Source organism: Neofelis nebulosa, chromosome 16 (genome assembly GCF_028018385.1).
Source record: "Neofelis nebulosa isolate mNeoNeb1 chromosome 16, mNeoNeb1.pri, whole genome shotgun sequence".
Taxonomy (NCBI): Eukaryota; Metazoa; Chordata; class Mammalia; order Carnivora; family Felidae; genus Neofelis; species Neofelis nebulosa.
In genome coordinates, this window is record NC_080797.1 from 1,975,866 (window position 1) to 2,244,290 (window position 268,425).

General features: G+C 54.9%; 18 protein-coding genes and 4 long non-coding RNA genes across 53 annotated transcripts; 9 read left to right on the forward strand and 13 right to left on the reverse strand.

Annotated features, from left to right (window-relative positions):
* Window positions 1-1,088: 1,088 nt before the first annotated feature.
* LOC131497010 (uncharacterized) lies at window positions 1,089-4,783 on the reverse strand. The gene is made up of 4 exons (XR_009254714.1): window positions 3,530-4,783; window positions 1,795-2,138; window positions 1,427-1,664; window positions 1,089-1,203 (listed from the first exon to the last, which is right to left on the reverse strand). It is a non-coding gene; the product is annotated as an uncharacterized LOC131497010 (long non-coding RNA).
* Window positions 4,784-5,963: 1,180 nt separating this feature from the next.
* LOC131498044 (uncharacterized) lies at window positions 5,964-15,449 on the forward strand. The gene is given in 15 exon segments (XM_058704895.1): window positions 5,964-6,214; window positions 6,534-6,803; window positions 7,032-7,133; window positions 7,135-7,449; window positions 7,526-7,788; window positions 7,790-8,066; window positions 8,068-8,317; window positions 9,070-9,158; window positions 9,426-9,562; window positions 9,565-9,767; window positions 11,256-11,502; window positions 11,553-11,784; window positions 12,176-12,275; window positions 12,381-12,626; window positions 15,393-15,449. Coding segments are annotated over 15 exon segments (3,039 nt in total).
* Window positions 15,450-22,972: 7,523 nt separating this feature from the next.
* On the reverse strand, window positions 22,973-86,416 carry LOC131497009 (uncharacterized). Of its 2 annotated transcripts, XR_009254713.1 has the most exons (4): window positions 86,045-86,416; window positions 84,035-84,115; window positions 67,748-67,902; window positions 64,431-66,775 (listed from the first exon to the last, which is right to left on the reverse strand). It is a non-coding gene; the product is annotated as an uncharacterized LOC131497009 (long non-coding RNA). The 2 variants fall into 2 exon arrangements; XR_009254712.1 differs by lacking the exons at window positions 64,431-66,775; window positions 67,748-67,902 and adding an exon at window positions 22,973-27,708 and having other exon boundaries at window positions 86,045-86,401.
* Window positions 73,322-84,589, forward strand: ALOX12 (arachidonate 12-lipoxygenase, 12S type). The gene is made up of 14 exons (XM_058702882.1): window positions 73,322-73,557; window positions 74,063-74,267; window positions 75,314-75,395; window positions 75,477-75,599; window positions 75,698-75,801; window positions 76,049-76,209; window positions 76,998-77,178; window positions 77,655-77,827; window positions 80,279-80,365; window positions 80,580-80,749; window positions 81,532-81,653; window positions 83,711-83,811; window positions 83,932-84,102; window positions 84,207-84,589. Exons 1-14 carry the CDS (start codon window positions 73,423-73,425, stop codon window positions 84,384-84,386), a joined length of 1,995 nt encoding a protein of 664 aa, XP_058558865.1. The 5' UTR covers window positions 73,322-73,422; the 3' UTR covers window positions 84,387-84,589.
* A 47-nt stretch (window positions 86,417-86,463) lies between the features above and the next one.
* Window positions 86,464-88,162, forward strand: RNASEK (ribonuclease K). Its single transcript, XM_058702880.1, has 3 exons — window positions 86,464-86,677; window positions 87,341-87,417; window positions 87,823-88,162. Exons 1-3 carry the CDS (start codon window positions 86,600-86,602, stop codon window positions 87,962-87,964), a joined length of 297 nt encoding a protein of 98 aa, XP_058558863.1. The 5' UTR covers window positions 86,464-86,599; the 3' UTR covers window positions 87,965-88,162.
* Window positions 88,163-88,386: 224 nt separating this feature from the next.
* Window positions 88,387-91,034, forward strand: C16H17orf49 (chromosome 16 C17orf49 homolog). 3 transcript variants are annotated; one of them, XM_058702877.1, is made up of 6 exons: window positions 88,387-88,535; window positions 88,747-88,841; window positions 89,284-89,385; window positions 90,015-90,205; window positions 90,412-90,516; window positions 90,770-91,034. In XM_058702877.1, the coding sequence occupies exons 1-6, from the start codon at window positions 88,515-88,517 to the stop codon at window positions 90,832-90,834; spliced, it is 579 nt and encodes a 192-aa protein (XP_058558860.1). In that variant the 5' UTR covers window positions 88,387-88,514; the 3' UTR covers window positions 90,835-91,034. The 3 variants fall into 3 exon arrangements, with proteins under 3 accessions (XP_058558860.1, XP_058558862.1, XP_058558861.1); XM_058702878.1 differs by having other exon boundaries at window positions 88,388-88,535; window positions 90,774-91,034; XM_058702879.1 differs by lacking the exon at window positions 89,284-89,385.
* A 5,515-nt stretch (window positions 91,035-96,549) lies between these two features.
* Window positions 96,550-102,329, forward strand: BCL6B (BCL6B transcription repressor). Of its 2 annotated transcripts, none has more exons than XM_058703685.1 (9): window positions 96,550-96,658; window positions 97,210-97,400; window positions 97,610-97,831; window positions 97,934-98,266; window positions 98,517-98,641; window positions 99,206-99,370; window positions 99,459-99,589; window positions 99,703-99,840; window positions 100,239-102,329. In XM_058703685.1, the coding sequence occupies exons 2-9, from the start codon at window positions 97,222-97,224 to the stop codon at window positions 100,353-100,355; spliced, it is 1,410 nt and encodes a 469-aa protein (XP_058559668.1). In that variant the 5' UTR covers window positions 96,550-96,658; window positions 97,210-97,221; the 3' UTR covers window positions 100,356-102,329. The 2 variants fall into 2 exon arrangements, with proteins under 2 accessions (XP_058559668.1, XP_058559667.1); XM_058703684.1 differs by having other exon boundaries at window positions 96,649-96,716.
* Window positions 102,330-104,843: 2,514 nt separating this feature from the next.
* SLC16A13 (solute carrier family 16 member 13) lies at window positions 104,844-108,365 on the forward strand. Its single transcript, XM_058702933.1, has 4 exons — window positions 104,844-105,451; window positions 105,601-105,744; window positions 106,340-107,077; window positions 107,754-108,365. The coding sequence occupies exons 1-4, from the start codon at window positions 105,253-105,255 to the stop codon at window positions 107,951-107,953; spliced, it is 1,281 nt and encodes a 426-aa protein (XP_058558916.1). The 5' UTR covers window positions 104,844-105,252; the 3' UTR covers window positions 107,954-108,365.
* Window positions 108,366-108,907: 542 nt separating this feature from the next.
* Window positions 108,908-111,315, reverse strand: SLC16A11 (solute carrier family 16 member 11). 6 transcript variants are annotated; one of them, XM_058702931.1, is made up of 5 exons: window positions 111,157-111,315; window positions 110,690-110,897; window positions 110,241-110,384; window positions 109,308-110,075; window positions 108,908-109,197 (listed from the first exon to the last, which is right to left on the reverse strand). In XM_058702931.1, the coding sequence occupies exons 2-5, from the start codon at window positions 110,889-110,891 to the stop codon at window positions 108,962-108,964; spliced, it is 1,350 nt and encodes a 449-aa protein (XP_058558914.1). In that variant the 5' UTR covers window positions 110,892-110,897; window positions 111,157-111,315; the 3' UTR covers window positions 108,908-108,961. The 6 variants fall into 6 exon arrangements, with proteins under 6 accessions (XP_058558914.1, XP_058558913.1, XP_058558910.1 ...); XM_058702930.1 differs by having other exon boundaries at window positions 109,308-110,384; XM_058702927.1 differs by having other exon boundaries at window positions 109,308-110,384; window positions 110,690-110,996; window positions 111,157-111,285.
* Window positions 111,316-131,186: 19,871 nt separating this feature from the next.
* On the reverse strand, window positions 131,187-135,050 carry LOC131497319 (C-type lectin domain family 10 member A-like). Of its 4 annotated transcripts, none has more exons than XM_058703521.1 (11): window positions 134,905-135,050; window positions 134,616-134,718; window positions 133,868-133,962; window positions 133,184-133,300; window positions 132,821-132,916; window positions 132,654-132,725; window positions 132,506-132,577; window positions 132,265-132,351; window positions 132,016-132,167; window positions 131,653-131,759; window positions 131,187-131,525 (listed from the first exon to the last, which is right to left on the reverse strand). In XM_058703521.1, exons 3-11 carry the CDS (start codon window positions 133,932-133,934, stop codon window positions 131,372-131,374), a joined length of 924 nt encoding a protein of 307 aa, XP_058559504.1. In that variant the 5' UTR covers window positions 133,935-133,962; window positions 134,616-134,718; window positions 134,905-135,050; the 3' UTR covers window positions 131,187-131,371. The 4 variants fall into 4 exon arrangements, with proteins under 4 accessions (XP_058559504.1, XP_058559506.1, XP_058559505.1 ...); XM_058703523.1 differs by lacking the exon at window positions 134,905-135,050 and adding an exon at window positions 134,228-134,316 and having other exon boundaries at window positions 134,616-134,867; XM_058703522.1 differs by lacking the exon at window positions 134,905-135,050 and adding an exon at window positions 134,228-134,322 and having other exon boundaries at window positions 134,616-134,867.
* Window positions 135,051-136,746: 1,696 nt separating this feature from the next.
* Window positions 136,747-141,321, reverse strand: LOC131497322 (uncharacterized). Its single transcript, XR_009254893.1, has 3 exons — window positions 140,409-141,321; window positions 140,199-140,315; window positions 136,747-137,168 (listed from the first exon to the last, which is right to left on the reverse strand). It is a non-coding gene; the product is annotated as an uncharacterized LOC131497322 (long non-coding RNA).
* A 4,956-nt stretch (window positions 141,322-146,277) lies between these two features.
* LOC131497321 (asialoglycoprotein receptor 2-like) lies at window positions 146,278-157,217 on the reverse strand. 2 transcript variants are annotated; one of them, XM_058703525.1, is made up of 9 exons: window positions 157,038-157,217; window positions 156,553-156,832; window positions 152,950-153,048; window positions 152,748-152,843; window positions 152,268-152,339; window positions 152,013-152,099; window positions 151,782-151,927; window positions 147,628-147,734; window positions 146,278-147,385 (listed from the first exon to the last, which is right to left on the reverse strand). In XM_058703525.1, exons 2-9 carry the CDS (start codon window positions 156,674-156,676, stop codon window positions 147,229-147,231), a joined length of 888 nt encoding a protein of 295 aa, XP_058559508.1. In that variant the 5' UTR covers window positions 156,677-156,832; window positions 157,038-157,217; the 3' UTR covers window positions 146,278-147,228. The 2 variants fall into 2 exon arrangements, with proteins under 2 accessions (XP_058559508.1, XP_058559507.1); XM_058703524.1 differs by having other exon boundaries at window positions 156,553-156,751; window positions 157,038-157,216.
* Window positions 157,218-188,983: 31,766 nt separating this feature from the next.
* On the reverse strand, window positions 188,984-192,361 carry LOC131498359 (asialoglycoprotein receptor 1-like). Of its 4 annotated transcripts, none has more exons than XM_058705561.1 (9): window positions 192,145-192,361; window positions 191,834-191,923; window positions 190,615-190,731; window positions 190,400-190,495; window positions 190,239-190,310; window positions 189,964-190,050; window positions 189,717-189,868; window positions 189,492-189,598; window positions 188,984-189,405 (listed from the first exon to the last, which is right to left on the reverse strand). In XM_058705561.1, the coding sequence occupies exons 2-9, from the start codon at window positions 191,898-191,900 to the stop codon at window positions 189,249-189,251; spliced, it is 855 nt and encodes a 284-aa protein (XP_058561544.1). In that variant the 5' UTR covers window positions 191,901-191,923; window positions 192,145-192,361; the 3' UTR covers window positions 188,984-189,248. The 4 variants fall into 4 exon arrangements, with proteins under 4 accessions (XP_058561544.1, XP_058561543.1, XP_058561542.1 ...); XM_058705560.1 differs by having other exon boundaries at window positions 191,834-191,995; window positions 192,141-192,360; XM_058705559.1 differs by having other exon boundaries at window positions 192,141-192,359.
* Window positions 192,362-192,756: 395 nt separating this feature from the next.
* On the forward strand, window positions 192,757-201,154 carry LOC131498361 (uncharacterized). The gene is made up of 3 exons (XR_009255403.1): window positions 192,757-193,000; window positions 199,110-199,221; window positions 199,803-201,154. It is a non-coding gene; the product is annotated as an uncharacterized LOC131498361 (long non-coding RNA).
* An 85-nt stretch (window positions 201,155-201,239) lies between these two features.
* Window positions 201,240-224,900, reverse strand: DLG4 (discs large MAGUK scaffold protein 4). Of its 12 annotated transcripts, none has more exons than XM_058705549.1 (22): window positions 224,788-224,900; window positions 224,514-224,612; window positions 224,202-224,242; window positions 215,366-215,431; window positions 211,834-211,887; window positions 211,637-211,687; window positions 211,299-211,423; window positions 211,031-211,200; window positions 210,791-210,927; window positions 210,496-210,640; window positions 207,845-208,140; window positions 207,646-207,748; window positions 207,383-207,497; window positions 206,049-206,225; window positions 205,731-205,767; window positions 205,609-205,636; window positions 205,432-205,479; window positions 204,811-204,912; window positions 204,359-204,531; window positions 203,363-203,472; window positions 202,772-202,863; window positions 201,240-202,589 (listed from the first exon to the last, which is right to left on the reverse strand). In XM_058705549.1, the coding sequence occupies exons 1-22, from the start codon at window positions 224,804-224,806 to the stop codon at window positions 202,483-202,485; spliced, it is 2,295 nt and encodes a 764-aa protein (XP_058561532.1). In that variant the 5' UTR covers window positions 224,807-224,900; the 3' UTR covers window positions 201,240-202,482. The 12 variants fall into 12 exon arrangements, with proteins under 12 accessions (XP_058561532.1, XP_058561528.1, XP_058561531.1 ...); XM_058705545.1 differs by having other exon boundaries at window positions 211,637-211,693; window positions 215,267-215,431; window positions 224,788-224,897; XM_058705548.1 differs by having other exon boundaries at window positions 211,637-211,693; window positions 224,788-224,895.
* A 911-nt stretch (window positions 224,901-225,811) lies between these two features.
* On the forward strand, window positions 225,812-231,372 carry ACADVL (acyl-CoA dehydrogenase very long chain). 2 transcript variants are annotated; one of them, XM_058705557.1, is made up of 20 exons: window positions 225,813-225,979; window positions 226,064-226,139; window positions 226,404-226,469; window positions 226,555-226,627; window positions 226,717-226,781; window positions 227,112-227,246; window positions 227,657-227,801; window positions 228,064-228,193; window positions 228,295-228,420; window positions 228,789-228,987; window positions 229,201-229,305; window positions 229,739-229,825; window positions 229,910-229,972; window positions 230,074-230,175; window positions 230,259-230,356; window positions 230,431-230,503; window positions 230,589-230,661; window positions 230,754-230,826; window positions 230,917-230,992; window positions 231,068-231,372. In XM_058705557.1, exons 1-20 carry the CDS (start codon window positions 225,918-225,920, stop codon window positions 231,206-231,208), a joined length of 1,968 nt encoding a protein of 655 aa, XP_058561540.1. In that variant the 5' UTR covers window positions 225,813-225,917; the 3' UTR covers window positions 231,209-231,372. The 2 variants fall into 2 exon arrangements, 1 of the variants encoding a protein (XP_058561540.1); XR_009255402.1 differs by lacking the exon at window positions 230,754-230,826 and having other exon boundaries at window positions 225,812-225,979; window positions 231,068-231,207.
* A 70-nt stretch (window positions 231,373-231,442) lies between these two features.
* Window positions 231,443-239,387, reverse strand: DVL2 (dishevelled segment polarity protein 2). Its single transcript, XM_058705563.1, is given in 17 exon segments — window positions 231,443-232,440; window positions 232,571-232,786; window positions 233,187-233,366; window positions 233,514-233,645; window positions 233,735-233,863; window positions 234,034-234,057; window positions 234,060-234,100; window positions 234,584-234,660; window positions 234,740-234,879; window positions 234,969-235,038; window positions 235,183-235,273; window positions 235,391-235,720; window positions 235,765-235,788; window positions 235,844-235,989; window positions 236,261-236,292; window positions 236,295-236,329; window positions 238,902-239,387. Coding segments are annotated over 17 exon segments (2,310 nt in total). The 5' UTR covers window positions 239,096-239,387; the 3' UTR covers window positions 231,443-231,991.
* A 436-nt stretch (window positions 239,388-239,823) lies between these two features.
* PHF23 (PHD finger protein 23) lies at window positions 239,824-244,331 on the reverse strand. The gene is given in 7 exon segments (XM_058705680.1): window positions 239,824-240,449; window positions 240,451-240,635; window positions 240,739-240,940; window positions 240,942-241,577; window positions 242,146-242,238; window positions 242,422-242,453; window positions 244,071-244,331. Coding segments are annotated over 7 exon segments (1,212 nt in total). The 5' UTR covers window positions 244,105-244,331; the 3' UTR covers window positions 239,824-240,419.
* An 897-nt stretch (window positions 244,332-245,228) lies between these two features.
* Window positions 245,229-247,308, reverse strand: GABARAP (GABA type A receptor-associated protein). Its single transcript, XM_058705687.1, has 4 exons — window positions 247,094-247,308; window positions 246,466-246,544; window positions 246,185-246,303; window positions 245,229-245,714 (listed from the first exon to the last, which is right to left on the reverse strand). The coding sequence occupies exons 1-4, from the start codon at window positions 247,181-247,183 to the stop codon at window positions 245,649-245,651; spliced, it is 354 nt and encodes a 117-aa protein (XP_058561670.1). The 5' UTR covers window positions 247,184-247,308; the 3' UTR covers window positions 245,229-245,648.
* A 1,278-nt stretch (window positions 247,309-248,586) lies between these two features.
* CTDNEP1 (CTD nuclear envelope phosphatase 1) lies at window positions 248,587-254,886 on the reverse strand. Of its 2 annotated transcripts, none has more exons than XM_058705685.1 (8): window positions 254,263-254,886; window positions 251,659-251,725; window positions 251,443-251,561; window positions 251,137-251,208; window positions 250,356-250,472; window positions 250,039-250,150; window positions 249,301-249,385; window positions 248,587-249,039 (listed from the first exon to the last, which is right to left on the reverse strand). In XM_058705685.1, the coding sequence occupies exons 1-8, from the start codon at window positions 254,362-254,364 to the stop codon at window positions 248,979-248,981; spliced, it is 735 nt and encodes a 244-aa protein (XP_058561668.1). In that variant the 5' UTR covers window positions 254,365-254,886; the 3' UTR covers window positions 248,587-248,978. The 2 variants fall into 2 exon arrangements, with proteins under 2 accessions (XP_058561668.1, XP_058561667.1); XM_058705684.1 differs by having other exon boundaries at window positions 250,039-250,168.
* Window positions 254,887-254,893: 7 nt separating this feature from the next.
* On the forward strand, window positions 254,894-261,257 carry ELP5 (elongator acetyltransferase complex subunit 5). Of its 3 annotated transcripts, none has more exons than XM_058705681.1 (8): window positions 254,895-255,402; window positions 255,823-255,883; window positions 255,971-256,051; window positions 257,630-257,850; window positions 259,207-259,388; window positions 259,907-260,002; window positions 260,140-260,240; window positions 260,881-261,257. In XM_058705681.1, exons 1-8 carry the CDS (start codon window positions 255,168-255,170, stop codon window positions 260,993-260,995), a joined length of 1,092 nt encoding a protein of 363 aa, XP_058561664.1. In that variant the 5' UTR covers window positions 254,895-255,167; the 3' UTR covers window positions 260,996-261,257. The 3 variants fall into 3 exon arrangements, with proteins under 3 accessions (XP_058561665.1, XP_058561664.1, XP_058561666.1); XM_058705683.1 differs by lacking the exon at window positions 254,895-255,402 and adding an exon at window positions 255,495-255,665 and having other exon boundaries at window positions 260,881-261,255; XM_058705682.1 differs by lacking the exon at window positions 255,971-256,051 and having other exon boundaries at window positions 254,894-255,402.
* A 255-nt stretch (window positions 261,258-261,512) lies between these two features.
* On the reverse strand, window positions 261,513-263,798 carry CLDN7 (claudin 7). The gene is made up of 4 exons (XM_058705686.1): window positions 263,096-263,798; window positions 262,185-262,349; window positions 261,988-262,072; window positions 261,513-261,892 (listed from the first exon to the last, which is right to left on the reverse strand). The coding sequence occupies exons 1-4, from the start codon at window positions 263,316-263,318 to the stop codon at window positions 261,730-261,732; spliced, it is 636 nt and encodes a 211-aa protein (XP_058561669.1). The 5' UTR covers window positions 263,319-263,798; the 3' UTR covers window positions 261,513-261,729.
* Window positions 263,799-268,425: the final 4,627 nt, after the last annotated feature.

The following is a 268,425-nucleotide window of genomic DNA, read 5'->3' on the forward strand; positions in this document are numbered from 1 at the left end:
CTGCCCCTTCACAAAGCCACGACACGACAGCCATTGCAATTGATGACTTCAGACGGGTTCCCATGTGCCCGGTATTGGTCTCCTTTGGCTTCAGTCCCAAGCCCTGCTTCCTCTTTAGATCGTGGGGTTTCCTTGTGTGTAATAATGACCTTTACCATTTGCCGAATGCTTCTTTTTTTAAAAAAATATTTATTTTGAGAGAGAGAGAGAGAGAGAGAGAGAGAGCGAGCGAGCACACGCAGGGGAGGGGCAGAGAGATAGGGAGAGAGAATCCCAACCAGACTCCATACTCAGTGCAGAGCCCGACGTGGGGCTCGATCTCACAACGGTGAGATCGCGACCAGGGCTGAAACCAAGAGTTGGACGCTTAGCCAGCTGAGCCCCCCAGGTGCCCCTTCGTTGAACGCATCTTAAACATTACATATTGTGTTAAGAGCAGTTTCCACAGCAACGCTTTCAGTGTCCAAGCAGCTTTATGATGTCGGTGTGATTGTTTTTATTTCGTAGCTGAGGACGCAGAGACTCTGAGAAGCTCGGTAACGTGTCATGGGTCGCACGGTCACAAGTTAGAGGCGGGGCCGGAATTGGACTCCAGCATGTCTGGCTCAAAAGCTTGTGCCCTTAACCACCACTCCGGCTTCCCCCCTCATCTTGCACCCTGAGGTTCTTCCCTTTTTTTTTTTTTTTTTTTTTAATTTTTTTTTCAACGTTTTTTATTTTATTTTTGGGACAGAGAGAGACAGAGCTTGAACAGGGGAGGGGCAGAGAGAGAGGGAGACACAGAATCGGGAACAGGCTCCAGGCTCCGAGCCACCAGCCCAGAGCCCGACGCGGGGCTCGAACTCACAGACCGCGAGATCGTGACCTGGCTGAAGTCGGACGCTTAACCGACTGCGCCACCCAGGCGCCCCTCTGAGGTTCTTCCCTTGAGATGGTCTCAAATCTTTAGATGTCACTCAAAGCAGATGGCCTCGTCAGGACATGACTTATAACCCTGTTTAACGTGGAGGACTTTCCCATTGCCCAAAGATGTTGCGGCGGTGAGGACGGAGATTCCCAAAGTCCCCCTGACAAGTTGAATGTTAAGTTTTTGATTCATGTTTTCTAACTGGAGGTAACGGGTAGCTGTAGGTTTTCCCCCAAAGGGGATATTTGCTGAAGGCGTAGTACCGTGGTGGTCTCTTGGCAGGCATACCCGTGCTCCTGTGCCGTAGAGAAAAAAATTCTGTATTCTTTCCACAGATGGACATATGTATCTATAGATCTGTATCTGTAGAGTAGATCTCTATCCATCCGTATATCTTTAACTATATACGTGTTTAACGATCTTCCCCACGATTCCTCTCCCTGAGAAAGAAATTCACAGAGAAATCCACACAGAAATTTAGTGTACTATTTGGCACACGGGCCATCATCAGAGACTTACTGGCCAAGTGGAGTTGAAGTGTCTTAGCATCGAGCCCGGCACCTCCACGCGTCTCTGCTGACCTCTTGGCTTTATCGCCTTGACCTTGGGCCATCGATGGGAAGTACAAAACAGCACGGGGGTCCAGTCCTGAAACGTCACCGTCATAGGCTCACGTGCTGGATTCCCGTCCAGTGGTGGAAATCGCGTGGCGTGGAAATGACGTGGCAGGGAAATACCCTGATGCCTTTGGTCATCACTAGGGACACCAACGGAGACAGGGTTGGTGGGGCGGTAATGTCTGGGGAGACGGCGCCCTAAGCTCTCTTCTTCCACCCAGATATCCTCCTTGGTTGCCGGGCTCTCTGCTTTCACAGTCGGGTACGAACCTTGCTGTCAGAAACCAGGTGCTGAGGTGATGTGGATGCCACCGTTCGTTCAGACTCACAGTCAATTTCTCGCTTTGGCGCCAGTGGTCCCACATCACTGACTGTCGTCGAGAAGCGCACCATCGTGGGTCACGTAAGTACGGTGCTTTTCCATTGGGGGAGGGGAGCTCGGACTAGACTGCTCTTCTCAAAGGCGGCTGTTACGTCTCCCAGAGCCGCGGCCTTCGTGGTCAGGTGGTACGAGTCCCGCAAGACAACCAGTGAGTGCTTAACCGAGCGCTTTGTTGCCGGACCCTCGCTAGCCCCCCACTCCACCTCGATTTTCCCACCGCACGTAGAGCTTACTAAAGACGTCAGTTCAAAAATGGTTCCATTATGGGGTGGGTGGCTGGCTCAGTCAGTTGAGTGTCGGACTCTTGATTTCAGCTCAGGTCGTGATCAGGTTGTGAGATCGAGCCCCACGTTGGGCTCCACACTGAGCGTTGAGCCTGCTTAAGAATCTCTCAATCTCTCTCTCTCTCTCCCTCTCCCCCCTCCCCCTCTGCCCCCCCCCCCACTTGTGCTCTCTCTCTCAAATGAAATTAAAAAAAAATTTCAAATGGCTCTATTATCAACCACCCCATTCTGGTCAATATAAAAAGACGACTGATAGAACAAGTCACTAGTATTCCGTGGAGTTTGGCGTTTTGGAGGGAACTATTTCCTTTCTTCTCACCAACATGAGAGAGAGGCAGGGTGGTGTTGTCTCTAAGGCCAGGGTGAGAGTCGGGTGCGAGAGAAGCTCTTGTAAAGGTGTCTGCTATAAAGGGAATGTTCTGGATAAATTCCTCTTGTGCCTTTAGACCCACTTTGTAGTGGTTTTGTTTGTTCGATTTGTTTTTTGTTTTTGTTTTTGAGAGAGGGAGCATGCACAAAAAAAAAAGGAAAGGGGCAGAGAGGGAGAGAGAGAATCCCAAGCAGGCTCCATGCTGTCAGCGCAGGGCCCCACTTGGGGCTCAATCTCACGACCCTGGGATCGTAATCTGAGCCGAAATCAAGAGTCTTAGACTCAACCGACTGAGCCCCCGGGCGCCCCTCATTTTGTGTTCCGTCTTCCCTGGGAGGATGGTCTTGTGGGTTATATCAACGGGCTCGCATGCCCCCTGGTCTCTAGGGGGTTTGTCCGAGGCAGCGCCCCAGTGGGAGGTCACGGGGATGGATGAGAGTGAGGTCGGTATGTTTATTCCCCTGGGTCCCTCCCCTAAAAGTTCCTTTTAGGCTGTGTGACCTGAAAAAAGGATACCGCTCCTTTCAAGGAAGCCTTCCCTAGAAAGCTTTCTCTTTCTGGGCTTTAGTCCCCTTTTCCTCGGGCTTATGGGTGGTGACAGCTTACAGGGCCGATGGGCTCAGGATCCTGTACTGTTCCTCTGTGGTTGTGTCACACCCTACCCTTCCTTCGCCAGCTGTCCCTTTGTTAACAAGCCGTCCTCCACTTACCCGAATTTATTTTTTTTTTTATTTTTTTTTAAATTTTTTTTTTTCAACATTTTTTAATTTATTTTTGGGACAGAGAGAGACAGAGCATGAACGGGGGAGGGGCAGAGAGAGAGGGAGACACAGAATCGGAAACAGGCTCCAGGCTCCGAGCCATCAGCCCAGAGCCCGACGCGGGGCTCGAACTCACGGACCGTGAGATCGTGACCTGGCTGAAGTCGGACGCTTAACCGACTGCGCCACCCAGGCGCCCCCCACTTACCCGAATTTAAATGTGTCCTCTGTCTTCTGTTGGGTGCTTGGCTGATGTGAGGGAGACCAGCAGAATGAGAATCTCCTGGTGCCATCACTGGCGTGGAGGAGAGCGAAATAAAAGTTCGCATAAGATTCTGACTGCCCAGGGGCCCAGGGCGTTGCCATTTTAAGTTGTCCTTCTCCATTTTGGGGAAGAACAGGGAGCGATTTGTCTTCTGAATTTGGAGGCATATTTAAAAAAAAATTTTTTAATGTTTATTTTTGAGAGAGAGAGAGAGAGAGAGAGCGCACGAGCAGGGGAGGGGCAGAGAGAGAGAGAGAGGGAGACAACAGAATCTGAAGCAGCTCCAGGCTCTGAGCTGTCGGCACAGAACCCGACGCGGGGCTCGAACCCACGGACCGCGAGATCGTGACCTGAGCCGAAGTCGGACGCTCAACCGACTGAGCCACCCAGGCGCCCCTGGAGGCATATTTTAAGAGAGAAACCCGTGTTTGCTATTGGTCTGGAGGCCTTGGGATTGGAGGAATCTTGCTGGAGCCTTTCAGATCTAGTAAAGAGTTCCCCGAAGGCCTGAAAGAATCTTAATATATTTGAACCTGGGGGAAGATGGGGCCGTTGCCAACTCATCCGTCCTGAAAGGGTATGGCGGAGGGCATCAGAGTCCCGTGGCCCCACAAGAAGGGCAGAAGCCCAGGGACTCCGGGTTTCTCCTCCAGGCCAAACGATGGCATGTCTAGCTGAAAACGGCGTCGGGATATTGCACTGAGGGAACCTGGCTGCTGTCCCAGGAGTTCTTTCGACAGCACCAGCCGGCAGCTGAGCACTGCGCCAGGAGCCAAGCGCTGGGCCTGCAGACCATCCTACCCGCACGAGCAACAGGTAGCAGGTGGCACAGGAGCCTCTGACGAGCGACTTCACCGGAATTTCCTCATTCCGTCCCGGGCCCCGTCGGAGGATGGATGAGAACCCACAGTCCAAAGGCAGGAAGAGTGACGCCGCAGGCGAGTTTTGAGTGATTATACATGGCGTGTAAATTGTGCTCGGGTGGGGGGCGGGGGGGGGCAACAGAGATGTGCCCCGTAGGGATCTGGAAGCCGAGTTGGCGGAGGGAACACGTTGCCAGAGAGCAAGAAGCTTCTTCCCGAAATGGAGGTTGAGGCTCTGGAGGGGAACCGTAGGTTGCGGAGCGGAGGTGGGGTTTGTCAGGGGTTGGAGTCGATGCGATGCGGAGGAGAGGAGAGTGCTTCCGGTTTGGGGGGGGGGAGGGGAGAAGAAAAGAGGGCTTACTGGCGACTGCGCGAGCTGCAGAAGAGAGGCAGGCCCCCGGGGGACGTGCTGTGCGGTGGCGGCGAGTGTCGGGATGGCTCGCGGTCCCCGATTCTTGAGTGTCGGGAGGGGTGGCTGCAGCGGACGAGGTAGCCTCAGAAAACGAGTGGATTTTGCAAGGAAGCTTCCAAATCGTCTACACCGAACCGGCTCATCAGGTGACCGACGCTGAGCGTCGGGGGCAGGACCGACGGGGCCACACTGTGCCAGAAGCCTCGTTCCCGCACGCCTGGCTCGGTGGCACCCGCCGGGGAGCCTTCTGTTTGTCAAGAATCGTGTGAGCGTTTCTGTCACCTGCTTGTTACCGTCACTTGCGATTCACAGACTCGTGAAATGAGTAAACAAAACGTATTGCTTTTATGAAAACCCAGCTCGACTGACTTACGCCTCTGTGAACAAGGATCATTTAAAAATCACCGTCAAGCGGTGCCTGGGTGGCTCAGTCGGTGAAGCGTCTCTTTTATCCCGGCTCAGGTCGTGGGAGGGGGGGTCAAGGGAGGGCGACTTGCCTGCTTGAGTCTCTCTCTCTCCCTCTCTCTCTGCCCTTCTGCCCCGCGTGTGCTCTCTCTCTCTCCCTCTCAAAAAAATTAAATAAAAATAAAAATCACTGTGAATTTAGTGATTAGAAGGAGGCAAGACAGCTGTAGGTGTGAGGAACCCTGTAAAGATCTGGAGGGTCACCGAATTTCGTCTTTTCCCTACAAAAACCTTTCGTTTCGAGCTCCCTTTTAAACAGATGTCGACTCATCTGGCTGTGGTTTACACAAGAAAGACCCGGGGAAGGTCTTCTTCAGGACCCACGCTCCGAAAACTCCCGCCCGATATACGTAAACACTCGTGGATGGCTGTTCTTTTACGGTTTCGCTTTAGATCAACGTGTTTCAGGTTTGTGTCAATACTCTTTGATTCTCTCTTGATCCCCTTCCGATGCTGGCTGACCGACGAATTCAACATGCAGAAACAGAGGCAGTGTTTAAGCAGAAGCCCGTGGACTCGAGGCCTCTGGGTCACGGCAGAGCGGAAGGTCCGGGAAAGGGGGAGGGAAGCCTGTGGTGAGCCGGGGCGCTGGAGGGGTCGGACGGAAGTGAGCCTCCCAAGAAGGGAGCTAGGAGGGATGTGGACCTGCGACAGCGGCTTCTCTAAGGAGGCCCCCGAGACCCAGACGTGGGGAGGCGGAGGGGCAGCCGACACTGCTGGGATGGGAGCGGGCCGATGGCACCTGCAGTACGGTGCTGGCCCCGAAGAGCCCGTGCGGGGAAAGCCCCACGGAGGCTTCAGGAGGGGACTTGAAGGGGAGTTCCCGACTCCTCCTCTTGCCCGGGAGCCTGGACAACCAAGCCACGGCCTCCGCCTGCCCAGCACCGTGTACTCGTCCTGCACTGTCACTCGGGATCCTTGTCAAGATGGTTTACTCACGTTCCCCCCGAAAACAGCCCCACACGTCGAACCTCCCTCGCCCCACTGTCTGTTGTCATCTTACTTATTCGCTATATCTGGGTGGCCCGTGCTCAGCGCCTTCAGCTCCCGGCAGGGTGTGGAACTGGCCTCGGAACGTTTGCAGGTGGACCAGGGTGCACCTTCTCTGGGGACGGTAGGGGGGCACCTGTGTCGGCGGAGAGGAGCCGGTGGGTGGGAGGTGGAGACCCTGGGAACCGGACCACCCCCCTCCCCCGCCACCTCGCAGGGACACAGGTCTGGGTGTGGCTTTCTGGGGGTGGGGAGCGGCTGGACCTCGGATCTATTTAATCGCGGGTCTCCCTCCCCCCAGGTGCCCTCCAGGTCCGGGCGCGACGGGCAAGTACGCTATCCACGTGGTCACCAGGGACTCGCTCCTGGTGCGTTCCAGAAACCTGGTGCAGCTGTGGCTCGTGGGAGAACACGGGGAGGCCGACCTGGGCAAGAAGCTGTGGCCCGTGCGCAGTGAGGTCGGTGCGCAGCCCGCGGGGCACTGGGGGTACGGGGGAGGAGGCCGGGCAGTGGGGGGGGTCCCGGGGAGGGGGCCGGGCTGTGTGTGTGTGGGGGGACACGGCGGGGGGGGGGGGGGGGGCCAGGCGGGTGTCCGGAGCCCGGTGCCCTGCAGCCCTACGCGGTCTGTCCGGGTCGGCTCGGAGGGAAGGTGGGCCGTCTCCCCGGCGGCAAGACCCGCAAGCCGGGGTCGAGCCCGCTCCCGGTCCTGCCGCAGACGGGAGTTCGAGGTCAGCGTCCCCTTGCACCTGGGGCGCCTCCTGCTGGCGAAGCTGCGCAAAATCCTGCTGGATGACGCCTGGTTCTGCGAACGGATCTCCGCGCGGCCCAGGGACCCAGGGCGAGCCCCGCTTCCCCTGCTGCCGCCGGGTGCGGGTGCGGGGCGACCAGGTCGTCTGCCTGCCCGAGGGCACCGGTGAGGGTGTGGGGGGCGGCGCGCGGGGCTGGAGGGGGTGGGGGTGGGGTCGCCGTGATGCCGGAGAGGGGACGGGCGGAAGTGGGGGGCCGGCGCGGACCGGGTCCAGGGAGGCCTGTGCTCGTGCCCGTCCCCCAGCCCGGACCCTGAGCGACGACCACCAGGACTTCCTTAAGGCGCAGCGGGAGCAGGAACTCCAGGAGAGAAAGAAGGTGTACCGGTGAGCCCCCACCCCCTACCCGAGCCCGAGGAACCCCCAGCCCCCACTGATCCCCGATTCCGTGTCCTTCCTCCAGGTGGGGCTCCCGGAAAGACGGTTCAATCCTGCCGGTGGCCGGGAGGACGCAGTGTGACCTCCCCAGGAAGGAGAGATTCCTGGAGGGTAAGGATTTCGACTTCAGGGTCTCCCCGGGGAAAGCACCAGCGCCCGGGGGAGGGTGGGCACCTGCTCCCCGGGACGCCAAGCAGGGGCCCTTCCTGGTCTCCTGGCACCGCCATTCTTTCCGCAGGCTGGAGGGCTTGGCCTCAAGGGTTCCCTGGACCTCACACGTCCAGTTAAAATAGCGGAAGCCTTCAGAAGAGTATCCCTGAGCGCAGGGACTCCCCTGGCTGGTCAGTTTCCGGAAAGTCCCCAGACCTGTGTGCACCTTTCCAACCCAGGGCTCTGAAAGAAGACGGGGAGACCGGAGGGAGGGGGTACGCTAGCGGATCAGGAGCTCGGGGCTCCCCGCAGGCTTCCGGAGGGGTGTCTTTAGAGCGGGTTCGAAGTTCAGGGAAGGAGGACGCCTTCTTTGGGTACCAGCTCCTCAAGGGCACAAACCCCACGCTCCTGAGGCGGCACCAGCCTCCCAGCGCGGCTGCTGGTGCCTCCGGGGTGGGAAGAGCCGAACCCCCAGCTGGAGGCCGAGTCCCGGTGCCCTCCCTGTGCTCACCCACAGCCCCGAGCCGCCGCCCCTCCCTCAGTTCGCCCACCAGCCTCTTTAATCTATACCCTCCTCCATCTGCACTCAGGGTTTCTCCGAGGCCGCGGGGGTGTCCTGTTCGTTGCAGGGTCCGGGCACTCACTGCAGCCCCGGCTCGACGACCCCAAATGACTCCAGACACTGCCGAACATCCTCTGGGGCGGGAGTGGGGACGAAAGTCCCCCTGGTCAAGAAGCGGGGAGCTAACGTCCGCCCCTGGCATCCCTTTCTTTTCTTTCCCGTCTTCTTCCTTCATTAGATGCGTCTCAGGCTTCAGGAAAAGCCGGAGGGAAAGGGAGACCGAACAAAGCCCTGGAGAGAGCTGGAGCTATGGAGCTTTTTGGAGGGGAGGAAAAAGGAACTATTTTTTAAGAATTCTTTTAATGTTTATTTTTGAGACAGAGACAGAGTGTGGGTGGGGGGTAAGCAGAGAGAGACGGAGACACAGAATCTGAACCAGACTCCAGGCTCTGAGCTGTCAGCACAGAGCCCGACGTGGGGCTTGAACCCACGAACCTTGAGATCATGACCTGAGCCGAAGTCAGACGCTTAAGTGACTGAGCCCCCGGGCGCCCCATAAAGGAACTATTTTGTGCTAAGTTTGGCTAAAACCTGGGGGGGGGGGGGGCGGTGATAGGGAGGACTTTGGTTGTGGGGGCAGACGGTGTGGCGGAAAACCAGGACGTTCACTTCAGGGGGCTCCAACTCTGATGGGGGGGGGGGACACTGGGCGTGGAAACCTTGCGTCCAGGGGGCTTTGGCTGTGGGGAAAGGGAGGGGTGTCAGAGGGGAGAGGAAGGAAGCACATTGCCAATGAAATAAAGGCGGTCCGGAACTGACCCCAAGCCCTTGATCTATCCCTGCTCCCCACCCCGTAGGCTGGATCTCTGTCTGAAGCCGACTTCTCCCTGCCGGATGGGGTCAAGCCGAACGACGTCTTAAGACAACAGGGTGTGGGGGCGCCTGGGTGGCGCAGTCGGTTAAGCGGCCGACTTCAGCCAGGTCACGATCTCGCGGTCCGTGAGTTCGAGCCCCGCGTCGGGCTCTGTGCTGACAGCTCGGAGCCTGGAGCCTGTTTCCGATTCTGTGTCTCCCTCTCTCTCTGCCCCTCCCCTGTTCATGCTCTGTCTCTCTCTGTCCCAAAAATAAATTAAAAACGTTGAAAAAAAATTTAAAAAAAAAAAAAAAAAAAAAAAGACAACAGGGTGTGGCGGCCCCTCTGGTCATGCTGACGCTCCAGCCCGACCGAGACTCTTGCCCACCGTCGCCCAGCGAGTCTTTCACAGACACGGATCTCCTTTAGGGGCTCCGACGCACAGGCCCCGAGCCCCCCACTCTCTCTCCTGCTCTGGCTTCAGCCACCGCGCCACGGATGCCCCCGCCCCCACTGTTCCTGCCCTCCGGTCCCCGCGTGGCCTGGCTGCTGGCCAAGACCTGGGTCCGCGGCTCCCATTTCCAGCTGTCCCAGCTACAGTCACACCTGCTGCGGGGACCCTTGATGGCCAAGGTGACCTCTGTGGCCACAGTGAGGACCCTGCCCGGCCCGCACCCTACCTGCAAGCTATTTCGGCATCTTTCCTGAGTACGGCACTCAGGAAGCATCTCTGTGGAGTCTGAGCTCGTGGTAGGTGAGGTCAGTAGCGATCTTAGCTTATGTGCACGCGCATAGCGTGTTACAGAACCACCACACCCGGGGCTGGGGAAAGCGTTTTACAAAGGCGTTGGGGAAATTTGGAGTGAGGAGGTTGCCAGGGGAGGATGAGGGCTGGGGCGTTCCAGTGAGAGATGTCTGCGGGGGGCGGTGGGATACGTCACCCACGGCGGACATTAGGGGCGACCGAGGAGTAGGGTGTGGGTGACCGCAGTGTCAGGTGGGAGGAAAGGGAGGTGAGAACAGATGACAGGAAGCTGTGCTGCTCGGTGCACGGAAGAATCAAGCTTCGGCCCTTATAAATCGAGAGGAAGGAGTGAGGTAAGGAAAGGAGCAAAGAAGGGACGCCCACTGGGGTGGGAGGGAGAGCGAAGGCACGATGTCACGGCAGCCAAGAGGAGAGAGCGTTTCAAGAGGGAGGCGTGATCACCTGTGTTAGATGCTGCTGCTGCGAAGCCAACGAAATGACGGAGGAGCCACCTTCGGGCGGTCAGCAAGGAGGCCACGGCCGATGCGCCATGTCCCAGGGGAAGGGCAGGCGGTACAGGCTGACTCTTGGAAGACCACTCGCTGTGGGAGGGAAGTGAGAATCAAGGAAGCTGCTGGAAAGTCGGGGGTGGGGGGAGGGGGGTGAGGTCAGGGCTTTCTCTCAGGGTGTCCAGGATTAAGTGTGTGTGTGAGAGAGAGAGAGAGAGGCAGAAGGGAGAGGAGGTAGACAGAGGATGGGGAAAGGGAAGGAGGGAGGGAGAGACAGAGAGGGAGGAGAGGGGAGGGGGGAGGGGAGGGATTGGGGAAAGAGAGGGAGATGGGGGAGGGGGAAAGGAGGGAGGGGGAGGAGAGAAGAGGGAAGGGAAGGAGGGGGAAAGCGGGGGAAGGGGACGGGGTGGGGGAGAAAGGGAGGGGGAAGGACTGGGGAAGGAAAGGGAGATAGAGAGAGGGAAGGAGAGGAGGAGGGAGGAGAAGGGCAGGGGAGGGTGAAGAAGAGAGAGGGAGAGGGACAGACTGCAGGAGTGACATCCCAGGGAAGGCCGTAGAGAAGGAGAGATTGGCTTCTGGCGGGAGCAGAGATAATTTCCTGGGGCAGAGACAGAGGCAAGAGGTATAGTTCTGTGCGTGGGAAACGTGAACTTTCGTGGCGTGAGACGAGGGTTCCCGGAATTCTTAAAAATTACATGAGACCGTGCACACGGGTGAACTTCTAAAACCCCTGACCTCGGGAGGCCTCGGGAAGACGGCCCCGCACCTCGCTTTTCCCCGATCTTAGCCTGACTGGACCCAATCCCAGGGGAGTCTGTGATTTTCAGGGAGGCCCGTCCTGTCCCTTCTTCTCTATCCCCGGCCCTTGAATTTCCTCTCCCCGCGGAGGGTCCTGGGGTCCCGGCTAACGGCCCCGCTTCTTTCTTCCCCAATCAGCTCCTGATCCCCTGGCGCCACACCACGGACATCAACATCCTGGCCCGGGAGAGTCTTGTCTCCACATGGGGGATTTCTGGTCTGGGATGGAGAGCCACGGGCAAAGAGGGAAGTCCCAAGGGTCGCTGGCTGACCCTGTCCTCCACGAAGGCCTCTCCCTGGTCGGCCCCGCACCTGAGTCGGTCTTCTCCTTCGAGGGGCCTGAGCAGGCCTACCGACCCGGAATCTGACCCTGACCTCCCTGCCCTCTGAGGTGGCTCACCCTGGTGTGTCCGGGGGGGGTCCTCGGGCGGTGAGCACCGGGAGTGGGGCCACGTGGACATTCTCCTGAGGCCCACAGCTTGCCTGACCCACCGCTCTGCTCCCTCGGCCCTCCTGACGGCCTGGCCTGGCTGACGGCGGACTCTTCTCTCTGTGGCCGGACACCCTCGGGCTGTGGGGACTCGTCAGCCGGAGAGGGGGACCCAAAGGTGCGGGCCTGGTGCGGAGAGATCACGGAGACCGGGCTACAGGGAGCCCCAGACCGGGGGTGAGCACAGACCCTCCCTGCCCACCCCCGCGTGTCAGGAAGCCGCGCCCTCTCACAACGTCATAGCCCACCCTTCCCCCCCGCCGGCTTCCCTGAGGATCCCGGGGAGCCCCTCCGGAGCTTCCAGAAATCCCAGGGATCCCTCCCGACGCTCCCACCCCTTCTGCCTCGCCCTCCCGTACAGCCTTCCCTGCCCTCACGCACTCGGGGCTGCTTCTGGAACCAGACACGTTCCTCTCGGGGGCATAAACATCTGAGTACACGCCATGCGGGAGCCGTGGACTCCAGGGGCCATGGGCACAGACGGCTCTTCTCTGTGTCTCCAGGTACCTTTCGCCGAGGTCTCTCGTGTCCCGCGCTCGAAGCCTCACTTGTCTTTCGTGTCACCCAGGTTCCCCGTCTCCTTAGACTCCCGGGCTCAGCTCTGCCACTTTGTCACCGTGTGTATCTTCACACGCACCGGTCAGCATGCTTCTGCCCACCTGGGCCAGGTAACCCGCTGTGGTCAGACCCCAGGGGCTCCTGGGCCGTAGAAGATGGGGAAGCGAATGCGTGGCTCGCCAGCCTGGGTTCCTGAGTGGCTCCCGTGCTCGCAGCCGGACGGGTATTGCTGGGTCCCTGATGGCCCGCGCACCACGCGGAGGCCCCCGCCCGTCTCCAAGGACGGGACAGAGAAGGACACAGTGGTCTCCTTGCTCCACGCCCACTGGGCCCGTAAGCAGAGCACCTTCATAGAGTTCCGAGGCGGATGCCAGCCCGTCACAGTTGGAGGCAGATGCCTGGGTCCCGGGGAGGACCGGCTTGGAGGGGTGGTGCCCTTGTGGCATCGTGAGGAGCCCAAGGTGGGACTTGAACTCATGACCCTGAGATCAAGACCTGAGCTGAGATCAAGAGTCCCATGCTTTTTTTTTTTTTTTTTTTAATGTCTACTTTGAGAGAGAGACAGAGCGTGAGCAGGGGAGGGGCAGAGAGAGAGGGAGACACAGAATCCGAAGCAGGCCCCAGGCTCCGAGCTGTCAGCCCAGAGCCCGACGCGGGGCTCAAACCCACAGACCATGAGATCGTGACCTGAGCTGAAGTTGGTCGCCCAACCGACCAAGCCTCCCGGGCACCCCACTTTACACCATGTATAAAAATTAACTCAGAACGGGTCGATACCAAAATGTAAGAGCTAAAACTATCCAACTTTTACAAGAAAATACAGGGGGTAAATGCATGTCACTTGACTTGGCAATGATTTCTTGGATGTGAGACCAAAAGCACAGGATACAAAAGAAAACAATGGGCAAATCAGACTACATCAAGATTTAAAACGTCTGCATCAAACGGCACCATGAAGAGGGTGGAAAGGCGGTCCACAGAACGGGACAGAATATTCACAAACTGTACCTCTAATAAGGGGTTAATATCTGGATTATACGAAGAGCTCCTAAAACTCCCCAACAACCAAAGCAAACAACCTGACTTTAAAATGAATGAAGGGCCTCGGCAGACATTCATTTCTTCCAGAAAGACGTACAGATGGCAACAACACTCGACATCACAGATCATTAGGGAGAAGCGAATCAAAATCGGGTGAGATACCATCTCACACCCACTGAGATGGCTACTGTTAATACGAGAAAATAAAAAGCGCTGGCAAGGGTGTGGAGACCCTGAAAGCCTTGTGCTCTGCTGGTGGGAATGTCAAACGGTGTAGCCGCTATGGAAGACAGCACGGCGGTTCCTCAAAAAAATTCAAAGCAGGATGAACTCCCACCGGATCCGGTGATCCCTCTTCCGGGCATATGACCCCAAAGACTTGAAAGGGACTCACACGGTCACGTGCACACTCATGTTCAGAGCAGACTCCTTTCCAACAGCCAAAGGTGAGAGCAATCCGAGTGTCCGCTGGGAGATGAACAGATACGCCAAATGAGATCTGTACACACAACGGAGTACCAGTCAGCCTTAAAAAGGAAGGGAATGCCGACAAATGACACAACGTAGATGAGCCTTGAGGACAAGGTATGCTAAGTGAAGTGAGCCCGTCACAAAGAACAAATGCTGTATGTTTCCGTTTATAGGAGGTACCAAGAGTGGTCAAAATCATGGAGGCAGAAAGAGTGGTGGTCGCCAGGGTCCGGGGGGTGGGGGGAGAGTTTCGTTTAACGGGTGCAAAGTTTCGTTGTAGAAGATGAAAAACGTGCACAGATGGGGGCGCCAGAATGAAAATACTTAATACCACCGAATCATACACTAAAACAGGGTTCAGTTGTAACTTTTATGTCACAGACATTTTACCACAATTAGAAACAAAACAAAACATTCATTACTTTGTAAAAGAAACTTAAACAGTAATAAATTAGACACAAGAATACAACACATTAAAATGATGAAGTGGGGAAAACAATAAAAAAGAAAACTATTGGGGCGCCCGGGTGGCTCAGTCGGCTAAGCGTCTGACTTCTGCTCAGGTCATGATCTCACGGTCTGTGAGTTCGAGCCCCGTGTCGGGCCCCGTGCTGATAGCTCAGAGCCTGGAGCCTGGTTTGGATTCTGTGTCTCCTCTCTGCCTCTCTGCCTCTCCCCCCGCTGGTGCTCTATCTCTTTCAAAAATAAATAAATTTTCGGGGCGCCTGGGTGGCTCAATTGGTTGAGCGTCCCGACTTTGGCTCGGGTCATGATCTCGCAGTTGACGAGTTCAAGCCCCGCGTCGGACTCTGTGCTGACAGCTCAGAGCCTGGAGCCTGCTTCCGATTCTGTGTCTCCCTCTCTCTCTCTGCCCCTCCCCTGCTCATGCTCTATCTCTCTCTCTCTCTCTCTCTCAAAAATAAACATTAAAAAAACTTTAAAAAAGGAAATTACTTATTAGCTATTATATAGCCATTTAAACCTATTATATCCACAATAGCTCAGAAATAAAATTCTATGAAGCATGATTCAGTATAATTACAACAGATCACGAGTACATTTTCCTTTATAGAACACTCAGAATTTAGAACTGTGAATCGGGCTTATATTGACTAACTTTAAAGGATGATGTTTTGGGGGTATTTACTTGAAAAACATAAGTAGTGGGGAAACCCATTGAAACCCAAGACCTTGTGGCACATGCCGGCCTCCGGCCAGCTTATTTTATGACTGCAAGCTGGGTGGTGCAGGGATATGCGTTGGATATTCTCATATTACTCTTCTAGGAATTGGTTAATCATGGGCTAGGAACTCAAAACAGGCCAGATTTTGGAGGGGCTTGGAGAAGCAGATGGAGGTGTGCAGACAAGTACCTCCTCTGCTCCCTGAACCCCGGGGGCTCCAAACGGACAATGGAGAATGGCCTGAGGTCAACGACCTTCAACAGGGGCCTCTCCGGGCAGCCCAGGCAAAACAGAAAAGGTCAAAGCATCACAGGGTTTGACAGCCACGATCGATGGCTCAGAAAAATCCCTTGGGATTTAAGGATCAACAGGTCATAGAGAAGCTGTAGGGGACGTTTCCTGGAGTCCTGAGGACAGAAACCAACACCCACAAGGACAAACAGAGGATGATGCTGTTTTACTGCCACCGGAAAACGGGGCACAGACACTTCTTCTCGGAGAGCATTGGTGGGGCTTGAATCCTGTCACCAGAGATGCAATCTCTACCCACTGCCAACCGCTGGCAAAGAGATTATGGCAAAGAACTGACCCGTCAACGGTCACTCAAGGTCTCTGCCCTTGCTTTGTGCTGTTCAAACACAAATGGTCAGAAGAACAGTATCCCGCATAAAATAAAATAGGAAGAATGCTTAGTTTCCGGTAACAACTGAAGTGAATGGAGAACGAGGGAGCATCGTGAGAGGGGACAGAGGAGAGAGAGAGAGAGAGAGGCTGAAGCAACATGGCTCCTGTGTGTGTGTGTGTGTGTGTGTGTGTGTGTGAGGATGGCGGTTAATGGGAATAAAGGCAACAGAGTGAAATTCCTGGTGTCAGGAGGTCACAAAACGTTTAACAATATGAATGTCCTGCAGCAGGTGTGACCATCTTGGTTGTGTTGAGGGATGACAATCTCCCCTCCATCACGCCAACTGATGGGGGATCTCTGTTGTGTGACTGAGTGACACTATTCTGGGAGGGGTGACTTCGAAGTTTGGGTCATTGGGACAGAGTGGGGACCAGAACCAGCAGACAAATAATGAATAAGGTTGAGAACTCAGTGGGTGGAAGATCCTAGAACGAGGTCTGATGAAAAGAATGCAGCTAGAGCTCGGAGCTACAGGCAGAGACTCGCACCGGGCAGCATGTGCCCCTGCTCAGCCTCAACCGGGCTCCGTTCTCATCTGTCCTTTCACCGTCCTTGTCCAGGAAGGAGGGACATGTGAGAAAGCGCGATGCTGCCCTTCTGGCTCGGCTCTGGGGCATGATGGCCGGGTCCCCGAGAGCAGAGCGCATCTAGCATCAGGGGCCAGGAAGAGGGGCGGGGTGAACGGAGGAACCGTGACAAGTGAATCTCAATAACCCTGCACGACATCTTCTATTTTCCTCCTTCCCTGCCTCCTGCCTCCTGTCTCCTGTCAGAGAGGACTAGTCTCCCTGTCCTCCCAGAATGTTCTCCCAGTGTTCCCACATCTTCTCACCCCCACTGTGCCGTCCCTTTATCTTGTCTGGCATCCATCCTTCCTTCCTTCCTTCCTTCCTTTCTTCCCTTCCTATTCTTTTTTCTTTTCTTTCTTTTCTTTTTCTTTCTCTTCTTTCTTTTCTTTCTTTCTTTTCTTTCCTTCTTTTTCTTTCTTTTCTTTTTTCTTTCTTTCCTTCCTCTTTCTTTCTTTCTTTCTTTCCTTCTTTCTGTCTAGTTGCAGGGACTTTTCTGTGTATGTTTGGTCTCTTATCACAGATTCTATGTTCTCAAATTCAATACAAAATATTTATAGTGAAAAGCAACAGTCCCGCCAAACTCCAACCTCAATATCTAAATATTCATCACCCATATCTTGAAAGTGGTTAAGCCTCTTTGGGTCTGTATGTCTCCTCTTCCTTTACTTCTTTAGTTTTTGCAATTTATTTGTTGATGAAAGCAGGTCGTCTCCCAGTATGGACGCTGGTTATCAGACTTCCTATCGATTAGCAGTTACATCTAAAGATTATATGAGAATTTCTAACAATTTTCGTTAATTTGAAAATGACATCAGAGGTGGTGCAAAATATTTCCATTGGGAAACATTCATGCGGATGGCATGTAACCTTCAGCAATCTCACTTCTTGTGAATTTAGCTTCATAGATAATCCTTACCCTAACCATAACCCTAGACCTCACCCTAACTCCAACCTCTAACCTTAGCTGAAGTCTTGGGTTTTATTCATCGGAGAGGTCTCTGAACTGCAATATACCAGACACATTCCCTCACCCTAACCACACTAATCCTAACCCTAACCACAAATCGCTGACCTCTAACCATAATCCTAACCCTAACCCTAACCCCAAGAGAAGTCAGGGGTTTTATTATCTGGAGAGGACTTTAAACTGCAAAATACTAGGTACATACCCTGACACTTATCCTGAACCTAACTCCAACACTAAGCCTGACCCTAAATCCTAACCCCTAATACCTAAGTTTAACCCTAAGCCTATCCCTAACACTAAAACCAACCCTGATCCTATGAGGAGGTCTCTACACTGCAAAACACCAGGCACATACACTAACCTTAACCGTAACCCTAACCATAGATCTGAAGAAGGTGACTTCCTGAACGCATGATAAGAGCAGATGAGAAGCAGCCTAATTATCCAGGAGAAGACCCCAAACGTTTAAGAATTGGTAGTGTTTCTGAAACTGGGTTTGAAGATAGACATAAAAAGATTGTTTCCTCTTATGGTTCCTTACCATGAGGAAACAATTTTTTTAAATAATAAAAAAAGGACAGAAGACATGAACAGACATTTCTCCAAAGACACACAGGTGGTCAACAGACACATGAAAAGACGCTCAACATCACTCATCATCAGGAAAATACAAATCAAAACCATAATGATATCTCACCCTTGTCAGAATGGCTAAAATCAAAAATACAAGGGTGCCTGGGTGGCTCAGTTGGTTAAGCATCTGACTTCAGCCCAGGTCACGATCTCACAGTTCGTGAGTTTGAGCCCCACATCGGGCTCTGTGCTGACAGCTCAGAGCCTGGAGCCCGTTTCGGCTTGTGTGTCTCCTCTCTCTGCCCCTCCCTCACTCATGCTCTGTCTCTCTTTCAAAAATACATAAACATTAAAAAGTTAAAAAAAAAAAACACAAGAAACAAGCATTGGCGAGGATGTGCTCAGTTGGTGGGAATGCAAACAAGTGCAGCAGCTGTGGAAAGCAGGTATGGAGGTTCCTCAAACAATTAAAAATAGAACTACCCTATGACCCAGCAATTCCACCTCCAGGTATTTACCCAAAAAATACAAAAACACTAATTCACAAAGACAGATACACTCCTATGTTTATTGCAGCATTGTTTGCAATAGCCAAATTAGGGAAGCAGCCCAAGCATCTGTCAATAAATGAATAAAGAAGACATGGTATGCACACACACACACACACACACACACACACACACGAATATTATTTAGCCATAAAAAGAATGAAATCTTGCCATTTGCAACAACATGGATGGATCTAGAGAGTATAATTCTAAGTGAAATAAGCCAGTCAGAGAAAGGCAAGCACCATAAGATTTCACTCATATGTGAAATCGAAGAAACAAAACAAAGGGAAAAAAAGACAAAACAAAACAAAACAAAAAACCCACTCTTTAAAAAAAAAAAACGTTATTTGTTTTTGAAAGCACAAGCAGGCAAGAGGCAAAGAGAAGGGGACAGAGAATCCGAAGCAGGCTCCGTGCTGACAGCAGAGAGCCCGATGTGGGGCTTCGAGTCACGAACCACGAGATCATGACCTGAGCTGAAGTCGGACGCTCAACCGACCGAGCCCCCAGGTGCCCCACCAGACTCTTAACTACAGAGAACAAACCTAAGGCTAACAGAGGGGAGGTGGGTGGGGGAGGCTGAAATAGGTGAAGGGGATTAAAAGTACTCATCTCGTGATGAGCACTGGGTGATGTATGCACCTGTTGGATCCCCGTATTGTACGCTTGAAGCTAATACAACACTGCATGCTAACTATACTGGCTTTAAAACTAAACGAACGAATGATTGAAAAAAGAAAGAGAGAAAAAGGATCTATTGGCATAGTCATGAAAGCCCCAAATCCCCTCCTTGACTCGGCTGGGTAGGTGGCTGCCGTGTCTATTCCCACACCGGCAGAAGTCTGGGGTTTGATTCCCTGGAGGGGTCTCTGAACTGCCAAATACCAGGCACATAACTTGACTCTAACTCTGACATTAATGATGACCCCTAATCCTTAGCCCTAATCTCAAACGAAACCCTATCAGTAACCCTAATCCTCTGGAGAGTTCTCTGAACTGCAAAACACCAGGAATGTTCCCGGAACCTAACCCAAACCCTAATCCTAGATCAGAGAATGGAGTTTCCTCAACACATGATAAGAAAAACTGAGAAGCAGCCTACTTATCCTGGATAAGAGCCCCAAACATTTACAAATTGGTAGTATTTCTGAATACTGGTAGTAATTGAATGTGAAGGTAGAGAGAAAACCAGAAGGACCGATTGAATATATATTTAAAGAGTATTTAGAGCCCTGAAAACACCCCAGAAATCATCCTGAAGACTGACAGAACAAACTCTACAACTAAAAGGAGAGAAGAGGCCACACTGAAGAAGTCAGAAGGTTGGAGATGTATTTGGGGGGAGAAAGGGATTGTGAGTGCTGTGTGGGGGTGGAAGCCGTGGTTGCAGAGAAGGGGGAGAGAGAGAGGAGCACACAGGGGAAGCCACAAGGAGAATGTTTTCCCAAAGCCATCAGCTTGGAAGGTGAGAGGGGTTGAATTTTGTGAGTTCTTATAACCAGCAGGGCTTGGAGCCTGGAGTTTTAAAGGTTGGAGGGTTTGGCTGGGATAGAGCTACCGAAAAAAAGAATTACAGGCCAATGTCCCAGATGAACATGGGTGCAAAAATTCTCAATAAAATAAATACTAACAGACTGAATCCAACAATGCATTAAAAAAAAATCATTCACCACGATCAAGTGGGATTTATCCCCGGGTTGCCAGGGTGATTCAAAATTCACAAATCAATTGATGTAATGTGATACACCACATTGATAAAATAAAGGATAAGAACCATAAGATGATCTCAACAGATGCAGAAAAAGCATTTGGCAAAGTACAGCATCCATTCATGATAAAAACCCTCAACAAAGTAGTTTTAGAGTGAACATACCTGAACATAATAAAGGCCATTTGTGGAAAACCCACAGCTAATATAAAAACTGAGAGCGTTCTCCCTAAGATCAGGAACAAGACAAGGATGTCCACTCTCACCACTGCTATTTAACACAGTACTAGAAGTCCTAGCCACAGCAATCAGACAAGAAAAAGAAATAAAAGACATCCAAATCAGCAAGGAAGAAAGACAAGTTTCACTATTTTCAGATGACATGATACTATATATAAGAAAGCTTAATATTTTTAAGAAGAAAAAACTGCCTAAACCAGTCTACAGGTTCAATGCAACCCCTATCAAAATCCCAATGACATTTTCTTCAAGAAATGGAAAAACCCATCCTAAAATTCATATGGGAATTTCAAGGGATCCAGAATAGGAAAAGAGTCTTGAAAAACAACAAATTCGAATACTTCCTTAAAAACTTACTATAAACCTACAGTAATCGAAGCACTGTGTTATTGGCATGAAGACAGACACATAGACAAATGTAATGCAATAGAGAGCCCCGAAAGAAATGTTCACATAGAGTCAACTGATTTTCAATAAGGGTGCCAAGGCCATTAAGTGGGGGGAGAGGAAAGTCTTTTCAACAAATGGTGCTGTCCAGGAAAACTGGATATCCACATGCAGAAGAATGAAGTTGGAACCTTACATTACACATATACAAAAATTAAGTGGCTCAGAGACTTAAATTTAATATCTAAAACTATAAAAATCCTTAGAATAAAACCTAAAGGAAAATCTTCATGACCTTAGATTCGGCTTCTTTTTTTAAATATGACATTAGGGGCGCCTGGGTGGCTCAATCTTGATTTTGGCTTACAACCGTGAGATCAGGCCCCATGTTGGGATCTGTGCTGAGTGTGTAGCCTGCTTGGGATTCTCTCTCTGTCTCTCTCTCTCTCTTTCTCTCCCCCCCTCTCTGCCCCTCCCCTGTTCTCTCACTCTCTTTCTCAAAATAAATAAGTAAACATTAAAAATATGATATTAAATGTGTAGGGAACAAAAGAAAAATTAGGTAAAATAAATTACATCAAAATAAAAAACTCTGGGGCATCAAAGGCCACTATCAAGAGTGAAAAGACACCCCGTGTAATCGGAGTAAATATTTGAAAATCATACATATGGTAAGAAATTAATATTCAGAATATACAAAGAATTCATACAACCCCCAAACAGCAATACAACTCAACTAAAAAACTGGCAAAGGACCGGAACAGATATTTCCCCAAAGAAGATCCCCAAAAAAGATTCCACTGCCTGCATGTAAACTGCTTTTTATTTATCCATTCATCCACTAAAGGACATTTGGTTGTTTCCAAGTTTCAGCAAATATGAATAAAGCTGCTGTAAACATCCACGTGCAGGTTTTCGTGCTGACATAAATTTATAATTCATTTGAGTTAAACACACACACACACACACACACACACACACACACACACACACGAATTGTAATTGCTACATCATATGGTAAGGATATGTTTAATTTTGTAACAATCTGCCAAACTACATTCCAAAGTGGCCACACCGTTTTGCATTCCTACCAGCAATAAATGGGAGTTACTGTTGCTTCGCAGCCCTGCCAGCATTTGGTGGTGTCGGTATTTTGGATTTTGGCCATTCTAACAGGTTTGCGGTGGTATATTGTTTTAGTTTGCAATTTCCTAATGACATGATATTTTGAACACCTTTTCATATACTATCTGCCACCCGCATATCTTCTTTGGTGAGGTACGTGTTCAAATCTTTTGCCAGGTTTTTAATTAGGCTGTTGGTCTTATTGTTGAGTTTTAAGGGTTTTTGTATATTTTGGATAACAGTCGTTTATTAGATATGGCTTTGCAAATATTTTCTCTGAGTCTGTGGCTTGTCTTCTAATTCTGTTGACAGTGTCTTTTGCATAACAGAAGGTTTTTATTGTAATGAAGTCTGAACTATCGATTATTTCTTTCATGGATCGTGCCTTTGGTGCTGCATCTAAAAAGTCACCGCCAGGGGCGCCTGGGTGGCTCAGTCGGTTAAGCGGCCGACTTCGGCTCAGGTGATGATCTCGCGGTCTGTGAGTTCGAGCCCCGTGTCGGGCTCTGTGCTGACAGCTCGGAGCCTGGAGCCTGTTTCAGATTCTGTGTCTCCCTCTCTCTCTGACCCTCCCCCGTTCATGCTCTGTCTCTCCCTGTCTCAAAAATAAATAAACGTTAAAAAAAAAACTTTAAAAAAAATAAATAAAAATAAAAAGTCACCGCCAAACCCAAGTCATCTAGATTTTCTTATGTTATCTTCTAGGAGTTTTATGTATAATTTACCATAATTAAAAAATATATATATATAGGGGCGCCTAGGTGGCGCAGTCGGTTAAGCGTCCGACTTCAGCCAGGTCACGATCTCGCGGTCCGTGAGTTCGAGCCCCGCGTCAGGCTCTGGGCTGATGGCTCGGAGCCTGGAGCCTGTTTCCGATTCTGTGTCTCCCTCTCTCTCTGCCCCTCCCCCGTTCATGCTCTGTCTCTCTCTGTCCCAAAAATAAATTAAAAACGTTGAAAAAAAAATTAAAAAAAAAATATATATATAGGGCTTTTCAATTCTCTATTTCTTCTTGTGTCAATTTTGGGAAGTTCTGTCTTTCAAAGAAGTTGTATATTTCATATAATTTATTAAATTTACTGCCATGAAGATGGTGATGACATCTCACTATTTTTAATGGTAGTATTATCTATCCCTCCACCAATACCACACTGTTTTGATTACTGTAGCTATAGAGTAAGGCTTGATATGGAATGATTCCTCCTAGTGTATTCTTCCATGTCAAGATTAGTTTGGATATACTTGGGCCTGTGCTTTTCCCTATAAATTTTACAATAAGCTGGTCTACATTTACAAAATGCCTTACTAGGATTTTGATAAAAATTTTATTAAGCCTACTGGGGGAAACTGAAACGTTTTTACGATATTGAGTCTTCCAATCCATGAACATCATCCATATATGTCTCTATAATTTGCATCTTCTTTGACTTCTTTGATTGGAATTTTGTAATTTTGAGCATCCATAATCTGTACATATTTTGCTGATTGTATCCTTAAACATTTTATTTTGAGTGATTATAAATGGTATTGTTTTTAATTTTGGTTTCCACATATTTATTGTTATATCAATATTGGTTAATTTTTGTGTGTTGATATTGTGTCATGGCTATGGTGAACACACTTATTAATTTCAGGAGTTTTTCTTTTTTTTTTTTTTGTAGATCACTTAGGATTTTCTACAGAAATAATCATGTCATCTGTGAGATAGTTTATTTCTTCATTTCCATTATGTACGTCTTTTATTTATTTTTCTTGCCTTACTGCAATGGTTAGAACTTTCAGTTCTATGTTGGACAAGAGCTAGTATAGTCGATACATTGGACCTAATCTAAAGGGAAGAGCATTCAGTCTTTATCCACTAACTATGATGTCAACTGGGCTTTTTTGTAGATGCTCTTTATCAAGATGTGGTAATTCTCTTCTGCCTTCATTTTGAATCAAGTTTTTTTTTAAACATGTATTTATTTTTGAGAGACAGAGCACGAATGGGGTAGGGGCAGAGAGAGGCGGGTACACAGAATCCAAAGCAGGCTCTAGGCTCCAAGCTGTCAGCACAGAGCCCGATGCAGGGCTTGAACCCACGGACTGTGAGATCATGACCTGAGCTGAAGTCGGCCACCCAACTGACTGAGCCACCCAGGTGCCCCTTGAATCAAGTATTTTTATTTCATTTTCCTTTTAGCCTCTCTCTCTCTTTCTCTTCCTCTCTCTCACTGTCCTTCTCTCTCTGTGTTGCAATTTTTGATAGTTACATTATGGATTACAACATTCATCTCTGATTTACTGTAGTCTAAGACAAATTAGTACTTAGACCCTTCACTTAATAATACTAATATCTTAGAACACTTTAATTGCTCCCTCCTCTTGCATTATTTTCAAGCATTGTAATTCTAAATATATTTTAAATCCTATAATTATCAATATCATTTCTTGATATTGTCTGTATCCATTTATATTTGCCCACATAGCTAGTGTTTACATTTTCCTTCCTGTATTTCTGTGTTTTCTTCTAAGATCATTTTCCTTTTATAATTTTGTTTCTTTCATGAGACATTTGGTTCCTGCTAAGGACTTCCCTTTATAAATTCTCTTACTTTTGCCTTTATTCTTCCTTCATTTTGTGGAGTATTCTCACCGAGTACAGAATTCTAGGTAAGAAATTATTCTGTTGTAGACCTTGTCTTTTGCTTTCCATCGTTTCTAGCGAGAAGTTTGCTCTCAGTCTCGTGCCTCTGAAATCGATGTGTCTTTCTCTGGCATTTTTTAACATTTCCTCTTTTCTTTGGTTCTGAGTGGTTTATTATGTATGCAGACAGATATGATTTTCTTTTCATTTTACCTGTACTACATGTCTCTTGAACCCTTTATTTTATTAAAAAAATTTTTTTTACATTTATTTATTTTTGAGAGACAGACAGAGCACACAAGTTGGGGGAGGGGCAGAGAGAGAAGGAGACACAGAATCCAAAGCAGGCTCCAGGCTCTGAGCCATCAGCACAGAGCCCGATGCAGGGCTCGAACTCACAAACCGTGAGATCAGGACCTGAGCCGAAGTCGGATGCTTAACCAACTGAGCCATCCAGGCGCCCCTCTCTTGAACCCTTTATAGTGCTTTTACATATGGTGGATTATCTCCCTCACCCTTTCCTACATAGTTCTAATATGTTCCCTAGCTCCCTAGTTCTTCATAGTTCCAAGTTCTATTCCATGTCAACAAACTTTCAAATTAGCCACTATTGGGTCCAGGACCCCCTGGACACTATTCCTCCTCTGTACACCCACAGTTCTGGCCTTTGCACCCCTTTTGCTGTCTGAGCTCTGGTCTCTCAGCCTCCGAGTTTTCTGATATTACCCAGTGTCCCCGTCTCCTTAGAGTATCTCAGCTCAGCCATTTTTCCTCCACGTGGATCTTCATATGTGTTGGTTCAGTGTGCTTCTGCCCACCTGGGCCAGAAGATGTGTGTGTGTGCGGGGGGAAGGGGAGTTTCTCAGAACACAGAATAGGAGGATAGAATGCATGGGTCAGCAGGCTGGATCCCTGAGTGGTTCTCTGATTGCAGCTAGGCTTCTGGAAACTGCACCGTGCGAAAGCCCCTACCCACCTCCAATCATATGACCAAAACAGGATATTGTAGACTCTGCTCTGTCTCCACCAGGCCTGTATGGTTTAAAAGTTTAAGAAAAGCATAACAGGGGCGCCTGGGTGGCTCAGTCGGTTGAGCGTCCGACTTCAGCCCAGGTCACGATCTTGCAGTCCGCGAGTTCGAGCCCCGCGTCGGGCTCTGGGCTGATGGCTCAGAGCCTGGAGCTTGCTTCCGATTCTGTGTCTCCCTCTCTCTCTGCCCCTCCCCTGTTCATGCTGTGTCTCTCTCTGTCTCAAAAATAAATAAACGTTAAAAAAAAAATTTAAGAAAAGCATAACATATAACCAAATATAATAAGATCAAGGGGCAATTGAAAAGAAAAATGAAAGCTTTAATAAGGACATGAGCAAAACAGTGTATAAAAAAGATAAATCTTAAAGTGTAGAGATCAAAGGACCTATCTGGAAATTACTGCTGTCATCTCAATGTGAGGAAATGAAAGCCTGGCCTGGGGAAAGGGCTGTGGGATGGCAAAGAACAGGAAAGATAAAGTCTGAATCCCTAAAATATCTTAAACATTTCATTTATCAATGCCCCACAGCTCTCCACAAATGTCTGCAGCTTTTAAATAAGGTTGACATAGTACAGTTAATAAGGCAGAAACAGGCACGTATGACCGATTGAAACCAACATGTTCCGCCAACCTTTTAGCTCCCAGTCACTGTCTCACCAAGCAGGAGGTGGAGTTTGAGCTCAGAACTCGCCCTCTTGGATGGGTAATAAGAGACAGGCCCTGAGAATGTGTGCACTGGTCACTGAGAAGTTCTTCTGGAGAGGCTTTGTGAGGCAAAGACTGGAGAACTTGAAGGCTGGTGACGTTTCAGGAGAGGAGGAGGGAATGTGGGAGATTGAAAGGTGAGTCTGTGGTTGTGAGTGTGGGCATGCTGAAGGTGGGGTAACAGTGGGACGCGGACAGGAAGAAATTAAGCAGACGTTTGGAAAAGGGGTCACTGAGGTCCAAAAAGGGCTCTGGAGGCTGAGAGTGGGTGGGCCCGGCACTCCTAGGGCACACCTGCAGTGAGAGACTCCAGACAGAGGAGAGGGGCTTGGGAAGGAGAGGATAAGCTTACGGGACAAGGGACACAGGGGGGTTTCCCTGTGCCTCCCCTTTCCTTCAACACTCTCTCTCTACTCTCCCCTTCCCCGCAAGCACCCTAACCTCCCTGACAGCACACTTTGAGGTTACTCGATCTGCCCAGGGGAACTGGCCGTTGCCTTGCATACCTGTTAAAGGTGACCCCACGTGGACCACACCCCCCCTAACTTCCCATCAACAATCTCTCTCCCCCTTGACACCAGGCTCAAAACACCTGCAGGAATCCTGGGCGGATTTCTTTGCGCTGACTCTTAGTTCTTCCCTCTTACTCCATGGGTGCCCTTCACCACTCCAGGGTGGGCGTTCCCCGGGTACCCCTTCCACTGTAGCTGGGAGACACAGTGGCCACGGAACAGGAGGAGGGAGGACCGAGGGTTCTCTTTTGGCTAAAGCTCTAGGCTGGAGGCCACACCACTGGGTCTCCCCAGATCCCCCGACGACGGCCGGCAGCAGCCCCTGTTGTTCCGTCGCTGGCCCCCAGGTGGCTCTCCGTTTAAACCATGGGCAACAAACCCACAATTGAAATGTGTGGTCCCCCTGCCTCACCTGCAGATCAGGTGGGCCTCCTTTTCCACTCTTTGGGTTTGCTGGCATAAAAGCAATAATCCCAATTCCTTAAGTCAAGTACTGTCAGGTACGGATGAGGTTCAAACAGTGGGTGCTGTAAATTAGGGACTCTGAGGACGCTCCCTCTTTTCTGTCCTTGCCGCACAATTCTTACAATTTATTTTTTTAAACCTATGCTGTATGAGTAGTGCTTCTTTTGTTCCTCAATACGGTTTAGTTTTGCTCTCTCGTTTTCGTCTAAAATAAATAAGCAAAGCTTTGAGATTTGCTGGTCTCACTGGTTTTATTTTAAAATGTTTTCTATGTATTCTTGTTTCTGTGTTTCCGACGGGATTAATTTTTGGTATTTGCTCCCTCCTGCTCTCTCTATGTTGAAATTGTGTACTTCTTTTTCGACTCTAAAAAAAAAAATTTTGAAGGGTGCCTGGGTGGCTCAGTGGGTTGAGCATTGGACTCTTGATCTCAGCTCAGATCTTGATCTCAGGGTCGTGAGTTCAAAGCCCGCAGCCAGGCTCTATGCGTGGAGCCTACTTAAAAAAGTGTTTTGAATCCTTAAACCATAGCTGAAGTGGCAGTCAGCTTCAAGTAAGAATGGCTCCAGTAGACAAGTGGCTTATTTTTCTCATAGAAGGTGTAGGTGTTCGGCTGTCCAAGGCTGATGTCCTTTGTGGCTTTTGTCTTCATGATCACAAATGGTTTCTGAATCTCCAGGCATCTTGTCCACATCCCAGGCAGCTAGAAAGAGTATGGGAGAAAGAGGTTTGTTCTCATTTCCTTTGGGGGGCATTGATTTTGTCAAGCAACTCTCTTCTGATAACTCGTGTCTCTTATCGGCAAAATCTTACTGCTGTGTAACGTGCAGAAAAGCACACAGATCATAAGTGCGCAGGTCAGTGACTTATCACAGGGTGAACACACCCACGGGACTAGTCTTTTTTCAAGAAATAGAAACTTCCAGCATCCCAAAAGTCCCCTCTTGGCATCTTCTCCAATCGCGTCTCCAAAGGTAACTGTTAGTTTTGCTTTTAATACTATATATAGTCTTGTATTATTAGAAGCACACAGTATGTGTTCTTTTGGTCTGGCTGTTTTTTTGTTTTGTTTTGGTTTTTTTGCTTTTGTTTTGGCTCAACATTGGTGAGATTCACCTATGTTGCATTTAGCAATAATATATTTATTTTCATTACTGCGTAAGTTTTGCCTGGGTGTTATACATTTTACCAGTATTTTAAAATAACAAACTCTTGCTTTTTAAATATTCCCTGTTTTGAGTTTGTTTCTATTTTATTAATTTCTTCTCATTACTATTTGCTCATTTCTACTTTCATTGAGTTTACTTGCTATTATTTTTCTAACTTCACGAGGTGATGCTCAAAAGACTGCTATGAGCCTGGGCTTTTTTTTTCTATTTTCATTTAATGTTCTAAGTCTTCCTTTAAACGTGGTTCTAATTGCAGGTTTTGATACATATTTTCATTTACATTTAGTTAAAATGCTTTTCTAATTTTCACTTCATTTCTTTATAGACCCATGGTTTTTTGATGATTTTTTTTTTTTTTTTTTGGTATAATGCTTCATTTCCATGTATTGGGGATTTTCTAACTATATTATTTGATTTCAAACAAGACAATTGTGGTCAGAAAAGTTACTCAGCGTCGTTTAAAATCCTTGAAGTTTACTGCGGTTTACTTTATGCCCTTATTTGATCAATTATGGGAAATGTTCTATGTGCACTTGGACATAATGTGTTTTAGGTCAAATTGGTTAATTACATCATTCAGATTTTCTATAACCTCATGGATTTTCTGTCATGCAAATCAGTTACTGAGATCGGTGTGATGTAATTTCTTTGTAAAACAGAGGACGTGTCTCTTTTTCATTATACTTATGCCAATTTTTGCATTACCTATTCTCAGACTATGTTGTTAGTTTGTACAAAGCAAATTGAGAATGACTATATCTTCTTTTTAAAACACTTTTAAGTATTTATTTACTTTGGAGAGAGAGCGAGAGACAGAGTGGGAACGGGGGGAGGGACAGAGAGAGAGAGAGGGAGACACAGAATACAAGGCAGACTCCAGGCTCTGAGCCATCAGCACAGAGCCTGATGCGGGGCTCAAACCCACAAACTGAGATTGTGACCTGAGCCCAAGTTGTATTAAAGCTAATAGCTTAACCGACTGAGCCACCCAGGTGCCCCTAGAATTACTACATCTTCCTGGTGGATCTTCAGATTAGGTCAGCCTTTTTACTGCTATTAATATTGTATTTTTCTGTATTTTTACTTTTGACATTTCCGTATCTATAACCAGTCCCCTGCTGAAGATATCTGGGTTTCCTCTGAGTCCTCTGTGATTACACGGAGTGCTACAATTGACAGTTTTATGCTTACGTCATTCCTCATTTTTGTCCAGTACTTTGGGGATACCTACAAGTGGGATTTGGTTTCAAAAGACAAATTCAAGGATGATTTTGCTACATATTGCCACATTCCCATTTTGCCTACACACCAACATGCATGAGGGCCAACAGAGTGTTGCCAAGCTTTTGGATCTTTGCAAATCTGAGAGGAGAGAAATGATACCTTGGTGTAATTCTGATTCGCATTTCCCTTATTATGAGCAAGACTGAAAACCTTTTCCTATATCTAAAGGCCATTTAAATTTCTTTTTCTATAAACTCTCTGTGTATATCTTTCACTCATTTTTTTTTTCCTACGGGGTTACTGGTATTTTTCTTCTCAAATCTAAAAGCTCCGTATATATTAAAGATAATAGCCTGTTGTGGCAAAAGTTGTTAATTATTTCCCAGTTTACCACTTGTCTTTTTACTTCATTTGTGGGGTTTTGCTGTGTAACAGCTTCGTTTGCTTATTTTGTTTTGTATTTACAAAGTCAAGTTCATCTTCTTTTTTTTACAGCTGCTGAGTTTTATTCGTGGTTACAAAAGTGTTCCCACTGCCAGGTTGTGAAAGAATTCACCCACACTTTCTATTACCACTTATGGGGGCGGGGGGTGTTGGTTACTGGGTTGTTCTTTTTTTTTTCACATGTAGTTACTTGACTCATTTCGAAATTTCCCTACTTTATGGTTTGAAGAATGGTTCCAATTTTGCCTTTTTTCCATATGGTTATCCAAATGTCTCAAACATCACTTATTTAAAAGTCCTTTTCCACAACAAGGGTAGATGAGATATAGATATAGGTATATATATATATATATATATATATATATATATATATATATATATATATAAAATCTGTAGATATATATAAAATCTGTAGATATATATATAATCTGTATATATACATAATCTGTCTTATGCTTTTATATCTATCTCTATATTTGTACAATGTCTCATTGATTTATTTACTCGTGCGCCAACACAATCTTGACGATGGAGACTTTACAACGTATTTAGTATTTGGGCTATGACTATGGTCCACTGCACTCCTTTCTCAGAGATTTTCTGGGTATTTTTGCTACTTAGTTCTTCCAAAAACAAGGTTATGACCAGTCTTTTAGGTGTAGAACAAAATTAGCTGTACATATATTACGACTGCATTACCTTTTAAAATTAACTTAAGGAGAATTAACATGGCGTGGAATCTTTGTGTTCATAAGCGTGACCTGTCTTTCCACTTGGTCAAGCCTGACTTTTGTCTTTGGAAAGTCTTTTGTAATTTTCTCACGTTGGTTTTGTAAATTTCTCGTTCAGTTTATCCCTAGTAATTTTTCTTTCTTTATTGGTATTGTAAGTGTGGTCTCTCATTGTTTTGTTTTGTTTTTTCCTACTAGGTGTTGTTTTCTATATGAAGGCTTCTGATTTCTGTGTTTAATATCATATTTGGCTACTTTGCTAAATTTCCGTTTCATATTTTGTTTTCCGTTTAGTTTTTTCCCCCAGATACGTATGATATAATCTGCAAATAAAGATAAATTTACTTCTTCCTATCTTTAAATTTCTGTCACCCCTCTCCACCTGCCATGCTGGCTAATATCTCCAACACACTGTTAAATTATAATGACGATAATGAACCACTTTGCCTTCTCCATAACTAGTGGGAATGCCTCTATTTTTCCCCCGGTAAGAAAGATGTTGGCTTTGTATATATATTTTTTCCATGTTAAAGAAGTATCAACTCCTATGTGACTGATTTTTATTTTTATTTTTTATTTTATGTATGTATTTATGCATTATGTATGCATGTATGTGTGTGTGTGTGTGCGTGCGTGCGTGTGTGTGCGTGTGAGCAAAAAGGTGTTTTTATTAAAGCTCAGGGACAGGACCTGTAAGCAGAAAGAGCTGCCCCAGGACTGTGAGGAGTAGCCGATTATATAGTTGTTAGTTAGTCCAGGTCAGGGATAGCGTAAGTCTGAAGAATTGTGCATATTTAAAAAGCAAGGTCGGGGCGCCTGGGTGGCGCAGTCGGTTAAGCGTCCGACTTCAGCCAGGTCACGATCTCGCGGTCCGTGAGTTCGAGCCCCGCGTCAGGCTCTGGGCTGATGGCTCGGAGCCTGGAGCCTGTTTCCGATTCTGTGTCTCCCTCTCTCTCTGCCCCTCCCCCGTTCATGCTCTGTCTCTCTCTGTCCCCAAAATAAATAAAAAAAAAATGTTAAATAAAAAAATAAAAAAATAAAAAAATAAAAAAAAAAATTTAAAAAAAAAAAAAAGCAAGGTCTCCAGGACCTTGGGAGGCTAGCTATGGTTAAGATAAGGTTGCTTTTTTGATTTTTAAGTCTGCTTTAACCTACCGGATTCTCAAAGAGGCATGCCTAAATTCTCCCACAGACATTAAGGATTTACCCATTGATCCTTCCAGTTTTGTTAGTTTTTGCCTTGTATATTTTGACTGTTGAGCCTATACAAGTTTATAATTGTTATATTATTTTGGTGATGGTTCTTCCGGGCATTACACGGTGTCTTTTTTTTTAATCCTTATTAGTGCTATCTTGCCTTCTACTTTGCATGATATTAAAATTGTTATAACAGGGGCACCTGGATGGCTCAGTCGGTTGAGCATCCGGCTTCGGCTCAGGTCGTGATTTTGTGGTTCACGAGTTGGAGCTCCGTATCGGGCTCTGTGCTGACAGCTCAGAGCCTGGAGCCTGCTTCCGATTCTGTGTCTCCCTCTCTCTCTCTGCCCCTCCCCTGCTCGCGCTGTCTCTCAAAAAATAAAAAAATAAAAATAAAATGTTAAAATCGTTACACCACACGCTTTTTGGTTAGTTTTTACAGGACATACCTTTCGCCATCCTTTTTTTTTTTTTTTCCAGCACTGTAGTGTAGTGTCGTTCCAGAAGTCTCTTCTAAATAGCATATACATAGATTTTATTTTTATAATCCAATAGGACATCTCTAACTTTTTGCAGGTAATTTTGTATGTATTGGAAAAATTGATACATTTAGACTCATTTCTCCATCTTCTAGTGAGTAACGCTTTGGCACCTTTTATTTGCTTCTTATTGTTTTCTGCTTAATTTGCCATGTTTTTAGAGTACCCTCCCTGCCCTTTTTTCCTGAATTAGAAACCATCAGTTGCATTTCTCTTTGTTCGTGTATTTACATTGACTTTTTAAAAAGTTTTATTTATTTATTTTGAGAGAGATCATGTGCGTGCATGCGGAAACATGTGTGCCAGCAGGGGAAGAGCAGAGAGAGAGAGAGAGAGAGAGAGAGAGAGAGAGACAGAGAGAGAATCCCAAGCAGGCTCCGTGCTATGACAGCAGAGCCCTACACAGGGCTCTATCTCATGGCCCTGAGATCACGACCTGAGCTGAAAGCAAGAGTTGGACACTTAACCACCTGAGCCACCCGGGCGCCCCTACACTGACATTTTTCATCAAAAATCGAACTGTAAATTTTCCTATAAAACTAAAAGCATTCAAAATAGATATAAATTCTCTCAGCAAATCAGAAAACAACTTTTTACTAAGTCGGAAGTTTTAAGTCCCAAGTCTGTTAAAATATGGAAAAAATGGTTATTATGATTGTTTCCTTCCAATCAACAGTTAATCAAATCCTTTAAGTGAATAAATTAATTACACTGGACAACATATGTATATCTTTTGGTGCTCCTGGCATTTCATGCACTCTCTCTCTCAAAAAAGCCTCCTTTCTTACTGAAATGTCTTTCCCTTTCTCCATCTTATATATGTCCCTTAAAACTCACCAGAGGACTGTCTCCTTCCCCCGGGTCCTAACTGCCCTCGCTTCCAACCTCGTGTAATATGCTGTTTCACTGGCTGTCTCTGCATGGTTCGCCCCCTCGGACAACAAGCTCCCAGGGGAGGGGTTCGGGAGATGCTCACCGCTGTGTTCCCGTTACCAAACATCCATTCGTGCATTCAGAAAGTCATTCAACGGACAGTAATTAACTGTGCACCGGGGACAGTGCAAAGCAGGGGGCCGCGGGGGGCCCTTCTCCAGTTCCCGGAGGCGCTTCACGAAGCGGGGATGGTCGAGGACCAAGCGTATCACGTTTCCCGACCTTTCCTCTCTCCTAAGCGTCCCGCATTCAGGAGCTGATGCCGTCATATACCCAGGTGTCCCAGCTGAGAACCGGGGGGTCGTACTGGAGCAGTCCGCCCCCCTCTCTCTCCTTCTCCTCTGCCTCCCCCTCGTCGTGCTCTCCTCTCTCCCCCCAGGACCACCAGCTGAGTCAGAAAGTCGTGCTGGTTCCACTTCCTTAGCATCTGTCACACTCCCCCGCCCGTATCTCTGCTGCCCTTCTTTCTCGAGCTCGCCAGCACTCCGGGGTCTCCTCGGGGGCCTCCCGTTTTCTTTGCAACCACACCCCTCGTCCCCTCCCGGCCCAGGCTCACGAATTCCCGTGAAGTTTCACCAGCTCACGGCAACCCTTGCTGCCTCTTTGCCCGCGACGGCCGCCCTCTCCCTGGCTCTCCTCCGTCCCCGCCAACCTACCAGGAGCCTGCTCCGATATCCGGACTCAGGAGCCTTTCTGTTCCCCCTGCTCTATGCCCCTCGGTGCCGTAAGCAGAGCTGTTTCTTCATACACACACCGCCGCGTGTACTTTTTGGTTTTTGTGTCCCCCACTAGACTAGTCCCCTCTACGGGGCAACACGTCTGTATCCTCAGAGCCTGGAGGCTGCTTCAGAGTCTGCGTCTCCCTCTCTATCTGCCCCTGCCCTGCCCATACTCTGCCTCTCTCAAAAATACACATTAAAGAAAATTTCTTTTAAGAACAGTATGCTTAGTTTGGTCTCTCTCACATGCATGCATTTCGCTTGTTTGTGCATAAAGAAATTCTAAAAGAATATACAAGAAACGAATATCATGGTCTCCAGGAAGGGGTGTGGGGGGCGGGGGGGGATTAAAACAACAGTGACGGGAAGAAGAGTTTTCATTCCACACCCTGCTACTCATTCTAAACATTGAAGGGGAACTAGTACCTTTCTAAATCCTTGGAGATGGCATGCATCGGTACCATAATATGGGAGCAGTGTGTCTGTCAGTACCTAGAAACATAACAAATATACACGACCTTCCCCCCCACTAATTCTTCTCCTGGAAAGTTACTTCCCAGAAAAAATTTACTTTATTTGCAAAATGATTTTTTTTTTTTTTAACCACGAAAAAGAATTCCTCCTAAATGTAAAATTCGTAATGGTTGGACCAATCGTTATCCTCTACTGAATGGAACAGACAAATGAGAACAACAGGTATGGAAACGCGCTTCCCGATAACATCCCCCCATCCAAGACTCTGGGGCTGGGGCACAGGAAATGCAAGATGGGCCCGGAGCATCTCACAGTGGGAGAAGAAAAGAAGTGCTTAAAAACTAAAAGTAAGTACAAGGCTGGGGTGTGTCCCGGGGAACACGGGAGCCAACCTTGAAGAGGCCACCAATGGCCAGAGCCACGACAATTTCGGCAACAAAGTAAACGATGAAGGGTTAGATTGTAACCCGAAGTGTAAGATAAGAATACTTCCGGATATAAATAAGTGATTCCGTAAAGACATAGCTGGGGAGAAGAAACAAACGTTGCTTACAGGACGCCAAATAATTTATGAAGAGACGACCCTCTCCACGAAAAGGAGCATATTTCCTTCACCTCTTTTTGAGTATGGGCTGCACCTAGTGACTGATGTCCGCGGAACAGAGTCAGGAAAGGGGAAACAGTAACCTTCCAGTGGAGAAACCTGGCTAGGGCTGCCTTACCCGAGTGACCAAGGGCACATCACCAGTAATATCACACGGACATCACGTATCCTCTGATATGATGGGATGAGAAGGGTATGTCACCTCTGTGGTGGTCTTTCCAAAAACATACAACCCCATTCTAATCACGAGGACATATCAGACAAACCCACTTTAAGAGACATCCTACAAATACTTCAAACCAGGGCTCCCTCAAACCCTCAAGGTCACGACAAATAAGGAACCGCTAAGAAGCTGTCACAGGGACTAAGGAGTCATAACAAGAACATTCTATGTGGTTGTCCCGGGCTGGATCGTGAATTTACAAAGGATATATAAATGGGAAAAACTGGTAAGAATCCGCACAAATTCTGGAGCTTGGCTAATCGTAAGGTACCAATGGCCATTTCTCAGTTCTGACACGCGGACACAGCGATGTAAGAAGATACAATGTTGGGAACACATCGGGTGGGGGACGTGCGCAAACTCTCTCGACTGCCTCTGCAAATTCTCTGCAATTAAAATAGATTCCGCACTGCAAAGTTTATCAAGAAAACTCTTGGCGACGCGGAAAAAGCTTACGATGCAATATTAAACGGAAAGGGATGATGGAGACGTATCTGCCCCGGGGGAAAACGGAAGAGAAATGGAAAGACAAGAGAAACTGCAAGTTGGCTCCCTCCTGCCCGTCCCACCTGCTCTCGGCCCCACACTTCCAACTTTGCTGACACAGCCACCCAAACACTCCTAGGAGTGTCTGCCCTTTCCCGTCCTGCCGGCCACCCCCCCCACGCACACCCCCCTCCGCCATGATTGAAGCTTTGTCACCACCCCTGTTGGTATGGCTCCTTCCCTTTGTGCTGAATTCTCTCTGCCTCTGGGTATTCTTCACCCAAGCCACGTTGACTTTGCTCTAGGACAGGTCACGCCCTCCTTCCTAAGCGCTGGACAACACGGCTTGGCCCCTGCCTGCTTGCCAGCAGAAACGAAGGCTTTAACTTGATTTGGTTTTCCTTGCAAACTTCTATGGCTGCTGTGTTCAAAGGCTTGCAGGCTTGCGAAGCAGCACAGCAGGTGCGAATACAATGGCCCAGAGCCGCGTAGGTCCGCTTAGCTCCGGGTGGATCCCTTTCCCACCCTCCCACTTCCCAAGGCCTGTGCACCCGCATAAGTGAGTCCCAGGCTGGTCGCCTTGAGCCCCGGGAATCCCAAAATGAGACCATGAGGAGGCAGCAGTGAGACCAAGGCCCATCAGATCATCAGCTCATTGGGGGGGGGGGGGGGGGGGGCGGGGGGTAGATTCCTGGATCTCCGTGCACCTGCGTGTGGAGAGGAACACCGTGCCTTAGGCCAGGATCCCTCTTTACCCTTCTTTCAAAGTCCCTGACGGCAGATCAGGTCTCCCCGAACGTGCCAGCTCACTGGTTCCCTCCCCAGCAAGCGCTGTCCTGAAAAGTCTCTGTCTCACTTCTCCTCGTGAAACTTTCTCCAGCTCTAGAGACGCAGGATGTAGGAGAGACAGGATAGAAGGTGGAGGGGACATTCCTGAGCCCGGACATCAAGGCCATACCGGCAGTGTGGATAAACAAAGTGGCACAACCAGACAAGGGGATGTTGTTCGGTGCTAAACCTGCATGAGCTGTGAAGGCACGAAAAGACATGAAGAACCTCACCCGCGTGTCACTAAGAGAAAGAAGCCAGTCTGCAGGCTACACACCGAAGGACGCCACCCATACGACATTCTGGGGAAGGCGACGCTCTGGAGAAATGAAAACATCAGTGGGTGGCCGGGGCTGGGGGGCGCAGGGATGAACAAGTAGCACACAGACGACTCCCGGGGCAGTGAAAATACTCTGTATGCTACCATGATGGTGGACACAGGTCATTTGCTCACACCCATAGAACGTGCTATACCAAGAGTGAGCCGGAATGTAATTCTCGGGCTTTGGCACTAGCTGGGGACGCTCGTAGGACGGGCCCAGCACTCAGGTCCTGGACTCTGCCTCTCCTTCTGGACCAGTTTGCTCAAATTTTCCTGATGCGTCAGGAGGATGTCATGAGAGCGGGGCAACTTCCATGAAACCTCTTTCAAAAAGTAGATGTGGCCCTAGTGAGACATTCACTCGGGATCAAAGTTGGGAGACGGTAAAGGCAATAGAACAATGAATGAACCAAGAGATCTCGGCCAGGAACCACACCAGCACCTTCCGAACCTTCCAGCCTACGGACTGCGCAGCCCGGATCACGTTGTCCCCGTCTGTCCGCGGAGAAGGAAACCCCCAGGGGCCAGAATCTTCTTCGACACACATTCTTTGCTCGGTGTGGGTGGGAAAGACAATCAGGTGTAACTCTGCCGGGATACTTTCCTCTACATTCATAAACGTGTAACAACGTTAGATGCGCGCTACCGACAGGTCATCATAAGTGATTCGTGGTGAAATGTCAACTTGTTTCACTTGCTGACCCGTATGCTTCCCTTCAGGCAACATTATTACCGATCTTATCCTTCCTACACACAGCACCTTGGGCGTCCAGTGAATACACTCTGGAGAGAGCAGTGATTAGACCACGGCTAAACACAGGCCTCGGCGGGTAGCAGCAGGTTGAAGTCAAAAGCCTGTTGCAATGACCCGTGGACGGTCATTGCAACAGTCAAGCATCTAGGAAAGTGTCTTTTGATTCTTCCAGACTCTTTGCACCAGACTGCACTGGATTAGATGAAAGGCAGAAGCAGGCTTGTCTTGGCTTCTTACTTGCCAAGCGAATTTTCTCTGCCAGGCTCTCCTGTGAGAACTGCTTGTTGACTGGTCCAGCCCGGCCCTACCTGACGAACCCTGTAATTTTATTTACTTATTTTTTGCTCTTCTCATTTCCAATAGTTCATTTTATTTCCAATGGCTCCTGTCTTCGTTCATGCAGTTTTATTTTTTTATTAAAAAAATTTTTTTAATGTTTATTTTTGAGAGAGAGAGAATGTGAGCGGGGGAGGAGCAGAGAGAGAGAGGGAGACACAGAATCGGAAGCAGGCTCCAGGCTCCGAGCTGTCAGCACAGAGCCCGACGCGGGGCTCGAACCCACGGACCGCGAGATCGTGACCTGAGCCGAAGTCGGCCGCTCAGCCGACTGAGCCACCCAGGCACCCCTATCATTTTTTATTTAAAAGACTTGGGGAGTCAGGCAGAGAAAGACAAATACTGCTTGCTATCACTTACATGTGAAATTAAAAAAAATATTTTTTTTTAAAGTCAAATTCACAGAAACAGAGAAGAATGGTGGATGCCAGCGGCTGGGGGTTGGGACAAGAGGGGACAGGTCGGCAAAGGGTACATGCTTCTGGTTATAACACGAGTAAGGGCTGAAGACCTGACAGAGAACGTGGTGACTAGAGCTGACGATATTGAATTGTGTCACGGAAATCTGCTAAGAGAGTAGAACTTAAGTGTTTGTACTAAGAGCGAATAAATAAATAAAGGTAAGTATGTGAGGTGATGGATGTGTTCATCAACCCAATTGCAGAAAATCTTTCACAGTGTGTGTATATAAAATCATCACGGGTGCTTTAAATATATCACAATTATGCGGCTCCGGGGGGCTCGCCTAGTTAAGGGTCCGACTCTGGGTTTTGCCTCAGGTCACGATCTCATGGTTTCATGAGCTCAAGCCCCACATCAGGCTCTGTGCTGGCGGCATGGAGCCTGCTTGGGATCCTCTCTCCCTCTCTCTCTCTGCCCCTCCCCCACTCGCACTGTCTCTCTCTCCCTCTCTCTCTCAAATAAAATTTTAAGAAATTTAAATATATCATAATTTTATTTGTTAATTATACCTCGGTAAAACTGGAGAAAAAGATTCAGGGACCAAGTGATTTCTTGGGGGTTAGCGGCTTCCGTATTTTCTGACGGATCTTGTTACGCACAACGTGTTGACCGTTCTCGTTCACTTGTTTCCCAAATGTGGCATGCTGGCAATTGTTTTCTCCATGCCCAAACAATCCATTTCCATCGTAGAAAATGTAGGTTATTTGGGGTAAACACAAAAAGAAGAAGAAATACTATAAAATTCATCCAAAATTCTACCACCCAGAGATGTTACCTTTGCCTACACAGGAAGGGGGCTACTGTGCTCACTCCTCCTTCTAAAGGAATCTCCCCTCTTGGGGCCCCTACTGCTAATGCTGCCGTAGCTGATTCCATGCAACCCCATTCCACACGTCACTCAGATCAGACCAAGGATGAGCACCCTATCGGCATTAGTCAGGGTTTAGTCAGGAAAACAGACACCACCCTGGGCCCTTCGCTCCAAATAAAGAAAATTGGTTATGCAGGAAGTGGAAAAGCTGAGCGGCCAACCACAGGATGGTGAGGTTAGAAGCAGCCGGAAGACACTGCCTCCCCAGGGCTGAAGGGGCAGCATGAGAGGGGGGGTTTTATCGGAGCACAGAAGTTGGGGCCAGCCAGGAGACAGAACCAAGGAGGAGGATGTCCGGGGAGCCTGAAACGCGCGGGAGGGTCTGTTTGGAGGGAGCAGGAGACTCACAGGAGTAGACACAAAGACCTCACAGGAACACAGAAATAGGAGAAAGATTCCAGTCTTTCCCTTTCTCCTACTCTCCAGTCATCCGCCATTGCCTCCTCTTGGCCAAACTCACCCACAGGTCTCAGGACTAAGGAACCTGGGATAGGACGGGGGAGGGGAGTGGGGAAAGGGACAGTGGGAGTGAGCACAGATAGACGATGATCCAGCAACTGTCAAAAGTAGCCAGTCAACTGGCTGGCCACACATCACCTGTTCCTACCACAGAGAGTTAAGCTGGATCCAGCCATGAGGAAATAATTATGCAAATCCAGAGTCGAAAGACGCTGTGCAAACAACTGGCCTAGGCTTTCCAAAAAAGTCAACGTCATAAAAGATGAAAGACAGCCAGGAAACTTGTCTAAATAAAAGTACATCGAGGAGACACGTGTGGAGACATAATTTCTATGTGTCATCATAGTTTCAATAAGGGATTAAAAAATCATACATAAAAGACATTACTGGGGCAACCACGGAAATATGAATGTGGGTAGCACGTTAGGTTACAATTGTATGTAACTGTTAAATCTCATGAGTGTGATCATTTGACTGTGGTTATGTAAGAGAATGCCTTGTTCTTAGGAGATATATGCTAAAATATTCCAGGGTAAAATGTCATGATGTCTCCAACCAACTCCATACACATACTCATAGAAAGAGAAAGTATGACCAAGCAAATGTGGCAAATGTTAAGACTGGTGAATCCAGGTGCAGGGCGTATAGCCATTCAGTGTATTATTCTTGCCACTATTCTGAAGACTTAATGTTTTTCAAACTAAAACTTGAGGACAAAAATAGGTTGGCCTCTGACGTTTGACCACTCACATGGAACAAAAAGATGAACCGAGCCAAGCAGTTCTTAGGCATTTGAGCCCCAAAACACAAAAAGTATTTGCTAGTTAGCAGGAAAGTTGGAGGTGACAGGAAATCATGAGTGAAGTTAAGGCAACAGCAAATGAAAATTATACGCGATCCAAAATTCTGGGGTAGGGGAAAAGATACGGCAAATTGTTTGCAAAAACAGCTGCCAAGTACTCTTCCCATCTATGGGAGAACATGCCGCTTCTCCCATCAAGAGGTGAAATCTGTTTCTCCTCCTCACCAAATGGACTTGCTTAGAACAAAATGCAGTGGCGGTGACATGGTGCCAGTTCTAGACCTAGTGCTTAAGGGGCCTGACAGCTCCTGATCTGCCTCTCTTGGAGCCCCGAGCCACCACGTAAAGGAGCCTGGCTGCAAAGATTGACCTGGCCAACCCCTAGCTCTTCTGGGCACCTTAGCTGGGGAACCAGACACGTGAGTGAAGCTATCCACCTCCTCCAGCCCCAGTCACGCTGGCCCATCAACACTTCGTGGGGCAGAGATGAGCCATTCCTGCCAATCCCTTCCCCAATGACAGCATCATGAGCCAATAAATAAATGGTGATTGTCGTTTTAAACCAATGAATTTTGGGGAGGTTTACTATATGGCCAATAGGAAACGCAGCAGATAGAGACCCAGGGATGCCTCTAGGGAGAGTCAAAACCTGCCCGAGTTTTATCGTTCCAGTCCATTCCACATGTTGGCTCAAAACAACCCCTTTCCTTCCTTGAGTTGAATTGAACAAGTCTGTTCCTTGCAACAAAGAGGCCAGATGCAAATGTTTTTCCCCGTCCTTTCATTTTCCAACGATTCTGGATAAACATCTCTTATTTCTGCTTTCCACGTTCCTCTCCCCTTTTATTGAGTAACCGCACCTGATTTTTAAATGGTTTGTTGTGACATGCACCATGCAAATAGGAGAGGAAGTAAAATCACTTGTGCCATTTAAATATAATAATAGGGTAGACAGTCCTCGGGCCAGTTGGAGATACAAAGAATGGCCAGTCCTTCCAGAGCTCTGTTTACTCCTCCTCAAATAGTAGTCTCTTCTCTACCCCCAGCAGTAACCACTGTGATGGCTTTCGTGTTGACCATTCCCATTTGCCCTCTTTCGCTTTCCACCTACACACGCATCCCTAAATATTGCTAAGTTTTGAAAATCGGAGCAGCGAGCTGCAATGTGGGACTATAAGGAGAGGCTAAGACCACCATTGCTGGAGGAAGGCTGGGGGGAGAAGCTAAACTGAACAGTCTCCAGGCCGTTGCCTGACCTCAGCTTCCCTGAGCATTTACAAAAGCCTTTGATGGGAAAATCACCGAGTAAGGGATGAGTAACCTTGGGCATCAGGCTCAGCACAGCTGAGACGTGTGGCAGCACCATGGCATGGACCAGGTTTTAGGTATTTGGCCAGAGGGAGAGGCCGTTCTGTCTTTTCTGGTCGCCACGACTTCCCCTCCAGCATTTCTAGATGACATATGCAGCGTGTCAGGCAGCGGGGCATGCGGGAATGAGTAGGAATGTCACCAACATGTGGTCAAAATAAGGTGAGCACGGAGACGACCTCGGGCTGGACTCTCTGGGCATTTCACCCTTGGTTTAAGGTTAGCGTGAAGGTAACAGGGTAATAATGGCGGCAGCCCCGGCTAGGTCTTTGCAGTCACGGTGCTTCAATCGGAACCGTTTCCTTCTGCATCTAGTGCATGGCTGTCCCCTGGACTCTCCCATCACCCTCACCCTGAGGATCCCCTCTACCTCTCCCCTGGGTCAGATTCCTATGTGAGCAGTCCCATGCCTTCCTCTTTCTTGGCTTCTCTTAAAGCCAAATCTGATTGCTCATCCTTTATATGTGATTTTTATGTTTCTCTCCCTTCTCTCTCTCCCTCTCTCTCTCTCTGATTTTAAGATCTCTTTGTCCAGTGTCTCAAAATTTCATGATGATGTGTCTTGGTGGGTCTCTTTTCGTCCTTTTTTATGGGCATTTGAAAGACCCTTTCAATCTGGAACCTCAAGTCCTTCAGTTCCGGTAAATGCTTCTTCATTGTTTTACTGATGGCTGCCTCCCCTAAATGTTCTCTGTTCTCTCTTTCTAGAACTCGATTATTCAGATATTGAACCTCCCAGGCTTATCTTTTCTCTCCTATTTTCCATCCCTTTGTCTTCTTCAGGAGTTTCCTCAAACTGATCTTCCAACCCTTACAGTACCTTTTTCGGTCTGTGCTCCTGCTTTAACCTTTAAGGGCTCTTTTTTAATTCTCTTGAAGGTATGATTACATCATCCCTCTTCTTATAACAAGAGTGCAACATATTCTTTTGCCTTTATGAGTGTATTAGTGATGGTTTTATAGAGTTTTCATAGGCCTGTATTCTGTGGGGTTCTTTTGTTTTGTTTTCGTTTGTTTTTGTTTGGGGCTCTGTCTCCAATGTCAGAAGGAGCATCTGATGCTTCTTGGGGGGAACCGCCTAATCCCACAGTCTCAATCCACATGAGTGGGTTCACCACTTGCGAATTCTTTCGTTTTGTATAATACAGTTACCCTGCCTGAACCTTAGTTTCTTCATCTGTAAAATGAGAATAGAATCCATTTCAGTAGGGTTGTCAAGAGGAGTGACTGAAATCAAATCAAGGACACGGGCTGTGAGTCTTTTTCAGATGTGGGGGGACAAAACTGCCCAGGGTGACACATCTACCATAGAACTCGAACTCCGACTCCTCAGGCGACATGTAATTAGTACTCGATAAATTTTAGCTGCTATCATTATTACGTAGTTCAGGTGCGCCCCACACCATCTCTCAGCTGAAGAGAAGGCTACGTGGCCCAGGCCTGGCCAAAGAGACCCAGCACTGGGATTTGGGCTGGAATGATTTGGAAGGAAAGACTCTCCTTTCTCTCCCCCCTAGGTTGTTCGGTTAGTCAAACATGATCCCAGAGCTGCTGGCAGGCCCTCTGTGACGGTTAATTTTACATGTCAACTTGACTGGGCCACAAGATGTGTTGGTTAAACATAATTTCTGGGTGTGTCTGCGAGGGTGTTTCCAGAAGAGATCAGCATTTGAATGGGCGGATTGAGCAAAGCAGCCGCTCCTCCCCAGTGCGGATGGACCCCGCCCAATCTGCCCAGGGCCTGAGTAGAACAAAACAAGTGGAGAAAGGGTGAATTCACTCTGCCCGACTACTTAGGCTGGCACGTTCACCTCCTGACCTCAGCACTCCTGGGTCTCAGCCCTTCAGACCCAGCCCGGAACCTACACCCTCGGCTCTCTGGCTCTGAGGCCTTTCAACTACGCCCCTGGGCTCGCTCTCCCGAGTCTCCCTGCCTCTATTTCCCTGGAGGACTCTAACACACCTTGTTTGACCACACTTGTGGAAAGCGGATCTGAAAGTAAAACCAACAGAAAATAAAGCTGAACTAGGAGACGGACGCACATGCCTGGCGATGCCCCATGAGCACATGGGTCCGGCTTGCCTGAAGGTATTGTCATGCTCCCTGACTTTCTAGGATTATGAATCAATACATTCCCCTTCTTTCTCTTAAGCCACTTTGAGTTGAGATTTTGCAACAGAAAGAATCCCTTGTAATACAAAAAAAAAAAAAAAAAAAAAAAAAAAATGGGAACATACTGTTTTAAACCTATGATTTCATTTAACATATCATTATCATATTTTCCTATTATTCTTCAGCATAATTATATGTCTGAGGTTCTAATTTCTCCTATCAAGCCCGTATTAGTGGGCAGATAAACCGTTATCAATGTTTCAATACTATAAACAAGAATGAAATGAGTATCTTCATAGCCAGATTTCTTAATGTCTTGTGTGAGATAGTAAGACTTTTGCCACACACAGTGAAAGTGAAAGGTGATGCCAATCGAGTCCCATGTCAGAAACGTAGGAGAGTGCCTATTTCCTCTACCACTGCTTGCAATGGCTAGTATCTTTCTTAAAATCTTTGCCAACTTCATCACATACACACAAAAGTGTGTCTCATTTTATTTTGTATTTCTTTTTTTTTTTTTTAAATTTTCTTTTTCAACGTTTTTTATTTATTTTTGAGACAGAGAGAGACAGAGCATGAACGGGGGAGGGGCAGAGAGAGAGGGAGACACAGAATCGGAAACAGGCTCCGGGCTCCGAGCCATCAGCCCAGAGCCTGACGCGGGGCTCGAACTCACGGACCGCGAGATCGTGACCCGGCTGAAGTCGGACGCTTAACCGACTGCGCCACCCAGGCGCCCCTTACTTTGTATTTCTTTACTGAGTCATCTACCATGCATAGATTTTTTCAGTGCTGGATTCTGTTAACACTTTATTTAGGAATCCCGCATCTGTATTCAGAAGAACCAGCTTCTGGTAATCCTGTTTTCTCAGATTTACCAGGCGTTACTCTAACCTCGTAAAATAAACTAAGAAACGTAGAGGTTTGAAGATGGACCGTTCTGAGTCTGAGTTCCGTGACTAGATGGCCAATTTAATCTTCCTAAACCAAAAGAGAGCTACCCATTGGGAAGGGAGCCAATTAAGCTCCACAGAATCTGGAAAGGCTCAGCCCGTGGAGAGCCAAGAGATCACAAAAGCTGTGGTGAGACACGAGGCTGACATGAGGGGGGTGCTTGTAAGTGTGGTGCTAAGGGATCAGACCACCAAGTGCCTTCCTATCCCACATACACAGGCTAGCATCCTTTCCCACTTCAAGATGAGAGGCTTACTTTTTGAAGAAGTGAGATACTCTGGGCTTGGGGTGACCAGGTAGGGTAGAGGGAGTGGGGTGACTTGTGGGTCTCGAAGGGGTTCAGGACAAGTTCCCCCCAAAGGTGCCCCTTTGGCATGTGGACTATTTTGAGCTGAAGCCGATGGAGACCCTGTGGGCTCAAGAGAAGCTTTAGCACCTCCCTTAACTACCTAGAAGAATCTCAACTGGGGGTCTTTCCCAGAATAAGAGTTATCGCCAGAGATAAATTTTATCTGAATGGCCCATCCAATGGCAGAGAAGATATCTTGATTATCTTGGCATATGTACCCCATTTTACACATCTTTGAACCTCTTGTACGTGTGGGGTTCCCATACGTAGGACATTAAATTTGATTTTCTCCTGTTCATCTGTCTTATGTCAATGTAATTCTTAGACCAGCTGGAAGAACCTTCGAAGGGTATGGGAAAAATTTTCCCCTCCAACAGCCTGACAACCGGGAGATCGAGTGACACTTAACGCTGAATGATGGGGACCCCAGGCCTTCCCCAATCTGCTCCTATTTGCAAGTAGTTCACGCTTCCAAAGCAGGAGATAGGGCACTTCTCATCTGCAGAATTAAACTATTCCAGAGAAAAGGCCTCCTTGTTCTAATTAACACTTGGAGGTACACCCAAAGACAGAGCCCTTTTGCCTTCCGGTTTCCCTGTGAGAGGCCCACACGGCTGGAAACCTCGCCTACGTATTCAGAGTTTCCAGTCGGCTTCGTAAGGCCAAGGAACACAAAACATTCGAAAGAACCACTAAAATGAAAGAGAACAAAACAACAAAAACAAACGGAAGAATTTTTATTCTTTAATCATAATAACATTTTTATTACATATCGCATACATTATTAAATAACATACATTTACTAAAATTTTTATAGTAACTTGTTCTTTTAACTTCACTATAATTTAAGTTACTACAGTACAACACATCAAAAAAGAAGAGTGCACTGAAATAATTGGGGGAGGCGGGGGACGCAGAATAAGCCCTTTCAGATACGCTTCTCGACAGAGGTGAATACTTGGGTCCCTCTTCTGACGTTCCTCGATGAGAAGGGAGCTTAATTCCTGTAAGGTTCCGGGTCTTAGGGGCGACGGGATGCCGTATCTCGCTGGTGATTATGGGAAGAATAAAATGAGAATGCTCGACGCGACCTCTCCGTTCATTTTCTTCTTGGGAGCCAGTCTGCCTGCGGAGACCACGGGTGCTCGGCCACTGCCCTCCGAGCCTCCAGCCGTGACGGACAGGGGCGGGGAGGCTCGGTCCGGGGCCGTGTTCTGATTACTTCGGGTTCACTGCACACCAAGTTAACTCAAAACGTAAAGCCTTTGAACGTACATTTTATTTTGCTCACAGACTCTGTGGGTCTGGAATTCAGGTGGGGACACGTCAGAAAAGGCCCGTCTCCACTCCGTGACCTCTGGGACCTCAGGTGGGAAGGCTCCGCAGCTGGAAGACCCAACCGTTAGAGGCTGGACTCACACGACGGTGCCTTCGCTCCCACGTCTGGCATTCGGCGACAGCCGTCTGCCGGGACCTTTGCTGGAGTTATTGACCGTTGGCACCTCCGCACGGCCTCTCCCTACGGCCTGGGCTCAGACCTCTTACCCTGCAGCTCAGGGCTCCAGAAACGAGTGTTCGGCAAAGGGGGAAGCCGCGGCATCTTTTCCGACCTGGCCCTGGAACTCGCACATCGTTTCCATCCCGCTCTACTGCTCACACGCGGCGTTACAAACCCACCCGGCTTCAGGTGAGGGGGAGACGCGAGCCCAGCCTTTCAATGGACAGAGCGTCAAAGGATTTGCGGACGCGTTCTGAAACCACCCGAGGGCACAATCTTCAAGCCCCTAAGATCTGATGCAACGGACGAGACATCAAGAAACAGAGCAGTGAAACTGCAGTCAGACTTACCCCAGCTTAACTCCAGGCAACCGTGGGCTGCCGTGGAGGGGAACTCAGCCGTCTCCCAAGGGAAGAACAAAGGGGGGGGGGGGGGGACAGACTGTCCCAGCACCCCTCCCCCATCCTTCTGACACTGTCTTCTCGGCCCCCAAGAGGTAGTCCCACAACCAACCCGAACCCCAGCTTCTTTTAGGACTTTGCCCAAACCAAGGAAACCTCTCTTCCTGAGTTGTACCTGCTTGGGGACAAAAAGGGACAGTCGCCAGTCAAGGCTCCTTTCTCTAACATTCTTCCCTATATCACCGAGCCAAATCAGAGCTGAGAGATATTCAAACGAGACAGCCACTATCCGCGTGAGTTTTGACCTTCCCCAACCAAGATAACTCTCTTGTTTCTCAACCTTCAGGTATTCTGTACGTTCCCCTTTCTTGAAGATTGTTCTTTGGCTCAGGAGGAATGAGAGACAGCGGTGATGGCTACCGGACTCCACTCCAAGTGTGAACTGTAACTGTTCTCTCACTGGAGACACCGTGGGGCAGGTTCAAGGGCAACTCCCTCTTATTCTTAAAAAGCAGCGATAAAGTAGAAGCTTAGCCACATGGGATTTATAGTCAAAGAGAGTTCCAGTAGGAATCCTCCCAACAGAGAAGGTCCTCCGCAGTGGCGTTTCTTTTCTGCAACGAGGGCAGGACGCGGTGGTTTCTGGTTTTCTATGTACAGTCAGTCATCTCTCCATTTTAATCTCCAGGAGGGAAGAAAGAATTTTATGACTAATGTCAAGCAGTCTTCGGAGCTCATGAGGAAGGAAACCGTGTTCTCGGAAAGTCATGAGGTGGGACTGTTCTGAGTCCCGGTAACAGAAGCCCACGGAAGGCACCTTACATTTTAAGGGAAAGCTCACTGCCAGGGCCCTGGCGTTTCTCACGGAGCCCAAGGGCAGGCTCGGAAGAGGCTGGGCCTGGGACACAGGAAGTCCCCTTCACGTCCTCAGCCTGAGCCGGCGTCTCAGCCTTCCTTCCCAATTCCTGGAAATGACTGGCCAAACGTCAGCCAGGTGCTTGTCTCTGGACCAGTCAACTGCAGCCGGGACGGGGCGTGAACGTGGCTCCTCTCCTGGCCCACCTGTGTGGATGAAGAGGCAGGGAGATGTCCAGAAACCCGGCGAGGAGGTCAAGGCAACAGATGATTCCTTTGGGTGACTCCGCCCCCAAGCCCCACAAAAATCAAACTTAGAGAAGGAAAAGTAAAAAAAGTGGGGGAATGGGCAGACTTCTTGATTTGGACACTCCCCCCGGGGTGGATGACGCCGGGTCACGCTCTGGGCGCGACAAGCATCCTATCTCTCTGTCTGGCAACCGGGCGCAGCCAGCGCCCCCAGGATTCTGTCTGGGGTCGTCTTCTCTTGGCACAGCCGTCCTTGCCGAGGCCCGTCTTTCCCCACGCCTTCCAACACCATCTGTGTGGGCAGCGGGCACCCATCTAGCAGGATGAAGGCCTGGGAGCCGCCACCTGGGAATCCCTTCTTGAGAACGGATCCAGCCCCAAGCATCCTGGATGGTACAGATCGAAAGGCTTTGGAAATGAGGGGCGCCTGGGTCGCTCAGCCGGTTACACATCTGACCTCGGCTCGGGTCATGATCTCACGGCTCGCGGGTTCGAGCCCCGCGTCGGGCTCTGTGCGGACAACTCGGAGCCTGGAGCCCGCTTCGGATTCTGTGCCTCCCTGTCTCTCTCTGCCCCTCCCTCACTCGCACTCTGTCTTCTCTCTCAAAAATAACGAACATTAAAGAAACTTAGAGTGGTAAATGGACCGCATGCAGGTTGCGGTGGGCGAAGGAGGTCCAACTGGGCGCCTGCAGCCGGCCCCTAGGCAGCTCCAACTGGGTGAGGACTGTGGGGGTGCAGAGAAGACGAAGGACTCAGGAGACCTTTAACAGATAAGATTAGCAGGGCTTCGAGAAGGCACGAGGCAAGAGTAACTTGCGGATTCTGGCTTGCACAACCGAATGTCCGATGGGCGGGATCCACCCATCGGAGTAGGACGCTGGAATATCATGAGCCCGGGTTGGACGTGGTGAGGGTGAGGTGCTTAATACTGGAGTTGATAGACAGCAGGCAGTTGCGTGCGGGCGTCCTCGGGGGAGAGGCTGGGCTGCAGGTGTATGTGTGACCTACCCCCCCCCCCCCCCCCCGCCAGCCTGTGCACTGCTCTTCCCCGACCGGAACTTGTGTCACAGCCTCTTGACCGTGCGAAACTCCTGCCAAACTCCAATGGCCTCCTCCAATCCGCTGGCCCGGCCACCGTAGGGAATGTTCCGAAATGGCACTCCCCAGGTTGAAACCTTTCATTGATTTCATGATGGAATTTCCCAGCAAGGCACACATACTGTGTTCCCCTGGCTACAGCGGACTGTGGACACAACAGAGGGTCAGATAATAAATAGCCTGTCGCTGGCATAAATGGGCAGGACTCAGTAGCACACAATCCTAAAATCTCTATTTTTTAAAAAAATTTTTGGATCTTTATTTATTTTTGAGAGAGAGAGAGAAAGAGCAGGGGAGGGGCAGAGAGAGAGGAAGACACAGAATCCGAAGCAGGCTCAGGCTCCGAGCTTTCAGCACAGAGCCCGACGTGGGGCTCGAACCCACGAACTGTGAGATCATGACTTGAGCTGAAGTCAATGCTTAACCGACTGAGCCACCCAGGAGCCCCTTAAAATCTCTATTTTTAATTCTCCACTGTCCTCAAATCTGTGCGAGATCTCCCTTCTGTATGTCTGAATTATATTACAATCTGCAGCTTTCTTATAAATTTTTACTGAAATTGAAGATGCATACAGAAAAGTGCATATATGTGTATACGCTCAGTGAATTTGCACAAACTGAAGAGATCTGCAGAATTAGCCTCTAAGATCTCATAGCTTCCTGTGTCACTTTGGCTGTTAGAACAATGACAATTTTAGATATTAAAAGGTCCAGTCTAAGGGCGCCTGGGTGACTTGGTCGGTTTATCATCTGACTTCAGCTCAGGTCACGATCTCGTGGTTCGTGAGTTTGAGCCCCACATCAGGCTCTGTGCTGACGGCTCAGAGCCTGGAGCCTGCTTCGGAGTCTGACCTGAGCCGAAGTCGGACGTTCAACCGACTGAGCCACCCAGGTGACACGGGGCCACCACCTCCTTAACGAAATGACTGCACAGTCTCTTCCTGGTTGATCCTTCCCTTCTGTTAAATGTATATCAGAATAGAATAAAATCGATACTTGCAAAAGAAACGACAGAACTAAAAAATCACCACTTTGTAATCCCTAATGAAGTTATAGCTCGAGCTGGTGGCCACGAACAGCTCGGAAAGTCACCAGGTGAGGGGCCGACGGGGCGCGCTCCGACGGAGGGATCCAGCTGAGACATGAACCCAGTGATGAATTTCAGCACCGCCAGAAGTGATTCAACCAAATACTACGTTCCTTCTGATGTGATGCGATAGGAAACCCACAGCCCTGTCTGTAAGTATTCTTATCAAAAGAGAAGAAAACAAAACTGGACCCAAATCTAATCAAACCTCTAGATCTCCTACCAGCTTACAGAAAGCAGGGGAAAGACAGAAACGTGCTAAGCCACATTGCGAAAACGCTGTCGGTCAAACCCAGCAGGTGACATAGTCTACAGAGCAAGTGACTCAATTTTCCAACAAATACAATGGCACAGAAGGTGTGACTTAAGAGGGACAGTGCTGCAGAGTTTTTGGTGGGGTGGGGGTGGGGTGAATAAATTGCTCTGTGTCCCGATTGAGGTACGAGTTACACGAATCTACACGAAGGTTAACATAGAATCGTAGGGGCGCCTGGGTGGCTTACTCGGTTGAGCGTCTGACTCTTGATTTTGGCTCAGGTCATGATCCCAGGGTCATGGGTTCGAGCCTGCTTGGGATCCTCTCTCTCCCTTACTCTCTGCCCTTCCCCTGCTCGCACTCTAAATAAATAAATAAATAGTTTAAAAAATGATCTAAAAAAATAGAATTGCACACCAAAAAGTGAGTTTTACCATACGATAATTTAAAAATACAAAAATTTCCAGGGACATGAGAGGTTACAAGGGTCTATGGAGACCAGCTAGAGGTGAGTAGGAGAGACAGGTCAACCAAATACTATGGCGGCCCTTGCCTGGACCTGGATTCAAAGAAACCAACCTTTAAAAAGACATTTTTGAAACACTGGGAGAAATGCGGGTGCGCACTGACTGTGAGAGAGTACGACGCGATCTCATAGCACGACGTGAGAAATGATGGTGTGATAATAACATGGCAGCTGTTTTCTAAAATCCTCATCAGTAAGAGAGACACAGGAAATATTTACAGGGGAAATGATATGGTGTCTGGGATGTGCCTCAAAATACTCAGAAAAAAATACCTGTGATATAGTCGATGGACAGTGGATGACAGAGTTAAGAGAGGGGTTTTGTCTCTCTGTTCGCTCTGTGCCCTCGAGATCTGGGAATCCACAGAGCAGACACTCAGTCAACATTAGGGGAACGGAGAAACGGCCCAGCAGACACGGTCACTCTTGCCACTGCCTGTCCCCCACGGTGCCACCACACATACCTTTCCTGACACTTCTACTCTTAGCTCCTCTGATATATACGCTCTCCCACTGCTTGTGGGTCAACCCAAGTCTAAAGTCACGTTCAGATAGAAGAAAAAAGAAAACCCTCACCGTCTTCGTCGGTATCATCCCCTCCCAAAGTTCAATGAGCAGGTTCAACACGGGTCGTGCCTTTTCTTGTATGGCTTTCACTACACGGAGGAGTTCATGGTAATGTGGCCCCTGCCTTCCCTTCCAACGGCACCCCCGTGGCACCCTCCGACCATCTTCCCCCATGAATTCTACACTCCGGCCCCACAGACCATTTTCTGTGTAGCACAAGCACATCAGGTCATCAGTTCTCTGCCTTTGTACTTGGACTTCCCTCTGCCAAGGATGCTCCTTTCTCCTTACACAGCCGGCGAGCTATGTTCATTCTTCAAGAGTCAACCCAAATATAAACTCCCCTCTGGAGACTTCCCTGACCCCTCTGTCTCTGTGCCTCTAGACCTCAGTCAGAATTCTTCTGCATTTTATTTTCGTGGTCACCACACAGCTGCTCCTGGTAGACGACGGGCCGTAACAATAATAGGAGCATCAGGCATTTCTCCACCACCTACGACCACTATTCACTCATTTCACATATACTGACTTTTAATCCCCACCCCCAATCATAGTGGAGGCGCTGTTATTTTTACAATTTTACAAGGGAAGAAAGTAAAGCACAAAGGAGATGATATACGTTTCCTAAAGTCCCACGTCTAGTAACGCTGGGGCAAATGCTGGTGGTCTGGCCCAACAGTCCACGCTCTTTATTTTTAACTGTCCTGAGACTGCTCTTTTTTTTTTTTTTTTTTTTTATGTTTATTTTTGAGAGAGAGAGAGTGAGCATGAGCGGGGGAAGGGGCAGAGAGAGAGGGAGACACAGAATCCGAAGCGGGCTCCAGGCCCTGAGCTGGCAGCACAGAGCCCGACCCGGGGCTCGAACCCATGGACCGCGAGATCATGACCTGAGCCGAAGCTGGTCAGACACTTAACTGACTGAGCCACCCAGGCACCCCTGAAACTATAATACTTTTATACAAAAACACAAGACATTTTTTTAAACTTTGGTTTGGGTGAAGTTTTCATAGGACAAAAGAGTATCAGCTACCAAAGGAAAAAAAAAAATTGCTAAACCAGACTTCATCAAAATTAGAAACTTGCCGTCTTCAAAAGACCCTGTTAAGACCATGAAAAGCCAAGCCACAGGCTGGGAGCAAATATTTGTAAGGCATATATCTAATAAAAGAATTGCATCCAGAACATAAAGAACTTTTACAACTCCATAATAAGGAGACAAACAACTCAATAAAACAAAATGGGCCGAAGATTTTAACAGACATATTCCCAAAGAAGATCTGCGAACGGCAAATGAGCACATGAGAAGATTTTCATCACCGTCAGTCACCAGGGGAATGCAAATTAAAACCAGAATGCCTAAAATTTAAAAGACTGTCAATACCAACTGGAGGCTGGCGGGTGGGAAAGTAAAATGGCACAACTGCTTTGGAAAACAGTTGGACGGTTTCTTGTAAAGTTAAACATACAATTACCGTATGACTCAGCAATTCTGCCCTGAGGTGTTTATCCCGAGAAATGAAAACATATGTCCACACAAAGACCTGGCGATGTATGTTAACAGAAGCAGTAAATCACGTTCAAAGCAGCATTATCCATAAAACCAAGAACTAGAAACAATCTGAGTTGCATCAACAGGTTATTAGATAAACAGATCGTGGGTATTTCTATACAATGGAACATTACTCAGCAAAAAAATCAAGCGATGAACTGAAAATGAATAGATTATACTTCTCCCTGTACTTCCCACTAAGTACAGCTAAACACTGAGAACGTTACACAGAAGACAAACATAAGAAGACTGTAAAAGGTACAGGTAAGAAGACAGACTGGCTAGGGACCTTGGGACCTCAGAAATGACAGGGTGGTGAGTTCCGGGGGGTTTTGCCTCACGTATCTGGGTCGGATGCCGGAGGGGATGCCAACCTGGGAACACCAACAGGTACAAACAAACAAACAAACATCCCAAGAAATTTCTCTGGTCAAAGGAAGAAGAAGGAGAAGGGGGGGAGGGGGAGGGGAAGGGGAAGGGGAAGGAGAAGAAGGAGAAGGAGAAGGAGAAGGAGAAGGAGAAGGAGGAGAAGGAGAAAGAGAAGGAGAAGAAAAAGTCTTGCTAGTTTGAAAGACCTTTAGACACAATTGCTCTCTGCCCGCCAAACACCATGGAAAGAACCAGAACCCCATCCACACCTGCATCAGCAAATGCTGAATGGACAGCCTGGACCGCTGCTCTTCTCTGCTATAACAAGGCACCTCTAATGTCCCCCTGCTGGTGTGCCATCAGAGAAAAATGGGCAGAGAGCTGGGACTTTTATCGCCACTTGGTGTTGATGAGGCCACCCTTCCAAGATGTCAGGGGAGACCACGTGGGGATCCTAGACCTCCATCTGCACCTGGTGATCATAGGGTGCCACTCCCCACCCCACTCCCCAAGTCAGAAGGGGCCAACTGGATTGGCAGCGTGGATTAAAACCCATGCCACAACAGCATTACGTTGAGTGAAAAACAGCCAATCTCAAAAGGTCATATATTGTATGATTCCATTTAAATGTTTTAATGTTTATCTATTTATTTTTGAGAGAGAGAGAGAATGCAAGCGTGGGAGGGACGGAGAGAGACGGAGACACAGAATCCGAAGCAGGCTCCAGGCTCTGAGCTGTCCGCACAGAGGCCGACGCGGGGCTCGAACTCACGAACTATGAGATCATGACCTGAGTCTGGAACCCACGAACTGTGAGACTGTGACCTGAGCCGAAGTCGGACGCTTAACCGACTGAGCCACCCAGGTGCCCCTGTATGATTCCATTTACAGAACATTCTAGAAATGACACAGTTATAGAGATGGTGAACAGATTAGCAGTTGCCAGGGGTTAGGGATGGTGAGGGGGGAGGGAGAGGGTGAAAGCAGGGAGAGCTTTGGGGCCACGGAAGAGTCCTGTAGCTTACCTGCATTGGTGGCCGCAGAAATCTACATGTGTGACAGGGTGGCACAGAACTACAAACACCCATCGTGCCAGGGTCGATTTTGAAACTGTCCTACAGTTAACCTTAGTGTGTAATGTGTACATGGGACCTCTTTGTCCTACCTTTGCAGTTTCTTGTGAATCCATGAATATTTCAAAATAAAAAGTCTTTTTAAAGGAATGAACTGATACCCAGAATACAGTGGACAAATCACTCAGACGTTACGCTGGGTGGATACAAGAGTATATGATATCTGATTCCACTTATGCATAACCCTGGATAACACGAATCTAATCTATGGTGACAGGAAGCAAATCAGTTGTTGCCTAGGGTTAGGGAGGGTGACTGGCATGAGGCACAAAGAAACATTTTGGGGTAATGAAAATATTCCATATATTTACATGGCCGTAGATATAAAGGTGTATAAATCTGTCAAAACTCATGCGCACGTACCATAAATGCATTTTATCGTACACAGACTATACCTCACCAAAGCTGATTTAAAATTACTTTACAATAGGGGCGCCTGGGTGGCGCAGTCGGTTAAGCGGCCGACTTCAGCCAGGTCACGATCTCGCGGTCCGTGAGTTCGAGCCCCGCGTCGGGCTCTGTGCTGACAGCTCGGAGCCTGGAGCCTGTTTCCGATTCTGTGTCTCCCTCTCTCTCTGCCCCTCCCCCGTTCATGCTCTGTCTCTCTCTGTCCCAAAAATAAATAAAAAACGTTGAAAAAAAAAATTTAAAAAAAAAAAATTACTTTACAATAGGGGCACCTGAGTGGCTCAGTGGTTCAGCATCCGACTTCGGCTCGGTCATGATCTCACGGTTCGTGGGTTCGAGCCCCGCGTCGGGCTCTGCGCTGACAGTTCGGAGCCCGGAGCCTGCTTCCGATTCTATGTCTCTCTCTCTCTCTCTCTCTCTCTGCCTCTCCTCTGCTTGCGTCCTCTCTCTCTCTGTGTCTCTCAAAAATAAATAAACATTAAAAAAAATTTTTTTAGGGGCGCCTGGGTGACTCCGTCGGCTAAGCACCCAACTTTGGCTCAGGTCATGCTCTCACGGTTCGTTGGCTCAAGCCCCGAGTCAGGCTCTGTGCTGACAGCTCAGAGCCTGGAGCCTGCTTCGGATTCTGTGTCTCTCTCTCTCTCTCTCTACCCCTCCCCAACACACACTCTGTCTCTGTCTCTGTCTGTCTCTCTCTCAAAAATAAACATTAAAAAATAAAATAAAATAAAATAAAATAAAATAAAATAAAATAACTTCACAATAAAACAGAAAAATCAGCAAGTCACCTAATTTCATGAAAAAGAAAAAAGATATTTAATTGTACCTTTTTGTTATAGAATATGGCATACCCGGCCATCCATAAAATGGCTGAGAAAGTCCAATCCAACTGTAATACCCCCGCGTGTACACAGAAGCCTTGCTAACATACTTTGTCTGCAGGTACCCCCCAAAGTAATGCTCATGAACGGTATACCCTCCTGCTATCCTCAAAGCCTGACACGTAGAAGCTTAAGGGTCTACAGGTGTCGATCGACAACTTCACAGACCACGTACAAGTGCATCCCACCGGCAACCAGAAGGTGACCACGTTGCAAATATGAGGGCAAAACGATTCTTCAAGATGAAGGTTTCTTGATATAATCCACTCAGATTAGAAGAGACTGAGATCCTGCTATTGCTCGAAATACTCTACTCGGCCAGTATACAAACGTACAGGGTCACCACCGAATACCTCCGGAGGAAACTCCCGACCTAAGGATCTTCAAACAAGTTTCAAACTACTGCTGACAGGGTCTCTGCGCGGTCTTTGTAATTTTTCTGTAAACCGGAAACTATTTTCAAATGAAAAGTCTATGAGAATAAAAACAAAAACTCTTCCTTTGTAGATTAATCACTGAATTTTTTTTTTTTTTTTTTTTAACGTCGGGGACACACTGTGACCTGAGCAGGAGTTGTGACGTTTCTGGAACACACATCAGTGAAACCTTAAGGAAGGTCAGTGGCTCCACCTGCCATTTTTTGATGCTAGGCATACACCCCATTGCTCACAGATGAATGCTTTAGAGTGGATTTGTGGGAGGGGGGTTTGGAAAATTGTACCCAAAACAACACCCCCCCCCAAAAAAAAAAAATATTGGTTAATTACTGCCAGTGCTCACAAAAACGCTTCCGGATGCCAGACACAATGGAAAAGCTATCAAATGTTACTATAAAGTTAACATAAACTAGTTGGTCAGTAGACAGGTGCTGTCTGGTGATGTTATTGTCTGTGAACAAATACGAACAGAACTGGAGAGGTCAGATCAAGGTGACCTACTTTAAAGTACGTCTTCTAGGAGAGCTGATGGACAGAACTGTCTTTCCACTCCTCTGAAGCTTGAGGGCAGGCACCAGGACAAAAGTCAACTCCCCAGAAAACAATGCTTCAGAAAAAAAAGACGATCCCTATTTCAGACTACATATTGGGGGGGGGGGGGCGGGGGGAGGAAACATTAAGTAGTGAGTCAACGTGAAAATGTAAGGTCGATCGCTGGGCAAACAGTTTTCCCAGACCCAAACGCAAGTGCCCCTGAAATTACCTGACTCACCTAGAGAGGTTCTAGAAATGTGAAAAAAAAAGCCAGGGGATGCCAAGTTCCTGCCCCTGAGAGCAGCACCCAGCAATTATGAGAAGAGAGCCATCTGGAAAAGGACCCCAGGAAGGCAGGAAGAAATTCACTCCACATCCACACTCAGACAGGTCCTGGGCTGTCCGGGGAGAACGCTGGGTCACCGTTTCAAGGTGCTATTTCTTGGGCCTGGACCACAGGGGGGCCCCCGCGCCCCAGCCTAGAGACCGTGCCACTCAGTGCCTGCCACTTGCGTTATCCAGGATCCTTTGTTCACATGTAACAGAAAGTCAATTCAAAGCGGCTTTTAAACAAGAAAAGACACTTATTGGTTCCTATGATTTAAACAGCCAGAAGTGGTCTGACCTCAGATGTGGCGGGATCAAAGCGTTCAAACGATCTCATCAGGATTCAGTCTCTCTTGTCTGTGACCCAGCTTTGCTTTCCTCTATGTCGGCCTTATTCTCTGACAGGCAGGCTTTCTCCAAGTGGAGGGCGCTGAAGTCAACACGCCCATGGCCTACACGCTTGGCGGCCACCGTGGAAACACAAAGACTCTATTCTTTCTAGTTCCATCGAAGCCTCAGAAGGAAGCCTCATTGGTGCCGATTAGCCCATCCCGGGCCACGCGTCCACCTCTCGGCCAATCGCTGTCCCGGGAGACAGGACACCATCATTGACTGGTGTTCAATAGATCGGTTACCAGTAGATACGGAGCATAATCATTAAACACCCTGGGACCCACCAGCAATCCATATCCCAGTCAAAGCAACCACAGTCAGAAAACAAAACAAAAGAAAAAACAAAAAACGAAAGACACAACACAGGCATCTCTTCCAGACTGAGCAGGTTTTCAGATTCGTTCTCGAGAAAAGAGTAACAAGTACTGACACATTAAACTTAATAAGCTTCCTCGAGGAGTCTGGGATCACAATGAGTTCATACGTGTAAGAAGCACTTAGATGAATGTCTGGCCCAAAGGAAGTAGTACAGAACTGTTAACTAACATCACGGAAGCACCCTAGAGAAGGAAAAACAACACATCCTAACAGGCCAGGGTGGGGTAAAGAATCGTTTAATCTAAATATTTAAAGGAATGTAACCCAATTTTGTAACCAACTGGTGAAGCAGGATATATTGGTTAAACTACTTTTGCTTCTTTGATTCATAGTTTGAGAATCGCAAGACTGTTTCAAAATATCTTTCCAGTCCCCAATACAAGGAGATTTGGTAAGGAATAAATACCCAATGCTGATTACAAGATGGCGGACAGATAGAAACTGGAGTCTACTTTCCACACCAAATTCTAACCATAAACATGATAGGAAATATATTGCAGATGCTCCAAGATCAGAAAGTGAATGGTTCATGGGAAAGAGAGGGAGGACTTGCTAAAAGACAGAAGTCCTACTAGGCTGAAAGGGAATACCAGCCTGGAACATCAGCAGGAATACAGAGAGAGGAATATACTCCTTTCTCCCAGGAGGAAACAAGAACAGTGCCCGAGGTGTGGGAGCCATGTGGAAGCCATCCTTACGGAATATGGAGCAATCACACTCTGTGCCTCACCAGAAGCACACCCGTCCACTTCCAACTTTCAGTGGAAACAAATACAGAGTTACAACCCTGACAGTGACACCAGCCCCTCTCCCCAGCGGGGCTGTGAAAACTAAGACGGCAACAATCTAACAGATAATATCAGCTATGAAGAGGAATACACAAAGAAAGAATTAGCAGGCAGTTGAGAAGTTTCTCACCTCATAAGAGAGGCACACGTTCAAACACTGGGAGAACTTAAACCCAAGGCAATGGCATTAATAAGGTGTTAGAATAGGACTTCAAATAGGGATAAATAATATCTTCGGAGAGATAAGGGTAGGTAATCATGAAACAGGAACTGGGAGTTTCTAAGTGAAGCAATTAGAGAAGTAGGGAATAAGACAAGTGCTGTTGTTGAGATTACAACTCAGTGGCAGAACAGACACAGCTAAAGAGCGAATTGGTGAGTTGGAAGACTCAGCCAAGGAATTCTCTCAAAGTACAAAACACAGAAATATCATTTTCAAATTTTTTTAAAATGTTTATTTATTTTTGAGACAGAGAGAGACAGAGCATGAACGGGGGAGGGTCAGAGAGAGGGAGACACAGAATCCGAAACAGGCTCCAGGCTCTGAGCTGTCAGCACAGAGCCCGACGCGGGGCTCGAACTCACGGACCGCGAGATTGTGACCTGAGCCAAAGTCGGCCACTTAACCGACTGAGCCACCCAGGCGCCCCAGAAATATCATTTTTATTATAAAGTGAGGAAGAAATGTTGAGGGACATGGAGAATAAATCCAGAAGTTCTAACATCCATCCAAAAGCTCAAGAAGGAAAGACGAGGGAAAAAAATGGAAGAGCGGCACTATTTAAGGAAAAAATCTTCTTTTAAGTAATGATGAAGGGCTGGAGTTCTTCCTCTCCTCTGCTCTCATTCCTTTCTCCACTGAAATGTCAGTTAAGGGACATTTTAAAAAAGCATAATGACAAAAGGAATTGGAGATTGTTGGTTCACAACCTGGCCCTGTATGCAGAGAGCAAGGAGAGCTCGAAGTAAGTGGCAGATCATTCTAGATTGGTAGGCGGCAGTTTTAATAATCAACTAACTTACAAGGCTTGGGTGGCTGAAGAACAAGCAGATTACACCTGCCTGCCATATCTTAAAACTGTATAAAGAAGCCATAAATGGGTTCAGTCACATGAACCATCCAGATGGTCTAAACGACACACTGTTCTCTGAAGGCTGTGTCCTTGAAAGCGGCTCCCACTGTAGGGGTGGTGGGGAGAGCATACATTCCAAGCATAGGGAAGGGCAAGGAGCCCCCAATATCCTGAGTCCAACTCTCACATGAACTGTGATCACATCTTCTCAATGACCTCTCCCAAGAAAGATGGTGCAAGGGTAGATAAGAGATGACATCTACAGTTTGGAAGGTGAAAGCACATGGACAAGTGGTAATTAATGTAGCAGACCAGAGAAAGTTAAAAGTCAAATGCCCACAGGGTGTGGGTGGGCCAATCAACACAGATCCCCCAGAAAGTGTCAGGAACTGGAATACTGATGATGAATGCAGTTAGGGCTGCAGGTGAGACTGAGCACAGTAGAACTGGTTGAAATTTGGAATGAGAAGGAAGCAAATGGCCCCCATATTCCTTTATCAACCCATCCAGGCAATTCTCCCTCCTCTTCCCCAGGAGAAGACTAAAAGTGTATCCTCTGACTGAGCAAGGGAAGTCTGGACCTGGGACATCAGGTGGACGTGTCCTAGTGAAAACAGAAAATCTAAGTGAAAGCCAACATGCCAAATGGTGCATCCCCAGTCCTCTTTCTCCAAATGCTGCCAAGAATGCCAGTGGCCAGGCTTACACACCCCAAACAGGAAATTGGAATGTTGGGTCTCTGGAGAGACCAAGCATCCCACTAGAAAATGCCTAAAGATACTGATACTGGAGGTCCCACACCAATGGCCAGGTCTCTGCTCATTCCTTTGAAAGCCCCACCAACAGGCACTATCCTTTTTTAGTGCCTCAGTCTTAAATACGAAGAGAAGGCCAAGGATCACCAGACATTTAAAAAGAGAAAGGGACTCAAAAAAAAACAGGAATAGTGCAGGAGTAGAAATTTTTTCAACCGTAATTATCATGTTCAGAAATATTAGAGATTTAGCATCCTTGAAACAAGAGCAAGGTGAGTTTTTTTTTTAAGTTTTTATTTAAATTCCAGTTAGTTAACATACAGTGTAATATTAGTTCCAGGTGCAAACTTCCATACAATACCTGGTGCTCATCACGACAAGCTCACTCCTTAATCCCCATCACCTACTTTACCCATCCCCCCACCCACCTCCTTTCTGGTAACCATCAGTTTGTTCTGTATAGTTAAGAGCCTGTTTCTTGGTTTCTCTCTCTTTTTTTCCCCTTGCTCATTTGCTTTGTTTCTTAAATTCCACATCTAAGTGAAATCATGGTATTTGTCTCTCTCTGACTTCTTTCACTTAGCATAATACTCTCCAGGTCCATCCATGTTGTTGCAAGATTTCACTCTTTTTTTTGGCTGAATAACATTCCTGTGTGTGTGTGTGTGTGTGTGTGTGTGTGTGTGTATGCATATGTGTGTGTGCATGCACGTGCTTGTGTGTGTATATATATACACACATATACACACACCACATCTTTACCCATGTATCAGTTGATGAGCATTTGAGCTGTTTCCATAGTTTGACAATTGTAGATAGTGCTGCTATAAACATCAGTGTGCATGCATCCCTTGGAATTAGTATCTCTGTATTCTTTGGGTAAATACCTAGTAGTGCAGTTACTGAATCCTAAGGTAGTTCTATTTTTAACTCTTTGTGGAACCTCCATACTGTTTTCCAGAGTGGCTGCACCAGTTTGCATTCCCCCCAACAGTGCAGAAGGGTTCCCCTTTCTCCACACCCTTGCCAACACCTGTTGTTTCTTGTGTTGTTGGTATTAGCCACTCTGACAGATGTGAGGTGATATTTCATCATAGTTTTGACTTGCATTTCCTTGATGATGAGTGATGATGGGCATCTTTTCACGTGTCTGTTGGCCATCTACATGTCTTTGGGAAAATGCCTATTCATGTCTTCTGCCCATCTTTTAATTGCATCATCCACCTTTTGGTGTTGTTTTATAAGTTCTTTATCGATTTATTTACCAGATATGTCACTTGCGAATATCTTCTCCCGTTCCATTGGTTGCCTTTTAGTCTTGTCATTTCCTTTGCCGTGCAGCCTTTTATTTTGACGCAGTACCAATAGTTTATTTTTGCTTTTGTTTCCCTTGCCTCAGGAGACATACCTAGAAAGAAGTTGCTACAGCCAATATCAAAGAAGTTACTGCCTATGTTCTCCTCTAGGATTTTTATGGTTTCAGGTCTCACATTTAAGTCTTTAATCCATTTTTAATTTATTTTTGTGTGTGGTGTAAGGAAGCGGTCCAGTTTCATTCTTCTGCGTGTTGCTATCCAATTTTCCCAACATTGTTTGTTGAAGAGACAGTCTTTTTCCCATTGGATATTCTTTCCTGCTTTGTCAAAGACTAATTGGCCACAGAGCCGTGGGTTCATTTCTGAGCTTTTTATTCTGCTCCATTGATCTGTGTGTCTATTTTTATGCCAGCACCATACTGTTTTGATTACTACAGCTTTGTAACATATCTTAAAGTCTGAAATTATGATGCCTCGAGCTTTGCTTTGCTTTTTCAAGGTTGCTTGGGCCATTCGGGGTCTTCTGTGGTTCCATACAAATTTTAGGATTGTTTGTTCTAGTTCCGTGAAAAATTCTGTTGGTATTTTGATAGGGATTGCATTAAATGTATAGATTGCTTTGGGTAATATAGTCATTTCAACACTATTTATTCTTCCAATCCATGAGCACGGGATGTCTTCCCATTTCTTTGTGTCACCTTCAATTTCTTTCATCAGTGTTTATAGTTTGCAGAGTATAGGTCTTTCACCTCTTTGGCTAGGATTATTCCTAACTATCTTATTGCTTTTGGTGGAGCCAACTGTTTTTTGAAAGTAACAAAGAACAAGACAGAAAAGTTTCAATAGCAGAAGTATTTTTTTAAATGAGGAGTTTATTTATTTTTAAATGTGTTATTTATTTTTGGGAGAGAGCGTGCCTGTGCGTGCACGAGTGGGGGAGGGGCGGGGGGGTGGACAGAGGATCCGAAGCGGGCTCCGCACTGAGAGCAGTGAGCCCAATGCAGGGCGCGAACTCACGAACCGTGAGATCATGACCTGAGTCGAAGTTGGGGGCTCTCCCGACTGAGCCACCCAGGTGCCCTAGCAGAAATTTTTTTTTTTAAAAAAATTTTTTTTTTTCAACGGTTTTTATTTATTTTTGGGACAGAGAGAGACAGAGCATGAACGGGGAAGGGGCAGAGAGAGAGGGAGACACACAGAATTGGAAACAGGCTCCAAGCTCCGAGCCATCAGCCCAGAGCCTGACGCGGGGCTCGAACTCACAGACCGCGAGATCGTGACCTGGCTGAAGTCGGACGCTTAACCGACTGCGCCACCCAGGCGCCCCAGAAATATTTTTAATTTAATAGAAAAAAAGCAGAGATGAAGTTGAGGAAACCTCAGAGTAGAGAAAAAGAAGTGATATGTGGACTATTCGCTGGATGTTTAAGTCACTGTATTCGGAGAATTCTTTGTTATGGAAATTAGTCTATCCTTACACTCACAAAAATAGTTTCAAAATTCTGAGGGCAGTTAATTTCCCATCCAGGATTCTAGGCCTAGGCAAATTACCAAGCAAATGTGAGTTGAATAAAGACATTTTCAACGTTTTTTTTTTTTTTTATTTATTTTTGGGACAGAGAGAGACATAGCATGAACGGGGGAGGGGCAGAGAGAGAGGGAGACGCAGAATCGGAAGCAGGCTCCAGGCTCCGAGCCATCAGCCCAGAGCCTGACGCGGGGCTCGAACTCACGGACCGTGAGATCGTGACCTGGCTGAAGTCGGACGCTTAACCGACTGCGCCACCCAGGCGCCCCAAGACATTTTCAAATATGCAAGATCTCAGAAAAAATGTACCTCTTAAGCACTCCTTCTCAGAAAGCCACTGGAGCAAATGTTCATGCCACACTCCTTGTGCAGTAGATGCATGATAAATAAATACGTAAGTACTTCCTCACTAACCAGTACTCCGTGTCTCCACTGATAAATCACCATGCACCCATGAATTCCATAATGCATTTTTTAAAAATTTTTTTTGAGTTTCTATTTAAATTCTAGTTAACACATGGTGTAGTATTAGTTTCAGGAGTAGAATTTAGTGACTCGTCACTTACATACAACACCCAGTGCTCACCCCAAGCGCCCTCCTTAATGCCCTTCCCCCATTTAGCCCATCCCCCCACCCACCACCCCTCCAGCGACCCTCCGTTTGTTCTCTATAGTTAAGAGTCTGTTTTATGATTTGACTCTCTATTTTTCCCCTGTGTGCATCTGTTTTGTTTTCTAAATTCCACAAATGAGTGAAATCATTTGGTATTTGTCTTTCTCTGACTGACTCATTTTGCTGAACACGATACACTCTAGATCCATCCATGTGTTGCAAATGGCAAGGCTCATTTTTTATGGCTGAGTAATATTCCTGTGTGTGTGTGTGTGTGTGTGTGTGTGTGTGTGTGTGCGCGCGTGTGTACATCTTCTCTATCCATTCGTCAGTCCATGGACATTTGGGCTCTTTCCATAATTTGGCTATTGTTGACAATGCTGCTATAAACATCAGAGCACATATAACCCCTCAACTCGGCATCTTTGTACCCACAGGTAAAATACCTCGCACTGCAATTGCTGGGTCGTAGGGTAGTTCTATTGTTAACTTTTTGAGGAAGCTCCATACCGTTTTTCACAGTGGCTGCACCAGTTTGCACTGCCGTAGACAGTGCAGGAGGGTTCCCTTTCTCCACATCAATCAAGCCATTTATACAGGCAGGAGGCCCGCAAAGAGTTATTTGCGTGAGACCCTGCACGCCCTAAGGGCAGCCCCAGTTAAGGCAACGGAGACTGTTGCAACATTGATCACCTGCTTGTGACATGTGTGACTTTCGGGACAGCCCTTCCCCTCTTTGAGCCTTAGTTTATAAAACAGGGGTAATAATATCTACTTGTCAGAGTCTTGTAGGGTTAACTGTGTATATCCATCTTGCTTTCTCTTACTTTCATCAAACACACACACACACACACACACACACCCCTTGATTGTAGCCAACTGTTCTCTGGGGATGAGAGAACAGTTCTTTGGCCACGTATGAATCTTAAGAGAGTCAATCTTTGCTTCCCTCAATTTACAGACATTTGTGGGAAAGGCAACATGCTTGAGAATTTAACCTTGGGAAATCACTTGTTCTTGTGGCTAAAGTAGCAGATGGCTTATTATTTACAAAACACCTTGAAGAGCCATCTTGGTTTCAGAAAGCCAGGAGGCAGAGCAGAGGTTGAAGAGACGATACTTGTGACAAATAAGTTGTTTACATAATAAGGAAAATACGGCCTTTCCTCAAGTATGTCACTGCTGAGGGGAGGGTGGAGGTGGGGAGAGGGGGTGAGAGGGTCTGCGAATAAACAGAAATGAGAGAAAGTAAAAACTTTCTACAGCAAGGCCCCTGTGGGCTGGGTCTGGGGGTCCCGAGGGTCAGGTCGGCCAGAGAGAAATCTCTGGTGGAAGGAGCGATTGCAAAAAATGTTAAGAATACAGATGGCTAACGTTAAGTCTTACAACTGATCCTGGATTTATTTTACGTTTTGGTATCTTGTTCATCCTAGATTTTTCTTTGCATTCATTTTGATTTTTTTAAAATACTGCATCAAAATATTTTCCATCTTTTTTAAAAACATGTTTAAGTTTATTTACTTATTTTGAGACGGTGGGGGGGGGGGGAGCGTGCATGCACAAGTGGGGGAGGGGCAGAGAGAATCCCAAGCAGGCTCCACTCTGTCACTGCACAGCCCAACGTGGGGCTCGAACCCACAAACCAGGAGATCATGACCTGAGCCGAGATCAAGAGTGGGACGCTTGATCGACTGAGCCACCCAGGCGCCCAAAATAGTTTCTATCTCGATTACTGAGTTTTGGGGGACCCCCTGAAATGTCATGCCCAAGGGGAGTGCCTCACTTCCCTCCCCCTAGCCCCTGCCCTGGCTGTCACCCTTTCAAACCTTCAGTACGAGTCTGTCTCACGGACCACCCGACAGTCAGCACAGGGCAGAACAGAGACCATCAGGCAAGACGCAGAAGCCATCTGGAAGCCGGGGTGAGTAAGAAATGTCACTAACGTAGGGTGACAAGACAAACACCGGGCCGAAGAGGAAGGTCAACGGGTGGGATGGTGAAGGGTCGTAGGCAGGGCTCCCAGAGAAGGTGTAAAGTTTGTGTGGCCCCTGGGGTGTCCTCTCCAGGATGGAGTGGGAGGCTCAAGGTGCCGCGGGGGTGGCCTTCCCGTGCAGTCCTGCCAAGATAAGCCAGGGATCCGAGGCTGGCTCTCCAAGAAACAGAGGGCGGCGGTGGGGGCTGGGGAGAGGGCCCGGGGTGCACCTCTCAGCCTCCTTCCAGAAATGCTGAGAAGCGCCCGCTGTGGCATGAGTCATCCGAGCAGTCCCGAGACGCCAGCCTCACGGGGGTAGATCCGGGAGGCCCCTCCTGACACCGTGTCTGCTTGACATGCAAGCTGACGACACTCGACGACAGGCCCGGTGTCCGCGCCTGCTCCGCCAGCGACGCTGGGGAGATAAGAACGAGGGGGGGGGCCGTATCAGCCTCTGACAGAGCCTCGGGGTTCCCGTTCCGGCCGTTAACGTTCCGGAGGATTCCAACCTTCTATTTTCGTGTGGGTGCCTAGCAGCCAAGCAGGGAGCACTGCTAAGGAAATCACACCCCTGAGCCACGCTTTCCTATCACCCCCTTACGAAACCTTTAAGACACTGGTTTCTCAATTGCTTTCTGCCCCTCCTGGTTGAAATCTTAGCGCTTTAATGTATCTGTGGACCTGTGTGTGGCCCTCCAGAGGGCCACAAACCGCCGTGGTATCTGAGACGCTGCCCTGCCCGCTGTCGGTGCGCGGAATCTATGGCCGGGTGTTCCATACGCTTCCTGGACTTCACCTGCCCCCTCGGGGTCTGCCCTCATCACCTGTATCCCATTTTCCTGCACCTCAACACCTCCCTCCCACTGCGTCCCCGGGGCCCCCATCTCCAGCTACGACCCCCTCTGTCGCCTTCGCGGCCTTCTTCCTGGCGCACTGCGCTCTGACCTACACCCTGCCTCCACCTGTCGGAGGCACCGGCTCCCCGTAAGATCACAAAGAGCCCCGGGTCCCCACGGGAAAGGGCTCCGGCCAGCACTTGCCCCGCAGACGGCAGAAATAAACTGTTGCTCTCCAGCTGAAGATTTTTGATGGCCAGGAATAGCCTCTCCAGGGACAAGCTTTCAACTGTGAATTCACGTACACGTTACAAACGCCCCCTTCCCAGCCCTGAAAAATTCCTGATTATCCCCGTCCGTGGACGATTCAGCCCGTGTGTCCCCTGGTGTATTCCACCGCCAGGCAAGTAGACACTCGGCTTTGTTGTTTTCATCCTGTTTGTTTTATCTTATTCTTGTTTTGTGGTCTTTTATTCTTTGCACCTTTCTCTTGGACTCCGATTCACAGAAATAGAACCACCGAGGGCATGAAGACGTAAGCACAAACGCACCCTTCGTAGCGTCGGTCGTGTGCCCCCAAACCGGAAACAGCCGTACGCCCGTGACAGTGGAGCACCACACAGCTGTTCGAAGGAACGCGTCGGGTGAATCACCAGTGAGCCCCAGAAGTTTCTGCGAGCAACGTCTCTTAAGGGAGAAAAGCAAGCTGTGGGGAGAAGTATATAGTTTGGCAAAGAGTTTTTTCTTTCTTTTTTTAATTTTTTTTTTTTAACATTTATTTATTTTTGAGACAGAGAGAGACAGAGCATGAACGGGGGAAGGGCAGAGAGAGAAGGAGACACAGAATCAGAAGCAGGCTCCAGGCTCCGAGCCGTCAGCCCAGAGCCTGACGCGGGGCTCGAACTCACGGACCGCGAGATCGTGACCTGAGCCGAAGTCGGACGCTTAACCGACTGAGCCACCCAGGCGCCCCTGCAAAGAGTTTTTTCAACGACCAAAACCAACCGCTCCTTGAAGGGCATCGTGACTTAAGAGCGCTCTGAGAGCACAGAAATTCGCACAGACTCTTTGGGCTCAGCTTGGGGACGTCTGCCAGAGACGGGGGCGCAGGAAGCGGAGGGAAGAGAGGCGGCAAAATAACCCGCAGCTTTTTCTCTCTGAATGGACGCAGCTCCCCGGGAGCAAACCTTCCAGGACTCTTCTCTGAGCTTTGAGCGTCCCCTCTCCGGCACCCTTTGGAGGCCCCACCAAGGCTCTGCCACACCCCAATACTCCCGTGGTGTGCAGACCGGCGGATGAGGAGGAAGGGGGGAGATTTGCCTAAAGGGCCCAAGACACTACCTGGAAGGAAAGGGACTGGGATTTGAATTCTTGTTTACATTGTTCAATATTAATCAAGCCCTCCGTGAAAGACTGAGAAGGTTCTAACAGAGATCCATCAACAGGAAGGAACACTGGGGGTCCCGAGAGGGAACCCCCTGTGAGGAAAGTGGCTGTTCATAGGACCGGGCTCAACACCAAGGCCTGACGGTTTAAGAGCCTAAAGCTGGGGGTGCCTGGGCGGCTCAGTCGGTGAAGCGTCCGACTCTTGACTTCGGCTCAGGTCATGATCTCATGTTTCGTGGGATCGAGCCCCGTGTCGGGCTCTGTGCTGACAGCTCAGAGCCTTCTTAGGATTCTCTCTCTCTCCCTCTCCCTCAAAATAAATAAATAAACTTAAAAAAATTTTTTTTTAATCACAAAAGTGCTTTGAAAAAAGAAAATAGTCTAAAGCTGGACATGGCCCTGGTACAGCCCCCTCACACCAGAGTCACACGTGGGGACCCTGCCCGAGTTGGTGTGAACTAAGAGTCTGGAACCAGAGTCATATGTGGGGACCCCGCCCGAGCCTGTGTGAACTAAGAGCTTGGAAGCCCAAGGGTATGTCGTGGTCGAGGCAGGGATCCCTGTATCCCGAGAAACTGACCCTTAGACCGTGCGAGACGGTGTTTCCCCGGTCACCCCACTGAACAAGGACAGAATCGAGTGACAGCGCTCAGAGGGAAGTGCTGGGCCCCTGCAGGCAGGCCGAGCAAGCCCTCAAGTGACCAATCGGAAAAACAGATGACAACATTTCTACCCTGAAGTCAGGTCCCGTGTTTAGACGATTTAAAGTGACATAGTTTATAATGTCATGTTTGTACGTCCAAGTTGTCCTCAAGGAACAGTGACAAATTCATACAGCCCCGTGCCCAAAGTGGGCCCCAAACGCTCATAGTGCCGGGGCGAGGGGGTCATCCTCTAGACTGGCTGTGGTTGGAACCACATTGGCACGGGAGATAGGAGGGGATGCAATTATTCTTATGTTTATGTTTAGAAAAACACTGTATTTTTTTAAATTCACTTTTTAAAAAAAAAATTTTTTTTTAACGTTTATTTATTTTTGAGACAGAGAGAGACAGAGCATGAACGGGGGAGGGGCAGAGAGAGGGAGACACAGAACCTGAAACAGGCTCCAGGCTCCGAGCTGTCAGCACAGAGCCCGACGCGGGGCTCGAACTCACGGACCGCGAGATAGTGACCTGAGCCGAAGTCGGCCACTCAACCGACTGAGCCACCCAGGCGCCCCTAAATTCACTTTTTAAAAGTTTATTTATTTTGGGGGGTGGAAGGGTAGAGAGAGAGGGAGAGAGGGAATCCCAAGCAGGCTGCCCACCATCAGTGCAGAGCCGGACTTGGGCCTCGAACTCATGAACCGTGAGATCATGACCTGAGCCGAAGTCAGACGGATGCTTAACCTTAACCCACAGAGCCACCCGGGCGCCCCTAGAAAAACACTTTAACGAGCCTTTCCAGCTCAAACACGTAAAGGCCATCCCCCTCCCCCACAGGCCCCCAGGGAGAGTGAGAGGGCTTTGATCAAGGAGTTCACGTGCCCTGTGAAGGGAGGTGGTGGCAATGTGGGAGTCGGCTGCTGGGCCCGGAGAACAGGGCCTGGGGGTCTGGAAGAGGCGGGAGCTCGGCTTCGGTGGGCCCGTGTGGCAGGTGAGGGCCTCCCTACCGCAGAGGGCCCGGCAAACTCAATCCCCCGACAGGCCTAAGAACAAAATGATCATCGTAAGGACAAAAAATAAAAAAAAAAAAAAAATGAAGAGGCTTAGTTCTCCCTGTTGAAGACAAGAGGCTTCTCCACTGTTCCCTGGTCTGAGAGCATCTCTGTCAGAAAACCTTTCGTTTTAAGTTCCTTCTCCATCTCCGTAAAATGCATGGAAATCCTCTTAGAAGCTAAACAAGCCTCCGGTCAGCTTTAGATCCAGGAATGTCTTTCCCAAGGACCCAGGATCCACCCCTTTGAAATGTCAACATCAAAGGAGACGGAGCCCCTCTCTTCTGGCTTCCGTGGGAGGCTGGAAGCCTGACTGGGGGGGTGGGGGGGGCTCCACGCTCCAACTTGCGGAACCAGCTGCCGTCATCAAGATACAAGAAGGGCGCCTGGGTGGCGCAGTCGGTTAAGCGTCCGACTTCAGCCAGGTCACGATCTCGCGGTCTGTGAGTTCGAGCCCCGCGTCGGGCTCTGGGCTGATGGCTCGGAGCCTGGAGCCTGTTTCCGATTCTGTGTCTCCCTCTCTCTCTGCCCCTGCCCCGTTCATGCTTTGTCTCTCTCTGTCCCAAAAATAAATAAAAAACGTTGAAAAAAAAAATTTTAAGATACAAGAAGTCTGCTTTCCTCACGACGAGGACTGGCAGTAACACAGACCGCCACCAGTTACCAGGTGGACTTGGGATGAATGGGGCGGGACAAAGGGTGCCACCAAGCCTTTTACTCGAGGACCGGTCACTCTTAACTTGAGACCATACGTGTGTGTGTGTGTGTGTGTGTGTGTGTGTGTGGCTGTATGAAAGGGACCATTTCCTTCTATCCGTGAGTCTCTTAGCAGATTGCCTGTGAGACGTGTCACATTCTGCTTTAAAGCGTAGTCAGTAACAAAACTGTTTGGGGGCGCCTGGGGGGCTCAGTCGGTTGAGTGTCCGACTTCGGCTCGGGTCATGATCTCGCGGTCGGTGAGTTTGAGCCCCGCGTCGGGCTCTGTGCCGACAGCCTGGAGCCTGCTTTGGATTCTGTCTCTCTCTCTCTCTCTCTCTCTCTGCCCCTCCCCTGCTCATGCTCTGTCTCTCTGTGTCTCTCAGAAATAAATAAACATTTAACAAAAAGACTTTTTTAAATAATAAAACTGTTTCTTTCTCTGCAATCTTTGTGGAGGGGTTCTCCTGGGCTGGGAATTTGGGTTTTTAACTATATTTCCCCAACATAACCCACATGCTTAAAAAAGGAAAAAGAAAGGAAGTGGGAGGAAGGGCCTAGAGGAGTAAGACCCCTCATGGGAAACTGGGGTCTTTGGAGGGACACAGAAAACAGGGCAGGGAAGGGCAGAGGAATGTCCAGGAGTGATGCGGACAACATTCAACTGGGAATTGTTTCCGGTCTGTAAATAACAGAATGGTAGCAGATAAAACACATTGGCATCGTCTAAGTGTTTTAAACGTATAAACTCATGTAACATATGCCCTACGTGGGCTTATTCTTAAATATTTACTTCCCCCTCTGCCACGTGACCTTGCAATGCACCAGACAGGGCAGAAGGGGTGTCACAAAGGGGCAGAGAAGCAGGTTCAAGTGTGGACTGACTTGGGAAGTAGGTATGAGACAAATTCTTTTATAGGCAAAAGCGACCTTTGAAGGGGTGTGTGTGGAAAAGGTCAGAGCCAGCCACTACACAGGCTGGGAACGCGAGCCATTTTATTTGTGTGTTACAGAGCGGGGTGGTCCCCCAAACTGGAGGAACCGGGAGCCTGCGAATGGCAGACGCACGGTGCTGAGCACAGAGGACACAGGTGGAGAGGAGTCTCGAAAATACGAGGGAGGACGACACCCAGTGCAGATCAGACACTTCCGTGCGGTTTGGAGGCTGTTCTGCGGGTCTAGAAGCCCTCTTACCCCCAATAACCAACAGACCAAATCATTTTTGAGGGTCAGGCTCAAGAAAGCAGACTTACTTTGCTCTGGCCCAGGCCACCAGACATACACCCTGGGGGCCAAACGCTTATAAGTGACCTGGAGCCAGGTCTAGACAGGGACCTGCGGGAGGCGTCTTCAGATTCCTGGATGACAAAGCCCCAGTCCTGGGGTCTACAGAGTCCCTAAGCAGCACCGGCCCCACCGCTGTTCCCTAGTTTCCTGGCCCGAGAGCCAGGAGAGCCACTCAGGAAATTGCTGGGGGGAGGAGGAAAGATAAGGACAGCAGGGAAGAGGACAAAAGTGGAACTTAATGCCTAACAAAAGCCACTTACATATAAGGTTTGAGAAGAGAACAATTCTGGTTAAGGGAAGAACGCATCAGGGTCAGTGACGAAGACAAAAATTAACCTGTTACATACCGAAGGCTAAGGGACTCCGTTCACCCGGAAAGGACCAAGGTCACGGGAACTGCCTGCCTATGCCGGGTTCCCGCCCGACTCCACGCTGCACCCTGACACCTGCGTCCCTAACATCCGCACGCACTCCGAAGGGTAGACGCCAGGAGTTTGCGCCGCCCTGCCTCGGTGAGGCCTCTGTTTCTGGTGTCCCCGGGTCCTGCAGCCAGGACGTGTGAAAACGGCCCCGGGAAGGAGGGGGGCCAGCCTTTGACCTGTCACTTTTCCAGGTTCTAGGGAACGAACTCCTGGTCATTTCTCGCAGGGCCGGGCTCCAACGCGGTAGAAACCAGGCGCCGCGGGCCCGCCGGGGTCCTTCTACCGGAGGCCAGCGCGGCCCCCCAGCCAGCCTTCCCCAGGTGCCAGCCCAGGGAGGCCGAGACCCCCTCACCCCCTCTTCCTCCCCGCTTTCCCGAAGGCCTGGAGCCTCATCCTTGAAGCCCCCGACCCTGCGGGCCCCCAGCTCCCCACCCCTCCCCCCCAGGCCGGCAGCGGCGGGCGCCTCCAGACTCTCGGCCCCGCCCACCGGGCCCCCTTTATCTTCCCGCAGCCCCGCCCCAGCCGAGCCCCCCCCACCCCCCAGCCATCTCCTCCGCGCACAGGTTCGGGCTCGCCTGGGGCGGGGACTGGGGAGCGCCCGAGAGTTGCGAGGGGGCGGGGACGCAGGCCCCTCTTTAAAGGCCCGCGACCGGGCCGGAGGCGCCCCGACAGCCGCCGGAGGCCCCGGGCGATCCTGACGCGCAGGCCCCGGAGCCCGAGCTGCGGCGGGACCGCCATGGGCCGCTACCGCATCGGCGTGGCCACCGGCGCCTGGCTCTTCTCCGGGTCGCACAACCGCGTGCAGCTGTGGCTGGTCGGGGCGCGCGGGGAGGCGCGGCTGGAGCTGCGGCTGCGGCCGGCGCGGGGCCAGGTCAGACGCCCCGAGCGGGGACCCCGACCTTGGCCGGGCCTGGGCTCGCGGCGGGAGGGCGGCGGGGACGCGGGCGGCAGGCGACGGCGAGGTCGCGCCGGCGGAGACAGGAGCCGGAGCCCGGGCCGGGCTCAAGTCCCTTCTCCCTCCGGTCCTCGCAGCCTCCCCACTGGGCTTCCCCAAGTGACCCCAGAGCCGGTGTCAATGCGGGATCGGAGGTCCCGCCAGAGGCTGCTCCGAGGGCGGGCTCGGTGACAGCCGAGCTCAGGGCTGGGCCCACGTGGGCGACGACGCTCAGTCACTGATCGCTGACCCCGCGGGCCGTGCCCCGTGCGCCCTCGTCCTCCCGGGCCCGCGCCGCGCAGGTGTCCGGAGAGGGGAACAAGGGCTGCCGTCTCTGGAGGCCCTGGGCAGCGGGGGCTCCGCAAAGGCACCCCCGACCCCCCACGAAGACGGCCTCTCCCGGGCCCCTGCTCCTAAGTGTCGCGGACTGTGGCCCCCGCAGGAGGAGGAGTTCGAGCGCGACGTCCCCAAGGACCTGGGGCCCCTGCAGTTCGTGAAGCTGCGCAAACACCACTCGCTGGTGGACGACGCTTGGTTCTGCGACTGCATCACCGTGCGCGGCCCCGGAGCCTGCGAGGAGGCCACCTTCTTCCCCTGCTACCGCTGGGTGCAAGGCCAGGATGTGCTGAGCCTGCCCGAGGGCACCGGTGAGGGGTGGGGGTAGGGAAGCGGTATGGACACTGGGGACCTCGGGGATCCCCAGGAGGGGCTTGAAAACAGTGGGTGGTCGGCAGATGAGGTAGGGAGAAGACAAGGATCAGGGAAGAGTTCTCAGTCCCCAAGTGACACACAGAGTAAGGCGACTGGAGGGGAAGAAGGATCTGGAGAGCCCTCTTCCAATGAGGGGAAGGGGCCTGGGGGCTGCAGCACTGGTGGAAAACAGAGTGGAAGGCAGGTCTCTGTGTGGCTGGACAAGTGAGGGCAGCGACAGTCAGGACAGCACGCGCAGCAGGGGACCGCTCGGGGAAGACCACGAACCAGGCCGAGAAAGCACGCAGACCCCTGGGAGGGACAGGGCGCACCCCGACAGCGGGCCGGAGGAGGAGGCAGTTCGGATTGGTCACTGTTCCAGACGAGTCCTGAGACCAACACGGACAAGGACAGTAAGGATGGGCGCCTGAGAGGGGGCTCCGACACAGGTGAGTGCGGGCACAGAGAAGAGCTGGAACCCGTCAACACACAGACTGTGCCTCTGAGGCTAAGAAAGGTGAAGTGAGGGAGAGAAGGCCAACCCAGCAGCTCCTCGATGGCTTCTGAAGACAGCCGCAGGTGTGACAGGTGAGGGTGCAGACGTGTGAAACTGAGCAAAGCTGATACATGGTAGAAAGAGGTGCGGTCACACGAGTGATTCAGATTTTATCAGCTTAATTAAGGTGATGAATCCAACCCCCGGTATTGATGAAATAGGGTCAGGGAGGGAAAGACAGGCTCACAAACATGGGGGACAACCATGACGTTTGTGTCTCAGGGCAAGGGCTGAGCGCAGAGGTGAGGGCCCCCGGGGAGTGCAAGGTTGGCAGGTCTGGGAAGCGCTCGTCTGGGCGACTGATCACATGAGGCACAGGGAGAGACAGAAGCGACAAAGCAGAACAGGGCCCTCGGGCCCTGACCACCGTGGCTAAGACGAGGACAAGCAGGGGAGAGCCCAGGACCACGCAAAACCGTGTGGCCAATCACCTTCGTGTCTCCCCAGCGCGCCTGGCAGGAGACAATGCCTTGGACGTGTTCCAGAAGCATCGGGAGAAAGAGCTGAAGGAGAGACGAAGACTGTACTGGTGAGCCCTGTCCCCCCTCCCCGGGCCCCGCCCCTCTCGCTGACGGAGACACCCTCCCTGAAGTCCCCTCCTGTCTCCCAGCTGGGCCACCTGGAAGGAAGGGTTACCCCGGACGATAGCAGCAGAACGCCAGGACGATCTGCCTCCAAACTCGAGGTTCCATGAGGAAAAGAGGCTGGACTTCGAGTGGGCGCTGAAGGCAGGGTGAGGAAGCCTGGGGCTCAGAGCGGAGCAGGGCGGGGAGACCGGACAACGACGGGAGCGCACGAGGGGCTGGGCTCACGTCCCCACACCCGTCCTAGGGCTCTGGAGATGGTCCTCAAGCGCGTTTACACCCTCCTGAGCTCCTGGAGCCGCCTGGAGGATTTTGACCAGATCTTCTGGGGCCAGAAGAGCGACCTGGCTGGTCAGTGGTTCCCCCAGGTCTCGATACGTCCCCGATGGCCCCGCTGGGTGACCCGCCCTTCACACCCCATAGTCCCCTTGACTCCTCAGACCCTGTCGGCCGACCAGGTCACAGAGGCCTCCAGAGTGACGAGCCAGGGGCCGCAGACAGGGTGGTCACGTGCCTGAACTGCCCGGGTAGGGCCTGGAGGGGAGGGACATCCGGGAGGTGACAAATACTCCCTCCTCCACTCCCCCTGGCCCCACAGAGAGGGTTCACCGCTGCTGGCGGGACGATGAACTTTTCGGCTACCAGTTCCTCAACGGCGCCAACCCCATGGTGCTGAGACGCTCCGCCTCCCTGCCCTCCCGGCTGGTGCTGCCCTCGGGGACCGAGGCGCTGGGGGCCCAGCTGGAGAGAGAACTCCAGGTACTCGGTCTCCCTGGCCGTGTGGGCGGGGGAAGTGGTAAAGGCAAGGGACCAAAGATGGGTCAGGGGAAGGGAGGCCTGGTCGCCCACTGTGCCGGGCTGCGGGGCCCCGTGCAGAGAGCCTAAGGATGACAAAGCGTGGAGACGGGTGCCGCGAGGAGCTCCCGGCACGGAGGGGAAACGGGACGAATTCCCAGGGCCCCGGCGGGGCCGGAGACGTTAGCAGGGACGATGACGTTCCCTGGCTGACGTCATACTCCCGACACGGGCACCGCCAGCGGGCGAGACCTGGGGAGGCTGCCTGGAGGAGAGCAGGGTCTGGAAGGGCCGCGCGGGTGTGCGCACGTGCCGGCTGGATTCGGCGGCGGCCGTGGCCGGGGGCCCTCTGTGCGGCGCTCGGACGAAAAGGAGACATTTGGACGGGAAGCGAAGGAGCGTTTGCCGAGCTGGTGGGGACCAAACACAGGGAGCAGAGCACCGAGGGGTGACGGCGAAGGGGACCGGCCAGCCTGGCAAAAGGACAGCTTCCGGTACCCGTAACACAGACCGGGCCGGACGCGGGCCCGGCTCTGAGCCCAGACCCGCTAACCGCACGTGACGCTCCGTTTCTTGGCTCAGCGAACCTGACGGGGTGGGACCAGACGCTCCGGGCCTGCCAGCGGGGCTCTGGTGCCGACACAGGATGATGGCAAGAAGCTAGATCGAGGCCGTCGCCTGGCCTCTGCCCGGGCCCCCCGGGGGTGCGCCGTCAACCGTAACCTTGGGCGCGTCCCTCCTCCTCCCCGCAGAGCGGTTCCCTGTTTGAGGCTGACTTCAGCCTGCTGGACGGAATCCCGGCCAACGTGATCCGAGGAGAGAAGCAGTACCTGGCCGCCCCCCTCGTCATGCTCCAGATGCGGCCCGAGGGGAAGCTGCTGCCCGTGGTCATCCAGGTGAGGCGCCCTGGGCACCCCCTCCCCACACGGCTCTGTCCGCCCGACCTCTGCTCCCAGCTTCTTTGTCCCTCACCCCCACCTCACTCAGAGCGGCCGGTCCGCCTGTCACTCTTGGCTTGCTGGCTCACCCAACTGGAAGTTCCCGTTCTGTTCGAGAGCCATACCGGCCTTCTGGATTCTCATCCTGTACCCGGTGGTTCTCAAACTTTTGTGGGCATCACAGTCACGGGAGGGCCTGTTCAAACACAGGGGGCCGGGTCCCCCCACCAGACTTTCGGGTCCAGGCTGGCTGGGCCCCCTGCTTCCGACGCCCCTGCACTCGCCCCACCGTCTGGGCAGCGGCGCGCAGTGCCGGCGGGAGGCAGGGCGGGAGGGGGCCTCCGTCTTCCTCCTAGACCCTAACCTGCAGGGAGCAGCGCCTTCCGTACTCGGCCGTGGCCGCCCCCGGAGCCGAGCAGAATGCCACACAGCGGGCGGAAGGTCAGTAACCCTCCGATTTCCTTCTCGCAGATCCAGCCCCCCGGCCCCAGCTGCCACCGGACCCCCCGCTCGCCTGGCTCCTGGCCAAGATCTGGGTCCGCAATTCCGATTTCCAGCACCATCTGCTCAGCACGCACCTGGTGGCCGAGGTCATCGCCGTGGCCACCATGAGGTGCCTCCCAGGGCTGCACCCCGTCTTCAAGGTACGTGCCCTCCCCCCCGAGCCCCAGTTCACAACCCCAGAGAGAGGAGAGAGCCCAATGCCAAGCGGCGCCGCAGGAACACAAACACGCTTACGTCAGTTTGCGAACGAAAGCGGGGAGACGGGGAGCAAGAGCGTACAGCTTGACACCCGTGTGTCCGTGACGTCAAGTCACTTAACGTCTCCTCGGGAACGCTCTGAAATTCTCACGGAGCTGACGATGTAGCGATGAGCCTGGAGTACAGCTGGAATGTTGTTAGTGAGACGGCAGCCCCGTCCCTGCCTTTGGAGAGTCACCGTTCGGCCAGGAAGGCAAGTGACGCCCCAGAGAGCCACCCGGGAGAACGGTAACCGGGCCTGGAATTCGACGTCACCAGAGACAGCCTACGAGCGCCACGGAACTCACGGGGAACGTTCTGCTGCCACCGAAGAGCGTGCTGAGTCGGAACAGATCCAAAGGCCGGGAGAACGCCCCAGCAGGCTACCTGTACCTGCCCGGGACCGGCACACAGAGACACGCGCTGGCAAGGTGGGGGCGTGAATGAAAAGCGAAAAGAAGTCAGAGACTTCGTGGAGGGAGGGGACAACGGCTGCAGTGATCCCAGGTGTGAGACTGGAGACGGGCTGGAGGTCCACGCTCCCACGACACCTGGGAGCCCACAAGGTGGGGGGGAACGCCCTAGAAGGTGGTGAAATTTTATAAAACAGCGAGTTCAGGATCCATGGCTAGGCAGAAGGCAGCAAAGTAAGCCTCGTGCTTGCTTAAAAATGTTCTCAACGTCTTGATGGCACTTTAGGTACAGGGACGTGGCGGGGAGGGACAAAGCTGATACCAGCTTCTGAACGAGGCTGGTTGTCGGCAACGGCAAGGTCAGGAGAAGAGCCGGTCTGGAAGCAAGGATGGGGTGTCCAGTTTTTTTTTTTTTCCAACTTTTTTTTTTTTTTTTTTTTTTTTGGGGGACAGAGAGAGACAGAGCATGAACGGGGGAGGGGCAGAGAGAGAGGGAGACACAGAATCGGAAACAGGCTCCAGGCTCCGAGCCATCAGCCCAGAGCCTGACGCGGGGCTCGAACTCACGGACCGCGAGATCGTGACCCGGCTGAAGTCGGACGCTTAACCGACTGCGCCACCCAGGCGCCCCCGGGGTGTCCAGTTTTAAATACGGAGCGCCGAAGTGTTGGCAGGTTGGCACGTGAGTCCCCGCCGTGGGGTTTCAGCTGGGGGCTTCCACCCCTCCCCCAAGCCTGCCCAGGCGCAGCCACGGCCCCCACGAGTCCGGGACAACACAGACAAGAGGGACACCAGCGTGCGCAATCGAGTCTCAGATCTTGCCGATCTCGTGATGCCCCCGCATCGCCGTCTTCCGCTCTTCTGGAATGGGTTAGGCTTCTGTTCACGTTCGCGACCCCCCCCATCACGAGCGCAGCCCTGTCCCCGCCTCGCCCCGCTCATCACTACGCTGCCCCGAGGCACGTCAGCCCCACGGGAGAGCGAAGCTGCTAACGTCACAAAGGTTCCTCCTGCAGCCTCTGGATCTGGATGCGGGGACAGACTGGAATCCTGACCTTGGCACCTCCCAGATGCGCTCTCAGAGTCCTTGACTCCAAGCGGGGATGACGGGAGCTCCGCTGTGGGTTTGTGACGGGATAAGAGGACGTAACGCCACAGCGTGCCACAGGCTGAAAGCCACAAAGCACATTCGCTCTTGTGATTATTGTGGCTGTTATGAGGGTTGTTGGCCCTCGGGGATCTTCTCTCCCCCTGTGGACTTGGGGCTTTCTAGGACACTCAGGGATCACCGGGGTCATTCCCCGCGTGCAACATCTACAGTGCAGATGAACCCCACACTTCAGGAAACCTGCACGTGACCTGGGCGGAAGTAACACAAAACAGTCTGAGATCAAAGAGACGCGTGTGGGGGTCAGACGGCCTTTTTCATGCCTAATAAAAAGCAGTTTCTTAAAGCTATTAAGATTAGAGGGGCCTAACCGCCAACCTGGGGCTGGGGCAGATGTGATGACGCCCCCCCCCCCCCAGCACCAGTGTAAGCAGGCAGCTCAGTATGGCCCCTCCCACGACTCACGGAACCCCCCCCCCAAAGGCACCTCCCCTGGACTGCAGCGCCAGATGGGGGCGTGGCTCTGCAAACGAGCAGAGAGGCTAATTTAAGCTAGGAGTATGTGCACGACACAAATATAAAAGCAAATAAAAAGGACACGTACACTCAAGGCGGGAGTAATGAAGAGCAGTGGTAACAGCCGCAGCCTGACTCCCGGGGCAGCAGAGGGCACGAGAGCGAGTGCTCAGGGATGCACAGACAGGCCTGTCCCCACAGCACCAGGGAGGAAAGCGTCCAGGGGGGAGAGGGCCACCAGGCCTGGCGCCACACCCCAGGAGGAGAGACCCCGGCGTGGCCTCCCTAACCCCCCCCCCCAACCCCCTCCACCCCAGCTCCTGATCCCGCACATCCGCTATACCTTGGAAATCAACACCCGGGCCAGATCCCAGCTCATCTCGGAAGGAGGAATATTTGATAAGGTAAGGAGGTGACGGGCCACGGGGTGGGGCTCATCACCCAGCATTCCGTGACCTCCTGCCACTTTCAGGATCCCAGACGGTGGGAGTGTCCTGGCCCTAAACCCACGCGCCTGTCCCTCTCAGCTCGTGTCTTTAAATGTGGAACCCCACCTCCGAGCCCCTGCACACCGTGCTCGGTCTTTTCCCTCAAGGCCTCTCTTCTCTCTTGTCGCAGGCGGTGAGCACTGGCGGAGGGGGCCACGTGCACTTGCTCCGTCGGGCCATGGCCCAGCTGACCTACCGCTCCCTCTGTCCTCCTGACGACCTGGCTGCGCGGGGCCTGCTGGGAATCCCAAGTGCCCTCTACGCCCACGACGCCCTACGGCTCTGGGAGATCATTGCCCGGTGGGTGAGAGTGGCGGCTGGGAAATGCAGGGGCTTCGGGGAGGGGGCCAGCGGGGCTCTGACCTGAGGTCAGCATGGGGCAAAACTCCCACATGAAACCTAGAAGGTCCAGGGGCGCCTGGGGGGCTCAGTCGGTTAAGCGTCCGACTTTGGAAGGTCCAGACAGGAGGCGCAGGAACTCAGTCCTGGGGAGACAGGAAGAGTCGGGAGGCAGCGGACGTGCAGGAAGGGTGGGCAGGTAAACCACGGGGTCTGGCGGAGTCAGGGATTCTGTCAGAAGAATGCCTTTTTCAGCCGTGGGTCCAGAATTCTTTTTTTTTTTTTTTCCCGTGTTTGTTTGTTTATATATTTATTTGTTTTAACGTTTATTTGTATTTTTGAGAGAGAGACAGACAGAGCAAGAGCGGGGGAGGGGGAGGGGCAGAGGGAGGGAGACACAGAATCCGAAGGAGGCTCCAGGCTCCGAGCTGTCGGCACACAGCCTGACACGGGGCTCAAACCCATGAACCATGAAATCATGACCCGGGCCGAAGTCGGATGCTCAACCGACTGAGCACCCAGGTGCCCCACGAGTCCAGAACTCTTAAAACTAATGGCACACGTTTCCTTCCTTTCTAAACTAGCGTTTGGAAAGAGCTAGGGAACGTCCCCAAGACAACGCCGGTAAGACCTGTCCCCACAAACAGTGAGCGTCAGCTGGGCAGAGGCCGCAGGAAGGGAGTAGAGGTCAGAGGCTGGCACCTTCTCCCCTCAAGGAGCTCAGCCCCTTCTCCTCTGGGCAGGTACGTGCAGGGCATCGTCCGCCTTTTCTACCACAGGGACGACGTCGTGAGAGGGGACCCTGAGCTGCAGGCCTGGTGCCGGGAGATCACCGAGGTGGGGCTGTGCCAGGCTCAGGACCGAGGTAGGACCCTCCCCAGAGACAGGAGCCCCATCTCGGTCCTGCCCCTCTGGGTTCGGGCCCCAACCCCTCACCACACCCCCCTCTCCAGCCACGCATGAAGCTTCGGAATCCCGTTCCCACCTCCTCCTACTGAAGACAATTCCAGATACCCAGGGACTGTCCTCCGCAGAGACCCTGGCCATCCATCTTTACTGCCATCCCCTAGCCCAAGTCACAGATGCCCCTAATCCGCCACAGCACGGGGGCCCGATGAGACCAGGACCACAGCCAGGGTGGGACGTGCCCGGGTCCCGCTGGGGCTCCCGTGCCCTCCTTGTGGTTATTTCCCTACATGCGATACAAACAGGGTGAGTTTTCCACCGAGGCCCGGGGTCTGGCACTCAGCTTCCCCACCTTCTCCTCCTGCTTCTGTGCACACGCTCTGGGCGTACTGCACACGCCCACGGTGCGCGGTCACGTCTGGGGCACCCTCAGCACCGTCCGCGCCTTGGCACAGACCTGAACTCCGTGCACTGCCCCTCGGGGTCCCAGTTCCAAGGCCAATCTGGCCTCCCTTCCCCTCGGCTGAGATCTAGCCTCCGCCGTTGGCACCCCCACCTGCTCTTTAACCTCTGGGGAAGACACAGCTTTTCTCAGCTTTTGGCGGGTCCATCCTCCCTCTCCAGCACACACGGGCCAGCAGGGACCGCTTGAAATCATCCTTCGGGCATCCTGCGTCCGGGGAGCCGCTCTGGCCAGGCCCCGGGGGTACAGTGGGCGATAAACCAATGCCTGCACTCCCCCTTCCGGGGCAAACTTGCCCTGGCACACCTCAGTCCCAGAAGACCCTTCTTCCTCTCCCTGGCCGTCTCCTCCCAACCACCACCTACATCTGGAAGATAAAAACAAACACTCATATGGCAGCTTTAATCCCCACCGGCTGCCTCTCATTCTCTCTTTTCCCCTCTCCCCCCCCACCCCGCCCCGGTTCTCATGGTGCTCGTTGCCTAATTTTCCCGATAGCCTTTCTGGAGGAAATGTGCTAAAATTAAAAACAGCTTGAGAAAAGCAGTCAGGACCCGGAGTTCAAGGTCAGCCTCTGCCTTTTCCCAAAGATGGGATCCTGCCCAGCAGGTTAATCTCTCTGGTCTTTGATTTTTTTTTTTAATCTACAGAAGAGGAGTGATTATATATGTTCCTCTTAACAAGATAATTGGGTCTCTGAGTCCCCACCTCCACTGTAAAACCAGTGGCCCGAGACAACCTTTGTGGAAACCCTCTCTCGGCCATGACACCACGAACACGGGACTTCTCGTAATCCTCACCTTGTAACTCAGACACTTATAATGCCCTTGTTCCAGAGTAGGAGGAAACATCCCTAAATTCTTAACCCCTTTTTGAGGCAGAAGATATTCCATCAGTCAGAGCTGTTCACCCCCAACCCTTCCGTAATAATTATTATTTATTGAGAATTTATAACGTATTAGGTGGCTTCAATGCATTATCTCTTTTATAAGGTAGGTGGCATCCACACTTTACAGGTGAAGAAACCGGGGTTCAGAGAGATTAAGTCATTGGTCTAAGGCACCCAAATATTATTGCTTGAACTTGAACTGAAACTCACATCTAATGCAAATATATTTGAATAAAGGAACAAATACCCATCAATGCCAAAACACAGGTGACCCTTAAATAATGCAGGGGTGAGGGCACCGACCCTCCCCCACACACCCAGCAGTTAAAAATCTGCATCTACGTTCTGACTCCCCCCAAAACTTCACTACCAAGAGCCTACCGTTGACCGGAAGCTTTACCAGTAACATCAACGGTCAATTAGCATGTATTTTGTGTGTTAGTCTGTGTATCGTATGCTGTATTCTGACGGTAAAGCGAGCTAGGGAGAAGAAAACGTCAAGAAAACCGTAAGGAGCATACATTTGTAATACCGTACGGTAAATAACCCACACATAAGCGGACCCGTGCAGTTCAATCCCGAGTGGTGCAGACATCCCAAGACGTCAGCCTTCAGGTTTCTCCTCTCAGGCCGTAGCCTCCAAACCCCCTTCCTCTCTGCCCAGGTTTCCCTGCCTCCTTCCAGTCCCAGAGTCAGCTCTGTCATTTCCTTACCATGTGTGTCTTCACTTGCACTGCCCAGCACGGGGCCATCAACCAGGGCCAGGTATGACAGCCGGCAGCCCGGGTCCCCGAAGGCAAGTGTCGGACCTTGGGATTCCCGAGGGAAAGACGGGGGTTCCAAGCAGAAGTACCAGGATACTAGGCTTGCAGTTTCTTCCCCCAGCTGGACTGGTACGCCTGGGTCCCTAACGCCCCGTGCACCATGCGGATGCCCCCACCCACGACCAAGGAAGACGTGAAAATGGCCACAGTGATGGGCTCACTACCTGACATCCGGCAGGCCTGTCTTCAAATGACCATCACGTGGCACCTGGGTCGCCGCCAGCCAGACATGGTGAGACAGGACTCTGGGAAAAGTCAGAAGGGAGACATGAGAGTAAGGGTCTGCATGCTTCTGCCTTTGGACTAGAAACTGACCGACGCTTTGTTCTTTCCCAGGTACCTCTGGGGCACCACAAAGAAAAGTATTTCTCAAGCCCCAAGGCCAAGGCTGTACTAAGACAATTCCAAACAGATCTGGAAAACTTAGAAAGAGAGATCACAGCCCGGAATGCACAAGTGGACCTGCCCTACGACTACCTGAGGCCCAGCCGCATAGAGAACAGTGTTACCATCTGAGCTCTAGGGCGCCCCCGCCTGGAGGCCTTCAGATCCGCGCTAGTGCTGAGGCTTCATCTTGAATTTCCAGGAGTCCAGTCTCTGCTGCTAAAGCTCTACTCTCTTCCCCCAACTAAAGCCCCCACGTCAGTATCCCACCAGTCCGGGGGGCTGCAAACCTTTTCTGTAAAGGGCCAGCAATAAATGTCTCAGGCTTTGCAGGCCACGCGGTCTCTGTCACAACCACTTAACGGTCCCGAAACGGCACAAAAGCAGCCACAGACGATAGGTCACTGAAATGAGGGGTCACTGGGCTCCTGTAAAACTGTACTTATGAGCCGTGAAATATGAACTTCAAAGTGTCACAAAACGGTCTTCTTCTTTTGGCTTAGTCAACCATTTAGAAATGCAAGAAAACCTGGTGTTTTGCTGGATGGACCCGCACAGACTGTGGGCTCGATTTAACCCGCAGTGGGGGGACCTGCCTGGGGCTGCTCTGCGCTAGCCTGAGGCACCGCCCCTACTCTGCGAAAACGGTTCCAGAGAACCTCTCGGAGGTGGGGCAGAGGTTTCTTGGATAAATCAACTACCTCAACTAATTCTCCTTTCCCGGGAGCTAGACTTCCTGTGGAGTGGCCAACTTAAATTTTCCTGCCTCTGTTTTTTGGCAACGTCCCCTCCACCCTGTTCCCCCTATTTGCACACCTACCCCGAAGGCCCTTGAGTAACAATGATGCTCCTGGGCAAAATAAACACCCGAGTGCCTTGATGGCTTCCCCCCCCCACCACCACCACCTCCGCCAGTCTCAAGCACGGGAGGCATGAAATTCATGTCCCAAGGCCACTTTTCCCAGCCCCTTTGGTATCCCAGGGTCTGTGTTTCCCAGGATTCAAGTTCGTTCTCACAACCTGTTTGAGAATGATATGCATTAAATAAATGGGGGGGGGGGGAAGTACCACAAAACTGTTCTAATCACGGACACAGTGTTTCTTTGCGTTTGGTAACAAAACGTGACTTAAGGATTCCCGATGCTAAGAGCCCTTGGGGTCTCAGGATCAAAATGGCCCCTCTCGATTATGCGGTGGATCACTGCCCTCACTAGAATGGGTACAACGGGCTCAGTAGAAAACGGTGTTCTCCAAACACCCTAGCTCCCTAAACAATTCTCACAAACCTGCCTCTCGCCAGTGAAGTAGACGAGCTTTCTCCTCGGAGCGGGTGATCGATTCCCATTGTTAAAGTCTCGTGCCCTACACCTTATTCAAGGGGCCTATGATCACTTTCCGTGGTTCGCACGCAGCAGGGAAGCAAAGTGGCATCACTTTGGTGTACTTACTCCTTTCTCCAAATGCATTTAGCAAGACCACTCCCCCTACACACACAGCATGTTCACGGAGTCTGTTTTCCCGAGACTTTTCCTAACGCCCCGCATTCCTCCTGGGTTTGGGCATCCAGAACTATTCAGTATTCTGCGTTTGGTAACAAAACGTGACTTAAGGATTCCCGATGCGAAGAGCCCTTGGCAATTCTGAAGCCTCCTGGCCACGACTGCACGCTTGGCCTCGGGACGGGGCTCCTATCTCCTTTCATCGTGTCGGAATATCTATTTTTAAAGGCGGGAGTGAGAAAAAAGGAGATAGAGGCGGTCTTTCTCGGTGTAAATCCCTGTGTCACTTACCATGCCCCCCATCACGGGACACCACCCGCAACTAGCGTAACTGAGGGGGAAAATTCGAGCAGCTCCAATCCTCCGCGCCTCAGAGCCCGACGCCACGGTTACTAGAAGCTCAGCCAGAGCTACTCCTTCCCCAGGCGCCGCTGCGCTGCTTCCTCGTCACGTGACGCGCAGTATTCGGTCACGTGGCGCGCTGGGTCCTCCCATTCCAGCCTGGGCCGGGGGGTGACCAAGGAAGCGGAGGCGTTGCTCCGACAATAACCCGCGCCCCGGCTACACAGATCATGAGGGGTTCCTGGGGGGCCGTCTCGGCCTCACACGCCTCCCGCTCCGCCGGAGATCCGGGAGAGCCTGGAGGCGCCCAGCGAAGTCCGCCCGGCGTCCCCCGGCGCGATGGTTGGGACCGGAGGCCACGCCCCCTCGGCTGCGCTCCCGGCGGCCCGTCCTCCGCCGCGCGAGCCCCCAAGTCCAGCTCGCTTCCCCCGGGCGCATCCGGGCCTCCTTCTCGCCGCCTTTCCGCTCGGCACGCGACTAGGTGTTCCCCCGACCCCCTTCTCCATGGCGTCGCTTCTGTGCTGTGGGCCCAAGCTGGCCGCCTGCGGCATCGTCCTCAGCGCCTGGGGAGTGATCATGTTGGTGAGGGGACCGCCGGCGAGAGCCGGAGAGGGCCCGACGCGCCCCAGTGTTGGAGGGCTGGAAGGCTGGGAGAGTCCGGGCCGTAGGAAGCAGCAGGCAGGCTGAAGGGGGAGGCTGATTACCCGCTGGAGGACGAGACACTTGAGCTTGAGAAATGGGGAACTTAAAGGGGCGGGAGGGAGACGAAGCTGGGAACGGGAGCCGCGGCTGGTAAATTTGGAGACCCCTCAAGGTAGGAGGAAGACGAGCTGGGGTCTTGAGAGACGCCTGCGCTGAGTAGAGGGCAGTGGGGCAAGGGAGCGCTTGTTCCCGAAATGGGTAGCGGGGCCCTTGTTTCCCCACGACTACCCGCCCCCCTCCAGGAAGAAATACTCAGAAGGGCTGGTTTCCTCCCCGTCCCGTGATAATGACGCCCCTGGACAAGAGGATAATCTGGGTTGCTCACTATTCCTGCCCTTGCACCAGCCGAGCCGTCTCGGTCACCGACTCAGCGCCCTATTCCTGGTGACGGAGTCCGAATCCGGCAACAACTACTCGAATCCCCCAGCTCGTTCCGGTAGTGCCCAAATCCAGATGTTGTGGCAACATTAGAAGTGGGAGGAGTTTAGACAGTGAGCAGGTTCGGTGCCTGGGTTCACCCACCAGACCATTCCCTCCCTTCAGATAATGCTCGGAATCTTTTTCAACGTCCATTCCGCTGTGCTAATAGAGGACGTCCCCTTCACCGAGAAAGATTTTGAGTAAGTCAGGTGGGAGCGGCGGGGCTGGGGGCGGGTGGGAGGCGGCTGAACTGCAGTAGAACGGTAGGCGGGGGATTACAGGTGGCGGGGTGCTTGGGGCCCCGAGGCGAGGGAGCTGAGTGCAGACGGCTAGTCTCCCTAGCGGTCGTGGAGTCGGACCTGAGTGGCCATGCTAAGCCCACCGCTTTAGGCGTGGCTTCTTAGGTATATTCCTTGACTTCTCTGCGCCGCCATCCACCTCTGCCAAGGGGATGCTATCATAGGGGTCACCCCAGAGGGTCAGGAGGAAGCCCGAATAGTACGTGTAGAAGCGCCTAGAATGGTGGCTGGCACACCGTGCCCAGTAAATGTTGGCTGCTGGATGGTTTCTGACACTTCACTACCTAATCTCCCCCCCCCCCCTAGGAAAGACCCCCAGAAAATATATGACCTTTACGAGCGAGTCAGCTACAACTGTTTCATCGCCGCGGGCCTTTATCTCCTCCTCGGGGGCTTCTCCTTCTGCCAAGTTCGACTCAATAAGCGCAAGGAGTACATGGTGCGCTAGAGCATCGTCGCGCCTCCCCTCTGCGGCCCCCTCCTCTATTTAAAGACTCTCCCAGCCCTCCCACCCGCGTCCCCACTCCGGCGCCCCCTGCGGGACCGGGTTTCCCTGCGCCGAGATTGAATCGCTCCTTCCCCGGCGGAGGGAGGCGGCCTCCCTGACCCCCCCCCCCCCAACAATAAAGCGAAACCGCTCCCTTCAGCCTCGTGTTTGTGCTTGGGTCGGAGTGAGGGGGGGGCGGGCACGGGGGCTGGAGGCCGGTGTCCACACCCGGAGTCTCGACGCACCGACGGAAGTGGAGTGAAGCCGGGCCGGAAGTGAGGCGGTGTCTTCTTCCACCGTCGGCCCTCGGCTCGCCCGGGGCCGCCCGAGCCTCGGCTGCTGGCGGGGGGGGGGGGGGGGAGCGGCCGAGCGGGAGCCAATCGGCGGCGGCGGAGGGGGCGGGACTTCCTGCGCGGGGGCCCGAGCGCCTCGGTCGCCCGGCTCCGTGGTCCCGGCCAGGCGGCGGCGGCGGCGGCGGCGGCGGCGTCTCCGTGAGGAGGCGCGCGGGACCATGACGTCAGCGTCCACGAAGGTTCGCCCTCGCTCGCGGACAGCGCTCCCTGGCGGCCACGGGAGGGCGGCCCCCCCTCCCCCGTTGGTGCCGACTCTTCCGCCCGAGGCGGGGGGCGGGCGGGAGCCGGGCCGGGGTGGGGCCAGGGGCTCGGGGCGGGCGGGCGGGCGCGGGGGCGGGGGGGGGGGGGGGGCGGGTGCGCCGGCCCCCCGTGACGCTGCCCCGCCCCCAGGTCGGGGAGATCTTCTCGGCGGCGGGCGCCGCCTTCACGAAGCTCGGGGAGCTGACGATGCAGCTGCATCCCGTGGCCGACTCTTCCCCCGCGGGGTACGTGAGCGCGGGGCGCGCGGACTCCGTGGGGCCGGGACAGGTGGCAGCTCGCCGGTGTGAATAAAGACTGTCGGATGAGGGAATGACAGGTAGCAGCGCAGACTGGAGGCTCCAGACCCGGAACCCCTGCCGCGAGCCGGCGGCCGCAGAGCCGGGGGGGTCCCCTGCGCACCGCGCGCGGGGTTCTTGTCCGTGAGACCCCCCGCGGGTCGGATGGGTCTGCGCCGGCTGCTCACAGCCGCCGCTTCACGTGCCTGGGGGAGAGGCTTGGGGGTCCTCAGGATTCCCACGGGGCGTTAAGAGCTTTTATTTGTTTATTTTTTAAGAAAGCCCTCTTTAGGGATCCACGGAAGGGGCCCCAGCGCCTGCGGGGGAGGCTTGGGGGCTGGCTGCGCACCCCCCTTCCCACTTTCGCTGTTCCCCCTTTCCCCTCTGACAGCGCCAAGTGGACGGAGACGGAGATAGAGATGCTGAGGGCTGCTGTGAAGCGGTTTGGGGACGATCTTAATCACATCAGCTGTGTCATCAAGGAACGGACAGTGTGAGGGAGGGTGGCCGGCAGAGGAGGGGGGGGCGGGTGGGCACTGTCTTCCACCGCACCCGAGCCAGCCCGAGGTCCACCTTCCCGAGAACTCCCTTCCAGCTCGACAGCCCTCCTACCTCGCTGCCGGCTCTGTTAGCACCTCCGCGAAGAGTTTGGTCAGAAGTTAACTGAACCGCCGGGGTAACAGGACCTCCCAAGAATTTAATCTCGGGGCGGGGGCCGCCTGAGATCCCCAACAACCGGAACTTCTCTGGTTGTTTGCGCAGCTCCTTGGAGGGGACATTGTGATTCCGAACGAGTTGATCAGGATCCGCTAATAAGTCCCCCTCTACCTGTCGGTCAGTCACCAAGGTTCACCTGGAAGCCTTCCACCCCGGAAGAGAATTAGGACGCGGGCCTTTCCGCCACTCAGCTCAGGGAGTCCACTCTTCAGATTCCATCCGCCCTAAGCACGTGCAAAGCCTCAGGAAAACCAGAACCCTACCAAAGGGCCAGGGCCCTAACCAGATTCTTATGGAGGGGCTCCCAGTGTTCCTTCAGAATGGCCCATTACCTCTTCCCTCCCCTCCCTTCTTCCTTCAGTCTCCCCCGGACTCCCTCCCTAACCTGCTCTGTCTTCTCTTCAGGGCCCAGATAAAGGCCACCGTGAAGCGTAAGGTGTACGAAGACTCCGGCATCCCTCTTCCGGCCGAGTCACCCAAGAAAGGGCCCAAGAAGGTGCCATCTGGTGTCTTGTCGCCTCCTCCAGCCGCCCCTCCACCAAGCAGCTCCAGTGTCCCTGAGGCCGGGGCCCCCCCCGTAAAGAAACAGAAGGCCGGTGAGGGCTGTGGGGCTGAAGGTTCAGTGGGAGAATCGGGCTTGGGCCAGGGAAGGACAAATGTCCCTTCCTCTCCCCGTCAGGGTTCCCAGAGAGTGGCTGAGAGGGCAGAGGGAGGGGGAGCTCGAGGCTCTGGGGAGCTGGGGGGCAGTCAGAGAACCTAGAACCCAGTTGATGTCCCCACCCCACCCCCACACCACCCCCAGATGTGACACTCAGCGCTCTGAACGACTCGGACGCCAATAGTGACCTGGTGGACATCGAAGGGCTAGGAGAAACCCCTCCGGCCAAGAAACTCAACTTTGACCAGGGTAGGCGTCCTCCTCCTCCCACACCAGCGACGGGGCTGGGGGCGGGGGGGAAGCGCTCACTCGGATGGTAGGGGAGGGTCTCCACAGGAGCCCCCTGCCCCCTCGTACAGAGGTTCTGGAAGAGAAGGTCCTCCAGTCCACGCTGCGGGGGACGGGCTCAGCAAAGAGCCGGGTGATGTGGGGGGGGTAGGAGTCACCTTGGAGGCATACTTGGGGCTCACCCCGTCTCGGCCCATCTTGCTTCCTGTTCCAGACAGCCTGACCCTGGATTCTGGCCTTCTCGTGACCTCTGCTGACCCTCCTCTGCTCTCTCGCTGAGCCTTCCACCTCTGACCCCTCTCACTGTTCACCCTGGACCTGTGGATCGCCTGGGACTCCGAGCGGGCCCGCAGAGCACGGCCCACGAGGCTGCTGGGGCTGCGCACTCTGCTGTTCCCGTATGAGCGTCTACCCCCAGCCCCTTTGACCTCCATCAGACGGACGTTTTTATACCGAAAACAATAAAGATTCTCCTCTCAGCTCCATGCCTGCAGCCTAACATCACTGGAGTGCCGCGGGCGGGTGCCTCTCCCCTCAGCCCCACGGGGCTCAGCCCCTTCTGGAAGTTCTCACCACCCTGCCTAGAGCAGCACAGCCAATATTGGCAGGCTCTCTTCCCAGTGCCAATATTTCTGTGCTGCTAGAGCCAGGGGAGCTGGGCGTGGGCAACAAAGACTCCACTTTGCTCTCCGAAGGCAGAACTGAGCTCCCAGGGTCTCTGGCGGTCAGTATTCCTGAGGCTGCCCTGGGGATCTCAGAGGGGCGTATTTCCAGTGCTTTCATCCCCCCCCCCCCCCCGCACAACACCTCACAAGAAGGCCCAGATGTTTTCCGTGTCGCTTCTCCGGGGTGGCCTCCCCGGGCCAAGCCTCAGCGGTGCCTCCCCCACCCTCGCTCTAACACCACAGTGTGGTTTGGACGTGGCCACAGTGCCGTACAAACCACAGTGTGCTGCTGGGGCGGGGGCAGGACCGGGGTGGGTTGAGAGCACGGGACGGGGCTGTGAAGACCCCGGCACCCAGAGCAGGGACATAGACAAGGCTCACAAGGCAAACGTGGCCCCAAGAGGGGTTGAGGAAAATAAGAAACGGGGGCCGGGCGCCGACGGGGGCCTATGGGGCAAGCTCGCAGTGGTGATAAGACTGGAGCCATCTTCCCTCTGCAGGAGCTCTGCTCAGGGGATCCCTAGGGTGGGGTCAGGGGCAGAGGAAGCGGGGAATGACCGTGGGGGCCAACACACTGCCTGCCGACTCGGCGAGGGCAGGGCCCCGAGGCTTCCTGTGTCCGTTCCTCCCCTCCCTGGGTCAGAACCCAAGAGAAAGCAAGGAGAGACAGAAGGCCAAGGACAGCAGGGTTGGGAGTTGGCAGTCCAGAGGTGGTGGGGCCGGAACATGGTCGGGAGAGGGGGGCCGGAAGTCGCCCTGGGCCCTGGGCCTGCCACAAGATGGAGGTCCAAGGCAGGAAATGGAGGCCAGGGGGAAAAGGGGAGCAGCAGGGCCCAGGAAGAGGGCTGCCTGGACCTGGGGGCCAGGTACTCAACTCCCAGCACTGCTCCAGCTCCCCGCCGCCCCCCAGGACCCCCGCCCTGCCCCCTGCGACCACCCCCATCAGCCCATCCAGCAGGCCCAGGAAGGCGGGCCCACCCCAGAAAGCCACGTTTAAGCTGAGACACACATGCCTGTCCCCACCCCCACCCTAGGCCTCCCCTCAGCCTCTTCCTCCTGCCCAGGACTTGATTTTTAGAAGCACCCCACAGGAAGCACAATCTAGGGGCCCAGAGGCCTTCCACAAATCAAAATAACATCCTCTGAAACCCTGAAGTCTTCCTTCGTCCCATTCCACCCTTTACCACCACCCCCCTGCCGACACACCCCCCAAAACTCTTAGCAATCAAAAAGATCTAAAATGGTGGGTGTAAGCAGTCTGCTTGGGCCCCGGGGGGTGCCAGACCCCCTGCCTTGAGACCCCTGTCTGTCCTCTACCAAATCCCGCCAGGGCCTCCTGGTCCTCACCCCACCCTCCATAGCCCCCCAAACTGAGCAGCTGTCCCCAGCTCCCAATTCTCGGCAGAGCCTTTGTGGGGGTGAAACAGAAATCAAACACCATGCTAACGGCCGGGGATGTTGGGGGGCCTTCGGGACTCAGCCTTTGGTTTCCACCTGGCGGACTGCACTCGAGGGGCACAAGAGAAAGCCTCTCCAATCGTCCCCCCACTTCCAGGACTGACAAAGCCCAACCCCACCCCAACACGCACCTCCAAACCTCCCCCCCAACCGCCACGTCTCTCCTGAAAACAGGGGACACTTTCCTCCCCACTTACCTCAGCTACTCTCCCCTGAGATCCTGGTCCCCTATTTTGAAGGGAGCAAAATTTGGGGTGCATCCCTCACATTTGGGGCGCAGGAGAAAGGAGCCGCCCCAGTCGCATCGCTGGCCTCCTTCCTCTCGGCTGGCTCAGGGAGTGGGGAGTGCCCTAGGGAGGGGGGACCCCCACAAGAGAGCTCAGAAGGGGGTTCCTCCATTCCCAGTCAGAATTGGGGACACCCCCCCAAACCCGTCCCAGCCCATCCGTCTCCAACTCGGCGGGAGAGGCAGCTGCAATGCCCCAGTCAGATTCCCCCAACACTACATTCCTCACCCCATCTAGAGGGGTCCCGGGGGCCCCAAAAAATCCCCAAAAAATCTAGGATGTTGGCAGGACGGTCCTGGACCAGCACCCCAAATTTGGGGTCCTCAGATACCCCCGTTTTTTCAGGAAAATTCCGTCTTTCACCTGCCTCCCGCCAGCCCTGCTCTGTCCCGATGCCAATTTTGGAAGTCACTCCCTCCTTCCTCCTCCCCGGCTCTCCAGGCCCCCCCGCTCGGGGGCTAGGGTCCAGGAAACCTGGCTTCCAGACCGGGGGGCACTCCTCGAAGGGCTAGGGGCCAGGAGGTCAAGCTCATAGCCCCAGTCTCAGGGAAGCAGGAAAGCCCGATCCTCCCCTCCCCTCCCCCCTGGCTGGTCTCCGCGGTGGTTTAAGGAAAGTCTGGAGGATTGGAATCTGCCATTGCTGTTGCACAGGCAGGTTTTTTTCCTTGGGTTGGGGGGGTGGGCGGTGGGAGGGAGAGAGGGGAGGAGAGCCGAAGAGAGCAGGGACCCAGGCGTGCAGAGCTGGCCTGAGTCACCCCCTCGCCCCTGCTGCCGTGGGGCACCCCTCCCCCCTCCCCACCTCACCCACATTCCCAGTGCTCTGTCTGTTTCCCGTTTGGGGCTCTTATCCTGGAAACTCTGGGTACAAGAATCACCTCCTCGTACCCCCCCCCCCACCACCACCACCACCCCTCCTTGCCAAAGTTCCAACAGCACTGCCCAAGCCCGGGATGTCCACTTTACCACGGGACACCCCATGTCCCCCCACCTTCCCGGAAAGCGAGGTGTGCTCCCTTAAGAAATTGGGGTTCCGAGTCTGAAACCACCTTTTCTCCCTCAGATCTATCCAGGCCACATAGAAATAAGAGGAGACACCCTACCCACTACCTTTCCAAATCTCTCCCTTCACATCCTGGGCGTAATTGGGGGTCCACCAGCAAAAGAGATTTCTAGAATCCAGGGTGAGAGGGAGCTCTGGGCAAAGGACATCCCACATCAGCATCATGCTCCAAATTAAGTGAACCTTCAGATCAATCTCACCTTGAGACCCATCCCTCCACTTCATCAAACACACCCAAAGAGTGGCAAAAAAAAACACCCCAAAATAAGGACACCCCAAAACTTTAGTCTCTCACCCTGGGCCCTCACCTTGTTTCTCCCCCTGGAAAAACTTTCATGGCTATCTATGTAAACAGTGGACTGTTCCCCTCAAAGTAAGTTTCCACAACATTCAGATATAAAGCTTTGCTTCCCCTCAGTGACCTCTGGTAGCAGAAGGCCTTCACACTTGCTCCCAGGTCCCTATTATGTCCTGCCTCAGGCTAATAAAAAACCCTCGAAGTTAAATTTCACGCCCCCCAAATCTAACCTGAGCCTCGAAACGCATACGGCTTCCCCAAACAGACTGTACCCCAAAGTCAGCATGACTGCTCTACTCGAAATCAGATGGTCCATATGCACCGATGACTATGAATCCCCCAAACAAAACCCTCACCCACCCCCTGAAGACCATCTAGCGGTTTGTCCTCATATTCCAAGCTGACAATCTCCAAATTATGGGTGTCAGAATCCCCCCAAACGGATGTAGCTTCAGACTCAGCTCCCTCAAACTTACCATTGGCCCTCGGGGCCTGAATTCAGCCGCCAGTGCCCAAAACAGTCAAACGAACTCAATACCGGGTCATAAACGTGCACTCTCCACCAACTGACCAGATAACGCAAAATCGACTCCAGCCTGATCCCCAAGGGAGCCCCCAGGCGACCACCCAACTCCAAATGGAGCAGAGACCGAAGTAACCGTCACAGACAAAGGCCACACCGACCCCCACCCCATCCCTAGTGGTCCTGCATTCTCCATTTCTCAGCTGCTCTTCCCTGCACCCAAATAAAGACACCCTCAGATCTGAAGAGGAGGACCCCAGGCCCGGATAGGCAGCTCCATGGATGACGGGTAGATGTCCCTGGGCACCTGTAGACTGTCCTGAACACAAATGCAAGCCCTGCTTTGCAGCTAGCCTCAGCTCTGCCTCCCCCGCCCCCGCCGAATAAACACTGCCGCCCCCAACGTCTCCCCAAACAAAATATGAGGGTGTGACCCGTGCCTATCTCCCAGATGCGGGGACCTAAATTTAGGGTTATCGGCCCCTCCTTCCCTCTCTCCCTCCTGCTACCCTGAGACCCTCCCTCCCTGCTTTCCTTTCTCCGTCCACCGCACCCAAATTTCATATTAATGTTCACTAAAAATTCACCCCTACAGACAGATTGATAGGGTCTAGCTAATTAGAAAAGAAAACCCTGAGCACCCAGGGCTCAGACCCAGAGCCCGCGGATTTCTAACCCCGGCCTCGGAGGAAAGTCCCCGCTGTCACCTAACTCTCCCTCCCTCCGCCCAACCCCAGTCCCCTCCTAGGAGACAGAGGGACAAAATTAACCAGCGCAAAGGGGAGAACGAAGGTTTCAGCCGCTCAGACCGAGTGGATCCTGCGCCCCGGTCCGAGTGGACCCCAGCCGGGTGGAGACGGCGAGGCGAGGCTAGTGCTCGTCCGCCCCCTCGTGGAAGGAGTCAAACATTGCCGGGTTTTGCCTACTTGCCGCGCTGGACCCCGGCGTCCCGCCAGCCTCCGAGCGTAGCCGACGGGCGGGTGCCCGAGGCCCTAGTGAGCTGGGATTGGGGGAGGGCGAGCGGGCTTTGGGCGGGAGTCTGTCTCTCTGGATCCCTAAAAGGATTCAGGAGAGAGTTGGGAGCGAGAATCCGGACGCCCAGGTCTCCTGAGCGTCTCTGGGCCCCCACCCGGGGCTTTCCCCACCTCCTCGAGGGGAAGCAGCTGGCGGAGCCGTCCGGTCGCAGGACAATGGAAGGAAACGAACTAGAAATCATATCCGTCCCCTCCCTAACCCGCCCGATCAGAGCCCCCCTTCTTGTAGGCTCCGCTAGAGGAGCCTGTCATTCACACGACGCCCTCCCGCTGTCTTGAGACCCCACGCGAGTCCACCATCGCCTCCCCACACCTGGTGCCTTGTTGGGCGCCCCTTTATCTCCTGGATACCTTACGTTGGAAGGGGGGAGTTTCCCTGTATTCACTCCCCGGGAACAGGCACCCCCTTCCAAAAGCCAACACACCAATTTTCGCTGCCCCAGGCCCCTCGACGACCCGGGTCACCCATGTTTCCGATCTCGAGATTCCACAACCCCCTCCCCAATTCCACCGTCCCATCCCCGGTTCCACTTTCAGTGGCCCAAGACCCCTGACGTTACGACCACCCAGGGTTTCTGAGGTCCCGCCCTCAAGCCGGAGACCCCGCCCCGGGCTCGCCATCTGGAGAGCAAGGGAGGAAGGAAGGATACAGACCCAGGCGTTCACCCCACCTCCACCCCCGCCCCCGCCATCCCGGCCAGATAAAGGAGCCGAGTCCAGGAGGGGAGAGGGACCCCGCCCCCCTGAGAAGAGAAGCCGCAGCCCCTGCAGGACGGGGGTAAGAACGACAGACTGAGGGACCCAGACTCCGGGGTCTCCGCGAAGGGTTCTGGATGGTAGGAAGACTGAGGCCCACTACTCGGGCTGCGCTAGGGGTCGGGGACCAGATAGTAGTGGGAATTCAGTGCTTCGGAAAGGGAGCTTCGACTGGGATTTGGAGAGGTGTGGACCGCGGGCCGTCTAGGGTCTCCAGGCAGGTGGGACACCCGAGAGCCAGGCGCGCGGCGAAGCAGAGGGGAGCGGGGTGCTGGAAGGGCACGAGCAGTGGGGACCAAGGGCGCTGCGGCCGGATTCCCCACGCGGGCCATCGACGGCGCGGTCGGGAACCTCCAGCTCGCTGCAGGCACTGTGGAGTCTCGGGGGGGGGCGGGGGGGGTGCAGCGAGCGCCGGTGAACTGAGGCCAGAAACAACTAGACGGCTCGAGCCAGGCTGCGCGAGCCGGCCTAGGGGCTCGGCTCTAGCTGCGCGTCAGCAGAAGGGGCGAAGCGCGGAGGGCAGGCGTCTGAGGTCGGCCTGAGGAGCCTGAGCTCCTTGCTCTGCACCCGCAGGCCTGCATCGCGATGGGCTCCACCTCCACCCCGGAGGGGGCGCTGGGCTACGTCCGCGAGTTCACGCGCCACTCCTCCGACGTGCTCGGCAACCTGAATGAGCTGCGCCTGCGCGGGATCCTCACTGACGTCACGCTGCTGGTTGGCGGGCAACCCCTCCGCGCCCACAAGGCGGTTCTTATCGCCTGCAGGTTGGACGGGTGACTCAGGGGATGGGGTGGGGCCAAATGGGAAAGGGGCGGAGCCATGAGGCCTTCGGAAGGGGATCCGAAGCCTAGCCCCGGGAGGGGCTAGCCTAGGAGGCTGAGCACCCCGGGATTGGGGCGACAGTGGGGAGGACGTGGCGCGTGTCTCCCAGGGGCCCCCAGGCGCTAACATAGCCTATCTGCCCTCTGTCCAGCGGCTTCTTCTATTCAATTTTCCGAGGCCGAGCAGGAGTGGGGGTGGACGTGCTCTCCCTGCCAGGGGGCCCCGAAGCCGGAGGCTTCGCTCCCCTTCTGGACTTCATGTACACCTCACGCCTCCGCCTCTCTCCCGCCACTGCGCCCGCGGTCCTTGCGGCCGCCACCTACTTGCAGATGGAACATGTGGTCCAGGCATGCCACCGCTTCATCCAGGCCAGGTGAGGGAGCCCCAGCTCCGTGGGGGTGAAGTGGCATCCGGGGTGTCAAGGGCAGAGGCCGAGATTTGGAAATGGCACTGAGATCCATCGCACTGTTCCCAGCTATGAACCTCTGGGCATCTCTCTGCGGCCTTTGGAGGCAGAACCCCCCACGCCGCCAATGGCCCCTCCCCCGGGCAGTCCCAGGCGCTCCGAAGGACACCCGGACCCACCTACGGAGTCTCGCAGCTGCAGTCAAGGTAGCCCAGACCCCAAGGCCTGCAACTGGAAAAAATACAAGTTCATCGTGTTAAACTCTCAGGCCTCCCAAGCGGGGAGCCTGGCGGGGGAGAGGAGTTCCGGTCAACTTTGCCCCCAAGCCGGGCTCCCCAGTGGAGATGAGGCTTCCAGCAGCAGTGGCAGTGAAGAAGGACCCATTCCTGGTCCCCAGAGCAGGTACAGAAACTGGAACCTCAAGAATTGGTAGAGGCTAGCCTCAGCTAGGAGACCCAGCCACCGGGCGGGCCTGGGTGGTCAGGAGCGGAGAGGGAGGGGTGGGGCTTCGGCCGCACAAAGGGCGTGGCTCATTGGTCAGTATTGGCTCACCTCCAGGGGGCAGGCCTTTGGCTCCAAGTCCTCCGGGGTAGAACCCCCCCCTCAGTAGAAGCTCTCCTAACCCTTTTCTCTGGGCTTGCCATCTGCCTAGGCTGTCTCCAACTGCTGTCACGGGACAGTTCAAGTGTGGGGCTCCAGTCCATACCCGCCATCTCCTCACAGCCCCGGCTCAAGAGACCCCTGGCTCACACTCTGGGCCGGCTTGTCCCCCACCAGGTACAAGAGCCCTTTCGGTTACTTCCTTCTTGGCTTTTCTCCTGGGTCTGCTCAAGGCCAAGTCTGGGCCAAAAGGAAAGGCCCTTTCCAATTACTGCAACGTAGAGTCACGTGCGGAGCTTTGAACAATCCCATTGCCCAGGTCACATCCCCGAAGATGAGAATGTCTGGAAGAGGGCACCAGGTATCAGTGCTCTTTAAAGCTTCCAGTGAGCAGCGAAGTTCTGGCCTGTTCCCCTCGGGGAGGAACGGTGGGCCCAGAGCTCGGCAGGGCCTGCCTCTCTGGCAAGCTGTCAACCATCGTGGTGCAAGAGGGGAGCAACAGGGGCCAGTAACTGGGGCCTCCCGGTACCACCGCCTCTACCGAAGAGGTTAGCAGAGTATTCTGGAGTCAGACAGACATGAAGTCAGATCTTGGCTTGTCCTCTCATTAACCATGTGACCTTGAGTAAGTCAGACGAGCCCCAGAAGCCTTTACAGTAAATTGGGAAAGAGAAAACCCACTTTACCGATGTGGTTTGAGGATTCATTGGTATTGTTGTCATGACCCACCTCCCCTCCCAGGAAGTGAATTTTTCAGCTGCCAGAACTGCGAGGCTGTGGCCGGGTGCTCGTCGGGGCTGGACCCCTTGGCTCCTGGGGATGAGGACAAACCTTACAAGTGTCAGCTGTGCCGGTCCGCCTTCCGCTACAAAGGCAACCTGGCCAGTCACCGCACGGTGCACACAGGTAGGGGAGGAGAGGGCCCTCCCCGGGGCTTCGTGCCCGCAGGTGTCCTAGGGCCCAGTCCCCGACCTCCCTGCCTCCCTGCCTCCAGGGGAGAAGCCCTACCACTGTTCCATCTGCGGGGCCCGCTTCAACCGGCCGGCCAACCTGAAAACGCACAGCCGCATCCACTCCGGAGAGAAGCCGTACAAGTGTGAGACGTGCGGCTCGCGCTTCGTGCAGGTACCCAGCCGGCTCCGAGGCCAAGCTCGGAGGCCAACTGGCCGGAGCGCGGGGCGGGGCCGCGGGGAGGGTCCCTCCGGCCGGTGCGGTCTGAGGTCCCCCTCCCCTCCCAGGTAGCGCACCTGCGCGCGCACGTGCTCATCCACACCGGGGAGAAGCCCTATCCCTGCCCCACCTGCGGCACTCGCTTCCGCCACCTACAGACCCTCAAGAGCCACGTTCGCATCCACACCGGGGAGAAGCCTTACCACGTGAGTACCCGTCCCGCCCCGCCCCGCCCCGGCCTCGCCCGAAGCCTGAGCGGGGCCTCGCGTTTACCTAGGGGCGGGGCCCCGAGGGGAGCACCTGGAAGTGGGCGGAGTCCTGAGAGATCAAGGGGCGGGGCCGGGGAGGCTCAGGCACCCGAGTCCGGCCCCCGGACTGGGCGCCGGCCGTCCCCCACCCCGCGCCCCCAAGAGGAGCTTGGGGGGGAGGGGGGGGGCTGAGGGCGGGGCCCGCCTCCTCGGCCTCCGCGGAGGATCTGGGAAGACGCGAGGACCGAAGAGCTGGTCTTCCGCGGGGAGCCGGACAGTTGCCCCGCGCGCCCCGCCTAAAAGGTGCTGGTGGAAGGGGGCGGGCGCTGACCCGGCTGTCCCCCCCCCCCCTCCAGTGCGACCCCTGCGGGCTGCATTTCCGGCACAAGAGTCAACTTCGGCTGCATCTGCGCCAGAAGCACGGGGCTGCCACCAACACTAAAGTGCACTACCACATTCTGGGGGGGCCCTAGCTGAGCGCCGCCCGATCCCACTCGCCTCCTGGAAGCCGGGAAAGCTGCGCTCAGGCCCGGCCTCCCGGTCGGCCTTGGGCATGAGGAGAGGGGTGGTGTGCGAGGCCCCTCTGGTATCAGAAACAGCCACCGCCTTAAATTCTCATGGGGGGGGGGCGGGGGGAACAGGGATGGCAGGTCGTGGCTTGATCTGCCTGTTTTGCTGGTCAAAACCTCTTCCCCACAATCGAAATTGTCCTGGAGGAGACAGCAAGCTGGGAGCTGAGGGAGGGGAGCGACTGGAGGCCTGGATTCCCTGAGGGAACAGTCCTCCACACGCGCGGCCCCCTCTCCGTTTGGTTTGTCTGTAAATATAATTTATTGAGGCCCGTGGGTGGCACCGGGGCCTCCATTCGATTGCATTTCCCACCTCCCTCTTCCACAAGTGTGATCCAAAGTGACCTGAAGCACAGTATGCGAGGTCACAGCTCTGCTGGCAGAGATTAGCACTTGGCCTCGTCCTTAGGCTTGAGTGTTTTATGATTATTATTGTCATTAACTTTTATCTTCGGAATCGTCTCGTTTCTCCAATCTGTTTGCTTGTTGGTGTGTGTAAAATGGAGGAAGGGTTTCTGTGTGTCCTGTCTCTCCCGATTGTAGGTCTGGAACCTTAATTTTCTAGGGCAGCACTGGGCACGTGTGAGTTTGTGGCATTGGGTCAGGAACCCTCTCCGGTATTCTGGATAATGTAGGTTCTCTAGCGGGCTGGAGCTGGCTATAGACTTTTTTCTCTGTTTTCAAGACTTCGAGGAAGCTTTATGGTGAGCCTGACGGGGAAGTAGGAAGTGTTTCCTGGGGGCTGTGGATGTGGGAGCTTTGTCAGTGTTGGAGTTAGGGGGAATGATTGGAGAGGCTTTCTCTTATGGCCCTAACCTTCCCAAGAGTCTGGCCACCTGGGTTTGGCTGCACTATGTCTGTCTGGCATGAACTGGACTGTATTTGAGCCCAGAATCTTCCCACGGGGGCTTGTGCTTAGCACTGAGTTGATCCTTCCATGAGGGAGAGATCTGAAATTCCTTATCAGAGATGATGCAAGCTTTTCGGGTTCTGCCCAGCCTCTAAGAATGGTATGACCTGCAGGGGAATTATGAAACTCTTTATCTTGACTAACAGCTGAGTCATGACCAGTCCTTTACTGTAGATGTGTCTGGATTTGAATGTCCCTTGGGATTCTGTCTACCTGAGACAAACCCCTTCTCCCTTTGGTGAGCTTTTGGGCATTTGTGGCAAGTGTTCTGATTCCAGAAACGTCTTTGCCTTGAGAAGTCACAGGTGCTTGGTAGCTCTGTTACTTTAGAGAAGCCAGGTCTGTGACCTGGCCTTCCTGCCACTGTGTTCCTGTCTGAAACCAGCGAAGGCAGCAGGACCTTCCACAGGGAGAGAAATGGGGCTGAGTTCCATTCTGGATTTGCTAGAGTTTGGGATTATGATTGGGATTGCTGTTGGGATTAGAGATTTAAAAGATTAATTGACTGATGGACCTTCCAGCTGACCGAGTATCCGGGTAGGACTGAGAGATTGGTAGGTTGGTTGAGGGGCACAGTCTCCGGTGCAGGCCAAGCAGGTAGAAAGTTGGGAATGGAGTTGCCTCTTAACTGGATGGGATGTCTGGAATGTGAGATGATACCCTGGAGCCTTGATTTACAGTCCTTCCCCTCCTTGGGAGCTCTTCGATTGCAGGGTGCGGCATGGAGCTGGCTCGATAGGTCAGTACTAATCGCTTCTGCTTGAGGCCAGGTGAGAAAGCAACTTTTCTTGATCTTTCCCTCTTACTCCCCGCCACAGAGTTGAGAGCAGAAGAGAGATAGGAGAAGGGACCATGATTTTTTTTTTTTTTTAAGCCAACTGGATGGGCAGGTGGAGAGCGCCCAGGGGTGGAAATGTTAGATCCTGCAAGATCAGAATGTTGGAATAAAGAAGCCTCTCTGTGCTGCCTGCTGTGTCCAAGGTTCTTGCCTGGGAGGATCTGGGAGCAGGGTGCAGCCAGGGAAAGAAGGTTCTTCCCTGCTGGACTCCATCTTGGATTTTGTGACCATTCCACTGCCCCCATCACATCAGACCCTTAGAATGGCCCTTGTTCTCCCTTTCCCTGCCCTTGCCTTCCGGCTCATTGTGTGAGAACCAGTGACTTCATGAAGTTTCTCCGGAGCCACCTGCATCCTGCTGTTCTGAAGTCACTTCCTGGTCGAGGTGTGGGGGCAGCCGCGAGAAACCTGGAAGCCACGAATAATGCGGAGAGCGGGGGGGGGGGGGGGGGGGATATGCATCTGTGCTGGGGTCCTAATGCTTGGGACACCCCCTGCCTACCACCACCACCAAGGAAAATGTATCCACTGCCCAGTTCGTGCTTCTTCCCCGCCCTATGCGTGGCCTGGGTGCCCGGCTCCGCTCTGCCCGTAGGCAGAGGGTCACTGATTCTGTTAGGTTACCTCCCTTTTGGATTTAAATTCCTCATCTGTGAAAGAAGTCCATTAACATGGTCTGCAGTTCCTTCCAATATTTACAGTTTGTGGTTGTATTTCTCAATCTGAAAACTCATGATCTAGATTAGATTTTTTTTTTTAAGTAAAATAATGAAACAACCCAAACTAAAACCTCTCTTCCTCCTCTCACTATAGCTTATGTCCTGTTGAAAATGAGACCAGCTAATATTACTTATCCCCTGCTACCTGTCAGGTCCTAAACTAAGCATTTTATTTTAGTGCATACATAGATTTTCTAATTCAATTCCCCTGACAACCCGAAAAAGTAGGTACTAATCTTATCCCCAGTTTACAGTTAGGAAAGCCACCTGAGAGGCTCAGTGGCTTAGGCAGTATGTGATGACACCAAGATTGGAGCCTTGATTTGCTCCTAAAGATTATGCTCCTGCACTATGTTATACAGCCACATCAATTTCTACGTCTTGGCATTATTTCCCACCAGCCGAAGTTTTGACTCCACTTAACAAAATCTTGGGGGGGGGGGCATGATTATTTTTATTAACCACACAAAATTATAAGGCTCAAAATGCTTTTCTTAAGAAAAATAGTTTTGGGAAAGTGCAAGTGGGAAGGGGCAGAGAGAGGGGGACAGAGGATCCCTAAACAGGCTCTGCGCTAATAGGCCGACAGCAGTGAGCCCAATGTGGGGCTCAAACTCGTGAACCGCGAGATCATGACCTGCGCTCAAGTCCAAAGCTCAACCAACTGAGCCACCCAGGCGCTCCTGCTTGCTTGCTTGCTTTTCTTTCTTTTGAGAGAGACAGAAAGAGCAGGGGAGGGGGTAGAGAGAGAGAGAGAGGGAGAGAATCCCAAGCAGATGCGGGGCTCGAACCCACGAACTGTGAGATCATGACCTGAGCTGAAACCGAGTCCCACGCTTAACCAAGTGAGCCACCCAAGGCTCTTTTTTTTTTTTTTTTTTTTTTTTTTTTTTTTTAAGTAGGCGGCACACCCAGCATGGAACCCAATGCAGGCCTCGAACTTACGACCCTGAGATCAAGATCTGAGCTGAGATCGAGAATCGGATGCCCTACCCACTGAGCCACCCAGGCAGCCTCCCCCCTCCCCACCCCCATTTGTCTGGGTATGAGCCCTTGAACCCAATTTGCCAGGTCAGGGTCTTGGGGAGCATGAATTATAATGAAGAAACAGGAAGCCAAGCCCTCGGTGCTGTCTTAGGTGGACCCACTGGGTACTGGTTGGGTAGGAGGGGCTGACCGCTCCGGTGGTCAGAACTCGGCTCTTTAGTCAACCCCATCAGGAGATCAAATACTGCGTAGAAGTTGTTACCAGAGGGTGAAAGAAAAGGTTCCAACCCCACCGAGGAAGGGGTGTAGGTGATGTTTGTGGGGCCCCGGGTGAGCTCACAGCCGCCCTTCCTCTTCCCAGTTATTTTTGGTCTCTGTGACCTGTGGGTTTCCTGCTGGTGAAAACAGAAGCAACAGGAACCGAGTTCCCACCGCAGAAATGAACGCCCGCAGTCCAACAGCCTGTCCTTCCCCTGGTCTCTTCCGGGGCCTTGGAGACCTCCGGGATCCAGGCATGTAGCTTCTAGCGTCCTCGGGCGCTCGGGCAGGTGTCTTCGTCTGACACTCTCATCTCAGAACCCCTGCGCCCACCGGGCGACCTGGCCTTGCAGCTAGGCCCCTCGTTGAGCAAATGGGTGTCTTCCTCTCCCGAACCAGTTCACCCACCACCTTCCCGCACGAAACTGCCAACGGGAGGGTCTTGGTGCGGAAATCCGCACGGATAAAAGTGGGCGGGGGACGCAACGGCCTCCCCGCACACCCCGGAGTCCCCGTGGGGCCCACCCGGTCGGCCGCCTCGGGTCACCTCTTTACGCATGCGCCCCACTCGCTGTCCGGGTCCGGGACGCGGCTCTAAGCCCCGCCCCGCCCTCCTGGCCCCACCCCCCGTGCTCCGGAGTCGCGCGTCCCCACCAGCGAGCCGTGCCCGGGGGTGCCGGCCGCGATGGCCGCGTAGCTGACACTTCCAGTGACAAGAGCGATAACCCACCCGGGGGCTGGCGCGCCGCAGGGCTGGGCCCGCACCCGGGGCCGCCTCGCGGCTCCTTCGCTGAACGTCGGGCCCCCGCGCGGGCCCGTCCCGCCCCGGCCTCGACCCGCCGCGCGCTGCCCGCGGAGCCACGCCCCCGGGCGCCGCTCGCCCGCCCTCCCCACCTAGGTCGCCCCCCTAGGGGAGAGGCGCAGGCGCCTCACGCAGCCTCCCAGCCGCTTAAAAGCCCTCGTCGGTGCCTTCCTCTTTAGCAGCCTGCCCTCCGCAGGCTGGGCGGCTCGCGGGGCGGAGGTGGAGCGTCCCCGCGCCCTGCTCCCGCCCGGGCGGCGCGCACTGGCTGCAGCCGCGTCCCCTCCCCGATGGCGCGCAGGGCCGAGCCCCCCGACGGGGGCTGGGGGTGGATGGTGGTGCTGTCCGCCTTCTTCCAGTCGGCGCTGGTGTTCGGGGTGCTCCGTTCTTTCGGCGTCTTCTTCGTGGAGTTAGTGGCGGCGTTCCAAGAGCAGGCGGCGCGGGTCTCCTGGATCGCCTCCATAGGGATCGCCGTGCAGCAGTTCGGGAGTGAGTGCCGCGCCCGGGTCCGGCGTGCAGGCGACCCTCCCTCGGAAGGGATAGGGGGATGGGGGGGGGGGGTGAAGGGGGCGCCAGAGAGGCAGGGCGGGGCTGGGAAGGACGCCGGAGATCTCGCAGAACCTCTTCCTCTTTCTCAGGCCCCGTGGGCAGCGCCCTGAGCACGAAGTACGGGCCCAGGCCCGTGGTGATGGCTGGGGGCATCTTGGCTGCGTCGGGGGTGCTGCTCGCCTCCTTTGCTACCTCCGTGACCCACCTATACCTGAGCATTGGGCTGCTGTCAGGTGAGGCCCAGGACTAGGGCAGGAGAGGGAAAGGGCCTCCGGGCTTTCACCTGCTTCGTGCCCCTTCCCAGAGGCTCAGGGAGGCTCAGAGAAAGTTTCTGCTAGCACCTGTGCCCGCAAGGGAGGGTTGAAGAGGGATGACTAACTTGATAAAGCGCGGCGTGGGGGATATTGAGAAATTCAAAGATGACGGATCCAGCAAATGCAAGCCCGGGGCTGGAGTGTAGGAATCACCCTACACTGTGAAATAGATCTCATTGTCCAATTTGCATACAGACCAAGAAAGGCTTCCGAAGCTTATGTAACTTGGCAGCTGGAGCTCACCGTAGCCAGAAGTGATATATAGCCCAAGCCCAACTGCAAAGTTCTGAGCTACTACCCGGCAAACGGTATTTCTAAGCCTCTGCAATCCCCTGAGGTGTATCACCCCATCTGCCAGACGGCGAGCCCAAGGCTGGGCGATTGAATAAAATGCAGGAAATCGATGCTAGGGGCTGTAACCCAAGCCTGTGCTACATCCTGGGCAGTGGTGGGATTTCTGGGTGCCCCGAGCCCCCTAAGAGTCCCCCAACCCCTGTTTGTTCCTTTCTGACAGGCTCTGGCTGGGCCTTGACCTTCACTCCGACCCTGGCTTGCCTGTCCCGTTACTTCTCTCGGAGGCGATCCCTGGCCACGGGGCTGGCACTGACCGGCGTGGGTCTCTCCTCCTTTGCCTTTGCCCCACTTTTCCAGTGGCTGGTCAGCCGCTACGCCTGGCGGGGGGCGCTGTTGCTGGTGTCTGCCCTCTCCCTCCACCTGGTGGCCTGCGGAGCACTCCTCCGCCCGCTCTCCCTGACGGAGGACCCTGCCGTGGGCGGCCCTGGGGCCCAACTCTCTTCCCTCCTCCGCCATGGCCCCTTCCTTCGTTACACTGTGGCCCTCACCCTGATCAACACTGGCTATTTCATCCCCTACGTGCACTTGATGGCCCATCTCCAGGACCTGGACTGGGAACCTCTGTCTGCTGCCTTCCTCCTCTCGGTGGTGGCTGTGTCTGACCTCGTGGGACGTGTGGCTTCTGGGTGGCTAGGGGACACCGCCCCAGGGCCTGTGGCTCGACTCCTAATGCTTTGGACCACCCTGACCGGGGTGTCACTGGCCCTGTTCCCCGTGGCTCGGACTCCCACGGCCCTGATGGTTCTGGCCGTGGCCTATGGCTTCACATCAGGGGCCCTGACCCCCGTGGCCTTCTCCGTGTTGCCTGAACTGGTGGGCACTGGAAGGATATACTGCGGCCTGGGACTGGTACAGATGGTAGAGAGCATCGGGGGGCTGCTGGGGGCCCCCCTGTCGGGTAAGGGGGACTGGGCTTCCCGGGCGGTCAGGGCTGCATGTATGGCGATTCGGGGAGGGGACTATTTAAATTCCAGTGTCTGTGAATACTGCCCTCCGGGATGGCACGGAGCACGGGTCCGTCAGAGTAGCCCCAGAGTGGGTCCATGGCGCCAAGAAATCGGGGACTGTGGGAGGATCAAGGGGAGCTATGAGGAGCCCTTGGCAGGGCGTCTGCAGCTTGGGTTTTCAGAGGACCTGGCTGGACCTGGCCGGACATAGCCCACCAGCGTCTGCCCGTTCCCCTGGCCTACTGGGCCCCAGCCCAGGTGTCTGAGCCGTGGGGTCAAAGTTCTCCATGCCCCAGATGCCAAAACCTTCAGACCCTTAAATTTCTCCTAACTATTAACTCAAAGTGTAAAAGAAGGACCGCTGTTGCTTGAAAGAAAGGCATAGGTGTGCCTGGCTCGATGTGGACACCCAGGTCTCTGCTGGCTGGTTTGGAGGCCCTTTCCAAAGGCAGGAAGGGGGTGGACATTCGCTTTAGAAACCTCGGGGTCCCAGAGTTCTGGAGCTCATCCAGTCCTGCCTTGTGAGTCCTGATTCTTCCGAGATGATGCGTTCAGGATTCTCTTTTCCCTCCACCGGTCTTGGGAAACGGGTCACCCATGTGTGTTCTTTTTCTCTCTTGGATCTAGGCTACCTCCGAGATATGACAGGCAACTACACAGCTTCTTTTGTGGTGGCGGGGGCCTTCCTTCTCGTGGGGAGTGGGATTCTCATCACGCTGCCTCACGTCTTCTGCTTCTCGGCCTCTGCCTCCAAGCCCCAGGACCCCAAGATGGATGCAGTGGATACCAAGGTCTCTCTCACCAAGGAAGGGCTGCAGGAGGACTGAACTCTGCAAAGGGACTGTCAGACCCAGAAAGCCAGAGGGCGCAAGCTCTCAGGGCCTTCTGTCCCATCCTGGTGCCCACAGAACCGCAGTGCCCAAGAACAAGGCCTCTTGGCCCGCCTCCCCCCCGGGGCAGTGTGTTGCCTGTGCCAACCTTTCTTGTCTCGTTGAGGACTCGTGGCTCTTCTTTGCTCCCACGACCTTTCCTGGAGGATCCCGGAGCTCAGCCTGCTCCCCTGCACTGTGAATCGGCCGTGAACACCCAAAGCCAAGATCTTCGCGTGCCTTACATGTGATTTCTACTTTGCTGCCCTTCCAGCTTTCTTCTCTGAAGACCGATGTTTGGGAGAGAGGGAAGCCCTTCTGAGATAAACCTAAAGAAGGAAACTGGATAATAATGAGAACCTCACAAAGAGCTGGGGCGCATGTGCTTGGGTTGGCTGAATGGGTTCATGGCTAGGAAGCGGGGAGGGGAAGTATCTATATGAACCCTGGACTCTGCTCTCTGGGCCACAGTTCCTCTGCCTTGTCCACTGACCTCTTTCCCAGTCTCCCCCCCCCCCCCCCCCCCCCCGTGACTCAGAAACGAAGACAGCAGTGAGGACACAGGGTGGGGGGAGTCTGGGAGGGGCAGCAGAAGCTTAAAGAGCTAAGGTCTGGGTCTAGCATTTCCCACAGGCCAAAGGAGCCAGAAATACAGGAAAGACTCAGCCGGGAGGGCTGGAGGGGGCTGATAGGTCCCTCATGAGCTCCCCACCCCGAACGCACGGAAGCTTAGGAACAGCTTTTCAGAGACTCCCTGTTAAAATGGCAACAGCTTGGGCAAAAACAGGTGGACCAGCTGGACGGACGGAAAAACACCCCAGAGTTCAGTGGGACCCCGTCCGTTTGAGTCAGCCTTCTTAAATATCTTCAGCAGAATGTTTGCAGCGCCCTAGATTGGCTAACAGCTGGAGCTTGCAGGAAACCGGATAGAAATTCTTTATTGGGGGAGTGGCCCAAACAAAATGGTCAACACGTAGTGTCCAGAGTGGATGGAGGGCCTCCCGAGGAGAGCAGGGCGACCGGAAGAACCGGGAGCAGCTCCCCCCTCTCGGGAGGAGGGGTGGCCTGCGGGGAGGGGGAGGCCGGTGGGCAGGAGGGCAGCGCCCCCGGCAGCCCCATGTAGATGAAGCTGCCGGAAAGAATGAAAGAGCCGCAGGCGAGGAAGGAGGCGGTGAAGTCTCCGGTCTCGTCCCTTAGGAAGCCTGCAAGGAAGGGGAAAGGAATTTAGAGGCCTGGGACCCAGGGGTGGGGGGAGGCGGTAAGGGGGGGACAGAGGATGGTTGGGAGCGGATCTGCTCGCTCGGGCCCTTACCTGACAGGGGAGGGCCCAGAAGCCCCCCCAGACTCATCAGCATCATCACCAGCCCTGTGGCCTGTACGACACCTCCGACGCCCACTAGCCCCGGGAGCACACCGAAAACCAGGGGGGCGTAGCTTCCGGCGCTCAGCCCGTAGGCCCCAGCCGCGGCCAGCAGGGCCCCCCGGCAGCCCTCCTGGCTCCCCGCCAAGGGCACCAGTCCCACGGCCAGCACCCCCAGCCCGGTCAGAGCCCCGAACACCAGCAGAAGCCGCGAGAGGGGCACCCAGCCCTGGTCCGCCAGCCAGCCGCTGATCAGCCGCGCGCCCGCGTCCCCCACCGCAGCCACGGCCACCACCAGCGCTGCCCCATACCCGCCCAGGCCCTGGTCTAAAGCGTGGGGGGCCAAGTGCACGTAGGGGACGAAGTAGCCGCCCCCAACCAGGGCTGTGCCCAGAGCAAAAACTGAGAAGGCCCGGCGCGCGAAGAGACCCAGGCCGAGGGCAGCTAAGGGCCCGCGGGGTGGCGCCGGGGGGTCGCCAGGGAGCACCAGGGGTCGCAGCAGGGCGCCACAGGGGGCGAGGTGGAGGGTGATGGCGCCCAGGACGAGCAGGGCGCCCCGCCAGCCGAAGGTGTCAAGGAGGAGCTGCAGGGTGGGCGCCAGGAGCAGCGAGGAGGCCCCGTTGCCCGTGAGCGCCAGCCCCACGGCCAAGACTCGACGGCGGGAGAAGTAACGGGACAGGGTTCCCAGGGCAGGGGCGAACACCAGGGCCCAGCCGGAGCCTGCGAACGGACAGGACGGGGTGACGACAGGGACCCGGGATGCTCTGCGCCAGCAATCCCAGCCCGGATCCTCGCAGGAGGCCCCGCCCCTTTGGCCTCCAGCCCCCAGGAAGCGCCCACCTCCACCATCACCCCTTAAGGACCCGGGTGTCCCTCTCCCCTCACCAGCAAGGACGCCCAGGCCAAGGTAGAGGTGCAGCAGACTGCGGGCGAAAGCGGAGAAGACGAAGCCCAGCGAGGTGAGGACGCCCCCAACCATCACCACGGGGCGCGCCCCCCAGCGGGTGCTCAGGGCGCTGCCCACTGGGCCTGGAAGGGGGCGGAGTCAACGGAAGACACGCCTCTGGACCCCCAAACTCTATCCAGCACTCCTCTTTGGCGGCTTGCCAGGCCTAAAGCGTCTCTCTGCTCGCCCCCCCCCCCACACCCCGCCTAATAGCTCCTGTCCTTGACCTCAAGACGAGACCCTCTCTTTTCTAGAACTCATTCCCCCCGGTCCCCACCGGTCGCCCTTTCTCAAGGGCTGTCTGGTGGGCAGGTGGGTCCTCCGCCACCGCACACACTCTCCGCCACTCCACCCCGGTCCCCGCCTCCCACCTGGGGGTCCCCCTCACTGGCTGCCTGCTGCACCGCCAGGGCCAGGGCGCTGACCCACGCAGTGTCCTGAGTGCTTCGGTCAAAGTGCTCCGCGAGGTCAGGGAGGGCGAGGCCCAGCGAGCGTAACAGCCCGTAGGAGAGCCCATTTACCGCGAAGGCTGCGGCGGCCACCACCCAGCCCCAGCCCCCGTCGGGGGGTCCGGCAGGCTTGGAGGTCATCGCCGTCTGGGGAAGGGGGGACACACAGCGTCGGCGCCTCCTCTAGGAGACCTGGGCATCCCCGAGATGCAGGTTCTGGCTGCTGGCCAGGGTGGGCACGGCCCCCTGAGCACGATACGGCGGGGCGGAGGGAGCAGGAGTCAGGCCTACGGATAACCCCCACCCCCATCCCCACCCCCGGTCCGCGCGGGCTCCCGGGACGGGGTGACAGCCGGATCCCCCAGGCCTGGGGCTCCCCCTCCCACGCCCACCCCTCCCCCCTTACCCGGCCCCTCCGGGCGGTGAGGGAAGGGGAAAGGCGAGGACACCCCGGCCAGGTTTTCTGCCTGCTTCCTGGGCGGGCGGGGCCCCGGAGGGGAGCGAGCGCCGAGATGGAACCCCACCTGGACCGGCTCTCTCGGTAAACAGAGCTGGCCACCGGGGCCTGAGCCACCTGGGACGCGGGGGGGTGGGGGTGGGGGGTAAGGAGGGCGGGGGAGCTGACTGTCAGCCAATGGCCTAGCCGCTGGTGAGGCCAGACGCTGAGTCCCACGGGGATTGAATTATATACACACGCCTACACACACACACACACACACACACACACACTTCTCTACCTCCTCACCAGGGAGGGGGGCGGGAAGAATGAACGCGGCCCGCCCGGCTCAAGTCCACGCACCTGCCACCTGCTTCTCCTGGGGGAGACCCATTGGATTGCAACCCAGGGCAAACCCAAGGTCGGTAGGCAACACGTGGAAATAGGCGTGACCCCCAAGGCCAGGGGCGCTGAGTACTTTTGCTCTCAGGGAACATTGCTGGAGGGCCAGGCAATTCTTGGATATCAAATCACTGACCTCCACTGAGTGCTCATTTCTTGCTCAGCAGTAACAGGCCCTCAAGGACCCAGGGGGAGGAAGAAGATTCCTTTACTAGGAGACGCTGTGATGAGCCAGATGCCCTTTACCCATGTCACCTGTACACGCTCCCAGTAAACCCGTGAAGGTGTTGTGCCCAATTTACAGATGAAGCTACCGAAACTTGGAGAGGCTAGGTGCGTTGCATCAAAGCAACCCAGCTAAAAGATGGTGGAAATACTTGAATTTGGTTGGATCTGTCCAACTGCAGACGGTGAATGGAGAACAGGCCTAGGATTGTGATAGAATACCACAGTGGAGGGAAGGGCCTGGGGACAGTATGATGGCTGACTAGCCTGGAAATGGCAAAGCTTCTGCAGGGCCAAGGAGTTCGTGATTCTAAGATAAGCGTCACTGGGAAGAGAAAGGATCCTTGGGATCAGACTCGCGGAAGATTCAGATTCGAATTAAAAAAAATTTTTTTTTAACGTTTATTTATTTTTGAGACAGAGACAGAGCATGAATAGGGGAGGGTCAGAGAGAAGGAGGCACAGAATCTGAAACAGGCTCCAGGCTCTGAGCCGTCAGCACAGAGCCCCCACGCAGGGCTCGAACTCGCGGACCGCGAGATCATGACCTGAGCCATAGTCGGATGCTCAACCGACTGAGCCACCCAGACGCCCCTCAAATTTTAAAAACAAAATAAGAAATCTGAGAATTGGACCCAGGTACTGATTTCATGGGGGAACTTTATTTAAAAGTATACTTTTTACACCAGGATTAAGGTTACCGTTGCTTTACTTCAGGCATTTGAATCAAGAGATCTGTGGGGCGCCTGGGGGGCTCAGTCAGCTAAGCGGAGACTTCGGCTCAGGTCATGATCTCAACAGTTTGTGAGTTGCAGCCCCGCGTCGGGCACTGTGCTGACAGCTCGGAGCCTGAAGCCTGCTTCGGATTCTGTGTCTCCGTCGCTGCCCCTTCCCTGCTCATGCTCTGTCTCTCTCTGTCTCTCAAAAGTGAATAAACGTTAAAAAAAAAAAAAAGTGAATCAAGAGATGTGTTCTTTGGTTTAATCATTGCGCAATATCATAGAAAATGTGGCAATCTCCAGTTTGGAGCAGGCGTCACCCGAGAGCCACGTGGGGGCAGTGTTCCCTAATTGTTGAGAGAGTATCTGCAAATTGGAGGAAAACGACCACATTTCTCTACTTTGGGGATTAGGCCTTTAACAGTCGAAAGTAGACTCCCCCTCTCCCCTCTCTCCTGTGCCCTTACAGCCATCAGTGCCTCACCTGCTCCGAGGACATGCCTGGCTTTTTCTCGCTTGTGAATTTTTGCAGGTGTGATGCCCACTCCTTGAAATGTCCTGGGTGGGGAGCAGGGGTCCCTGAAGGTTTACAGTCCTGCCCCGTGCACCCCAGGAAAGTGGTCTCACTGGTTTCCCTCCAGCCAGGGCTGCTGTTGTGAGAGGCACCCGAAAGGCGAAGCCGGCAGACCCCCACTTCCCAAGCCTGCTGCTGAGGACTCTGCTGCAAGCTGTACCCCCTGTGAAACAAAGCTCGCACTGTCCGCTCTCCATGGTGGAGTAAACACGCAGCGCTCAAAGAGGAGGCCGGCGCCCCTGGGTCCGGCGGTTGTACAAAGCGACCCTAAGCACCTTGACGGGCCACCTGTGAACCTAGAGGGCATCCCAGGGCCTGGGACTGGGCTGATGGGTGGTGAAAGCGCACGGTCATTTTCTGTCTCACGCTCCCTATATTCTTAGCCAAAGTGACCATCACTTTACAGCTTCTGCTTATGGGGCCAACACGGCGTCGGAGGTTGGGAGAACGGACTCCAAGCTGGACTTTCTCAGCTCAGCCGCTTATTAACCGTATGATGGTGAGCAAGTTACGCAGCTTCCCTGTGCCTCAGTTTCCCCATCTCTAAAATGGGGGTAATGATAGTGGCTATGTGGTAGCGTTGGTAGGGGATTAAATGAGTCGCTGTGTGTCTACACCTATGAGGACAGGACCTCGAGAATGTTGGTCTCGGTTGCTCTGGGGGACCCCGGCTGGACCCCACGGGGCCCCTGCTCGGTCGAATGCTGCCGTCTCTCCCTTCCGAGCCCCCACACTCAAATTAGGGCAAAGGTGAGATACAGAGAGCTCGACACAGGGAGAGGGACACAGACCCCACCGAGCGGTGCACGGGAGGAGCTGACTCATTCATTCGCTCAGGTCTGCTGGGAAGCCTTCACAGAAGAGGAGCCCTTGAAGCTGGGTCTTGAAGGATGAGTAGGAGTTTGCCAGATGGTTGCCGTGGGCGGGGACACTCCAGGCAAAGGGAGCGGCTTGTGGAAAATCACAAATGCAGGCACCAGCTTGGCATATTATTTATTGTTTGGGGAGCCGTGACAAGCGACTGTGCGGAGACGAGAGAGCATTCAGAACAGCGCAGGACAAAGCCGCCAGGGTAGAAGAGGCTCCCGTCATCCCAGGTCTTGAAGACCAGACTGGAGGGTTGAGACGTTTTCCCAGGGACCGATGCCTCTCGAAAATTTCCACTGACGTAGTAGCATTCGCGAACATCAGAAGCTGAACACAGAGGATGACGGAACACCCCAGTCGGGGGCGGGGGGGGGGGTGGCAGGAGAGTCCGGGGCGAGACACCTTTTTTTGAGGTGGAAAATTTCTCTGAAATATCTTGTTTTACGCTGAAAATTCACGTGCAGGTCTGCAGCCTACCTCATTCTAATCTTTTAAGTTTTATTTTATTTTTGATTTTTTTTTAACATTTTATTTTATCTTCTGAGAGACGGAGAGAAACAGAGGGTGAGCAGGGGAGGGGCGGAGAGAGAGAGGGAGACCCAGAATCCGAAGCAGGCTCCAGGCTGCGAGCTGTCACACAGAGCCCGACGCGGGGCTCGAACTCACGAACCGCGAGATCGTGACCTGAGCCGAAGTCGGACGCCGAAAAGACCGAGCCACCCAGGTGCCCCCAAGTTTTCTCTAGGTCATCTCTACACCCAACATGCGGCTCGAATTCACGACCCCGCGATCAAGAGACTCACGATGCACCCACTCAGCCAGCCGGGCGCCCCCTCTGCTTCATAACCTTCGACGCATATTTTCACGGGAAAATAATGCTTTAAGTGACAAAGCAAAGCATTTAAGTTTTTCTCCACCAAGTCTCCACTGAGGGTGCAGCCAAGCCCCTGGGGGAAGTCGGCCCCGACCCCACCCACCGCTAATCAGCAATGGTTGCTTCCCCTGCCTACTTAACCCCCATGGAATCTTCTGGGCCTGCAGGAACAACACTCACCGTTGTTTGTCTTCTGCCCCTCACCCCCACGTTGCCTGGGAGGCAGGCCCCGGCACTATTGATCTCCGGGTCTTTGACCCCAAGGTGCAAGGTGACAACTAATCCAGAGAAAACGCGGAACAGGGGATGCATGGGCTGAGCAGACTGGATGGGGGTGGGGCGGCATCCCAAGCGGTGGCTGTGATGGGCCTGGGTGCCGCTGCCTGCCCACAGGGAGAAAGCCCCAGACACAGGCGCTGAGCCAGGGAGATCAAAAGAGAGGGTCAAAGTCTGCTCGTAATTTGGGATCCAGGAGTGTGTGGGGCTGTAACTATAAAACAGCTCTGGGACTTTCCCAAGGCAGCACCTGCAGGGGGCTCTTGGGGCCCCAGGGGTCTGAAACCCCAGGGAAGTCCTGAGCTGGGCCCAGCCATCCCCTGGAGCCGCCTGCCGGGTGGGATCCTTCTGCGGAAGGCCGGCGGGAGGGAAGGGGGCAGGCAGGGACACGGGGCTGCACTCCAGGTCGGCAAAGTCTGACGCTCTCTGGAGTTTGGCCCAGCTGACCTTGGGCTTCCGTGTGCCTAACAAAGCTGCCTCTCGGGGCGCCTGGGTGCGTTCGGGGGCTCGTGAGTTCGAGCCCCGCGTCGGGCTCTGTGCTGACAGCTCGGAGCCCGGAGCTGTTTCGGATTCTGTGTCTCCCTGTCTCTCTCTGCCCCTCCCTTGCTCACTCTCTCTCTCTCCTTCTCTTTCTCAAAAATAAATAAACATTAAAAATAAATTTCAGAGCTGCCTCTTACCCCATCACCCCCAAAATCTTCTCCTTCGGCGCACCCAGAGACCAGGCTTTGGGAAGTCAGCACAGACCTCAAAGCCCAGAGCCAAGGCCTGGAAAAGTGGAAGGAAACATGACCCAGGAAGAGGATGGGGACGCAAAGGTCCGGATTTGTGGGTCAGGGCCAGGCCAGCACATGGGCTGAGATGCTCTGAAAAGAGGGGGGTGGTAGGTAACAAAGCAGGGGGCAAAGGCACCCACCCAGGACGGTGGGGCTCGTTGTGGGCAGGGAACGAGTCCCCTTGGGTGACCACTTGTGAATGGAGAACGAGGCCGGGTCCCCTGAACTGCCTGTGGGGGGCTGGGCCTGGGTAAGGGATTTGCTGAGTCTGTGGCGGAAGGAGCCTGGTGACGGGGTCACAGTCAGAACCCGCAAGACAGAGCTGAGGCTGGAGCCTGGGCCGGGCCGGATCCTACCCTCCCTTCCTCCTCACTGACTCCCCCTACCAACCCGTGCCTCTTGCAGCCCAGCCCCATCCTGTCCCTCTGCCACTACCCCTGCCTCCCCAGACCCCTTCCCAAGGGGAAGGCCGGCAGCCTCTGGCTCCTGGGTCTTTCTGGAAGCCCAGTTTCCAATGAGAAGGGATCGGGAGAGCCGGAGCACTCCGCTGAAGGCGTTGAGCCTGGTCTGTGTGTCTAAATGTCCAAAAGTGTCTTACCTGGCATTTTCTGGTTCTGGGACTTTGGCTCACGTCTGTGTCAAAGCTCTTAATTACAGCCATGGGTGCTAACTCTGACTTACTGAAGGAGAGAAATGGTGGATTACAGGACACCAGGTAGTCTCAGAATTACCCAGAAGGCTACAGAACTTTGGCAGAAAATGGTCTGCCGAGGGCCTAGATGACTTACAAGGGCCACTGCTGTCACCGCGGGCCACTAGACGTTGCTTCTGGCTCTCTGCCACCACCGGGCCTAAACCCAAGCCCAGGGTCTGTGCTCCTGACCACCTGAACCCCAGTCACGTGCTCTCGTCCTAGCTGGAAGGGACACCGGGAAAGAGCACCTGTGCCCTCAGCATCCCTAGGTAGGTGGATTCTTGTCTCCATCAAAAATAATGAGGCGGGGTGCCTGGGTGGCTCAGTCGGTTGAGCGTCCAACTTCGGCTCAGGTCACGATCTCACAGCTCATGAGTTCAAGCCCCACATCCGGCTCTGTGCGGACAGCTCGGAGCCTGGAGCCCGCTTCCGATTCTGTGTCTCCCTCTCTCTCTGCCCCTCCCCCACATGCACTCTGTCTCTCTCTCTCTCTCTCTCTCTCTCTCTCTGTCAAAAATAAAAACATTAAAAAACAATTAGAAAAAATAACGAGGTGGGGCGCCTGGGTGGTGCAGTCGGTTAAGCGTCCGACTTCAGCCAGGTCACGATCTCGCGGTCCGTGAGTTCGAGCCCCGCGTCAGGCTCTGGGCTGATGGCTCGGAGCCTGGAGCCTGTTTCCGATTCTGTGTCTCCCTCTCTCTCTGCCCCTCCCCCGTTCATGCTCTGTCTCTCTCTGTCCCAAAAATAAATAAAAAACGTTGAAAAAAAAAAAAAAAAAGAAAAAAGAACGAGGCACACGTCAATCATGTCTCAGCAAAGCGTAGACCAAGTGTGGGTGACCCTTCGTTCCGTCTCCTCCCGTTCTTCTGGCCACAGGCAGCCACCCTTTCATCCTCTCGGTCCAGTGTGGTCTCCAGCTCCCTGCAGGCCTCCTGTCTTGATTCCAGAGGGGGAGTCACACCAGAAAGGGCCAGAGGTGAGGGTTGTCATTTCCCCTCTGCAGTAACCCAACCTCTTAGCTACCTCTGCATCCTCTGGGCTGCTGTCTGCCTTCCCAGCCCCAGCCTGCGACCTTGCATTGGACTTAAAGGACTCGCCCCTTAGGGGACTCCCGAAGCTGACAACCCTTCACATCTGCCGAGGGCTACCGGGACCCTGCTTGGCGGGATTCTGCTTCCCTGAGGAGCACCGTCTTCCAGAACCAAAGCCAAGGTGGGAGGAGACAGGGAGTGAGAGAACAGGTTTCCCCCCCCCCTGCCGGGATGTCACTTGGACATCCTAGAGCCAAACATGTGTAAGGCAGAGCTTTGGGGATCAAGTAAGCGGGAAGGGGGGCTGTCTTCTTCCCCCCCAGGAAGAGCTCCCTGCACAGACACCAGGAGCAGTGGGTGGGCAAGTCCCGAAGTCTCTGTGACCCTGAGGCCACAGGACCTCTGGCTTGTGTGCAGGGTGGGTCTTTCCCTTCGGGGTCCCGGCCTCCCACGGAGTCCCTCTTGTCTGCCCAAATCTCCTTTGTCCCGGCCCACACTTCAGGGTCATTTCCTCTGCAAAGCCTTCTCCAGCCTCTCCCTACTTGCAAAGCATTTTCAGTCCTGAGCAGTGCTTCCCCCAAAGGGTCCCTTCCTTCTCTCTCTTCCATTCAGGCATGCGGCCTTTACCCAACTTTCTTCCCCCGGTCTCAAGTCCGGGCGTGTCTCTCTTTCTTGGTTTACAACCAGGAACTTCTCGCAGTGGGACCGACCCAAAGCACATTTGTGAGTCTAGTGTCTACTGTCTATTTGAACAGGGTGGTGGCAGGGGCTGGCCTGAAAGGAAGTCACATCGGGCTGGGCCTACAGAGGTGGAGGCGAGGCCTTGGGCATCCGGTCGACCAGCTGCCTAGCAGAGGCATGTGACTTACCGGTTATGAGCTTACCCGTCCTGGACCCAGAGATCCGGGAGGTGACAAGTTGGTGCCCAGGGCTCAGATGTCTTGGGACAGCAGCCAGTGATTGCTGGGAACAGTGAGCAGCAGTGTGGGGTAAGACTGGAGCCTGAGCTCCATGGTACATAAAGCCGGGTTGTTCTTCGTGGCTTGTGGGTTTATTTCCCTGTTGTCCTTGAGGAGAGCTGATTCATCCCCTGAGTACACAGGGCTCAGGACCAGAAGCTTTCCGAGTGCTTACAGATATGTTACGGACCTGAAAAAAAAGTATATTCTAAAAGCCAAAAACTACAAAAATCTAAATTAATAAACGTCTAAGGAAATGTGTGCAAAATACAATGGTAGCCAATCAACATCTTGGTTAAATTTCATATTCCTAAAGTTTCATTACATCGGCACACAATTTGTAGATTAGTTTTTCTCACTTCCTAGAATTTCCTGAGTGTTCGTGGATTCAATCCGTTCCTTGTAGACAATTCTAAAAAAGAAAACCCTTTCAAACACCTTAACAGCAAACATATTATGTTTTGTGTGCAATGTAAGGGTTTGTTTGTCTAAACAAACACATGGGGGAAAGCTGTGGATCCCCGAGTGTTTGCTTAGGTCTTTAAGAAAACCCTATCCCAGTTCACCGGGGCTCGTGAACCCAAGGAGAGTGTTGTGTGCGGCCTCAGGCCACAGCCGTGAGAGGAACCATGTGCGCCTGGGCCCTGAGGATGGAGGCAGAGAGGGGCCCCAAGGAAGAGGGGAAACTCGGACCAGAGAGTTAGTGCTTAGTTTTTGTGTTCTGCCTGTTCGGACTAACCCATGGAGTTTCTAGCTTGGCTTTATTGAGGAGGCTGTCTTCCTAAGTCCTCCCGAATGTGATTATCCATTTTGGCACTGACCTTGCTGGAGAAGGTCATCAAGAGGACCCGACGGGCAAGGGACCCTGGAGCTTGACCCCAGCAATCAGAGCCTCCTTACCCACTCTCCTGTCCTTAGAGCACACATTCTGCCATTTTCAAGGATGCGGCCTTGAGAGAGCGACGTGTCGTTGAGACCATCTGGCCCGGACACATGAGTGAACCCTGTTAAGGCTTCTGTGTAAACGTTTAAGAGTCTGGCGGGCAAGTGCTGAGACCTACTCATCTTGCTGCCGCCCAAGACCAGCCTTGCATAGGAGTTTTCCCTGCTTATTAAAACTGTCATCGGGGCGCCTGGGTGGCTCAGTCGGTTAAGCGGCCGACTTCGGCTCAGGTCACGATCTCGCGGTCCGTGAGTTCGAGCCCCACGTCGGGCTCTGGGCTGATGGCTCAGAGCCTGGAGCCTGTTTCAGATTCTGTGTCTCCCTCTCTCTCTGCCCCTCCCCCGTTCATGCTCTGTCTCTCTCTCTGTCTCAAAAATAAAAAAAAAGACATTAAAAAACATTCTCATAAAAAAAACCTGTCATCTAACAACCCGGGGTGGCCACCTCTTTCTTTGGTCTCTCCCTGTCCTCCGTGTCCAGGAGCCAGTTTCAGATCTCACCTGGGGAGCTCCCGAAGTTGCCAACCAGCCGACCTCCGGGGCTCAAGCAGCCTTCGGCCCTGCCGCCCTGCCCTACACCATACACTCCACCCGTTCGTTATCCCACACCCCCGCCCCAGTCGGGGCTCTCTCCCTTTCACGTTTGTCTTTGTCTCCAGTTACGGGTCCAACTTCCCCGTGATGTCACCGGGTATTGGGGATGGTGATGAGAAGTGGCCGTACCCGGAGATCCCAGCGGATGGCAGTTCTTGGTAATATGAGCCCCAGAAGGAAGGGAAGATTGTGTTGCTTAGGATCACAGACCCTTCGGGAAAGCATAAGACGCGTGCTCGTTGGCTGCGAGTAGCAAAAACTTGGCTTAGACAGTAAGAAAGTACATTATCTCGCGTATCGATGAAACTGGAGGTAGGAATACCCAGGGCTAGCGCATCAGCGGCTCGACATCATCAGGGCACCATGTTCTCCCTGTGTCCTCATTCCGTTGCCCTCCGTGTTTTAGCCTTTTCCTTTTACCATTACAGCATGGTATCCAGGCGTAACATCTCTCCCGATGTGTCCCGCTTAGCAGGAAGGAAATCTTTTCCTACGGCCCCGGAAGTGGCCAGATTGGTATCCCACGATTAAACCAGTCGCTGACAAGGCGGATGGGACCACCTTGATTAACTACCTCTGGGGCTGGGCTGGAGCCAGCCTCACCTGAAGCACACGGCCATATGGAACAGGGTGGGTCCCTACACACCATTCGGGGTCAGGTAGGAAGAAAGGAAACGTTAGAATTGTCGCTGTGTAGGAAGCCAAGCGTATCGTTGGAGCCATTTATGAATGCCAACTTGGGAAGGTTGAAAAACCCAAGATTATTCTAGAGGGCCAGCCTCTGCTGGGGGGTTCCTTGGTTACTATTGATGTGATTTGTCCCCTCTGATTTTTACCACAAGCTCCGCCGTCCCCCACCGCACATACACACAACGGGAAGAAACACCTAGACTCTGGGTAAAGGACCTCACGTAATGTCCGGCAGGAAGTGGACATCAATACAGCAGCAATAAATAAATGCATAGCTCCCTTCCCCCAGCGCAGATGACCACACCCACATCCTAACTGGTCTCCTTGCCTCCGGCTGGCCCGGGCAATCCAGTCTCTTCACAGCCCGCAGAGTGATTTGTTTCAAAATTCAAATCTTATCTGCCTTCAAAGGCTCTCCATTGCCCTCAGGACAAGCGCCAGATTCCTTAGGCCCGAGCGCAAGTCCCTTTATCATTTCAATCCACCCTGAAAACCTTGTGAGTTCTCAGATCCTCAGCTTCAGCATGGTGACACAGGCACAGAAATCATAAAACACGAAGATAACGAGGCATCAGAAGTAAGAGTCAGCAGAAATAGCAAACATCAGAATTAGACCTGTGTATTTACATGTTAGAATTATTGGGAAAATACAAAATAACTAAATCTAATATGTTTAAATAAAGAGAAGAAAATTTTAAAATATGAATAAGAAGGGCTCCTGGGTGACCCAATCGGTTAAGTGTCCGACTTCCGCTCAGGTCATGATCTCACCGTTCGGTTCGCGAGTGCGAGCCCCGCCTCGGGCTCTGTGCGGACAGCTCGGAGCCCGGAGCCTGCTTCGGTTCCGTGTCTCCCTCTCTCTCTGCCCCCACCCCGCGCGTGCTCCGTCTTTTTCTGTCTCTCAAAAACAAATAAACAAAAAAAAATATTTTAAAAAACATGAACAAGAAAAAAAAAAAACTATCAAAACTATTAGAACGATTTTCAGCAGAGAGGGTCCACAGCTGCTGCCACCGTTTTGGGCACAGTAGTGAGGTTGGGACCTGAGCTGGTCCACTGCAACCGTGCTGGGGCTGGTGGGGTTCCATGTGGCAACAGTGTCTCAGCATGTTGGTGTAGCGATGGCCGTGGTGGATGGCTTCCCCTGAAAGGAGTAGACTAGAGGCGTTGAGTGTCCTCGGGTTCCAAACAGAAGATCAGGAGTTTGATTCGTTGCCTACTTCACTGTGATTCACAACATGCACAATTGGGACAGGACAATGTTGAATCCAGCCGTTTCCAGGGCCAGGTAAGGTAATGGGGGTAATTCTCAAGCAGAAAGAGCCAGAAGGCAGGTGACCCAATCCTTCTTTGACTTTAAGAAGAGAAGGTCTTGCGGTTTAAGAGAGGAGACATCCTGAGAATCCAGAAAAACCTGAAGAGCAGTGGTTGGATGAGGACAGCAGAGGCTGGAAGGGGTTAACCCCAGTCCCTACAGTTGAGAATAGACCTGCCTGCATCTCGGGACTGGCTGTGACTGGTGGTCAGGGAACTGGTAAAGATCTCAGGATTATCCCCCGGCAAGGGGCCGATGTAATGGAAACAAGGTAACTTCCCATCCTGTCCTGTCCCACTGCTGGATGGACAGAATCCCAAGGGGCTTCAGCAGAGCACAGCTAGACAAACGTTTTGCGGACAGAGGGGACGATCTTTTTTATTTTTAAAATTTTTTTGCAACCGCCATGTGTAGGATTTCTTACAGACGTCAAGGGCAGTCGGCTCGTACACATTCTGTTTCTATGACTTTCTGGGACAGAAGGACTCCATTCCTAGGGGCGTGGTCAGGGTACGAAACCAGAGAGTTCACGCATTAACTTCTGAAGTGGCTAATTTTAGGCAGTATTGGCTACGCCTGGGTGGATTGGCATTTTGTCCCCTATTCTCGGGCGGTGCAAATCAACCTGTAGGAAACGGATGGAGTTAGGAGGGCGGGGCACGGCTTAGCCTCGTTTGTCTAATGATTTTCCGCTCTCGTTCTGAAACCATTCCGTCGAATGACAACAGACGGTGTCCATCCACCCCTGCGAAGCGATCACGCACCCTGTGGACGACACGCAGCCGGATCGCTTTTCCATTTATAAAACCTGACCGGTTATGACTCACGCTGGCATTTCAAATCCTAGTCATGCTCAGGGCACTGCTTAGAGGCACTTGTCTTCCTTCGTAGCCAGTGATGCGTGCATTGCTCTCCAGATTCTGTTCGGACTCTTGTCCTTCTTTTCCTCAAAGCTCCAGGTGAGGCAACTCTGGGTGCAACGTGTATTTCACGCCACATGAGACGCCGGCTGTGCAGGGCACCTCGCTCCGCGCATGGCATCAAGCTGGTACTGGACGCACCCAACACCCAGCTCTCCGCCTTCCCCCGAGGGGTCAGGTAGCTGGCTCGCCCTGCTACAGCAGCTAAATACACGCCTGACCCTTGGCTTTCCCTCCACAGTCGTGAGCCACCCGTCACTACCGCAAACATCCTGTCCTCCCCCAAGGAAGCACCCCGAGCAGCCGGGAAACCAGCGGAGCTCCCCTCCTGGAAGGAAAACTCTTTCGCAGAAGCCCCAGCCGGTTTCCGGATCCTCACGTTTCATTGGCCAGGACGGAGTCACATGTCCACCCCTAAAGCCAATCGGGGGCAAAAGAGAGTAGGCGTGCCCTAACGGGCTGCAGCCAATCCTAATCCAGCGCTTCCTAGAGGACGGAGGCGGGGCTAACGCTGGACCGGCCGCTGCCCCAGACCTGCAACCCCGAGCGGGGCGGGTGGGGGGGAAAGAGCGGCCGGGGACCCCAGAGAATGATGGTCTGCAGGGAGAAAGAGGGGTGAAGCGGATGGCAGGGAGGGGAAAGAGACCCTCGGGGCTCCAGCTCCCCTTTCCAGTCCGTCCCAGGGCTTCAGCCCCTCCCCAGCCCTGGGCTGGCCTGTTGGCTTACCCCAGAACCCCCCCAAACGACAGAAGTGGATGGTCTCACGGTTGTGGAGGCCGAAGCCCGAAATCCAGGTGTCAGCGCGCTCCCTCTGAAGCCTGGCGGCGAGGAGCCTTCCTCCCCAATTCCCAGCTGCCAGTGGTTGGTGGGCAGTCCTTGACCTGCCACCTGGGTGGCCACGTGGCTTTCTCCCCTGGGTGTCTGGGCCTCTCCTCTCCGGATGTGGACAGCGGGCATATTGGGTTAAAGACCCACCGTACCCTACTGTGACCTCATCTAAACTGCTTACATCCGCAGCCATTCTATTTCCAAAGAAGGTCACAGGCACGGGTCCCGGTGTTAGGACTTCAACGTCTCTTTTTGGGAGCACCCAATTCAGCCCTTAACAGGTTGTGTGAGACTCCCTTATAGAACAAATGGTCTTTTTGCATTACCTAAACCCGGAGATTTTTCTGTAGTTTATAACCAAAGAGTCCTTCCAATACAGGATTCTGATAGGGGTTCAAACGGGTCCAAAGAAACAGGTGTCGGGCATCACCTCCTTACCTGAGCCTCCTTGTTTCCGGAAGCAACTTAGAGAAGCTTACATAATCACCAGAGGGCAGTTTTCTCTCTTTCGAACCAAAGTCCTTTTTCAGAAGAAGGTCTTGTGTAACTCTGAATACAGAGGGTTTGCTTGCAAAGTTAGAGAGCCAGCATGGGAAATTTCCAATGCCATTGGGTATTTGTACTTCCTCCTAGTCCCTGCCTGCTTTCTGGACATTGACTTTTTAAAAATCATTTAAGTGTGTTTGTTTGTTTTGAGAGAGACAGACAGAGAGAGAGAAAGAGAATCCCAAGCAGGCTCTGCACTCTCAGCGTGGAGCCCAATGCAGAGCTCGAACCCACGAACCATGAGATCATGACCCGAGCTGAAATCAAGAGTCGGGTTTTATTTTGGGGGCGCCTGGGTGGCTCAGTCGGTTCAGCGTCCAACTCTTGATTTGGGGCTCGGATTGTGATCCCAGGGTCGTGGGACTGAGCCCCAGGTTGGGCTCTGTGCTGACCATAGAGCCTGCTTGGGAGTCTCTCTCTCTCCCTCTGCCCCCCTCCCCTGCTCTCCTTCTAAAATAAAATTTTTAAAAATTAAGATTTTATTTTTAAGTAATCTCTACACCCAACGTGGGACTGGAACTCACAACCCCAAGATCAAGAGTGACACGTTCTTCTGAGCCAGCCAGGTGCCCCTGGACATGGATAGTCTTAATATTCAGAACCTACAACCAATTGTACACCCTCATCTAACCAAGCCCCCTCCAAGGATTCTGACTTTTCAGAGCTGGGACAGCCTCCTCTTTGTGACTCTGGAAACACTGCCGCATCCCAATCAGGCTGTACTTGATTTTGTCTTTGTTGCGGGGAGCAGGGTGTGTGTGTGGGGGGGGTGACAGTTACAGCATGACCTTGACTCGCTCATTCCAAACTTGGAGGGCTTGTGAGAGCTAGTGAAATTTTCTAATTAGTATTTTTCCTTTTTTTTTTTTAAGTTTATTTCTTTTTGAGAGAGAGAGAGAGAGAGAGAGCGCATGCACATATGAGCAGGGGAGGGGCAGAGGGAGAGGAAGAGAGAGAGAGAGAATCCCAAGCAGGCTCCATGCTGTCAGGGCAGAGCCCAAAGCGGGGCTCGATCTCAAGAACCATGAGATCGTGACCTGAGCTGAGATCAAGAGTCGAGCCCTCAACCGATTGAGCCCCCCAGGTGCCCCCTCACTAGTATTCTTCAATGTCATATGTTTGTTGGTCTTTTTTAATTAAAAAAAAAATACACTTTATGCAGTTAGAAAATCCAAGTGGTGCAGAAAGACATTAACTGAAAAGAGGCACCTGGGTGGCTCAGTCCATTAAGCCTCAGACTCTTGATCTCGGCTCAGGTCATGATCTCATGGTTTGTGGGATCGAGCCCTGAGTCGGGCTCTGGACTGACAGCTTGGAACCTGCTTGGGATTCTCTCTCTTCTCTCTCTGCTCCTCCCCCCCACTCATGCTTTCTCTCTCTCTCTCTCTCTCCCTCTCTTCTCTCAAAAATAAACAAACATTTTTAAAAAATCTGCTCATCCTTCAAATATCACTTAAATCTCACTTCTTCAGGGCGGGCTGCTTGGAATCCCCCCCAGTTCTAAATCCCTCCGTAAATCTGTGTTTTCACCCTCTGGGCTGTCATTCACTTGTAGTTAGTAATTCAAATGTCTGTCCCACTGACGGGTGAGGCCGTGAGAAGGAAGCCCTCACCTGCCCCTTCACTGATACAGTCTCTGCCCCTGGGATGGCGAGACCTGATTTTTAATGAAATGTTTCAGCCCTCTGCTGATCAGTAGATCGTTTGCTGATGGCTTTTGGATTTTCCTCTGTTTCGACTCAAGTTTTCACAGTTCACGAATGGCTTGTGGATTTTATGCAATATCTTCTGGAAGCCAGTGTCCTATGGATTTCTCTTTCTCCATGGTTTTGTTGAGCTGGAAAGTTAGAAAGTTAGATGTTAGAATCTAGATGCTGAACCACCCTTGTGTATCTGGAAAAAATCCTACTTTGCCATTTATTGCACAGTATTCTTTGGATGCACTGGTGGTTTCTACTGGCCGGTATTTCAGCTAGAACTTTTGCATGTTTACTCTCTTTACGGTAGAACATGAGATGCTCCACCTCAGGGTCATGAGATCAAGCCCCACACTGGGTGTAACGCCCACTTTAAAAAAAGAAGAAAACTAAGCTAGCGAGCTAGCAATCTTTTCCTGCAACCTAGAATGGTTTAAGTCACATTGGAATGATCTAGGTTTCTTTTTTTTTAAGATTTTATTTTTAAGCAATCTCTACATCCAACATGGGGCTCAAACTTACAACCCCCAGATCAAGAGTCACATGCTCTGGGGCGCCTGGGTGGCTCAGTCAGTTAAGCGTCTGACTTCGGCTCAGGTCATGATGTCACAGTTCATGAGCTCAAGGGCTCAGGTCATGATCTCACTGTTTGTGAGCTCGAGCCTTGCATCAGGCTCTCTGATGTCAGAGCAGAGCCCGCTTCGGATCCCCTGTCTCTCTCTCTCTCTGCCCCTACCCCGCTCACTCACGTGTGTGTGCTGTCTTTCAAAAACAGACTTAAAAAGGGGAACCTGGGGCGCCTGGGTGGCGCAGTCGGTTAAGCGTCCGACTTCAGCCAGGTCACGATCTCGCGGTCCGTGAGTTCGAGCCCCGCGTCAGGCTCTGGGCCGATGGCTCGGAGCCTGGAGCCTGTTTCCGATTCTGTGTCTCCCTCTCTCTCTGCCCCTCCCCCGTTCATGCTCTGTCTCTCTCTGTCCCAAAAATAAATAAAAAATGTTGAAAAAAAAAAATTAAAAAAAAAAAAAAAAAAAAAAAAAAAAAAAAAAGGGGAACCTGGGGGGCTCAATCAGTTAAGCATCGACCTCAGCTCAGGTCGTGATCTCACGGTTCGCGGGTTCCAGCCCCACATCGGGCTCTGTGCTGACAGCTCGGAGCCCGGAGCCTGCTTCGGGTTCTGTGTCTCCCTCTCTCTCTGCCCCTCCTCCCCTTGACACTCTGTGTCTCTCTTTCAAAAATAAATAAACATTAAAAAACATTTTTTAATTAAAAAAAAAAGACTGAGTCAGGCAGGCGACCCGAATTATCTAGTTATTTTTAAGATCAATAAAATTCAGCTATATAAATGGACCGCCACCTGGACCTTCTGCATTTTCATTTTGTTTGTTTTAAATGAGCAATATCTGCATGTGACACCAAGTTGAAAAAAGCACACCGTGAAAATTTTCCCTTCCTTTTCTCCCCCAGCCACTCAATTTTCCCCGAAAGCCAAATAAATAATCATCACATCATGTGTATTCTTCCTGAGATACTCTATGCATTTACAAACATATTTCTTTTTTATGCAGAGTAGCATACATATATACTATTATTCTGTACCTTAATTTTCCCATTTCATGACATACCCTGACAATCTTTCCATGTAGAGCTGATTTATCCTTTTTTTTTTTTTAAGTTTATTTATATTGAGACAGAACTCAAGCAGGAGAGGGGCATAGAGAGAAGGAGAGAATTCCAAGCAGGCTCCGCACTGTCAACTCAGAGCCCAATGTGGGGCTTGAACCCACGAACCGTGAGATCGTGACCTGAGCTGAGATTAAGACTGAGCCTCAACCGACTGCCCCCCGCCAGGCGCCCCTTCAGGGAAATATACTCTAAGCCCGGGAAGGTTTGAAACTAAGTATATAAATGACGAAATAAACCAAACACGTGGTATTAATTCCTTTCTGTTAAATTTAAGAGCAATCTATATGTCGTAATGTGTACAGAAATTTTGTATGCCCCACGAAAAGCATCGTACCAAGTATTTTTGAGCACAGTTATTTCAAGGAACAGACTCATGAGGATGAGCTCCAGAGCAGACATGTTTAGACCCCTTCATTTCTATCGTCAGGCTGAGTCGGGATTTCCCGGATTATTCTAGTTCGGACACAGAGAACTTCATGAAACCTGAATGTTGACCCCAAATCCAGCAGAACAAGAATTAATTAAGTCAGGTTGTGTAAATGATATGTGAAACATACTTGGAAGTTTTATTGCGATATTTCTTTGCCATCTTTTTTTTTTTTGCAATATATTTGCAATATTATTGGTGTTGTTTTAATGTTCTGTGCGTTTGGCCGCCCTGGGTCGCAGTATTTGGTGCCCACAGAACCAGCTGGGTACGGATGCTCCTTATGTAACCTCTTCCACACTGGGCAGTGCCCTCTGGACCCCATCACTTCCTGCTGTCCTCAGAGCACTTCCTACCAAGACCCCTCTGGCTCCAGCCTGATGATTTCCAAGTGATGCGGGCAGGGAGGAGTGGAAGCAGGCTGCCTCCCCAGAGCTAAACTTGGCCCTTCCCATACCTTCCCTTTGACACCACCCTCTTTGACTTTAATTAATACTAATTGAAATCCTCCTGGAACACCTGGGTGGCTCAGTCGGTTAAGCGTCCGACTTCGGCTCAGGTCACGACCTCACAGTTCGCGGGTTCGAGCCCCGCGGCGGGCTCTGTGCCGACAGCTCGGAGCCCGGAGCCCGCTTCGGATTCTGTGTCTCCCTCTCTCTCTGCCCCTCCCCTGCTCATGCTCTGTCTCTCTCCCTCTGAAAAAAATAAAATAAAGCAAATAAACATTGAAAAAATATTAAAAAAATAAGGAAATCCTCCTATATGCAGGCAGGTTTCTCGGTGGAGGGAATCTAGCAATCAGTGGATCCTGCCCTCTCTTTTCGTGGGAATCCTTAGTGAGATGTTGGCTCTTTGTGGCTGAGATGGCGAGCTAGATGGATCGCAAAAAACAGCCATCTCCGCCCATCACGGTATCCGTCCTCTCTACGATAGGATTTGCAGCTCCTTCAATCAAAAGCCCTATTTCCCACCTCCTTGAATGTGGGCTGCCTTGTGTGATCTACTTTGGCCAATAGCCTGAAACAGAAGTGATGCTTCGGTTCCAGAACTAAGAGTCCAGACTTCTTGTACTCTTCCGCTTACTCCCTTGAAACCAGCCCAAACACTGTGCCAAGAAGCCCAGACCAGCCTAACACGACCCAGACATCCACACTGTCCCAGCCCAGAGCCAACCAAATGTCAGACACGGGAGTGAGGCTATCCTAGACCAGCCAGCTCCCAGCCTATCCGCCAGCTGACCACAAATGCGTGGGCGACTCTGGCCAGACCAGAAACCATCCAGCTGACCTCTAGACTCACGAGCTATAATAAATGTTTATTGTTTTAAGCTACTGAGCATTGGGATGGATGTTACACAGCAATAGCTAACCAATACACCTGGGCATCTAAGCAACATTTCCCCAACTCTGGGCTCTTCAAAGAAATTAAAGAATTGCCTTTTTTTTTTTTTATCACCCTAGGTTTATACAGCTTTTAAGCAAGAGAAAAGAACTCAACTGTATGTAAAAAGGAAATGTCGTTTTACGATAACATAGGACTCTCCAAGGCCTCACCTAACTTTCTCCATTTTGCTATTTTAAGATTGTTGAAGGGGCACCTGGGTGGCTCAGTCCGTTGAGCGTCCGACTTCAGCTCAGGTCATGATCTCACAGTCCATGAGTTCAAGCCCCACTTTGGGCTCTGTGCTGACTGCTCGGAGCCTGGAGCCTGCTTCGGATTCTGTGTCTCCCTCTTTCTCTGCCCCTTCCCCGCTCTCTCAGAAATAAATAAACATCGAAAAGAGAAAAAAAAAAAAAGATTGGGGCACCTGGGTGGCTCAGTCGGTTAAGCGTCCAACTTCGGCTCAGATCATGATCCCACTGTCCCCGGGTTCGAGCCACACATCAGGCTCTGTGCTGACAGCTCAGAGCCTGGAGCCTGTTTCGGATTCTCTCTCTCTCTCTCTCTCTCTCTCTCTCCCCCTCCCCCACTGGTGCTCTGTCTCTGTCTCTCTCTCTCTCTCAAAAATAAACAAGTTTTAACAATTAAAAAAGAAAGTTTGCTGAAAATCAGGCAATATGAAATACATATGGCTTCACGAAACAATATACGGTGAAATTCTAGGATAGGCGAAACCAATCAATAGAGAAAAAAAGCAGATCCTAAATATTAGCACCTGGAGATAAAGGAAGCAGGCTCGGGGCGTAAGGAAACTTCAGGCTGATGGAAAATAGGATGACGGTTGCCCAAAAAATTCAAAATAGAATGACCACGTGATCCGTCAGTGTCACCTCTGGGCATATACCCAAAGGAAATGAAAATAGAGCACGAAAGAGATAGCCGCACCCCCATATTCACTGCAGCATCCGTCACAATAACCAAGATATGGAAACAACCTGCATGTTCATCAACGGATGAACGGACAGAGATGTGGTGTAGATAATACCACGGAACCGGGTTCAGCCGTGAGAAGGAAGGGAAGTCAACCGTTTGCAACAATAGGGATAGACCTTGGGGGCGTTCCGCCAAAGTGAAATGAACCAGAGAAAAGGCGGATACCGCATGGTACCGTTTATGTGTGGAATCAAAAAAACAAAAAGAGAAGGTCAAATTCATAGAAACAGAGAGTAGGCTGGTGGGGCTGGGGAGTGGGGTGGTTGGTAGGGAGAGGTTGGGTAAAGGGTACGAAGTTGTAGCTACGGGATGACTAAGGTCTGAGGATCTCACGGTCGCTAGTCGTGAACGCTATCGTATAATTGGGATTTACCGAGAGAGTAGGATTCGCGTGTCCTCGCACGCACACGCGCACACACACACACGCGCGCGCGCGCGATGGATCCACGAGGGGATTAACCACATGGGGGACCCTTTCACAGTGTATACGAATATCAAATCGCAGTGATGCACACCTCAAACACCTTGCAATTTGGTGGGTCGATTATACCTCAGTAAAGCTGAAATGAAAACAAACGCACAAACACCTGAAGGAAGTCTAGATGGTCTCTTGAACACCAAGGAGGGTAACATTCAAAATGGTGGCAGTGACCCAAACTCCCAGGGCTCAGTCCTGTCCCACGGGGTCCTATCGGGGGTCTCAGGGGAAGGCCCCCTCCCACTCCCTGCAGCTTGGTGGCCGGGTGGCCCGCGGGCAGCGCTCGGCCACCACGCTAGCCGGCCACGCCCAGGCGGGCCTCGCACACCCAGCGGTAGGGTCTCTGGCAGACATCATCGTTCCAGCCGTCGGGGTGGAAGTGGGCACAGTCCTCGCCCCCGCCCAGCCCGTGCCCATGCCAGTCGTCCGGCTGGCCCGGCCTCCAGTTCCTGCGGAGAGAGGACAATGGCCAGAGGGCCCAGAACCCAGGCTCGGGGACAAGGGACTGGGGGTCAGACCCCGGAGGGGCAGGGGCTGAAGGGGGCAGAGGGGCACAGAAAGCCAGGCCCCACTCACTTGAAGTTGGTCTCATAGTCCGTCCCATCCACCCATTTCCAGGCTCCTTCGGCATCACTGAGGCCCATCCAGACGTGTAAGGAGCCTATATGTTCCTGCACAAAGTTCTGGGGCGACAGAAGGGCAAGGGTGACTTCTCTCCAGCCCAGCCTACTCCCTGGACTCGCAGTTCTGAACTTGGCGTGTCCATTCAGCCCGTTGGGGGACACTGGGGACGGTTACCCCGATGCCCCCGGCCAGTGAAACTTCTGGGAGTGGCTCAGCGGGTGACAGAGCTCAACCAAGCCCCCTCGGGGATTCCGACAGCCCGGCCGAGGTTGAGAACCGCTGCCCTCAAGGGGACCCCGGCACTGAGGCGCTCACCTGCTCCTCCCTGGAGTTGACGACCACCAGGTGCGCGTTCTCCAGCCGGCAGTGCTTCTCAGCCTCCGGCCAGGTCTTCCCGGAGCGTGAGAACCAGTAGCAGCTGCCCTCGAACTCCAGCCAGTTGACCGGGCAGCAGGTACTTTGAGAGCCTGAGGGGCGGGGGACGGGGAGGGTCTGAGATGCCACCCAGGGGTGGGGGTGGGGGGACGAGCAGGAAATGGGGCGCAGCACCCCCAGGCCCCTCACCGTTGCTCTTGAGAGCGGCCACCTGGCAGGTCAGGGTTCTCAGGTCCTTGGCCAGCTGCTGGACTCGAGCGAGGGTATCGGAATGATCTGGGACACACACACAGGTGGGCAGCGGGGGCAGCGCCTGGGGGGGCTCAGCGAGCCCCCGGAAGCCAGGCGTCCTGGCGCGGGCCAGCCTAGGGACCTCTGCGCCCTGTCCCGCGTGCGCGCCACGCCCCGGTGACGGGGACAGGGCCCCCACCTGCTTGCAGCTGCCGCTGGTCCTTCTCCAGCTTGCTCTCCAGGGCGAACACCTTGTCGTTCAGGCTGCGGGCTGCAGGGCAGGGGGTCAGCACCGAGGCCGCCCCCCCCACCCCCACCCCTCTCCCCGGGGAGCCGCGGCTTCTCACCTGCTTGCAGCTCCCGCTTGTGATTTTCCACCTCGGCTTTCAGAGACGTTGTCGTTTCTTGCAAACTGCCGCCTGGGGGACACGTGGGGGGGGGACTCGGTGCTCGGGACCCCCTCCCCCACCCCCACCCCCGCCCCCACGGAGCCCCTTCCGGGTGCCGGGCTCACCCTGGGCGTTCAGGGCCTGGAGCTCGGCCGAGGTGCTTGAGGTGAAGTTGCTGAAAGTGGCTCCCAGGGTCACCAGGTCCCTCTGACACTTGGAATCTGATGGGGAGGGGACAAAGCATGCTGGGATTTATCAGGCCCTCTGTGAGCCGGCAGACAGCGGGCTCACCGCGCGCCGTCTCCTCACATGACCCAACCCAGAGGGACGGGCCCTATCCGTATCCGGTGTCCCGGTCTGGAGGGGTTAGGCCACTGGGCTACTCAGCCAACCGCACCAAGTGACAGAGCCAGCGGCCACCCTACCCGCCGCCACCCCCACCCCACCCCCGTGAGCTCTCTCCTCCCTGCCCACGCCGCTCCCCTCACTCTGGGATCCGATCACACAGATGCCAACCAGCAGGAGGAGGCTGATGCCCAGGGAGAGCAGGAAGGGCCGGGGGCCAGAGCAGAGCCGCTGCAGGTGGTGGAGAGGAGGAGGCGGCCCTGTGAGGGGAGAGGGCGTCAGGGCGGGACAGGGAGGAGGAGAGGGCCCAGGGACCAGTCAGGGATGAGGGCTGTCACGGGTAATGCTGGGAGGCCGAGGCAGGACATGTGGGGCGGGGTGCGTCCAGGCCTCTGACCCCTCAGGGACCAGCCCAAGCCCTCAGCCGCCTGGGACCCTCGCGCCTCCGTGGGGACGCACAGACACAAGGACCCACAGATGGAGGGGGACGGTGATGGGCAAGACGCCATCAGAGTTGGGGGAGGGGCAGAAGGACCCAGAGAGAGCCGGAGCCCCGCCAGGCTCACAGGTGGGTTTCCTTCTGAACCCAAATACTCTTCCCTCCATGCCAACCCTCACGGCCTCCTCCAGAGCAGAGGGACCCCAGGCCCCCTGTGGCCCTCTCTGTCCCTGTCTTCACACTGGGGTCCCCAGAGGCTGGGGCCGGACCCCCTCGGGATGGGGGCCCCCCTGCAGCCCACACACGTTAGGGGTGCGCGTATGACAACAGAAACCCTCTACCCCTGAAGAGTGTATTGAAGGAGGGAACATTTCCCCATCCCTCTTACCGTTTCTAGACCCCTGGCTTTGCTTCTCTGTCTCCGAGTGCTGGAACTTTTCATACTGCATAGACATGCTTGGACCAAGGCTGGGGCTACTGGGGCTGAAAGGGAAGCAGGGCCGGGGGGCCAGGCTGAGGCAGGAGCTGGGGCGAAGCGGGGAGGCTGGGACTCGGTGGGAGCCCAGGTCAGGCCCAGAGTCCAAGGAAGAGGTGAACTCAGGTTGAGGGCGCGCCCAGGGCCGGAGAGAGGCTTGGGCCTGGTTCTGGGTTTGTGGGCGAGGTTGGACGTGGGGTCGGGGCTGGGGGTCGGGCGGGGTGGCGTTGAGCTGGGGACTGAAGGAGGGAAAGTAGGATCTAAATGCAGTACTGGCTGGGACTGGGGCCGACGCCGGGCTGGCACCGAGGGGCACGTCCTGCCGGCTGGGGTCGGGGATGTGGCTGAGCCTACGCCTGGTGCTGAAGCTGGAAACAGAGTCGGGGTCAACTTTGGGAAGGGGCTGGTGTTAAGATTCCAGTTGATTCTGAGGTCCAAGCTGGGGCTGGGGCTTAAGGGGAAGCTGGGGTTAATATCGCGGTTAGGGCCGCGGCCGGGGTCGGGGCTGGAACGGGGCTGAGTCTGTGCCTGAGATTCGGCCCCCCCATACTTCAAGCCCAACCCAGCGAAGGGAACAGAGTGTAAAACCTCCCCTCGGCCACTGAATCCCCAAGCTGTCCCTTACCATTTCTTGGTCTCCCCTAAGTGCCAGGCTGGTTACCTGCGTCTGGAACTCCTTGCGCAGCAATGCCCAGAGTTGGAAAACACGAAATCCTGGAGATCCCGAGTGGGGGTCACCTACTCGACCAGAGTCCTGCCGGTGTCTGTGTGCCAAAGCCCAGGAGGCTCTAAGCTGGAATCTCCCGTTTCCCCGACTGGAGTGGGGAAGGGATCGGAAGGCTTGCACGAGGAAGGGGCTGGATACGGGGCAGGTCCGCTCTCCTCCTCCTCTGGGGTGTTTCTACTCCCTGTCCCCTCCTCTTAAGCCCCCCTGACTTCCTCATTTTTACCATTCGGGAGAGGGGAGCCAGACCAGAAGGTCCAAAGGCCAGTGTGTCGGTTCTCCTCACCCACGCCCCCTTTCGCTTCCTTCATCTAAAGTTCCCAGAACCCGTCTCCATCAGTGCGCAGCTGGGTCCAGAGGAGCGCATCTCTGGTCTTGCTCAATCTCACCAAGTCCCGACACATGAGCTTCCCCTGGGGCGCCCCGCCCCCCCCCCCCCCCCCCCAGGGAGGGAAGAAGACACGGCAGAGTGGGGTTTCCTGGCTGCAAAGGGAGGAAGGAGGCAGGAAAGAGAAATTTTACCGAGCATCGAATCTGTAACAGGGGATTGTGCCGGAGGCATGCCAGACATTAACCGTTCCGATCCCACAAGAATCTTGGGGAGGAGCTTTGGATGGCAGACTGAGGCTCAGAGCCGGGCCGTGGGCTTCCCAAGTTCATGGGTGTGCTGAGTGCAAGGGGCCAGAATTCCAGACCACCCTGGCCTGGCCATCTTCAAGAGAGGGAACTGGATTGAATCCCATCACCTGTAAATCTCATTGCCACACACAGTGTGAATTCACACTCACAGTCTTTTCTTTTTCTTTTCTTTCTTTTTATTTGCTTAACGTTTATTTATTTTTGAGAGAGAGCGCGAGCAAGTGGGGGAGGGGCCGAGAGAGAGGGAGACACAGAATCCGAAGCAGGCTCCAGGCTCTGAGCCATCAGCACAGAGCCCGATGCAGGGCTCGAACTCACAGACCGCGAGATCGTGACCTGAGCCGAAGTCAGACACTTAATCGACCGAGCCACCCAGGCGCCCCGAGATAGGGTCAATTTTTATCAAGGCCATCAAGAGTAGGGTGTCAAGAAAGGCCTTACTGGGAAGGTGATATATGATCAATGGTCTCCAGGAGGTGAGGGAGCAAGTTATGAGGAGCTCCAGGAGGAATAGGGCTCCAAACGGAAGGCACAGCAGGTGCAAAGTGTGGAAGAATGTCTAGGGTGTACAAGGATTCTCCATTCGCCAGACATTTTATGGAAACATGAGCTAGAGAGAAGAGGAGTAGATGAGTCACAGAGGGAGAAGGGAGGCCGCCAATTCATTAGGGCACTCAGGCTATTGTTAAGTGTTTGTTTTTACTCCAAGTTGGAGGGGCAGACTTTGGAGGGGTCGGAGCAGAGGAGGGAATGACCCGACTTGTATGTTAACTCGCACGTGTGACACCTGTGTTGTGAATCCCACGAAACGAGACAAGAGCGGAAACGGAGCGTTGTGCTCGGAGGCGGTGAGAAGGGTTCTGATCCTGGATAGGCTGCGAAGGTAGAGTTAACAGGATTCTGCTGATAAATTTCGTGTGGGTTTCACACACACACACACAAAAGTAGTTCTCCTTCCAGGCCCCAAAATAAAGTACACTTAGAGCATTTCCCATAAATTGCTGAGTCCTGAGGAAAAACCGCTTTATCCCTGACTTTTGCAAAGCCGACGCCTAAAGATATGTGATGACCTTTTGCAACTGCGTTCATCGTGTGGGAACAGTGCTGTGTTGTCATCATGAGCAGGTTAGAAGCTTGTTAACACTGATGACGGTGCAGCTTTCCTCCCAATCCCTCCCGAGGTTCTGTTCCGTGAGCCCGTCCTCCCAAAGGCCGATCCCTTCCTGACTTCTTCGCAAGTTGCCCTCTTTTCTTTCCTAAATGCTTCTGCCTCTGAGGCCTTTGGAGGCTTCTGCCTTCTTGACCATCATAGCTTCCGTCTTCCACCTCTTTCTCCCTGCTGCCTCTCCTAGCACCTCAGCTGGCCAGGATTTCTTTCTTTCTTTCTTTCTTTTTTTTTTTTAACGTTTATTTATTTTTGAGACACAGAGAGACAGAGCATGAACGGGGGAGGGGCAGAGAGAGAGGGAGACACAGAATCGGAAACAGGCTCCAGGCTCTGAGCCGTCAGCCCAGAGCCCGACGCGGGGCTCGAACTCACGGACCGGGAGATCGTGACCTGAGCTGAAGTCGGACACTTAACCAACTGAGCCACCCAGGCGCCCCATCAAAAGACATAAACTTTTAAAAAAGAGAGGAGAGAGAGAGAGAGAGAAAGACTGGAACTTAGAAGAAAAATGGGTCTTGAGGGTTTTCGCACACCACGTCCTTCTGTTTAATGGACCGTTAAATGACTCCCCTGGTGATGCCTTTTTGAGCTGCGGATCCTTCAACTGGATTAACGATGCTGAAGTGAACAGGTTCGTAATGCCTGTTGGTGCTTAGAAGCGAAGACTGCTCTTGGATAGATTTCTAGAAGTAAAACGGGCAGAAACGTCGTTATCAGTCCACCTTCTCCCTACCGTGTAGAGGGATATTCATTTATCCACACCTTCACCTACAAACCTGTCAGTTCTCGCCAGTGTGATGTTCAAGAAACAAATACCTTCTCTGTTGTTTCAGCGATGGCTTAACTGACTACTGGCTTGGGAGAAACAAAGCTTTGTCTTGCTGAGGTTCAGAAACTGTCAGAAGCTCTTGTATTTACTTAAAGTTTTTTTTTAATGTTTATTTTTGAGAGAGAGACAGAGACAGAGTACGAGTAGGGGGTGGCAGAGAGAGAGGGAGACACAGAATCTGAAGCGGGTTCCAGGCTCTGAGCTGTCAGCACAGAGTCCGACGCGGGGCTCGAACCCACAAACTGTGGGATGGTAACCTGAGCCGAAGTCGGACGCTCAACCAACTGGGCCACCCAGGTGCTCCTTTTCAAGGAAAGTTTTTAAGCTAATTCATTTAAAATTGCATCTACAGGGATGAACAATAAGCACACTTCAAGAAAATTACTATTTTCCACATTGGCAATGAATTTACGACTTCCCACGTTATCTAAATATTTCTCACAGGGGCACCCAGGAGGCTCAGTCGGTTAAGTGTCCGACTCTTGGTTTCCCCTCAGGTCATGATCTCACGGTTTGTGGGTTCGAGCCCCATGTCTGGCTCTGCGATGACAGTGTGGAGCCTGCTTGGGATTCTCTCTCTCTCTCTCTCTCTCTCTCTCTCTCTCTCTCTCTCCCCCTCTCTCTCTGCCCTCCCACACACACACTCTCTCTCTCTCTCTCAAAAATAAATAACAAATACATAAAATAAATATAAATAAATAAGTAAAACCTTATGAGACCCATCCTGAAGGAACTCAGGGCTTAGGCTTTTATTCTTCTATGTGAACGCTAACATTATTTTATCCTACCCCCCCCCCCCCCCGCCCACAGTGTTGGCATTCAGGTCAAAACCACGATACGTGTTTCTGTAATCGGCCTAATGGGCATTTATAGACCGCTCCACTCAACAGTGGCAGAAGACACGTCGTTCAAGTGCACGTGGGACTGCCCCCAAGACAGACCGTGTCACACAACAAACTTTATAACACATGTAAGCAAATTGAAATTTTACATCTGTCCTCGATAATAATGGAATTAAGCCAGAAAACAATTAGATGGAAAACCAAAAAAGATAATTATAAAAATCTCCCAACCCTCAAAATTATGCAACACATTTCTCAATAATCCATGGGTCAAAGAGAGAGTCTCAAGAAAAATTAGAAACGATTTTAAACTGAACTGCAATGAAAATACAACAGATCAGGGGCGCCTGGGTGGCTCAGTGGTTAAGCATCCGACTTCGGCTCAGGTCATGATCTCAAGGTTCATGGGTTTGAGCCCCGCGTCGGGCTCTGTGCCGACAGCTCGGAGCCTGGAGCCTGTTTCGGATTCTGTGTCTCCCTCTCTCTCTCTCCCCTTCTCCTGCTCATGTTCTCTCTCTCTCTCTCTCTCAAAAATAAATAAGCATTAAAAAGAATTTTTAACAAACAAAAAAACTAGCAGCAAATGAGATAGAAAGGAGTTTCCTCAACCTGTAAAAGGGCATCTACACCAAGACCTCATTTTGTTGTTATCAGATGACTCTCCTGGATTTATCCTTCCTTTGCATTCAGCTCTAAGACCAGTCTTAACTCCAGGTCACAAAAGCCCAGCCCAGACCAGAGCGAAGCCTCATGCAGCCCGACTCGGGACTCGCAGGCACGGGGCTCCAGCAGACATTGCCAAGGCTTTGCTCGGATCCCTTCCGGATCCCTTCCCTCTCATTCTTCATGGGCGGCACCTGTGTCTCTTGGTCAGAAGCCTGCCCTCAAGCTGCCCGAACACAGTTTCGGAACCCACAGTGGGATGTACCTTGGGATTCCCATTCTCGCCAACCCCAGGCAGAACCCGAACCAATGGCCGTTGGGTGCAAGAGTAGAAGGGCTCCGGGTCCCTTGTTCCTGACTGGGGAAAGCTGTGCCGGGACAGGACCCATTGTTGGGACTGTGCTCAAGATCACCTAGTCACACTTCCTAACGAGTCACTTTCCAAAGAATCTCAGTCTCTGGTACACCCTTGCATAACTTCCTCCCCCTCCTCCTCCTGCACCCCCATCCCCCTATCTGTTTTCCTGGGAACACTTTCTCATAAATCACTTTCATAAAGATCCGTATCACAGGACCTGCCACTGGAGAATCTAGGACAGGAGTCATGGGCTGTTCTGTTCTTCCTTCCCCTTTCTTTCCTCTTCTCCTCACTGAGCGTCAAGGGTTGGGCGAAGGAGGGAGGAATTCATGGAAGAGGCCCGCAATCTGGTGCCGTTGTGGCTGGCAGTCAGGACGCTCTTTACAGCAGGCCTCCAACAGTGGCCTTCCATGGGATCTGTTGGTGGTGCCTCTGAGACTCTTATGGGACCCTCTGCACCATAGGAGCCCCTCCCAAGGACAACAGATTCTCCAGCTACCCTCTGATGGCCACCATTGGCTCTTGCCCCAATGGCCACCATTGGCTCTTGCCCCAGTGGCCACCATTGGCTCTTGCCCAATGGCCACCATCAGCTCCTGCCCCAATGGCCACCATTGGCTCTTGCCCAATAGCCACCATCAGCTCCTGCCCCAATGGCCAACTATCCTAGATTTCAGCCATACACACACGGTCTCCTTCAGCCTCACTCTGCCACAAAGTGCTCTTGGGCAGGGTCCTTCCTGGATGGCTCAAGCCTGGCATCCCTGGGGTCCACCAGGCTCACATTTTCCATGACATTCTCACCCTGACAGATGACCAAGTGCGGCAGGACCCACTGATGCACGGGGCAGCTTTAGCCCCGGTTCTCTGCCTTCAGACGTCTCCTGTCAAGGACAAGTCTCTGTCTCCACGAGTGCCCTCAAAAATCCTGAAGACACATCCACGGCCGCCCCTAAAGTTCTTCTTGCCCCTGTCAAATAGCAGTCCACGGCCGTCCCCACAGCGTCTGCGGCTTACCTACCATCTGGCCCGGTAGTGACATGCCTGTCGTCCCCCCTTCACAGACACCCCCGTCTCTACTGTGGCTCCCTTTGGACTCCAGCATCTGGCCAGTGGGTTGCAGGGAAGCATCCCCTCCCTCCATATGGAGAAAAAAAAAAAGACTTGAATCTCCTGCCACATGTAAGAATGCCCTTGAAATGAACTCCTCAACTCCCTCGTCCCCTCTTACAGAGGCAGGGAGGGATGGTGGTGGCCTATTTTGGCACCTCTTGGTAAATCCTGCCTACGTGCATCCAGCTCCCCTGGTTTTTAAAGGCACGGCCATTATCCACAATCGTTCTCGGCTTTGGGAATCCAGCCAAACTTCTATAAAAACAGGAAAAGTGTCGTTTAATCTCTCTCATGTGGCCCCGTCACTCTTCTCACTTCCTGAATCGGGCTTTGCCAAGATTTGATTGATCACATGAGAGTTTTTGTAAACAGATTTTTGCTAAGAGGGTAGAAAGACAGACTACAGGCTTGGAGAAGATATTCGCAGACCACATACCAAACAGAAGACGAGTGTCTAGAATATGTGAAGAATCTTCCAAGCCCCACGCGGGGGAGAGATGACTAACGTAGGCTTTAATGTTTCACACCTCCGTGCTCATGTATCGCTTTGCCCTCAGAAGGTGCTCAGATAGACTGGGCTGAAAGAAATTATTCAATCCCCCCCAAATACTGTCCAAGTTCTTCAAGTAAATTCACTCAACTATAATTACACAAGGATATGTATACTGGATATGCAAAAAAAGAATTCTTGGGGCATCTGGGTGGCTCAGTTGGTTAAGGGTCCAACCCTTTGATTTTGGCTGAGGTCATGATGTCTTTCTTGGTTGTGAGTTCGAGCCCCACATCGAGCTTCATGCTGAGTGTGGAGCCAGCTTGGGATCCTCTCTCCCTCAAAAAAACGTTTCTTTAATGTTGATTTATTTTGAGAGAGAGAGAGAGAAAACGCAAGTGGGGGAAGGGCAGAGAGAGAGGGGGAGAGAGTGCCAGGCAGGTTCTGCACAGTCAGCATGGAGCCCAACACGGTGCTTGGTCCCACCAACCTTCAGATAATGACTTGTACTGAAATCAAGAGTTGGACAGACTGAGCCATTAAATTGTTTTAATTAAAAAATTTTTTTAAGTTTATTTATTTTGAAAGAGAGATAGAGAGCTCGAGCAGGGGAGGGTCAGAGAGAGAGATGGAGAGAGAAAGAATTCCAAGCAGGCTCCCTGCCATCAGCGCAGAGCCCCACGTGGGGCTCGAACCCACAAATCACGAAATCGTGACCCAAGCCAAAATCCAGAGTCGGGCACTTAGCTGACTGAGCTACCCAGGCCCCCTCTGCAAAAAAAAAAAAAAAAAAAAAAAAAAAAAAAAAAAAAAAAAAAAAAAAAAAAAAAAAAAATTTTTAAAGCATTCTCAAAATCCAACAGTAGAATAAACCAATTAGAAAATGGGCAAAAAACACACAGACGTTTCTCCGAAGAGGACATACACATAGAAAACAAGCACAGGAGATGTGCGACGTACCATTGGCCATCAGCGAAATGCAAAGTAAAAGCACAGTAATATACGGGGCGCCTGGGGGGCTCAGTCGGTTCAGTGTCCAACTTCGGCTCGGGTCATGAGCTCGCAGTTCGTGAGTTCGAGCCCCACGTCGGGCACAGAAATTACTTTAAAAAATAAAATCCAAGAGTAGGTATTTAAAAGCATGTCTCCTTTTGGCATGGATTAAGGTCTTCCTTTGATAGATTGCTGTGACAAAATTATTTCTAAAAGCACAGTGGAAGCTACTTTCGTTTTTACGTATTATTATCATTATTATAGGAAGCAGTTGGCTCCCACTGTTTTGTTCATCTCTCAGAAAGACAGTTTTACTTTATCAAATGTTCTGCTCACAACCGTGCACTCCACTCAGATTTCCTCTCCCCTCCAGTGAGTCCTTCCAACAACACAAGGGAACAGAAAATTATGCTTAGTGGAATTTTCTTTTTATTCTTCTCTTACGTTTTTTTTCACCCTCCCTTTGATACAAAGGTACCTTTGATGCAACTGATGAGCCAAGGTTGATACTTTTTTTTTTTTTTAAAGAAATCTCAGTGGACTCAGGAGCGCCTGGGTGGCTCGGTCGGTTGAGCATTTAGTTCTTGGTTTCGGCCTGGGTCATGATCCCAGGGTCATGGGATCGAGCCCCTTGTCAGGCTCTGTGCTAGCATGGAGCTTGCTTAAGATTCTCTCTCTCTCTCTCTCTCTCTCTCTCTCTCTCCCAGAAAACTCGCCGGACGAGCAGGACAGCAGGACGTCCCAAGGCGACTGCACTGCCCCAGATCCAGTGACACCGAGGCCCCCAGCCTGGCGGGCGGGCAGGCGGCCCCGGAAGGCACAGAGCAGACTGACAAGGAACCTCCGGTGCCCTGAGCTCCAGGACCCCACCAGGCCCCTTATGAGGGCCCCAGTGGCCCCGGCAACGTCTTCCCAGGATCGGAAACTTTTGTAAGTTGTGCAAACAGAAGTTATTCTCACTACAATCAGTGAGGGTGACCAGTGTCTCTCTCCCCTGCCACTTCCCCCCCTTCACACTGTCCTCTGTGCCAGGGGGCTGGGGACGCCTGGGTGGTTCAGGCGAAGCATCCGACTGTTGATTTTCGGTCAGGTCACGATCCCAGGGTGGTGGGATCGAGCCACACATCAGACTCCACAGTGAGTGTGGAACCTGCCTGGGATTCTCTCTCTCACTGCCCTTTCCCTGCCAGCTCTCTCTCTCTCTCTCTCTCTCTCTCTCTCTGTCTTTCTCTCTCTCAAAATAAATAAATAAACATTGGAAAAAAAAGAATTAGGCTGGAAATACATTTGACTTGAGTGGGACGGCCACGGGCACGTGGTTTGCAGTCACATCGTGGATCCGTGTGGCTTTCAGGGGTCCTTCAGCCACAGGCTGTGCAGACGCACCGGGGGGAGACACTGAGGTGGGACGCGAAATGCGCCCTGAAGCTCTTGACATCGGAGATAAAGAGTAAACCACAACAACCTGTCCCTTCTCCTTGTGGAAAGACACCTTGCCACGTCTTTGCCACGCGTACGAGTACACAGTGAGTACTCAGGGGGGAAAAAAGTGTAGGGAAAATGAATTTTATTTTTTTAATAGTTTTTATTTTTTTGTAAAAGCTTATTTATTTATTTTGAGAGAGAGCAGGGCTCGATCTCACACATCGTGAGATCATGACCTGAGCCGAAGTCGGACGCTTAACCGACGGAGCCACCCAGGCGCCCCTAGGAAAATGAATTTTAGAGGTAAGTTGGGAATATTATTACAAATATCATATCCTTTTTCAGGATTTTGTGGTGTTTATGGCAGCTTTCAGCTTTTTAGAGTTGTGGGGAGGAGGGTTATAACTTAAGTAAATATTCATAATGTTATTCTTTTTTAAGTTTTACTTATTTATTTTGATAGAAAGAGAATGAGAGAGTGTGTGTGAGCAGGGGAGGGGCAGAGAGAGAAGGAGAGAGAACCCCAAGCAGGCTCCACGCTGTCAGCACAGAGCCCGATTTGGGGCTCGATCTCACAAACCTTGAGATCACGGCCTGAGCCGATCTCAAGAGTCAGATGCTTAACCGACCGGGCCACCCAGGCGCCCCTCATAATGTTATTTTTTTAAGGAAGGCTCCTCAAAACTGTGTATGCTTCGGGCCCCATAAATCTTGGCTTCACCCACGTGGCTCTAGGAAAACCCAGACACTGGTTATGTGACCTGTCACCGCGTGCAGAAAATTATATCCGGGCTTTTTCCAGTCAAGGATGATTTCATAACAGGTTCAAAGAACGCGAAGAAAATTTTTAAGCGAAATAATTATTAACTTCAGAAGAAACAGCAGTTGTGCAAGAAAGGAACCGTAACCAGATCACGCGGCGTGGCTCAGCGGGTACCAGGTTGGAGGCAGGCGTAACTGATGCAGATCCTGAATTGGGATTTCAATGAAAATTGGTTGGACGCCTGGGTGGCTCAGTCGGTTAAGCATCGGACCGTTTTGTTTTTTTTAATTTACATCCAAGTTAGCATAGAGCGCAATAATGATCTCAGGACTAGATTCCTGTGACTCATCCCCTACGTATAACACCCAGTGCCCGTCCCAACAGGTGCCCTCCTTAATGCCCCTCCCCCATTTAGCCCACCCCCCCCAGCCCCTCCAGCAACCCTCAGTTTTTCCTCCGTATTTAAGAGTCTCTTATGTTTTGTCCCCCTCCCTGTTTTTATATTACTTTTGCTTCCCTTCCCTTATGTTCATCCGTCTTGTATCTTAAATTCCACATATCACTGAAGTCCCATGATATTCGTCTTTCTCTGACTGACTGATTTCACTTAGCATAAAGCATCGTAGCATAAAGCAGAAGATCTCAGCTCAGGTCACGATCTTGTGGTTCGTGAGTCGGAGACCCACGTCGGGCTCTGCCCCAGTGGCACGGAGCCTGATTGGGATTCTGTCCCTCCTTCTCTCTGTCCCTCCCACCCCCCTCAAAATAAATAAATAAACTTAAAATTAAAAAAAACATTCTGATATCAATCCTAGAGGGCACAACTAAGCCCCGGAAGCGGTTTCTCTGAGCAGCCCGTGCTTCAAGCCCTGTAAGGCTTGAAGCCTCATGAATGACCACTTCTGTAGTTTCATAATTTAATGCCGATCATATATGCTTTGAAGGAGGAGTCCTAGAAAATTTTGCAAGTGAAAATGAGGAAATCTTGGAGCGCCTGGGTGGCTCAGTCAGTTAAGCATCTGACTTTGGCTCACGTCATGATCTTGTGGTTCGAGAGTTTGAGCCCCGAGTCGGGCTCTGTGTTGACAGCTCAGCTCAGAGCCTGGAGCCTGCTTTGGATTCTGTCTCCCTCTCTCTCTGCCCCTACCCCATTCAGGTTCTGCCTCTCTCTCAAAAATAAATGAGCATTAAAAAATTTTTTTAAAAAGAAAATTAGGAAATGGAGAAAGCATGGGGTTAGAAGCAGCAATTGCTTGAAATATTGCAGGTGAAAATATGGGGCGCCTGGGTGACTCAGTCAGTTGAGCGTCAGACTTCAGCTCTGGTCATCATCTCACAGTTCATGGGTTCGAGCCCCGCGTCGGGCTCTGTGCTGTCAGCACAGAGCCCGCTTCAGATCCTCTGCCCCTCCCCTGCTCACGCTCTCTCTCAAAAATAAATAAAAACATTAAAAAATAAATATTATAGGGGCGCCTGGGTGGCACAGTCGGTTAAGCGTCCGACTTCAGCCAGGTCACGATCTCGCGGTCCGTGAGTTCGAGCCCCGCGTCGGGCTCTGGGCTGATGGCTCGGAGCCTGGAGCTTGTTTCCGATCCTGTGTCTCCCTCTCTCTCTGCCCCTCCCCCGTTCAGCTCTGTCTCTCTCTGTCCCAAAAATAAAAATAAAAAAAAAACGTTGAAAAAAAAAATAAATATTATAGGTGAACACAAAAATGGCCACTAGTCCACCACAGAGAATGGCCAGATCCCCCAGGGCACATCCATACTTGGGAACTCTCGATGCCAGATTCCACAAGGCAGAACTTGTCAGGGAGCAGGCGAGACTGGGTGCACGGCCACAAAATCAAAAGAAGCCAGAGCGAAATGCCACGTTGCACCCAGGCACGAATGCAGAAAACCCCCTGACAGGAAACCTGGCTCGGGTCATTTTATGCGTCCACTTGACCGGACCCCAGGGTGCCAGTCAGACACCATCGTGGGTGTGCCTGTGCTCGGGGATAGGGTGAACACTGGAATTGGTAGAGCAGGTCGGGCTAAGCCCCCGGCTAGAATAAACAGTGGGCCCTCCCGAGAGGAAGAGAACCTTCTCCCTGCCTGACCCCCTTCTCCCTGCAACATCAGCTGGCACGGGAAGGGAACATCCACTCTTCCCGGGTCGTGAGCTCACCGCCTTCACCTGGAACCGCACCATGGGCTGTCCTGGGTGCCCGGGCTGTGGATTCACACTGGAATTATCACCACTGGCTCTCCGGGGGGTCCGGCTCGCCTGCACACCCGCAGGACCCGAGACTCAACCTCCATAATCGCACGAGCCAAATCCTTATAACAAATCTCTTTAATAAGTGATACACACACATACGTCCACATCCGACTGGTTCTTTGGAGAGCCCTGACTAATCCTCTGGGCACGATGGTTAACTCTGGGAGAAGGCGGGGGAGTGAGGGGCCTCCCTGTGTGTGTGTGTGTGTGTGTGTGTGTGTGAGAGAGAGAGAGAGAGAGAGAGGCAGAGAGAGAGAGAGAAACACTTTTTACTAAGACCATATATTATTTTAGTAAAAATAAAACAGCCAATTGTTTAAAGGCCCTCTTAATATCGCCTTCAGGATGATCTTGGAAGGGTGAAGTTCAGGCACCGTGGAAGCGGCCAGTGACACCCTGCGCTGGGGAAATGTCTAGATCTGTTACGGTCCAGAGAGGAGCGGTCACAGTGGACACAGGGCACAGAGGCTTCCCGACCTGCCTCCCCTTAGAGAGTATTTTCCACGGGCCCCCAGGCAGCTGGGCCACAGCTCCCAGGCTGGCGGTGGTGGGGGGCTGTTGTTCCCCAAAACCTCTTCTGCAGGAGACACCCCCCCCTACTGCCAAGGATTTGGGGGATGGAGGGTGCTGTTTCCAGGGGCTGCGTCCCGCTGAGCGGCTCTGCTCCAAGCCCCCCTCCCCTCCCTGACCCATGTCCCTTGGGATGGGGTCCCCAGGAGCAGCTGGCTCGGACTGAACCTGTCTCTTCCGGACCCCCCACCCCTTCTTTGCTCCCCACCTCTCCCAGCTCCCAACGACCAGTCCACACAGTTTCAAGTCATTTCTTCTTCCCCTATTGAGCGGCCTGAGAATCATAATCGTGACGGTGACTTGCTGAAGGAGGCGGGACCTCAGCATCTCCCGGGCGGTGATGCCCCCCCCCACCCGCTCCGCCCCTCCCCAGGCCTCTATTTTTCCTTTCTTCAAAATCCTCCGGTGAGCTGGGGGGCGGGGAAGGGGGCGGGGCTTCTAACCCGTGATGTTCTGCCTCATCTCGCACACCCAGCGCTGCACCTGCTGGCAGAAATTGTCATTCCAGCGGCCATTGGAGCGGACTTCCGCGCAGTCTTCGCCTCCTCCCACCTCGTGGCCCTGCCAGTCGTCTGGCTGAGTGGCGGCCCAGTTCCTAGGAAGGCAGGCTAGAGCTCAGGCTTTGACCCCTACCTACCCCTGCAGCCCTCACCGCCCCCCCCCCCCCAGCTCAGGAAAAGCACATCCTGAGGAGAGGAGGGGGCCAGGGAGCACACGCTGCAGCCTTGGAGGTTGGGAACCTGGGAGGGGGAGGCCTGGGGACTTTGGTCCCCGAGGGAAGGGTGGGAGTGGCTGGCCCCAGGCCAAACGAAGGATGACGAGGGGGGAGCCACTTACGTGTAGCCATGATTATAGTCTGTGCCATCCACCCACTTCCACGAGCCATCGCTGTCCGTGAGACCTATCCAGGCATCAAAGGGGTTTATGTGCTGTGAAATGAACTTCTGGAAAACAGGTGGTGTGACAAGTAAGGGAGATGATTCATTTCCAGAAGTACCAACTAAAAGCTGGGCTATCTGGTTAACAGGAGTTTCCGGCCTATTGGAAATCTGCACGGACCTCCCCACCCCCACAGTGGGGTCCCAAACCCTTAGACACCGCACTTCCTAGTTCTCCCACCCTCCCGCCAGCCTCCGTTTGGCGGGATTCTTTTTCAAAGGCTTTGCAATGAGCACGCGCCACCCAACCCAAGTCTCTGCGTCGCCCCAGGGAACGTCCGCTTGTTCTAATCAGACTAGTTTTGCCTCCCGTGGGCGGGCCCGGGCCACGTCGGCGTAAGGCTGTACCCTCTGTAGCACGCAGCCAATGAGGAAGCAGGGGAGGGACTTCAGCTAGGAGATAAATCGTCTGCTGTAACCGCTCGGAGTGCGCCTGTCCGTCAGACGCCCGCTCTTGTAGGAACGTTGATTACAGACTCGCTTCACTGCGCTCGGAGTCTCCGCGTCGCCGCTTCGATTGGGGCAGCGGGCTTGCGTCTCACAAGCAGGGAGGAAGGTTCTAGTCCCTGGGACCTCCATTCAGGCATAGCTGTGACTCCTTGAGTCTTCTCCAGCTCGATCTGAAGCACCAGCTCCCAGCACAACTATTCCTGTCTTTCCTTCTGTAACTGGAGTTATTATTTGGTGGACGTTGGCTGGGCTAAACGTCGTGCTAAGTGCTTTACGAAGATTCTCTTATCTGATCCTTACAAAGTCTCTAAATTGGGCGTCCTGGTGATTCACACTTCACATAAACGAGGTTAATGAACTTGAGGTAGCTGCAGAGCTCAGGAAGTCCAGTGCCCAGGGGTGGGGAGGTGGGGGGGATGGGGGGGGTGGGACCTCCGCCCCCTGACCTGACGCCCATTTCATTCCCAGCTCACAGTTGCTACCCCCACTCGAGCCCTTTCCTTGTCTCCTACCCGTGAGCTCTGACTCTTGGAATTCTGATTCTGGCCCCTGCCCCTGCTGCCCCCAAGGACCCCAACACCCATTCAGGATCTCAGTTTCAGGGGAACCCAGGTGGCTCAGTTGGCTAAGTATCCAACTTCGGCTCAGGTCATGATCGCACAGTCTGTGGGTTCGAGCCCCTTGTCAGGCTCTGTGCTGACAGCTCGGAGCCTGGAGCCTGCTTCGGATTCTGTGTCTCCCTCTCTCCCTGCTCCTCCCCTGCTCGCGCTCTGTCTCTGTCTCTCTCAAAAATAAACATTTTCCAAAAACTTTTTAAAAGCAAAGAAGAGATGAATGATGTAAAATACCAGAGAAAATATCCAAGAAGAAAAATAATACGACGCTACGTGAAGGGAAGAAACCCAAGAGGAAGATTTGAGCTCTGCAAGAAAGCCGAGGAGCCCCGCAGAAAGCCGGGCGTCGAGTATAAACTATAGGCTTGAGGACAGGACCGCAAGGCAGAGGGAAAGAGAGAAAAACCAGAAGCAAAGGGCACAAGGTGGTGGCTGGGGACGGCACATCACAGAGGTATATTTGCATGACCCGTTCCGGAAAAAGAAAGAGCCCATGCAAGGAAAAAAAAATGTAATGTTCATGTATTTAAACATATTTAAAAAGTTAGAAAACCCAACTTGACGAATTAAGAGGACGCTCCCGACCTCAGAGCAAAACTCCCAAGGAGAAGAATCAACAACGAGATATGCCTGGATGAGGCTGGTGAGATTCAAGACAGCAAGGACTCCAACCACTCGGGGCAAAACACTTCCAGAATCTCGGGGAGACTAGAAGCAGGAGGCATTAGCAACTTCGAAGTTGCTAAGAGACTAGATCTTAATTGCCGTCAACACAAAAAAGAAATGATTTTGTGACACGCTAAAGGTGTTAGCAAGGAGCAATCGTATTGCAATGTGTAAATGTATCAAGCCCACACACTGTAGGCTTCAAACTTACACAATGTTACATGTCAATGATATCTCAATTAAAAAGAAAAAAAAAAAAAAAAAAGAATGAGGCAGGGGCGCCTGGCTGGCTCAGCCAGTAGAGCATTGAATTCTTGATCTCAGTGTCATGAGTTTGAGCCCCACACTGGACATGGAGCTGCTTAAAAACGAACCCCAAAAAAACCCCAAAAAACAAAAAAACAAGGCACGTAGATAAGAATAAGTGGGCTGGTTTCCTCACCTTTCATATGGGAAGTTATATGAACTCGCTGATTTTTTTAAGCCAATAAATTTCAGCCCATCATTTACATAATTTTAAATGCAATTTAGCAATTAGAAGTCATCATTAGTATAATTAAAAATAAGCCAAGTCTAGGGGCACCCGGGGGGTTCAGTCGGTTAAGCATCTGACTTCCGCTAGGTCATGATCTCACAGTCTGTGAGTTCGAGCCCCGCGTCGGGCTCTGTGCTGACAGCTCAGAGCCTGGAGCCTGCTTCGGATTCTGTGTCTCCCTCTCTCTCTGACCCTCCCCTGCTTGCACTCTGACTCTCTCTCCGTCAAAAAAATAAAGAAACATTAAAAGAAAGTTTAACAGAGTTTTGGGGTGTGAGACCAAGGTCACTATTTTTTAAACTCCTCCCATGTAAAGGCTGGCATTATACATCCGAGGCTGAGAATCACCAATTTAAAAGAGACTCCAAAAGCATGGACAGAGGCAGGTGAAACAAATGCAAGGAAGAAGAAAGGAAGGACCATCTACTTTTATCCACATGCCAGGCCTGAAAGCAGACCCTGACAGTCACGCCGTCACAAGGGCAGTCAGCCAGGGCCACCGCAAAGCTGGGGCCATCACGAACTTACTGTGGGTCAGAGCACAGAGCACAGAGATCTCAGGTTGACCCACGTGAAACGGGCATTTTTTTTTTCAAGTCAAAAGTGCTTGCACTTGGGCAGTTTCAACCTGATCGGCAAAGCGAAATATGTTTGTAATTATTCTACCGTATAAATACATATATACACTGATAAATTTGATATATTAATATATATAAATTTGATACATTGGCATATTGATATAATATGTTGATATATAAACATACATAGCTGACATATTGATCAATGTCGATATGTTTGATATATTGATATCTTTATATATGTTGATATATAAATATATATATTTGATATACTGGTCAATGTCTATACGTTTGATATATTGGCATATTGATATCTTTATATATGTTCGTATATAAATATATATATTTGCTATGTTGATCAATGTCTATATGTTTGATATATTGGCATATTGATATCTTTATATATGTTCGTATATAAATATATATATTTGCTATGTTGATCAATGTCTATATGTTTGATATATTGGCATATTGATATCTTTATATATGTTCATATACAAATATATATATTTGATATATTGATAAGTATATATTCAATATACATATTCAGTAAATATATTCTGGCAATATGTCGAGTTGAAAACACTGGCTAAGGAGGTGAGCGAATCTGAATTCTGGCTCTGTCCTGCATTACGGGCAAATCACTTGACCCCCCCCCCTTTTTCTTAGTCCCCTCATCTCTCCCTCCCTCAAAGGGGGGTCCGAGCGCCCGCCCCACAGGGTCGTGAGGATTACAGGTGAACGCATGAAAACTCCTCGCACGCAGCAAAGACTCAATGACCGATCCCAGTCGTATCCTCCTTTTCAGAAAATCGCCGCCGCCCCCCCCCCCCCCTAATGGCTTGGTCCTCCCCTGGGAACACGTGTTCGCGGCTGTGGCTGGTGGCAGCGGTGGGCAGGGGAGACCTGAAGCGCTTTGGAGGGACCCAGGAACCCTGCCCACTCTGTCCCTTTCAGCTCATGACCGACCCCACCCCAAGGCCAGCAAGAAGGGCCCCGGCGTCCACACTGTGCCGTCGGAGCACCACCTGTGCCCGAGTTCCTGGCGCTAACGTCCCACCTCTTAGAATCAGTGGCCGCTTCGCCATGAACTTCCCGGCGCTCGGCCACACCTCTGCTTCTGGACGCTTCCTTTGGTTAGAAAATAATACTAAAGCAGCCTGCCCAGCCCCCCCCCCCCCCCCCCGGGTATACCCTGGGCCGCGCTCACCTGCTCCTCCCTGGAGTTGACGACCACCAGGTGCGCGTTCTCCAGCCGGCAGTGCTTCTCGGCCTCCGGCCAGGTCTTCCCGGAGCGCGAGAACCAGTAGCAGCTGCCCTCGAACTCCAGCCAGTTGACCGGGCAGCATTCTGTGCCTGAGGGGCCGGGGGCGCGGGGACATGAGCACCGGCAGGAGGGCACAGGCGCCCCGGGACGGGGGACCCCGTGCCCGGGCCCTACCGTTGCTCCGGAAGAAGGCCATCTGACACGTCAGGATGCGCAGGTCCACGGGGAAGTGCTTCAGATGAAGGAGCAGGGTGGCGTGATCTAGGGCACCGGGCGACGGGCACGGTGGGCATCGCGTGGCGGGCAGGGCCGGCGCCAACCCCCCGGGACCCCACGCGGGACTCCGCGCGCTCACGCACACACGCTGCGCGCGCACCCACGCGACGCACACTCGCACGCGCGCACACCCCCCCGGGGAGGGTCTCTGACCTGCTTCCAGGTCCTTCTGCTGTTTCTCCAGCTTGGCCTCCAGAGAGGTCAGCAGGTCACTGGCATTGCCCCCTGAAAAGGAGGACGGCTCAGGCATTCCGCGCCCCCCCCCCCCACCCCGTCCCGCCTCCACCCTGCGTCCCGGCCCCTGGCCTCCCCGCCTCCACCCCGTCCCCACAGCGGCTTTCTAAGCCTAAGCAGGGTCCCCACGTTCCCAAAACAGACCCCCCACTTCATTAGCAGAGCCTGCCGGCATGACCCCTCACCACTTAGCCCCCGCCTCGCAGGGTCTTCCTCACCCGCTGGCCTCGCAGCTTCTGTTCCCTCCACCCGGCACTAACCCCCACCCTCTGCACCTGCCTGATCATCCTTCCCGGTCCCTCCGCCCAGGGATCCCGTCCCTGGAAGCCTGGGGGCCCCCTACCCCCAGCACCCCAAACACGCCCCCCTCCTGCTCCCCCCGGGGAGGCGCCCCCTCACCATGCGAGCTGAGAGCGCCCATCTCCGTGAAGACGCCGGAGGAGAAGTGGCTGAAGTTCTCTTTCAGGATCCGCAGCTCCTCTTGAAGCTGGGCTCCTTGTCGGGGGCGGGGGACAGAAGGGACAGGGCAAAGTGGAGCGGGCTGTGTCCCCAAGGACAGCCCCTCCCCGCCCCGGCCCCGCCCGGCCCCTGCGACCCTCACTCTGGGACCCGATGACGCAGACGGCCACCAGCAGCAGGACGTTGAGGCCCAGGATGAGCAGACTGAGGCGCAGCAGCCACGGCCGGCGGGGAGGGGGCCCTGGCGGAGAAGGGGCGTCAGAGGGAAGGGCCTGGGGCGCAGGAGGCCCAGCGCACGGTGGGAGCGCCGGGGGAGCGGAGCCCTGGTGGCCGGGAGGAGAGTGGGTGGGAGTAGCCGGGGAGGGAGTCTCTGGGCTTTGGCCCCAGGGCTCAGGCCCTGCACACACGCATCCGCACACTCACCCCAGTGCACACATGCCGCCGCAGGTGCACGGGGCGCGCGGTGTTCACGTCATCCGTGGGCAAAGCCCCGCTCTCAGACCCGGGGACCCGGAGGCCCGGCTCCGTGTTCTTGCAACACGCGCCTGGGCCGCTCGGACACGTCCCGCACCCGAAGAAGGGCCCCCGTCCCCCTTCAGTCCAGGTCATTCCACCGCAGACCGCGCCCTCCCAGCCCCTTGTCCGTTTCCTGCTGCACTCGACAACCCCCCCCCCCCAGTCCCTCCCTCCGCTGTGAACTCTCCCCTGTAGCCTCAGTCACTTCACAGAAACTCGGACCCTCACACACGGGCACACACGTTTCTCAGTTCACCCTCTCACTCGTTGCACCCTGACTGCTGCCCACTCGCTGTTGCCCCCAGCGCAGCCCGATCCCGTCTGGCCCCCCGCCACCCTCGCTTTGGGACCCGATCGCGCGGCCGGGCGCCCGCAGCGGGACGTGCAGGCCCAGGATGAGCACACACTCTCATTAGCACACATTCTCACACACTCTGTCACAAACGCACCCCAGCTTCACAGGCACTGAGCTGGCTTCGCCCCGCCCAGCGTCCCCTGGCCTGGGACAGCGCTATCCTCCGGCCGAAGCCCTGCTCAGGCACCTTCACCTGCAACAACACTTCTTTGCCTCACACCCCACTTTCCTCTGTCCTCACCGCCATGACACCTCAACACCCCTGCACCCTGGAGGGGTCGGGGGTCGGGGGGGGGGGTGGGGAGGTCAGCCAGAGGCCCGGAGGCTTCCTCCCCAGTCTCCCTCCTGCCACCATCCTGAAGTGGACACTCCCTGTGAGTGACCAGCCAGAACTCCTGAGATCCTGACTCCAATGACTGTCACCTCCTCCCCTTCCCACTCGGGACTCCATCCTGAGCCAGGGAGGTCACGTCTCCACACTCCACTGCGAACACAGCCTCCCCTGTGTCCGACACCCTCCCCCTCACGCCCTCCTGATGCCCGGGGCGTCTCTCCATCCAGAAGCTGTCCCTGACCCGCAGTCTTCCCCAGCCAGGTAGGTTCCCGGGGCTGAGTCCGGCCGCTCTCTCCAGCCCCGTCCGCTGCTCAGGCCCCCGTCCTGCTTCCCAGCCTGACCTAGGACCCATAGACCCCAATCCTGGGCGAGGGCGGCAACCCGTCCCCACACCCCCGCTCAAGTCAGACCGCCCGCGGCCGACACGGACAAGTCTTGGTGCCTCAACGTTCTCGTGCCCGCTTCTGTGAGGGACCCCAAATCGCCAGACTCACAGAAGTCTAAGACGACGGTTGCCGGGGTCCAAGGAAATGGGGAGTCGCTGTTCGACGGGTACAAAGTTGCGCTTATGCAAGACGAGTAAGATCCGGACACCTGCCATACAGCTCTGTGCCCATAGCTCACAGCACGCTGTTGTGCCCCGAGCCGCTGGCTAAGAGGGTAGGACTCGGATTCAAGGTTCTTACCACATAAGAAACATGGAGGTCAGAAGACGAGCCACCTGACTGGATGGTTCTGAGAACAGAATGAGGTCAAATATAAAAGGTGCTGCCCAGGCAAGTTTCAAGGTAAAAGCGAAGGTCTGCCAGGGGCGCCTGGGTGGCTCAGTCGGTTAAGCATCTGACTTTGGCTCGGGTGGGGATCTCACAGTTCGTGAGTTCGAGCCCCGCGTCTGTATCTGTGCTGACGGCTCGGAGCCTGGAGCCTGCTTCGGATTATGCGTCTCCCTCTCTCTCTGCCCCTCCCTTGCTTGCACTCTGTTTCTCTCTCTCAAAAATAAATAAACATTAAAAAAAAAAAAAAGCAAGGGTCTGCCAGATGTGGAAAAACAGAGGCTATATTCACCCACCCCGCCAGAAACAACCAAGATATAAATCAGCCACCTCTCTCAAGACACTTGAACCTCAGGCAACAAAGGGCAAGGGTCGGGGGAGACGGGGAAAATGATATGGGCCCCAGTGGTCACCCGCCTGCTTCTAGGAGACAGTTTTCAGGCCTTGGGCAGGGAGGGGAAATCCCAGCAGGGCCCGGCGGACTCTCCAAGCTGAGGAAGCGAGAGTTTGGGGAGACCACAAGGGCAGAGTTCAGACAGGAGAGAGATGCCCAGAGAATTCTGGTCTGCGGAGGGCTGCACACTGATCAACACGTGCATGTCAGGAAAACTACCCAAGGCCAGGCAAGATAAAACCAACCTGGAAGGGCAAAGGAACCCTGTGTGGCACTCATACAGGACTGGGAATGGTACCTTGGGAGGGCTCCAGACCCGCCTGACAAATCATAAAAGTGGGGACGCCTGGCTGTCTCCGCTGGAAGAGCACGTGACTCTTGGTCTGAGTCATGAGTTCAAGCCCTGAGTTGGGTGTAGAGATTACTAAAGAAAACAATTAAATAAACTTAAAAAAATAAGGTAACAAATTTTCTTTTCAAAAATTCATAAAAGCAAAACCCAAAAGGATCAGATCGACTCCAAGTTGCTTAACTGCACCCCAGAACAAAGCTCAAGAATATTCAGAGGAATATAACTATATCCAGCACACAACACAGTAAAGTTCACAATGTCTAGCCTGCACTCAAAGATTACCAGACATACAAAGAGGCAGGAAAACACAACTCATGTTGAGGAGGTTCATAAATCTATCAACACCAAGCCAGAGGCACCTGTGTGGCTCAGTCAGTCACTCACACGTGACTCTTGATTTTGGTTCAGGTCATGATCTCATGGTTCATGGGTTCAAGCCCCATATTGGGCTCTGCACTGACAGCTAGGAGCCTGCTTGGGATTCTCTCTCTCCCTCTCTCTCTCTCTCTCTCTGCCCCTCCCTCGTTCAGGTGGTCTCTCTATCTCTCTCAAAGTAAATGAATAAACCTAAAAAAAAATCCAGAATGGATGCAGACATTAGAATTAGCAGACAAGGGCATTAAAACAGATATTGTAAAAATATTCTAGATTCTTAAAAATGTAACTACAGGGGCACCTGGGGGCTCAGTCAGTTAAGCATCTGACTTCGGCTCAGGTCATGATCTCACAGTTTGTGAGTTTGAGCCCAGCGTCAGGCTCGGTGCTGACAGCTCGGAGCCTGGAGCCTGCTTCGGATTATGTGCCTCCCTCTCTCTCTGCCCCTCCCCCACTAGTACTCTGTCTCTTTCTCTCTCAAAAATAAATAAATATTAAAAAATTTTTTAATAATAAAAAATGTAAGTACACATCAAAGAAGATACTTAAAAAGTCCCACCACTGTGAAAGGGACAGAGGCCTCGGGGAGACAGAGAAATCGGCAGCTGGGGGAAAGGGAGCAAAGCCCGGGAAGCTGGGTGCTCACCTGCGTGGAAAGGGTCTTCTCTCCTGGGGTTGTGCCCATGACGGCCTGGCCCCTCCCCTCCACCCGGCTGGTGGTCGTTTCCCTCGGAGTCCAGCTGCTGGATGTTTTGAAAGTCCTTGGCCATGCTGGGTGCAGGGCTGGAGCCTGGGCGGTTGAGGCTCCTCTGAGGACTGGGGCTGAGTTCGGGCTGAAGCTTGAGCTAAGATGTGAATTCGGGCAGAGGCTGATGGGGGGGTGGGCGGAGGACCCGAGCACATCGAGGCTACCGTCTGGGTTCGGTCTAAGGTTGGAGGGGAGTTTGGGGCTGAAATGCAGCTGGGTCTCGTCCCTTCTCAGGACACTGCTTGGGCCGGGACCCGGCCAGGAACCCTCCTTCCCTGCTTTCATGGACCAAACCCCCCTCTTCCACCAGCCCCACGGTCCCTGCGCTAGGGTCTCCTCCATACCAAACATCCCCAGTCCCACCTGCCCCTGACTTTGGTTACCTGTCAGGGGTATGGAGGGCTGACGCCCGAGTCCCTCGGGCAGCCCGGCCCCAGGGCGAGGAGGGGCTAGACCCCGGAAAAGTGGGCCAGGTGGTACCAGGAAGGCTGGCCCAGGCGAGGGCCCCGAGTCCGTGTGTCTGAGTGTCCAAGTGGTTCTAACCTGGCGTCTCCTGTCCCTGGGACTTTGGACAGTAAACAGAAGTGGAAACAGGGTTGGAACTCAGGCAAAGTGTCGTGGGGGCGGGGGACACGACTGTCTCTATTCTTCCCAGAGAGAGGGGTCTCCTGGCCTGTCCCCCTCACCCCCGCACGCCAGTCACCTCGCGCCTCGCTGCACCGTTCGGGAGGGGTGCGGGCCAGGAGGGGGCTGGGGCTCAGTTCACTGTTTCCCCTCTGCCCCTCCCCCCTTCCACGCCCTGCCCCTGAATTTCCCAGAATTGTTGGTGTCTCCAAATATGCCCGGGCCCGGATCAGAGGCGCCAGTTCCCTGTTCTTGCCCAGCGAGCGGGCTCAGCACCAGGCCCCCCAGCTCTGGGCTGACTCACCTCACTCTCCTGGGAATAAAGCCCCTCAGGACCAGCTTTGCCCTCCTGTGCTGAATGGGTCCCAAGGCGGCCCCCCAGGGCTGGCACTTCTGTGGCCCCCACCTCCCAGGGGAGGGAATGGGGCCTCGGGAAGATGAAGGGACCTTCCCTGGGCAGGCAGAGAGAAGCAGCCCAGCGTAAAAGAGGGGAGAAGTCAGGGGCTCCCCGGGGGCTCAGCCGGTTAAGCGTCTTGATCTCAGCTCAGGTCATGATCTCACAGTTCGTGCGTTCGAGCCCCGCATCGGGCTCTGTGCTGATGGCGGGGAAACTGCTTGGGGTTCTGTCTCTCCTTCTCTCTGCCCCTCACCGGTTTATTCCTCTCTCTGTGTCTCTCAAGGTAAATAAATAAACTTAAAAAAAAAATAATAAGAGGGGAAAAGTCACCGGAGCTCACCATAGCTTGAGAAAGAAAACAGCTTTCGTCCCTGATTTTGTGACCCTCACCAAACGCCTGCTGGCTGAGGACAGAGTTTCTCTGATGCAGCTAAGTCCTTGTGCTGAAAAGGTATCAGGGGCCTGTGTTTTCTGGCGGGAACTTGCAGACACACGGGACAGCCACACATTCCAACCTCCTGCCTTCCTGCCAGGTCCCCAAGGCAGTGGTGGCTGCTTTGGTTTTTTGACCATATCCCTCAGTCAGACACACGCACCCCCCCCACACACACATACACTGTGCCTTCACTTTGTTCTGATGCCCCAGAACCTGCCGCATAGCAGGTGCTTGATGAGTATTTGCTGAAGAAAAGAGCGGATGAAGGGATGAATTGGTACATGCGTTGTGGACGCGACGGTTTCCTACAACAGTGCTCACCTCGCTCCCTGCATCCTACTTCATGACCACCTACACGAACTTTCCCCGTCGGCTCACGGGCCACGCCCCCAGGCTTGGAAATCAGGGCTGGGAGGCCCCAGTCTGGGCAAGGAGGTGGTTTCAGTTCCAAGATTTGGGCAAGAACTTTGCCAAGTGGATTATCCACTGCCTGTCGAGGTGGGCCAGCTGCCATCCGGGGATGGGGGGGATTCTCACTGGCCACCCACCTCCACGGAACTGGGTTCAACACCCCCCCCCCCCACTGGCGAGATAGGACAGGGGACACGAGAGACATTCGCTGCGTCCTTCTCTTTCTCCCTGTTCCAAAGTCAGCATTTTAGGGACGCCTGGCTGGCTGAGTCAGTAGAGCGTGCAACTCTTGGTCTCGGGGTTGTGAGTCCGAGCGCCACGTTAGGTGTAGGGATTACTTACAAATAAAATCCTGAGGGGCGCCTGGGTGGGTCAGTCAGTTACGCATCTGACTTCCGCTGAGGTCATGATCTCACGCTTGTGAGTTCGAGCCCCGCGGCGGGCTCTGTGCTGACAACTCGGAGCCTGGAGCCTGCTTCGGATTCCGTGTCTCCCTCTCTCTGCTCCTCCCCTGTTCATGCTCTGTCTCTGTCTCTGTCTCTCTCTCTCTCAAAAATAAACATTAAAAAACTTTTTTTTAATCTTGAAAATCGGGTTTTAACTTACCGAAAGCTGACATATACTTGGATTATTTCTGAAGGTTTTATATTGTCTTACCTCTTTTTTCTTGGGTTTTTCTGATTTGTGTTATGGAATCCTGTTTTTATTTGGTTGATTTTGGCTTGGAATTTTTTTGCGGGGGGGACCTCAGGCACAGAAACTTAGGTTAGCTGTATTCCTGAGTTGGTGACACCCAATCTTCCCTCCTACTTCCCCTGTTCCCCCAAAGCCAATCCTCCTACTCTCCACGGGCAGCCAGAATGGTGTCTTTGCTGCATGGGACAACCTTCAAAGATGGCGGCCATCAACTTCTCTGATGGGCACGCAAGTCGCAACACCCTTCCAGAGCTACAGTCTGCTTCCCCTCCCCGCGGAGCTGGGCTCACTGGGTGACTTGCCGTGGCCGATGGAAAGCGCTAGAAGGGACAATCTGCCAGTTCTGGGCCCAGGCTTCAGCTCTCAGTCTTGGAAGCCAGCCACCATGTTTTACGGGAGCCCAGCTACCCTGCTACAGAGACAGAGGCTTGGGCTGGAGGTGGGGAAGCAAGACACCATACGGACATTGAGAGATCGAGAGAGAGAGGGACAGAGAGAGAGAGAGACCACACGGAGAAATGCTGAGGCCTGAGGACATGTGAACAAAGCCTTCTGGGAGCTTCCAGCCCAGCCCAGCCCAACAGCTGAATACACCCGAGTGCGTAACCCTAGCCAATGCGACATGGGCCCCCTGGCCGGGCCTGCCCTAATTTCTGGCCCCAGAGAGTCTTGAGACATAAGCGGTCGTTTGTTTTCAACCGCTGAAGTTGGGGGTGGATGTATGTTATGTATCAACAGGTAACCACAACAATATTTACTCTTCAATATGCATCCTTCTCAAATGTGTGCGTGTCTATTTGTCCGTCAGGTGCGTAAATGGGACTTTCATAAATGTTTTGTTCCTGACCTTCCTCGCCCAGCAACAAATGTTTAAGATCCGTCCGCGTTGCTATCAGCACATCTGGCTTGTTGCTACGAAGTCACTGGTGTGTGTCGATCGCGGTTTATTTACCCAGTCCCCTAGCGAGGAACCCGAGGCTGTCGCCAGCTCCCAACTGCCACCGTCTACACCGCGGCTGATGTTCCCACCACGTTTCCACGCAGACGTACGTGAGAAGTTCTCTCGGAACTATATCCAAGAATGAAATCGCTGGGTCACGGGATATTCACGCACTTCATTCCAGGCACACGCACGTTTTTGCGCGGATGAGATCGGAGCCACAATATATATATATATATATATATATATATATATATATATATATATATTTTTTTTTTTTTTTGGTGGTCTTTGTCCCCCTTTTCTTTTTTCTGCTTGCCTGAGATCCTCCCCCTCCCCCCTCCCCCCCCTTACTGTCTCTCCCATCCCTGAGCCTTCTATGAGAATAGTAATAACCCAGAATTATCTTTCTGGCTTCTCTCTGCCGGTCACCATGTCCCTGCGCAGATCTAGGCGACACCTTCCCTGTATAATACGATCAAATCACGAGATCACAGACTATTCTCAGGCTTGATTTGCCTGAGTCCCGTCAGGGCACACGTTTTCCAGAATGGCTATGCCCGAGGATACCGCCCCCCCCCCACTGGCCCATGACAGTCCCCCCCACCCCCACCCCTCCAACCCCTATCTGGTTCATCCTTCTCAACTTTTGACACTATTCAACTTCCCAGTTGCTGCAGATCTGACACCTTCTTCCCAGTTTCTTATTTCACATTTCCAGTTAAGAGTGGGCTTGGATACTTCCTCATTTGTGTGGTGATCATCTGAGTTTCCCCTTGTAAGAACTGCTCTTTTCATATCCTTTGTCTATTTTCCTATCGGGTTTCCTGAACCCACTTTGTGGATTAACCAGGATCTCTGGTGTATTCTAGACGCTTGTTCAAAAAACAAGAAAGCTCTTTCGAAAATAAAAAAGAATTAACCATAGTATTGTTGAAGTCAAAAAACTTAGGAGAAGCTTTGGAAGATAAATTTTAGGAAAGCTCCCAGGAAAGAGAGGGACAGAGAGAGAGAGAGAGAGAGAGAGAGAGAGAGCACGCGCAAAAGGACAAAGAGATAAAAAGAAAAAAACGTTTTAATAAGAAAATAGCTAAATTAGGGGGACTCTTTTCCCCCCTCTGGCCTCATGTTTCCACGTTTCTCATTAGGGAAACTCTCTGGGCCTCCACCCCAGCCCCCCAGCTCCCAGGCACATAGGTCTGCCTAATTCTTGGATGAAATCTTAATAAGTCCTTTTGATTTAAGATTTTAAGCGAAACCCACCTTTCACTGCTTATCAGCAAAAAAGACGACATCTCAATATCCGTATATCTGTCTACTGAGACTTAGTTCAGACGAGAGAGGGCTTTTCCTTCATCGGCCCTGTAAAACCTCCTTATTTGCCGTGAGAGATCAATGTGGAGAGCGAACAACCCCCTGGGAGAAGTTCTAGAAGGAAAAACAGGGAACTAAAAGGGAGAAAGTTATCAAAGAAATGGTGCAAGAATGTTAGTTAGAGTGAAAACATTGAGGCCTCTAATTCAGATCACCAACTAATTGCTCAGGTCAGTCACTGAAGAATGACCCGAAGGGTGCCATTGTGAAATTTCAGAATACTAGGGAAGGTTCTGGAAGCCACTGGAGAGGGAGGGAAATCCCCTAAAAAGACACGAGAATGAGAATGGACCCCACTCATCAGCTGTTAAATTCCGCACTGGGCGGGCAGGGGCCCCTGGGCAGCTCAGTCGGTTCAGCGTCCCACTTCGGCTCAGGTCACGATCTCGTGGTTTGTGAGTTCGAGCCCCGCGTCGGGCTCTGTGCCGACAGCTCGGAGCCCGGAGCCTGCTTCGGATTCTGTGTCTCCCTCTCTCTCTGCCCCTCCCCTGCTCGTGCTCTGTCTCTCTCTCTTAAAAATAAATAAGCATTTTTTTTAAAGGTTTTTTAATGATTCTCAAAATAGTGCAAGTCGTCCTGATGAACGTGAGGTCAGCAGTGGTCAAGTCAGTCAACTACCCTGCAGGGAGTTGGCAGAGACGGATCCTGCCCAGGCTGAATAAATGGTAAAGAATTCTGTATTCACCGCCCCTCCCCTGCAGTGAAGTGAAGGGAGGCCCGGGCAACCTTAGTGGGTGTGCATAATTCCATCCTCTCCAATCTGACGCCCCCCAAAAATGTGGAATGGATTAAACGAGACCCAGGGAATGACAGCTGCGAGTTTAACCCTAGCTTAGCAACTAGAAGACGGCTCACCGCGTCTCCAGGCCCCACATCCCCGTCTCCAGCTCGGACCAGCAAGAATCCTCAACCCCAGCTGACGTGCGATAGCAAAGCTCTCCCTCTAGGGAAGGATAGCCTTTTTCTTTTTTTAATTAACTTATTTATTTTGAGAGAGAGAAAGCAAGCAAGCAAGCGGGGAAGGGGTAGAGAGAAGGAGAGAGAATCCCAAGCAGGTTCCAGGTTCCGAGCTGTCGGCACGGAGCCCGACGCGGGGCTCGAACCCACGGACCGCGAGAACCTGACCTGAGCCGAAGTCGGACGCTTAACCGACTGAGCCAGCCAGGCATCCCTGAAGTTAGTCTTGTGATATCAGAGTAAAATATAAAATCAAGCACTTGACGTTTGACTTGTGGTTTCAGTTGGAGGACATGAAATAATTTGACGGTGTTTGTAAGAGCATCAGTATGTTTAAGAGACCCCGAGATTCATTATGAATATTAGTTTAACTTATCTGCTTAGTTAGGTTTTGCTTGCTCAAGGTCAGGCTTATTTATTTATTTATGAGAGAGAGAGAGAGAGAGAGAGAGAGAGAGAGCAGGGGAGGGGCAGAGAGAGAGAGGGAGAGAGAGAAAGAACCCCAAGCAGGCTCCACATTGCCAGCCCAGAGCCCGATGCGGGGCTCGAACTCATGAGCCATGAGATCATGATCTCAGCTGACATCAAGAGTCAGAGTCAAACACGCTTAACCGACTGAGCCGCCCAGGTGTCCCCAAGCATTTTTAAATACCTTAAATAAAATACACTGAGTGTGTAAAGCCAGTTTAAAATGTTTCTGGGCGCTTAACTGCACTGCGAATGGGACAGATTATGTAAGAAAGTTTTGTGTCTTCAACTTGCATCACCGTCAAGAGCGAACGAGCAGGGGCGCCTGGGTGGCTCGGTCGGTTGAGCGTCAGCCTTCGGCTCAGGTCATGAGCTCGTGGTTCATGAGTTCGGGCCCCGCGTCGAGCTCTGTGCTGACAGCCCGGAGCCTGCTTCAGACTCTGTGTCTCCCTCTCTCTCTCTCTCTCTACCCCTCCTCTGCTTGTGCTCTGTCTCTCTCTGTCAAAAATAAGGTAAACATTAAAAAAAAATTTTTTTTAACAAAGTAACCGTAGGGGCGCCTATGTGGCTCAGTCGGTTGAGTGTCTGACTCTTGATGTTGGCTCAGATCATGATCCCAGGGTTGTGGGATCGAGCCCCATATCAGGTGACTCGAAGCTGAGTGTGGAGCTTGCTTAAGACTTTCTCTCTCTCCCTCTGCCCCTCTCCCCCCCATCGTTCTCTCTCTCTCAAATTACAAAAAAAGTAACAGTAAATAGTCCTTTCTGTAAACAAATGTGCCACAAATAGCAAAAATCCACCTGACGTTAGGGCAAGCCGTCTAAGAGAAGTCACCAGCACCCCCCCCCACCGCCGAGACCCCACCCTGATTCCACTCTGGCCCCCAGTCCCCCAGCTCCCGCCCCGGAGGCTGCGAAGGCGGTGCCCCCGCCCGGGCCACCCTGCGCCCGCCTCGGAGGCTGTGTCCTGTCCATCATCACCAACCTCGCCCTCCCCTCTCCTCTGCTGTCTTTTTCCCACACCGCGTGTCTCCGTGAACTAGATCATGCATTTGGGGGTACTCAGGTGATCACCTCTCCGCACGTCCTAGAGGCGGGCACCTCGTTCCCCAGGCCCAGGGCGACCATACCTACATGGGGTCCGTCCCCAGGGAGCGCGCGTGGGACGAGTGAGCCCGTGGCCTTTGTTTCTCACGTGTGTTTACACTCTGTGTCCCTGCCCAGACTCCAGCCCTTTGGGCTCAGGGACAACGAGACTCATCCCTCGGTCTCTGTGCCCAACCCCGCGACCCACCCAGCAAACGCGCACGGCCCAGCCCACGTAAAAGTGAGTCCTGCCTGAACCGTGACCTCTTGAGTCAAACACACACTAGTGGGAACTTGGGTTCTGCCCCTTAGCAGCCCCGAGGGAGCCCTGGACACGTTACTTGAGGTTTCTGAATCCGCTTTCTTTGGCTAGAAATGGATTATTGTAACACTGCCTGCCTCGTGCTGGGCTCGTGGAATTGGAGGCGTGAGTGGAGGGGAAGGTTGTCCGACATCCCCACTACGCAAAGCCCATCTCCTCGCGGCTGGTGCTTAGTCAAAACCCACTCCCTCGCCCCTTTGGATGCGAGCACGGTGGGGTTCAGAGCCGAGGGCCGAGAAAGAGTTCTGGAGATATCTTTGGTGCCAGAAAGGTGGTTTTATTAAAGCACGGGGACAGGTCACAACAGGGGTTGTGAGGAGTGACTGACGGTAGGTTGGGAGGGGGGCAAGGACAGTGTTAGTCTCTAAGGAATTTTGGAAGCAAGGTTTCCAGGACCTTGAGGAAGGTAGCTGTTGTTGGGGACACGTCATCGCCACCGTCTGGTAAGACCTCAGTCATGAGACCCTTCGGATATACATCAGGGGCCACAGGCTTGGAGGATGATGGCCAGCACACATGCTGCAGGGGGGAAGATTCCAGAGGAATTTTTCCGTTAAAGGAAACTTACGGGATCCTGCGGGGGTCTGTGGCCGGGGGTCGGGCTAAGAGTGCCTTGTGCCCCCGGCAAAGTGTCACTGCGACAGCTGAGCTCCTAGAGGAAGGTCACTCTGCCTGTTTTCAGGACTTGTCCACGGACTGTAGACAGGAACGACTTTCCATTTCTCATCTGCCTTTGTTCCCCACATTCCTTTCACCTCCCCCAGCTGCTGCGGAGAAATCTCTCCTCCCCTCACCCCTGCAGCTTGGGGGTGCTCAATCTGCATTCACTTCCCCCGGTGCCTGGCCCCTGAGGGAGGCCCCAGCTTCCTGATGCTGGGGGCGGGGGCGGTAAGGCAGAAGAACAGGTCCCTCGTTGACTATTTGGAGACAACAATAATTTTGGGAACTTCAAAGGCAGGAAGTGAAAGGAGGGGTGGGGTCAGGGGGAAGCTGGAACCGCACCTTGGGCCCCTGCCCCTCTTCTAGTCACAAAAATGAGGAATCCAGGAAAGCCACCAGGAAGGGTCAAGGGGAGAAGCCTCCCCTGGGAGGAGAGTCGAAACGGCTCCCCTTGTCCCCCCTGCCCTCTGCTGACTTCTCCAGGTCTCTGTCCCCCTCCACATCGGCCTCATTCCTGCCCTCGCCCCTCCCCACCGCCTCTCTTCGCTCATTCGCTCCTATGTTTCCCAGCAAGCATTTCTTCAGGGTCAAGGGTCAATTTGGAGAGAGGTCCTGAGCCGCTGTTAGAGTCCTCCGGAGGACGGCCGGAGACATGGGTCATAGAATCTTCCGGAATCCCAGCTGATGGAGACCTAAGGCCACCCCCAGGCCAGCTACCTCCTTCCAGGGCAAGGAAACTGAAGCCAAAGAAGAGAGGCTGGGAGCAGCACTGACTTCTCCCGGCCTCTCTTGCCGGCTTGCAGACGGCCGCCTTCTTGCTGTGTCCTCAAATGGCCTCCCCTCTGTATGTGTCTCTGCCTTAATCTTCTCTCCTTCTTCTTCTTAATGTTTATTCATTTTGGAGAGACACGGTGAGCAGGGGAGGGGCAGAGAGAGAGGGAGACACAGAATCCGAAGCAGGCTCCAGGCTCCGAGCCGTCCGCACAGAGCCCGACGCGCGGCTCGAACCCACGAACCGTGAGATCACGACCTGAGCCGAAGTCGGACGCTTAACCGACTGAGCCACCCGGGCGCCCCATCACCTGTGGCCTTTGTCACGACCTTTAATAAGCTGGCAAATAGAAGCAAGGACCTCCCTGAGTTTGGCGAGCCGCTGGAGCAAATTAATCAAACCCAAGGAGGGGGGCGTGGGAACATCTGATGCATAACCCATCGGTCAGAAGCACGGGTGGTTCTGGGCTTGTAACTGGCATCCAGAGCAGGGGTGTGGGGTGTGGGCAGTTTTGTGGGACTGAGCCCCTGAGCTGTGGGGAAAAACCTCCACACGCCTGGTGACCAGAAGTATCCAAAGAACTGGGGTTTGGGGGGCGCCTGGGTGGCTCCGTAGGTTAAGCATCCGACTTTGGGTTTAGGCTCAGGTGATGATCTCACAGTTCGTGGGTTCGAGCCCTGCGTGAGGCTCTGTGCTGACAGCTCGGAGCCTGGAGCCCGTTTCGGATTCTGCGTCTCCCCCTCTCTCTGCCTCTCCTCCACTCACGCTGTCTCTGTCTCTCTCAAAATAAATAAATAGGGGCGCCTGGGTGGCGCAGTCGGTTAAGCGTCCGACTTCAGCCAGGTGACGATCTCGCGGTCCGTGAGTTCGAGCCCCTTGTCAGGCTCTGGGCTGATGGCTCGGAGCCTGGAGCCTGTTTCCGATTCTGTGTCTCCCTCTCTCTCTGACCCTCCCCCGTTCATGCTCTGTCTCTCTCTGTCCCAAAAATAAATAAAAAACGTTGAAAAAAAAATTAAAAAAAAAAAAATAAATAAATAAATAAATAAACTTTAAAAATTAAAAAAGAAGAAAAGAAGAAGAACTGGGGTTTTCCCTCCATAGGAAGGAAACAGCTGAAGCGAAACGTTAAATAGTAAGGGGTCATTCTTACAGCTAAAAGCTTGCAAACTTTGGGGGCGTCCGGGTGGCTCAGTCGGACTCTTGACTTCAGCTCAGGTCGTGATCTCGCGGTTCATGAGTTTGAGCCCCACGTCGGGCTCCGTGCGGATGGCTCGGAGCCTGGAGGCTGCTTCCCATTCTGTGTCTCCCTTTCTCTCTCTGCCCCTCCCCTGCCGGTGCTCTGTCTCTCTCTGTCTCTCAAAAATAAATACACATTTAAAAAATTTTAATAAAAAAGTAAACATTAAAAATTAAAAATAAATAAATAATATATACATTTTAAAAAAGGAGAAGAGGAAGAGGCCAGCACCTCCCCATTTTCTGCCTTGTGAGGAGGAGGCAGGAAGTCTGGGTGTCTGTGGACCAGGAAGAGGCCCTCACCAGACTCCAAACCTGCAAGCACCTTGACCTTGGATTTCCCAGCCCCCAGGACTGTGAGAGACCAACGTCTGTTGCTTAAGCCCCTCCCCGACCCCCCCCCCCCCAGTCTGTGGTCCCCCGGAGCCATGTGGCGTCCTTCCCTGTCAGCCCAGTCTCCCCGAGGCCACCTCTGTCCCTTCGGGAGGGACACCTTTGTCCAAAGGAAAGAGCCTGGGGCCTGTCTCTCTCATTGCAATTAACTTGAACGTTAATTCTTCCAGCTTCGTTGGGGTATAATCGACAAACCAGTCTCAGGCTTCAAAGAAGCTCTGTGGCCCCTGTGCCTGCCTGCACCCCCTCAGCCAGCCGGGCGCTGGCTGGGGCCCTTGGAGAGGAGCCCGGCCCGCCTCCCCTCCCCTCTTCCCAGGAGGGAGGCCCGCTGCTGCTCGCAGCTGAGGGGGAGGCTCGCAGGGCTTCTGGCTGAGCGAGAATGTTTTGCGAGCTCACTCTGAAAGGGATTTATGAGCAATTTTTACGTGTCGCCTGAGTAAACAAAACAGGTTTTCGTGTGTGTAACCAGGTGCCATGTGTCATCATTAAAAGTTAATTAGAAGCAAAACTCTTGGCAGGCTGGGTCACGGGCAGTGGCATGGCCCTGGTGGGGGGGGCTGGGGCCCAGCGGTCAGGGATGGGGACCAGAGGTGCGTGCGTGCAAGGGGGTGGGGGACAACCTGGAGATGAATCCAAAGGGGGACCGGGGGGTAGGATTCATGTGGCACCAAATGTGGGGCAAACGGTGTAAGGCGGGGGGGCGGGGGGGGCTTATATTCGGGGACGGGCTGGGGGACTCACTCGAGCCGACCCCGAGCCCTGAGATCGGGATCCCAGCACCCAGGGCCGAGCCCCAGTCTGGAGACAGCAGGGCTTGCACAGGGGTCAGAAGGACCCAAGGGGGGCTGAGGGCTGTGGGGGCAGGGGCTGGGCAGCAGGCCCCTGGGGGCCTGGCACCTTCTGGGTGGGGGGTGCGAGAAGGGTACCGGGTCCCCGGCTTGCCTTCGAGCAACAGACTCTGGAAGGGGCAGAAGGCTCGATGGGGGCGGAAGCCGCTGGGTCCTGCTTCCCCCCCCCCCCCCCCCCCCCCCCCCCCCCGCCAGAATCTCTGCCTCTGGCTCAGGCCAGTTTGCAGCCACAAAACCAGTCCGAGCTTCTCTCAAAAGCTTGCTAAGTGAGGCTCTTAAAGGTTGTGATGGGTGAAGATTGGCTTGCACCTGCCCCTGACCTTTAAGGAAATGGTTCTGAGGTTTCCCTGAGGCGGTTTTGTCGAGGAGGCTGCGGCTGCAAGAAAGCCCAGGGCGGTGCCGGGGAAAGCACCCGTGTGGACGCATGGACAGCAGGGGTGGCGGGGAGCAAGGTCCTGCATGGACGGTGGGGGGTGGGGTGGGGGGCGGGGAGAGAGTCCTGCATGGACGACGGGGGGGGGCGGGGGGGGGGGGGGGGGAGGGCCCCGCATGGACAGCAGGGTGGGGGAGGGCCCCGCATGGGCAGCAGCCAGGGCAGGTGGTCCCACATGGATGGGGCGGGTGGTCCTGCTCCCGTGGGAGGGGCTGTCTCCCCAGAGTGGGAGCCAGGGGGACTGCCCTGCCCTGGGAGAGCTCCATGGGGGGTAGCAGTGGACTTGTTCTGTCCGTGTAGATGCCTCAATAAAAATAAGGGTTAAGACAAATGCACAAACCGCTAATCCAAGGCAGGATGTGATAAACTTCTAAGTTTGTTTGTTTGTTTGTTTGTTTGTTTTGAGAGAGAGAAAGCACGAACAGGGCTGGGGGTGTGAGAGGCTGGAACAGAGAGAAAGGGGGAGAGAGAGAGAGAATCCCAAGCAGGCTCTGCGCTGTCAGCGTCTACAACGTCCGCATCGAAGCGTAGCTGTGTATCTTGCAAACGCTCACGACAATAAATCTAATTAACATCTGTCACTACACGTAGCATCAAAAACGTATTTCTTATGACGAGAACTTGGAAGCTCCACTCTCTTCACCACTTTCAAATATGCCATACGGTATTGTTTTAAACAGACTCTTTTTTATTTAACGTTTATTTTTGAGAGACAGAGACAGAGCATGAGCTGGGAAGGGGACAGAGAGAGAGGGGGAGTCACAGATTCCGAAGCAGGCTCCAGGCTCCGAGCTGTCAGCACAGAGCCCGACGCGGGGCTCGAACCCATGACCCTGGGATCATGACCTGAGCCGAAATCAAGAGTCAAGAACGCTCAACTGACTGAGCCCCCCAGGCGCCCCTGGCCTACAGTAGTAACAAACATAAGCGTCAGCTCTATATCACATCTCCGTGACTTACTTATTTGGTAACTGAAAGTCTGTACCTTTTGAGTCCCCACAAGCATTTCACCCTCCCCCCCAAACCCCCCACCCGCGACAGCCACCCATCTGTTCTCTGGACCCATGAGCTCATGAGTTTCATTTTGTTTGTTTTTTAGATTCCACAAATACAGGACATCAATACTGTATTTGTCTTTCTTTCTTCTTCTTCTTCTTCTTTTTTTTTTTTTTTTTTTGTATTTGTCTTTCTCTGTCTGACTTAGTCCACTTAGCGTGACGCCTTCAAGGTCCAGCCGTGTTTTCGCCAATGGCTAGATCAAAAGCCTTCATTTATTTGAAGAAGTGACTTTTTCTTACACCCATGGCTGAGCAACTTACGAAAAATACAAACTTTCACGTTAGAAACCATGGTAGGTTGGTTGTTAACGTCTCTGTACGTTGTGCTCGTGATGCGGAATTCGTTTTACGTGTTTATAACAGGTTAGACAGGTTAATTTGGGTTTAAATGTGTGCCTTATTGGGGCGCCTGGGTGGCTCAGTTGGTTAAGCGTCTGACTTCGGCTCAGGTCATGATCTCGCGGTTTGTGGGTTCGAGCCCCGCGTCGGGCTCTGCGCAGACAGCTCGGAGCCTGGAGCCTGCTTCCGATTCTGTGTCTCCCTCTCTCCCTACCCGTCCCACATTTATTCTCTCCCTCTCTCTCAAAAATAAACAAGCATGAAGAAAATAAGGACAAATAAAAAGAAACGTCTACCTCACACCCCCAAGCCCAGAAAGTGCTGATAAGGAAGAGTTCATTTGTTCCTAAAACAAACCCAAGTTTTGACTCCCCACCCGTGGAACATGACCCTCTGTTTTCTGAGATCCTTAAATGTTGCAGTAAAAATACAATTAATCAGTGTACCGAAACGGACCTGTTTGTTTAAGGTTTGAGCACCTCCCTGGAACAACAAACCATATTGTTCAACTGAGAACCGTCCTCTTGTTAAAGAACATTGGAATATGTTTATTTCGTTTCTAAACAGCATCCAAAACAAAGAACACCAGTTGTGAGGTCAAAAACAAGCTATTGTCAGTTGGATTGATTTTTAAAGAACGAATTGTGTACTTTACATTTGTGAATTGTTCTCTCCCTGCACAACAGCGCAAAACAGCTGTGGAAGCTGGTGAGAGTGGCCGGGGGGTCACCCCTGGCACTAAAGCCCTCAGCCCCAAGCCGGAGAGAAAGGGCTAGAAAAGAAAGAGGGCGACAGAATCCAAATCAAAGTTAAAAGCTCCCTGCTGGAGTTTTGTTTCTCTCACCCAGGCATTTCCGCACAAAAGAACAAACCACACCGGGGCGCCTGGGTGGCTCAGTCGGTCAAGCGTCCCACCTCGGCTCAGGTCATCATCTCTCGGTCCGTGGGTTCGAGCCCCGCGTCAGGCTCTGTGCTGACAGCTCGGAGCCTGGAGCCTGCTTCGGATTCTGTGTCTGTCTGTCTCTCTCTGTCTCTTCCCCCGCTCGTACTCTACACATTTCTCTCTCTCTCTCTCTCAAAATCTCAAAAATAAATAAATAAATAGATATTAAACAATGTTTTTTTTAAACTAAAAATACAACAAAAGCTTGTTTGATGGTGAAGGCCCTCCACCACCTTCTGGCTAAGGCAGCATGGGTCGGTCCCTATGAGAAGGAATTTCCTCTGGCCTAGAAACGGCAGGAGTGGGCCGGGGGGTCCTGAGAGGGCAGGGGCGAGCTTCACGGTCAACGCTCTGCCTGGATGTCACTGGTCAAAGCAGCGATCTCGTTGCGTCCCGGCCTTCTCTGCCGATGCTGACATCTTGCAGAGGAGGAATTTAATCCACGGGGAGTCCCCAACCCGGAGTTCATGAGCACAGTCCTCGCTCCTGGGGTTTTATTACTTAATCCTAATTTGTACGGATGGGAATTTTTACTGATGGATTTGGTTCTTTTGTGGCATTCCAGATTTTCCGAGGTGACCACGTATTGTGTATTGTACGCTATCCACCCACAAAGGACGCGATCGTCGTTTGCTAGGCTGCTGGGACACAGCACCACGCACTGGGGGGCTTGAACAGCAGACATATGTTTTCTCACAGTCCTGGGGGCTGGATGTCCTAGATCAAGGTGTCATGGCGGGGTTGGCTCCTTCTGAGGGCCGCGAGGAAGAATCTGTTCCAGGCCTCTCTCTCTGGCTTGCGGGTGCTGTCTTCCCCGTGTCTTTACATCATCTTCCCTCTTACGTATCTGTATCCAAATGTCCCCCACCAAGCCACAGGTTAGCCAGGTGGGCGGCTGGCAAGTAATATATTTGTGTAATTTTTATCAATCTTTGGCATTGTGCTGCCTTAATGAAAATAATTTGGAGATTTTCCCCCTCTTTCTGTGTCCTGGAATAGTGTCCAAAAATCTCCTCCGTTAGGATTTTCTGTGAAATCATCTGAGTCTAATCCTTTGGGGGAAGCTAGTGATTCTCAGAAAACTTTTTGTATTTCTTTTATAAAAACCCCTGTTTGGGGGTATCTGGTTGGCTCAGTCAGTTAAGCGTCCGACTCTTGATTTCAGCTCAGGTCATGGTCTCCAGGTTCGTGAGATCAAGCTCCGGGATTCTCTCTCTCTCCCTCTCTCTCTGCCCCTTTGCCACTCATGTTTTCTCTCTCTTTCAAAATAAGTAAACTTTGAAAAAAAACCTGCTTATATTCTCTCTCTTCTGACAAATAACATTTCTGTGGAAATGATCCAGCTTTTTGAATTTGTTTTTTATTTTTATGAATGATGAATAAATTAGCTTATATCCTCAACTTCCCTCCTTCCTTCTCCCAACCCTACCACCAAACTTTTGTGTTAGTTCGTGGTAAATATATTCGATACTCACTACCCTCCATTTACTAAAATGCACCCAGTGATTCCTTGGTTGACCCGAGTTGATCCTCTAGTAATCTCTCCAAGAAGTGTTCATGAGAACAATATTTCCTCAAATCGTGTATGTCCAAAATTGTCTATTGACAATATTGAAAAGATAAGCCACAGACTGGGGAAAAATATTTGCAAAACATACATCTGATAAACGATTTCTATTCAAAATTTACAAAGAGCCCTCAAAACTCAACAATAAGAAAACAAATCACCCAGTTGAAAAATGGGCGAAACGTCTGAACAGTCACCTCTCACCAAAGACATACAGATGATAGGTAAGTGTATGAAAAGATGCTCGACATCGTATATCGTGAGGGCACTTAAAATTAAAACACCAGTGGGATTCCACCGCACACAGAGTGGCTAAAACCCAGAACACTGACACCAGAGGCTGGCGACGGTCTAGCAACAGGCGCTCTCATTCACAGCTGCTGGAAATGCAACATGGTCTCACCTCTTTGGAAGACAGTTTGGCCATTTCTCACAGAGCTAAATGTACACTCACCATACAATCCAGCAATCACAGTCCTAGGTATTTACCCAAATGAGTTGAAAACTTATGTCTACACAAAAACCTGCACATGAATGTCTATAACAGCTTTATTCATAACTGCCCCAAATTGGAAGCAACCAAAATGTCCTTCAGGGGGTGACTGGAGAAGCCAACCGTGGTGCTCCCATGCAATGGACTATTCAAAAAAGAAATGAGCTATTAAGCAACGGAAGGACATGGAGGAAATGTTAATACCTATTGCTAAGTGAAAAGAAGCCTCCTTGAAAAGGCTGCACACTATAGGGTTCCAACGATATATTCTGGAAAAAGAAAAACTATATTGAGACAGTAAAAAGATCAGTGGTTGCCGGGGGAGGAGGGGGAGGCGGGAAGTAGGACGGAAAACTGTGGCCTTTTTATAAAACCCTGACTCATGTTTGCTCTCCTTGAGAATCTTGTCCCATCTCTGCTGGCGCTCACTGTGGGTCTGTGGACATCCAAGGCCGGCTGGGTCTTTATCCCCTTGTAAGTGGCTTGGCCCTTTTTCTCCTGGATGCTCAAAAAATTCTTTATTTTTGGAGGCGCCCGGGTGGCTCGGTCAGTTAAGCCTCTGACTCTTGATTTCGGCTCAGGTCATGATCTCACAGTTGGGGAGATCGAGCACCATGTCGGGCTCTGCGTGGACAGCGCGGAGCCTGCTTGGGATTCTCTCCCTCCCTCTCTCTCTCTGCCCCTCCCCCACGCATGCGATCTTTCTCGCTCTCTCTAAATAAACTTTAAATAAATAAATAAATAAATAAACAAACTTTAAATAAATAAATAAAATTCAATATCCTTGACCAGTTTTTCCCTGGCATCCAGGCTTCTCTTCCAAAATATAGACTCATCTGAGGAAGGCTTGCGTGAGTTATGTATTGAAATGTATGTCTGTTCTACCAAGTATGTTTCCTTCTTCAGACCTTCCAACCATGTGTACGTTAGACGCCTTTGCAGGTCATGTCCAGGATATATGGCGTGTCTGTATAGAATGGAGAGATTTATTACGTATTATGTATGCTGCCTGCTTAGCGAATGTTCCAGATTCAGAACAACATGTTTAGTCACCGTCTTCAACTGCTCCATGGCAACATTTCTCCTGGTGGGCATTCCTCCTCTAGTCGTGAATTTTACTGCCGTTTTCCGCATACGTGTCTCTGGGTAAACTGTCATGAAACGGGTTAGATTGTCCCGGGCAATCGCACAGCGGCCTCCCCAGCGTCACAGCCCAGAGGCGCTCTCCCGGGGTGCTTCCTCTGGATAAGACAACTGTGGGGGGGCTCGGTGAGGCCGCCAGCCTTGCTCCCTGAAGTTCCTGCTTCTTGCTGTCCCCCAGGGAGACGCCAGAAAGTGTTGCAGGCGCCCCGAAGGCCGCAGACCCTTCCCCCTCCTGCCAGGTCCCCTCTTCCCTCCCTCCCAATCCCAGGCTCTGCCTTGTCTGACTTGGCACGCTGCGTGTCTAGTTTCCAGTGGCACTGAAGACGGAATTTTCTTTTTCTTTTTACTCCTTTTATATGATTTTCAGGCAAAGAGTTTAAAGCCGACTTACGGAGACACGTTCCCATCGGAGATGTGAACACGTTCCCACAGAATCGCCAGTGCTGTGGCTGCAGGTGCAGGGGAGGGGTGATGCACACATGCAGCCGGCAGGGGTGGGGTGGGCGGCTGTCCAGGCAGCCTGGGATTCCCTCCAGGAGTGTCAAAGATCAGCTCCTGCTGCTTCTGTCAGTCCCCCCGCAGCGAGCTCTGACTAATGCAGGAGGTAGCCACACTCCCTGGTGACCTGTCCTTGTGTGCCTGGTTTCTTCAGGTCCCACAGGTGTCCGACACCTAACACCAAGTGGCTCTTGTCCCGGAACAGGAGCAGAAAAGAGGCCCCCTGCCATCATATGGGCAGGGGGCCAGGAATGGCCAACCCTGGATCCTCACGTCCTGTCACCTTGTCTGGCTTGTCCTGTCCCTCCTGCCCACAATGTTCCCATCCTCCCGCCATGTCCTCTCTGCCCTGCACCCCTTCCCACCTGCGACACCATTTCCAGAGTGACTCTTCGGCCAGTGGTGCTGGACCAGCAGATAAGGCATTTTAGGGCTGGAAGGGTGTGGTGAGTCCTGACTCAGGGCTTGCCTGCAAGTAACCCCCTTCACAGAAGCAGCCACTCCTCGGGGCGCCTGGGGCTCCCGCGGTTCAGTGTCCGACTGCGGCTTGGGTCATGATCTCACGGTTCGTGGGTTCGAGCCCCGCGACGGGCTCTGTGCCGACAGCTCGGAGCCTGGAGCCTGCTTCGGACTCTGTGTCTCCCTCTCCCTCTCTGCCCTTCCCCCACTCGCCCTCTGTGTTTCTCCTTCTCGAAAACAAATTAATTAATCAATTAATTGATTGATTAATTCGTTCATGCAAAAAAGCAGCATCCCCTCCAAAGCAGGCTTTCCCCAACAAACACACTAGATGAAGAGCCACCCCCCTGCACTGAGGCTCTTGTTCCGGAGCCCTTGGTTGATTTCAGTAAGTGACCATTAAGGCCATTTGTCTTTTGTCTTTCCCTGGGCTTTAAATTCCCACTCTGATGTTTTAAATTCGCCAATAGGGGGAGCCCGAGAAGCCCTAGGCCCCCCTGGAGCCCAGTAAAAAGCCCCCCCGCACACCTCACTGAGTGGCTGTGTCATTTCCAGGTCTCCTGTAAGGAATAAACCTTTATTTTCTCAAAGTTTCCTGCCGGTTGTGGCCGAGGGGGCGTCTTGCAGGCATAGCAAGAACCACGAGGTCGAGTCATGACATTGGAAAGGGGCCCCCGGCAGTAATTGTGGTCAGCAGGGCGGGTGTCTGACGTAGGGGTGACTCCGGAGGGAGAGGACATGCCGGGTGTGCAGAGGAGAGCAGCCCCGGGGCGGGCAGGTGGGCGGCCAAGGGGCGGCGAGGACGCCCCGAGCGCAGGCAGGCGTGGACACACGCGCAGCTCCGCAGACCGTGCACTTGAACGTGGGAAGGTGAGTGGGTCCGGCTACGCTGCCACCACGCACCTCGGCCAACCTCACAGGGAGTGTTTCTCCATGACGTCCCATCCAGGGGTGACAAGCTTCCTTGCTGGAGTGACTCAGGGACCTTACTGCCCTGCTCCCCGAGAGGGTCTCCCCGGAGACCGCCCCGGGGGCGGTGGGGACAGGCCAGGGCGGGAGCACGCGGCTTCAGAACTAGCACGGGCAGATTCCCTAATCGCCTGCGAGGCCACCCGGCCATCAGACCCCCCACGCGTCCTTGGAGGACCCAGGATGGGTGCACATCCAGGCGGGGGCGCTATGGAGCGTGGGGGAGAAGGAGGCAGGGAGCCAGGTGGCCAGGTGAAAGTGATGGAGGGTGAAAGGGAGAGGGTGCAAAGCAGGGGTGAAGAGTTGGAGAGTCGGCCGAGGCACAGAACCCCGGGCAGAGCGGGGGGGGGGGGGGGGGGGTTGCTGAAACTCCCTGGAAACTGGTCGCCACCGTAAGGTCAGCCTGTCTGTTGCTGTTTGGGGGTTGCATCCGGCTGCCGCTCAGCGCAGGAAGAGAGAAAGCGGGCTGAAGCATTTCCCCAGGGTCTGGCCAGACAGATAGACGGAAGGGAGAGCACAGGAATGCAGTCGGAAGGGCTTGTCGTGATGCAATATCATTACTTCAACCTCACTGAGAGGGCAGTGACTGTGACACGGGAAGGACAGTGCGACGGTCCTGTGGGCCCCTTTGATGTCCTCGAGAGGAGAGCTCCCCCACGTGGCCGTGACGGGTCAAGGAAACTCTGGGGGAAGTATTGACCGGCTGCGCCTGGCAGGATTTGCTAAGAAGCAGCCACACGGGGCAGGAATCCGGGCCTTCTGCATAAGTGTGACCACCTCGCGTTGTTTGGGCGTGTCCCTGGATGCACGTGGGTTTAATTTTCGAAGGGCGGAGAGTTGGCTACAAGAGCTGCGGGGGGGAGATTTTTTTTCTCTTCAGTTTGTGGTTCATACTGGATACGGCCAAGGTCACCGGCAGTGAGTTGAGAAGGACGTACCGAAAATCCCTAAAAGCCACCAGTTAGTTAATGAAATCAAAAGCCAAACTGAGAAAGGGGCATCACGTGTGAGGACAAAAGTCCCAGTGACCAGGGGATTTTTCAGAGGCTTCCGGCCGGGTGGGTTTCTCCCTTCCATCTTTTGTCGGGACGGGTCACTTCTCCCTGCGAGCAGCAGCCCGCTGCATCACGAGACACGGAGCTTCTCCCTCTCTGCCCCTGCCCTCCCCCCTGCCGTGGCAGGTGGAATGGCTTCCTGCAGGCGTTTGTTGGCACCGGTTAGCTGATGTGGCCCCAACGTGCACTTGAAAGTGACAGAGGAGACAACAGACACGCCATAGACCTTCTGTGCCTCTGCCAGCACACCCCTCACCTGGCTCATGTCTTCTCCCCGACGTGAGACAGTCACCGGAACGGTTGCGGGCCGTCTCCCCAGGGAGGCTGATCGACCCTCAGACGCTGTCCCAAAGTGCTGATCTGGAAAGGAAGGAACAAGTGCGTAGGTGCGGCGTTATCACGTGCCGCGTGGAAACGAACTGAATGCATTTGCCTTTAAGTAAGACACATTCCAGTGTCTCTTTCAGTGGGTTTGAGATTACGGAAAGAGCTATGTGTACCTGGTATTATTATCCTGCTGAAAATGGCAACAGAAGCTCCACAATAGAAAAATCTGAATATAGAATAAAGTTCGCTACAGGTATGCGCTGTGCTGCATCCACGGCGTCTGGGGGCAGGTCGTTAGGGAAAGCCAACTGGTAGCAACACTTTCCTGAACAATCAGACTTACTGCATCACGTAGAGGCACGAAGATACAATCCACGGATAGTTTCCACCACACAGGTGCAGTGCCTGTCGCGGCTATTTTGAAAGAGTTTATTTATGGCAAAACACGTGACTTCAGGGGGGAGAAGCAGCTTTCTGGCTTTTATTTCCCAGAAAAGGTTTTCAGCTTTGAAATTTGCTGTGTCCTGGGGCGCCCGGGTGCCTCAATTGGTTGGGTCTGACTTCGGCTCAGGTCACGGTCTCACAGTTCGTGAGTTCGAGCCCTGCCTCGGGGTCTCTGCTGTCATCACGGAGCCTGCTTCGGATCCTCTGTCTCTCCCTTCTCTCTTTCTCTGCCCCTCCCAGGCTTGCGCTGTCTCTCTCTTGAAAATAAACATTTTTAAAAACCTAATCTTTAAAAAAAAAAAAAAAAAAAAAAAAAAGAAACTTGCGGCGTTCTTCACCTCTTATTAAAACATTAGGGGTAGGGGCACCTGGGTGGCTCCGTGGGTTAAGCGCCCGACTTTGGCTCAGGTCATGATCTCACGGTCCGTGAGTTCGAGCCCCGCGTCGGGCTCTGTGCTGACAGCTCAGAGCCTGGAGCCTGCTTTGGATTCTGTCTCTCTCTCTACCCCCTCCCCCTCTGTTCGTGCTCTGTCTCTCTCGCTCTCAAAAATAAGTAAACGTAAAAACAAAAACAAACAACATGAGGAGTACCAGGGCACCTCTGGATTAATGCTACCATTTCTTATCCCTTTAATATGAAACGTTACCATTTGTACCAGACTTTTTGAGAAGTATCATTCCCGCCGTTCAGCGTGGAGAAAGAGCTAGCACGTGAGAAGTGAATTATTTGCATCATCAAATATTGTGGGTTTTTAAAAATTTTTTTTTAACGTTTATTTATTTTTGAGACAGAGAGAGACAGAGCATGAACGGGGGAGGGTCAGAGAGAGAGGGAGACACAGAATCCGAAACAGGCTCCAGGCTCCGAGCTGTCAGCACAGAGCCCGACGTGGGGCTCGAACCCACGGACCGCGAGAGCATGACCTGAGCCGAAGTCGGCCGCTTAACCGACTGAGCCACCCAGGCGCCCTATCAAATATTGTTTTAATTTGATGGGGTCAGTGAGTGGGACACCAACCGAGTGTCCTCTAATTCAGTTCTGTCCCTAACTACCCAGAATCAGTGGAGACCGCCCTCCCCGCCCCCGCCCCAAGGTTGAAGGCTCAGTCCCACAAGGCTGCTTCCCCTCCACCTCAGATGCTATCCGCAGGCCCAGACTGTCACCTGCACTTCTTTTTTTTTCCAACGTTTTTTATTTATTTTTTTGGGGGACAGAGAGAGACAGAGCATGAACGGGGGAGGGTCAGAGAGAGAGGGAGACACAGAATCGGAAACAGGCTCCAGGCTCCGAGCCATCAGCCCGGAGCCTGACGCGGGGCTCGAACTCACGGACCACGAGATGGTGACCTGGCTGAAGTTGGACGCTTAACCGACTGCGCCACCCAGGCGCCCCTGTCACCTGCACTTCTGACCAACCGGATAAGTCGGGTGTGCCCCTCTCCCCCTGCTCAGAACGGATACTTTGTTATAATTCAATCTCCAGTGCCTCTCTCTTCCATGGAGGATGGGGTGAGCTGAAAGTCACAAGCTTCTTTTCTTTCTTTTTAATTTATTTTTGAGAGAAAGAGAGAGCGCGCCCGTGCATACACGCGGGGCAGGGGCAGAAAGAGAGGGAGACAGAGGATTCGAAGCCAGCTCCGGGCTGAGAGCGGAGAGCCTGATGTGGGGCTTGAACTCACCAGCCGTGAGATCATGACCTGAGCCCAAGTCAGACAGATGCTTAACCGACTGAGCCACTCAGGCACCCCACGTCCCCAGCTTCTAAATATGGCTTGGTTTTTATGGTGACCAGCCCCCAACCTGAAGCTCTCCAGGACACCACCAAGGTCACCTCATTGGAACCAAAGACGTTCCTCTTACCCCCGGAAATTGCAAAGGGTTTAGGAGCTCTGTGTCAGGAACTGGGGACAGAGAGCAAACATAGATTTCTTATCATGTCCCAAGTAGCTACTAAATTCTTGTATATGTTTTGACGCAAATAGATGCCTATTCTTTGGTCTCCCCCCCCCCACCACCACCGGATTTCTGCGGTCTCTTCCCCTCCTTTCCACGTGGTCACTGCAGCCGCCGCCATGAGTGTCTGTGGGTGTTTGGAGACAGAGGGAGAGGGAGGGACGGACAAGCAGGTCTGCGATAAGCAAAAATAAGGAGGCTTGAAGCTCTGAAAGAACTGATCCAGAGAAGTTCCCGGATCAGCCTCCGTTTTGATTCCTGAGGCTCAGCTGCACGACGCCCCGACCCCCCACCCCGGGATCCCGTGAGCTACTCCACCAGCCGGAGAAACTCCCCTCTCTGCTTCAGCTGGTTCCCACTGGATTTCTGTCACCAACAAAACAGCCCCAGCTCATGCTCTGGATCCACTTCTGGGCTCTCTTCCGTGTGACCCCATCTGTTCGTTCCTGTGCCCCCCCGCAAGGAGACTCTAATGACTTACTTTACATTTTAATACATGATGGGACAAGCCCCCTGATTATCGTTCTTTTTAAAATTTCCTGCAGGCTGTTTGCGCACGTTTTGTATCCTTCCAGAGACACTTAGAATCATGTTGTCAAATTCCCTCCCCCCGCCGCCCCCCCAAAAAAAACCGCAGAGGAATTTGGATTCAGATAACCCTGAATTTCTAGATTAGCTTAGGAAGCAGGGACCTCGCTGCACTCTGGGGCCTCGCTGGCCAGGAAGAAGTTGTCTGTGTGTATCCAAGGCTCTTTGTGGCTTTTCGTGAGTTTTACAGCTATTTTCATACACACATTGAGTGTCTCCTAAGTCCTTTCCCACCATTACTGTTCCTGCTGCTGGGTGTCCTCAACCTTCTTTCGGGAGCTCGGGTGCGGGGCCCCGGGGACTCTCCTCCGGAACCCCACGTCGCGTCCCTCCCTGCCAGCTCAGGCCGCTCCTCTCGCGGCAGCGACCCACCCCAGGAGCCGCCTGACCTTCTGCCCGGTCGAGCCTGTCGAGCGCCACCAGGAGCCCGGGAGCGGCACAGACCGAGCCCAGAGCTGCCCCGGAGTTAACACGCAGCGGGACCCGGGCTGGGAGAGGACTGCTCCCTGCTGCCCTCCACCGCTCCGTGCGCTCGGAGACCGGGCCAGCCCCGTCTTCCCCTCCCGTCTAGCGCCCCGGGCTCCTTCGCTGCTTTCTGGAATCCGCTGCCAGGAAAACTCCCTCCCTCGAGCCTTTCCCCCAGGCTCTGCTTTGGGGACACTCAAGCCAAGACGGGCCCTCCCGTGGGATTCTGGCTCATTGCGAGACACTCGAGTCTTGGGGGAGCATCGCTGGAGCCGGTCTGTTGGCCTCCCTGCTGCCCACAGGCCTCCCTCGCCTCCACCTCCACCCGGGGAGGACCCGGGGGCGGGACCCAGCCGGGCGTGCGGTCCGCACACTGCGCGGGTCACCGCGGGGAGTCCCTGCGGACACCCTGGGGGAGCCCTTCCCGGGACCGCGCGGCGGCAGGGTTGGATACCGCGGGCCCGAGAGCCTCGCCGGCGAATCAAAACTCCCGGCGACCGTGGAGCGGGTGCGCGCGCGTGCGGGTGCGTGCATGTGTGCGCCTGTGTGGGTGCGCGCGCGCGTACGTGCAAGCGAGCGCGCCCGTGCGCGCGCCCGTGCGCGGGTGCGCGCGCGCGTCTCCGCCTGTAACCCGAACGCCCCGCGGCCCTCCAGCCTGGGGCGCCCTGCCGCGCGCGGAAGTGCTGCGACAAGCTTGTGACTCCCCCGCAAAACCGCAGCCCTCCCCGGCCTGCCACCCGCGGGATCCAGTCACAGCCCCGCCCTTATTCCCGAAAACACGGCTCGCTGGAGGCAGTAGAGGAGCCTTGAACAGTGGCTGGAGAGGGGCCAGGGGGTTAAGCCGGGATTTGTTCCCCCCCCCACCCCCGCCATGGGAAAGTCTTTGAACATGGAAGGGCTCCATGGAGGCGGAGAGGAGAGGATGAATACCCAGGAGAAAAGTCATAATCACAATTTCATATATATATGGAAATATTTAGCAATCGTGGGCGTTTGGGGGGCGGGGAAGCTCCATAGACGAGAATACATTGTACATATTATGTTGCAGACTGAATGCTTTCAACCGAATTTCTTTAAGACCTTAAGGAGGAGTCTTCCCTCTGCACTGGAACTGTTAGCACCCGTCTCCAAGCGTCCACTCAAGACAACGTTCTGGGAGAGAGGAGCCGGGGGCACAAGCAGGTGCCGGCAGGCCCCCAGCTACACCGGGGAGGTGAGAGGACCCATGTGGCCCCTTTCCGCTACTTGGGCCCCCACTTTGCACACAATGACGTCTTCCCGGAAACGGAGATGACAAATATTTACTACACTATCCTCTGCTTTCTCCCCCCCCCCCCCCCATTTTGTAGGAGTTCTTTATACTCTGGACATTTATTACTTGTTATAAATGTTGCAAATATTGCATCCAAGTCTGCCGCTTGTTTCTAACTTTAGCGGAGTCAAATCTGTCCCTCTTTTCTGCAGAAGCAAAATCTGATTTCCCCGGAGCGCGCTTGTAACAAATCTATCGTGTCCTGTGTTTGGGCTAAGCCGTATCTTTAGGCCCTGCCCGTTCTCTGCTTGCGCTCCGTGAACAAAATGTGTACCGAAGTTGAGAGACCCATCGGACGGACACCCAGGTATCTGTCACTCGCTTCAACAATTACCAGCGTGTGGCCACTTCTGTAGCCTCTGCGTTATCCCCCCACCCCCACCGGGCCCTGCTCACCTCGTTCAGAGCAAATCTCAGATACCCCATTTCACCTGGAGGTGTTTCAGCGCCCATTTCTAAAACAGAGGCTCATGTTCTTACCCGCATACTATTATACCAAAGTCATTGACAAGGTTGCCTTACCCAGTTAGTATTCCAGTTAACCTGACGTCTTTTTACAGTTGGTGTGTTCAAATCACAGTCCAAAGTCCCCCCGCATGGCATGAACTGGGGGTGTCTCTTAAGGCTCTTTTCATCTAGGAAAACTCCCCCGCTCTTTTTTTTTTTTTCCTTCTCCTTCTCCTCACTTATTTGTTGGATAAACCAGGCATCGGCTTCATAAGACCTTCCACCTTCCGGATTTGAGGGAATGCACGCCTGTGTGCGTGTTCCCCAACCCACTGAATTTCCTCTAACCGGGTAGTTGGTGCCAGAAGTTTAACCGCATTCGGGGCCAAGGTCCTCTGAGAAGAACGTTTCACAGGTGATGCTGTGTGGCTCCCGCTGCCTCACATTAAGAGAGGCCTCGTGTCTGCAAATGTTTTTAAAAACTTGACCTTCTCCTTTCTAATATTTTTATTCTTGGTACTCGCTCTGGATCCACCTCCGGAAGTACTCCCGATGGCCTGGGCCCTGTCTCTAGCCACCGGTTCTCTCCTGTCCCCATGAAGGATCCTGGTGGTGTGGGGGAGGGGCTTCACCTGGACACTTTTCCTTCTGGACCAGCGGTGAGATCCGAGCCTCCCAGCCCTCGGCCGCGCTCTGTGCGAGTCTGTCCACCTTGTGGATGTCTCCCTGAGTCCTGTTTGGGCCTCGTCTTCTCCTCCCTTCCTTAAGCAAACGCTTGAAGGGGTTTGATGCGGCCTTGAAGACGGGTGGATCCTGGGAAATCACGTGGTGCTGCTGCGGGCGTGGACCGTTGCTTTCTATCACTGTCGTTGTGTCCTAGACCGCCTTCCGTGTTTTAATTTTTTCGTCCAGGGCTGATTCTAGGTGTCTCCACAGTGCTGTGTGTACATGTCTGTTTTCTGTGGGAAGCACTGTCTTTCCAGCTTTACTGAGGTATGAGTGACGCGTGAGAATTATCTACATTTTGGTCGCACGCTGTGGCTGTTAAGCGTAGGATGTGATGTTTCCATACACATGCGAATTGAGAAAGGGTCCCCACAATCAAGTTAATTAGCACATTTCATCACCTCATGTAGTTACCATTTTTGTGTGTGTGCCGAGAACACTTGAGATCTACTCTCTCAGCAAATTTCAAATCTACAGCACAGTGTTATTAACTATAATCACCATGCCTTACATCAGAGACCCAGAACGTACTCACCTATAACCAAAACTCTGTGCCCTTCGACCGACGTCTCCTACTCCCCACCCCTCCCCCAGCCGCTGGCCACCACGATTCTAACCCTCTGGTTCTATGAGTTGACTTCAAGGGGTCCCTGGGTGGCTCAGTCGGTTGAGTGTCCGACTTGGGCTCAGATCATGATTCACGGTTCGTGGGTTCAAGCCCCACATCAGGCTCACTGCTGTCATCGCAGAGCCTGCTTCAAATCCTCTGTCTCCCTCTCTCTCTGCACCTCCTGCACTCACGTGCTCTCTGTCTCTCAAAAATAAACATTTTTAAAGAAATAAAATTGGGGCGCCTGGGTGGCTCAGTCGGTTGAGCATCCGACTTCGGCTCAGGTCACGATCTCACGGTCCGTGAGTTTGAGCTCCGCGTCGGGCTCTGTGCTGACAGCTTGGAGCCCGGAGCCTGCTTCCGATTCTGTGTCTCCCTCTCTCTCTGCCCCTCCCCCGTTCATGCTCTGTCTCTCTCTGTCTCAAAAATAAATAAACCTTAAAAAAAGAAAATAAAAAAAGGAAAAAAAAAAGAAATAAAATTGAACATTTAACTGAGACCATGCAGTGTCTGCCTTTCTCTGTCCGGCTTATTTCACTTAACAGAAACGTTCTCCCCTTTCAACCACGTTGTTGCAAATGGCAGGATGTCCTTTTTCACGGCTAATAGTTTCTGTGGTATTAGATTCCACAGTCCCTTTATGAGCGCATCTCTCGACAGACGCTTAGGTTGTTTTCATATCTTGGCTGTTGTGAATAACTCTGTAATTAACATGGTGGTGCACATACCTCTTCGAGATACTGATTTCGTTGCCTCTGGATACGTACCCAGCAGTGGGTTGCACTTTTCACATTTGGGGACCCCCCATGCTGTTTCCCAAGCGGCCTCACCATAGGCGCTGTTGACAAATGCCAGGCACACAGGTCGCCTCCAGCTCCTGGTACCCAAGAGCACTGCTGGAAACATCCTCGTGGTGTCCCATCACGGGCCAGCGAGAGGGAGGCTCTCTGGGATGTTTGTCGGGAAGTAGGGTTGCGGGGATCACGGCGTCCATGCGTTTCTGATTCCGCTAAATGCCTTGCAGAATGGCACCCTACTTACTCTCCAGCGGGAGGGCATCAGGTTCCCTGTTTCCCCACATCCTTGCCAGCACCGGACATGGCTCGTCGAGGTTTGAAGCTACATTACATGAGATGAGACTCAGAAGTTCCTTCTCTGCGGCTCGCCTCTTTATATCCTTTGCTCCTTCTAAAATTGGTTTCCTTTGTGTGTGTGTGTGTGTGTGTGTGTGCGCGCGCGCGCCTTCCCTGTGTCCCTCCACATCCACCGTCTACCCTTCTCCGCGTCGTCGTTCTTTGGCCTCGGAGGCTGAGCTGTGTACCTGCATCCAAGTGTTCCCTTGCCATCTGGCTTCCAGCCGCGGCAGGAAATCAGAGGGAGGACGAGGAGGGAGGTGAGGACATTGACTCCTCCAGCTCCCTCCCTGCCTGCGAGCTGGGAGCTAGCTGCCTCCTGCAACCGAAAGTCACAACAGACTGACAGTCACAGCTCCTGTTGGGGCAGGGGGGCTCTCCACGCAGCTTTCCCTCTTCTTGGGTTCCTGGAGGTGCTCACAGCTCCCCACTGCTGGGACGCTTGGGGCTCTGTCCTATTTCACATGGCTTCCCGAATCCTGCTCAGACCTTCATAAATCATTCCTTTATTAAAACATCCTCCAGGGGCGCCTGGCCGGCTCAGTCAGTGGAGCGTCCGACTCTTGGTTTCAGCTCAGGTCATGATCTCACAGTTCGTGGGTTTGAGCCCCACGTCGGGCTCTGCGCTGACAGTGTGGATGGAGCCTGCTTGGGGTTCTCTCTCCCCCTCTCTCTGCCCCTCCCCCACTCACACTGTCTCTGTCTCTCTCAAATAAATAAGCTTTAAAATTTTTGAAAAAAAAATAAAATACAATAGAATCTTTCCAAAAAAAAAATGTTTAATGTTTCTTTTTGAGACAGAGAGAGACAGAGCATGAGTGGGAGAGGGGCGGAAAGAGAGAGAGAGAGAGACACAGAATCCAAAGCAGGCTCCAGGCTCTGAGCTGTCAGCACAGAGCCCCACACGGGGCTCGAACCCATGAGCCATGGGATCATGACCTGAGCCCAAGGGAGGTCTCCTGGTTTGTTATTGGTATTGACTTTCCTTGGAGATGGTCTCTTCCTTCCCGATTCTTACAACTCGGATGCCTTTTCTTGTTTTCTGCAGTCTGACCAGGCTGCCTCGCATGAAATAAGCCAGCAGCACCAACAGTAGCATGGCAGAAACTTCTAGCTGACCCCAATATCCCTTCTTCCCCTTACTGTACACCAGGAGTCGGCAAGCATTTTCTGTAAACAGACAGCAAATATTTTTGGCTTTTCTGGCTTTCTCCCAGCCGCTCAATTCTGCTTACAGCATGAAAGCGATCACCAGCAATATAGAAACGAATGAGCCTGACGTGTTCCAATGAAACTTTATTTACACAAACGGGTGAGGGCCGCGGTTTTCTGACCCCTGTTCCACATGAATTCAGTCCCCCTGGCTTTTCGCTGAAATTTGCCCCCACCCCCAAAATACAGAGTCCACTTCTCAGCTGCATTTGGGGCTGCTGCCCTGGGACTGGTTCTGATCAAAGAGATGTACCTGAACTGCACACGGCTTCTAGAAGTTTTCTCTGCCTCTTTTTTTCTTTCTCGTGCCAGAAATGGGTCATGGCTGCAGCGAGGCAGACATCTTGGAACGTTGATGGAATTTATATATTGAGGTTGGACATCCACAAATAGAAGAAGCTGAGGTCCTGGGGTGCCTGGGTGGCTCCGTCGTTTCGGCGTCCAACTTCGGCTCAGGTCATGATCTCACGGTTCGTGGGTTCGAGCCCCGCGTCGGGCTCTGTGCTGACAGCTCGGAGCCTGGAGCCTGCTTTGGATTCTGTGTCTCCCTCTCTCTCTGCCCCTCCCCCACTCATGCTCGCTCTCTCTCTCTCTCTCTCTCTCTGTCCCTCAAAAATGAATAAACATTAGGGGCGCCTGGGTGGCGCAGTCGGTTGAGCGTCCGACTTCAGCCAGGTCACGATCTCGCGGTCCGTGAGTTCGAGCCCCGCGTCAGGCTCTGGGCTGATGGCTCGGAGCCTGGAGCCTGTTTCCGATTCTGTGTCTCCCTCTCTCTCTGCCCCTCCCCCGTTCATGCTCTGTCTCTCTCTGTCCCAAAAATAAATAAAAAACGTTGAAAAAAAAAATTAAAAAAAAAAAAATGAATAAACATTAAAAAATATATATGTTTAAAAAAAAAAGCAGCAGCTAAGGTCCTAAAGGAGTTTGCCAAGTGCTTTTTCTGCATTATGTAATTTTTTTCTTTTGTACTCCATTAATCTAGTCTCTGTACTCCCTAAGCCTTTTATTATTTTTTTTAATTTTTTTAACGTTTATTTATTTTTCGAAAGAGACACACAGGGCATGAGCAGGAGAGGGGCAGAGAGAGGAGACACAGAATCCGAAGCAGGCTCCAGGCTCCGAGCTGTCAGCACAGAGCCCGACGCGGGGCTCGAACTCACAAACTGCGAGATCATGAGCCAAAGTCGGACACCTAACCAACTGAGCCACTCAGGCGGCCCACATGTTATCTTTGTAATGCATCATTTGATTGGGTTTGCTAATGATTTATATGGGAATTTTATATTTCTGCTCATTATAGTGACCGTTCATTATTTGAAATTTGTTAAAACTTGCTTTATGGACCCGTATTTGCTCAGATTTTTTTTTAAATGTCCTCGCATACTTGAATAGGATGTATATGCTCTGGTTGATGATTTTTTAATAAATCCCTGCCTTCTGGGACACCTGGGTGGTTCAGTCTGTTAAACGTCTGACTGTTGGTTTCAGCTCAGGTCATGATCTCACGGTTTGTGGGTTTGAGCCCCACGTGGGGCTCTACACTGTCAGTGTGGAGCCTACTTGGGATTCTCTCTCTCTCTCCCCCTCCCCCTCTCATGTGTGCTCTTTCTCTCAAAAATAAATAAATGCTAAAAATTTTTTAACATTTAAAAATTTAGACGTTTAAATGTAAAATTTTTAAATTTTTAACTTTTTTTCACGTTTATTTATTGTTGAGAGACCGAGAGAGACAGAGCGTGAGCAGGGGAGGGGCAGAGAGAGGGAGACACAGAATCCGAAGCAGGCCCCAGGCTCCGAGCTGTCAGCACAGAGCCCGACGCGGGGCTCGAACCCACAAACTGTGAGATTGTGACCTGAGCCGAAGTCAGATGCTCAACTGACTGAGCCACCCAGGCACCCGTCAAAAATAAACTTTCAATGAATAAATAAATAAATACATAAATACATAGATAGATAGATAAATCCATCCCGGCCTTCTATTTTGAAGGGTTTATTTTGTTATTCCTTTTCAAGTCCTGCTCCGGGTGAGCACGAGCCCAGCCCCAGGGTGAGCCCTGCTTCTCTGTCTCTGCCCCTCTTTCTTTTTCTGCCTCTCATGAGATTTTGTCTCAAAAAAAAAAAAAAAAAAAAAAAAAGTGTTCCTGTGAACCCCCATCCTGGGCTGTGGATTCTATTTATTTGGGGGCTTCTGTTCCACTGGTTGTCTTTGCACGTTTGGTGATTCTCCAGAGCAGACTTATCTTCAGCTTTGCTGTGTCTGTGGCCCGTGGACACTGCTCCATCCGCTGTAATGCACGCGACAGACATCAGGGAGTTTCACTCGAAGCTTCTGCCGCCCTGGACCCATGCGGGTGATTCCGGTCCCAGGGCGTTGGCTGCAGGCGCTGTGGTCCCCAGAAACAGCACACCTTCTCGGGGAGCCTCAGAACAGCCCTAACTCGCACGCCTGTGATTAACAAAGCCCACCGGGTCCCCCTGGCTTCCTGCCAACCAGCCCGCTCCGATTCCTAACGCCCAAGAAGCAGACAACTCGTGGCACGTTTAGAATATTCCGTTCATTGTTGCCTCTGAAACACGTTGACAACCACCTGTAAAGCGCGGAAAGCGGGTTGCCGTCTCCCCGCCCCTCCAAACGTGATTCCTGCATTCCTCAGACACCGTCCCCGAAACTCCCCTTAAAATCCCAGATCAAACACCCCCGAGAAGGTGGAGGGGCCCCCATCCCCGCCCCCCACCCGGGACAGCAGCATCGTCCGGCAGGTGGGGGCGCCAAGGAAATAAATTAGGGGGCGGGGGTGCTCCTAGCCGGCCGCGTCCCGCTCTGTCTCGCACACCCAGCGGTAGGGTCTCTGGCACACGTCGTCGTTCCAGCGGCCGTCGTCCGTGAAGTGCGCGCAGTCCTCGCCCCCGCCCAGCCCGTGCCCGTACCAGTCGTCCGGCTGCTCCGGCCTCCAGTTCCTGCGGGGACGCGCGGATGTGAGCCGGGGGGCCCCCCCCCTCCCCCACCCCCGGGGACCCGCGGGGCCCGGGGCGCGCGCACTCACTTGAAGCCCTTCTCGTAGTCCGTCCCGTCCACCCACTTCCAGGGCCCACTCTGGTCGGTGAGGCCCATCCAGGTGTTCACAGGCCCCATGTGGTGCTGGATGAACTTCTGGGGAGACGGGAGGGGGTGGTGAGCCCTCCCCGGAGCCCGCCCGCCCCCCCCCCCCCAGGGGCCCACCCGCTCCTCCCGGGAGCCCCCCACCCCCACCCCAGCCCCGGGAGCGCACCTGCTCCTCCCAGGAGCCCACCACCACCAGGTGCGCGTTCTCCAGCCGGCAGTACTTGTCCGCCTCCGGCCAGGACTTCCCGGAGCGGGAGAACCAGTAGCAGCTGCCCTCGTACTCCAGCCAGTTGACCGGGCAGCAGGAGGCCGCGGAGCCTGCGGCGCAGGGGAGGGTGGGGGCGTTGAGGCGGGGCCCGGGGAGGGGGAGGGCGGGGGGGGCGGGCGAGCCAGCGGACGCCCCGCCCCCTCACCGTTGCCGTGCAGGACGCCGATCTGACAGCTCAGGCTCCGCAGGTCCGACACGAACTGCCTCACGTGCAGCAGCAAGCTGGAGTGATCTGGGGGGGGAGGGGTGGGGGGCGGGGCGAGGGCGGGCAGGGGGCGGGGCGGGTCAGTGCGGACGCTGGGGGCTGGGAAGGGCCCGGCCTCGGCGCGCTGGGGCCCGAGGAGTCACAGGCCCCCGGGGCTCGGCCGCAGGGACCCCCCGGGTCCGACGCGCCCGTGCGTGCACGCTCCCCGCTCTGACCTTCGCTGAGCTGCCGCTGCTGTTTCTGCAGCTGGGACTCCAGCGACTTCACCTTCCTGCCCACGCTTCCCCCTGGGGGAGAGGCTGGCTCAGTGTCCCGACATCCCCAGCGGTCCACGGGCCCCCCTCCCCACCCAGCCGCAGCCCCAGGGCCCCCTCACCCTGGCTGCTCAGGGCCTTGACCTCGACCTCCGTGCTCGCCGTGAAGTTGCTGAACGTGACCCTCAGGGCCTGCAGCTCGTCCCGCAGCTTGGAGTCTGGGGGTGGGGAGGGTGTGCACGGGGCAACATGAGGGGGCCGTGACCCCCGTCGCAGACGCCAGCGCTCTCTCACCACTTGCCCCGCCCCCCCCCCCGCCCACCCCCAGGGCACCCACTCTGGGATCCGATCACACAGACAACCACCAGCAGCAGGAGGCCGAGGCCCAGGGAGAGCAGGAGGAAGCAGGGTCCGGAGCAGAGTCTCCGGAAGAGCCGCTGGGGCGGAGGTGGCGCTGCAAGACAGGGCGTCCGGGTGTCAGGGACGGGGTCCCGGGAGGAGAGCGGGCGAAGGCTCCTTCTCCAGGGAGCCCTACAGATGAAGAAATCCGTTATTGGGGCGCCCGGGTGGCTCAGTCGGTTAAGCGTCGGACTTCGGCCTCAGGGCACGATCTCACGATTCGTGGGTTCGAGCCCCGCGTCGGGCTCTGCGCTGACAGCTCGGAGCCTGGAGCCTGCTTCGGATTCTGTGTCTCCCTCTCTCTCTGTTCCTCCCCTGCTCATGCTCTGTCTCTATCTCACTCTCTCAAAGATAAATTAAGATTAAAAAATAAAAGAAAGAAAGAAAGAAATCCCGGTGGTAGGCGACCCTGAGCGACCAGAGGCCGGGAGGAGGGCTGGGAGCGGGTGTAGAGCGCCGACCTGCCCCAGCCGGCCGGGGCCCTCAGCCTTTGCTGACACCTAGTGGCCGGACTGTGTCACTGAAGCTGATGAACTACATTAGTTTTGGGGGGAGGGTTCTGTCCCCCCCCCCCCAAAGGCCGGGAAAGAGGAGGAGGTTTCTCCTCTGGCTGGGCTCCAGGAGAGAAGACAGAGGAGCCACAGCCCCCCAAGCTGCTCCCACCTGGGGGGGGGGCTCCCCTGCAGCCCCTTCCCCCCACCCCCATCCCCAAGAACCCTCCTGCTCAGCCCAAACAGCATCCCTGCTGGCTGGAGAAACAAAGGGGGGGGGGGAGTGGCTGTTGTCTGACGAGGGCCTCAGCCTCCCCATGGAAGTCTGGGCCCTTGTCCCTGTCCCCTGGTCCCGGACACCCCATGCACACACACTCTCACACCTGGCCGAGGCTCACCAGGTATTAGAGGTAAGGAAGGCAGCCCTAACTGCTCCTACGTACTCCTGGTCCCCTGGTCCCCTGGGTCCACACCCTCCGAGGTCCTGGCCAGGGGGTGACGTGGCAAGGGTCAGGAGGCTAGCGGAGGTGGAGCGGACCGTGTTCTTGTGAGTGGGGCCGACCCAGAGGCCAGGTCAGGGCCCACAGGAGGAAGCAGGAGCTGAGTCAAGGCGACAAGAGCCACCTCACTGTCACCTGTCCGAAACGCAAGGAGGCGTCCCCTTACCTTGTCTAAGCTGATGGCCATTGTCCTCGTTGTCCAGATGCTGAAGGTCTTGATAGTCATTTGTCATGATAGGGCTGGCTGGACCTGGGCCTAGGTCAAGGCTGGGGTTAGGGCTGAGGCTGGGGCCGAATGGAGCCGGACAGTGCGGGGTCCAGTCCGTTTCTAAGTCATCGGCGGTTACGTGAAAACCTCTCTTCTTTCTCCAGTTCTTTCCCAGGCCTGCCATGCAAACTTCACCCCTCTGAGGTTTTCCCGCCCAGCCCCCTCCCCACCCCGGTCGGGGCCCCGGCCTTTCTTCCCCTTTTACTTGCTGGCAGTCTTGAAGTGGATTCCTGGATCCCCCAACGCTGTGCAGATCCCAGGCTAAGAAGGGGGCTGGAGCCCAGAGACTTGGGGTGCGCGGACAGCCCTGGATGATGGGAGAGGAGGGAACAGGGTCCCTCCGAGGGCCCTGAGCCCTGCGAGTCTAGGTCCGTGTGTCTCTGGGTCTGTGTGTCCCAACACTGAAGCTGGCATCCCCAGCGCCTGGGACTTTGGACAGTAAACAGAGGTGGGAAAGGATTTGGAACTCAGGGCATGTGTGGGGTGGGAGTGGGGGATGGGAGGCCTCCGCTTTCCTCCCCGGGGAGGGGGAATCTCCTGCTCTGCACCCTCCCCACGCCGGCCCCAGCCAAAACCCCATTAATCACTGCTCGGTTTGGGATGGGGAGCCAGGTCAGTAGGGGCCAGAGGTGCTCATTGCTGGTTCCTTCTGCCCCTCCTTTCACTTCCTGCCGCTAAATTTCTCAGAATCGTGGGTGTTTCCAAATATCCCTGGCAGGGACCAGGGGCCCCCGAGCTCCGCTCTTGCCCAATCCGGGCTCTGACCCTGGCATCTGAGCCAGGGGCCCCGGCCCTCCTGTGAAGCTCAGAGGCCAGGCCCTGCAGCCTTGGGGCCTGCTGCTTTACTCTCCCTGGGAGCAAAGTCCCCCCCTTCCCCCCCAGCAGCCTGGGGGTGGTGGGGAGACAGGCGGGAGAGAGAGCAGGCTTTCCCCACCCCACCTGGGACTGGTGCTAACAAGCTCCCATTGGCTCCTACTGGGCACCCAGGCTTTTCACCCCTTAACTCCTCTCTTAAAGCCCAGAGCCCACCCCGATTTGCAGATGAGAAGACTGAGGCCCCGACAGGTAAGAGCTTACCCAGGGTTACACTGCAAGGAAGCAGCAGAGGCAGGCCTGGAATGTAAGCCGCCTGATTCCAGGACCCGTGTTTTGTCCCCGGGGAAGCCTACCCAGACCCTGGATCCTGAACCATCCCTGAGGCTGGGCCCTGGGGTCTCAGACCCTTAAAGCACAGACCCTCCCAGCCCCACAGGGGATTCAGGGAGGCATGTATGAATTCAGATCATGCAAATTTAGAAACTGAACAATACTGGGACACCTCGGGGGCTCAGCCGGTTAAGCATCCACTTCGGCTCAGGTCATGACCTCACGGTCTGTGAGTTCGAGCCCCACATCAGGCTCTGTGCTGACAGCTCAGAGCCTGGAGCCTGTTTCAGATTCTGTGTCTCCTTCTCTCTCTGCCCCTCCCCTGCTCACACTTACACGCGCTCTCTCTCTAAAATAAATAATAATAAAAATTTAAAGATAAGAAATTAGGCAATATTAAAGATGTTCATGGGTCTCACTTTAGGCCCCAAATGGGAAAGTGTGCAAACACTATGTTTCAAGGACAGAACTAGACTTTATTACAAGAGTTTTACATTATATGAGATCTCAGGAACACAGTCCTCACATTCAATATGAAAGCCCCAGGGGCACCTGGGTGGCTCAGTCGGTTCAGAGTCTGACTTCGGCTCAGGTCATGATCTCTCGGTTCGTGAGTTCGAGCCCCATGTCAGGCTCTGTGCTGACAGCTCAGAGCCTGGAGCCTGCTTTGGATTTTGTGTCTCCCTTCTCTTTGCCCCTCCTCTGCTTGCACTCTGTCTCTCTCTCTCTCTCTCTCTCTCAAAAATAAATATTAAAAAAAAAATAAACAAACACACAAAAAAAGAAACCCTTGGGTACACCCTCATTCCTGTGTCCTGAAAAGCCCCCTGCTGTTTGCATGCGCTGGGGCTGCGGCCAGGCCAGTAATTCGGGGACTATTGGGCTGTTCACATTCTCTGATATCATCGCTCACAATCCGGTTTATTCGGGCAAACATACCTATGCTGCTTTGGTCAGAACAGTGACCGAAAGCACTTCACTGCGGAAGCTGTGACCGGCAGGAAGCATATAGGGGCTTCTGGGTAATGGAAATGTTATGCTCTTTTTTTTTTTCTTAATGTTTATTTATTTTTGACAGAGAGAGAGAGAGAGAGAGACAGAGCATGAGCGGGGGAGGGGCGGAGAGAGAGGGAGACACAGAATCCGAAGCAGCTCCAGGCTCCGAGCTGTCAGCACAGAGCCCGACGCGGGCCTTGAACTCAAGAACCGTGAGATCGTGACCTGAGCCGAAGTCGGACGCTTAACCGACTGAGCCACCCAGGTGCCCCATAGAAATGTTCAGCTTCTTGACCTGGACACGGGTTGCATGGCTATGTCCCCTTCATAAAACTGCAGAAAAGCTGCCCACTTATGATTTGTACTGGACGTTCTACTGGAGTAAGGTGTTCCTGAAACCCGGTTTCAGAAAAAACACTGTGAAGAAAGCCAGACAAACAACATGATGCATGTGCTGGGGCCGCTAATTTACAGGCGAGCCTCCTGCAAAATACCAGAGATGGTCCTAAGAAACTAAAAAGTAGCTAGAAAGAACACCGGGCCACAATGGTGACGCTTTAGGCCGAGAGCCCATCCACCCTGTGCATTTATTCCTTTAATATGTATCTTCGGGGCGCCTGGGTGTCTCAGTCGGTTAAGCATCTGACTCTTGATTTCGGCTCAGGTTGTGATCTCATGGTTTGTGAGTTGCGAGCCCCACGTCGAGATTTTGGCTGATACTTCGGAGCCTGCTTGGGATTCCCTCTCCCTCTCTCTGCCCCTCCTCTGTTCATGCTCTCCCTCTCCCTCTCCCTCTCCTTCTCCCTCAACATAAATAAATAAACCTAAAATAAAATTTTTAAAAATGAATATATATCTTAAGGGCACCTGGCTGGCTCAGTTGGTCTAACGTGCGACTCTTGATCTTGGGGTTATGAGTTCAAGCCCCATGTTGGGCATGGAGCCTACTTAAAAGAAAAAAGAAAAAAAAATATATATATATATGGAAAGAGAGAGATCTTAAATTATGCGAGGCCTTCGGGAACATAGGGCCTCTTGTGTTAATTCTCTCTTGCTGAGTAACTAGGTACCCCCAACTTAGTGGCTTAAAACAACACCTATTTGTCAGCTCACAGTTCTGTAGGGCAGACGTCCAACTGGGCTGTCTGCTCAGGGTCTCACAGAGCTGAGATCCAGGTGCTGGAGGACCTCGTCTCATTTCTGGAGGCGAAGGAGAAAAAGAACGAGCTTGCGAGCACGTTCAGGGGGTCAACGGCATCCAGTTCCTCGCAGCTGCGGGACTCAGGTCCCCCTTTCCTTGCTGGCTGTTACCCGGGGGCCACCCTCTCCTGCAGACCACCGCGTTCCTTGTCACGGGAGCCCTCCACCCCCAGAGTCCGCAACAGGGGAGCCTGGGGGGCTCAGGGGGTTAAGCGCCCGACTTGGGCTCAGGTCACGGTCTCACGGTTCATGAGTTCGAGCCCCGCCTCGGGCTCTGCCCTGAAGCTCGGAGCCTGGAGCCTGCTTCGGATTCTGTCTCTCTCTCTCTCTCTCTCTCTCTCTCTCTCTCTCTCTCTCTCCCCCACTCCCCTGCTCATCCTCTGCCTCTCTCTGTCTCTCAAAAATAAATAAATGTTAAAAAAAAAATGTAATTGATTAATTAACTAATTAATTAATCAATTAAAAAGATTAGGTCCACTTGGAAGAATCTTCTTAAGGTCAGTTGTGTATACATGACACTATATAAGGTCAACCAAACATAACATAACATAATCACGAGAGTGATGTATCTTAACATACTCAGGTTCCAGGGATGACGGCATGGAATCTTGGGGGCCACCGTTAGAGCTCTGCCTCAACACAAAGCGACCCTGTCCCCTCTGGGTACACTTGCCTGCCGGTTGAGGAACTCATGACCAGAGCAACGCAGGAGGCTGGGCTCGGAACCTGGCACTCTCACCTCCGGGACGATCGCGAAAGGCTTCTCCTGGGGGGCACCTGGTGAGGGGCTCAGTCGGTTAAGTGGTTAAGCGTCAGACTCTTGATTTGGGGTCCGGTGGTGATCTCACGGTTCGAGCCCCCAGTCGGGGTCTACACCGACAGTGCAGAGTCGGCCTGGGATTCGCTCTCTCCCTCTCTTTCTGCCCCTCCCCGGCTCACTCTCTCTCTCAAAATAAATAAACTTAAAAACATTAAAAAGGAAGGAAGGAAGGAAGGAAGGAAGGAAGGAAGGAAGGAAGGAAGGCAGGCAGGCAAGCTCCTGAAAGGAGATCTCTAATGTTGGCCAATAAAAACAGGTAGGATTTTATCATTGGTAATTAATGAGCAAGTGACCCTGCAGAGAGAAAACAGTAGCACAAGGGAAATGGACTGAGAGGTAGTGTGGACCACTCTGGGAGCCTTGAACGTCAGGGTGAGGATTTTTGAAGGTCACTCAGAAGCACGGTAGTCTCCAAAATGGGGAATGCGGGGCGCCCGAGTGGCTCAGTCGGTGGAGCGTCCGACTTCAGCTCAGGTCACGATCTCACGGTTCGTGAGTTCGAGCCCCGCGTCGGGCTCTGGGCTGACAGCTCAGAGCCTGGAGCCTGCTTTGGATTCTGTGTCTCCCTCCGTCTGCCCCTCTGCTGCTTGTACTCTGTCTCTCGCATTGTCTCAAAAATAAATAAACATTAAAATTTTTTTTTTTTAATGGGGAACATGCACCCCAGGGAAGTCACAAGGTCATCCACTGGAGTGTGGCAGGAAAATATTTGCATAATATTTATATAATTTATAAAATATTTGTAAGGTTTATTTATTTATATATTTTTAATATATATATTTTTAATGTGTGTTTATTTTTGAAAGAGAGAGACAGAGCACGAGCATGGGCGGGACAGAGAGAGAGAGGGACACACGGAATCCGCAGCAGGCTCCAGGCTCCGAGCCGTCAGCCCAGAGCCCGACGTGGGGCTCGAACTCACGGACCGTGAGATCGTGACCTGAGCTGAAGTCGGACGCTTCAGGGTGTGAATACTGGGAGGTGAGACTTCCTGGGGGCCACCTCGAAGGCTGGCCACGGTTTAGAACGAATGAATGAGTGACGACATACTGGGGGACACACGCTCAGAAACCTTTCACAGATGGGGCACCTGACCAGCAAAGTTACAGACCGTGACTACAGACCACAAGGTTCATGAAGATTTGCAGGCAAAAGGCAGGACTGTCATTAAACAATGGCGTGGCCTGGAGGCAGGCGACGGGTCAGAGGTGGGCAGCGCAGTGAGGGAGGGAATTGGCGTGCCTAACCAGGGTCCAGTCCTCTGCGTCTGCCTCTAGAGGCAGAGGTCTGCCTTGCTAGAGGCAGCTCTGGAGTCCGCAAGGGTTCTGGGCTGGACACATGGATGTAGAGTCTTGAATGTTGCCCAAGGCCATACATTCGTCCATGACACCGCCCAGTGAGGGCCCCATTGGGAAGGAAGCAGCCGCAACAGAGTCCCCGCCCCCACGAAGGAAGGGGAAGAAAGATCCCCAGGACCGCCAACCATACAAGTGCAGGGGTGGGGTTGACCCTTAGGGCCAGCTCTGGGCACCCCAAACACCCGGTCAAGACTGCCAAGGAGAGAGGACAGTGAGCCTCCCACTGGATGAGTCAAGAGCAGGAAGTGTTCTGGGGCAAGGGGGGAGCCGAGCAGTGGAACAGAGAAGAATCTGGTACAGAGGGCGTGTGGACGCAGAGCAAGAAGGACACGGGAGGCTGGGGGTTCTCAGCATGTTAGGGCGGGGAAGACGAACAGCAGGACAAGGGCGGCTATCAGACAGATGTGAGTTCACCTTGCCCTCGTCTGGAGAGTGGGTTGAATGCTCACGTCAGAGAGCTGGCATCGCCTTGCACAGGGCCTGGCTCGTACTAAGTGCCCAGCACAGACTAGCCGTCCGCATTCGGATTATTATCACTAGTTCGAGTTCAGCCAGCCCCCCAGGGCTTCTGGATGTGGGGAGCGGGGGAGGCTGGGGTCAGGTCAGCAGGGCACATCTCTCTCTGTCTCCCAGAGGGTGGTTAGCGACTTACCTGGGAAGGAACTGGGGGAACTGGGGGCCTGGCGTGGCGGTGGAGTTAAGACAGCCCCTCATCTTCTGTGGATGAGACCTGGGCACCGAGCCCCCTCGGCCCTCACCGCCCACCCCCTCGCAGAGCGCTCTCGAGCTCGGGTCTGGGATGTGCCTGCCTGGCTCTCTCCCCGGCCCCCAGGGTCAGGATTGCCACTCAGGCCCTCCGGCTGCAAAGTCAGGCACCCGGAAGGCCTTGCCAGGAGGTGACTGAACAAATGGGCAGAGCGGGCAGTTAACCGAAGGCTCAAGGCTGACTTTCCAAAGAGGGTGACCGACGGCTCCCGGAATCCAGGAGAGGCTGAGCAGGGCCTGAGTGGAGAGGAAGCAGGAGAGGTAAGGCGAGGCACCCGGGCCGGGAGCTCAGTGCTAGAAGCAGCCACAAGGGAAGGGGGTCTCGCGAGGCCGCAAGGAGGAGGTTGCTCACTCACAGTTGTGAGTGAGAACCGACAGAACCCACTCAAGGGCCTCCATACGCCCTGCAGCAGGGCGAGAACTTTCTGCACCCTGGTTCTCTGCACCCAGACACGCTCCAACTCCTCGGCGTTGGGACAGGCAGGATCCTGTGCCCCGGGACCGGTCAACACCTCTTTCCCCCACTTTTACTGACAGGTGAACGTTTAGAAAAAGGTAAAACTCACCACACCTGGGTGGCTCAGTCAGTTAGACCTCCCGCTCCTGGTGTCGGCTCAGGTCATGATCTCGAGGTTCGCGGGATCGAGCCCCGCGTGGGGCTCTGCGCTGAGTGTGCGAGAGCCTGCTTGGAACTCTCTCTCTCTCCCTCTCTCTGCCCCTCTTCCCCCACTTGTGCTTTCTCTCTCTCTCTCTTGCCCTCAAAATTAATCTACATTAAAAAAGAAAGGAATGAGGAAAAAGATAAAACTCCACGTTTCCAGGTTTTATTTAACTTACGTTTACCAGTAACAGAACAGACCAATAGCAATGATCGGTAACCGCTCTCTAGGAGGTGCAGGGCTGCGGGCCGAGGGCCCTGCTGCACATTCCTCACGGCCATGCGGCGAGGTCGGGAGTTATCGTCCCCATTTGTGAGCTAGGGAAGCTGAGGCTCACAGAAGGTTCGCTCTCAGCCCAGCCACAGCGCCTGGCCACCTCCCGTCCTCACCTCACCGCCTCCGCAGGGCTGGTTCTCCAGCGCCCCCTGCCGCGCTTTCTCCCTTTCCCCCCCCCCCCCCCCCCGCCGCGCTTTCTCCCTTTTCCCACCCACCCCCCTCCCGCCCCGCCCCGCCCCGCCCCCGGCCGACCGGCCGGGCGCCCACCTGCCGCCACGCCCACTCCCCCGCCACCTCGCCTGCCGCCACGCCCCCCCGCCGCCACGCCCCCGCCGCCACCTCGCCTGCCGCCACGCCCACCTGCCGCGCGCCCCCTCCCGCCGCGCCCGAGCGCTTCGTAGGACACTTTTCAAGCCCAGAATCGCTAGTTTCTCAGACCCCCTCCTCTTTGTCTCCCTCCCGCTCCACCCCACTGACCTCCTGTCCTCCAGCGTTCCCACCTCGCCCTCCCTCGGTCCCCCTGCACACTCCCCACCCCAGGCTCCATCAGCGTCCAGGCCTCGACTCCAGCGCAGCTCGGAGGAGACGCCTCCCTGACCACCCCGTCTGAACTAGCGAAGACGCGCACCTCGTCGTCACTTTAACAGCGCCATCGTCATTTTGATGATCTGCACCCCTTCACCCCCTCCGGTCGGAGGTCCCCACTGCAAGGACCCCAAGGTCCCTGAGGGCCCGGGGGTCGCAACCCCAGCATTTCAAACAGCTTGAAACCAAGCAAGAGCCAACTACGTTATTTGTTGAAGGAACCAGAGAGGGGTGGGGAGGAATCAGGATCCGAACCGCAGTCTGTTTGGGAATCCAGTGCGTCTATCCACTCAAGCGTACGGTCTCCTTAAATGGCCAAGGATGAGCTCTTTATAGATTTGGGAGAATATACCACAAACTGCCAAAGTGCCTCCCTCTGAGGAGTATGTGGAAGGAAACGGGGAGGGAGCTTTTGTTTTTTTTTTTTTTTTTTGAACCGTATGTATTTCTATATTTATTTGAATTTTTCTAAGGCCCACGTATTACTTTCATAATCTAGAAAGTGATGCATGCAGGATTAGGTGATTCTCCCCCCTTCTCGGTGAACTCTCCTTAACCCCTTAGATCCAGACGCATCACCTGCACACACGTTCCTCAGCTCACAGATTCCTCCCCTCGGCCAATGGTAGAGAACATCAGCACAGCTTCAAACCATCTGCTCCTACGCAGAACCAAGCTAAAAGAAGGATTATTTGAAAAACGTCCTTGGAAGCTGTGAGGCTCCGCCCGGGGAGGTGGGAGGCGTCAGAGTCACCTGGGAGGTTTTCCTGAACCGCACAGCCCTGGGGCCCCACCCCCAGGATCGGTGGGTTGGGTTTTAAGTCTTGTGCAGGGCAAGCCACGGAGAGGACCACTGGTTTCAGGGACACACTACTAGAGATCTCTACCTTGCTCCTTGGATCAGCTCGGGCGGGGGCAATCCCATCCTCCCCAGAGCTGCTGGGCCTCGGGGGATCTTTTGCATCCAACGCTTAACTTCTGTCACCAGGGGCGACCAGAACTGCCCTCTGCACCGTTTAGGGCTTAACCATCTCAACTCTTAGCACCCTCCACCTCAGCCTTCTTCCGTGGGGCCCCTGAATCAGAGGGGGAAAGGGGCAGGATCACAGCTGGTGCCAGCGACGGCTCATCTATGCTGCAGCGGAGGCCCTCGTGGTGGGAACCTGTCAGGCCCATGAACGGTGGGCAGAAGAAAAGCTGAGATGTGACACTGTGCACAGCAGCATCTGAGAAGCTGCAGCAAGACACGGTCGGGAAAATCTGACTCCCTAAAAGAACCACAATTTTTTTCTCCTTTAGAATAAAGAACTTGGTAATGGACCATTTCCCTTTTTGCCCTGGCTACCAGGAAGCTCAGAGGTCATATTTACTCTCATAGCTACATAGCTACTGCATCTGTTTTTCATTTCTTTCTTTCTTTTTTTTTTTTTTTAATTAAATCTTTGGTATCAAGGTCCCATTTTCCTAGAGGTGGGGCATGAAGAAATCCAATAAATGAATATTTACACAGTATTTCTTACTAGCAAACCTCTGTACACATCATGGCCAGAGCCCAGCTCTGTCCAGAACGCTCTGAACACAAACCAAGAAACTTGCCTCCGTGTTTTCCTTTAGGGAGTGTTTTGCTGTCCAGCAGGACCAGGAGAGTGATCAGGGCTGGGCTAAGTCGGCAGGGACCTACGCCGGTCTGGCTTCCTCGTTCTGGGTCTTTCGGTGACTGCACCATGCCTCCAGCCCCTCCCAGGCCCCTACTTCACTGCTGACCCACCGTCCCTGATTTCAGCTTCCCCCCAAGGCCCCCTCCAGGCCACTGTCCCCTCTCTGGGTTGACACGAAGATAGCTCTACCAGACCCTTCCATACGCTCCCACCCTGTCTCCCTCCTCACCCGGTTCCCAAATAAGCAGGCCACACACCAGGTTTCAAGTATCTGTCTCTTCCGTTCACTCTCTCAAAAGAAAAAAATAAATAAATTGCAGAAGGCGGCAGCATTTCCAGTCTTCCCCTGGCTCCCGACCCCCAACCCCGGCCCCACCCCCCACATTCCCACTCCCTAAACCCATCCCTCCCCTTTCCCCCCCAGAAAAAAAAAAAAAAAAAATCCAGGAAAAAAAAAAAAAAAAGCCACAGTTAGACCTTCCACTCATGCAAACCGGCAAAGAAAAAAAGGTGGGGGGCATGTGGAAGGCAGGGGTCCCACAGTAGAGTCCCCCCACTTATCCCCCCCAAAAACCACCTTTGAGAAGAAAAAAAAAATGGGAAAAACTAAATGCGAAACCAAGGGACATGGGGAGTTATGATGGGGGCAGGGGTGACCCCAGACCTGGCCTCAGGAGAGAGAGGAGGCCTGTGGCCCTGCATCCCTGCAGCGGGGTGCTCCTTGAGGGGGCCCTGACTTCTGGAATGTGTGTGGGAGAAGATGGGGGAGGGCAGGCGGCCCCCGGTGGGTGTGTGTGTGCGTCGGGGGCGGGCAGGGGCTAGGGTCCTACGGAGCACGGGCTCGGGACCAGGAGCCCGGCTCCTCCCCAGACCCCAGGTTCCTGGGGTTCAGGAGCCCAGTTCTGGGGTGCGGGGTTACATGCAGGGGAGTGTCCCCCCTCCAGGGCTGGATCCGGTTAGAAAGGAAATAAATAAGAAGGGACGGGAGGGAGGCCAGGGGGTGCGCAGGGCTTGGGCAATTCAGTCCAGACCAAGGGCCCGGGGGCCGGAGACAGGGCGAGTTCAGGCCACACCAGGGCGGGAGTCAGAGTCTCTCTCGGGCTGGGACCCAGATGTAGGGGCCTGAGAGGTCCTCGATGACACGCTTCACCTTGTGGTAGATCTCCTCAAAGCTGTCGCCCTCCACGATGGCTGGGGGGACGGCGGGGGGGGGGGGGGGACGGGGAATGAGGCCAGAGCGAGGGAGTGGTCCCTTTCTCTAACTCTCCAAACCCCAAGCGGTGGGGCTGCCCCCCACCCAGGGAGGCCGCCTTTCTCAACTGTCCGCCGGGCGCGGCACCGGCCTGGGATCTGAGCAAGGGCCACAGCCTCACCTGAGAAGCACTCTGTGAATTCCTGCTCCAGCTTGGTGGCTCTGTCGAAGGCTTTGCGAGCTTGTTCCTCTGTGATCCGCTTATTAATCTCTCTGTGGAGAGCGAGGGAGACGCAGATCTGAGCACGGGTCCCGCCCCACCTCGTACCTCCTCCGTCCCGGCAAGTTCAGTCGCAACCAGTGTTTTCTGATTCGGAGCACGCGGCGAAAGACGCAACTCCCCGTGTCGTCTCCGGGGCCGCCAACGAACCCCCACCCCACTGCGCGACCCACCCCGGCCGGGTGCGGCCACTCCGGGAACCTCTCCAGAGCCTCATCCTTCCGGCCCTTCAGCCCCCGTGAAGGGGCTCAGACTCTAACTCGCAACGGCCCCAGGGGCCCTGCTCGGCCAGCAGGTGCGTGCCCCAGGGGCTGCCGGGAGTTGCAGTCTGGCTGAGCCCGAGGCTGGAGAGGAAGGGACAGGCCCGGTCCCCTTGGAGGGCGGCTGGGGCTGCTGTCCAAGGTTCTGAGGGGAGAGTCCGACACTGGCCCAGGGCCACAGATGCAGGGGGGCGCTGAGGGGAGCCCCCCCCCCCGCCGAGACCATACTCACAGCACATTCTCCAGGGAGCGGGGGCGAATGTAGATGGCGATGGGGTGCAGGTGGGCCGCCTGCAGCCGCCGCACGGCATTGGCCGAGACATCGAGGATGCAGTGCTTCCCCTGGGGGCGGGCAGGGGGGGCGGAGGGGGACCAGCGGGTGGCAGGAAAGGACGGACAGAGGTGCCAGGACAGGACGCGGTAAGTGGAAAGGTGGGGGATGGGAGATTGGCCAAAAGGAGGTGACACGGATGTCAAAAGACACGTGGCCAGAGAGTCAAGGTGGGAAGGAGGTGAGAACAGAGTTAAAGACAGAGAGAAAGAGCAAGGGAAGAAGCCAGCACAGGAGGAGAGGATTGGAGGTCATGAGGGAGGGGTGAGGCACGGGCAGGAAGGGGACCCAAAAGACGGGGCAGAGCAAGGCCAGAGGGGCAACAGTGAACAGGGTGGAGGGGTTGAGGGCGGGAGCAGGAGAGAGGAAGGGGGAGAAGGGAAGTAGGATGGGGGGGGGCAGACAGATGGAAGAAACAAGGAGAGACAGGTGGGAGGGAGAAGAGGCAGATGGAGAAAGGAGCCGTGGAGGGAGAGAGGGCAGAGTGGGGGGCAGCAGGGAAAAGGAGGTGGCAGGCGAGTGGGAGAGGGGGGTGGAGACCCCAGGAACAGGCAAGGCCAGAGGGCCACAGGGGAGCCGGACAGAGGGAGGGCACCAAGGTGGGAAGGCCAAGCCACCAAGGGCAAGGCCGCAGGAAGAGAGGAGAAGTGGGGCAGGGACGAGGGAAGCGGGGAGAGGGGACAGATGGCGGAGAAGAGTTTGGGGTCAGGCAGAGAGGGAGGAGGCAGGGGGAGCAGGCAGTCAGACAGAGTTGCCCGAGAGGAGAAGGAGGCGGAGGAGGGAGTGGAGACCCAGCAGGGAAAGAGACAGAGAGAGAGAGAGAGTTAGAGAGAGCTGGGGGGGAGGCCATGGGGTGGGCGGGGGAGGAGGAAGAGGCCGGGTGCCCGCAGGTCCTACCTGCTCGGCCACCTCCCGCACGGACTGGACGCTCGTTCCATATAGGTGGCTGTTGTACTGGCCGGCCTCGATGAACTTGTGCGCCTGAATGTCCTTCTCCATTTTTTCCCGGGAGGACACGAAGTGGTAATCCCGGCCATCTATCTCATACTCCCGCTTGGGCCGCGTCGTATCTGCCAGGAAGTCACCCCGCCCCCCAAAGATCTAACCACCGTCCCTCTAGCTTAAAGCCTGCCTACATCAAACCGCGCAAGGGGGCTGCTGGTGAGACCGAGACTCGGAGGGGCTGGGCCACCTCCCCCACACCCCTTCCAGGGCCCCCAGGTCTCCAAATGGGGCAGCAGAGTGGATGAGAAGCACCCCTTCTCTGAGAATCCCTGTGTCCTCCTGCACCCCAATGCCGTGGGCCCCGCCCCCATCTCCCTTCCCCACCCCAGGGCCCCAGCGCTCACGGGGAACACAGGATCCGAACTTGTCGGGGAACTCGGACAGAAGGTCATCATTGGCTCGGTCCTTGGTGGGCCCAAGGATGATGATGGGGCGAGCATAGTGCACTGAGGACAGAGAGCCAGCTCAGGCCGGGGGCAGAGTGGGAAGCAGCCGGGGCTGGGGGCCGGGGCTGGGGGGCAGAGGCAGGGAGCAGCTGGGGAGCAACTGGGCCAGGAAGCAGCCAGGCGGGGTTGCAGCTGGGGAGCAGCCGGGCTGGGGAGCAGCTGGGCCGGGGAGCAGCTGGGCCGGGGAACAGCCGGGCTGGGGAGCAGCTGGGCCAGGGAGCAGCTGGGGAGCAGCTGGGCCGGGGAGCAGTTGGGCCAGGGAGCAGCTGGGGAGCAGCCAGGCTGGGGAGCAACTGGGCCAGGGAGCAGCTGGGCCGGGGAGCAGCTGGGCAAGGGAGCAGCTGGGGAGCAGCTGGGCCGGGGAACAGCCGGGCTGGGGAGCAGTCAGGCTGGGAGCAGCTGGGCCAGGGAGCAGCCGGGGAGCAGCCAGGCTGGGAGCAGCTGGGCCGGGGAGCAGCCGGGCTGGGGAGCAGCTGTGGAGCAGCTGGGCTTGGGGACCGGGGTCGGGCCAGGACTCACCTTCCATCTGCGTCACCGTCTCGTAGCTCAGAACGGAGTCTTCTCGACCTAGTGGGAGGCAGGGCGTCTACGAGAGGCTGGGAGACAGGGATCTTGGGGCCCCATGTGGCCTTCCTGAGATGTCAAGAGAAGCTCTAGGGCTCCCTCACCCCCGCTTCGCAGGCTGACCCTACCTACCCTGTGATCCAGAGCTGGAGCCCCAATCCTACAGAGGAAGAACAGAAGGAGTGGGCCACGTGCTTGGTGGGCTTCAGCCCCGAGTCCCCCGCTCCTCCACCCGAGCTCGCTCCCCCACCTACCTTGGCCTTTAACCTTGACCACTCCCGTCGTTCGACCCTGTGGGGGACATGGGGGGATGGGAGGGTAGGGGAATGGCCACTGAGGGGCCCTAGAGCCCTCCCCTCCCCCGGCCCAGCTGATAACACCACCTCCCGGTGGCCCCTGGGCCCCAGTACTCCTCAATGACACGTCTGCTCCAGAGGCTCACAGGAGGGAGGCTGCCCAGCAGACAGGCCTCCGAGGGGTCAGAGGGCAGCCCGTGGCCTCTGCTGTCCGCCCGGGGACCCCTGGGACTGGAGCCCCTGTGGCAGGAAGGCTGCAGGCCCCGGGAGCCTCACCGCCGTTTGCTGGGGATGAAGCCGATGTCATCGGCCTCGCTGTCGGGGTGGACCCGCCGTGCCTGCCACCACTCCTCGTCACTGGCGTCGAGCACGTGCAGCACGTCCCCAAAACGGAAGCTCAGGGCCTGGCTCAGGAAGCCACAGTCCTTGGTCTTGTCGTAATCAAACAGGGCCCTGCAGGGCGGGTGGCCGTCGGTCAGACACCGCCTGAGCTCTCTGGTGCCCGGACACCCAGCCAGGCCTTCTGGCAAAGTGTGGCCACTCACACCCCTCCCGCAGGGGCCACGGACCCCGAGGAGCAACCCCCCCCCCCGCAACGTGTGGGGAGCAAATGCTCTACTGTGACACACAATCAGAACCACTAAACGCCACTCAGTCTGCACTGTGCCAGAGATCAGACAGGCTCTGGATCCCGTGCAACTTCTATAGCAAGATCTAGAACGCCGCCCTCCCAAGAACGCAGTCTGCAGGACGCAGGACGCATGCACGGGACAGTCAGGGAGGTAACCCGGAAGGTGCTCAAATTCAGAAGAAGGGACAAGGCCACTCTTTGCTAACCCTGCCTATCCCCATCAGTACCAAATTCCCGTCAGTTACGTCATGACCCCGGGGTCCAGCCAAGGGAGGGCCAGACCGTGGAGGCAGCAAAGACAGAGCACGAGAACGGGACCGAAGGGGACCAAATGGAAGAGGCTCTGGGACCACCTGGAGGCACCTGGGAGCCACAGCAGACCGCCCCCAGGAGCCCACTGGACCCCAGCGGGGAGGGAAGGGCCGAGCAAAGTCTGAGGCGGTGCCAGTTAGCAAGGGAGGAAACACTGGTTCAGCAAGATAAAGGGCTCAAGGACACGAGGGAAAGCAATGAGCTCAGTGCGGGATGTGTCGAGTGAGAGATGCCTGTGGGACACCCCAGTGGACGCGTCCAGAAAGCAGATGGCCAGAAACGCAGATCTGGACCTCCAGGAAGAGGTGGGGCCAGAGCGGACGGGAGCCCCGAGGGAGAGAGAGGGTGGGGAGAGAGAGGCAGGGGCCACAGAGCTGATGCCCCGGGAGCAGGAGAGCTGTGACCCCCTCCCCTGCAGGCGGGGGCAACATTCCAAACAGCCGAGAGGCATCCCCCTCCCCACCCTGCCGGGCAGTAGGGACACTTGAGGCAGACGCTATTTTCCAGTTGATACTATTTCCCGGTGCTGACCTGAGCAGCGGGGCCCATGAACGGTCGCTGGACGTCAGGCCTGGGAACGGGTTGGGGGGAGCCAGGCAGGGTTCAGGGCCAAGAGCTGGGGCGGGGGGGGGGGGGGGGAGACCCAGAACAGAGAGGCGCATCCAACCTGATGTAGAAACCCCTTTTGGGGTTGCTCCGCAGGGAGGCGGTCCCTGAGCCCAGGCTACTGTTCATGAGCTGTTCCCGAAGGTCGTGGATCTTGGCCTCGAATCGGCTGTACTCTGAGAAAAGGACGAGAAGGTTCCTGAGCTCTGGCCCCCGCGGAGCGCTTCCGCCGCCCTCCCTTGCCCCCACTGGAGCCACCAGCTGAGGAGACCGGGCTCTGAGGACCCTCTCAGCTCACGACGCGGGGAGCTTCGGGCCGGGTACCTTCCGGTTTATACTGAGCGATGATGGTGACCGTCTGGCCCGCGTTCTTCAAGGCAATGGCAGCCTGCTCGTGGCTGGCACTGCGGAGGTCAACACCGTTCACCTAGAGACAGCGTGGAGGGTGAGTCGCCGGGGACGGGGACCAGGCCCCAGCCCCGGAGTAGAGGAGGGGTGTGGGCAGGGCCCGGCCTTCCCTCACCGAGAGGATCTGGTCCCCCTTCCGCAGCTCCCCGCTGAGGTCCGCAGGGCCACCGGCCAGGATGAAGGAGATAAAGATGCCCTCACCGTCCTCGCCACCCACAATGTTGAAGCCCAGGCCCGTGGAGCCCCGGTGGATCACTATGCGCCTCGGTTCCCGGGGAACGTCTTCCTCCCCCAGCAGGTCCTTGGCCACCGGGGAGTAACGCCGAGGGGAGGTGGGGGTCATGGCTGTGGGGTAGTCGGTACCCAGGTAGCTGCTGTGACTAATCTCGTTGTCCAGGTGCTGGGAATAAGCTGAAAGATGTGGGAGAAGGGGTGAGGGTGCTGCGGGCAGGACCCACGGCCGCCCCACCTCCTCCCCAGGGAACCAGGAGAGCCAGACTTGGGTGACGGAGGCATTTCTCCGCCAGATAGTAGGGCGGTGTGAGGGGGGCGTCAGATCCCAGCAGTGTTGGGGGGCAGGAGTGCACAGGCCACACGAAGGGCTGGTTCTCCCAAGGAACGGGGGGGGGGGGGGGCGGGGGTCATCAAGTTGAAGGTTATATGTCCTCCGTACACCAGGGGTGGCCGAGTGGAGGGGAATATTAGCACCAGGCTTTTGGGGGCTTCCTTGTGGGTGCTGGGTTTCCTCAGATCTCTCAGTCTATAAAAGTCCCCCCCTGCCCCTCTCCGCTTTTTCCTGCTCTTGGCTACCCATTGATCGGGAAAACTAGGTCATTTGTCTGATGGAATTTCCCACTTTCTACGGGAAAAATTCTTTTTCAGGTTTTTAAATTTTTTTTAAGTGTTGTATTTTTATTTATTTGTGAGAGAGAAAGACAGAGAGTGTGCGCAGGGCCGGGGCAGAGAGGGAGAGGGAGACACGGAATCCGAAACGGGCCCCAGGCTCCGAGCCGTCAGCACAGAGCCCGACGGGGGGCTGGAACCCACGGACCGTGAGATCGCGAGCTGAGCCGAAGTCGGACGGACAGTCGGACGCTTAACCGACGGAGCCACCCGGGCGCACCCCCGACTGGGGAAATTCTAAGGGGGAAATCATCACTTCCATCTTCGGGCTGTTACTGTGTGCTCTGCCCCATTCCTCCTATAATTCGACCTAGAGGCTTTGTCAGACTCCAAGTTCAATTTTGTGCATAGGTGACGCTACGTACTTTCCAGCAGACCACAACGGGATGCAAGAAATGTCTGGTCGCCTTAGGTAAGACTGACTGGCAGGTTCAGCTGTCGTGGGCGGACCCACCCATTTCTATGCTCTCACCTAAGAGCTTTAGTGGCCACTGAGGACCGCTGCCTCCTTCTGATAGTTCAGAACCCAGTGATATTTCACTGGCGATTGCAAAATAGAATATTCTACTCTTTTTTTTTTTTTTTGGAGGAAGAAGCACTTATCGGTGGGAATGATTTGATAAAAAAGAACTTTCTGACAGTTTGTGGGCTCGAGCCCCGCGTCGGGCTCTGTGCTGACAGCTCGGAGCCTGGGGCCTGCCTCAGATTCTGTGTCTCCCTCTCTCTCTGCCCCTCCCCTGCTCATGCTCTCTCTGTCTCTCTCTCAAAAACAAAAATAAACATTTAAATAAAACTAAAAAATAAATAAAAAAAAATAAAAAAGAACTCTCCCATATCAACCATTTGGTGATTCTGAGGTACAGTTTGCACAGGACCTGACTCTGTCTCCGCATTTGCCGGTTTTCATTACGAATGGGCCCCTAGCATCCTCCAAAGATGCCCAGTTATTCTTAAGCATCATTATGATCTCATGGACCTCCACCCATTTGAGGAGTTTTGATTGAATAACCGGTGGGAGCCCCTTCTGCGTCGATAACACGCCCTAGAGTCCTGGGTAGCTTTACTGTTTTTTCTAGCCTGTAAGATGTTACAAACTCCTTTTGTGCATTTCCGGCACAGGATCTGGAACACGCCCTTTCTCCAAGGAGCCAAGGTTCCTCTTGGGAGGAGAACTACTCTTCATCACATGAAAGAAAACTCCTGTGTCCTTAGTTTACTAAGTTTTCGTGTGAAAACGGATGTTGAATTTCATCAACGTCTTTTCCCGCATCAATTTCAAATGACCTTAACAATTTCTGTCCGTTGTTTAATACGATGAATCGTATTAAGAGGTCTCCCAATACAGAAGTGCTTTTAGTTTCTTGAAAAAAAAACAAAAAACCCTACTTTGTGACGATGTTATTCCCTTCATTGGCTGCTGTATTTGGTCTGCGACTATGTTCCTACAAAGTTTTCCCTCTCTATTCAGAAGCAAAATTGGCGTTGAGTTTCCCTCTTTTATGTTATCTTTGGGACCCTTTGAAACGCCCTCATAAAATGAAACGTGAACCTTTTTATCTGTCCTCATGCTCAGAAGGAGCAGAAGAATGATCTATTCCTTGAAGATTTGAGAGAAATTAGCTACAAAACCATCTGGGCCTTGTGCCTTCTGGGGGAGAGACTGTCGACAAGCTTTTCTAGGTCTTGTACGGTAACTGATTTTTTTCACCTACTCTCGGACGGCAGAAGAAGAGACATTGTTTCTATTTTGTGGGGAGCATCTGAAGAGGAACACTCACTGGGATGTCATGGGGGTAACTGGGATGGGTCGTGGGGGTAACTGGGATGGGTCATGGGAGGCTTTGAGGTTTGGAGGGTTCTCACAGGTTGTGATGTCTGGGGGAGCGTAGCTGTCACTCAGGTAGGCATTGCTGGGCTTGGCCACCTTCAGGTAGACAACGTCATATGTGTTCTTCAGGGCTGCCACGGCGTCCTCATGCATGACGTCCTCCAGCCCCACACTGTTGACCTGGGGCCAAGGAAGGAGAGCTCAGACAGAGCCAGAAACAGCCCCAAGACAGACAACACCGTGGGAGAGGTGCCAAGGAGGACGGGGCCTTCCCGGGGGGCCAGGAGGCGAGACCCAAGTGTGGGCTGGAAGAGTGACAGGGGTCCTCACCGCTAGAATCTTGTCCCCGATCTGCAGCCTCCCGTCCTTGTGGGCGGCACCCCCTTCGATGATCTTTGTCACATAGATGCTGTTATCTCCGGGGATGTGTTGGTTCCCTACGCCCCCCGCGATGCTGAAGCCAAGACCTGGATGGAGGGGAGGACAGAGGTGGACGTCCAGGTTGGCTGGGGAGCCGGCGTTGGGGCAGGGGACGGTCGGGATGGGGGTGGAGACACAACGGGTCACTACCTTTAGGCCCCTTGATGAGTTTGATCTCCATAAGCTTCTCAGCTGGAGGCTTCCGCCGCATGACGTAGAGGCGGACGATGGAGCCCGCCTCCTTGAGGGCCTCCACCGCGGCTGAGTGGGTCACCTCCCGCACGTCCACCTCATTCACAAACAAGATGCTATCGTTGACCCTGGAGGCAGCGAGGTTGGCCTGAGCCAGGAGCTTCCTGCTGCCCTAGCCCTCCCTCTCGAGGGAACCGGCACCCTAAGCCCTGTGTCCCCTCCCCACCTGAGGCGGCCGTCCTGGGCCGCGGCCCCGCCAGGAATGATCTTGGTGATGAAGATGGACGGGTCGTCACCAATGTGTGGGTTGTCGGTGCCGCCTGCGATGCTGAAGCCCAGACCTGAGTTGCCCTGGGCAGAAGGAGGGGAGGAGCGTCAGCCCTCCTGGCGGCCCGCTCCGGGCAAGGCGGCTCGGACTCGGGCGGGGGCATGGGCCAAGGCGCCGTGACGGGAGCAGGAAGGGACAAGACTAAGGGACTGGCCACCTAGTACACACAGGCACAGAGAGAAGCGTGACAGGGAGCTGGGGGGACCTCAGGGCGGGGGGCGGGGGAGCCTGCTCACCCTTTCCAATGTGATCTCCTCGTATTCCATTTCCCCCTCTGTCCCGTTCACCTGCAACTCCAGCACGGACCAGAAACACAACACCAGTGAGCCGGACATTCCGACCTGAGCACCGGCCCCTCCCCTGCTGCTGGGGCCCAGGCCCTCCCGCTCTCCCTCCTTCCTTCTGCAGCGGCCCCAAAATCTAAACAACTCACATATCCCGGGGCTTCTAGGGTGTCTGTGTTGACAATCACAGGAGGAGAATTGGCCTGTGAGGGGGAAAAGGAGATGAAAAGCTGCCTGAGCCTTGGCTCAAGAGGAAGCCTGTCATCGAGGGTCCCACCTGCCTGGCTACCGGTTCGGGGTCCCCTCTTGAACCAAGCCTGCTCTTGAACCCCTCGAGGCCCCAGCTCAACCCGTATCGCGCACACACACGCGCGCACACACACGCACACGTGCACGGCCCTAACGCTGCCTGGGCCCGGGCCCCCCTGAATGTGGAAGGAGGTGTCTGAGAAGCGGGAAGGGAGGGAGAGACAACCAGATGGGGGAGCAGCAGGTGGTAAAGAGTGGGGGGGGCAGGCGAAAGGGGGAGCTTCTCACCGGATGTAACACCACGGGAAGCTACTGCCTTATGCGCTACACATACACCCCAGTGCTTACGCGTCCCCCGGGGCCTGCCCCCCATCCCTGTCCCTTGTCGGCCCATATGCACCCAGGAGCCTTGAGAACCCTCCCTCAGATCTGCCCCTCACCTTCCCACCCATTTGCCCTAAACCCCGGGTCCCGGGAATCCGGGGTTCCCCCAGCTGCAAGCCCCTCCCTCCTCACCCACCCGCCATCCAATCCACCCCTTCCTCTAAGGACTCTGTTGCCTAGCGATGGTATCTAAGCCCAGCCAAGGCCTGGGGAGACCCACCTCCAGAAGGCCCTGTCGCCAGGACAACGGGGGTGGGGGCGGAGTGGGGGGCGGGAGATGGGCGTGGCCTAGGCGCGATCAGACTCCCAAAGGCAGAGGGGATCCGCTAGCCCCGCCTCTCCTACCCGGGGCCCCGCCCCCCGGCAGCCAGGGGAGATAAGTCCAGGCTGAAGAGGTTTGTGGGTGCAGCGCGTCCTGAAGGGCCCCGTTCTCCCTCTTGTACGCCCCTCACCCTACGCAGTGCAAAAGACGTCAGGAAGGGGGAGTGGTGAAAGACATCCGGGTCCTATCTTCTCATCTACTCCCTCCACCCCAACCTCCATTCCGGAAAGGGTTAAACTGGGCGTACCCAGGTCCTGACGTCAGTCGCCTCGACACGGCAGGGTCTCTAGACTCTGGGGCGGGGCCAGCTTTAGGCCGGTCCTAGGGGCTTCCCCAATTGCCAGGGCAACCGAAACCCCGTCTCCATGGCAATGGGAGAGGAGGCCAAGAGCTTCCTTCCGGGGTCCCCAACCTATCTCCTCCTTAAACAAATATTTATTTGGAGCCTACGAAGCGCGAGGCAGTCATCACGGATTCCCCAAACTCCTCGATCCTCCCCCCCCAAAGGGCCCCTGCTCTCTCCTGCTATTTCTCAACACTACAGGCTTCTTCGCAAGCTCTGCAATAGATTTCATACCCGCAAATCCATTAACACCGCCAACCTCCGACCCTTCAAATCCCAGCAAATGCTGTTATCCAACCAATAGCCACGGCCAAAATCCCCTCCACAAGGCTGTCCTCCGTCCCCACCCCATCCTTGTCCTAAAACCTCCTTCCCCAGGCCCCATCCCTCCTCCTTGGCCACCTGCCTCTGCCTCCCACCCCTCCCTCTACAGCAGCCCACACCCTGCACCCATATCCCTGCCCCACCTTCCGTTTCCATCTCCCGGCCCAGCCTTGGCCCTCCACGGGCTTTCAGTCCTTATCCAGCACCACCACTCCCCCCCTCCCCCCACCCCCACCCGCCCTCCTGCTCAGTGTCCGGCCCTCATCCTCCACCCTAACTTCTGACACTCCAGAGATATCCACTCTCCCTTATCCAAGCTTCAAACCCTGGACATTCTGTCCAAACCACGGTCCATCGTTCTCAGTCCATCCCCGATCTCGATCTCTGCAAATTGAGACTTTTCCGGTCCCCCCCGGCTCGGGCCTGGTCCCCAGATCCCCCCACCCCACCCCCTGCTGGCTGGCTCAGGGCCACCAGCGCTCTCTCCTCTGCTTCCCTGTCTCCCTGCACCCTGATCCCCACACTCGATAACCTGAGCCCACTACCACCCTGCACGCTCCCTCTCCCCCATATCCCCTCCCCAGGGAGCTTCCTGGCCCCACCCCACAAAGAGCGACTCGAGTCTGCCTTCCTCCACTCCTTGCAGCTGTCAGCCCTTCACAGGAATACTCTGTGCTGTCTCCTCACCTCCAGGGCCAGACTTCTGTTCCTCTCCATCGACTCAACCTTGGCCCTGATTTCACAGCCTCACCCGGTCAGCCCCAGGGCCTCTCCCCCTTTTGGGGTCTCTCCATTTTGCTACAGGCCAGAGAACCCTCTTTCCTTTCCTCCTCTTCCTCACCCCAGAACCTACCGCGGCCCCCTCCCTGCCTCCCCATCTCCAGGTTCAGAAAACTCCTCCCTGACTTCGTGGTGAAATGTCTCCAGCCTCGCCCTCCCCAGGGCATCCTGCAAGATTCTGGAAGGCCACCCCTGCCCCCACGGTGTTCCCCTCAATGTCACAGCTCGCCTGGGGCCTCTGGCCCTCCCCATCCTGTGCCCCCAGAAAAGAGGTGTGAAGGGGAAGAAGATATATAGTTGGCCTGGAGGAGGGGAGGTCCCAGAGACAAGGCCTCCCCGGGACTGGAGAAGGGAAGACAGGGCGTGGATAATATAATGGAGGGACGGGAGGGGCTCGAAGAAGAAAAGGGTGGTGGCCGGAAAGGGGAGAAGGGACGACTAGGGGACGGTCACTGCCAGAGGGAGAGCGGGCCCGCCGAGGAGGAGCACGGAGCCCGCGGAGGGCCTGAGCTGGGGATCGGGGAGGGAGCAGGAGAGTGCGTGGGAGGAAGAGAGAGACAGCATCCTGGAGAAGCAGCCAGCCAGCCAGCCAGCGGGAGGGAGAGGCGGGGAGGAGGGGAGGGAGCCCCGGAGGGGAGCAGAGGCCGGGGCAGGGGACCGAGGCAGAAAGGCTCCACGACTGGGAGTCCCCGACCAGACACATGGAAAGGGCTGGAGACTCGGGCGCAGGCAGAACCAGGCCCAGGGGCCGGAAGTGGGGGGAGGAGGCGGAGAAGGGACAGGAGCAAATGCGGGCAGCTGGAGCTCCGCACGGAGCTCAGGACACAGAAAACGGAAACGGAGGTGGGGGTGTGAAGGAATGAAGAGGACCCGGGGTGGGGGGCGTCCTGGGGGCGCACACCTCTCAACACACGTGCGCGCAGGCACGCGCACACACGCACTCGCCGGCTTTAAGCTCTACGCCCACCCCCCACCCCCCCCGTCCGGCCTCTGTTTCTCCTCGGTGGGGACAAGGTGTTTCCGGCCCCCCCCTCCACCCCAAGCGCCCCCTCTCCGGGCCCCAGCCGCCCCGCCCCAGCCTCCTCCCGCCTACGGCTCTCGCCCTACCGGCCCTTGGGGGTGCTTGTGGCTCCGAGGCTCCGAGCGCCGCACTGGGGAGGGGGCCGCCCGAGTCTCCTACCTTGAGGGGGGAGAGGTGGGCGTGGCCCACGACCCCGTGGCCGGCCTCGAGGTGGGACAAGTTCCTCTCCGCCACGTGCACCAGCTCGGGGGCGTTTACCTGGTTGGGGAGGTGGGCCGGGCTGTGCTCCAGAGGGGGCGTGTCTTCATCTTGGTAGCGGTATTTCTGGGGATGGGGACCGAGGCGTCACCGGGGCCGGCCCAGCGCCTCGGGCTCCAGGCCGCCCGCCCGGCCGCCTCCTCTCCCGCCCCCCCCACCCCCACCCCCACGCCAGTGCGGTGCGGAAGGCCCTGGGGCCTGACCAGTTCCTCCCCCTCCCGGTCCTCCAGCCCATTGGCTCCCCTCTCTCCACCCTCCCACAGCCCCTCTCCCGCCCCGGACCGCCACCTCTCGGCTCGGCCCAAATCCCAGCCCCTCCCCCTGCTCCCCCCCACCCCAAATCCTACCTCCCCCCGTCCCCGGAGCCTTCCACCCGGCACACCCCCTCCTCCGGCCGCCGTTTCTCCCGCCTGGCCCAGGCCTTCAGATACTAGTCCCTGTCACTGCGCCAGCCCTCTGACACGCCGAACCCCCATTCTCGACGTCCATCCCCAACTTCTCTGCCTCCCTCATCATCTTCACCCCACTCCCCCGGTTTGTGAGCTCCCTGGTCCATCTTCCAGCTGCCGCGCCCCCGGCGTCTCACCTCACTCCCACCCCACCCTCACTGCCTCAGTCTCCCCACGGCAGCCTCTACCCCAAGAGCTACTGGCTGTCCAGCACTGGCATGCCAGACAGAGGCAGGGACCGCAGTCAGGCCCTTCAACTAGCAGGTACTTGGCATCAGTCCCCCAGGCAGGACAAAGCTGAACTGGTCCAGCTCCCGGTCCAGCTCCCCCTCCACTGGCCCAGCTGGTTCCCCAAGTAGTCTGCACAGGGGCCCCCACGAGTCTGGCCCCATCCCTACAAACGCCGCCGTAGCCCAGCCAATAATCGGATATACTGGGAGCAGAAGGGGGAGGAACAGACGCAGTAGTGCTCAGGAGGGGGACAGGAATGGGTGTCTTCCAGGCTGGCTGACCGGGGGAAGGAGGGGGGGAGCTGGGTCTCAGAGTCCATTCCTGGTCTCCCTCTGGCCTTTAGGAGTGAAAGACTCAACATGACCCCGAGTCCCTTCCCAACCAACCACCAGCCATCTCACCGGCCTCCTCTGCTAGCTTAACAAGGACATCAGTAAATGAGATTAACTGGGGGCCAGAGAGAGAGGAAAGGGGCAGCTGGAGACAGCGCTGAAGGGCAGCGACCCCGCCTGGGTCCACCCACCTCTGCCTCCGCACTCCTCAGGAGCCAGCCCCCCAGAGAGGGGCAGAGCCCCCCCCCCCCCAAGCCCCAAGCTCGGGGAAAGAGCAGGGTTCCCTGGGGACAAGACAGAAGACCCCGCCCCCAAGTACACCTAGGTGAAGAGAGAAGGCAGAACTCCCCTCTCAAAAAAAGCATCTGAGAAGCTGAGTACCCCAACATTTGGAGGGCAACGGTTGCACGATCCAACTGGAGGCAGCTTATCAAAGTCAATGCCTGTTAGTAGGATTCTGAAAACTCTGGGGATGTAACCCAAGTTTGGCCGTGGCTAAGGGCGCAGCAAGAGACTAGGAGAAGGAAAACGGTGCTGGCAACACGAAACCTCTCCCACCCAGGCCAGAGATGAAGCACCTCTGAGAAGGAAAATAGGGGCTCATCAAGATACACCCGGTTTTCTGGCCCGCAGACCTGAAGAGAGAATCCTGGCTCCCAGGGTTCAAGGCCATGGGCACAAAGTGTAGAGAAGGAGAAGTAAGGAGGGGGGTGGGTATAAGCTACATAGCCCCCCTCAAAGGCTAGGCCATCCTGGATAACAGAATTCCACGACCTGGAAGAGGCTGTCCATTCCACACTCTGAAAAGGTGGTCTGCAGCCTGGACAGTGCCCCAGAACTGGGGGTCCGGGGGGACGGGCGGAAACAGCTCCCCTGTCCACTTCCCCAGAGTCCCATCCCCTGCGTGGTCATGAGGCAGGGCCCAGGGGTGCAGCTTCTAGTCTCCCTGAGCCAGGGGAGGGTCTGAGTCCACTGCCTCTCCATCTTCAGCCCACCTCGCAGAGGGGATCCCTGAATCTGGTGAAGAACTGTCAGGGTGCACAGAAAGAAAATGGAATCACAGAAACTCGTCATTTATTCTAGAGAGGAAACAAAGAGAAGTTTTTATCACAGTGAGACTGCAGACACGTCTCCCTGCCCTACCCCCAGGGGGTGGGGGCTGTCTAGGACTGAGGGAAAGACTCCCCTGCATTAGGAGACAATGTGAGGGACCCAGGGCACAAGGGAAGGGTATGAAAGTCCCCAGAATGTGGCTGAAGGAGGTTAGGGCCTATGTTTGGTCCCTGGAAAATTTCAGAGTACTGTACATGTAGTAAGGGGTTGGGGGGAAGAAAAAAAACGTCTGGAGGGGTGTGGGGGGGGGGGGGAGAGTAATTCCAAAACTGCAGACTGGCAGGTGGGGGTCGGGGGCAGCACCCCTCAAGCCCAGATTACAGGACAACTAAAGCAGGACAGGAAGGAAAGGAGGATCCCCTGTTTTACCCCACTGGAACTCTGGGCCCCAACCGCGACAGTTCCGATGGTATTGGAACCAGGTCTGAACCCCCAATACATTAGGGCAGAGGCAAGGAAAAGGCCTGGGGGTCGCTGTTGTTCCTTTCCCCTTGGCCCTAGCGTCACTGGAGCCCCAGTTGCATAGAATGACCTGGAACCGAGGCTTGCACCCCCAAAATAGAGGGGTGTGAGTGAAAGGGGGATGTTGATAAGAGGGGCGACCCACTGCGCCTGTCCGCGAGACACTGCAACCCAGAGACCCCACGCCAAGCAGAAGTAAGAGCGACAGCACTTGAAGCTTGCACCCTGAGATTTGGGGGGTCCGGGAAGAGGGGAGCGGGGCCGGAGCCCGTACCGCGGCACGTACCACGCAGAGACACATGGAGGCGAATCTGTTCCGAGCCGACATGGAGAAGGGGAGGGGGGACTGAGGGGAGGGGACGGGTGGGAGAGCAAGGGTCCCAGGGTCGGGGGAGGGGGAGGGGCAGAGGGGCGGGGGCTGCGGCGGACGCGGCGACTGGAGGCTGCGGCCGGAGGGGGGGGGGGAAGGCGCCTGCGCAGTGCGGGAGAGCGTCACGATGGGAGAGAGGGGGTGAGGGGAGACCCTCTTAGCCATCAACTTCCCAGGTTCCAGCTGTTTCTCTGTGGACTTCACCTTCCACAGTATACTCCTATTCGGAACCCCAACAGAAACACTCCTGAAATTTACCGGCTTATAGCTGTAATTCTCATCTAATTTCCTGCCCCTAAATTCACCAGGTCCTTAAAAACTCCCAAAGCTCCATGGACCACTCATCTCTACTGGACTCCTAAGGTGCAAGAAGGAGGAAGCACTCCACTCTCATCGTAGAGGGACCCCCCCCACACACACCCCCCAAGATCTAAAATGCCTCCCACAAGCCCCACCCCCCTCCCTCCCCAAGGATTATTAATAGGGACCGCATCCCCTCAGATGCCAAGATATCTCCTATTCTAACCAGCAGTCCAGCCCCATAACTTGATAGCCAGACAATGCTTTTCAGGAGCTTAAGGACCACAGACACCACACCGGCTGTCTCCTCAAATTAAACCACCGTTTAAATCCTCCCTTTTAAAATCATATCCCCCAACCCACCAACGGAGACCTTGACATTAGTGCAAATATTACCCTTCCTATGACGTCAACATCCAAATAAGCAGTCCTCAAATTCCTTTGGGGTCCCCTGTCCAAATCCCTGCATCTAATGAGATACTCATGATTTTCCAATATGCACAGCCCCAGTACCACCAGTGGGGTGCCCTGCTGGCTCCATGGGAAGAGCACACAACTCTTGATCTCAGAGTCTTGAGTTCAAGTGATCTCCCCTTCAAGTGTGCAGATCACTTAATAAATAAACTTTAAAAAAGAAACACTTTAAAAAAAAACAAAAACCAAACACCCGACTCCAATTTCTGGGAGTATTTAATGTATCTTAAAGCTGGCCCTCCAAATTCCATTGTAATCTCTTCAATTTATTCCCAAACCTTTAAATTAATAGATCTTTCCCTATCCCTTTCCTTCACCCCTCAAGTTCACACATCACTCCTCTCTCTGGCTGCCCTTCCTACGTCTTCACATCACCTCCATGATTCTGAATTCCAACATTGCTACAGGAGTGCTCCCAAATAGATCTACCCCCCACACCCAAGCCTCAAAAAATATTCACCAAAGTAAGATCTGGCCTGCAATTTGCAGTGACCCACAAATCTTCCACAACACCCCAAAACGACTGCCTCAGAGGTTTCCATTTTCTCCCAAACAACTGAACCTGAAAGCCTCTCTTTACAAATATTATCCCATTGAACGCCCACCTTCCCAACTCTTAAAGCCCACTGAGCAGTGGCCTCAAATCGGCTTCTCTGGCTTCTCTATAATGCCCACACAGGGCAGAGAGGACAGACTGCCCTAGAATCTCGCCCATGTCCCTCCCTCCCCGTTATCGGAATCTGTTAGATGCGCCCCCAAGATGACCCCCAATGCCCTAGTTTCGCATCTGGGTAGAATGCTTGGATCCTCAGAGGGAGCCCTTACGGAAGAGCTGAGCTCGAAATTCCTTCTAGAATAGAAAACGCACAGGTCCTACTTCTCCACCAGTGGGCGCTGTGGCCCCTTAAGACCCTCCCCCATCCCCCATTTCCTTTTTCCCTCCATTTTCCGTTTCCCTGTTGCCTGGCAACGCAGCAATCAAGGACTTTGCTGTCGCCTAGCAACCGTCTCCCTGGAACGGAGAGCTGAGGTAGGAGGTTGTGCTCTGATGAAATCTGAACAGGCCTCCATCTTAGGAAAACTGAGACGTCAATCGCCCAGCCTTCGGATTCTCCTTTCCAAAGACCCCCGCACCCCGCAGTTCCTCAGACAACAGGCCCCTCAAAACCCCGTCTCCCTCCGGCGCATGGGACCACGCCACGCCCCTGCCGGGTCAGCCCCGCCCTCATTTCGGTCAGGTTACCCAGCCCTCAGGCCCCGCCCCATTCCGAGGGCTGCCACCGCCTCCCTCGATAGAGTAAGCCAGACCCCACCCACCTGCCTCCAAGAGACCACGCCCCCGTCCACTTCCCGCCCATTCGCTCCCCCGGCCTCGCCCACACTGTCCCTCCGCCACGCCCCTGTCCGCCAATGAATGAGGCCTTTGGCCACAGTGCCCCGCCCCCGGCATCTCAGCTTTGCCCAATAAGGACCACCCGGAGGGTTTAACCGCTTCGCCTCCGGGGTCCGGCCCGATACCCCCGGTCTTTTCCCACTCTCCCCCCTCCCCCACTTGTTCTGCTCCGCCCTCCGACACCCTCGCCCGGCCCTCAAGTCGGCCACGCAACTTCAGTCGTCGCCGGTTGCCATGGCAACGGCGGCAGCAGCGCGGGGAGAAGGGGGAGGGACGGGGGCGGAGTGGGAGAAAGAGATGCTCAGAGGCAGACACCGGCAGAGACCCCGGCGCGGAGCAAGACTGAGCGATAGCTCTAAAGGCGGAGTGAGCACAAAGCACAGGGCCTGGCGCATGGTAGGCATTCAATAAGTGTTCCTTCAACTACTGCGGCAGGAATCTAAATATAGGCAATGAAAGATGGAGGGCTCTCAAACGGAGCTGGGAAGCTCAACCACCGCAAAGCCTGGGCACCCCCTACCCCACCCAGCATGTTGGGAGCGGGGGACGATGGGGGGGGGGGCTGGGGGGGGGGGCGGGGAAACAAGCGCCTTGTGCCCCCTGCTGGCTCCTCTCGGCTACCCCTCCGCTGCCCTGGATAGAGATGTACCACAACTCCCAACAGCCCCACGGACAGCAGCCCTCTAACAGGAGGGCTCCTGTGCCTCAAGGCCTTATGGGAGTTGGAGTCCTCGTCATCCCGAGACTGACAAGTTTTCCGGCCAAGGAATGTGGCAAGCTCTGGGTCTCCTCCACGCCTCTGTAAAACCCCAAATGCATGATTGATCCTCTCTGCGCAAGGCTCCTTCCTTAAGGGATGCTCACTCTGGGCTCCATCGAAGAAGTAGGAGTCTGGAAGGGAGATGAATAAACTCCCCCTCCCAGAATAGCTGCCAGTGCAGGCATGCCCCTCACCCTCGCTCGCACATGTGTGTGTGTGTTCACATGTTGGAAGCAGGGCCCACACATTCCAACTGGCTTTCTGGGTACACCTGTCACCCGGAGGACCACAGCCAGGGAGCCTAAGGCTGAGGGGCAGGCTGAAGGCAGGAGACAGGAGAAGCTAAGGATCAGACAGACATTAAAGGAGGCCAGGCCAGAGAAAGTGAGGCACAAAAATCCACCGAAACCACAGGGAACGGGGGAAGCAGCAGCATGGGAGAAAGCCTGGAGCCCACAGAAGGGGCGGCGGGGGGAGGCAGACAAGCAAGTAGCTCTGGAGAGGGGGTGGGGGCTCCGGACCTAAAGGTCCTCAGCCTCCAGTCTCTTCCATCCATGCTCACACGTGCACACTGCATGTGTACACACATGTGTGAGTTTGTGGCAGGGAACATGTGTGTCCTCAGCTCCCTCCCCTGAGAAGCTGCAGTTCCCACTAAATATAACCCCCTCCCCAGCCTGTGACTCACCCGGACCCCGCCTCCCCGGCCCCCACTTCCTGTCCCACCCCCCAACCCCCAGCTGCCTGCCACCCGCCCAAGCCTCCCTCCACACACCAGGCACCCAGCTTGCCAGTCCCAGAGTCTCCCAGCCAAGACCTAGGTAGATTGCAGCACCCACCAGGAGCTTGCCCCATGCTCCCCATCCAAGATCTGCCCCTTCCAGGCTCGGACCACAGGCTCGTCCGATCCTCACGGCTGCCAGGCCTGCCCTGCTCCAACTCCTTTTCACCCGGGGAACCTGAAATCCAGGTGTCCTCCCCCACCTCGATCCCAAGTGTCAGGGGTAAGAGGAACATTCCCCTTAATCTGCTCTTCTCCCTCTCTCCCAACACGGGGAGGATACGGTGTGGGAGGAGGCAGGGATATTGAGCACCTGCCCGGGGCCACCCCCAAATTCTGCACCACCCACCTGGTCCCCCTCCTCAAATCCCCTGTCTCCCCAAAGCTCTCGTCGTCCTCCTCAGGGTCTGGCAACCTCTTCTCCCTCCCAGGGGAGTACCCCAAACCCTCACCTCACCTGGTCCATTCCCTCAGGTGGCCCTGTGGCAGGCCCTAGCCCTCTGACAGCTCCCAGCTCTCCCCGTATTCCATATGATCCAACCCTACATCGACGGTTCCCTCAAATCGAGAGTACCCCCGAATGCATCCACCACAAGATGCTCGTTCCATAGCCTGAAGGCCCACCCCTTCTCCGCCAGCTGACACCCCCAGACCAGTCAGGCACTCACAACCAATAACCTTCTACCCCCATGCCAAGAGCCCCCTGAAATTGCACAAGACACCTACAAGCCAGTCTGTCCCCCCAGGAGGGAAGAGGACCCCCCCCTCATGCAGTCCACCTTCCAATGTACAAGAGCAGGACTTCCATGTGAGCCAGGCTTCTCCTTAAATAAGTCTCCCTCAAGCCTCGTTGGCGAACCCCAAAACCCACTAGCCCCCCCCAAACCACAAGACAGCCCAAATTTTCCATTTCTCTACAGGTACAAAGGGATCACCCCAGGGGGCACCTGTGGCCAAACCCAGCATTATCTCAGACGTGAACCCCAAAACTAAATCATGACCCCCAAATACATCTTCTGATGCTGTCACTCCTGGGCCCCCAGCCCCAGGTTAGGCCTGCCTAACCCCTCCCCACAAACTCATACCCGCCCCCCCCCACCTTATAGCCCCCCCCCATCATGCTTACCTTGGTTGTCACTATACAGAGACAGTCCATGTTGGGGGGGCTGGCCGCGGCGGCGGGTAAGGGGCTCTGACTTCATCGGAGTTTCGTTCCTCCCCTCCGTGGGTTCTCACCCCTCCCCCCTCCGCACCCCACTTTTGCAGGGGGGGCCAGGATGGGGGGAGGGGTGAGAGGGGAAAGAGGGGGTTGGAGAAGGGAAGGGGAGGGAGCGTGGGAGGGAGGGGAAGGGGGCCCTAAAAGGGGGTCCCCAATGGAGGGGAGGGGGCTTGGGGAGCACACCCCGATTCTCAGGAGGGGCGGGGGCACCGGGGGCTGGCAGCCCCGGAGTTCGGGGGCTGGGGCATGAGCTGGGGTGGGGGAGGGGAACTGGATTTCGGGGAGCCCCTGGGTAGGGGGGGGTCTTGCCTAACGGCCAGGGGCTAGGGGCCGTGGCGGGGGAGTGGGGTGGGGGGGGTCGGAGGCGGCAGCGGCCGAGGGAGCCGTGGAGCCGAGGAGGGAAGGGGAGAGAGGAGGAGAGAGGAAGCAGGGGGAGGGAGGGAGGGAACGAGGAGCGAGAATGGGGGGGGTGCCTTGGCAGAGTTAACTGCTTCGGTGCTGGCAGGAACCCGGATAATGGGAAAGGAGATAACAGCAGATGCAGAGAGGCCCTGTGGCAAAGATGGAGGCCTGGCCGGGCACCAGCGCCGACAGCAGAGATGATGAGGAGGGAGCACCCATGCTGGTTTAAATACTGGAGCCAGGCCCTGGCCGGGGGCAGGGTGTGAGGGAGGGGCTGGCAGGAGGGAATCCCTGGGGGGCTACTTCCCCCTCAGGATTCACAGGAGGAAGCCTGAAAAGTAATTTTGTCCTGGACTCTTTGGTGCCTGAAACTGGGGCAAAGAAAAGGGGGGGAGCGGGAGGAGGAAGGGCTACAGGGTAGGAGAGAGAACATTCTCTGCACCCCTGACTCGGGATTTTGTCCCCAGGGCCCCCAAGTCTTCAACATCGGCTGTCTTCGCTCCAGCCCTGCCCGCTCCCCTGAGGCAGCAGCCCCACCTCACCCCCTTACCTGGCTCTCTGAGATACAAGCCTCATAATAGTCCAGAATGTCTGTCACCAGAACAGATCTGAGTTACCCTCCCCCACCCCTGCCTCCCGGGCCACCCCTGCCACCATCTCTGGCCTCCTTCTGTCCGGTGAGGGAGGAGCTCCTCCAGCCAGGGCTGCTGGACTTTGATGGGGGACAGTCAGGACGACCGACCCCTGCTTGGACCAAGGGGACCTCCACGCCCCCAACCAGCCCCCAAGTTTGGGCATTGCCCTCACAGGCCCAGGCCAGCCCTTTCCAAACACTGCCCCTCAGATGATTGGGGCTACTCACCCAGCAAGGCCTGGAAGAGGTCACTGTGCAGCACGGTGAGGAGAGGGGGTGCCCACCGCAGTAGTGGGGGGGCCAGGAGCCAGAGGGCTGACCGGGGAGCTGGAGAATAATGGGGGTGGGGTTGGGACAGGGAAGACACAGAGGGACCAAGACATTCGCCTTCCCCAGCCTGTGCCTTTTCACCCCAGATTCTATGGGAAGGTTCAGGAGAAGGGTCCCCAAATCCCAGTCCCTGCCCCCACCAGCTCCAGCCCCCAGGCCTTTCGTTTTTCACCTCTGGGTCCCTCGGACATCTCTCTCTTCTGTCACTTTAATCTCCCTAATCCGCAGGGTTGGAGCTGAGCTGCCTTCTCCCCACCCAGTTCCAGCTGTTAGCCTAAGGAGGCAGTCTTATCTCCTCCTGGAACTTCACACCCTGGCCTCTCTCCCCAGAGCCACGGAGCCATGGACGGGAGTTTGCTACACTTTCCGAAGGGAGGAGGGAAGGGGACCCCCCCCCTCCAAGGAGGCTCCGGCCACCCCAAAGGAGAGGTAGCTGAGCCCAGATCTTTCCTTGGGGGGGGGGTTCCCAGTGAGGACGGCAGAGAGGGGGTATGAGTTACTGAGGACTCCTTGGCCCAGGGCTAGAGAAGTGGGGGCTGGGGGACGTGAGCACCCCTACAGTTCCTCACAGGCTGGGAAGCAATCAGAATGCCAGCCGTCTAGCCTGGGCACATGGTCTCAGGAACAAGGACAGACACAGACAGGCGTTCAGGAAGGTCTCAGAGGCCCTCAAGGGGAGGCAGCGAATTGGCAGAGGGGAGGGGACGGTCCTACGCTGAAAATTCAGGTGTTTCCAAAGTTAGTGACACCTCCCAGGTCTCAGGAGAAATGTGCTTGGGACACTCGCCCTGCAGCTGGAGCCCCCCACCCCACCATGTCCCTGCCTTTCGTGTGGGTGGAGACGGATTTCACAAGGGACCCCAATGGGTCGTCTTTCCGTGCCTCTGCCTCTGGCATCTATCGTAAGCTTCTTCCTTCCCACCTCTCCCTTCCAACTCCACCTGGGAAGTCCTCCTTTCCGTCTACCCTCCATCCCTCTGGCTGCGGTCGCCTAAGCCTCTCCCTCGTCCGTCCCAGCCAGTCCCATCACCCCTCCCACACTCTAGGTGGGACAGGCGGGACCAGGCGTTTGGGGGAGGCGGGGACGTTCGGAGACCGCCCTAGGTCAACCAGAATACAGAGGCCGAGGGCGCGCCGGAACTACAGCTCCCGGCATGCCCCGAGGCCGGAAGCCCCGCCCGCCCACCTCGCGGTGCATTGTGGAGCAAGAGTCAAGACTAGGTGGGGGCGCCCAGACTCGGGCAGACGGGACCGCGGCGCTGGTTCCGCGCTCGAGGCGGCGGCGGCTCGAGCGGTTCGAAGATGCAGGCGGTACGGACGGCCCCGATCGTGGGGCGGCAGCTGCGGAGGTTGGGGGTCGGAAGGTGTGTGTTCGACAGAAGGGACGGAGCGGGGGTGGCCTCGGACCTGGGGACCGGGCCGGGACTGAAACCCCCGCTCCCCCACAGCTCGTGGCCCCGTGCGCTCCTGGGGCAGCCCCCGCTCGGCCTGGCCCGGCGACCCTATGCCAGTGGGGCGACTCAGGTGAGTGACGGCGGCCCGGGGCGCGGCGTGTGGGAGTGAGGGTCCGCCCCGGCGTCCCCTTCCCCGCCGCCGGCAGGGGTCTCCCTCTCCACCCCGGTCACCTGCCGCTGAAAGTAGGGGAAAGGTCAGGCCAGGGTGCCCTGGTGATGGAATTGGGGGAAAGGTCGCCGCAGCCGCCCGACGCCGCCCCCCAGCTGTCCCCCTGGACTCTCCTTGGCATCTCGGAAGCCCCTTCCCGGCCTCGCTAACTAAACGTCTCCCCAGGCTGTTCTGGAGAAGTCAGATCCCCTTTCCCCTGAGGCTTCGACCCAGGAGAAGCAGGCCAAGGCGGTAGGTGGCCCCCAGGCCGGGAGGAGCTAAGCCAGGGGCTCACCCACCGCGGACAGCTCCCTGAAACCCCCTTCTCCCTGCGCAGGAATCGAAGTCCTTTGCAGCCGGGATGTTCCGGGGCCAGCTCACCACCGACCAGGTGTTCCCTTACCCCTCTGGTAAGGGGTAGTCACAGCTGGGTGGGGCAAGGCAGCTTCCCTTGACCGCCTGGGCGGCCTGACCAGCCTGTCCTTCCCTGCCCCCACAGTGCTCAACGAGGAGCAGACACAGTTTCTCAAAGAGCTGGTGGGGCCTGTGTCCCGTTTCTTTGAGGTGAGGAGTGACTGGGGCGGGGGAATTGATAGCTTGGTTCCTGATGGGGTGGGAGAGGTGCTCAGCAGTTTAAAAGGAGCTTGGTGGCGTCTGGTGACTCAGTCAATTGGGCCTCCAGCTCTTGGTCTCAGCTCTGGTCGTGATGTCTCAGTTCGTGGGTCCTGGCCCTGCCTCAGGCTCTGAGCTGACCGGGTAGACCCTGCTTGGGATTCTCTTTCCCGGTCTCTGTCCCTCCCCCCACTTGCTCTCTCTCAACATAAATAAACTTAAGAAAATTTTGGAAAAGAAAAAAAAAAAAGCGTGGATGCATCCTGTGCCCGCCCTCCCCAGGAGGTCAACGATCCTGCCAAGAACGACATGATGGAGAAGGTGGAGGAGACCACTCTACAGGGTCTCAAGGAGCTGGGGGCCTTTGGTCTGCAAGTACCCAGCGAACTGGGCGGCGTGGGCCTCTGTAACACCCAGGTGAGGGGGGTCCCCTCGGTCACTCCCAGCATCCCAGTCTACCCCAGCTTTGCCGTGATTAAGTTCCTTGCTCACCTGACCCAAGGCTCAGGTCCACCAAATACCTGCCCGTGTTGACCCTCCCAGGATGCACATACCTGTCCCAAACACATCACCAAACTGGACACAGTCCCTTAGGGTTGTGGACTTCTCCCAGGCTCACAAGTCCTAATGGCAGAGACTGACAATAGGTTAGGAAGCCTCTCTCCCAAGAGCTGGGGAGACACCCGTGTCCCTCTCTATCACGGTGACATTTTGGCTCTCTAGTCACAGTGTGGGCTGCCCAGGTCAGGCCCTGCCTGTGGCCCACACTTCCCTGCTACGGCCCCATGCAGCCAGTAAGAGCCCCGGATGCCTGCTTTTCCCCGCAGTACGCCCGCTTAGTGGAGATCGTGGGCACTCATGACCTTGGCGTGGGCATCACCCTGGGGGCCCATCAGAGCATCGGATTCAAAGGCATCCTGCTCTTTGGCACAAAGGCTCAGAAAGAAAAGTACCTCCCCAAACTGGCATCTGGTGAGGCAGCCCCGAGAGACCCAGGGACTGGGGGCATCCTGGGCCAGTGGTACTAAGGTCACCACACAGCTGGGTGGGTCGGTTGGGCAAGATTCTGGGAAGGGATCGGTGTGCTGGTCGGGAAATGTGAAGGTGAACGGGATGCCAGACATGTTAAGGAGGAGTTGCCTCTGTGTGTGTGTGTGTGTTGGGGAGGGAAAGGTGCAGTGAGGGGCCTCTGATGCCCATCAGGACCCCGTTTAAAGGCACTGTCTACCTCCAGGGGAGACCATAGCTGCTTTCTGTCTAACCGAGCCCTCCAGTGGGTCGGATGCAGCCTCCATCCGAAGTTCAGCTGTGCCCAGCCCCTGTGGAAAATATTACACCCTCAATGGAAGCAAGATTTGGATCAGGCAATCTTCCCGTTTCTTTCCTCCTGTCCACCTCCACCCAACTCCCGGCCCCCACTGTTCTGTCCTGTCCTCCGCACCGACTGGCCCTCCTTTGTCCACAGTAACGGGGGCCTGGCAGATATCTTCACGGTCTTTGCCAAGACACCAGTTACAGATGCAGCCACGGGGGCCGTGAAAGAGAAGATCACAGCTTTTGTGGTGGAAAGGAGCTTTGGAGGTGTTACCCAGTGAGTGGGTTTGGGGAGGAAGGAAAAGGTCAGGCCAGGTTTGGGGCAGCACAGAGCAGACGGCGTCACAGGTCACCCCGGGGACGTGTGCAAAACCCAAAGAGCTAGACAGCATGTTCTCTTTGGGACCAATCCGCACAGAACCAACATAAAGGTCTGGCTCCCGCAACCAGCGAGCCCAGCATCCAGTGGGCTAATAGCCAGGCCTCCTTCCCCTCTGGGCAGGCAGGGACAGTTGCCCGCACCCTCCCACGCCCTTTCCTGGTTGATGTTAATTCCTCCTTGGCTCGTAACAAATGCGCCCCCCCCCCCCCCGCCCCCGCGACCTGTTGAGCACACTTCTGCTTCTCTACCCCACCCTGTCACAGCGGGCCCCCGGAGAAGAAGATGGGCATCAAGGCCTCGAACACGGCAGAGGTGTACTTTGACGGAGTACGGGTGCCGGCAGAAAACGTGCTGGGCGAGGTAGGGGGTGGCTTCAAGGTCGCCATGCACATTCTCAACAACGGAAGGTTCGGCATGGCCGCGGCCCTTGCAGGCACCATGAAGGGCATCATCGCTAAGGCAGTGAGTACCATGCCTGGACAGAAGTCACACAGTACCCCTTCCCATGTGGCCCTGTCCCCTTGAGGGTATTCCATCCCCCCAGAAACCCCTCCCATGCTGGCAGCTCCCAGGCCTGATCGCTCAGGTCTGTGTCCAGCCCAGCCCCTCTGCTGGGGGGGGGGCGGGGGGGGGGCACTGGGTTAACCACAGTGGGACCCTTGTGCCTTCTTCCAGGTGGATCACGCTACGAATCGTACCCAGTTTGGGGATAAAATTCACAACTTTGGGCTGATCCAGGAGAAGCTGGCCCGGATGGCTATACTGCACTACGTGACTGAGGTGAGGGTCTTCCCGTGCCGCGCTCCCCAGAGCCCCGGGGCCTTCTTCCCCATCGTCGGTTGGACCACAACCCCCAGCAGCACCTGGGGCAGTGGGTCTCCAGCTTCACACCAATGCCCTAGGGGATGCGGGGAGGCGTAGTCAGCTCAGTCGCTGCACGAGGGGGAGAGCCGTGCTGTTCGGAGATGCTTCCAGAAGTAGCTGAAGTTTATTCCGCCTGCACCCCTGCCCTTACCTCTTCACCCCCTTCAAAGAAGTCAGATGCCCAGAAGCCCCCAGTGAACTGACTCGGGGGACCCAGTGTTTCACCGTGCCTGAGGGGTGGAGCTAGAAGGTGAAGGCCAGGGCCACAAGGAGCTAGGGCAGACGCAGGTGGTCGGGTCGAGTCTGACGCGCTGTGTTTCCTTTCTGTGTTCCCACCCCGCAACCTCAGTCCATGGCTTACATGGTGAGTGCCAACATGGACCAGGGATCCACAGACTTCCAGATAGAAGCCGCCATCAGTAAGATCTTTGGCTCGGTGAGGTCCCAGGCCCACAGGGTGGGAGAGCCCAGCGTGGGAGCTTGGCTCCAAGACCAGTCTTACAGGGCTCTCTGTTCCCAGGAGGCAGCCTGGAAGGTGACCGACGAGTGCATCCAGATCATGGGCGGCATGGGCTTCATGAAGGTACAGGCTGGCTCTGTGCCCCGGGTGGCCACGGCTGGGACGGGGGGCGGGGTGGGTGGGTGCACCTCGGCAGGGGTGTACGTTCTGGCTTCCCGTGGCAGGAGCCTGGGGTGGAGCGCGTTCTCCGAGATCTTCGCATCTTCCGGATCTTCGAAGGGACGAACGACATTCTCCGACTGTTTGTGGCTCTGCAGGGCTGTGTGGTAAGAGGGAACGGGGTGGGGGGGGGAGGGGTGGGAGTAGGGAGAAGAGCACGTCCTGAGCACTAGGCCCTCTCCCCACACAGGACAAAGGAAAGGAACTCTCTGGACTCGGCAATGCTCTGAAGAATCCTTTTGGGAACGCCGGCCTTCTCTTAGGCGAGGCGGGCAAGCAGCTGAGGAGGTCAGCTCAGAGCCGGGGCGGGGCCGGTAGGGGCACGGGCGGCCACTAACCCGTCACTCTCCCCGTCCTCTCAGGCGGGCAGGGCTGGGCAGTGGCCTGAGTCTCAGCGGCGTCATCCACCAGGAGCTGAGCCGCAGCGGGGAGCTGGTGAGTAGTCGGGCGGGCCTGACGGAGGCGGTGGAGGGCCCGTGCGGCTGGGATCCCTCCCCCAGCCCCTCTCCTCTCGGGGCAGGTGGTGCAGGCCTTGGAGCAGTTCGCCACCGTGGTGGAGGCCAAGCTGATAAAACACAAGAAGGGGATTGTCAGTGAGTGAGATCTACCCCGTCCCCCCCCTCACTCCCCCCGCTCCCTCTCCCTCCGGCTGACACCTCCCCCTGCCATCCCACGTACCCGACAGATGAACAGTTTGTGCTGCAGCGTCTGGCAGACAGTGCCATTGACCTCTACACCATGGTGGTAGTGCTGTCCAGGTGAGGGGGTGGCGTGGGAGGCCTGAGCCACAGGGGTCCCGGGTCGGGGCTCCCAGCCCAGCCGTGTGGTCTCTTCTTGCCCTGCACCAGGGCCTCGAGATCCCTGAGCGAGGGCCACCCTACAGCCCAGCACGAGAAGATGCTCTGCGACAGCTGGTGTATCGAGGTGAGGCTCGGGGTTACCGAGGGCGCGCGGGGGGGCCGGAGGCGCAGGCCTGGACCTCTCCTGCCCTCTCCCCAGGCGGCCGCGCGGGTCCGGGAGACCATGACCGCTCTGCAGTCTGACCCGCAGCAACAGGAGCTCTTCCGGAACTTCAAAAGCATCTCCACGGCCTTGGTGGAGCGAGGCGGTGTGGTCACCAGCAACCCCCTCGGCTTCTGAGGACTCTCCGCCACCTGCCCGCCCGCCCGCCCGTCCCCCCGTGCCTTCTCCCAAGCCAAAGCCCAGCCCCCTCGTTCTGCCTTAAGGAGGGCCTGGCCCCCGGGCGGCGGCTGCTGTCGGAGGCCCACTGCCTGCCTCACAAGTAAAGGTTCTCACCAGCCGTGCCTCGCTGCTGCCTCAGTTCTCTCCCTCACTGCCTGCCTCCCTCCCAAAGAAAGGAGCCAGAGGCGTGCGCAGTTGGCCTCTATTGCTTTATTTGGTGTCTTATACAGGTGACTAAATAAATAGAGTAACAAAAGCAGCTACACGGGCCCCCGAGACCGAACACCGCACCTTCCTTTGCTGTCTAGGGTGCCCGGCCCTTCCTCCTCCCAGGGTACCGCTGACCACCGCTACCCTGCACAGGACAGAGTTGGACGGACAGAGGAGGAGGTCACATTTCGGGGTTGGGAAGGGCCCAGGAGATAGAGGTTCTTCGTATAAAAAGAGAAACATCTACTAAAAAAATAGTCCGAAAAACGTACAAAAGTCTGCTTCAACCCCCCCCCCCCCCCAAGGCGTACAAAAACAGTAAAGCTAAAAATAACCCAAGGTCCCTTGCGCACCCCCGGAGAGAAAGGGGAGGAACCAGGCACTGCTGGTGAGAGTCCCAGGGGCGGCCGCCTCCCAGCAGCCCGCAGGCTGGGCTGAGCCGGGCCAGAGGAGTGCCAGGCACATGACGGACGAGACCCCCAGCACAGGACAGAGGCACCAAGCGCTGACTGGACGGGCCCGCCACGTGCTCTACATAACATCCACAAAGAACTCACTGGGGTTGCCCATGGCCATGTGGAAGCTCTGGCGGCTGGCGGTCAGCTCCGGGGGCACAGAGCCCAGGTCTCTGACCGGAGGGGCCCCCGGGGGCTGCACTGCTGGAGGCACGGGGGGTGGGGGCGGGGGCACCATGACCACCATCATGGGATTGTAGGGGAGGGCCATGCCAGGGGGTGGTCCGTAGGGATGGAGCCCGGGGTGGGCTCGGAGATTGGGCGCGCCCCCCGAAGAGCCTCTGGAAGGGGGCGGGCCCCCATCACCAGCCCCACCAGGGTCCCCGCCCCGCCGAAGGCTGCCCCCCCGGGTGGAGGGCTCGGACTCACTGCCGCTGCCGGACTTGGACTCGGGGGCCCGCTCCTCGGGCCTCCCCGTACGCCCCGCCCCCCCGTCGCTCCGTGTTGACCCACTGCTCCGGCTCCCTGTGGGGTGGAGAGGAGGCGAACTGAGCCCTAGCCCAGCGGCCCCAGGTCACCCCCGCCTCCGCCCCTGCGCCAGCCTTTCCTGCCTGCGTCCCCCATGCCCCGCCGCTGGCATCTAGCCGCGACTTACCCTCACTGTGCTGGCTGCTGGCACTGCCCCCGCCGTAGGTGTAGGATGAGAGCTCATGGTAGGGTGGCGGCTGGGGGCTGTATGGGTGCGGGGCTGGGTACTGGTAGGAGAAGGTGGGCAGCAGGGGCCACGGGGTCGCCCCAGGCAGAGGGGCCAAGGTGTCCTGGTCCGAAGCCCCGCTGGAACCGTCATCGTTCAAGGACAGGTTGACCAGGTCTGCAGAGCGAGAGGGAGACCGGGAGTCACTGCTTCCAGTGGCCAGGACGCAAAGATGGTGAACGGAAGGAAACCGGGCACTGCTTCCCCAGAACCATCCACGACGGGGGGCGGAGACGAAGGCCTCTGACAGGAAACACCCACCCCTCTGCCGCGGTCAGGGCAGAGCTCACCCAGGGCCCCGAGTCCCATGCTCTCCTGAGACTCAGGAGACTCCGCTCCCCCCCCAGCACACAGCCCTGCGCGTGGCGCACGGCTTGAGAGGCAGGACGCAAGTGGACGTTGGCCGGGGCGGGGCCTGATGCCGGACACACACTGCTCAGGTGACCACGGGCACCCTGGCTGGCTGTGGGCCGGAGACAGGAAGGGGCAGGGATGGGGGGGGGGGGGGGGCACTTACAGCTCTCACAGCCGCCACTGAGGTCCCCGAACACGTAATAGCACTGCTCAGAGAAGGTGATTTTGTTCACCGTGTGTCGGATGAGGCCAGCCTTGAGCAGCCCGCTGGCGTATTTGCGGGCCTCCCGGCGCTCAGGAAAGCCTTCCACGTGATGGTAAAGCCAGTCAACTACGTCCGAGCCTGGGGGCGCATGGAGCAGAAAAAGTGCTCAGGTTTTCCTCCCCGACTGCTCCCTCACCCCTGCCTGGGCCCTTCCCAGCCCGGGCCTCCTGCCCCGCCACTCCCCCACCCCCTCCCCAGCACCACCTGCCCAGAGACCGGAGCTACCCAGGAAGGCGTTAGGGATGGTGATCTTGAGCCACATGCGATCCCGAACTTCCAGTCCAGATTCGGGAGCTGCCATGGCCTTGGTCACAGACGCCATGTCTGTGTGGATGGAGAGACCCCGCCCCTCACAACCTGTCAGAGAAAGGAGGCGGCAGGGTAGGGCCCCAGCACCACGGAGAGGCCTCCCCGGGGAGGGGAGAGAGGCGGGGCTGGGGGCTCACCGTCAGGCAGAGAGGACCCCGATGTCATGGTGCTCATGGACGAGGAGCCTGGATAGGCTGGGAAGGTGCCTGTCAGCGCGGCGGAGTGGGACACCCAGGCAGCAGGGTCAATGGGCTGGATGGGCTCATCTGGGACAGAGGAGGCCCCTGAGACGGATGCTTCCCCGGCCCTCACCGACTCAGACTCCCACCCCGCCTCCCTCCCGACCCTCCCCCACCGCCTCCCGCCACGTGGAGGCCCAACCCCGAGCCCTGCTCTCTTGCCCAGGCAGCCACAGACCCTCCCCGGCACCACTCACTCCGAGGAAGGGTGAAGTAGGCCTGGGAGAGGGATCCCAGCACTTGGCCACCGTCAGCACGATGGGGCTGTGGGAGGGGAGAAGCGGTCAGGCGGGGGTGGCCGGCAAGGGCTCGAGAGTGTGCGGGGCCTGGGACTGACGGGCTGAGGAACAGGACGGAGAAGACACCAGAGACAGACGGACCCACCAACGCAGACCAGTCTAGAAATGCCGCTGAGCGTAAGCCCGGGAACCAGAGAGCTAACCGATGCGGTTCACGAACCGGCATACACGCGTGTGCACACACACGAGGTGGGGGGACCGAATGGAGCAGTGACAGCAAGGCAGGAGAACAATGCCCTCCGGGGAGACCGAGGAAGGGGCGTCAGAGGCGCCGGCCACCTTCTAGGTCACGATCTGAGCCGGGCTCACACAGGCACCCCCACGCCAGTTACTTGTCACGTCACACGGTCCCACCTCGCGCTCTCGGGACACGCGTGATGTCACGCCCCCGCTAACCGAGACGCCGCCACCACTAGGAGAGCAGACCCAGGCCGGGCCAGCGGCTCACCCCGGCTTGTGCACGATGTCCCGCAGCACCCGCACCGCGTCGTCATTGCTCATGTTCTCGAAGTTCACGTCATTCACCTGGAAGCCGGGCCAGCGGGTCAGAGGCCGCCGGGGCCCCCAACCCTACCCCCCGCCCCGGGGCCCAGAACCAGCGCACCTGTAGCAACATGTCGCCCGGCTCGATGCGCCCGTCGGCCGCCACGGCGCCCCCCTTCATGATGGAGCCGATGTAGATGCCGCCGTCGCCCCGCTCGTTGCTCTGGCCCACGATGGAGATGCCCAGGAAGTTGTACTTCTCTGCGGAAGGGGCGCGGGTGACCGGGGGCAGCCCGCTGCGCGCCCCCCGGGCCCCCGCAGACCCGGCCCCCGCCCGGGCTCCCCCGTACCCATGTTGAGCGTGACCGTGATGATGTTGAGGGACATGGTGGAGTCGGTGACGCTGCTGAAGGACGAGGCCTGTCGGGGAAACGGGGAAGGAGCCGCACTGCCTCCGACGACCCGGGGACGGCCCTGGGGTGCTCGCTTCCGGTGCCCTCGCACCCCCTGAACCAAGGCCCCCGACTTCTCCAAGGTCCAGCTGTCCCGTGAGAGCCCCCTCACCCTCTCCAGGCGGGGCGGCCGCTGCTTCCTCCGCCGCCGGTGGCGCTTCAGGAGGCGGGAGGCGCTGCTCTGCTCCGTGGAGCTGCTGAACCTGTCAGGAGGCAGAGGCGGTCGGGGGGGGGGGGGGGTGGGGGGGGGGGGGGGGGGGGGGGGGAGGGAGGAGGAGGAGGAGGAGGAGAGGGGGACAGGACGATGGGCGATGCCCTACCTGCTCATGGTGTCGTCGTCGTCAGAGTCGCCCAGGCTGGTGCTCTCCAGCTCACTGGTCATGAGCGTCGAGGAGCTCTCGTACCCGGCCAGGTGGCGCTCCAGCCTCGAGGGGCCGCCAGGCCTGTGGCCCCCCCGCTGAGCATGAACGGGCACCTCAGGAAAGCTGTCCCCCCTCCTTACTCCCACGCACCGCCCTCCCCGGGCTCCCGGAGGACCCGGCCTCGGGCCGCCCCCCCCCTCACCGCCATGCTCACTGCTGTCTCTCCGGCGAGGCCGTTCCCGCCGCAGAGACACCACCGACTCCGTTTCTGTCTCGGGCTCCAGGTTTCTCCCCGGCCTGCCTGGACACGTTAGGGCTGGATGGGCAGAGACGGTTCGCGGGCCCGCATCAGTGGGCTGGGGCTCCACGTCCTCGATTCCCTCCCCTGGACTCAAGGATCCCCAATCTCACTGGAAGGATGGAGGTCTGGAGTCGCCGATGCCACTGGTCCTCTCCGGCGGCAAAGGGGGTAACGGTGGCGGCGGTGGTGCCAGCTCGGTCCGAGGCTCGTGGGCTGGGGGAGCCGCCTCGGGTTGGGGGTTATCCGATGACACCAGCTGAAAAGTGCAAAGACAGAAAGCGGCTCGACCGGGAAGTGAGGCGTCCCAGGACGCGGAGAGGGGCAGGGGGTGGGTCTGAGCGAGGACGGTGCTTGGGATGAGCAGAGAGAGAGAGCAGGAGCTGGCAGTACAGGCCCCAGAGAAGGCTGATGGGCCGTGGCTGGCTCTCCAAGCCGCCGAGGAAGCAAAGAGCCAGGGCCTCCAACGAGTGGGCCGGGGGACACTGAGGCTCAGAGCGCCTGGTGGCGTGAGAGGGACGGCCGCTCACCCAGGACACCACCCTTCCGTTGAAGCAGGGAGGCGGGCGCTGTCATCTGAAATCTCCTCCTTCACCACCCTGCCGAGAGAGGGCACAAAGGCCGGTGAGACTGGCCTCACCACCCCCCAGCGCACCCCCAATTCAAACCTCCTGACCCGCATCCATGGAGCTCAGGGGCGCCGACTTTCTCCAGCCCTAACCCAGTCCTCTTCCCTGACGCTGAAAACCCTTCGCTTGCACACCTACGGGGTCTCCCCATTCGCTCCCTTTCCTTCCTTCTCTCCCCAACTCATCCTCCGGGCTCAAGACCGTCCTGTCCCCTTGGGTGACCCTACAGCTAGGTCTGTCTCACCTTAGGATCCTTGCCGGCACCTCCCCCAACCCCCACCCCACTCCTCACACCCTGTCCCCAAAACCTTTGGTCCCGAAGCCTCTAGTCTCATGTTTTCCTTGCTTTTCTCTCTCTCCCTCCCTCCCAGAGAGCTCTCCAAATGGGCTACTTTTCCCCACGTGAAAACACCCGCTAGACCAAAAATGGTACCTCCTCACTAGGCGGGGCCCTCCCAGGGACAGACGAACCCCAGCTGTGACCCCCCTGTGCCTCCCACAGGTCTCTGCACCAAGCAACCTGTCTTGCCTGACAGACCCCAAAGCCCAGCGTCAGGATGGACACGACTCGCTCCTTCTTCTCACCCACCACGTGAAATCACGGCCGCCTGTCCTGTTCGGCACCTTGTCCTGGCCACACAGCGACAGACCGGACACTTGTTAAGCGTCAACAAATGTTGGCTGAATAAATACACGAACTACGAGAATCTCTGCCCTCAACGGGTTCTCTCTCTCACACGCACACATTCTCACCTCCAAATTCGAACAGCCTGTCTCATTAACCCTCTGGCTTAACGTGGTTCTAGAAGCCTGGATACGTGACAACTTAATCCCATTTGTTACCAATGGGACAACTCAGCCCAATCACTGTCAATCAATCTCGATACAACACAGGATGTTTTGCAACATAATTCAGTCTCTGCGTAACCTAGTCTGGCAAATCACTCCGTCTTATGTCACACCATAACCTCGCTTATGGATGGGTCAGACCCGACATTATTAAAATTTTTTTTTTTTTTCAACGTTTTTTATTTATTTTTGGGACAGAGAGAGACAGAGCATGAACGGGGGAGGGGCAGAGAGAGAGGGAGACACAGAATCGGAAACAGGCTCCAGGCTCCGAGCCATCAGCCCAGAGCCCGACGCGGGGCTCGAACTCACGGACCGCGAGATCGTGACCTGGCTGAAGTCGGACGCTCAACCGACTGCGCCACCCAGGCGCCCCAAGACCCGACATTATTAACGACGGTACCCAACTTACCGAAAAGCTACTGTGCGCCACGCACCTATGTGAGATTTTCGATACTAACTACGTCAACATACTGCTAACAAACAGTAGAACCTTGATTTAAATCCCAGCCCAAGTCCCAGGGGGCGCCTGGGTGGCTCGGTTGGTTGAGCATCCAACTTCGGCTCAGGTCATGATCTCACGGTTCGTGAGTTCGAGCTCCACATCGGGCTCGCTGCTGTCAGCGCAGAGCCTGCTTCAGATCCTCTGCTCCCCATCTCTTTCCCCCTCCCCCTCTTGCTCTTTCCGTCTCTCTCTCTCAAAATCAACCAATCAATCAGTCAACCCCAGGTAACTCCCAAGATAATACCGCCTTCCCAACATCCAACAAACAGTCTTTCTCGGTAGAAGCCAGTCTGTTCAGCTATCCATAGAAGCCAGACTGCCCCAGTCTAATCCAGCCTGCCTTCAAGAGCTGAAGGTGGAGGGCTCCGTCTCAAGAGCTATAAACCCAAAAAGTCTCACTGTGTGTTAAAAATCCTAGTCGAGTCCAGAATGACCCAAATTACTCCAGAATAGCCCAATATATTTTAGAAACAGCCGAGAATGTCCTCACATGCAGCTGTCTGTACCAATATAGAGCGGATTATCCCTATACAGTTGTCCGTACTGGCATAGACACCCCCCCAAAGCCCTGCTTGTCTGCCCCTGTACTGAGGCTCAATAAAAACCAAACCCCAGCAAAAACTAACATCAACCAATACAACCCAGTAGAGACCAGGGTGGCCCAAGTTTTTCCCAGACAGCCTCATCTACCCCATGGCAGCCTAGAACATCCCAATACAGCATTCTCTGCGTTAGTACATACCAGAACGTCCCCAAACAATCCTGTCTGCTCTAATACAGTCCAGGATGTCCCAAATTGCCCCAACACAAATCAATCTATACCCGAAGATTCCACGACATCCCTCATAGCCTGTGTGCTACAGGACTGCTCGGAATACAGGACGGGTGAATTCAGCACCTCCCCAAATAAAGCACTGTGTCCCACTCTATTCCAGGATAGCCTAATCTCCCCTAATCTGGTTTAGCACAGCCCAGTCTGTCGTCGTCCTACAGCGCCGAGCGCCCCAATCTGTCCAAGCATAACCTTGCCCGTCCTGGGATAGGCAATCTAACCCCAGCATAACACAATCTGCTCCACTAGAACCCAGAAAACCCAGTATGGCCCAGAGCAGACCTGTGCCCCTCGATATTGCCCAATCCACGCCAGCACGGCCCCCCCATCGGCTGCAATCTAGGCCTCGCGCTCACCCGAAATCCTGATCCATTGACTTGAAAAAGTACTTAGCGCCCGCGGGCCGCTGCAGGACGCTCTTGAAATCGCCCAGGGTGATGCGCTCCGCGGGGACGGGAATCTTCACCAGGTACGGGGTCTCTTCTTCATCCAGGTGGTAAATCACCTTCGTCTCCCCGACACCACCGCCCCCCGCGCCGCTGCCCGCCATGGTCTCGCCCGCGCGCTCCCGGGCTCCGCCGCCCAACCAAAGGGGCGAAGCGCCCCCGCCGCGCCTGCGCACACCCGCCACCCGACGCGCGAGGCGACCAGGACCGGCCCGGCGCCGGAGAGGGGCAGCGGGGCGGAGGGCGGGGGGCAGCGGGGTGGCGGCCGAGGGAAGGGGGGACGGGCCGTAGGGCTCGACCCGAGGCCGTAGACGCCGCCGCCGCCGCCTCCTCCTCCGCCGCAGCCGCCGCGCGCCACCGCCGCCGACGTCGCGGGCGCCCTTTAGCACCCCGCCCACCTCTCCCCATGTCACGTGGTCCGCGCTGGCCCGCCCTCCGCCACGTGACCCCTCCCAGTCACGTGACCTCCCGGCTCCTCCCACAGCCCCAGACACGTGATCGTTGCTTTCGGCAACGGTCTCCCAACCCTCAACGGCCCCGCCCCCGAATGTGCCCCCACCCGCGTCCCCCCGGCCTCTGCCCCCCCCCGCCCCCCCCCCCCCCCCCCGGCACCCACCGTGCTCTGCTCAGGCGGGGTGCTCCGAGCAAGTCTGATCCCCTGGAGCGTGCGTGTCGGGGGAGCGGATGGGGGGGTGTGGGGGTCCCGGACTGGGGGGAGGGGGGAAGGCGCGCCGCCAGGTCGTGGAGGTGGGTTTCGGCCCCACTCCCAGCCAGTCTTCGGTCAGCTTTTCCCAAGCCTCCCTCCCAAGCAGGACAGTCAGTGAGGGCTATAAACACAAAAGAGCCCACTCCGCTTTATTTACAACACGCAGGCTGTCTGTACAAACAGCTGGCCGACGGTATTAAAAACAAAAGAGGTGAGTGAGTCCCGTCACCTTTCTGTTTTCCTTCCTCCCCTCGGCCAGGCTCTGGTTGGCCCTCCACCTCCGAGCTGCCCTGCCTGAAAGGGGAAGGCCGAAATTAAAACTACAACCGGTGTAGAATAAAGGGGGAGTGAGAGAAAAGACGAGGAAGGGGAGGGGGGTGCTGTATTTACACTCGAGTTTTACAGACAACTGTCCCATTCCACCCCAATTCCAACGCTGGCCCACAAGGTGAGGGGTGGCAGGTCTAAGGGGCAGAAATGAAGTGTCGAGGGACCCAGACGGCCTCCCAGCCCCAACCGTAATGGGTCCACGTTCAAGTCCACAAGGTGGGAAGGAAAGGTGAGGTTGGAGCCGAGACACTCATTTCCAAACCAGCCTCCCTCGGGTATTCCTGCCTTTGAAGTGGGACAATATCCAAGCTCCAGGGGACATACTGAGGACCCCGAGGCTCAGTTCCCAAGTCCTGTTGTCATCTGGAAGTCCCAGCCTAGAGATGGCGAGGTCACGGCTCTCCCGATTTGGGAGGCCCCCCCTAACCGCCGGGCCTCTGGCCGCAGTTCCTTGCATTTCTGGCAGTAAAAGAAGTCGGGGACATTGGTCTTCTTAATCTTCGCACAGGACAGGTGGATCCATGTCCCACACAGGCTGCACTCGATCATGGGCCGCCCTGCAAAGGGCTTTCGGCAGTAACACGTGATCAGGTCCCATGAGTCATCACCTGGGGAAAGAAGGTTTGTTTGGTGCTCTGGCCGAGCTCTTGGGTCCCCAGCAGCCCCGAGCCCGTCCCCCTAGCTAACCCCGGGCAGCCCCAAACCTCGCACCTGATTCCACCATGATGTCCTCGTCCATGACGCGCATCTCGCCTTCGCTGGAGCTGGCGTCTCCGTCTTGGCTGGTTTCCGTGCTCCCCACGTCCTTGCTTTCGCTGTCAGTGGGAGGGGCTCCTTCGGGGTGCACCGTGGCAGGAGGCCTAGGAGCCTCTGGGGGTGTCGGCAGCACGGGGGCGGGGGCTTCACCCCCCCCCCATTGCTGCCATCTCCTCCTCCTCCTCCTCCTCCTCTTCTTCCTCCTCCTCTTCAGAGTCTGTGTCACTGGGGGGTGCCCGGGGAGGCCCAGGAGGTGGGAGTCTATCCCCCCGCTCTGCCTTTTTCAACTTCCGTTTCTTGCTCTTCTTAATTCGAGACCTCTTTTCCCCATCCCCGGGAGCCGGCCGAGGCCTCCGGAGCACCCCAAAGCCAGCCCCGCCTCCCGGCCCCAACTTTCGGTTCTTTCGGTCCTTCTTTCGAGGAGGTTGGGAGAGGTCCCCCTGGGAAAGGGGCACCGGGGTGAGAGCAGCAGGGGGCCGGGAGGCATGTGTCAGGGATGTGGGGGACAGCGGAGACGCCATTTTGGGCCCATCTAGATCAAAGAGCGAGTCCTTGAGCTTCATCTTCTCAAGCAGGGTCGCGCTGTCAGGGGCCTGCAGACGAGAGAAAGTGGACCTTGGGGGTCCTGGTTGAGTGGGGCCCGCTTGAGCCGCCCTTCTCTTGGATGACTTTGCTTTCTTAACAAAGGTCTGGATGGTTCGGAGATCTGAGGGGGCCGAGTCCCAGCCATCACTGTCTGCCGCGCTCTCGCCTCGCAAAGGAGAGCTGGAGCCCGAGGCTGGCCAATCGCTTTCCTTAAATGGGGGGAAGAGACCAGGGTCAGCGGGGGCCCAGGGGCACCTCAGCCCCTGAACAAACCCAGCCTAAGAACCAGGGACAAGATCTACCCCGAGATACCCTGGCCCAAACCACTAAAACAAAAAGCAGAATCACTGTACTCAGAAACTTTGTCCCCTCCCCAATTCCCCTCAGCATCTCCCCTTGAACACCTGCACGTCACCTCTGCCCTCACTCTCTGGACATTCTCCCCAGTCCCCACAGCCTCGCAGCATTGTCACCCGCAGACCAGAGCGCGATTTCCTTACCTGTTTCCGTATAGCCCCGTCTGTTGCCATTTTCAGCTTCCTAATACTTATCCAGCAGCGCCTCCCATTAATAACCCAAGACCGACCATTCACTGCTGCTCGGCCCGCCGAGTCTCTGAGTCACCCAGGTGCCCCCAGGCACTGGTTTTTCCCACGTTTCCCATTTCCCTGGTCTTCTGTGTCCCATCGGGAAGAGGTTTCCCTTACACGGTGACACAGACTGCCCTCTCCAGTCCTAGGACACCCACCCTCAGGCTACTGGCCCTCCAGTCCCTACCTCTTTGCTAGAGGGAATGTAACCGGCATAGGCCAACACGAAACTGCAGAATTTGTTGAAGTCCTCAATGGTTCTCCGACGTTTCTCTGGTGGCTGAAAGGAAACACGTATCACAAGGAATTTAAGAGGGGCATTCCCAAAGGCAGAAACCCCGGAGCAAGGATTTAGAAGAGGCAGGAGGAAGGGGGAGAGGGAGAAGGAGAAGGGGGGGGGGGGAGAGAGAGAGAGAGAGAGGAGGGGGAGGGCCCCCGGCAGCAAAAGGAAGAGAAACCTCACCTGAGTTTCTGGCTTAAGGGTCGGAGGTGGATCTGTGGAAGCAATAAAAGCTGAGTCAAGGCACTAGCGGAGAGTCCGCATGAAACCCCACCTCTAAATCTCGGAGGATCCAGGCAGACCCCTTCTTCTCTCCGGTCCCCCCCCCCCCCCCCCCCCCCCCCCCCCGGCCAGGCCGGCAGGTCCCCAGCTGTGCTGGACCCGCCCCTGCTCCACCCTTCCGCCCTGCGAGGGGCGGAGCCAGGGCGCGGCGCCCTCTCAGGCCTCGCTATAGCGCTCCCCTTCCCCCCACCGGAGGCCTGGCGCCCCGCCCCCCCAACTCACGGTTTCTCTAGACTCCACAGTCTACTCGATCACTCGGCGCCCCACCCCGCCATACCGCTCCCCGGACCGAGCCCGGGCGGCCGCCTGCCCCTGTCCTTCACACGCGCCCAGGGCCCCGAGTTCCTACCCGGTCGCGATCTGCCGCCCGGGGCCCTCCGCGACCGCACACGCAACCCGCCCGCCCCCAGGGTCCAGGATGACCACGCCGAACCGCTCCCCGCCCTCCGGGCCCCTTCTACTCGAGCACGAGGCCCGGCGCGCCCCTCACCCCCACCCTAAACACACACAGGCTCACACATCCAACGCCACTTCGCGGCCGGGACAGACGAGCGAGCACTAACCCGGACGCGGCCCCACCTGCCCCCCCATACCGCGCTCCCCACAATTTCGCCGTCCCTCCGCCCCCATCCGGGGCTTTGGCCCCTCCCCGTCTCGAGCTCCTCGGGCTCCCCGCCGGGCCCCCGGGCCCAGTTCCGAGCCCTCCGGCCGCCGCCCCCCCTCCGCCCCCGTACTCACCGCCAAGTGACTAGGCTGCGGACCCCTAAACTCTAGCCCCCCCCCGCCCCCCGCCAGCTACTCTCCCTCTACAGCGACCCCCGCTGCTGCCGCCGCTGCCCCCCTCGCCCTCCGCAACTCCCGGGCTCTAGCCCTCGCCGACCAACAGCACCCCCCCCCCCCCGCAACTCGCCGGTCTCAACCCCCCCCACACACCCCGCCCCACCGCCCCTACAACTACCCGGCTCTCCTCGCTTCCCGGCGCTCTCTCCCCACAACTACCCGCCCTGTACAGGTCCCTCTGCCGCAGACAATACCCAGACCCCCTCTTCTCCCCACAACTATCTGCCCACCCCTCCAACGATCCCCGGGCTCTCTCCGGCGGCAACTACCCGGAGCTCCGGCACCACCGCCACAAACTCCCCCACCTCGGCCAACTACCGGGCTCCTCACTCAGTCCTCTTCCACATCCTCCCTCCTCAACAACTCTCCGGCCCCCAGATTCCCCCAGCCTCCCGGCCTCAGGGCCCCAACGTGCTGGAGGCCCTCTCGGCCCCTAACCCCCGGAGCTCCGGGGTTCAAGCTCCCGCTCCCCACCCCCCACCCCTACACACACACATTCACGGTGTCTGATCTCCAGCTACCCCCAGCCCGAGCTCCCACTCCTCCTTCACCAAGGTCTCCCAACTCGCCGCTCCCCTACCTCCAGGGGCAGGCCCCCGACCCCCTCCCCGCGCTCCCCCGCCGGGCTCCGGGCTCGACCTCCAAGTTTGCCAATTGATTCCTCGCCCGCCCCCCACCGGCTCAGCGCTCGGTGCCGGTCGAGAGCTCACCTTCGGGACTGGGCTCCGCCATGGCTTCCAGCATCGCCCCCTCCCCTCCTCCCGGTCCGGCGCCCCCCTCCCCTGAGCCGGGGATCCCGGTGCCGCCTCCGGTGCTCGGTGCTCCTACTGCCTCGCTCCACAGAGGTGTCTGCCTCGGCCTGGTAATGACTCGAGTCCGCTAGCCGCTGCCGCCACCTCCCTCTACCCCTGCCTCCCGCACTCCCGGACCGGGCCCCCTCCCCCCGCGCCGCCGGCCGCCTGCTCCCTCCTCCTCCTCTCTCCTCCCTCCTCCCTCCCTCCTCCTCTCTCCCTCCTCCCTCCGCGGGCGCCGACGCGCAATGCATCAAGGGGCGTGTAGTCCGTCTGGGGGCAGCGGAAAGGGGACCCCATAGGCCTCTGGAACTTCAGTTCCCAGCAAGCCAAGGATGGGCGCAGGCGCATTAGTCCGCTCCCCTCCCCCGGGGAGTGGCGGGGAGATTGGGAGCAGAGGGTAGGGCGGAAGAGCGCGCGCAGGATCCTGGGAAATGTAGGCTGGGCGGGACTAAGAAAGAAGGAAAAGAAGGGATTAGAACTCTCGGCCACCATACTGCCTCTTTCTGCGGCTTCTTTCTCCCCCGTGGGACCGCCCCACTTCCGGCCAGAAGGAGAAAGGGTTGCTGGGGGATGAAGTCCTCCTGATGATAATGGCTCCCTCCTCCCCGTCTTCTGCCTCCCTTGAATTCCACACACCGGCATTAGTCTGGCCAAGCGACATGCCAAGCGAGGACGGAGTCCTTTCACCAGCTCCCACACGCGACCAGCTCTTCCCTAACCCAAAGGCCGTAACAAACTCGGGAGGTATTTATTTAAAGCAGGTACTTTCCAACTTTGTCCACCGGCACCCACGGTGTAAAAAACAAAAACAATTCTTTATATCAAGACCCAGAAGACAGGTATATAAAACAGAAGTTTCATGAAACGATACTCCGTATTCCTTTCATCACAGCAAAAACACTGCCCCTCCCTTCCCCCGCCAAGGAAAAAAAACCAACATGAACAGAGTAAACCAAAATATATTACTGTCCCTCCAACCGCCACTTTGCCCACCTCCGGATAACTATCCCCACCTCGGGACAACTAAAAAGAAAAAGAAGGAGGGAAGCAACACAAAGCAAGATCCAGTTCGGCTTGGTGGTTTCCTCTTTATTGATGTGCCTCCTACCTTCCCCCCACAACTTCAGTCCCTCCCCTCTACCCCCCAAAAAGAAGGTAGTGGAAGGAAGGGAATGTCGGGGTTCTGAGCCCCTTGGGCAGTTAGAAAGGGAACAGGAACCAAAACGATCACTAGATGTGACAGAGATTGACAATCGAGAAGTCTAAAGCACAGTGGGGAAGGTGGAAAGAGAAAGGGGACAAAGGAGAGGTCCCAGAAGCCACCTCCCCCATGAGCCCTCCTGCTAAGAGGGGCTGGAGGAGAGCCTCGAACGTTAGGAAGTGCAGGTCCTGAAGGAGGGAGGTGGTGGTCGAGCCTGAAGGAGGACTAGGTCAAGGAAGGGGGGCCACCTCTCTCTTTGTAGGCTGGGACCCCCCACCTCAGGGGCAGCAGCTTCACAGACCGTAGACGCTCTCATCACTGTAGGCGATGTATAGAAAGAAGTCTTCTTCGTGATGTTCCTGGGGCAGAAGCGGAGAACACCGGTACTCAGGCACCTGGGCTACAGTCACTTGAACCACCCACTGCCCCCCCTCCTTCTCCAAAGCCCCGTTCTTGAGGCAGACCCCCCCAAAAACCAGCGTCCTGACTCACTCCCTCACTTCAGACCGTAGCAGCCAAGCAGCATCACCCCTAGCAGCAGTCCTGGGCAAAAAGCTCTCCCTCTGACTGTTCTCTGCCTTGGAACGGGGAGGACGCTGGGGCAGGTGAAGGATCGGGACTGTGGTCCACCTCACCCTTCTCTCCCTTCTGGCCATTCCCATGGCCTCGTCCGAACCTCTGACCCAGGACTATGCTGAAATTTTGAGGCCAAAGATAAAGTGGAGAGCCGAGCAAGGCAGCTGGTCCAGGAACTGCTGACTTAGCACTTTCTTCCCCTCAAGCTCTTCCCGCACCTCTCCGAAGCCTCCCGGCTTCCCCATGCACATACCTGATAGAGCTGACCCATTGTGGCACTGGTGGGTGGAATGACATTGTTGACAAAGAAAAACAAGGCATCCTCAGCTCGGAGATGAATTCGCTTCCGAATCAAGAAGTAGAACTGACCAACTGCCAAAGAGACAAGGCAGGATGAAGCCAGAGATCACAAGCCCCCCCCCCGCCCCCCCCCCCCCCCCCCCGAGCGAGAGCAGTTACAATGTGGAACCTTTTCCCACAAAGATGCCCGGCCACCCATAGGAAGCTAACCCGGGGACTGGGTCAGGTCCCCACCTGTGAGATCAGAAGGCACCAGGTATTTCTTTTTGTCCAGGTCTCCTATCCGAGCTTTGGGAGCCTTTTCTACAATCACCTGATGAAGAGTAGATGAAAATTAGGAAATATTAGGTGTATGGTCCCAGAGTTACCCCTGTCAAGAACTCGAGTAACACAATTCCTAGCACCCAAATCTGTCCGACTGGGTTTTCTTTGTCTCCGAACACGCGGCGCAGCCTTGAGCAGAGATCCTGACCCCACTGTGCTGAACTCACCCAAACATTCAGGATCCCTCAGTAGGGCGTCATAATAAACAACTATCCTAATAGGGCACGGACGACTCGAGTGGGCCGCCTAGAGCTTCAGGCTCAAAAACCTGGCTAGCTCGGGGTAAAGACCGTGAGCAGCTCAGGCTGTCAAACTCCCTGCAGCCTCGCACACCAATCCCCAGGTCTCCCTCTCCCATCTGTGTCCCCCCACCCCCAGCTCTCCCGCCACCCCGCTTTCAACCTCCGAGCCCGGGGACAGCAGTGTCGCGCCCGCCACAGCCGGCAGCCCAGTGCCCGCGCCGCCTGGCCGGACCCAAGCCCAGGCTGTGGCGTCAGAGCCAGCGCCCCGCGCCCTCGGCCCTGACTACTGTCCTCACCGGAACCCGGTCCGGGTATTTCTTTCGGATCTTCTCGCCCTCAGAGCGGCGCTTCTCGAACGGATGCTCCTCTTTATACACGAACTTCATCCTCCCGGGAACCGGGCTGGACCGGGCTGGGCTGAGGGAACCCGGGGGGGGCCGGGACGGGGGGCGGCGGCGACGGCGGCGACGCGCGGGCGGATTCAGCGGAGCGATCCCGGGACTTGCGCCACTTCCCTATTCACCAACCCCACCCACGACGGTCCGGGGCCGCCCCGCCTGCTACGTTACGCCACCAGCGCAGCGGCCATAACGCCGCCAGCGTAGCACCACCCCCTGACCGCCCCCCCCCCCCCACGCCGTCTGCGTAATCGCTTTGGAATCAACTTGTGGGCTACGCAGACGACGTAGCAAAGGTGGTTGGCTTGTGCAATGGTCGAAAATAACCGAAAACCCACATTCTGACCTTCCCCCACGAGGCTGGGGATGAAAAGGGCTGCGAGTCGGTAACTGTAATGTGAGACTCGGTTCTCCGAAAGTTCTTTTCGGGAATAACGTAAAGAGGGGAGAAAAAAAAAAAAAAAAAGGCAGAGATAATTACAAGGATAGCTATTCACGAAACGCGTTGGTACGCCGACGGCGGCAGCTGACACCAAAACAAAGTAGTACCCAAGTCGGGGACCTGGTCTCCGGAAATGAAGGGGGACAGAAACGAAACACACGTTCGGGGAAACGCACCGGACGCGTAGGTTCCAGGGAAGAGTGGACCAATAGGGACCTGAGAGGAGGTCCGAAAGGTAGGGACTACGTCATCGCGGAGGAACACACTCGGCGGTCGCGAGAGAAAAATCATGTGATCTCAGAGAAGGGCGGAGCGTCACGTGGCGGCCGCGGAAAGTAGAGCCGGCCGCGGGGAGGTGGGGGGGAGGGGCGCCGGGGGGCGGGGCCGGGGCGGCCGGGGCGGGGCCGGGCCTGGCGCTAGGCCCCCCGCCGTCGGGCGTGTCCGCGTCGGCCCCCGGCGACGTCCCGCCTGTCTGGCTTCTGGTCCAGCATCTCCTGCCGCCACACTGCCGCGTCGTCCTAACCCGCAGGCCAGGCTCCTTCAGGACACACGGCCGCCCTCCCGGTCCCCGCCGGGGCGCCCATCCCGTCTCCAAGACCCTTCCCGCCAGAGCACCTGATGTCGAGGCTCCCCACTCCTCCCCCAAAGCCAACAGCACCTCGCCCCGAGGGGGGGGACGTGAACAAAGACGCCTCCCTTCATCTCCCAACCCCCAGAGAAGGACCTGGGGCAGCTTTGGTTTCAAAGTTATAATGCATGGTTTAAAAGAGAGAAAGGAGGAAAAAAAAAAAAAAGAAAAGAAAGCTGGTTACAGGTCTGAGGGAGTCTAGGAAGAAGGGAAAATAGAAGGAAAAGAAAGGGGGGAGGGCAGGACAAGTTTGGGGAAAATCCAGTGGCCCAAAATCCCAGTTTCCCACCCACAGCCCAGCCCTTGGAGTGAAGAATTAGATCAGTTTTGTACAAGAGTTTTTAAAAAATCAAATCACAACAAAGCTGGCTTGGCTTTTCTTTGAGCCTCCCGGATTACCGAATGTCTGTCTCTCATTCTGGCCGGTCTGGTCTCTCCACCAGACAGTTCCGGCTCTCCCAGGCCTCCGCTTCTGTCCCCGTCTGGGGTTTCCAGGGAGCGCGAACTCGAAGTCAGAGTGAGGCTGCTTGCGAGTGTGGCCCGTGTGTCCGTCCAGACTCCACACGGAGCGCAGGGCTCCCTGGGCAGAGAGGGGCGGGAGGGGCAGGTCCTGCCCAGGCAGTCCTCACCATCGGACAGGGCATCAGACGGCATCCCGAGAGCTCACCCTCCCTCTCCCCCCCACCCCAGCGCAGGTGGAGGGGGAGCAGCCGTCACCACAGCCTGTGTTGGTGAAGGTTTCGGCTCAGCACAGAACGAACGTCGGCGGTGAACCTGGGACGACAAGACGAAGCCTCGTTGGAGATGGGGGGGGTGGGTAAGGGCGGGGGAGAAAAGAATCACCATTCTCAAGTGACACTGAGGTCCAGTTTGCCCCAAACCCACTGGCTACAAGTGATGAGCTTTACTGTAAGAACACCTGGGTTCAAAGGCTAAGTTCTTAAGGGAAAAGAGATAAGTCAAACAGGACGCGTTTTTATTCCCTCTCGGGATCCCCCACCTCCTTTCCTCAGCAATGTGTCTGGCTTCCGTTACCTGAGGGCGTCCAGCATGGGAAGCAGGTTGAGGAGGGCGGTGTCGCTGGGGTCACTGAACCACGATTTGATGGGGATGGCGTTGTCTAGGGTGGGTGAAAATAAGCGCACGTGAAAAAAAAACACACAATTCAAGACTCAGGCCGGTTTTTCTTTCCTTTGGGAAAATGGGGATCATTACTTTAAAATCCGTACCCTCTCCCTGACCCACCCAAACCTAACCACCTAGGTAAACCTTCCTATTTTATTCGCCAAAACAAACTTTTTAAAAGAGGCATTCATATTCATGTCTATTTTAGAGATGGGGGTGGATGCGTGAGTGGGAGAAAGGAGCAGAGGGAGAGACTCCCAAGCAGGCTCCACGCTCAGTGCAAAGCCCGACACGGGGCTCGATCCCATGACCCTGGGATCGTGACCTGAGCCTACATCACAGTCAGATGCTCAAATGACTGAGCCACCCAGGCCCCTCCCCCAAGATAAAATTAACCTACAATCACCGTGTCTCACATTAACATGAGGCTTCTAATCAAATTTATTGCTACTGTGTCTCACCTGAAGCAAACTGATACGAGCAACGTGACCTATGAAGTGGACAAGTGGGGAAGGGAGAGTGTCTCCCAGAAAACAGAAATACCTGGCATCCTGACCTACAGTAAGCCAGGAATCCCAGCTCCAGGCATTCAAAATAACCTTCTCGGAACCACTTCCTGCTCCTACCAGACTCACCCCCCCCCCATACCTGGGTGGCTCCGGTAGGCCCCTGGGGAGTTATCCAGGATCACGATGCTGGAGAGGTCGCTGTGGACCACGGAGAGGTCCTTGATGTAGCTGCCCAGTTCCAAAGTGCAGTGCTGGAGGGCAGGGCCACGCTGGGCATCAAAAGGAGACTCGGCCCCTGTGACGGCTGCCCAGTCCCAACAATGCCCGCGGGCAGCCACCTCCCACAGAGGGGGTCATGCAGTACGCCTCCGCTCACCCCCCAGAAGGTCCCTTTCTGGGGGAACTGCTCAAACCCAGACCCCTCCCTGCCAGCCTGCCTCCCGAGCCTCCTCTTACCTGTCTGTAGTATCTCCTCTTGAGAATGCTTCTGCTATTGTCCAGTTTATCTGCCACAGCAGAGCCGTAAATCTCCATGCTTGCTGTGAACACCACCAGCTCGTACCACTGGCTCACCTGAAATTGATCAGGGGGAGGGTGGGGTCAGAAGAAGCCAGATCCTTCCTCTGAACGCACAACTCTCCTTCGCTAGACTCCAGCCCGGTCCTTCAGGCCTTTCAAGAGCATCGGATGTCTCTGAGAACACAAAATTCTGAAGGCCCCCAAACTCAAGAGTCTTAGGCCCCGTACGCCCTTAAAGATTCAGAGGTGCGAGAGCAAAAGATCAGGAAGCCTGTGGAAGAACAGAATTCCATCAGCGCAACAAACGAACCCAAGCTACTGACAGCCGCCCTGTGACCGGCCCACAACTGCCCTTCTCCAAAACTGCCCATACTTATTTTCTCCTCACCCTGTACTTCCTCCAACCGCTCTGAATTCCCAGAGCCTTAACGCCATTCCTTCATCACAGGGCTCCCCACAGCTTCTACAAATTCACCATTTTTTTTTTCTAATGTATTTTTTTCCTTTTTTTTTTTTTTTTTTGAGAGAGAGTGAGTGTGTGAGCCGGGGAGGGGCAAAGAGAGAGACGGAGACACAGAATCCCAAGCAGGCTCCAGGCTCTGAGCTGTGAGCACAGAGCCCGACGTGGGGCTCGGACCCACGAACCACGAGATCATCATGACCTGAGCCGAAGTCAGATGCTCAACCGACTGAGCCCCCCAGGTGCCCCCAAACTCACCACTTCTAAGAAGAAATCCACATGGGGCCTCTTATGTACAAAAAACCGGACGGGATGTTTGTCTATTACCACCTGTAGAGGAACAGGGAAGAGCTGGGGGGGTGTCCTGAGCACAGGCCTGAAGGACACACACCCCTCCCTGCCACCCCCCCCACCCCCCCCACCCCCACTGCCTGCTTCCCTCCTGGCTGCCGCTGGTGCCAGAGGATGGGGACAAGGACGATATGCTCTGGGACTGGGAAAGGAAGTCTAGTTGTGAGCAGAATCACAGGCATGACCATCCCATCACTTCCCACCCCAACACACCTTAAGGATGAAGTCGGGAGGCGTTCCAGGCCGGACGGTAGGCCTCAGGACCCCATCGTGATGGGAGTGGATAAGTGTCTCATCCAGATCCAGCACCAGGATCTTCCTCTTCACCTGGCCTGAACCACAACAGCAAGGAATGACACCCACCAACCTCCAGCCCACACCTTGAGCCCCACCTCACCTTCCAGGAGCCTTCCCAGCCAGCACACTCACCTAGCCGATTCCGGGACACGGGAGATAAGGGAAGGATATCATAGCGAACAGTTTGGTACTGAATTATCTAAAAACAGCAAGAGAGAGGATTAGACCCCTTGAGCGGGAGACCTTGACAAAGGAACGTTTACTATATACGGGGCATCGTGGAAGTGACTGACGATCACCTCATTTAATCCTCAAGAACGCGGTAACGACGCTATAATAACGACAATGACAGCAACATCATCGTGTCTATTTTAACCACGGAGAGACCGAGGCTTAGCCAGGTTAGATGCCTTGTGTAAGACCACACTGCTAGGAATTATCTTATTTGGTCATTTGTCCCCCCAGTTAGAATGAAAACCTGGCGAGAGCACCCAGTCCTGGCTGCGTTCCCAGGACACTGTCACAGGGTGGGTGGTTAATATCAGAGCGGATGCAGTGGCGGAGCCAGGACCGCCCTAAAGCAGGCCGACCCAAAACCTGCCCTCTTCCCTGTGCTCTGCAAGGAACAGAGACACACACGGCTCCCCACATTCCCGCCCCATGGATCCTTCGTGACAACTCTCGTCACTCGGGGGACTGAGAGGAGTCAGGACAGGAGGTCCTTGGGTACCTAAGGGGAATGAAGGGCAAGGAGGGAATCCAGGGGTTCTCAGGTCAGCTAAGTTCCCCTGGCTGGTGGCCGCCAGGCCTATTTTAACCAGCCACCTGTCCATTTCTGTCTCTACCAGCCAAGTCACAAGTGGCAGAGAACCTCAGCCCTCCGCGCTGCCTCCTTATTCCGGTACCCAGGACAAGGCACACTGGGAAGCCCCACCCACCAGGCTGACTGATAGGGTGGCGAGAAGGCCAGAGTGAATGAAGGGCTGTGAGGGACGTCAAGAGGGGACAAGGACGTCAACCTTCCAGCTCCTCCGAGTCTTCTCTAGAAGCTCCTGTTTCTAGCACTCAGTTCTCTTCCAGGCGAGCCTGGCAGTCCCTTCCTCTGCTCTTTTCTTCTAGGCTTCTGTCCATCCCTAGGCCCCATCCCTAGGCCCCAGCCTCGCCAGAACCAGTCTTGCCCCTTGCAAGCCACAGGGCCCTCTCCTCCGAATGCCAAGGCACCTGCCCTTTTCTCCCTGCAGCAGGATGAAGGCCGCAACAGCTCGGGTGTCCTGGCCTGCTATCTCGGGTTGCACATGCTGGGCATGTAGGGAATGCTCCAAGCATCTGCCAGCAAGGGGGTGGGGGGAGAAACCAGATTGGAAGGGAAGGAAGGGAAGACAAAAGGCCGTGGGGTCAGCGCTTGCCCGGAGAGGTGCAGTTTTGCCAAAAGCTAGCCTCTAGAGGGGCTGGAGCTCTACTCCCTACCTCCAGAACAGGAATTTCAGGGGCAAACGGGGCGTGCTCGGAGCAAAGCCAGGCAGATAGAACACCAGCTGACATGTAGAGAAAACCCCAGGAGCCAGCCCCACACACACCTCAGCATCTCTGACCCCAAATTCTTCCAGGCTCCTAACATGTGTTTCGGGGAAATAGCCTTGCCTACCACCGTGATCACCCAGAAACAACCCTCACCCTAAATCAGGAAGCGGAAGGCATAGACTAGTAAAGGAGACACTGAATCTGAAGCAGGCCCACTCCCCCCAAGTCGGTCAACAACGACCACCACCACCCAGGGCTCTCTGGAGACTCTCAGACCTTCCAGGTATTACTGAGGTACACCAAAGAGCACGGGCCAGGGAACTTCTGCAAGTCGGCTTACTGAATTCTCCCCAGCAGTGAGAACACAGCACATTCGGTAAAGGATGTTAGCCTACGGGAGCTCTGACCTTGGAGAGAAGCTCTCCGGGGGAGGGAACCCACAGATACTTGGGTACGTGCAGTCATCGCTGCCCACAGGACCCCTCTCAAAGCTGGGGTCTCCTGGAGAGGCAAGCCTGCCCTCAGGCTCAAGCCCACAACTGCCAACCACTGTCTTCCCAGAGAGACAACCCAACACCAATGTGCTCCTCTCCCTAAAGCCCAACATAAAACCATCCTTCTTAGTCCCAGGGACTAGGTGACTCCAGATGCCCACACCAGGAAATAAGTTTCCGGGGCCCTTTTTGGACGAGTCCCCGTAAAGCCAACGGCAGGGGTTTCTCCTTCACACCCAAGGCTGTTCCCCTGTTTGTCACGTATGGTCTCCCACCCACACCCCTACCCTTGCCACATAAGCCCGTCTGTCCCTTGTTCCGAGCCCTAACACACAGGGAGGCTCCTAGTAACGGAAGGGTCTGTCACAAGCCCACAGCCGACAGAGCCGGTGCCATCAAACAGGTGTTCCCCTCCTCTTGGTCTCTAACAACAACTCCAGCTTTCCTAAACGGCGCCCCACCCACCACCCTGGCCCCCAAGAGTTGCCACATCCAGTCTCCGTCTTGCCCCCCCCCCCCGCCCCGATCTCGGTTGTCCTACGGGGGTCTCCCCCCTCCCCATGCCACCCCATGCCCAGCCAAGGGTGCCCCAACCCTCTAACGGGAAAAGCCGCCGCCAGGACTCCGTTCCGAAGCCCAAACAGAGGCCCGACACTTTCCGAAAACCCGTGAGCACCGCTGACACAGGTTCCCACCACCACCAGCGCCCACCCAGGCTCACCGTGCGGATCTGCCTCCGCAAAAGGTAAATGAAGAAGCTCCAGAGCTTGGCGGCGAAGGCCACGAACGTGCGCAGCCCCAGCAGACACTGCGTCCGCATCATCCCGATGACCCCGGCACCGCCGGCCCCGGGGCCCCCGCGGCCCAGCTCCGCCAGCCCCCCGGGGGCAGCCCCCCGCCTCCGGGAGGGGGAACGGGGGCCCCGAGTGGCAGGAAAGGCTGCAGAGAGGGGCACGGAGCGGGCGGCTCAGAAAGCCACCCCCGGCGAGGGGAAAGCCCAGCGGAACCGGGAGCTGGGGGACAGGCGTGGGCAGCCCGCGGGGGCCCACATGGGCGGGGAGTGGCACCGACGGCTTCGCGGAGGTTGCGGGCCGAGACGGGTCGGGCTAGGAAGGGGTCCTCAGAGACCGGGAGGGAAGGGGATGGAGAATTGGGGGAGGGGGCAGTGGGGGAGGGGGCCAGGGAGAAGGGAGGGAGGGAGAAGGGAGGGGGAGGGGAAGGGGGAAGCGGAGGGTGGCCCGCTGCGCAGGCGCGTTAGGGGGCTGCCCGCGGGAAAGGGCGGGCGGGGGCCGCGGCGCGCGAAGGGCCGCGGCGGCGGCGGCGGCGGCGGCGGACGCGCCGGCTGGGCGAAGGAACGGGGAAGGAGGGGGAGGGGGAGCCGAAGGGCGCGGATGGCTAGACCGGAGCGGCCTCCCCCTCCCCGAAGTCGGGGGTGCCTTAGCCGCTGGGGAGCGGGGCTGCAGCCTCTGCAGCCTCTGCAGCTGGATTTCCCACTCTGACAGGCGCCATTTTACCGCCCTAAGGGCTCCCTCCTCCTTTCTTCCCCCCTCCTCTTCCCCTCTGACACTGCTTCCGGTGGTGACGTGTATTCGCTTCACCGGGACTAATGTTCCCCCTCCTCGGTCTATGGGGGCGGGTAGGGGAAAGCCGAGAGCGCTCCCGACGAGGCCGCAGTATCGCGCAAGCGCGGAAGGTGGCAGCGGGGCGGACCCCGGGGGCGAGGCGGGCCCCGCCTGGAGCGGCGTGGGCGGGGCGGGTGACGTCTCTCGCCCCCGGGTGTCGGGCCGTCGGACGGGCGCGTGCGGCCTCCTACCCCTCCCGCCGACAACTGCCCCCAACGGCTCTTCCGGCCCCAGTCGTGGTAAAAATGTCCTGCGTCTGTGCGCCGGAGGTCGGGAGGGGCCCCTCCGCGTGAGCGCCCCCTGGGATATTGGACATAATCACCTCTCATTCCGGACCGGGCCGGGTCTCGGTTGTGGGAGGGCTCATGGGTGCCCCGCCCCTTTTCCCTGGAGGGGGCGGGGCGGCGGGCCGTGACGCCATCAGAGGGCGCCCGAGGAGGGACGGGCCGCCAGTTGGAGATGGAGTCGGTGCTGGCTCTGCGCGGCCTGGTGCTGCTGCGTGGTGAGGGCCAGAGGCGCCGGGGGTTGCGAGCTGGGCTCGAGGGGCGGCAGCGGAGAGGAAGAGCCGCGTGTCACCGGCGAGGGGTGGTCACCCGGGGTCGGTGAGGACGGAAACGTCAGCGTTCTCACGCTGGTTATCCGTCCCTCGCTCTCCCCAGACTCCGTGGAGTGGGAGGGGCGCAGTCTCTTGAAGGCGCTTATCAAGAAAGCTGCGCTGGGGTGAGTATCCCGCAGCCTTCCCCCCGAAGTCCCCGGGAAGGAAGGCTGGGCCCAGCTCTGTGACACTCTCCTCCATCTCTGCCTTAGTGGGGAGCAGGTCCACATCCTGGGCTGTGAAGTGAGCGAGGAAGAGTTCCGTGCAGGTTTTGACTCCAGTATCAACAGCCGGTAAGCACAGATTGGGAGAGACTTTGCTGGGTGTAGGATCCCTGTAAGGAAATTGCTCTACGGCATATTCATTGAAGGAATGGATATGTGTCTTTCGGGAGGCCAAGATTCGTAAGAGAAATGAGGAGTGGCGAGTTAATGGAGAACCCAGAGCCTGGGCCGTAGAAGCGCAGACGGAAATGGAGCGTAATAAGAGGCCCACGCTGTAGTTTTGCACCAGAAGCTGTACTGGTGGATAAAAATGAACATATTCTGTCTTTTGAGGTATTCAGAATCCGGGGTTGGTTAGTCCAGACGTGGATTCCAGATTTGCACCAACACTAGCTGCCAGCTACTGAGTGATTTGTTCTAGAGGCAAAAGTAACAGACTGTGCAAAATTAGGGACGTATGGGAAGGCATAGCTGTTCGTGGGAGTTGGAAGAGCTTCCTGAGACCAGACGGATAGCAAAAGGTCTCAGCATGAAAATGAGTTCAGTTGTTATCCCAAAGGCAGTGACGGCCCTTTCAACGTGTAAGAGGCGAGTGATAATCTCATACTGTTAGACTACTCCAGTGACCAGTGTGGAGAATGGGATTAGAAGGGGGCAGCCTCAGACAGACCGGGAGGGAAGGCTGCTGTGGTAGTCCAGGTTCACTCAGGGGTGTATGTGTACTGAGCACCAGTTACGAACCGGGTGCTGTGGTAGGCACGGTGAATGAGACGGGTGTGGTCTCTAATGCATCTTAGGGAAAGATGATAGGGGGTGACATCTGTCTTAAGACAGTAGCAGTAAGTAAGCATAGAGAGTTTAAGAGGAAAGTAAAAGGACTCTAGCAGGTAGAATTTGCAGGAGTTATAGACTGATGTGGAATAGAGCTTAGGAGACTCTTGAACCCACCTGCGTGCCTGGATAAAAACGATTACTTCCCGGTCTAGACAGCTCAGTAGTTTGCGTCTGTGTTCAGGTCTGGTTTTTCAACCATGTGATGGAAGTGATGTTTCATGTTAAGGTGGCACTTACAAGAGAAGCAACAGATAGGACGGTGGTGACCAGGAACAAGTTGGGCCACCGTGAATCCGATCCCAGGATTCCTAACCCATGTCAGACTCCTTTTCTCTGTGGTGCTATTTTATCTATAGTTAGTAACACAGGATCTAATTCTTGATCTTCTCTAAACTGTCCTACAGGCAGGAACCATGTCTCACATCCTGTCCTCTCCCTGTTCCTCCAGGGAATGACACGAGTTAGGCTCCGCTCAGGAAATGTTTGATGGTGATGATAACTGACGTTTGTCAAGCGTTTAATACGCGTTAAGGATCGTTCTAAAGATCAAACAGTTGGTATCTGTGCATTTGTTCTACAAATGAAGAAACAGTTTTAGGATAAGTAGTTTATCAGTTAGGTGACCTTAGGTAAGTAGTAAAGCCACGCTTAGAGCTCAGGGCTTTCTGACACCAAAGCCTGTGCTGCCCACATGGTAGTCTGTGTCTCAGTCTTAGCTCTAAGTCACAGAGAGCCACGGAGATCACAGGGTGAAGTTCAAGATTGAGGGGAAGGGGCAGGGTTAATCAGTTGTCTCCTGTTTTCCCTTTGCAGGCTGGTTTACTATGACCTCTTCAGAGACCCGCTCAACTGGGCGCAGACCGGGGAAGCCCTTCCGGGGGGACCCCTGGGAGCCTTGCAGGCCATGTGCGAGAGGACGGATCCCGGTCCTGTCACTGTGGCTCTCGATTCACTGAGCTGGCTGCTGCTGCGCCTTCCCTGTGCCGCTCTCTGCCAGGCCCTCTGTGCCATGAGCCGTCAGCACGCCTGCCGTGGTGAGACCCCCTTCATTACTACTCGTCATGTACCTTCCCCTGCCAAGGAGTAAGCCCTCTTCCATTCTTAGCAAGAACATGGTTAGGGATTGCCAGTTGGGCCTTATTCCATCTCTTTAACGTTTATTCTAGTTCTGGGCTTCTTCGTAACCAGGCTTTTGTTCCTCTTCCAGGTTCCTTTTTACTCATTTGTTTCATTCGTTCGCTCAATGAGTACCAATTACATGCTGTGTGTCAGGCACAAATCTAGATACCAGGAGAGTAAAGACTAACTGTGCTCAGGTTCTTGTCTTCCAGGAGCTCAAAGTGCCAAAAAGGATACAGACAAGTTAGCGGTTACAAGACAGTCTGATAGCAGCCGTGATGATAAAGGAACATACACAGGGCGTCCTAAGGAAAGAACTGTCTCGAAGAGGAAGGGGTTAGCCAGGCAGATTTGGCCAGACCAGGGGCCCTGGGCGTAGCCCTGAAGTATACTGTGGATTCTAGAACTGACCATGCAGTCAGCTACCCAACTTTGTATTAAGGTGCTTGAGTCTCTCAGTGTTTCAGTTTTACTGTGTAAGAGTGGGGGGAAGGGGTGAAATTACAGTATTAGCATGAACTATTTAATTTTTTTTAATGTTTATTTTTGAGAGAGTGTGTAAGTGGGGTAGAGGCAGAGAGGGAGACACAGAATCCGAAGCAGGCTCCAGGCTCTGAGCTGTCAGCACAGAGGCCGACACGGGGCTCGAACTTACAGACCGTGAGATCGTGACCTGAGCTGAAGTCAGACGCTTAATCCACTGAGCCCCCCAGGCGCGCCTAGGAGGAACCGTTTAGAATTGCTGTTAGGTCAGGTGACAGCGATGTCATACGCTTCAGCCCAAACATGCCGACGTCTGTAAGCGTCAAAACACGAAGGCATCTTCTAGCACAGTGCTGACGCTCTTTAAGCGTGTGTGTGCGCGCTCCGCAAAAGGGAGAGACAACCGGAGGGAGTCAAAGGCACTGACTGGGATGGGGTCAGGTTCCAGAAGCCTCAAGTAGTTCATCGTGTAAGAGATGAGGCTGGAAAGTAAGCAGAGACCGGAAGAGGAAGGGGTTAACTCCGTCCCGAAGGCCCTGAGGGAGGAGCTCCGAGGACCTAGGAGGGTCCGAGGACCAAGTCAGAGTAGGCCTGGCTCACATTCACTCTGAGGAGGTGAGGGCTGCAGCTCCGCAGTCCCAGCCTCACCAAGGGAAGTCAGGACTGTGGCAGAGCCGCAGCGGAACGTGGGGCACCCCTCCCTTCCTCCTCCTTTACTGTTCCGTCCCTGGCCTCCACTCTGAGTGTTCCCCACTGCCCTTTGCGCCCCACGCTTGTTGTCCTTCCAGGTGGCGGCCCCGCAGCGGAGCAGCTGTGCGTGCTAGGCCTGCTGCACCGAGAGCTCCACGGCCCGGGCCCCACGGGAGCATTGAGCAGCCTTGCCCAGGCCGAGGTGACCCTGAGTGGTACAGCGGGCCAGGCCTCAGCCCACATCCTCTGTCGGAGGCCCCGACAGCGCCCAACCCTTGAGGTCAGGAGAACCCCGGGGAAGCACTAAGGTCAGGGTCGGACGGAAGGGGTGTCTTGGCGGAAAGAAGAGTAAGAAAGCTGGTGTGGCCGAGCGCTTCCCTGTCTCCTTGTTTTGTCATTTCCCTCCTGAGCCTCACCACGGCCCTGGGAGGTGGCTTGTTTTGTTGTCCCCTTACTCAAGTTACAGTGAGTGGTAGAGCCAGGATTGGAACACAGGATTGCCTGATTCGGATCCCGTGGGCTTAACCAAGAGGAGATCTTGACTTCCAAGAAACGGCGAAGGAGAAAAGACTGGGAGCGGTTGTTGGGGGAGAAGGAGCGAGTCCCTTCGGAGAGCTTTGAAGGAGGGCGAGGGGAAGAGCAGGGGCTGGAAGCTGTTACACTGATGGTGGGGCGGGCAGGGGTGGGCAGGGGCAGGGGCGGCGGCGGGGGGGGGGGGGGGGGGCCCAAGTTCTTCTCTCTGGTTTGTTCCGTCAGGTGGAAACAACCTTTCCGTTAATACTCTTTCTTCTCCCCCAGACTCTGTGGTTCTCCGTCCTGCCTGACTTGAGCCTGGATCTCCAAGGGGGACCCCCGCTAGAGTCCCAGCCCCACCCAGATCCTCACACACCGCAGGTATCTCGCAGGCCAGGGCGGAAACGAGGGAACTGAGCTTGTGGGTCTGCTGAAAGGAGAGACTGGAAACTGCAGGGGGTGGGGGTGGGGTCAGGGGTGCAGCCATGAGGCAGTGGCAGTATCCCTTGTGCCTGCAGGTGGACCCCGCCTCCCACTTGACCTTTAACCTCCACCTGTCCAAGAGAGAGCGAGAAGCCAAGGATAGCCTGACACTGCCTTTCCAGTTCAGCTCCGAAAAGTAAGGTTGGGGGCCAGGCGCCTGGGTTCCTGAGTAGAGCCCCGCGTCCGGGCCTGAGAGGTGGGGTGATGGCAGGTTATTGATTAACCTCAGACTTTACAGGGGCTGAAGTCCACCTCCAAAGACAAGTCTGGGGAGTGGTTCTCTACCCGCTCCTGCCCCAACGAGGCTAAAGGGCCTCTAGGTCTCTTTTCTCGCCGTTAGAGCCTTAGGTCACAGAGCAATCGGGTCTGGGCTGAGCCAGACCAGACCCTGGGGAAGTGGCCCTGCCCCTCTCTAGGCAACAGTGTTACTGGGAGGACGGGAAGCCGGTTGGGTGTGGTAGGGACAGGTTCATAATGGCCTCTGTATGCCTGTCGTTCTGTGCTCAGTGCGTGGGTGGGCGAAGCCAGACCGTGGCAGGATCCGTGCCCTCGAGCTGCTAAGAACGTAGGGGATCGTTAGGCGAGCGGCATCCGTCTATCCCGGTACCGGATGCGGCTCCCATGCTGACTAAACGAGGAGGTCAGAGAAAGGGACTTGAACCAAGAAAACACGAAAGCCAAAGAGAAAGAGGAGGGAGTCAGTCACCAGGAAGCGTGTCCAGACAGGACCCCGTTACCCACCCTCGCCAGCACCCGCTCCCCCCTCCTCTCCCCAGACAGCAGGCTCTGCTGCGCCCTGGGCCCGGCCGTGCTACCGGCCACGTCTTCTATGAGCCAGATGCGTTCGATGACCTGGACCCAGAAGACCCAGATGGTGACCTGGATGTTTGACGGGGAGCCTTGACCAGCCTGTACTGGGGAGGGGGGAGAGAGACCTTGGACGCGTAACCATCCTTTCATTGTTTGCCGCGGCCTCACCCTGCCCCACCTGTGTTCTCTGTGTGCGGAGGTCCTGCCTCGTGACCCCCGAGTCGGAGTAGCTTCCAGGCGGGACAAAACATGGGAAGGGGCAGAGGGGAAGGTGAGGGAACAGAGACGCCTCCCTTCCCAGCCTAATAAAATCTATTTTTTTACTAAAAAAGAAACTTTGCTAGCCGTGTAAGCGGGAGTTGGCAGTGGGAGGGACTGCGTGGGAAGAGGCAGGGAAGCCAGGCACCTGAGTCTTGGAGAGTCACTGGCGTTGGGGCCCAAGTGACAACGGTGCCACGGGGAGGGCCTTGCACACCGATAGCGCTCGGTGCGTGTTGTTTTAAACTGAAGCAGATACACTTAAAGGTTCCAGGTTCCCTGTACGGATCTGGGTTGAAAGAAAGCAGAGACCCTGAAGGGGGAGGAAAAAAAAGCCTCCTTTCCAAAACATACGGTTTTATTCCTGTACAAAAAGCACACCCTCCTCTTTTTGCGTCCCTCACCCAACCCCCTCGGGGGAACTGTACAAGGTGCGCGAGCGGGGTGGCGGGGCTTCTCTGTCTCGGCACCCCGCCCACAGGCCGAGCTCTGCCCCAGGCCGGTTCAGGTCCCCGGGCACACCATAGGCGGCCGGGCTGGGCCAGGGGGCCCCCGGCTCACACGTACTCCTTGGCAGAGTTGGGCTTGGGGTAGGAGCGGGGTGCACGGTACCCAGCTTTGCTCTCACTCCCGGGACAGGAGCAAGAGAGCAGGGCGCCTCCCAGGATGACCAGAGCCGACCCCGCCCAGCCAATGAAGATAGCAGGACCGAACTCGTACCTGTGGAGAGAGGGGGTTAGGGTCAGAAACGCGGCCTTCCCTGGAGGGGGATCCGGAACTGTCGCCCCTTTAGGAGGCCGGGCTCCCACACTTACTTCAGATTCATGGGGACCAACGGGTTATAAAAGTCTGTGACAATCTGGTGGCCATACCAGGAACAAGCTACCAAGGCAGCAAGACCTGGGGGAGAGAACGACTGGCATGTTAGGAGGCCCCAGGCCGGCACCTTGCGCGCCTCCACGCTGCGATTGGAGAAGAGAGGCGCTGGGCCCTCCTTGGGCCGGCTGCTCACCTGCCACGATGAAAATGATGCCTCCGGTCATGGCTATCCGGGCCTTCTTCACTTTGTCGTCTCCCCCGCAGCTTGTACACTTCATGCCCATGGTGGCCACGAACATGGCCAGGAAGCCCAGCACCAGGGACACCACCATGAGGGCTCGGGTGGCCTGTATGGCCGCTGCGGGGAAGGGGGAAGGACGCCCTCATTCCTGGAAACGCGGGTCGCTGGGCTGGGGCCCCTTGGGCGTCCAAGCCCCGCGCAGCGCCGGGTGGATCCCGCCCCGTCCCGGCTCCGCGGCCTTGCCGCTCCGCCCCGCCCTCCTTCTGCCCTAGGACCCGCCCGGGGCGCGAGGGTTTCGGCGAAACCGCCCCGGCAGGGGAGGGGGGGGGGGGGGGGGCAGGGAGGAAGGGGCCCGCGGAGAGGGGCGGCGGCGGCGGCCGGAGCCCCCGCACGGGCCGCAGATCTCGGCCCGCGGCCCAGCCCTGACCCCCACTATCGCGGCCACCGGCTCTGTGGCTTCGGCTAATCAGCCGATAAGATTACAGGCCGCAGGCTGCGGCCCTCGTCTGACGGCGCGCACGGCTCCTCCGCGGAGCCAGCGCCCTCCGCCCCGCGCCGCCTTTTGTCCGAGAGAAAAGGGCGGGAGACGGAGGCCGCCAGCCGCGCAGGGAGGCGGGGGTAGGAGAGGCCTAGAGGGGGCTGGGCCGCCGGGCGCCGAGACCCGGGGAGGCCCGGGCAGGGGGGCGGGGGGAAGGGGGCGCAGCCGACGTGCAGCCCCCACCACCCCGCCCCCGGCCCGGTCCGGCCGCTTCCGCGTCCTGCTCCCCGGCAACCCCGGGCGTCGGGCCTCGCGCCCTTGCCCCGCACCCCGCCCGGCGCCCTCGCTCCCGGGCGCGTCCGCCCCGTCGGCCCCGCGGCCTTACCCGGCAGGGCGAGCACCGAGTCGTACATCTTGCAGCTCATCATGCCGGTGCTCTGCGTGACGCAGTCCATCCACAGCCCCTTGTACATGGCCTGGGCCGTGATGATGTTGTCGCCCGCGTACGAGCTCATCTGCCACTGCGGGATGGCGGTGGACGCCACCAGGCCCACCCAGCCCAGCAGGGCCAAGGCAAAGCCCAGCAGCTGCAGGCCCGAATTGGCCATCTTCGCCCTCGGAAGAGCCTGGGGACGCCGGGCGGGCGACCCTGCGGTAAAGCAAACCCACCTCGGGGGGGCAGCCCCACAGAAAGAGACGAGTCACCCGAAGAGAAGTTTGGGGTCAAGTGACTGCAGATCTTTTTGTCACTCGAGAAAAAAAACAAAAAACAAAAAAACCACACACACACACACACACACACACACACACACAAATCGATCCTTCGGGCGGGGCAAGGGTCTCACAGAAGGATCAGGCCACGCCCGGGGACTGGTGGTCGAAAAAGCGATCCCGCGAAGGCCAGGCGGTCCCCTCCGGCGTTCTCCGCGACCCTACCCAGACGAAAGGCGGAGGGGCGGTGTGCGCGCGGTCCTGGGTACTGGAAGCCCCCAAAGTGCCCTGGGCTGTCGGCCTGAGGCTGCAGTGCCCGGTGGCTCGGCGGTGAGCGGGCAGGTGCGGGCGGACAGGTGCGGCGCACCTGAGTATATGTAGGGCGTCAGGGGCGCGCCCCCGCGGGCACCGGGAGCGCGGGGGGGAGGCGGGACCGGAGGGCGGCCGAGGGTGACCTGACGTCACCGAAGGGACACTCACCTGAGCCGGAAGTCCTGGCCCCCACCCCTCCTTGCCCAGGTGAAGAGGAAGAAACCTGAGCCCCAGGGTCACGCCCCTTCTCCTGCCCGGCTTGGATTGCGGGTAGGGAGGAGGCGGCGGCTTCTCCGGAGCTCCCAGCTTGGAGTCAGCCCCTCCAGACTGGACTTCCCTGGGCAGCGGGATGCCCCTTCTCCTCTCCCCGGCAGGTGCGCCTGGGATACTGCGGCCCCAGAGCCCGGGGACGCCCTGGGCCCCTCGGTTCCACACCCCCCCACCCCTCCCCTCCGCTGGGACTCTTGGTTTCTACTCTAGGCGCTCTTTGTCCTGCCCTACTTTCGTCCCCACCCCTCTGCTCTTCCTTTCCCTCAGTCGGCTCTCCTAAGCGTCCCCACCTTGGGGAACCATAGCTCCAGTCCCTCAGAACTGCCCCCCTTCGGCAGCCTCCTTGGAGTCTGCATTCCCAGAACCACCGGCCCAGCAGCACCCCGACGCCCCGTGCCCCCTGGCCGCCACCCTCCTATCCCACCCTCCAGCTGACACCTGGCTTCCAGGCCCCAGCCTCCACAGCCCCGTCTTCTTGGCTGTCCATTCCAATCCCTATCCCTGACCTGCCTGGACCCTTGGCACCCCGCCTCTAGGGGGTCACTATCCCCCACCTGCGACGAGGGTCCTTCCTAGCAAAAGGAAGAAAGCACTGAGGCCAGAAGTCAGCAGAGGGTGGGGAGCGGGGTCAGGCCTAGGTGACATTCCTGGCCACACCTGTCGCTCCCTTCCCTTGGAGACTCCACTTTCTCCTTCCCTTCCTTCCTTCTGAGCCCGGACCTGACTCTGTGCGCCCTCTCGGCGTCATGCGGGGCTTCCTCCTCCCTCGGGAGTCTACCTCCCAGCCCCTTCCCTGCCCCCGCGCCCCGCAGCGCCGCTCCGCTGCCTCCTTGCCCGGAGTCCTCCCCACCCACCTCTTCGCTCCCAGACCCACACGTCTCCAGCCCCCTCACCGTGTCTATTTTTTCCCTCCACTCTCCCACATTTCCCATTTTTCTTTGTCCTCTCAAACATTTCTCTGTAAGGCTCTCCTTTTTTGATTCATGGTGAGGTGGTGTGTGTTTTTTTTTTTTAACCTATCTTTGTTTCTTATAATTTATTTTGAGAGAGAGAGAGAGAGAGAGAGAGAGAGAATCCCAAGCAGGCTCCACACTGTCAGCCCAGAGCCCGATGTGGCTCGAACCCACAAGAGTGAGATCGTGACTTAAGCCAAAATCAGGAGTCAGAAGCCCAACCAACTGAGCCACCCAGGTGCCCCGAGTTGTTGTTGTTGTTGTTTTTTTAAGGTACTTTCCAGCTCCAATAAAATAAAATCCTTAACGTAGGGGGCACCCGGGCGGCTCAGTTAATGAAGTGTCCGATTTTGGCTCAGGGCCTGATCTCACGGTTCGCGAGCTCGAGCCCCGTGTCGGGCTCTGAGCTGACGGCGCTGAGCCTGCTTGGGATCCTCTCCCTCTCTGCCCCTCCCCTACTCGTTCCCGGGTGCACGTGCATGCACGCGCTCTCTCGCTCTCTCTCTCAATAAATAAACTTAAAAAAATAAAAATAAAACAAAACCCTTAAAAGCCTCCAATGTCTCTGCTCGCTGCAGCGGTGCTATACTGGGCTTGGCAAAATAAATGCCGTGCGTGGCTCGCCGGACTGTGCCTCGGCCACACGAGCCCTCTCTCTGCTCCCGACGTGTATCTCTTTTGCTACTTGCCTTCACACACTCCGTTCTCTACGCCTGGATGCTCTTGTCCCTGTCCCCTCCCCTCCTTCCTCTACCCTGCTGACCGACGCATCCGACTCATCCTTCAGCAATCAGCTGGAGTCTCGCTTCTCCCGGGAAGCCTGACCTGACCACCCCGCCCCAGACTGAGTCATATCCCTCGGTGGATGTGCTCACTCACCGCTACTTGGGGCTTTAACTGCACGGCTTCTTATCACAGAAACTATTTCCTCGTGTGCCTATTTACTCAGTGTCAGTCTTCCCCTGTCGATGCCTCCGGGTTTATCGCCAATAAATATTTGATGAATGGATGACAAAATAAACTACAAATTAACGATATTTTCATCCACTTGTTCAACAAATGTTTCCCGAGGGCCCGTATAAATGGCTCCGGACGTTGCTCCGGACGTACAGCTGTAACGACCCAGGTGAGGACACTGCCCTCCTGTCACTCGGATGCCAGAGGGAGGAAGCAGACAATAAAGGCATAAACAAGATGGTGCACGTTTTAAAGGCAATAAAACGGGGCAATGTGATGAGGTTGGGTCCACTGGGGGGAGACCTTTCTAGGAAGTGACTAGCAAGGAACCAGCCAAGGGAAAACCAGGTTGGGTGAAGAAAGTGGAAAGGGCCGAGACCCTGTGTGGATTGCCCCTTTGCGATTTTGTAGTATTCGTTTCTTTTTTTTAATTGTCCTTAATGTTTAATTATTTTTCGGAGAGACGGAATGTGAGCAGGAGATGGGCAGAGAGAGAGGGAGACAGAGAATCCGAAACAGGATGCAGGCTCTGAGCTGTCGGCCCAGAGCCCGACGTGGGGCTCGACCCCACGAACCGTGAGATCATGACCTGAGCCCAAATCAGGCACTTAACCAACTGAGCCACCCAGGCGCCCCTATAGTACTAATTTTAAAGCAGGATCTCTCAACCTCAGCACCATTGACATTTGGGGCCAGATAACTCTTTGTTGCAGGTGACTGTCCTGTTCATTATAGGATATTTAGCATAACATCTTTGACTTCTATTGATTAGACGCCAGGAGAGCCCTCCGCTGAGCCCCAAGGTGACAATCTAAAATGGCTCCAGACGTTGCCGGATGTCGGGGTGACGAGAGGGGCAAAATGGGTCCCGGCTAAGAGCCACCGATTTAAAGCGTGGCCAGGCAGCATCACTGTGGCGTTTAGTGGAAAACTGGGGGTGGATGGTGTGGAGGTCTCTCTCCACGAAGAGAAGGGAGGGAGATACCTGGGGAAATGAGCTGGTCGGCTGGGAGGGGCCTGGGACCGCCGGAAGAGAAAGATGAGGTTCAACACCTACTGATGACAAGAACTTCTAGCAAACAAAGATTAGAAAGGACATTCTTATGCCTCGTGAAAAAGTATCAGGCTCACCTCTTTTATTTTCGGGAAAAGGATAAAGAAAGTCACTGTTACCGCTTTTGTTTGGACCGAGTTCTGGAGGTCTTGATTGCTACTACAAAGAAATAAAAGAAGGAAGTGGTGTAATGATTGAAAGGGGCAAAATAAAACTGATTTGCAGATGTTATAACTGTATCGTTAGAAAAGCGAATGGAGGGGCGCCCGGGGGGCTCGGCTGGTTGAGCACGCAACTCTTGATTTCGGCTCAGGTCGTGACCTCACGGTTTGTGGGTTCGAGCCCCGCGTCAGGTTCTGCGCTGACAGCACGTTCTGCTTGGGATTCTGTCTCCCTCTCTCTCCTCCCCTCCTCCCTGCTCCTTCTCTCTCTCCCTTAAAAAAAAAAAAAAAAAAAAAAAAAAAAAAAAAAAAAAAAGGAATAGAATCGAGAGACACTATTAGTAATTAGTTTCAGCAAGGTTGCTCTATGCGAGATCCAGCTACAAAAAACAAAATGAAACAAAACAAATTGCTGGCATTTTGCTACACCAGTAACAACCAACTGGAAAATACAATGTAAAATAACATTCAATTTGCATCAAAATTATAAAGCGCCTAGGAATTAACCAAGTATTGACAAGACCTCAGTGGGAGAAAAAAAAGTTTAATTCAAATAAAGGACATAGATAACTTGGAAGAATAGAGAAACAGCCCCTGAGCTTATAAATGCGGTGACTTCACATTATAAAGACATCAGTTGTCTCCAGAATAAATAATTGTATATATTACCAGTAAAATCCAATTAAAAAAATATTTATTTAGAGAGCGCGTGAGCGTGAACGGAGGAGGGGCAGACAGAGAGGAAGATAGCAAGAATCCCAAGCAGGCTCCTCACTGTCAGCACAGAGTCTGATTCAGAGCTCGAACTCTCAAACGGGGAAATCATGACCTGAGCCGAAACCAAGAGTCGGACACTTAACCGACTGAGCCACCCAGGCGCCCCCAAAAGGAATGAACTCTTGAGATACACAACAGCATGGATGAATCTCAAAATAATTACGCAGTGAAAGATGCCAGACCCCCCCCCCCATACATCCTGTATGTCTCCATTTGCATAAAATTCCAGAAAATGCAAAGTGTTCTAGAAAGACTGGCACTGGCTGCCTACAGGGGTGGGTGGAAAGGGCTGTAGGGAGGGATTACAAAGAGGTAAAGGAAACCCCGGGGGGATGATGGATATGTCCACTATCTTGATGACGGGGATGCTTTCGTGGGTGTGGACATCGGTCAAAACTTAGCAAATTGTACGTTTGAAATATGTGCAGTTTATTGTTTGTGAATTATACCTCAATAAAGCCGTTAAAAAAAAAAACATAACTGGGTTCGATCCACTCTAAGCACCATATGAGTGTTACAT

What these genes read in the sequence shown, in the direction of transcription:
- CTDNEP1 (XM_058705684.1), bottom strand. Translation starts at nt 254,364, where the DNA reads ATGATGCGGACGCAGTGTCTGCTGGGGCTGCGCACGTTCGTGGCCTTC. An exon ending in AGAGGAGATACTACAGACAG is followed by an intron (nt 250,169 to 250,355) that starts GTAAGAGGAGGC and finishes TTTGATGCCCAG; the next exon opens with CGTGGCCCTGCCCTCCAGCA. An exon ending in GGCCTACCGGAGCCACCCAG is followed by an intron (nt 249,386 to 250,038) that starts GTATGGGGGGGG and finishes CACCCACCCTAG; the next exon opens with ACAACGCCATCCCCATCAAA.
- SLC16A13 (XM_058702933.1), top strand. Translation starts at nt 105,253, where the DNA reads ATGGCGCGCAGGGCCGAGCCCCCCGACGGGGGCTGGGGGTGGATGGTG. An exon ending in GAGCATTGGGCTGCTGTCAG is followed by an intron (nt 105,745 to 106,339) that starts GTGAGGCCCAGG and finishes CCTTTCTGACAG; the next exon opens with GCTCTGGCTGGGCCTTGACC. An exon ending in GCTGGGGGCCCCCCTGTCGG is followed by an intron (nt 107,078 to 107,753) that starts GTAAGGGGGACT and finishes TCTTGGATCTAG; the next exon opens with GCTACCTCCGAGATATGACA.
- C16H17orf49 (XM_058702877.1), top strand. Translation starts at nt 88,515, where the DNA reads ATGACGTCAGCGTCCACGAAG. An exon ending in GCCGACTCTTCCCCCGCGGG is followed by an intron (nt 88,842 to 89,283) that starts GTACGTGAGCGC and finishes CCCCTCTGACAG; the next exon opens with CGCCAAGTGGACGGAGACGG. An exon ending in CGTAAAGAAACAGAAGGCCG is followed by an intron (nt 90,206 to 90,411) that starts GTGAGGGCTGTG and finishes CACCACCCCCAG; the next exon opens with ATGTGACACTCAGCGCTCTG.
- GABARAP (XM_058705687.1), bottom strand. Translation starts at nt 247,183, where the DNA reads ATGAAGTTCGTGTATAAAGAGGAGCATCCGTTCGAGAAGCGCCGCTCT. An exon ending in GGTGCCTTCTGATCTCACAG is followed by an intron (nt 246,304 to 246,465) that starts GTGGGGACCTGA and finishes TCTCTTTGGCAG; the next exon opens with TTGGTCAGTTCTACTTCTTG. An exon ending in CAATGGGTCAGCTCTATCAG is followed by an intron (nt 245,715 to 246,184) that starts GTATGTGCATGG and finishes CTTCTGCCCCAG; the next exon opens with GAACATCACGAAGAAGACTT.
- ALOX12 (XM_058702882.1), top strand. Translation starts at nt 73,423, where the DNA reads ATGGGCCGCTACCGCATCGGCGTGGCCACCGGCGCCTGGCTCTTCTCC. An exon ending in GAGAGACGAAGACTGTACTG is followed by an intron (nt 75,396 to 75,476) that starts GTGAGCCCTGTC and finishes CCTGTCTCCCAG; the next exon opens with CTGGGCCACCTGGAAGGAAG. An exon ending in GTCGCCGCCAGCCAGACATG is followed by an intron (nt 84,103 to 84,206) that starts GTGAGACAGGAC and finishes GTTCTTTCCCAG; the next exon opens with GTACCTCTGGGGCACCACAA.
- LOC131497319 (XM_058703521.1), bottom strand. Translation starts at nt 133,934, where the DNA reads ATGTCTATGCAGTATGAAAAGTTCCAGCACTCGGAGACAGAGAAGCAA. An exon ending in CAAGCGGGAGCTGCAAGCAG is followed by an intron (nt 132,578 to 132,653) that starts GTGAGAAGCCGC and finishes CCTGCCCTGCAG; the next exon opens with CCCGCAGCCTGAACGACAAG. An exon ending in TCAACTCCAGGGAGGAGCAG is followed by an intron (nt 131,760 to 132,015) that starts GTGAGCGCCTCA and finishes CTGTCGCCCCAG; the next exon opens with AACTTTGTGCAGGAACATAT.
- LOC131498359 (XM_058705558.1), bottom strand. Translation starts at nt 192,059, where the DNA reads ATGGCAGGCCTGGGAAAGAACTGGAGAAAGAAGAGAGGTTTTCACGTA. An exon ending in TGGGCTCCTGGGAGGAGCAG is followed by an intron (nt 189,599 to 189,716) that starts GTGCGCTCCCGG and finishes CCGTCTCCCCAG; the next exon opens with AAGTTCATCCAGCACCACAT. An exon ending in GACTACGAGAAGGGCTTCAA is followed by an intron (nt 189,406 to 189,491) that starts GTGAGTGCGCGC and finishes GCGTCCCCGCAG; the next exon opens with GAACTGGAGGCCGGAGCAGC.
- RNASEK (XM_058702880.1), top strand. Translation starts at nt 86,600, where the DNA reads ATGGCGTCGCTTCTGTGCTGTGGGCCCAAGCTGGCCGCCTGCGGCATC. An exon ending in CCTGGGGAGTGATCATGTTG is followed by an intron (nt 86,678 to 87,340) that starts GTGAGGGGACCG and finishes CCCTCCCTTCAG; the next exon opens with ATAATGCTCGGAATCTTTTT. An exon ending in TTCACCGAGAAAGATTTTGA is followed by an intron (nt 87,418 to 87,822) that starts GTAAGTCAGGTG and finishes CCCCCCCCCTAG; the next exon opens with GAAAGACCCCCAGAAAATAT.
- DLG4 (XM_058705545.1), bottom strand. An exon ending in CGCTCAGTATAAACCGGAAG is followed by an intron (nt 207,498 to 207,645) that starts GTACCCGGCCCG and finishes TCCTTTTCTCAG; the next exon opens with AGTACAGCCGATTCGAGGCC. An exon ending in ATTCACAGAGTGCTTCTCAG is followed by an intron (nt 202,590 to 202,771) that starts GTGAGGCTGTGG and finishes CCGTCCCCCCAG; the next exon opens with CCATCGTGGAGGGCGACAGC.
- BCL6B (XM_058703684.1), top strand. An exon ending in ATTCCTGGTCCCCAGAGCAG is followed by an intron (nt 98,267 to 98,516) that starts GTACAGAAACTG and finishes CCATCTGCCTAG; the next exon opens with GCTGTCTCCAACTGCTGTCA. An exon ending in CCGGGGAGAAGCCTTACCAC is followed by an intron (nt 99,841 to 100,238) that starts GTGAGTACCCGT and finishes CCCCCCCTCCAG; the next exon opens with TGCGACCCCTGCGGGCTGCA.
- LOC131497321 (XM_058703525.1), bottom strand. Translation starts at nt 156,676, where the DNA reads ATGGCCAAGGACTTTCAAAACATCCAGCAGCTGGACTCCGAGGGAAAC. An exon ending in GGCCTTCTTCCGGAGCAACG is followed by an intron (nt 151,928 to 152,012) that starts GTAGGGCCCGGG and finishes CCGGCCCCTCAG; the next exon opens with GCACAGAATGCTGCCCGGTC. An exon ending in GACTATAATCATGGCTACAC is followed by an intron (nt 147,386 to 147,627) that starts GTAAGTGGCTCC and finishes CTGCCTTCCTAG; the next exon opens with GAACTGGGCCGCCACTCAGC.
- CLDN7 (XM_058705686.1), bottom strand. Translation starts at nt 263,318, where the DNA reads ATGGCCAATTCGGGCCTGCAGCTGCTGGGCTTTGCCTTGGCCCTGCTG. An exon ending in CTCGGTGCTCGCCCTGCCGG is followed by an intron (nt 262,350 to 263,095) that starts GTAAGGCCGCGG and finishes CCTTCCCCGCAG; the next exon opens with CGGCCATACAGGCCACCCGA. An exon ending in TTGGTCCCCATGAATCTGAA is followed by an intron (nt 261,893 to 261,987) that starts GTAAGTGTGGGA and finishes CTCTCTCCACAG; the next exon opens with GTACGAGTTCGGTCCTGCTA.
- ELP5 (XM_058705681.1), top strand. Translation starts at nt 255,168, where the DNA reads ATGGGGGCGGGTAGGGGAAAGCCGAGAGCGCTCCCGACGAGGCCGCAG. An exon ending in CCGTCAGCACGCCTGCCGTG is followed by an intron (nt 257,851 to 259,206) that starts GTGAGACCCCCT and finishes TTGTCCTTCCAG; the next exon opens with GTGGCGGCCCCGCAGCGGAG. An exon ending in TTCCAGTTCAGCTCCGAAAA is followed by an intron (nt 260,241 to 260,880) that starts GTAAGGTTGGGG and finishes TCCTCTCCCCAG; the next exon opens with ACAGCAGGCTCTGCTGCGCC.
- SLC16A11 (XM_058702930.1), bottom strand. Translation starts at nt 110,891, where the DNA reads ATGACCTCCAAGCCTGCCGGACCCCCCGACGGGGGCTGGGGCTGGGTG. An exon ending in GGCGGTGCAGCAGGCAGCCA is followed by an intron (nt 110,385 to 110,689) that starts GTGAGGGGGACC and finishes GCCCCCTTCCAG; the next exon opens with GCCCAGTGGGCAGCGCCCTG. An exon ending in TCTGGGCCCTCCCCTGTCAG is followed by an intron (nt 109,198 to 109,307) that starts GTAAGGGCCCGA and finishes CCTTCCTTGCAG; the next exon opens with GCTTCCTAAGGGACGAGACC.
- ACADVL (XM_058705557.1), top strand. Translation starts at nt 225,918, where the DNA reads ATGCAGGCGGTACGGACGGCCCCGATCGTGGGGCGGCAGCTGCGGAGG. An exon ending in TCAGTAAGATCTTTGGCTCG is followed by an intron (nt 229,826 to 229,909) that starts GTGAGGTCCCAG and finishes CTCTGTTCCCAG; the next exon opens with GAGGCAGCCTGGAAGGTGAC. An exon ending in ACACAAGAAGGGGATTGTCA is followed by an intron (nt 230,662 to 230,753) that starts GTGAGTGAGATC and finishes CGTACCCGACAG; the next exon opens with ATGAACAGTTTGTGCTGCAG.